General features: G+C 50.8%; 6 protein-coding genes across 15 annotated transcripts; 2 read left to right on the top strand and 4 right to left on the bottom strand.

The window, feature by feature from the left end:
• The first annotated feature begins 1,613 nt into the window (after positions 1 to 1,613).
• On the top strand, positions 1,614 to 11,752 carry PAQR7 (progestin and adipoQ receptor family member 7). 2 transcript variants are annotated; one of them, XM_087446540.1, is made up of 3 exons: positions 1,614 to 1,718; positions 5,352 to 5,447; positions 9,690 to 11,752. In XM_087446540.1, exon 3 carries the CDS (start codon positions 9,710 to 9,712, stop codon positions 10,754 to 10,756), a length of 1,047 nt encoding a protein of 348 aa, XP_087302666.1. In that variant the 5' UTR covers positions 1,614 to 1,718; positions 5,352 to 5,447; positions 9,690 to 9,709; the 3' UTR covers positions 10,757 to 11,752. The 2 variants fall into 2 exon arrangements, with proteins under 2 accessions (XP_087302666.1, XP_087302665.1); XM_087446539.1 differs by lacking the exon at positions 5,352 to 5,447 and having other exon boundaries at positions 1,653 to 1,718.
• Positions 11,753 to 13,234: 1,482 nt separating this feature from the next.
• On the top strand, positions 13,235 to 35,356 carry AUNIP (aurora kinase A and ninein interacting protein). The gene is made up of 3 exons (XM_004426126.3): positions 13,235 to 13,374; positions 31,961 to 32,102; positions 33,632 to 35,356. The coding sequence occupies exons 1-3, from the start codon at positions 13,297 to 13,299 to the stop codon at positions 34,456 to 34,458; spliced, it is 1,047 nt and encodes a 348-aa protein (XP_004426183.3). The 5' UTR covers positions 13,235 to 13,296; the 3' UTR covers positions 34,459 to 35,356.
• Positions 35,357 to 35,456: 100 nt separating this feature from the next.
• Positions 35,457 to 52,974, bottom strand: MTFR1L (mitochondrial fission regulator 1 like). Of its 4 annotated transcripts, XR_015555816.1 has the most exons (8): positions 52,886 to 52,974; positions 49,956 to 50,098; positions 49,360 to 49,464; positions 40,670 to 40,779; positions 40,231 to 40,442; positions 38,637 to 38,958; positions 36,246 to 36,572; positions 35,457 to 35,764 (listed from the first exon to the last, which is right to left on the bottom strand). XR_015555816.1 is itself a non-coding variant. In XM_087446542.1 (7 exons), the coding sequence occupies exons 2-7, from the start codon at positions 49,977 to 49,979 to the stop codon at positions 36,467 to 36,469; spliced, it is 843 nt and encodes a 280-aa protein (XP_087302668.1). In that variant the 5' UTR covers positions 49,980 to 50,098; positions 52,886 to 52,974; the 3' UTR covers positions 35,457 to 36,466. The 4 variants fall into 4 exon arrangements, 3 of the variants coding, with proteins under 3 accessions (XP_087302668.1, XP_014639483.1, XP_087302667.1); XM_087446542.1 differs by having other exon boundaries at positions 35,457 to 36,572; positions 38,637 to 38,922; XM_014783997.2 differs by having other exon boundaries at positions 35,457 to 36,572.
• Positions 52,975 to 54,317: 1,343 nt separating this feature from the next.
• SELENON (selenoprotein N) lies at positions 54,318 to 71,330 on the bottom strand. Of its 3 annotated transcripts, XR_015555817.1 has the most exons (14): positions 71,136 to 71,330; positions 70,371 to 70,488; positions 66,273 to 66,406; positions 65,121 to 65,213; positions 63,329 to 63,541; positions 62,987 to 63,111; positions 62,334 to 62,471; positions 60,601 to 60,682; positions 59,970 to 60,158; positions 59,485 to 59,590; positions 58,302 to 58,414; positions 58,108 to 58,209; positions 57,482 to 57,637; positions 56,503 to 56,651 (listed from the first exon to the last, which is right to left on the bottom strand). XR_015555817.1 is itself a non-coding variant. In XM_087446543.1 (13 exons), exons 1-13 carry the CDS (start codon positions 71,328 to 71,330, stop codon positions 56,481 to 56,483), a joined length of 1,779 nt encoding a protein of 592 aa, XP_087302669.1. In that variant the 3' UTR covers positions 54,318 to 56,480. The 3 variants fall into 3 exon arrangements, 2 of the variants coding, with proteins under 2 accessions (XP_087302669.1, XP_087302670.1); XM_087446543.1 differs by lacking the exon at positions 57,482 to 57,637 and having other exon boundaries at positions 54,318 to 56,651; XM_087446544.1 differs by lacking the exons at positions 57,482 to 57,637; positions 65,121 to 65,213 and having other exon boundaries at positions 54,318 to 56,651.
• A 15,205-nt stretch (positions 71,331 to 86,535) lies between these two features.
• MAN1C1 (mannosidase alpha class 1C member 1) lies at positions 86,536 to 224,088 on the bottom strand. The gene is made up of 12 exons (XM_004425752.3): positions 222,596 to 224,088; positions 170,831 to 170,927; positions 120,406 to 120,521; positions 117,911 to 117,991; positions 113,080 to 113,174; positions 106,561 to 106,687; positions 103,443 to 103,536; positions 98,393 to 98,508; positions 92,261 to 92,480; positions 89,580 to 89,752; positions 88,319 to 88,434; positions 86,536 to 87,319 (listed from the first exon to the last, which is right to left on the bottom strand). Exons 1-12 carry the CDS (start codon positions 223,133 to 223,135, stop codon positions 87,193 to 87,195), a joined length of 1,902 nt encoding a protein of 633 aa, XP_004425809.2. The 5' UTR covers positions 223,136 to 224,088; the 3' UTR covers positions 86,536 to 87,192.
• A 31,517-nt stretch (positions 224,089 to 255,605) lies between these two features.
• On the bottom strand, positions 255,606 to 283,190 carry LDLRAP1 (low density lipoprotein receptor adaptor protein 1). 4 transcript variants are annotated; one of them, XM_087446546.1, is made up of 9 exons: positions 283,023 to 283,189; positions 274,378 to 274,520; positions 273,442 to 273,554; positions 271,396 to 271,510; positions 266,127 to 266,199; positions 265,651 to 265,737; positions 264,992 to 265,122; positions 263,208 to 263,239; positions 255,606 to 261,665 (listed from the first exon to the last, which is right to left on the bottom strand). In XM_087446546.1, the coding sequence occupies exons 1-9, from the start codon at positions 283,108 to 283,110 to the stop codon at positions 261,521 to 261,523; spliced, it is 927 nt and encodes a 308-aa protein (XP_087302672.1). In that variant the 5' UTR covers positions 283,111 to 283,189; the 3' UTR covers positions 255,606 to 261,520. The 4 variants fall into 4 exon arrangements, with proteins under 4 accessions (XP_087302672.1, XP_087302671.1, XP_087302674.1 ...); XM_087446545.1 differs by having other exon boundaries at positions 263,208 to 263,242; positions 283,023 to 283,188; XM_087446548.1 differs by lacking the exon at positions 283,023 to 283,189 and adding an exon at positions 282,045 to 282,516 and having other exon boundaries at positions 263,208 to 263,242.
• Positions 283,191 to 284,283: the final 1,093 nt, after the last annotated feature.

Below are 284,283 nucleotides of genomic sequence, written 5' to 3' on the forward strand. Positions count from 1 at the left end.
TATTCTGTCATATAGAACATAATCTCATAATGTCTTTCCTTGTTTTCCTATACCCTATCTGTTTTAAATGATTGAATTTTCTATGCCACTTTTCCTATCCATGTGGGTCACGGAGATTTAACCAATTCTTAAGGGTTTGTCTGAACCTGTTGAAGCTAAGACCTGTTTCATCCTACTACATTATGATTGAAATATGTTTTATTATAATGTAATAAAGAAATATACATTCCTCTAGTACCTTACAGTTGACAAAGAACTTTCATACCTGTCGTTTTACTGAATCCTCCCCAAAACCCTGTCAGGTTGGTACTATTCTTATATCCATTTTACAGGTAATAAAACTGAGGCCCAGAGAGAACAGGGAAACTTGCCCAAGGTCACACGGTGAGTTAGGGATAGTGCCAGGACTTGGATCCTGCCATTACGCCCACAACTGTCCCTCCAAATGGACTCCAAGCTCCCTGAGGGCAGAACAGGGTCCTCACCCGGACAGTCTCCTCTCAGCTCTCCATCCATCAGGCTGTGTGCTCCCAAGACAGGGTGAGGGTGTCTCCGCGTGCTGCCTGGTCCAGGTCTTTGCACACCAGAGGAGCGGACAATCCATGTCATTGTTGGTCCAGTATTTACTGAGGGTCTACTGTGCGCAGGGATTCCTCACCCCCACTCCTGGGGGAGACGTTACACTAGGGAGTAGAAAGTGGGTGTTTTGTATGTGTGTGTGAGGAAGATTCTCCCTGAGCTAACATCCGATGCCAACCCTCCACTTTTTTTTTTTCCCCACTCTGAGGAAGACTGGCCCTGGGCTAACATGCGTGCCCATCTTCCTCTACTTTATATGGGACGCTGCCACAGCATGGCTTGACGGGCGTTGGTGCGCGTCAGGGATCCGGACCCGCGAACCCCAGGCCTCCCAAGCGGAGCGCGTGCACTTAACCGCTAAGCCACCGGGCTGGCCAGAAAGCCGGTGTTTTTAGTGGGTGTTTTAGTCGAGCTCCAAACAACGTGCCTTGGGCGGCAGATCAGCGGGAGCTGCCCAAGGAGAGGCCTTCGGGTGGGAACTTGAATACAGGGGTGCAGAGGTGGGGTGGAGCTCCCCGGGCAGAGCGATGAAGATGGGGCAGGTCAGGTGTATCTCCACCAGAAGTAGCCCAGTGAGGGCGGGGTGTGCGGGTGCGAGTGGCTTCGAGGCTGGGCCGCGGGCTCTAGTTGGGAAACTTGTCGGGTCCCGCTACAGCTTGCCGCCTCCCCCTCACGTCGCCGGACCCAGACTCGGAACTTGTGGTTTCAGTCCTCCGGAAGCGGGAGCCGCTCAGCTGGAACCTCCGCAGCGCCACCGCAGAGCTGTGGGGCTTGGGCAACCACTTCTGCTTTCCGGGCCTCCGTGTTCCCATCTGCACAAGGACCCCGGGCACTCCCAAGACTCCGTCGTCCGGGTGGGGGTGACCCCTCTCGCCCCCGTGCAACACCAGGACGCGGCGGGGCGGGGGCGGGGGTGGGAGCTGCTTGAGCAACGCCAGGCCGGCTCGGCGGGACCGCCCAGCCCTGAGCCCCGGAGCGAGCGCCACTCCCGCCCGCCGCCCCTTTATCTGTCTGCCCGCCGCCCCGCCGCCCCTTTATCTGTCTGCCCGCCGCCGCCCGGCCGCCCCTTTATCTGTCCGCCCGCCGCCCGGCCGCGGAGGACCGCGGGTCGGAGCCGGGCCGCCTCTCCCGGCTCGCAGGTGACGCGCTGGGGTCGAGCGGGAGGGGCGGCGCGTGCAGAGGGGTGCTCCGCGGGGCGCGGCGGGGTGCAGGGTGCTGCGCGAGGCTCGGGGCTGTGTTTGGGGGGGTCAGGTGAGGAGGGAGGGAGGACAGGCAGGCCTATGTAACCCGAGAGGGAGCACCTCCGGTTAAGAGTGGGAGGACGCCCGAGGAATCAGCTGGAGGGGGCACCACTGCGAGGGAGTGGGCGCAGGAAGCTCGCGCAGAGCGGGAGCATCTCAGGGAGGAGCGGGAGGAGGCAAGAGGAGGCGGGGAACCAGAGCCGGAGGGGAGCACATCTGTGAGGGAGTGCGCAGAGGACCGAGCTGGCCTGGGAGGGCCATGGTGTCCTGGAGGAGGATAGGCAGGGAGCACCCTGCTTCTTCTGGAGGAGGAATCTGGGGAGACTCTGGGGGCGAAAAGGAGTACCTGGAACTGGATGTGTGAGGGGCTCCCAGTGGGAAAACCAGGAACAGTGGGAACAGCGCTGCTGGGGGCCGGGAGGGCTCTTGCTCCAAAGGCGCCTAGGCCCGTTGGGATGGGGAAGCCTCCCTTGGTGTCAGGAGAGCATGGGCGTTCCCCCCACCTGGTGAGGGAAGGAGAGGGAGTCCCACACCACCCACAGCTCTAGCGTCAAGCCCATAGGTTTTGAGGACCCCCTGAGGTTTCTCTGGGGCAACCCCACAGGCCTGGCGGGTGAGAGAGGCCAGGTCAGGCGAAGGCTGAGGAGTGTGAGAGTTTGATGGATTCTCAGAGCCTGGCTGCACCTGAGTGGATGGCCCAGGACCCCATTTTTTAGCTCTTATGGGAGAGGGACTCAGCCTCCAGTCCTGGGGCTTGTGGCATCTCTGGGCCCCTTGGTGAGAGGGCCCCTCTCCAGCCTCAGCTCTCCTGCCCAGTGGGGCCCTTGCTGGTCAGTGATGAATCTCAGGTCCCTTTTCTGTCCCCTGTGCTGGGTCACCGTAGGCAGCTCAGCCAACCTCTCTGGGCTTGCTTTCCTCCTCCAGGTTCTCCCCTGTCCTCAGAGCATTTGTGAGTCTGAGCTCTATGAAAGAATTCCTTTAAGAGTTATTTATTTCATTCTGATCACACTTTTCAGGACAAATGGAGGCCCAAAGGGCAGCTACAAAAAAACAAAAATGGTTTCTGTTCACTTTTGGAAGACATGGGAGGACTTTTTCTTTAAATGCATTGGGCTGAGTTGGGGAATTGGTTTGCATTGAGAGAGGTAACCCAGTTGCTAAGAGATGGAGAGGCCAGCCAGAGATGAAAACTTTTCGTGTATAATCTGTGGCCACCCACTGGGTCCCTGGGAGTTGCCTACAGCAGAAGAAGGGCAGGAGCACTGGTTTTGGAGTCCGACAGATGTGCTCTGCCATCCTGCCTCTGTGGCTGTGACACCAGCTTAGTTGTAGGTTCCAGGAGTTGCTGCGAGGGAGAGTGAAATGTGTGTGAAAGTTGTTTGTAAACAGCAAGCCACTGTAATTGTTAACGTTAGGGCCTAGTTTTGTTAGTAGCATTTCAGGCTCTGCCGTATGGTGTTGTCCTTGTCAGGACCTCTCAAGAAGGTTTACCTCTGACAGCCATTGTTAACACTGGACTGGCCTTATTATTTTTATCTAACAGGGTTAAACTTGGTCTTCCGTGGCAAGATAAAGCTGTCTTTAAGGGAACGTGCTGAACAGTCAGGGCCCAGAGAAGCAACAATGAATATTTTGCATGTTAGGAAGGAGGCAAAAGAGGAAATGGAATTGTAACCAAATAATACTTATAATAGTTAGGAGTTATTTAGTTAGGCTATTAAGCTCCAAGAAGACAGGGTATTACCCTTAGCTGTTAGGTGTTACCCTTAGCTGTTAAATTAGCTGGGCTGTTCCTTCTCTAGGGGCAGTGTTTTAACTGCTTTGTTCACTGCCAAGGCTCCAGTGCCTGGCACATAGTAGGCCGAAAAGGGCCCTTTGAAGCCACTGGTGAATTCACTCTCTCCTTTGACAGGTGGAGAAACAGAGTCAAGAGCGGAAGGGACTTGTCCAGGGTCACACAGGGATTGAGTGGCTTAGCTAGGACTAGAACCCAACAAAAATAGTGGAGCCAATGCCGTGGCAGAGCCAACACCTAGCGTTCGCGGCTTTGTTTTGCTTTTGCAAGAGGCCAAAAGCTGGCTATTATTATCCTCTGATTATAAGTGGAGAAACAGGCTCAGAGAGGTTAAGGGACTTTAGCAAAGTCACACAACGGGTAAGTTCCAGGCCTGAAATCCCATTCTCACCTAAAAATGGGGGCCTGGCTTCTCTTGAAAGAGTCTGCCAAGGTGAGTGGTAGATGCCCTCCCTTGGGGCCCCAGCTCTGCAGTGCTCCACAGTCACCAGCTGGGCGGCTTCCCTCTGGGCTGGATTTCCCTAGGCCTGTGGGCTTTTCGTTTGTGTGGGTGAGCTCTGTCCGGGCAGGGAGCCTGTGCCCCAGCCTTGTAGCCGTGTGCCTGGCATATAGAAAGCACTGAGTAAAATCTATGGGATGGGTCTAACCCGGGGCTCTCCCCCTCCAAAGCCCATTTACTACCCCATCCTCCCAACCTGGTCTGCTATTTTTGCTCCCAGAGGAACTGGAGGACTCTTTGACAGTGTGTATCAGGTGGAGGCCAGGAGGAACTAGGGGTGGCAAGCCTTGGTTGAGGAGGGAGGTGAGGAGGTTGACCTTGAGTTCAGGAAAAGGGGAATGTGAACTCGGAGGGCTGGGGAGGTGAGAGGGGAGAGGAGGAAGGAGCTGCTCAGACTGACACAGGAACCCTGACTTGAACCCTGGAGATCTGAATTCCGAAGTTCAGACAACCTGGAAGCCTTCCAAACCTGCAGGACATGCCCCGGCTGGGCCACGTGCCCCACGTGCCTTTCGGATTACCTGCCAGGGCGGTCTGTCCTCTTTACCCTCCCGTGGGCTGCTGGGGCAGAGGCCCTTTTCCCTGGGCATTTCACCTCCCAGCCACCTCTGTTGGGTCTGTGGGCAAGGCAAATCTTCCAGGATCTGTGAATCCAGAAAGGTTCCTCTGAATGGTCTTTGCTGAGAGCACTTTAATTATTAAATAAGGCCCGTGCTCCAGAAGTCCAAACTGCAGCCAAATTCCCCTGGTCCCTAAATGCACCCTCAGAGAAAGGTAAATATTTAAAGAGACAGGGATAACTTTCTAAGGCCTCCAAATCCAGTGGAACCAGCAACTGAGGGCTAAAAGAGGACTGAGCTTTTTAGAGAACCCCAAGGAAATCTCTCAGGCTGGGGATATTTCAAATACTACTATTATTAGTAATATTAGTTACTACTACTATTAATAATTAATAATAATAGAAATCATTTATTGAGTCTCTAAACTGTGCTGAAACTTTGTTCTAGTAAATTTAATCTTTGCAGCAATCTATGAGGTAGATATTATAATTCCCATGGGGGAGCTAAGGATCAGAGAAGGTGAGTCACTTGTCTCAGGTCACACAGCTAGTATGTTATGGAATCGGGAGTCAAACCTGATTTGTCCAAATCTGAAGTCCACCTCCTTCACGAGCCTTTCGAGTGTCTGTTTTCTTTTCTATTCCTAACTTCCTTCCATTCTGATTCCCACTGAGTAGGGGACAGAAGCCAGTCAAGTTTGCCTGACATCCGTCAACCAGGCCCTGGACACCTGGTCTCAGCCTAGCTTTGCCCACCTGGCCGTGTGATCTTGGGTAATCACAGCTTTCCTGCTAGCCCTCGGTTTCCCTCGATGTTTCATGCAGACGTTAAGGGAGCTTCTTTCTGCAGCGGAGGGCTGGCTAGGAGGGCAGAGTGTCACCTGGATTTGATCAATGTGGTAATGGGGGAAGGGTAGAGATGTGGAGGTTGTCTTGAGCCCCACCCTCTGGTGGTGACATCACACAAGACACTTCCAGTCCCTGGAAGCCCCACCCCTAGTGACCCTCACCTGTGGAAGTGCCACCCAGGACCTGGCATCTGGCGAATTTGCCCAGTCCCATAGCAGAAGTCATCAGCCCCCAGGCTTGAGAGAAACTAGTGCAATTTGGCAGGCCTGGCAGGGGGCCATGGAGGTGTCCTGGGCTGGGGGAGGATACTTGGAAGAGGCAGGTCCTGGCAGCCTGGTGGGCAGACTACTTAGAGGATGCCCTGAGGGTGCCGTCTGGATACCCATCCTCATCCTTCCAGCTCAGGCTTGACCCCTGCCCCTGCTCCTTTTCCCTTGACCCAGGGCCCCTTTCCATGGAATCAGGAGATGGAAACTAGTTCTGAAAGTAGAACTATTCAGATGGAATGGGGCCTCTGGCTGAGGTCTAAAGGAAATAGGGCCGCAGGACCTCTGTTATCCCAGTATGTGGCCTCTGGGTTCTGTGCTTAGGGCCTGCTGTGTCTAGAGGATGGGGAGGGCTGTGAGTGAGCTGTCACCCACCTGATAGGGTGGCTGTGAGCTGGGGCATCACCGGTGCAGAGCAAGTGGGAGCTGGTAACTGAGGGAGACTGAGGTCCGTGGATGTGAATCAGTTGCTAGAAGCCTAAGGAAATAATTTATGGGAAAGACTTGGTTGCCTGCTTTAGACCAGTATTTTCCAAAGTAGTTCTGTGGGTTGCGGACAGATGTGATAGCAGGCAGGGCTGCAGCAGAGAGGTTAAGACTGTCTGTGCTCTGCAGTCAGAGAGCTGGGTTCCAATCCTGGCCCCACCACTCTCTCTCTCTCTCCCTCTCTTCCTCCCTCCCTCTCTCCCTCTCTCTCTCTCTCTGACCTTGGGTAAGAACCTCCTAACCTCTCTGAATTTCACTATCCTCAACAACAAAATGGGCATAATAATACCTACTTAATCTAACCTACTTAACATAACCAAGCTAGTTATGAGAATTAATTGCAACAAGGTTGTAAAGAGTGAGTATATAAGCAAACACTTATTACATTTCAGCTGGCTTTATAATATATTACTGGGAAAGGCATCCTTGGTTATGTAAGCTTGACAAATGTAGGTTCAAAGCAAAGCACGCTTCTTTGCTGCAGGACTTCTCAGAGCCTTTAACGTGCTGTTATGCCATGGGAAGTTCAAAGAGTGGGCTATGGAGCATTGGACTGGACTCAATAGATCACAGGGACCCAGGAACTAGGCTACCATCACACGTCATCATTCCCTGGTCTTTGCCCTCGTGGTGGAATGGAAACCTTGCTGGATTGGGCAACTCTGGGGAAGGCCTTCCTGTCTCTGGGTTCTTGTTTCCTCAATGTAAAAAAAGGGAGCTGCATGAGATGCTTTCAGAGGCCTTTTCTGGCTCCCCAAGGTCCTGAGATGGGAAGAAAGTTGTAGACCAGGGCAGAAGTCAAATTGTTGAGGCTGAAGCCCAGTCTCTTGGGAAGAAGAAATCCTGGCTTCCCAACAGCAAGGCCTGCGGGGGGAGTCTCATGCTCTAGATAGAAGTGGCCCCGTTAGTTAGTCCATCAGCAAGGTCTGCTTCCTAAACCTGCCCTGTGCCAGGCTGTCTGGGAATAGAACGCGGAAGAGTCCTGTGCTCCCCTGTTGCAGCCCTCCTCGTGCAGTGGTGTAATGACTTAACTCCTGCCTCCCCACCAGACTAGGAAAGGCCAGAGCCCAGAGCTGACTTCAGAATCATAATGCAGGGGGAGCTTAGGGATGCAAATCAGGCTGGGAGGAGGAGGAGTGTGGGCTGCCTGTGCATAACAAGCCCCCTGCATTTACTTGGACCGTGTGTGACTATTGGGTGGCCTCAGGGTGATCATGCTGCTGGTGGCAGACACTAGAAGTTCTTCATTCTGCCCAGATCTCCTTGTCTGTTACGGTGGTACAAAGGTGGTTGCAATAAATATCTGATGAACAATGGACGGAAAACCTGGAAACTGAGTCTAATAAGCTTGTTGGAGGGAGGCTGAGGGAGGCGAGTTGTCTGGCAGGTGCTAGTTTTTCAATAGATGTCTGATTTAATGAATGGCACAGTGAATAATGATAAGGCTGAATTAAGGAACTGGTATCAGGCAAATAGTATATTTATGAAGTGATTAATAGCACTTGCTACTTTGTCTTGCAGAGAGCAGTTTAGGATGGTGGTTAAGATCCTAACTGAGTTCAGAGCGTGTCTCTGCCGCTTCCTAGCTAGGGGAGTGGGCAAGGTACTTACCTTCTCTGTGCCTCAGTTTATTTTCTGAAGAATGGGAATAATAACTCACAGGGTGTTATGATGCTTAAATGAGTCAATTACACATAAAGTGCTTAAAACAGTGTCTGGCACACAGCAAATGCAGTGTAAGCATTTGCTATGATTTGTTTTCCTTTAACCTCTACCATATCATGAAGTTCCTGAGAACAGGGATCAAATCCTTTTCCACTCTGCCCTCCCCTGGATCCAGCACGGGGCCTGAGGCACAAAAGGGGCTCAGTAAGTGTTTGCTAAATGAATGAATATATGCATATGTTGTAAATGCTAAACTGTATAACCCATTATAAGTTTCCCACAGGGGAAGGTGAGGGGGCAGTAAGGAGGTCCCCTGGAGGTGGCAGCTTATATTGGCCTTAGAGGATTTCAGTGGAGGGAAAGGAATTTGGCACAGGGTGCGACATTGGGTTAGGTGGGAAATGAGGGTGGGAGCAGGTCCTGGGGTCTTGAATGCCAGGGTAAGGGGTTAGATTTGATTTATTTACATTTAGCAATCATGGGTGGGCGTGGAAGGGCTGGAGGGGGGATCTTTTTTCTTTTTTTTTTGGTGAGGAACATCAGCCCTGAGCTAACATCCGATGCCAATCCTCCTCTTTTTTGCTGAGGAAGATTGGCCCAGGGCTAACATCCGTGCCCATCTTCCTCTACTTTATATAGGACACCGCCACAGCATGGCTTGACAAGCAGTGCATTGGCGTGCGCCTGGGATCCGAACCCGTGAACCCTGGGCCACTGAAGCGGAGTGAGTGCACTTAACTGCTGTGCCACCGGGCCGGCCCTGGAGGGGGGAACTTTTGAGTCAGGGTATGGCTGAATGAAAGGGCTGTTTTTATAGGATCAATTCTTATTGGGGACTTTCAGGAAAAAAGTGGCTTTCTGAGTTGAGCCTTGAAGGATATGAAGTGTTGTCAGGATGCTGTTTTGTTGTTCTTTCATTCAACAAACGTTGAGTGCCAGTTACCTGCTAAGCACCAGGAGTTCACAAAACGATGAGACAAACTGCCTACCCTCGATGAGCTCATGTTAACAATTTTAATGCTCATGAGAGGTTATAATGGTCAAAGGATGGGTATCTGATGGTAGGCACTCAAGTAGAGGAGTCGTCAAAGGAGTTTCAGGGGGCCAGGGACAGTATCACAGAAGAAATGGGTTTTGAGGGATGAATAGGAGTTTGCCAGACATGCAAGAGGAGGAAAATGTCTCAGGTGGAGGAAACAGCAGGCTCAGGGGTTTGGTGAGGCTGTGGCTGGATGTGAAGTGCATTGTGGTTGAGCAATAAGATTGGAAAAGGTAGCAGGGACCAGATCATGTAGGGTAATGGAGGGTCAGTGGGAGACCCTGACCACTCTGAAGGGCCTAAAGGTAGAGGCAGTGTGTCTGTTAGCAAAGTCATTGTCACCACTAGGTGAACACTGATGGCAGCATGAACACAGGAGAAAACAGCAGGGGCTGCTGTGTGGAGCCTGGACTGGAAAGGAAATGGCTGAGATAGTGAGCCTTATTAATTAATGCATTCCTCAAACATTTATTGAGCATCTACTATGTGCCAGACACTGTTCTAGGCACTCGGGATACATGAGGGAGCAGAACAATCATGAGTCAGAGCTGAGCTCTCCCTTAGGATGACTCCTCTCCTCTTGGACAGTGTAGGGATAAGAGGGCGGGAGGAGGGAGTAAGAACTGGGCATCAGAGCCCCCCAGTTGCCACTCATGGGGGTGAGGGGGTGAGGACACTTGCCCCCTGACTTTGCTCTGGCTTCTCTCCCAGCCCCTGTCTGGCCCACAGCCATGGCCACGATGGTGGCCCAGAAGCTCAGCCACCTCCTGCCCAGTTTGCGGCGGGTCCACCAGGAGCCTCAGCCATCTGTGCAGCCAGCCAGTGTCTTCACGGTGGACCGAGCTGAGGTGCCGCCCCTCTTCTGGAAGCCGTACATCTATGTGGGCTACCGGCCGCTGCATCGGACCTGGAGCTTCTACTTCCGCACGCTGTTCCGGCAGCACAACGAGGCGGTGAACGTATGGACCCACCTGCTGGCGGCCCTGGTGCTGCTGCTGCGGCTGGCTGTCTTGGCGGGGACTGTGGACTTCTGGGGAGACCCGCACGCCCTGCCTCTCTTCATCTTTATCCTCACCTCCTTCACCTACCTGTCCCTCAGTGTCTTGGCTCACCTCCTGCAGGCCAAGTCCGAGTTCTGGCATTACTGCTTCTTCTTCCTGGACTACGTGGGTGTGGCCGTGTACCAGTTTGGTAGTGCCCTGGTGCACTTCTACTACGCCATCGAGCCCGCCTGGCATGCACAGGTGCAGGCTGTTTTCCTGCCCATGGCTGCCTTTCTCGCCTGGCTTTCCTGCGCTGGCTCTTGCTACAACAAGTACACCCAGAAGCCCGGCTTGCTGGGCCGCACTTGCCAGGAGGTGCCCGTGGCACTGGCTTACGCACTGGACATCAGCCCCGTGGTACACCGCATCCTGGTCTCCCCCGACCCTGCCACGGACGACCCGGCTCTTCTCTACCACAAGTGCCAGGTGGTCTTCTTCCTGCTGGCTGCGGCTTTCTTCTCAGCCTTCGAGCCTGAGCGCTGGTTCCCCGGCAGCTGCCACTTCTTTGGGCAGGGCCACCAGGTCTTCCACGTGTTCCTGGTGCTGTGCACGCTGGCTCAGCTGGAGGCTGTGGTGCTGGACTATGAGGCGCGGCAGCCCATCTATGAGCCTCTGCACACCCGCTGGCCCCACAACTTCTTTGGCCTCTTCCTACTCACCATGGGCAGCAGTGTCCTCACCGCGTTCCTCCTGAGCCAGCTGGTACGGCACAAACTCCATCAGAAGACCCAGTGAAGGGGGGTGGCATCTGGTAGGGAGGGAGGTATAGTGGGGACCCAGGGGTCCAGGCTTGGCTCCAGATGGGAACAGGCCTGGTAAAGTTGTTTGTGTCTGGCCCGTGGTAGCTCTCTGTATATGCCTCAGCTGCCAAGGGCAGCACTGGGCAGTCCTTGAATTTGGGGATTGGCCAGGAACTGCTGGGGTCCACTCCTGGGCCTGCCCCAGCTCCCTGCCCCGGGAGAGGGACAGAGATAAAGATGTGGGCCACCCTGGTTTGCCTCCCCACGTTCCCTTTCACTAGGGGTAAGGATAGGGGTGGTCAGCTGGGGCCAGGATCATCTGAGAGGGGGTGAAGGTGGGATTTAGGCCAGTCAGATTTGAGCTGAGAGGCAGGGGAGGCCTCAGCAACCCCCTCTACCCAGATTTCATTGGTGGACAGGGAAGGGGCAGGCCCCAAGTGTGTGCAGGAGCTTACCGTTCCTTGAGCCCCAGCCTGGAGTTTTGGAGCTCCAGAGAGTCCCCAAAGGTAGAAGATTGTGCCAGGTGGAAATGGATGCCATCCAGTGCCCCATACCTCTTCAGTCACTGCCGTAGACAGGGAGCCCAACCCTCTGGCTCTGGCCGCTGTGTCCCACACATCCTGTTCCCAGCCTCTCTCCTGGTTCCCTTGTTCATGATTCAGTTATCCATTCAGTGTTTCCTGGGCCTCTGCTCAGAGGTGGGCCACCGACTGGGCCCTCTGGATCAATACAGGATAAGAAAGACTCTAAAATCAGAATGAACTGTCAGGGGAAGCACTGAAGAGGGAATAATCAGTGTTGCTTGGGCCCCTCAGGGTCTGGGGTTGGGAAGGGTGAATAGGAGTTTGCAGATGCAGGAAGGGCATTCCAGGCAAGGGGAAAAACCTGAACAAAGGTCAAGAGGTATGGAAGGAGGAGTTCGGTGGGGCTGGAGCTAGGGGTGATCTGGACTCTGATATGTCCTGGATGCAATAAAGTGACTGTGATAACAGCTGCCTCTTTGCTTTTTGTCTCCTGTCCCAGGGACGGGGCCAGGAGGAGGTTTTCTGGAGGAAGCTGTGGCCCCTGTGGTGGGCACAGGGAGAAGGGGGGCAGTTTCTGTTTTATCTTTGCCTGGGGGGTGGGGTTGGGGCCTTGTACATTATATAAGTGAACTTTTTTTGAGCAGGAATGGTGGGGATGTTGTATTACTAAATAAGTTTTAGAAGTTAAAAGAATATCTTTAAAATATAGATAATCCCACCTTATAATTTGACAAAGATTTCATTTTTTTGGTCTTTCCTTCAATCAAGGAGGATTTTATGTTAACTTTTATAGTATTTTATATGTAACTTTTGGAATAGTGCATTTTCTACAGTACACAAGCAATATATGTACAGTGAAAGAAAATTAGGAAGTACAGATAGAAAAGAAAAAAAACCCAGATGAATAAGAGATATCACTCTACTGCTAAAATATCCTATTATATAAATATGACATCTATGGAGATCATGGTTAGGGATGGAAGGACAGGTGGGTTGCCAGCATTTTTGCATTTCTGAGGGGCTTTCAGAATTTACAAAGTAGTTACACAAAACTCATTTGATCCTCTTTATTTATTTATTTTTTTTGTGAGGAAGACCAGCCCTGGGCTAACATCTATTGCCAGTCCTCCTCGTTGTTTTCCCCAAAGCCCCAGTAGATAGTTGTATGTCATAGTTGCACATCCTTCTAGTTGCTGTATGTGGGACGCGGCCTCAGCATGGCCAGAGAAGTGGCGAGTCCTGGGATCCGAACCTGGGCCGCCAGCAGCGGAGCGCGCGCACTCAACCGCTAAGCCACGGGGCTGGCCCTGATCCTCTTTAAAATCCAAGGCCACGTAGTAAGCGGTGAAGGCAGGACTGAAAGCTAGTTCTTGACTCCAAATGTTTAGCATTCATGGTTTTCTAAATCCTCTCGCATGTGGTTTCACAGTTATACTTAGTTTTTTTTTTCTTTTTGAATTACAAAAGTAATTCATAAACTCGAGTGTATGGTCACCGTTTAGGTAGTGTTGAAGACCCTGGCCTGAAGTCGGTGGACCTGAGCCTGGGCGCCACCATGCCTTATGTGATGGATGATTGGGAGGATTCAGCGACGAGACAAGGAAAACCCTGAGCCCGGGGTAGTTATTATGCCTACAGGAAGAAAGTGCAACTAATTCAGCCAAAAGAAAAGACACATTCCTTGAGCAATGTCGCGAACGCGATCACACAGCACAGTTTCCGGAAAGCAACTCTGGAACGAGAACAAAGAACGCGAAGGCTTTCGTAAACGGACAGGCACTCCACACCTGAGAGGGTCAGGCTTGGTCAATGCGTTGGGCGGGGCTTAGGGGGAGGGGCGGGGCTTGGTCGGGTGGAGCTGACGCTGGGGGCGGGCCTGCGCCGTGGCGTAGCCCCGCCCCCGGCGTTGGCGGGAGATCTGAAGGTCTGGTGGTGGAGGTGGTTACGGCCGTTCCCTGAGGTGGCCCCAGCCCCAGCCCGGTGTCCGGTTGGCTCGGTCTCTTCACCGGCCATGAGGCGGAGTGGCCGCGAGGAGGAGGCCTGCGGCGTGTGGCTGGACGCGGCGGCGCTGAAGAGGCGGAAAGTGCAGGTGGGACGTTGGGGCGCGAGTGTGTTGGGGGAGGGAGGGGTGGGGGGCCTGGAGACCTGAGAAGGGTGAGTTCGGGGGGACCCGGGGGCGGTGTAGGTCAAGTCCGGGACCGAGAAAGGACCAGCTTTGGGAATTCAGAGGCGAGAGGGATTGGAATCTGAAGAAGGATGAAAAAATGGGGTTTGGGAAGGTGTCGTAAGTGGGGCGGAGGGAAGGAAGACTGTGGAGGGGTCTGGAGAGAGCGGGACAGCAAGGTTTCGAGGTGTGGGGAGGGGCGGAGAGAAAATTCGCACTGAGGGGTTTAATCGAGCAGGCTGCTCAGGACCTCGCAGTCCCTGCGAGGCGGCGGGAGGCGAGGCTGAAGTGTCGGGAGATGGGTCCCTATGCAGATTTAGGAAATTCTCATCCTGAGGGTCCGCCGGGTTGCAGGCCGTCTGCCTGCCCAGAACTAGTGACTTTAGGGGAAAAGGTGGACGAGACGGGAAGGGGAGCTGGCCTGATATTTATTGAGCATCCACTAGGTGCCAGCTCCTGGATTAAATATTTAATATGCATTGTACATATCACCCTTACGAGAATGAGGAAACTGAGGTTGCGTAACTCAGCTTCGTCCAGGTAGGAAGAGTTGGCGATCACACCCAGGTTTGTCACGTATGCAGGATGCTCTGTTAGTCATTGCAAAAATCGAAAGTGTGAGATAATCTTTAATGCTTATTGAGTATTTTATGCTGGGCATTCTGCTAAGGATTTCAGATATGTTATCTTGTTTGGTACAACTCTGTAAGGTGTGTAGTATAATACCCATTTTTCATATGAAACACCGAGACACTAGAGGCAGGATTCTTGCTCTCAAGTTGCTTACAGTCCTACGGGGAAGAAAAGAGATGTACAGATAATAGTAACAATACCTGACATTTATTGAGTGCTTACTGTGTGTCAGGCACTTTGCTGAAATATTACATGCCTTATCAATGGCAGTTACTCACAAAAATTCAATGAAGTAGATACTGTCATTATCTCTGTTTTATAGATGGAAAAATTGAGGCTTAGATTAAGAAGTTTACCCAGGTAAGCAGGAGGTCAAGCCCAGTGCTGACTGCTGCAAAGGCCAGTGCTCCTACCCACTACAAGGCAGAAAAATGTCCAGATGAGTGGTCTCAAGCGAAATGTGATTTTGGAGGCCAGAGAGATGTTCATGATTTGGGGTTATCAAGGAAGATTTAACCAAGCAGATAGAAAGAGATTTGAGATTGGAAGGGTGTGCTGGATTTGGATAGTTTGGGCAATAATCTAAAGACTAGGTGGTTAACCTAAACTATGAATGAGAATCTTTCTGTAGGTGGCTACAACTTGCTTGAATAAAATCAATTGAGGATTGTTAAAAATCCTCTTTTGTTGTAAGTTTTTGTAAGTTAAAAATCTTACGACTAAAGTCAATTTTTTAGAAATAACAAATGAACCACCTGCTCCTTTAAAAATTTTTTTAAACTTAAAAATGTTTTTGGAGTAGGTAATACATTCGTGTGGTACATAATTTAAAATGTGTAAGATATGCAGTGAAATATCTCCCTAATACTCCTAACCATTCTTCCCTATCTCAGAGAACACAACTTTCTTGGGTATCCTTCCAGAGATTTTCTGTGCATCTATAAGTAAATGCATATTTTTTCTTTCTTATAAATAGTAGCATATTATACATTGTTCTACAACTTGCTTTTTTCCCTTATTGCTTATTATGGATCATTTCATATGCATTTGTAGGGGAGGAAGACATATCCTTTACCCACTCATAGCTGGGCTATGAATTAAAATGACATGAGACAGAATAACAGGAGAAAATCACACAAAGCTTTATAACATGTATACATGGGAGAGACCCAGGAAAAACTGAGTAACTCGCCAAAATGGCAGAAGCTCTCATCTTAAATACCATCTTCAGCTAAAGACAAAGGAGGATATTGGGGGTAGTAGTTTGGGACTTCAAAGGGGAAGAAGACAATTCACATGGAAATGGAAAAGCAAATGTTTGGTAAACAGAACTTTGATAAGAATGGGCTTAGCAAGGACCCTCCCAGTCCATCAATACCCAGAGTTATCTATGGTGATGGTCCATCCTGGAGACAGGCCTTTTATCTTAAATTCTTTCAGGCAGTGAGGGGGAAGGTCAAAGTTTCTTTTAGAGTCTTTTGTTCTTAAAAATAATCAAGATAAAGAGCCATATTTTGAGGTGGCCAATTCTGATCCCCCACACATTCATAAAGAGCTGCTTCATTCTTTTTAAAGACTATATAGTATTACATTATTTGGAATAATATCCATTAATGTGACAGTATTGTCTTAGTCTGCTTGGCTAGGGTTCTGGTTAGGACTTCCTTCTTGGCTTGTAGGTGGCCACCTTCTCACTGTGTGCTCACATGGCCTTTCCTTGGTGCACATTGTAAGGAGGAGGGAAAGAGAAAGGGGCGAGGAGGGAGGAGGGGAGAGAGAGATAGATACGTGTGTATTTGGCTTGAAGACCAGCAAGAAGGCCAATATGGCTGCAGCAGAGTGAGGCAGAGGAAAGAGTAGATGAGTTCTAGAAGGTGTGAGAGGGCGTACATGGCCAGATCGTGCCTTGTGGGGATCAAGGCTTCAACATATCAATTTTGGGAGGATACAGTTCAGTCCATAGCAAGTGTATACACATGTTCCCTGACTTACAATGATTTGGCTTACGATTTTTTGACTTTATGATGGTGTGAAAGTGATACACATTCAGTAGAAACTGTATTTGGAATTTTGAATATTGATCTTTTCCTAGGCCAGCAATGTGCAGGGTACGATACTCTCTCTTGACTCTGGGTGGTGACAGTGAGCCGCAGCTCTTGGTCAGCCAGGCGATCATGAGGGTAAACAACCGATACACTAATAACCATTCTGTACCCATACAGCCATTCTGTTTTTCACTTTCAGTACAGTATTCAATAGATTACGTGAGATATTCAACACTTGATTATACAATAGGCTTTGTGTTAGATGATTTTGCCCACCTATAGGCTAACGTGAGTGTTCTGAGCATGTTTAAGGTAGGCTAGGCTAAGCTATGATGTTCGGTAGGTTAGGTGTATTAAAGGTATTTTTGACTTAGAATATTTTCAATTTTTGATGGGTTTTATCAGGACATAATCCCATCATAAGCTGAGGAAAATCTGTATATTTATTTATATTTACCAGTCTTTTATTGATAAAAAGTTATCTGCGGGGCTGGCCTGGTGGTGTAGTTGTTAGGTTTGCATGCTCTGCTTCAGCCACCTGGGGTTCACAGGTTCGGATCCCGGGTGTGGACCTATGCACTGCTCATCAAGCCATGCTGTGGTAGCATCCCACATACAAAATAGAGGAAGATGGGCACAAATCTTAGCTCAGGGCTAATCTTCCTCAGCAAAAAGAGGAGGATTGGCAATGGATGTTAGCTCGGGGCTAATCTTCCTCACAAACAAAAAGAACACTTGTGCAATGAAGATTTTATACACGCATCATTTAGCACATACAGGAATGCATCTGTAGGATGAATTTCTAGAAGTGGAATCACTGGGTCAAAGAATGTATCTGTTTTTAAAATTAAGAATATGAAACATAAAACTTTGTTTAGTAAATGCAAAAGTCTCTCCCTTCTATCCAGTAGTTAAAATTTGAGTCACTTCACGAATCTGAAACACATTTTCTACAATGCAGGAATTTCTGAGAGAGGATCTTGTGTCAGCCTTAGCATTTTGAGTTAACTAAGTTTGTTAAATCAGCAATTTAAAGTTGTCTTGCTTCCTTGGTAACTTGTTTGTTCTTTTCTAGTTTGTGAATTAGTATGCAAAAAAGGATGAGTTTTATCATATTACAGCACAGATAGAATGGTGAGCTTTTTTCCCCCGAATATAGAGGAAAAGGCTAATTTATGGGTGGTAGGGAAATGTATATATTTATCAAAAAATGATCAAAAGTGTGCAGTAGATATTTATTACTCCTTGAATTGGGAATAAGCCTTTTACACCATTAGAATACATTCTTAAATGACATGTGATGGGTGGGAAACCTGTATACTAGTTTAATTTAGAAAGAGAGAAGTGGAAGAGAGCTAGGAAGAGTTCAGGAGAGAGAAAGGGAATATCCCACAGGGAAGAGGAGGGCCAGTATTTGTCTCTGTGTCTGCGACTCTGGCATCCCAAATCACACCTTTTTCTTTCATGGTGTTTATTTATTTATTTTTTCCCCCAAAACCCCAGTAGATAGTTGTATGTCATAGCTGCACATCCTTCTAGTTGCTGTATGTGGGACGCGGCCTCAGCATGGCCAGAGAAGTGGTGCGTCGGTGTGCGCCTGGGATCGAACCCGGGCTGCCAGCAGCGGAGCGCGCGCACTTAACCGCTAAGCCACGGGGCCGGCCCTCTTTCATGGTGTTTAAAACTTTCGTTCCCCCACTAGTTCCTGTTCCTCTAAGACTTCCAGCCCAGAGTAAAGTACTCAAGATTTCCTTTTATAGGATGTAGAAACCTCTTCCTAGAGTAGCTGTCAAGTAGGCACATATTTGTTTGAGTTTTAATGTCAGGGATGCATAGGCAGTAGCTAGTGGCCAATGTTTTCGAAAACATGCCCCTTCCCACTTAATTCCTAAACATAACTGTCTGCTATTTTGGGGAGAATGGGGGGTGGTTTGCAGTCTGGCCAGAAGATAGAGGCCTATGTTTGCTTCTCTCCTGGATGACTGCCCACAGAGGCGTGGCAGCCTTGGTTGGCCTCATTACCTAGGCCTTGGTATGGAGGATGCTGTATTTGTTTTTTTGTTTGTTTTTTTTTTTTTTGTGAGGAAGATCAGCCCTAAGCTAACATCGGTGCTAATCCTCCTCCTTTTGCTGAGGAAGACTGAATCTGAGCTAACATCTATTGCCAATCCTCCTCCCTTTTTTTTTTTTCCCCCAAAGCCCCAGTAGATAGTTGTATGTCATAGTTGCACATCCTTCTAGTATGTGGGACACGGCCTCAGCATAGCTGGAGAAGCGGTGCGTCGGTGTGCGCCCGGGATCCAAACCCAGGCCGCCAGTAGCGGAGCGCATGCACTTAACTGCTAAGCCACAGGGCCGGCCCTGTATTTGTTTTCATGTTAGTTTTTTTGTATTATGAGAGTAATATATGGTTGTAAAAAAAATCAAATAGTATAAAATTGTGTTAAGTAAAAAACAAAAGGCCTCACTGGCAGTAGCTACTGTTAACAATTTGGTATCCTTCAAGACATTTTCTATGTATATATCAATAAATATATATATTTCCCCTCCAAATGAGATTACATCCAACATATTGTTCTGCTGTTCACCTTTCACTAAATATATGATGGAGAACTTTTATGTGAGACATACAGGTTTTAGTATGGGTTTTTACAAAGGCCATTTTAATTTACATAATTTTAAAATTTTGTATTTTAACTTTGCTGCCTCTGTTTGAAAACATTGAGAAATATATATATATATTTTTTTGAGAAAGATTGGCCGAGAGCTAACATCTGTTGCCAATCTTCCTCCTTTTTGCCTTTTTTCTCCCCAAAGCCCCAGTAGATAATTGTATGTCATGGTTGTACATCCTTCTAGTTGCTCTATATGGGACGCTGCCTCAGCATGGCTTGATGAGTGGTGTGTAGGTCTGTGCCAGGATCTGAACCGGCGAACCCTGGGCCACCGAAGTGGAGTGTATGAACTTAACCACTATCCCTCCGGGCTGGCCCGAGAAATATTTCTAACAGAGGTTTTTCTATACATTAAAGAGGTAAAAAGATTTAGTATGTGATTTATATATATGCTGTCTCTTAGGCATATTATATTTAAAATGTCATTATGACTCAAAAAATGTGTATTTCTTCTTCATCTATAATGCAATTTAGTTCCTTACCCCTGAAATATGTAGCAGAGAAGGAAAAGTGGACATAACTAAGAGGGAGACAGAAATGCAAAGATATCAGAAATCTTGGCTGAGTCATCAGTGGTTTCTGGGCCAGCCTCAGCAGAGCACTAAATGCCACTCTGACATTCTGCAACTTTACGAACATTTAGTCCATCAGCAAATCCTCTGGCCTTCACATGTGTTTAGAATCTCATGGTTTCCTACTATTTCTACCACTGCCACCTGAGCCAGAGTGACCCTTTGCTCACTGTTAAGTTTAAAACTATCTAGTGGTTTCATATCTTCTAGTAAAAACCAAAATCTTTTTTAAGGCCCACAAGGCACGATCTGGCCATATATGCCCTCTCACACCTTTTAGACCTCATCTATTCTTTTTTCTGCCTCACTCCAACCATACTGACCTTCTTGCTGGCCTTCAAGCCAAATACACCTGTGCTTGGGACTTTTGTACACCTCTGCCTGAAGTGCACAGGGATTAGAATGCCACATGGTTCTGCTCCTTTATTTGTTCAAATGTCCACTTCTCAGTGAGTCCTTTTCTTAGCCACCATAAAATAGCTTTTCCCTTATCCCCTACTCCTCATACTCCCTGACTGCTTTAGTCTTGCTTTATTTTTTTCCATACCACTTTTTATCATCAGACATACTATATACTGCACATTTACCTGTTCATTTATTGTCTTTCTTTCCCTATTAGAATGAAAGTTCCATTAGGCAGTCCTTCAGTGTCTGACACATAGTAGGTCAGGTACTCAGTAAATTTTTATTGAATGAGTCAATGAACTAATCGATCTTGGCTTTGCTTTCAGAAAACCTGTTAGATAGAGTTATAGTTGCTTATCTTCTCTTTCTCACTCTGATGAGAGGAAAAGTGGGAGGACTTTGAGCTTTTTAGAGCAGAGATGGATTGGAGACCTCCAGTAAAATGGCAGTTAAAGTATGTACTTAACAAAACCCCCTCCCCGATAATTACTGAAATGATTAAAAAAGGAAACAAAAATAGAGAAGAAAAGTTTATTTTCACTGAACCTGAAGAGGGTCAATAAAACTCTTGAAGTCTGTGGTAGCAGCACTATTATTAGAGTTTGTACTGTAAGACTGATACAGGTCTGTACATGTAACTTAAATGTTTATCAATATGATCTTATCTTTATGTAGTGGCTTATGGTTTGTAAAACTTTTTTACATGTGTTATTTTTTATTTTTATTTTTTTTGGTGAGGAAGATCAGCCCTGAGATGACGTCCATGCCAATCCTCCTCTTTTTGCTGAGGAAGACTGGCCCTGGGCTAATATCTGTGCCCATCTTCCTCCACTTTATATGGGACGCCACCACAGCATGGCCTGACAAGCGGTGCATCAGTGCGTGCCCGGGATCCAAACCCGGGCCGCCAGCAGCGGAGCGCGCACACTTAACCGCTACGCCACAGGGCCGGCCCCTACATGTGTTATTTCACTTAACCTCTCAATAGCTTTGTGAGGGAGGTGAGATTATCCCCATTTTACAGATGAAGAAATTGAAGTTCAGATAGAGATGTGCTCAAGATCACATCAAAGTGCGGCTCTAAGGCTTGATTCCAGGTCTTCTGACTCTTGGTCCAGTGTGTTTTTTTCATAATGTGTAAGATGTCCTCAGATGATAAAAAGGTGAATGAGATAGTTCCAACCCTGGCAGCAAGGAATATGATAGGTACACAAATAACTGTCAGACAGACTTAGAGGCATAAGGAAATTGTTTTGAAGGTTTAGAGAAAGAAGAGATTACATTTTATTATGGGTGGAGAACTTAAAATATGTCCACAAATTGTTTGATACTCCTCCCTTTTTATTTATCTATCTATTTATTTATTTATTTATATTGCGATAACATTGGTTTATAACCTTATATAAATTTCAGGTGTACATCATTATATTTTGATTTCTGTATCCATTACATCATGTTCACCACCCAAAGACGAATTACAATCCATCACCATACACATGTGCCTAATCATCCGTTTTGCCCTCCTCTCTCCCCCCTTCCCCTCTGGTAACCACTAATCCAATCTCTGTGTCTATGTGATTGTTTGTTGTTGTTTTTATCTTCTACTTATGAGTGAGATCATCTGGTATTTGACTTTCTCCCTCTGGCTTATTGTGCTTAGCATAATACCCTCAAGGTCCATCCATGTTGTCACAAATAGCCAGATTTCATCTTTTCTTATGGCTGAGTAGTATTCCATTGTGTATATATACCACATCTTCTTTATACATTAGTCCCTTGATGGGCACCTAGGTTGCTTCCAAGTCTGGGCTATTATGAATAATGCTGCAATGAACATAGGGGTGCGTGTATCTTTATGCATTCGTATCTTCATGTTCTTTGGATAAATACCCAGCAGTGGAATAGCTGGATCGTATGGTAGTTCTACTGTTAATTTTTTGAGGAATCTCCATACTGTTTTCCATAGTGGCTGCACCAGTTTGCACTCCCACTAGCAGTGTATGAGAGTTCCTTTCTCTCCACATCCTCTCCAACACTTGTTTCCTGTCTTGTTAACAGCCATTCTGACAGGAGTGAAGTGATATCTCATTGTAGATTTGATTTGATTTGCATTTCCCTGATAGTTAATGATGTTGAACATCTTTTGATGTGCCTGTTGGCCATTTGTATATCTTCTTTGGAGAAATGTCTGTTTAGATCTTCTGCCCTTTTTTTAATTGGGTTGTTAGTTTTTTTGTTGTTGAGATGTATGAGTTCTTCATGTATTTTGGATATTGACCCCTTATCAGATATATGGTTTGCGAATATCTTCTCGCAAGATAGGTTGTCTGTCATTTTGTTGATGGTTTCCTTTGCTGTGCAGAAGCTTTTTAGTTTGATACAGTCCCATTTGTTTATTTTTTCTATTGTTTCCCTTGCCTGGTCAGACATGGTACTTGAAAATATGCTGCTAAGACCAATGTCAAAGAGCGTGCTGCCTATATTTTCTTCTAGACGTTGCATGGTTTCAGGTCTTACATTCAAGTCTTAATCCATCTTGGTTAGTGTTTTTGTATGGTGTAAGATAATGGTCTGCTTTCATTCTTCTGCATGTGGCTGCCCAGTTTTCCCAGCACCATTTATTGGAGAGACTTTCCTTTCTCCATTGTAAGTTCTTGGCTCCCTTGTCGAAAATTAGCTATCTATATAGATGTGTGGGTTTGATATTCCTCCCTTTAAAAGATGGAGACTAATTCCCTTCCCCTTGAGTGTGGGCTGTATTTAGTGACTCTAATTAATAGAATCTGATGGAAGTGTTAGAATTCTGAGGCTAGGTCATAAACAACATTGCAGCTTCAGCCTCATTCTCTCTTTGGGGGAAGCCAGCTGTCACGTTATAAGTACACTCAAGCAGCTCTGTGGAGACACATTGTGAGGAACCTAGGCATTTGCCAACAATGTGAGTGAGCCACCTTGAAAGTGGATGCTGCAACCTTTGTTGATATCTTGAATGCAACCTAATGAGATTGTGAGCCAGAACCACCTAGCTGGGCTGTTCCCAAATTCCTGATACACAGAGATTGTGAGATAATAAATGTTTGTTGTTTTAACCTGCTAAGTTTTGTGGCAATTTGTTAATGCAGCAGTAGAAAGCTAATACAGATTTTGGTTCTGGAAGTGGAGGGCTGCCTAACAAAAACCTGAAATTTGGAGTGGCTTTGGAATGGGGCAACAAGTGGCAACTGGAAGGACTTTGAAGATAGTGCTAGTGAAAGCTTGAAGAGCTTTTAAGAAACTATTTCTAGAAGTATGATGGCTTTTGAGGAGGCTGTGGGTGAGAGTTTAAGGGAAAGTGAGAAAAATCTTATTGGAAACTGGAGAAAAGGGGATCCTTGTTATATAGTGACAGAAAGTTTAGCAACACTGTTGGCTGTAGTAAAGTGGAAGGTAGAAAATGTACCTAATGAACTGGGTGATGTAGCTAAGGAGATTTCCAGGCAGAGTGTTGAAGGTGCTATCTTGTTTCTTTTTGCTGGTTATAGCAAAATGCCAGAGGAGAGACATAAGCTAAAGGAAGGCCTCTTAAACAAAAAGGAGCCTAGACTTGTTGATTTTGAAAATTCCCAGCCTCTCCAGGTGGTACACAATGTGCTTTTCTTTGTAGGAAGTTTTAAAATTACTAATTCAATCTCTTTACTTGTTATAGGTCTAGTCAGATACACATGAAAAGATACTCAGTGTCATTAGTCACTAGGGAAATGCAAATCAAAACCACAGTGAGATACCACTTCACATCCACTAGGAAGGCTATAATCAAAAAGACAGACAGAGGGGCCGGCCCCATGGCCTAATAGTTAAGTTCGGTGTACTCCACTTTGGTAGCCCGCGTTTGGTTCCCAGGCACAGACCTACACCACTCGTTGGCGGCCATGATGTGGTAGTGACCCGTATACAAAAATAGAGGAATGTTGGCACAGATGTTAGCTCAGGGCAAATCTTCCTCAAGTGAAAAGAGGAAGATCGACAATGGATGTTAGCTCAGGGCGTAATCTTCCTCAGCAAAAAAAAAAAAGAACGTCAAGTGTTGGTGAGCAGGTGGAGAAATTGCAACCCTCATATATTGCTGGTTCGTGCATAAAATGGTGTAGGCAGTTTGGAAAACAGTTTGGTAGTTCCTCAAAATGTTAAACGTAGTTACCATATGACCCAGTAATTCTGCTCCTAGGTATACGCCCAAGACATATGAAAACATATGTCCACACAAAAACTTGTCCACAGCAGCATTTCTCATAGTAGCTAAAGAGTAGAAACAACCCAAATGTCCATCAACATTTGGATGGATGAAATGGTACATCTGTACAATGGAATATTATTGTTAATAAAAAGGGAGTAAAGTTACCTATACATGCTATGACATGGATGAACCTCCAAAACATGCAGTGAAAGAAGCCAGTCACAGAAGACCAGATATTGTATGATATATGAAAGGTCCAGAATAGGCAAATCTATAGAGACAAAGTAAGTCAGTGGTTTCCTGGGGCTGGGGTAGGGTGGGAATGGGGAATGACTGCTAATGGGTACAGGGTTTCTTTTTGGGGTAATAAAAGATGTTCTGTAATTAGATTGTGGTGATGTTTACACAATTCTGTGGATATAATAAAAAAACACAACTGTACACTTAAGGGTATATTTTATGGTATGTGAATTATATCTCAATAAAGCTGTTAAAATAAAAAGAAAGGAAGGCTTCGTGGAAGAGGTGGCATTTGAGGCAGACCTTAAAGCAAGGGTTGGATTTTGTTGGAAAGCAGTGGAGGTGGAGCGGGAATTCTAGGAACAGTATGAATAGTGGCACGGGCCAGGAAATAAAGGGATGTTTGTGAAACAAGGAGTGAAAGTTAGGGAGTCCCCAAGACCACCTTCACTTCTGACACCAACTGCAAGTTTGAGGGTCCCCAAGACCACTCTCAGGTTTGATAATTTGCCAGAAGGACTCAGAACTCACTGAAAGCTGTTATTCTCATGGTTGCAGTTTATTACAGTGAAGAGGTACAGATTAAAATCAGTCAAGGGCAGATTGTAGGAGAATTTCAAGCACATAGGGCAGAGTCTAGGAGAATTCCAAGCATGAAGCTTCCAGTGTCTTCTTTCAGTGTCATATTGGACAGTGCTAACTGCTCCCAGAATGATATGTGACAATAGACACAGAGTAGTGCCAACCATGGAAGACCACTGAGCATCATTGTTACTGGAGCTTGGTCATATAGACATGGTTGACTGCTTGTGTGGTTTACCTTAGTTTCTAGCCCCTATGGAGGTCAAGCTGACACTGCATGACCCAAAGCCTCCACCGTTGATCACATTGTTAGCATAGACTATCTGGTGTGGCCCAAGGCCTCTCGGTAAGCAGAGACACTCCTATCAGGCAGGACATTCCCAGAATTTAGAGATTACCTTCCAGGAGCCAAGGGCAAAGGCCAGACCACTCTTTGGGTAAGAAACTTTACTACATAGGGAGTAATTCCATTTGGCTGAAGTGTAGGGTATATGTAGGGGAGTTGAAGGTGAGATTTGGAGCATAAACTAGTGCCACATTACTGGAAATTCCTGGAAGGCATTTGACATAATTGGAACATAGTCTAAGAAGATTAACCCAACAGTGCTTATATGAGAGTAAGTGGTACACTGAAAGTAGGCTACAGGAATTTGGAGGATATTGCAGAAGTTTAGGTAAGAAATAACAAGGGCCTAATCCAGGATAGCAAAGTTGAACTTATTTATTTTTGGTGGATTATTGATCTCTATAATTATATATCTAAAGTATAGTTATGCTCAAGAAGGACCTAAATGTGGGCTTGGGCAGGGGAGTCTCTTAAAATATGTTTTTTAAGCTGTGACTTTGGTCCAGTTGTCTGCAGCCCTCAATGTCTCTCTCCCTTTTAAAGGGATCTTCCCTTAAGTTCTGTTTACATTTAGGAGCCAGAAATTGGTATCTGAGTAAGTAGAGGATGATTATAGAGAAAAAAATTAAAAATAAAACTTGAAATAGTGCTTAGAAATTGGGAGAATAGATATAGTATAGGCTGATTTTGTGTGTGTGTGTGTGTGTGTGTGTGCGTATATATATGTATATATTATACGCACACACACACACAGAGTAATACTTCTATTCACAAAGCTGACACTTTCCAGAGGAACTTGGGGTATGTTCCAGAGTGGGGATTCCTCCTCCATTGGATTTCCATGAGGCACCCTCTTTCCCATGTAAGTGAGCACAGTGCTCTTCTTTCTTTCATGGGACTGTCATCTCTGGTGTTGAGAGGGCCGCATGTGGCCATTGGTGTATTGGAAGTAGTTAAAATCAGGGGAGGTTTACACAGATCTTCAAAATTAAACAGATCTTCCTTATTAGGGCCAAACTGATGGTAAATGTACTAGAACATTGTGCTACAATGATATCTGATATGCATGACATCCTTTAAAATGAGAGAAATCTCATTAGCAAGAAGCACCTTTTTAGGAAACTTAGTAATGCTGGTGGGTGTAGACATACCAGGTCTCCAATTTAGGAGTTGTGATACTTAGAAGACATTGCTTTTCTCTTATCCCTATTGAGTTTTCCTTAGGTTTAGATGAAAGACCAGTGCCGGGTGGTTCTAGAGAAGATTCTTGCAATAATTTTCCATTGTTAATACTTTGGGAGGAAAACCTTTACAGTTTTCAGTGGGTGTATCCTCTAATCCTGTAGGTATATATAAAACAAACCAGAATGTATCCTTCTTGTATATCCACCTTCTTCCTAAAATATTTATTGAATTGAGTACCTACTATGTGTATTAAGCTAGTTGTGTGGAGGATAGAAAAAAAAGTATGTGAATCAAATGTTGATTCCAGGATTTTGTAGGATGAGTTTTGAAATACCAAGTGATAAATGTCAAGTTCAGAAAAGGAAGAGATGACATCTGGCTGTGGGAATCAGGAATGCTTGGGGCTAAGCTGAAGAATATGTAGAATTTCAGAGTTGGGTGTGAAAAAGGCCCTTCTGTGTGAGCCACAGACATGAGGAAGATGGAGGACATATAGGGACTGGCATCTAGCTAATTATGTTGCAGGGTGCATGAAGGGTTTTGGTAATGGAGGAAAAAGGTAAACTAGAATCATATCAATGTGTGCAGTCCAAGAGTCTACCTTTTATGCTACAGGTAGCAGAAGACTATTGACAGAACAAGATGGTATGATCACAGTTGTGCTTTAAGAAGATTAATGTAGATGTTGGGTGTGGGCCTAAATTGAAATAGGTAGTGAATGAGGGCCTGACCAGTTAAGAGACTACTGTAATAGCCTAGAACTAGGCAAGAGTTTATGAAATCCTGAACTAGGGTAGTGTGTTATTTGTTTTGCAGGTTTGGAGAGTGTGAAGCAAATTTTGGGTGAAAACTTTGTTACTAATTCAACAGAGCTGACTTAAATTGTTGGAGATGAGGAGAATCCTGACAGCTTTTCATGGTCAGACTCCTTAAACAATCCTTCTTAGGGCATCCTTATTAGGTAGCAATCATCCTTTTAGCCTGACTCTATGAGGCATGATAATGACTGATTGGAAAAGGTCTTTGTCCAAAATGTCATCAAATTAAGGCTACGAGAGACTAAGACAGAAGTGGGGACTTGGTGATGATGCTGTTGTGACTCCAGATGTGGGAAGAGATGAGTATGAGCCCTGGGAAGCATAAAGGAAGAGGTAGCATGGCAAAAATAATTAAATACACACATTCATGTATTTCAAAGTTATGTCAGTTTAGATGGAAAGTGAAACTTCATGTACAAATTCAAGACCATAGTGACCATTATGAAGAAAGGAAGTTGGATCAAATTATGTACTGGACTTGAAGGCCATATGAATCATTAAAAAAGAGAATTAAATTGGTTTGAAAGCAGAACTTTAAGACAAATTTGCAGATAAATTATCAGAAAAGATCAAGATGGAATGAAGGCTAAGCTGAATTTAAATGCTGTGGAGGCATGAAAACGTTTTCTAATAGTAAGAGGGGTGAAGTATATGCTCTCAGATCTGCTTTGATAATAGCGTTGTGGAGTATAAGAAAGGGTCACACTTTTGGGATGACTTGCAGCACACACCCCCCACCCCCGCTGCCCCAAAAAGCATCATTTTCTGTAGAAACACATTATAGGGGATGCCTGTGATAACAATAGCAGGAGCTCCATAGTTGTAGGAAGTCAGTTTTTCTGCCTACCACTCTGAAAGAAGAAAACTTGATGGGACCATGAATGTGATATATCAACTAGATATTCTTTGGTTTGGAGGGAATGTGTTTCTGGAGGTTAGGTTCTTCAGGGCATTCTTATAGGGTAAGAATTGTTAATAAAGCTATGGCTTACTGAGGGTTTGGTCCTTGTAGGAACCCTGTGCCTATTAGACAGGCTTATACTGTGTAAGGTACACACAGGGACTGCCTTTATTTTGAGGTAGGGATAATCTGCTGAAGGACCTTGTACCTGGGCCCCTCTCAGTTCCAGATGATCTGTTCTCACTCAGAATGTTAACGTTCCACTGAGATGAATGTAGATCCTTGAAGCCATGGGTCTTCTAAGAGATCTGTAACTGGGGCAACATCACTCTTGACATCACTCTGACCTAAGGAAGGAACGTCCTTCTATTCCTGCTAAGTATGGCCAACTTGGTAAAAAGCTTTATTCCCAGATGTTTTGCTAATTGAGGTCTTACTGTTTTCTGATAATCTGTAGTTTTCTGTAAGTCTTTTTTTTTTTTTGTGAGGAAAGATCAGCCCTGAGCTAACATCCACGCCAATCCTCTTCTTTTTGCTGAGGAAGACTGGCCCTGGGCTAACATCTGTGCCCATCTTCCTCCACTTTATATGGGACGCAGCATGGCCCGACAAGCGGTGCATTGGTGCGTGCCCAGGATCCAAACCCAGGCCGCCAGCAGCGGAGCACGCATACTTAACCGCTACACCACAGGGCCGGCCCCTCTGTAAGTCTTCTTTATAGGACTTAGTATACTTGTAGTAATTTAAATTAACTATTTATTATTAGTTTGCCTGTTTTTTTCCGTAAGCTGTAAGCTTTACCAGAGGTGAAACAGTCTGTTTTGTTCATTGCTTTATTCCCAGTACCTAGCATATAGGTGCTCAAATACTTGTTGGCATACTAACTCACATTATTTTACATAACTAGGATGTGTCTCTCATAAAATTGAGAGAGCCATGTGCCTGCTTGGGCTTCCTTATAGCATGGTGGCCAGGTTCCAAGAGTGAGCATCTCAAGAAAGCAAGGCAGAAAGGTGCATTGTATTTTTATAACTTAGTTTTGGAAATCATGTAGTGTTACTTCTTTTGTACTTTATTGGTCAGGCAGTCACAAAGTTCTTCCCAAGTTCAAGGTGAGGGAACATGGACCTCACCACTTGATGAGAGGAATGGCAAGGTCACATTTTAAGAAGAGCATGTGAAATGGGAGATCTTGTATTGGCCATCTTTGAAAAAGATAATCTATTACAGTTGTTTGTAGTTTTTATCACATTTGGAAAAATTTTGGCCTTTATTTCTTCAAATATATTTTCTGTCCTTTTCCACCTTGTTGTTTGGAACTCTAATTATATATATGCTTGATATCCCACAGATCATTAAGCAGTTTGTTTTTCTCTCTTTGCTTCATTTTGGATAGTTTATATTGCTGTCTTCAGGTTCAGTGTTACTTTCTTCTGTAGTCTCTAATATGTTAAGCCCATCTAGTGAATTTTTCATATCTTCTATTTCTCTCATTTTCATATTTTCCTTTAAATCCTTGAGCATAGTTATAGTAACTGTTTTAAAGTTTTATCTGCTAATTCTTTCATCCCTGACGTTTCTGGGTTCTAGTATTTCTATTAACTGATCTATTAACTCTCCCCTCCCCATTCTGGATGTTTTCCTGCTTCTTCACATATCTAGTAATTTTTTATTGCATGCTAGACATCATGAGTGCTCCATTGTTGGGTATCTGGATTTTGTTGTCTTTAAAGAATATTGAAATTTGTTTTGGCAGTTAGTTACTTGCTAATTAGCTTGATACTTTTTTTTTTTTTTTTTTTTTTAAAGATTTTATTTATTCAGTTTTTCCCCCCAAAGCCCCAGTAGATAGTTGTATGTCATAGGTTCACATCCTTCTAGTTGCTGTACGTGGGACTCGGCCTCACGTTGGACGGAGAAGTGGTGCCTCGGGGCGCGCCCAGGATCCGAACCCGGGCCGCCAGCATCAGAGCGCACGCACTTAACCGCTAAGCCACGGAGCCGGCCCTAGCTTGATACTTTAAATGCTTGCTTTTAAGCTTTGTTAGGACAGGTTTGGAATAGCTTTTGCTCTAGGGCTAGTTTAGCTCTACTGCTAAGGGGTGATCTTTCTGAGAACTCTACTGAATGCCCCTGGTATTCAAGGAGGTCTCTCTATTCTGGCAGGCGGGAACTCTCCCAGCCCTATGTGAGCTCTGGGAATTGTTCAGCTTGTAGTTCCTGGCATTTCTTTGTCTGGCCTTGTGGGGTATCACCTAACACATGTGTAGGTTAGTATTCAGTAATAGACTGAAGGGATCTCTACGTAGATTTCTGGATATATTTCTCTGCTGTGCAAATCCCAGCTACCTCAGCTTCCTCAAATTCCAATCTTAAATTATTCAGTTCATCAAGACTGCAATGCTCTGCCTGGGTACTGTCTCTATACATTGCAGTTTGGCAAGTGCTTCCAAGCAGAAAGTTAGGGTGATCATAGGGCTCACCTCATTTGTTTGCCTTCTCTCAGGGATCACAGTCCTACACTGCCTGTGTCCATTGTCTAAAATCAGTTGTTTCATCTATCATATTCAGTTTTCTAGTTTTGTATGGTAGAAGGGAAGGTTCTGTACCAGTACTACAAGTCAAAGTATGAATTTTACACTCAGGATTTCTTTCTTCTTTTAACCACTTAAAGTACATTTCAGTTTCCAAATGTAAAAATGAAATGAAGTCAATTTTGGCCTAGAACTAATAATTTGGTTCAAGTTTCAGGCCTCCTTCCAACTTGCTGCATGAATAGTGGCAAATCCCATTTCTTCTTTGGCTTTCACAGGCAAACTGAATTGAATCCTATTTTCCCTACTTTTCAGGCATTCCATAATGAGCAAATTGAAACAAAAACGAATGACTCTAAATAAGGGTGAGGTAATAAAAGTTGACACTTCCCGGGCCTGCCTGGTGGCGTAGCAGTTAATTGTGTGCGCTCCGCTGCAGCGGCCCGGGGCTCAGATCCCCGGCGCACACTGATGCAGTGCTTGTCAAGCCATGCTGTGGCGGCGTCCCATATAAAGTGGAGGAAGATGGGCACGGATGTTAGCCCAGGGCCAATCTTCCTCAGCAAAAAGGGGAGGATTGGTGACAGATGTTAGCTCAGGGCTGATCTTCCTCACAAAAAAAAAAGTTGACACTTTCCAAACTCTGGCCCATCTTCCAATTCATACTCTAAAGTATAAAGGGACCTGAGACGAAAATGTGGTAAGACTGGTGCTGTTTCATTGCTCTTCCTCTTAATAATAGCCAATTATTATTGAGTGCTATACAAGAACTATGTAAGCCTTTTATGTGAATTAACTCACCAAATCCTCATAACTGCCTTATGGGATAGATAATATTATTGTCCCCATTTCACACAAGAATGAAACACAGAGATTAAACAACCTGCAGAGGGTCACAAAGCTAATAAGTGGCAGTGGTAGAATTGGGATTGATGGGAAATGAAGCTATGTGACTCAGAAGCCATGCTCTTAACCACTGTGTCACTATTTGAAAACTAATGAAAATGCATCAACTGCCACTGATGTATAATCATTAATTATCTTTAAAGGAGAGAGCATCATCCCTGGAATCCCTTCAACAAATCCTGTGTTGTTTAGTCAGCCTGACTGATTTCCATGGGGAAGCGGAAAGATTGGGCTATAGTTGGAATACATGATTTCCTGAGAAAAACAAACACCATCAGTATGGTAGGAAATGGTGGAAGATGATGTACAGCAAAAACTACCTAGAGAATAGGATATGAGTGGAGTCCAAAGGGTCCAGTGTGGTTCCAAGAGGGTCACTGGTGTTTACTGAATCTCTCTCATCTGGCAGCTGTTTTGATATTAATAGGTTCTGTTATTCTTCTTCTCCCTTCTCAGACACATTTAATCAAGCCAAGCACCAAAATGCCAACACTCTTTCCTGGAGAGAGAAAGGGTAAGATTTCTTTTACCCAAAGAAGAACTCCACCTGCAGGCATTCGGCAGACCAGCATTGCTTCCTTCTTCACCTTGCAGCCAGGTATGGTGATCTGTCTGGGAGCACCCAGAGAGCCAAAAGGAGTGTGTGCATTTTTCCATGCTGGAACATTTATAAGTGGTGACAGCAGTGCATTGTGTTAAACTTAGCTGACCTATTAGAAGAGGTTATAAAACAAGAAATCACTGCCTTTTGAAAAACAATATATACTGTACATGCTTTTACAAACATACTTTTCTGTTTTTTTCTTAGTCTTGTATTCCCTGACAGAGCCGTATGGAAAGGTATACTTGGGAGTTGGGGGTGCATAAGGGAGCTGATCTGCCATTAGTTGGGTATATGTGTTGGACTCGTAACAATTGGTCTTTAAGATTAATTGATAACTGATTTTCTGTATGAAGCTTCTCAAATTAGTCAAGGCTCAAAGATGCTTTTTCTTAGAAAGATTGGCTTAAAATTGGCTGTGTCTCATCATCTTTTGGCAGTTCTTTGCTTGCATGTCCCTCCTCAGGAGATGGGCTGCCTCAGAGCAGGCTGGGGCTTACAGAGCAGGGTTCCTGCCAGCTGGAGGGTACTGAGAGGAGAGCGCTAACTCTTGGTGTGATTCCCAGGATTGCTTTGCATCAGCATTCAAAATGCACTCTCTTTACGCTAAACAAAAACTTAAACACCCTTCCTTTAAGTAACTAGGGCAGATTTTTTTCAAAAACACTTCCCATTTCAAAATTCTGGTATATTCTAGTCTGTATTGAATTCGTAGGCAAAATTGAGAACTCTTTCACAAAACATAGGTTCTGTGGTATAATTCTTGAAGAAGGAAAGAGGAAGTCAGTCATTCAGCTTTGTTTGTAATTAGCTCTTGGTATAATTTGGGGGGAGAGTGGGAATTCCATGTCATTGTCCTTAAGGCATAACAGGATCTGCTGCACGCCTGAAAAAATGGACAGGCTGGACACTAGCAGTTGTTTTTTTATTATTGTTCTTCCTACTGGTTGACTTAGCATCAAACTGTATCTTTCCTCTCTTTACCATGAAATGTTTGGGGAGTGGGGAACCTGCGTTCTTCACGCTGTCATTAGAAGGTTTCTCAGAGTTGGATGGTTATGTGATCTTCGAGACCTTACAAAAATAGTGTGTGTTGAGCATGCTTCTCAAAGGATAATACCCAGGAGTAATATTTGGCCAGAATCACTGTTTACCAGAAACCACATTAAATAAAAAACAAAAGCAAAACTAATATGCTTTATGTTAAATCCCACATATGAAAACTCAGCTGGAAAAGTAAGCTGTGGTCTGATTATATGACATGTTTGACTTTATTAGGTAGGTCATGTGAAACATCCATATATTTGAGTAGGGGAATATAAGATCTGTGTTTTAGAAAGATCATTCAGGAGAGAATAGAGAGACTGAAAGCAGGAAGATGAGCTACAAAGGTATGTGAAGAGCCTAAGACCCCTGCACTAGGTAGTGATAGTAGCTGATACTGATCTCAGAAAAAGCCAACTAAATCCTGCTCATGGCAGAGTTTTCCTGCAGAACAATATTTTTTTTCGTGTCTATTTTACTAGGAAAGACAAATGGTGGTGATCAGAGGAGTGTTTCATCTCATATAGAAAGTCAGAGCAACAAAGAATCTAAGCAAGACACAACCCAGCAAGAACATCTGATCCAGGGCTTGGGGGATGATTGCATGGCATCCCCTTTAGCCACTTCAACCCCTGCAGACATCCAGGAAGCTGGACTTGGTCCTCAGTCTCTCCAGGCGTCTGACCACCACAGAATGGGAACCCCATCCTTGACTGTGCTGTCTTTGTTCCAGCCTGACACCTTAGTCTGTGCTGGAGAGAGTCAAGACTCACTGGCTTATTCCTTCACTCAGGACTTGGAAAGTTCTTGCTTGCTGGGCCAAAAGGAGGCAGTGAAGGATTCTTCCTGGAAAAGGGACTGGCTTCATGGACCTAAGAAAAAGAACTATCAGGGTATGGAGAGACATAGTAAACCACCTGGGGGCAAGGGCCATCAGCCCCTGGACAAGACTAAATTTGAAAAGGTGTCTGCCAAGGAAAACAGAAGGGATTTCTGGAGCAGAGAAAACACAAAATCAGTGAAACGAAGCCCCTGTCCTGTTCCTGTGTTTTCTTGGGACAGTGAAAACCATGACAAGGACTCCTGGAGTCAGCTTTTCACTGAGGATTCTCAGGGCCAGCGGGTCATCGCCCACAACTTTAGAGCTCCTTTCCGAGATGTAACCAACAACAGGAATCAGGGCTTAGGGCAGTTTCCCAACAGCCCTTGGGCTCAATGCCAGGATAGGCCCACTCAGTTAAATCTGCAGCCTGATTTGCTCTTTACCCAGGACTCTGAAGGTAATCAAGTTATCAGGCACCAAGTCTAAATGTCTTTGAGAGTTTGGTTCTAAAAGTACTTTACTTTGAAATGACAGAGATACAGGAAAATATCTTGGGAGAGTGAGTTAGTATGTTTGGGTAGGAGGGAGACAGACATTGGATGAAGCTGTTATTGAGCATTTTCTTTGTGTAAATAGAGCAGGTGGTGCCACTTGAGACAGTCTGATTGGCGTTGTGCCTTTCCCTGAGGAAGAAGTGGCGGGTAAACTCCCTGTATGAGTCGTGATGAGCACTGAGGAGGCAGGGCAGGTACTTAGCCCTCCACTAAAGAGCCTATTACTCAGCCTGCACAGACCACCTCTTTGCCCTTTCAAATGCCTGACTGGGACGTTGCTTCTCATGGATGTGTGTACTTTTAATCTCTGGCTGTAGTCATACTCATGCAACCTAAGCTTGGGACCATTACTGCTGACACTTTTTTGAGTGATAAGGCAAATCTCCCCAACCCAGCTGTATGAGGGCAGGGGGGATAGAGAGAGAGGTAGAATGACGGTAGTTTATTTTATTTTTGTGGTAACTTTACAGCATTTTAAAGTTATATACTCTATGTTGAAACATCTCTCCCTAAAAACACCTGAGCTATATAACAATCTAGATGTGACTATCACTATTCTACAAGGTGGGAGAGAACTCCCTTTGTAAAACTATGAATCCAAATAAATGTTTACAAAGCTGACTCTGATGGTAATTAAAACATTACCAATTTTATCTTTGATAAAGCAACTTTTTAATAGTATATGCTTGGTCATTGCCATGGGTCTGATCTGAACAGGAGTCTAATTTGACCTGTGTTCTACCCAAGATGTTATCCACCACGTAGCAGTTTTCCATGTTGCAGGTGTGGTACGTAAAAGGCTTGCGGGGGGCAAGCTTGCAAGTTATAAGATGTAACTGCTTTAAGAGCTTAGGGCAAACTCTCTACAGAAAGGGACAAGAGGCTCCTTAGGGAAGTTTTCTCTTATAAAGGGAGGACCTTATAAGGAAAGAGAGGAAGCCAGGAGTTAGTTTATTATAAAAGTTCACATACCTTAAAAAGGTGATCACAACTCAGAGATAAGACACAGCAAATGCACTCTCTCTCCAAATCCTTCCTTTAATGTCAGGTAGTGCTTCAACTCAAACACACACAGGATACATACCATAGAGAAAGGGACCTGAGGGCGTCTGAGTCATGCATGGTGTGGCAGGTACAAACCTTGGCCTAACACAAAGGAGCAGTCACAGGCCTGGAAGAAGGATGGTACTCTCTCTCCCCTCCCCATTTCTCTTTCCTGCTGGGCTTAAACTAAAGTCCTTGGAAGAGAAAGAGTTTTCAATCAGTGGAACTGATGATGCCCCAAGGCCTTAGAGGGTAGATTTGGTTGTACAGTATTACAAAATATATTTAAGAAAAAAACAGCCCAGGCCTCCCAGCAGCAGCCCAAGTGTTAGCTGGTCCAGTGGCCCAACCTCTAAATAGGTGTTGGACAGGAAAGGGGGAGAGGGTGATTGCTGGGCATTGGTGTCAGTTTATGATGGAGCAGCATAAGATTTTCCCTGCCCTGTGAACATGTACATCAACATTTATAGCTCCCTCCCCTCAGCCCTGCTCTGCTGCAAGGAAGCTGCTGAGAGTGAGTGACAGCTGGGCACAAAGTGTGCGGTGAGACCAGTTATGGGGTCTAATGCAGTGAAGTCACTCATTCATTTAGGACCTATTTTCACACAGGAGCAAGGAAAAACCAGAAATTCTATCTCACCCTTTAGACTGAAACATTCCAACCTATATATTTACCTGTAAAAAGTGTCTCAGCTAAAAACAGGCCTTAGCTTTCCGCTAAGGTTTAAAGTATGGGAAACGTATAATCCAGCTCTTCTCTTTCAGTCCAAGCTCTAGCTTTCGGCAAGACTGTTGCAGAAGGTTTCTAATTGAGAGGCAGAAACATCTGCGGTGAGGAAGGCAGCTATTGAAGGAATTCCAGGAGCATGAGGCTGAGTTTGCAGAGCTGAGTGCAGTCAGTTTCCTTTTCTACTGATATCTTCTTCCTTCAGAGCAAACTTCCTTCTTAGGACCTCGGAGATAAGGACTGCAGGGTCCTCCTCCTTCAATAAACTCCGATTCCTAGAGAGACAATAACAGCTTATATTTACTGAGTATTTACTTTGTCCTGGGCAGTGTTTAGTGTCTTTGAATACAATCTCAATCCTCACAACAATCTTATGGGGTAGGTACTATTACAATCCCTTTTTTACAAATAAGGAAACTAAAGCACAGAAAGGTTATGCAGTTTTCCCAAAGTCACTAATCGCTCAGCTGGTAAGTGGTGAATCCAGAGTCCAAAACCAAGCTAGCTGGTTGGAGATCTCATTTCTTAACTAGAATGCTTTACTATTTCCTGAAATGGCTATAAAATGTGGGCAAAGTAAAGGACCATCAACCAGTTAGAGTTGGCCTGTGGTGGTTAGGCTTCTGCTCCCACCTTCTGGCACTATCTTTTCTTGGTAGCATTTCCCCAGGTCAGCAGTGGAAGTGACTAATGACTCTTGGCTATTCTGACCTTTATTAGTTCTGGGGAAAAGGTGTGCTAAGGATTTCCTACTGCCCTGTCTCCCCATCAGGGGAGCTGTGAGATTTTTTATAAGAGGTCTAGAATTTATAGTAAAATGTTCACATCATAAGGGACCTGTGGGAACAAAACCAACTCCAGATTGGGGTATGTTCAAATTGCCTGATACATCATAAAAGAGTGTCCTAGATACCTGGAAAATAGTTGCATGAAATTCTAGTGAACTTACATACATATATCCTCATACATATTTACTGGTCATTAGGCTAGACGTAAGAGCCAAGGTTGATAATTAAACCTCGAAAGCAAAAACAAGAGGAATTGCCTTCAGTCTGTTACACTTCTGAACCTTTGCTGATGGGGCTACTTTCCCATTCTTAGTCATCAACCCAGCTCCTTCTATTAACAAGGGAGAAAAGATCCCCAAGACACGAATGGAAGGAGGGGCTTGGATCTAATATGGTCAAAGAGGCAAGTAAAAGAAAGTTTGAGAGTCAATCTATAAAACATTGACCAGAAGAAAAAGGCTTAGGGCAGCCCAGAAGCAGCAGCAGCTGAATTTGGGAATGCGGGAAAGAACTGGTCAGTATGACCAGCCTCGCTAGGGCCAGAGAAGGAAGGTAAAAGTGACTTCCCCAAAGGATCAACTACCAGGAAGCAATGAGGGAGTCACTTAGCCTTGTCTTGTTTTCAGAGGGAAATGGGGCCACAGACACAAAGGGATTCTTGCACAAGGTGAGTTAACCTTCCCTTCAACAGGAACTTCAACTCAGGAGAGAGACCTCACCTCCCAGCACCTCCAAACAGCATTTTTATCTGCATTAACAAATACAGCTGCACACTCAGGCCTCTGGCCTTTGGGGTCTGGATGTCAAACTTAAATGTTTCCATGCCCAGGAACCTGCACTTGAACAAGCTCCTCTGGTGCATCTGATGCAGGTGCTCAGACCACACTTGGAGAAACACTTCCTCCAGCTGGAGCTCTAGGGCTTCTCTGCTAGATGAGTTTCTCAAGGTAGGTATTTCCCAAATTTCCTCATGCTCCACTCCTTGAGGGTTCTGCTTTAGTAAGTTTAAGGTGTATTTTTAACAAATCTGAGCAATTCTGAAGGACAGCTAGGTTTAAGAACTACCTATGAGTCTCGAAAACCTTGTTCTCAAATCTCTGAATTTGCAGGGTTGGTTTGCATAAGGGACCACTGTATTTTAAGACAGAAATTCCCACTTTAGAAAATTCTCCTTCCGCCAAAAAAGTTTACCAATTTGAGTATTATGCAACCCACTTTGAAGGGTAGGGCCTGGGGACACTGTCACTAGCAACATGAGAACTGAAGTGATGAGGTCCACCCTGGGGGACAGAAGTTGGATTAGATGAGCCGTCTTATAAAATCCCTACTAGTCTAATACTTGGTTGGGTTAGATCACCCCAACCAAATGTAAAGTGTTGCTCTTTCCTCAAACTGGGGTCCCAGGCATTAGCAAGCAGGTAGTAAGCTTTGTAAACGGAGTAACACATGGCTACTACTGAGGACTTACTATGTAAGTACCTTCTATTAGATCATTGGCCACGGGCAAGTTAACAGTAAATAGATCACTAGAGCTCATTATCAAATACTTACAGATCTTGGCTCTGTCTCATCCGGTGAAAGTCCTTCAGGATTCCCATCATATCTGCAAAGCTGCTGGCCTTGGACAGAGAGACACAGTCATCCTCCTCAGACGAGCTGCAGGTAGCTCTGTGTTCTGGTTTGCAACATTCAGGGCTGGCAGAACAAAGCAGGGGGACTGATGGAAGCTCAGGGACCTCTACCTCAGTCTCCTCAGTGATGTCACTAATGACAAAGGAAGTTGTAGAGTGGAATGAGGATCCAAAACAAGGTAAGGGAGAAGAGACATTTGAACTTCCTGGAGATAAGAAATCTGGTGTTAATGAAGCCGAAGCTGAAAGAGAAAACAACAGGCATGGATGGACATTGGGGCTAGAATACAGCAGAAACGTCTTCTCACAAGCACTGCCTATAAACATTCATTTCCTGGGCTGACACCACGACATCCTGGGAGAGCCCAGGATGGTATCTGTAAGCCGGTGGAAGGTTCCTCCACTACCCTCCCCTCTCAGGATCTCAACAAGATGTAGGAGCACTGGGCTCTTCCAGTATTCCAGAGGGCAGAAAAACCCACTGCATAAAGGCTTTGGCTCCTAAAGGCTCCCATTCTGCAGTGAGCTACGGAATTTAGACAGAAGCAACAGTGACAGAATCAAGGCCTGAATTTGTTCTTTTCTCTAACTGGGCTAATGCTTCTAACTGTGCTCCTTTTTTTGCTATCTGTGACAGGAAGAAGTGTTCTGTAGCAAAAATAGAATGGGGATGGTCCTCCTAGTTTCCCAAATTTTAATGGAGAGAATCTTCTCAGTTTCTAAGAAACACTCCCTGATTTTTCACAAACTACTTTAGCTTGTCTCTTGGATGACATAAAAGTAGCCAATAAATATAAATGGAAAATTCAAGTGCAATTCCTCTATAAAACTGCCATATGAGGGAATTAAGTAGATGAAGGTTTCAAAGAAAACACCATGATTTTCATGTGTTCTACCAACTGATAAGGTTTGGAAGCTATGACTTTGAGTCAACAAGGAGCAAAAAAAATGAGGATGGGATGAATATGAGGATAAACCCTGAGTATCTTGGGAGAGATCCACCTGTTGGTGTTTCATGCTGCTGGCCAAGACAGACTCCCATTCATTTCCAGTGGTTCTGCCTTAACTGCAGACAGAAGGGTAGAGGGATGGAGAGGTGGGCTCTAGTAGATAGGATAAGGAAAGGGAAGATTGGTGCTTATAGGGGATAAGTCTCTTGGTGGGAAATGCTTATTTTTCATATTGGAAAGGAAAGCTGCTCAGGGCTCATGAAAGACGTGATCTTAAAGACACTTGGAGGAGGAGGGTGTTCGTTTTTGTGGCCAAGGGATGGAATCTGCCTGAGATCACAGATTATGAGAAGATTTTGTTGCTAACGAAACCCATCAGCCCAAAATGGCTGATGGAAATTATCTAAGGAGTATGACAGGCTAGACAAGCCTCAGGGCAACCCCAGAGCCCTGTGCCTAAGTCCCCCTGAACAACAACCATTATTTCCTTACCCCTATCCTGTCCAAAAGCCAGGGGAAAAGGAATTGCCTGCTATATTCTGGCCCTGGCTCAGGGGCTCCTACCTGCATCAGCTGCCACTATCTTAGCAATCTGGCTGCGCAGGTGGCTCAGCTCATCCTGCAGCTCTGTGGTGCGGCTTAGGGCTGGCAAGGCTGGCTTCTTCAAGGCCAAGAGTCTCTCCTCGGACCCACGCAGGTTGGGCACTGAGGCATTGCGCTGCATGACAATCAGAGGGCTAGGCTTCCAGGTGTGCCTCAGGGGGCGTGTATCACTTCTGGACCAGGGAAAGACAAGTATGTCAGTCAGAGACAGCTGGCCACTGCACCCCTTCTAAAATTCCTTCACCCTACAAGAGTAACACAGCCAGATTCTGCTCCCACTCTGAGCCCACAGCTCTCATTCCTATTGCCTTCAGCCTCACAAGCACTCTCCCTGCTGCCTACCACCTCGAATGGGAAGAAGCTTCCCATTCCCCAGCAGACCAGCTATTGCCTCAACTACCTGACCCGGGCATATGTCTCCTCTTCATCTGCGGCAATCCAGGCGATGTCAGCCAGAGTAGGGACTGGGGGCACATCCCTTAGACACAGGTCAGAGATGTTGGGCAGGGTCTATAGAGAAGCAAAATTCATCAACAAACATTTACTGACATCATGATGAGATAATGAGAGACTGCAAAATACATAGGAGGGGCACCTAATCCAGCACTGGGTGTCAGGAAGGTTTTCTAGAGGAGGGAGAAGAGAGTTCTGAATTGGTTGGAAATAGCTTGAATAAGAGGCCAGAAGCAAGAGAGTCTCTGAGATTACAAATAGTTCAGCATGGGTGGAATGGAGGATAAGGGGGGATTGTGAGAGGTTAGAAAGTGAATTAGGAGCTTTGATTCTAAGACCAATAATGAGCCACTGGAAGCTTTTAAGTAATTAAGGATCAGATTTTAGGTTTTAATATTCTACTGCTGTGTGGTACATGGATGGGAGGTTGAAGAGACCAATTATGAGGCTGTTGTATCCTCCAAACAAAACACGGTGGCCTAGAGCAGGGATGGGGCCTGTTTTTATATATAAAGTTATATTGGAAGAACAGTCACACCCATTCATTTATGTATTGTCTGTGGTTGCTTTTAAGCTACAACTGCAAAAGTGAGTAGTTGTCACAGAGACTGTTATAGCCCACAGCCTAAAATATTTACTCTGGCCCTTTAAAGAAAAAGTTTGCTGACCCCTGGCTAGAGCAAAGGGGTCTTCAGTGGGACTGGCCAGAGTTACCTTTTAACAGAGATGGCCACTGTCTAAGAGCATCTTGCCCTCTGGTTGTGAGAATACAGGTGCAAAGACATCAACAATCTGTTACATCAACAGGAAGTTTCTCCTGGCTAACTCTTTATAACACCTTTGTAGCTAATTGGGATCTACACTGTTTTAAGCAAACTTGATAATTTGAATATTTAGATTTACATAAAAAGACATGATTAATTATACAAAAGGAATCATAGCAGGATTCCTTAAAATAGCCCGTCAAACCCAAATGAACAACAACCAGGGACTAGAGAGGCTGAGTGACACTATGTTAAATGAAAAAGTAGGAGGATTCAATCATATGGTAACTATCATTAGAACAAAGCAAAAAATATACATCTAGAAAAAGATGGAAAAGAATTTCAACAAAGGATTGGGAAATATAAACAACCAATCAGAACTGAAGAATACAATAATGGAAATTAAAAATTCACTAGAGGGAATCAACAGCAGAGTAGATGACACAAAAGAATGGATCAGTGACCTAGAAGAAAGAGTTGAGGAAATCACCTAAGCTGAATAGAAAAAAGAAAAATGAATTAAAAATAATGAGGACAAAGGGACCTCTGGGACAACATCAAGCATACTAACATCCGTATTATAGGTGTCCCAGAAAGAGAAGAGAGAGACAAAGGGGGCAGAGAACATATTTGAAGAAATAATAGCTGAAAACTTCCCTAACCTGAGGAAGGAAACAGACATCCAGGTAGAGGAAGCACAGAGAACACTAAACAAGATGATCCCCAAGAGGCCCACACCAAGACACATTATAATTAAAATGTCAAGAACTAAATAGAGAATCCTAAAAGCTGCAAGAGAAAGGCAGCAAGTTACATATAAAGAAAACCCCATAAGGCTATCAGCTGACTTCTCAGCAGAAACCTTACAGGTTAGAAGGGAGTGGCAAAATATATTCAAAGTACTGAAAGGAAAAAACCTACAGCCAAGAATCCTCTACCTGGCAAGGTTCTCATTCAGAATGGACGGAGAGAGAGTTTTCCCAACAAGCAAAAACTACAGGAGTTTTATTACTACTAAACAGGCCTTACAAGAAATGTAAAGAGATTTATTTAAGTGGAAAAGAAAAGCCACCAATAGGAATAAGAAAATTATCAAAGAAAAAAAATCACTGGCAATGGCAAATATACAGTAAAGGTAGTGGATCAACCACCTATAAAGCTAGTATGAAGGTCAAAAGACAAAAGTACTAAAAATATCTATCTCCATGATAAGAGGTTAAAGGGATACACACACACACAAAAAGAGGTTAAATATAATATCAAGAACATAAAATGTGGGCTTTTAGTAAGAGGTCAAACTTAAGAGACCATCAACTTAATATAGATTGCTATTTACATAGGTTATTATATATGAACCTCATGGTAATCACAAACCAGAAACCTATAATAAACAGACAAAAAAATAGAAAGGAATCCAAACATAATACCAAAGAAAGCCATCAAATCACAAGGGAAGTGAGCAAGAGAACAAAAAAGCAACAGAGAACTACTACTAAAACAACCAGAAAAAAAGTAATAAAATGTCAGTAAGTACATACTTATAAGTAGCCACTTTAAATGTCAATGGACTAAATGCTCCAATCAAAAGACATAGGGTGGCTGAACAGATGAAAAAACAAGACCCATATATAAGCTGCATACAAGAGACACACTTCAGACCTAAAAACACTCACAAACTGGAAGTGAAGGGATTAAAAAAGATACTCCATGCAAATGGAAATGAAAAGAAAGCTGGGGTAGCAATACTTATATCAGACAAAATAGACTTGAAAACAAAAACTATAACAAGAGACAAAGAAGGGCACTACATAATGATAAAGGGAACAATCCAACAAGAGGACGTAACACTTGTAAATATCTATGCACCCAACATAGGAGCACCTCAATATATAAAGCAGTTATTAACAGACATAAAAGGAGAAATTGACAGTAACACAATAATAGTAGGGAACTTTAACACTCCACTTACATCAATGGATAGAACATCAAACAAAAGATCAATAAGGAAACACTGGCCTTAAATGACACATTACACCAGATGGACTTAGTAGATACATACACAACGTTCCATCCCAAAACTGAAGAATACACATTCTTTTTGAATACACATGGAACATTCTCCAGGTTACATCACATCTTAGGCCACAAAACAAGTCTCAATAAATTTAAGAAGACTGAAATAATACCAAGCATCTTTTCTGACCACAGCAGTATGAAACTAGACATCAACTACAAGAAGAAAACTGGAAAAGCCACAAATATGTGGAGATTAAACAAAATGCTACTGAACAACTATTGGGTCAAGGAAGAAATCAAAGGAGAAATCAAAAAATACTTGGAGACAAATGAAAATGAAAATATGACATACCAAAATTTATGGTATACAGCAAAAGCAGTGCTACGAGAAAAGTTTACAGCAACACAGGCCTACCTCAAGAAACAAGAAAAATCTCAAATAATCTAACAGTATTCCTAAAGGAACTAGAAAAAGAAGAACAAAGCCCAAAATCAGTAGAAGGAAGGAAATAATGAAAATCAGAGCAGAAATAAATGAAATAGAGACTAAAAAAACAATAGAGAAAAATCAATGAAATTAAGAGCTGGTTCTTTGAAAAGTTAACAAAATTGACAAACTTTTAGCTAGACTCACCAAGAAAACAAGAGAAGGCTCAAATAAATAAAATCAGAAATGAAAGAAGAGAAATTACAGTGTACACCACAGAAATACAAAGGATTATAAGAGAATACTATGAAAAGCTATATGCCAACAAATTGGATAATCTAGATGAAATGGATAAATTTTTTTTTTTTTGAGGAAGATTGGCCCTGCATGAACATCTGTTGCCAATCTTCCTCCTTTTTTTTTTTTTCCTTTTTTCTCCCCACAGCCCCAGTACATAGTTGTGTATCATAGCTGTAGAGTTGTAGCTCTTCTATACGGGACGCCGACTCAGCAAGGCTTGATGAGTGGTGAGTAGGTCCGCACCCAGGATCTGAACCAGCAAACCCCGGGCCACCAAAGCAGAACAGGTGAACTTAATCACTATGCCACCAGGCCGGCCCCTGGATAAATTCTTATAATCATACAGCTTTCCAAAATGGAATCAAGAAGAAATAGAGAATCTGAATAGACTGATCACTAGTAAGGAGATCAAAACAGTAATCAAAAGCCTCACAAGAAACAAAAGTCCAGGACCAGATGGCTTCCCTGGTGAACTCTACCAATACATTCAAAGAAGACTTAATACCTATCCTTCTCAAACTCTTTCAAACAATTGAAGAGGAGGGGATGCTTCCTAACTCATTCTACAAGGCCAACATTACCCTGATACCAAAGCCAGACAAGAACACCATAAAAAAAGAAAATTACAGGCCAATATCACTGATGAACATAGATGTAAAAATCCTCAACAAAATACTAGTAAATCAAATACAATAATACATTACAAAGATGATACACCATGATCAAGTGGGATTTATTTGAGGGATGCAGGGATGCTTCAACATCTGCAAATCAATCAATGTGATATACCACATTAACAAAATGAAGACAAAATCACATGATCATCTCAATAGATGCAGAGAAAGCATTTGACAAGATACAGCATCCACTTATGATAAAAACTCTGAATAAAATGGGTATAGAAGGCAAGTACCTCAACATAATAAAGGCCATATGGAGAAAAACTGAAAGCTATCCTTAAAGAATAGGAACAAGACAAGGATGCCCACTTTCACCACTCTTATTTAACATAGTATTGGAAGTCCTAGCTAGAGCAATCAGGCAAGAAAAAGAAATAAAAGGGATCCAAATTGGAAAGGAAGAAGTAAAACTGTCACTATTTGCAGATGACATGATTTTACATATAGAAAACCCTAAAGAATCTACCAAAAAACTATCAAAAATAATAAATGAATACAGTAAAGTTGCAGGATACAAAATCAACATACAAAAATCAGTTGCGTTTCTATATACTAATAATGAAATAGCAGAAAGAGAAATTAAGAATACAATGCCAAGGCCGACCCCGTGGTGTAGCGGTTAAGTGCACGCGCTTTGCTGCTGGCGGCCCGGGTTCGGATCCCCGGCGCGCACCGACGCACCGCTTCTCCAGCCATGCTGAGGCCGCGTCCCACATACAGCAACTGGAGGGATGTGCAGCTATGACATGCAACTGTCTACTGGGGCTTTGAGGGGAAAAATAAATAAATAAAATTAAAAAAAAAAAGAATACAATCCCATTTACAATCACAACAAAAAGAATAAAATACCTAGGAATAAATTTAACTAAGGAGGTGAAACACCTGAACACTGAAAACTATAAAACATGTTGAAAGAAATCAAAAACACAAAGAAATGGAAAGACATTTTATGCTCATGGATTGGAAGAATTAACATAGTAAAAATGTCCATACTGCCTAAAGCAATCTACAGATTCAATGCAATCCCTGTCAAAGTCCCAGTGACATTTGTCACAGATACAGAACAAAGAATCCTACAATTTATATGGAACAAGAAAAGACCCCAAATAGCCAAAGGAATCCTGAGAAAAAGAACAAAGCTGGAGGTATCACACTCCCTGATTTCAAAATATACCACCAAGCTAAAGTAATCAAAACAGCATGGTACCGGCACAAAAACACACACAGATCAATGGAACAGAATCAAGAGCCCATAGATAAACCTACTCATCTGTGGACAGCTAATTTTTGACAAGGGAGCAAAGAACATATGATGGAGAAAGGAAAGTCTCTTCAATAAATGGTGTTAGGAAAACTGGACAGCTACATGCAAAAAAATGAAAGCGGTCCATTATCTTATACCACACACAAAAATTAAAATGGATTACAGACTTGAATGTAAGACCTGAAACCATAAAAATTCTAGAAGAAAACATGGGCAGTACGTTCTCTGACACTGGTCTTAGCAGTATCTTTTTGAATATGTCTCACCAGACAAGGGAAACAAAAGGAAAGGTAAACAAATGGGACTACATCAAACTAAAAAGCTTCTGCACAGCAAAGGAAATAATCAACAAAATGAAAAGACAACCTAACAACTGGGAGAAGATATTTGCAAATCATGTATCTGATAAGGGGTTAATATCCAAAATATAAAGAACTCATACACCTCCATAACAAAAAACCCAAACAATCCAATTAAAAAATGGGCAAAGGATCTGAACAGACATCTTTCCAAAGAAGATATACAGATGGCCAACAGGCACATGCAAAGATGTTCAACATCACTAATAATTAGGGAAATGAAAATTAACACTACAATGAGATATCACCTCACGCCCATCAGAATGGCTATCATTAACAAAATAAGAAATAACAAGTGTTGGAGAGGATATGGAGAAAAGGGAACCCTCATACGCTGCTGGTGGGAATGTAAACTGGCACAGCCACTATGGAAAACAGGACAGAGATTCTTCAAAAAACTAAGAATAGAACTACCATATGATCCAGCTATTCCACTTCTGGGTATTCATCCAAAGAACACAAAAATATGAATGTGAAAAGATATGCACCCCTATATTCATTGCAGCATTATTCACAATAGCCAAGACTTGGCAGCAATCTAAGTGCTCATCAATGGATGAATGGATAAAGAAGATGTGGTATATTAACACAATGGAATACTACTCAGTCATAAAAAAGATGAAATCTTGCCATCTGTGGTAACATGGATGGACCTTGAGGGTATGATGCTGAGTGAAATAAGTCAGACAGAGAAAATCAAATACCGTATGATCTCACTCATAGGTGGAAGATAAAAATAACAAACACACAGATACAGAGATTAGATTGATGGTTACCAGAGGGGAAGGGGAGAGGGAGGAGGGTAAAAGGGGTAATAAGGACGCATGTGTACGGTGACGGATGGTAATTAGTCTTTGGGTGGCGAACATAAAAAAAAAAAGAACTACACCAAAACATTAGTAGTTATTGTGTCATAACTATGTGAATTATAGGTAATTTACTTTCCTTTCTCCTTTTTATTTTCCTTAATTTAATATTTTTATATGAGTAATTTAAAAAATAAAACAAATCAGCAAGATTCCCTTAAATAATATTTAAGGTAATTACAACAGAAATCCAGGGATAATTTCTCAAAAACCCACCTATACATGAGTTAAATTCAGATGTTTCTGCTACAGATTGTTTGGTAGGTGGATCAGGAGTTGATGGCTCTGGCTTTTAGATAGGGAAGCTGGGTCTTAAAGGAGTGAAGTGATTCTCCAAGGTTACAGAGGAGGACTTCTACTAACCCAGGAGCTACTGCTAAGATGAGCCATTTAGGGCCGGCCCCGTGGCTTAGCGGTTAAGTGCGTGCTCTCCGCTGCCGGCGGCCCGGGTTCGGATCCCGGGTGCGCGCCGAGGCACCGCTCCTCCGGCCATGCTGAGGCCGCGTCCCACATACAGCAACTAGAAGGATGTGCAGCTATGACAGACAACTATGTACTGGGGCTTTGGGGGAAAAATAAATAAATAAAATCTTTAAAAAAAAAAACAAGATGAGCCATTTAGGGGAGGCCTCCATGTGCTTTCCCTGATTAGCCAGAATGCTCCTCTGCTATTGGCAATTAAATGAGTTAACATATATAAAGTACTTAGCATAGTGCCTGGCACATAGTATGTGCTCAGTAAATGTTAGCTAGTATTACTACTACTACTCACGCATGCTCCTTCTCTGTGGGAGCTTATGCCCTTAATTGTCTCTGCCCAGCGGTATCTGGCCAAAGGACTGGACAGGTTATAGCGGGGTGTGGGGCAACCTCCACTGAGTCTCTCACGCTCCTTAGCTGTGCTTCCCTTTGTTTCTGATGCTTGAGGCAGCTAGGGCCACATCCTGCCCAGGCTCTTTGGGCAATTCTTGATAACTAGAAATCTGGGTCAGGGGGCAGCCCCCTCACCGCCCATCCCCAACCCCATTCCTGACTCTCATACCAACCCTGACACCACTTCTGACTCCAGATCCAGCTCCTACACAGACTTCGCAGCTCAGCACCTGATATACAAATTCAACTGCTTGATTTCTGTATCCACCTGGGCCCACATCTTTTCAGGCATATATTTCTATCTCCTCTGTGTAGGCAGAAAGCTGAAGTATTTCTTTTGTGTCCCAGCTCCTCAAAGGAACATACCTTAGGCATCTAGTCTGGAGCTAGTGCTTAACCATTAGTTCTTAGAGGGAGGCAGCTGGGACTAATAAATGCTATTTAGCTTTCCACTGCAGAATGGGGTCTCAGGCAAGAATCTCTGCTGCAGAGTAGGTGCTAAAGGCCCTTAGACACAGAGGTAAAACTGAAGTAGCCCAGTAAAGGAGTGGCCAGACTTGGCCAGAAAGAAGAGAATGGGGAGTAATGGACTCAGGGAAACACTAAAAATAGGTGGCTAAGTGGCCATGTCTTAGGGCTGGTGAAGAAAAGCAGAGTTCAACTCAGTGACACACAGCACTCAGTGTCCTGAGTGGGGACCTGCCAGGGTTGCAGGCAAATACCTCAGAGCACAGACATGGCTATTCTGGAGGTCTGGTTCATCAAGGATCTTTGGCCTGCACTGATAAACTGTATTGCTGGAACCTGATGAAATCTGAGTCACTTAACAGAGGCATCCAAGACGCAAGATTATTAATTTACGAGCAAATTGGAAGCCTGACTGTTGTGGTCACAGGTTTGTGTACAATCAGGAAGGCACAGTGACCAGAATCCATTATAAGCACTTAATAAATATTTCTTGACAAAATGAAAAAGTGACCAGCAAAGCAACCTCCCTCGGCAATGCCGAGGATTCTCGGGCACAGAAGCAGCACCATCCTCCCATACTCTCTCTGTCTCTCCTCTCCCTGCCCATCCAGCCCACTCACCTCAAAGGACGCCCGGGGACATGGCTTCAGGGGCAGGTTGGTCCCGATCCTTCTCACTACACTGCGAGCAGCCCCATGCGGCTTGTTTTGCCAGATTGGGATGGTCTACAGCAGAGAAAGATAGGGACAGCCACAACCTCAGAGATGAGTCCAGCTACTGTCCCCGTCCTATTCCCTTTAGCAGGGAGACTGAATTCCCCAATCCCAGGGACAGGGCACCCTATGGAGTAAGTCAGGTCTCAATTATGAGTGAGGGCAGGTTTCCCAGTCGCCAGCCTTCACCTTGGCCAGCCACCTAAGGGTGCACCTGCTGCTGCCAGGGCACAGTCAAGGTTGGGAGGGTCCAGTGAAGGGGTGAGGAATTAGCTAGGTGTAGGGATCATCCAGGCTTCTCTCCCTTCCCTCTGCACAGAAAGGCAGAAACACACTGACTCCTTAATGGCCCCAAGATCATAGTTGGTTCTGCCTGTGGGGGGGTGGCCTCCCTCCAGTTCCAGGCCTCCAGGGGAAAAGAATAATTAACTGGAGGGTCTCAGAACTTCAGCAAGCCCAGTGCTCAGCCTTCCACCCACACCCCCGCAGGGAATGCCGCTTACCACGTTGGCTTCCATTTCCGACATTTCAACTGGCTCCTGAACTTGAAGGAGAAGGCAGCCACAGGGCAGCTCTGGGGGCTCGGGGAGGTGGGAGGCGTGACTCTCTCATATCAGGCCATCTTAGGGAACACCAGACTTCTCTTCTATGAAACAACCCCCACAGTGGGGACTCAATGGCCACCACACAAGCCCCACGAAACCAGGCCCTGTAGAGCCATGACTAACACCAAGGCTTCTCTGACATTTCACAGGGGAGAAAACCAGCCCAAAAGGCTGCCCTCACTCAACAGTGGTTTCTCCAAATCTAGACCCTTAAAGGTTCTGTTCCAGACTTGCTACATGAGCTTGGCCAACTCTGGGAGCCTTCCCGGGCCCTTAGGTTTCCTGAGGCAAAACTTCTAAAGATGTAAATAGAACCCTTTGGTAGTTAAAAAGCTCATGGGAAAGCCAAATTGTAGATATCATCCAAGCCCAGCATTCATCCTTGAAGATGAGATGTAAAAGCCCAGCATGTGCCTCTCAGCCTAGCACTGCTGGGACCCCCACACCCACCCCCTCAAGGGAGAGAGGCAAAATAGACAATGGGAGAATGAACAGCCAGCTCTAGCCAATCTCAGTCTACTAGACTACAGGGAGAAGAGCAAAAAATTTTTATCCTCGCTCAGCCATCTACTGGTCTTGTAGCCTTAGGCAAGTCACTTAACCTTTCTGAATGTTGGTTTCTTCATTTGTAAAAAGAGGACAAGAAAAGCTGCCACTCTAGGTTACCTTAAGGATCATTCAATGGAATAGGGGATTTTAAAGTGCTTAATGAACTGTTAAAACATGACACAGATGGGTGAAGTCACTCCTGCCTAGATTCCTCACAGCTGCCCTTGCATGGTGAGCAGATGCAATCAATGAGCTCATTCATTCCCTTGTTCATCAAACACTAACAATACCCACTCTGTGCCAGGCCCTGTGCTGGGCAATGTAGGGGCTATGGAAGGAGTAAGACACAGCCATCCTCTCAAGAAACTCACAATCTAGAAGAGAGAGAGTACCTGAATACATAATTCTAGAAGAGGCTGAATATCACTGCTTAAGAAAAGCACACTAGGCAAGTAGCCAGGTGAGTTCAGCCCCCTGGTCCCAAGGCCCCATGATGAGTTCAGAGGAGGTAGGAAGGGAAGAAAAACAGTAACAGCACAGATCCAGGACAGGAAGGCGAGAGAGATGTAAAGAGGAGCAGAGTGGATAAGGCGCAAAGGTAAATTGGGGATCAAGTCATGAGGGCTGGGAATGCCCGGGTGAGGTCACTGGGGAGTCAAGGGCAGGCTCTCAACAGGGGATGGACTGGACTGACCAAAGCAGCTCTTTCTGGAAACCTCCCTTGTAGTCCTTCACCTTTGGGAGAGGAGTTATCACTCTTTACGCTATGAGGAAAGGAAGCTGGCGAGAAGAAGGGACTTGTCTCAGGTCATGACTCAGTGGTCATGCAGCAGAAAGCACTTTAAATCTGCCCAGATCCTGCTGCCTCCTGCATGGGCTCAACTTCTCAGCACAGTACAAGCCTTTTATCCAAGTCCCTCTATGTGCTAGGCTCTGTGCTGAATGTCAATGCCTCCCACAAGCTCCACATAACAGTGCTTCCCTGTGTTTCTCACTTCAGTCACTGCAGCCGCTTCCTGGCAGAACTTACCTCCCAAGACTCAGGTGGACCTCTCACAACAGCCAGAGGGACCTTCCTAGAACACATTGCTAGTCACATTGTTCCTATGTTTAAAACCCCTACAGCCTTGCCAGAGGTAACGGGATAAAATCTAGACTTTTCAGCACGTCCTGCAGAGCCCTCCACAATCAGTCCCAACTTCACCAGACCAAACTCTCTGCCCTGCCTGGACCACACTCACCGCAGCCCACAAGGCCTACATCTGGCCCCTGCACACTTAACAGACCCCGCCTGTGATCCCCTTGCCCTTCAGCCACACTGGCTGCCTTTCAGCCCCCAACACACCACCTCAGAGGCCTTGTCCACACTACTCCCTCTGCGTGAAACACCACCAGCACCCTCTTGAGAAAGCTCATTCTCAGTCATTTTTCGGAGCTCAGCTCAAGCATCGCCTCCCCTTCTCTGACAGTCAGCTCCTTTACTGTCACCCCCAGCACCCCGCATTTCCTTGGGAGTCCTCTCACAAGAGTAATTAGGGAACTGTCATCTGCTGCTTGTCCGCAGGGCAGGGACTTCCCCAGGCACAGCACAGTGCCCGCCTGGTACCTAACAGGCGCTTAAACGATGGGTCAATTACGACACGGATGAACGAGAACACTGACCGAGGCCTGAAGCTCCCCACCCCCTCCCGCCCGGGTCACTGGCTGGAAGAAGACAGCGCGCGCTGGGTCTTCCCAGCTCCGCGCTCCCACAGCCCCTCTCCAGGCTGCTGTCACGACCCGTTTACACACGGCCGCCCCTCCAGAGCAGGGCTGGTCTCATCGCCCCGGGGTCCCGGGCGCCCCGCGGAGGCCGCCGCGCTCGCTGGAACTTCGCCGAGCGGACAGCCCGCGCGGGCCCCCAGCAGCTGCGGACGCGCCTCCCCTCCCCCGCCACCGCCCGCCCCCACAGGCCAAGGTCGGCCAAGTTCTCGCCGCCGGCCCGGCGGCCCGTGGACCACAGGCCCGGGGCCGGGTCCCAGACGGAGCGAGGAGGCGGCCGAAAGGACAAGCCTCTAGTGGAGCTCGGCCACCGGAGCTGGGTGACTCGGGCGAGCAACCACCCCTTGGGGACTCAACTAACACCCCCTGCCAAACGAGGCGGACAACACCAGCTCCCGCGAGAACTGGCGCGGGAACAGGAGCCGCGGCTTCGCACAACGCCCGGCAGTAGGCCGCGTCGACAGCCGGCCGGAAAGCCGCGCTCCCGCCTTCGGGGCGGCCCTCAGACCTAGTCTCACCTCAGACTCCGGCTCCGGTACTCACTCACCTCACGGCCCCTCCTACCACAGCGGGGCGCCCCGCCCCAACCGCCCTCACTTCCGCTGACCCGCCCCCCGGAAGCGATCCTTCGCAGCTGCGCACCGAGCCGCGCCCCGGCGTCCTCAGAAGGCGGGCCCCGCTTCGGGCAGCCGGAGCGCGGCTTCTGCGGGGGCGGGGCAGGGCGGCCACGCGTGCAGAGCCCGAGGAGGGACACGCCCATCCCCTAGACCACGCCCCCGCCGGTCGGAGCCCTTGGGAAAAGTTGACAGCGCTTGGGGATTCCGGAGGCCTGATTGGCTGCATTCCCGCTGGTCTCCGCCTCCTTGCTGTTCCAGGCTTAGTCCCGATCCAACCTTGGAAGCCAAGGTCTCACTGTGTAGCTACTCGGCCCCCAAATTGTGCGGTGTCTGCTGTCCCCACCCCTACTAAAAAACTTGAGCATCCTCAGCCTGGCGTTCAAGGTCCTCCGGACCCAGCGCTTGCCTCTCGACCTGGTCCCCTTCACAGTTCATGCTTCCCAGCCAAGACGCCCTACAGTCCTCTCCAGCAAGAATGGGCCTCCTCTCCTGACTCTTGTCCTCCAGCCCTTTGTAGCTTTCTTCCATTTTAGCCTTTATGTATCTTTCTCTCTCCCTCTCATCCAAACACACAAACACACACGCACCCACCCACCCACACACGCGCGCGCGGTATAGCCAGTAAGTTGGTTGATCAGATGGGGAGACGGACAGGCAAGACCCCAGAGGCATCCACGTTCCTTCCTGGCTTACTCACCCACTCCCTTTGTGCGCAAACCCTCTCTGTCCTGGTCTCCATGGCATGCAGGCAGGCGCACATGCCCTCCTCTGACCTCAGCACGTGGCTGTGCCTGGCTCCCAGGCTGCGGCTCTTCCGTCTCCAAGCCCGCAATTCCCAGCCGCCAGGGACAGAACAGCTTCCCAGGCGGACAACCTGTGCAGTCACACAGGGTCTCACGATTAGAAGAACTCCGTGCTTGCTTTACTACTCTACTGTTGCCCTCTAGGAACTATATATATATGTGTATATATACACACACATATACATCAGCATTTTTCCTTTCCCCATTCTGTTTCACTCTTTTACAGGTTTTTCCTAAAGTGACCTCCTGCAAAAACACTACCTAATGCCTGTCTCAGGCTCTGCTTCTAAGATAATGAGTTTAACTTCAGAATCTTTCTCAACACAGAACAAATTCTAAAAATAGTAAGGTCTAGGTCTATCACAAACTCATTTTAAGCAAGTCACTCAAGCCCTCTGGTGACAGATTAAGACAGTCCCCACAGGCATTCCAGCCATGCTCCCTTGCCCATCTGCCAAGCCAATCCCACAGAGGAGTTAGACCAAGGACTGAACTGAACATCCCACCCAAAGGAAAGGCACTTAGAACTATCCTGGTCTCTCCAATTTTATTATAGGGCACGTTGGGGACGGGAGGGAAGTGGCAGAGAGGGGACAAGAGGGCAGCTGGGGGCCCTCCCTCACCACGACCTTTGAGGCACAGTGGGAGTCAGGCAAAGGCATCAGAAGAGGATGCGGAAAGCCCAGGCATCAGCGCCTTACGTGGGACAAGGGTCACTCCACGTGGAGCTGGCCTTTTGGGACCAGCACGAGGGGAAGAGCCTGCTGGCCGGGGAGGCTGAGTCCCCGCTGACACTGGGTGGCTCACGGGACGGGCTACCGCCACCCATGCCTGGAAGCACTGAGATGGGCTTAGGGGTCTCTCCTGGCAGGGGCATGGAAGCACTGCCTCCCAGGACACAAAGAACGTGGCTGAGCTTGCTGGCCCGTGCCTGATTAGGTCTGGAGGTCGGAAGGGAATGAGACATTTTGGTTCGAAAGGCTTTCTTTTTCAACTCAGCGAGAACAAGGGAGAGAGGTGGGGATGCAGTGCAAAACACACTCCAAAATCAAGATGCAGGCCGAATCTCAACTCTACCACTGAGTGACCTTGGTAAGTCACTTCGCTTCCCTGAGACTCAGTTTCTTCATCTGCAAAATGGGGACAATTAATATCCACCTCACAGGTTTGTTGTGAGGACTAAATGAGAAAGTACACGTAATCTTAACAGAGTTAAGATTCCCTCCGACAGGGAAGACTCGTGTGGACACTGCAGCAGCAGGCAGGGGAACTCGGCGGATGGGAGGCCCGGGAGTGCATCTGAGGAAATGTCTGCTTTGCCTCCTCTGCCAGGTGTGAGAGTGAGCCCCTGCGGGGTGGGGGAGCAGGATTGGCTCCAAGGCCTTACTGAGAGCCCAAGGGCCTCTCGAGGGCTGGAGAGGAGGACAAGGGTAGGGTTGGGGGTACACTGACCCTCTGAGGACTGTTTTTAAAAAGCTGGAAGAGGAGAAGGAAGAGAGGACTCTTTCTTCCCATAGGTGCAACTGCAAAGACATCAAGCTGGATCCATCCAGGATTTCAGATCCAGCCATCATGGGGCAGCTGCGGGAAAGCCATTGCCCCTTCTTTCTCCTCAGCGCTGGGGTTATCAAAAATACCTACAAACTGTGAGAAAGTTCACATAAAAACACTTTTCTGCATGTATAAAAAGAGACTGGCCGTGGTGAGTGGCTCAGGACATGGACCAAGGCCCCGAGAATGGCCAAGGAGGGTCAACAGCCACCCAGTGGTGGACAGACTGGTCTGGGCTGCACTTGTGTGGAGCTGGGTCCCAGGGTGGGAGGCACTGCACTGGCTCCAGCAGCTCTCCTGGGACCCTGTGCTGGGGGGAGGTGCCTGGGCCCTGCACCTCAGGGACCCCTCAGGGGACTCCCTTGCTCAGGGCAGAAGCCAACTTCACAGTAAACCTCCCCAGACAGCTGGCCCCCAGCAAGTCCCGACATAGGTTCTGGGGTCCTCTCATTAGTAGGATTGAGTGGTCTGGGGAGCCGAGGTCTCGGGTACAGTATGATTTCCCCTTCTGAAGGAGGGTTCTGCCCAGAGCGTCCAGAAGGCTGTCTCCAGCTGAGACTGACCCCACTGGGGACACTAGGCACAGGAGGGCAGCCAGGGCTGTGGCCAGGAAGAAGGCTCCAGACTAACAGGAGTGTTTCCTTGGCACCCCCTTCCCACCCAGGCCAGGGCTTCTTGATGTTTCTTTTGGGAGGAGGGCGACAATAAAGAGAGAGGGGTGGCTGTGTCTTCCTGGCACCCACTCCTCCCTATTCTTCACCCCACAAGGGCCTGCACTATGTATCTGAGTGGGTGAGGTCCATGGAAATGACCCCAGGCCCTGTTTTGGGGGTCTCAAGAAGCTTCTGGAGCCAGGTGGGTAGTAAAGAGCTGACAATGGCAGCCAGAGCTAGAGGTGCGTCGTCCTGGTTAGCCCAAGGACCCCCGTCTACCCCGCATCACTGAGGCAAAGCTAGGATGGCCACCCTTGGTTGACCTCGGACCCCACCGGCAGCCTGGGAGTGGCAGGGGTGGGAGTGTCTGAAGTTTGAAATGTGCAAGGACCACTGGCTCTGGGGCGGAGGGGCGCATCCACCAGCGCTGCAGGTCTGACTTTCCAGCTCCCCCATCCAGCCTGGCTTCTCACTGGCCTGGCAGGCACACTAGGGCTGGAGGAGCGGCAGGCCGCGCCGAAGGCCCTCCTTCAGGAACTGCATGTAAGTGGCCGTGGACGGGTCTTCAAAAGTGGACGAGAAGCTGAAGACGTTGTTCTCGATGTCCTCAGGCTTCATGGAGGTGATGTCCAAGAAGTAGTTGGCGTTGATGTGGTGGACCTGGGAGAAGGGCTGAGTGAGGAGCGCAGGGGGCCTGTCCAGGCTCAGTGCCCCCTCTGCTCCCTGTCTGCTCGTACTCTCTTGGGAGAAATGGTCACTCTCAGGCCTCGACTGTCCTCGCTCTGAGGTGGACGGCAGACAGGCAGGGCAGCTATGAGCACTTGCAGGGCCGTGCCCCTCTCCAGCCTCTGCTCATGTGGGACCCCCGACTACAGAGCTCTTCCGCACCTCGTCCACTAGGCGAAAACCGAATGCCTTTCAATATCACCTTTTCCTCACCCCCACCCCCACCATGACTCCTCTTCTCCTCAGTTGCCCTGGGCCCTGAGCTCCGCACTCTCTGCTGTCAAAATGCCACCCACTCGATGGACCCGCTTCCCCATCCGCCTCTCGCTCCAGTGAGTGAGCTCCTTAAGGGCAGGGGCCTGGTAAACAAACAACGAGCAAACAAACAAATCAACAAGCGAGTGGGAGAGTGCAGGCCAGACACAGTCCCCCCGGCAAGTTCTGTCTGCCAGCTCCGTGATCCCCGGGCCTGCCTGGCCTGGCTCCACCACGCTGGGCACCAGTGGACGAGTGCAAGCTGGCTGCCTCTCCCCCAGGCCTTTCCTCCCCCGGCTCCCCGATACTCCAGGGCCCATTCTCGTCACCTTGAGACTGAGACAGCAGAAGCCTCCCGGCTGGTGCCCCTCTCCCCACCAAGCCCTCATGGGACACCTCTTCCAGGCCAGCCTCAGCTCTTGCTCCTGGACCCGCCTCCCCTTGAGAGCCTGGGAAGCTGCCCACCCTCCTACAGCCTCAGTCCCACACTCACGTCCCTTGGGACTTACAGGATAAGGGGCAGCTTCGCTCAGCAGAGTGGGAGACTCGGGCTTCAAAACCAGCTACACTTCTTAATTATGCAACTTGTGCCAAGTCTCGGGACCTTTCTGAGCCTCAGTTTCCTTGTTTGTAAAATGGGCATTCGTGATATCTATCTCCCAAAGCTGAAGTGAGAATCCAATGAGAAGGCATGTGTGAGTGCTCATAAGGGGCCCTTAAGGAGAGGCAGAGTCTTGATGCTTGGCCTGGCCTGGGGGCTCCCCTGGTTCTCTCTGCCCGTCACAAGGCCTGGCCCTCCCTCCTCCTTCCATCCTAGGGCTGGTCACAATGGTCCAAAGTGAGCCTTCCCTTCCAGGCCATGTTCCTGTCCACTTTGGTCCCCAGAGTGCTGTTGAGGTCCCTCTTCTCGCGGGAGCGTCCCAACACCGGCACAGGGCAGGCAGAGCGGGCACCACAATCCCTATTTGATAGATGAGGCTAACTGAGGCTCCGAGTGACTGAGAAACCAGCCACGAGGTAGTGGAGCCAGACCCGAAGCCTGACGAGGTCTGCAAGTCTGTGCCCCTTGCCTGCTGCTTCCTCTGGCCCACAGTGCCGGGCCCAGGCCTGGGTACAGGCGGCGGGAGTTGCCTACCACGGTGCCATTGGGCAGGCAGATCATCATCTCCACGGGGAAGCTGTACTTCTCCAGGTGCAGGCCAGCCAGCTTCTTGTGGGATGGGTTGTCCTGGTTGTCCTGTGGGGACAGTTGGGCACACTCCTGGTGTCTCAGCCCCAGCACTGTCCCAGGAGCTCCCATGGGGCTATTCCCGCCCACCTGCCACTCACCTGCAGGTCCTCCAGCTCCTTCACCAGGGACCACGTGCTGATGAAGCTCTCGTTGAGGAGGGCGAGGATGGGCGAACTTTCCAGGACAGTCTCCCGGAGAGTCCGCCCTGAACCTGTTCAAGGAGAGGCAAGGCCAGAAGAGTGAGGCACCCCACATATCTTGCTGTGTTTTCCATCAGCATAAACCTCATGGACTGTAGAATGGTCTGTGCACCCAGGTAAAATAACAGATTCAAAGAACCTGCCACAAGTGTAGGTGCTGAATAAATGGTAGCTGTAATTAACATCAATAACATACTGGCATCTTCGGCGAGATTTGGGGTGGGGGTCTACCCGGCCCAGGGACTTGTAGACAGTGACAGCTTCATAAATCCACTAAACTCTGTGCCCCAGGGCCTTTGCACAGACTGTTCTTCTATCTAAAACACTCTTCTTGACAAACTCCTACTCATCCTTCAAAGTCTCAGCTTAAATGTCACCTTTTCTAAGAAGACTTTCCTGACCCCCCTAGTTACACACTCTCATGCCACTTGGACCTTGCCTTGTGGGACACTCACCACACTTGTATTTATTCATTCAATGTCTGCCTTCTGCACACAATGTGTGCTCCCTGAGGACAGGGACCATTTCTGACTTCCTCACTGCAAGACTCCCAGCACCTAGCCTATAGCTTGGCACAGGAGGTGCCCAGGATGTTTGCTGACTGACTGGATGAAGGCAAGGGCATTGTTTTACTCATCTTCGTACCCATTGTCAGACACCCAAAGAACTTTGCACCCAGCAGGTCTTTGGTGAATTTTCTAAGTGAAGGCACGCCCAGCCTCTGGCACTATTTTTTCTCTCACTTGTGTGCCACACTTTACAGAGCACAGGCATTTTCACAACTCTGGCTGGTATGTTACCTCTCTTTTACTGTTGAGAAAACTGAGGCTCAGGGAGGGGAAGTCGCTTGGCCAAGGTCTCGAAGCTAAAAATGGCTGAGCTGGGCTCCTTCTGCTGTGCCCAGCAGCTTTCTCTGAGCTCAGCACATTAACCCCCAAGCCCTCACCGCACACCCCTGCCCTCCGTAGCCCCGAGTCCCTCACGCTCCAACAGGACAGTCCTGCTGGTCTCAGAGCCTTCTGTACCCCACATGGCGTGAAGTCTCCCCATTCTCCCCTCGGACTGGTGGGGTCTCCCTTACCTCAGCAAGACTGGTCGTCCAGGGCCCCCCACAGCAGGATCGAGTGCACCAGCTTGTTCTTGGCCTTGGCTTGGTCAAAGGCCTCGGTGAACGGCAAGTAAGTGACCTGGGGCCACGCAGAGACAGAGAGAAGCTACTGTGTGCGGCCAGGGTCCCGTGCAGGGTGCTCAGTGTGTAATGTGTGTGTAGTGTAAGTGTGTATGTGTGTTTGTACTGTATGTATGTGTGTGTGTGTAGGTGCTTGTAGTGTGTGTGTGTACATGTATGTGTGTGTGTATGAAGGGGTATTGCTGAACCAGGAGATGCCTCCTCCAAGTCCTGATGGCCAAGGGGAGGCTCCCCCTGGCACCAGGCTGGGCCCTGCAGGGAGGCAGCCTCAGCAGCAAGCCGTGCACAGAGCCCAGCGCCCTGTGCCCACCTGCTGGTCCCAGAGTCCCCGCCCCAGCCCCACGGAGCCTGACCTGCCCCACCCTGCGCAGCCTCACCTTCTTGAAGGGGTACATGGCCACCTCCAGGCGCCGGGCAGCCTCCTCCCAGCTCAGCTCCTGCTGCCACTTGATGTCCTCAAACACAAACTGGAGGGGCTCCCCTGAGGGCAGGCGGCTGTCGATCATGTTGCCATCCTCGTCCAGGATCACGGAGGGCACGGAGGGGCCCACGGCCTCCAGCTCCATCTGGGCCAGAGGTTGGCAAGGGATGACATCAGTGAGGGATGTCCCAGAGACGGGCAAGAATCCTCAAGGGGCCCTGAGACACCCTTGAAGATACTCCCTCACTGCAGAGCTGGGGAGACTGAGGCCCAGGGAAGGGCAGGGCCTGGTCAAGGTTATGCAGTGAGTCCGGGACAGACCAGCGTCCAGCCAGGGCTCCTTGCCTGCGTGAGCTACCTGAAGGCCTGTGGCAGATGGGCTCTGAGTGCAGGAACAGGGGGCTTCTCAGAATCCTGCTTTGGGGACAGTTGGCCTCGGCCTTCCAGGAGCTCTGTCCTTCACCCTGGACTGCCCTGAGGCTCCTAGCCAGCGGGGCCCTCCCTGCAGCCAGGCTGAGAGGCCCTGCGACAGGGCCCTGCAGCCGAGCCCCACCTTCCTACCTGGGTAGGGACCACCTGTTGCTCACCTGGGGTATGTAGCCGATGTCCACCTCCATGTTGCTGCTCTCACTGGCCCCGTACAGCCACTCCATGTCCACATTCAGAGACCTGCGGGCAGGTGAGGGCAGCCAGGGCAGAACCCCACCATCATCAAGGCCCGTTAACCACGTGTCAGACTTTACCTCGCTGAAAGCGCACAACTGACCCACCTTACAGATGAGGACACTGAGGCTTGGCTAGGTGAATGCAAGGCCTCAGAGCCTGGGCCCCTTCCCCTCCAGGGCTGCCCCTTCCTCAGGCACTGTGGCCACACCACCCTCACCAGCCCTGCCCTTTACAGTTCCCAGAGGGTTTTCACATCCACGTCTCGTGTAGGGCCCACGACCTGTGATTCTGAGGCAGAGGTCATTAGCGCCTCCCCAGGACAGGGTGGGGCAGGGAAACCCAGCACTGGCCTCCCTGCGCTGGCCTCCACTCCCTCTCCAGTGGGAAGTCTGGCCCTATCAGGTGCGATCTGCAGATCCGCCACACGGGGGCACCCCAGGACTGGCAACCAACCACCTTGGGAGAGGTGAAGCCACCCGGGGTGAGCTGCCCTCAGCAGTCCCTGTGGTCTGTTCTTGAGACAAAGGCCTAGGAGCAGCTGGTCCTGGGGCTGGTCATTTGCCCTCTCCTTCTGCTCCATCCAGTCCAGGACCCCCGACCTCCAACCCTGGAGTGGAGGCAGATGTGCCTGGAGCACAGGTGCTTGCTTGGGGAGGAGGCAGGAGGAGTAGAATTCACCCTTCTTTGTCCTTCCTCCTCATTTTCCCTGTGGCCCACGATGCTCCCTCCCTCCAGAGAGTGAGAGGAAACCACTCCTGCTCAAGGGGGCGACATTCTTTTCCCTGGCTACCCCAACCATCCCCTCACTGCTGCCCAGGAGTCAGCCTCCCATCCAGCAGATGAGGAAACTGAGAGCCAGGGCTTTGCCCACAGCCACGCAGTCCACTGGTGCCACAGCCGCGACTTAACCATGGGCCTCCCAGCTCCTAGCCCAGGCTCTGTCCCTGTGCAGTCACTCAGGCCCACTAAGTAGCCACTTGCTGTCAGGGAGGAATCTGGAAAGACTTGAGGCCAGGGCCTCCAAGTCCCCTGCTCCCTGACAAGAGGCTGACCCTGAGCAGGTCAGGCAGGCAGGTGGCTGGCATCAACTAATCCCCCAGAAGCGCCCGTTTGCCCACCCAGCGTCCCCCCTCCCCCACTGTAGCAGCTGCAGGTGGTGGAGGACCTGCCTCAGGCCTTTGCATGTGCTGTTCCCCTCTGCCTGGCTAAAGCCTCCTCACCCCCCAGGCCTCCACTTAGATGTCCCTTCCTCTGGAAAGACTTCCTAGACCCCGATCAGCCAGGTCCCTGCCCACCTGCTGGCCTTCCCCTAGGGAGGCATGAGCAGGCCCTGGTTACAGGCCTGTCGGGGGTCTGTCAGCGGTATGAGGCCAGGGAGGTTCCAGCTTCAGGGTCATCATCTGGCTGCTGCATTGGGTAGGCCAGGCCCACACAACGCCGGGGACATGCCTGTCACATGATGAAATGACTCCCCTCAGCCCACCTCGAGCTGCCTCCTCCTGGGTCAGCTCCAGGCTGCCCACCAAGAGAAGTGGCTCTGGGGAACAAAGGAGAGGCAGAGACTGAGGGGGCCTCTGGGCCCCTGCATCTGAGCTCCTGGAGCTGATGGTGGGCAAACTTTAGCAGGTGCCGGGGCTGGGGCCGGGGCTCCCACCTGTGGTTGGGCACGAAGAGCCGGAAGTCACGGACATGGGTGGCGTCTTTGGAGAGGATGATGTGGCCGGTGAACTGGCCGGGCGAGAACCAGAAGGGGAAGTCGGGTGGTTCGCTGAGCTGGAACTCGGCGTGGATGCTGTGGGGAAGGGCCGGTGGGGAGCAGCCCTGCTGAGCCCGAGCCTGCCCTCCCGCTTCTGCCCCAAAGCTGGGAACCCTTGGCCAGACTTGTATGGGCAGAGGGCTGGGCAGGGAGAAGGCACGAGGCCCTCCAAGCGCTGCCCGTCCTTCAGGGCCCGGTTCACGTGCTCCTGACTCTCCTCTGAGCTCTCACAGCCTGAGCTCTCGAGGGTGTGTGTGACCTGGTGTCACAGCTCTTATACACCCCTTTCTGTGTGGATGACAGTCACGGCCACTAGCCCCGTCCTAGGCCTTTTCTCTTCCTCCTGGGAGGAAGTCACCACCACCCGGATCCACAGATGAGGAATCTGAGGCTCAGAGAGCCAAGGCTGCTTGCCCGAGACCACAGGGTGGTGAGTGGTGGGGCTGGGGGCTCCCAGTCCAGCCCTGCCCTCCTGGAGCTGTGCCCCTCCATGCTGCCAGGCAGTCCCAGGCCCGGGTGGGACACAGGATGGGGCTGCGAGGACCACTCACCGGAACATCACGGTGTAGTAGAAATCACTGATGGCAGTCAGGCAGGCGACGGCCCCCTGAGGGGCAAAGCGGGTCTTCACGAAGGGCCGCGGGTGGAACATGCTCAGGAGCCGGTGGATGATGACCTGTGGGGAGGGCCGTGGGACCCCAGGCTGGCTTGCTGGGCTCTGCTCCCCTAGGTGAGGGTCAGCTCTGGACCTGCTGGCCCAGGGGCCTAGGGTGCAGGGTGGGTCCAGAGAGAGGCAGGAGAGCAGGTGGGGCAGGCCTGGCACTGGGGGTCCAGCTGCAGAGGGGGAGGGGCTGGGCCTGAGCTGGGGCGCAGGGCCCTGGGGCTGCCCTCACCTCCTTGCCCTTGGGCGGTGGCGGGTAGAAGCGGTTGTTGGACAAATAGCCGGTGAAGACGCTCAGCTCACTGGGGATGATCCACCAGGGCTCGCCCAGCTCCACGTGGCCCCGAGGCGGGAGGAAGGGCTGGAAGTGGCGGGCGGCAAACACAGCGCTTGGCGAGGCTGCGGTCGTCCAGTTGCGGAGGCCAGACAGGGCCAGGCGGGAGACCTGGGGCAGGGAAGGCCGAAGCTCTGAGGCGCTGAGAACCATGATTTTGGGGTCCCGTCTTGTGCATGGGTGGCAGTCTCCCTTGAGCCCTGGGCCAGCCCGAAAGCCGATGGAGCAGAGGTACCAGGGGAGGCTCCTGCCCTGGTGACGCCACAGGCCTGGCACCGTTCTGCCAGAGCAGAGGCTCATCTCCCTCTCCCCAGCCCCCGGCCTGAGAAGCAGTGCCACTGCGGCCCACTCAGGCCAGAGCAGGCCCCACATGGTCCTGCCTCCTTCCTCTGCATAGGCCAGCAGACCAACACCAGTGCCACAGCCCTGCCCCCTCCACCCACCTTGCTTTCTGCTCCCCAATCCCCCTCCAAGGCTCCTCCCCGCGGCTAATGTCCCACTGACGAGTCAGAGTTTGGGTTTGAAGTTGTCTGAGCAGGGAGGCAGTAGCCACCTTTTGGGTGAAATCTCTGGGTCTAGGGTCAAGAACAGGATGAGACCACAGAGGAGGGGAAGGCAGGCTACCCCAGAGAGTGCCCTGCTTCAAGTACCGCCTGCGCCACACCGGCTGGGCACCCCGGGCCAACGGGCTTCCCTAAGCTGTCTCCTCAGTAATCTGCCTCGCTGCTGTCTGACGGGCTGATGGGCAGCAGAGAGTGAGGCTCAGACCCTGTGCAGGCCTGTGTGCACATCTGTCCGGAGCACAGCAGCGGGACCCTGTGCGTGCAGGTCCCTGGTAGAAGCTCCTCCTTCAGCAGCTCCTCCCTGTCCTTCTGGGCTGCGGGCAGGAGTTGTGTCTGCTGAGGCATCAGCCACCAGCACAGGGAGTGCCTGGCACCCCTCAGGGAGCTCAGCCCCCAGGGAGCTGCCCCAGTCTTTGACACCAGCAGGTCCCCTGTCCCTTCCCCACCTCCAGGGCGGTGGGGGCCCAGGCTCGGTGGGAAGTGGGGGCGGGAGGAGAGAGGGGCAGGGAGCTCCCACCACGAGAGATTTAACAGGCTGGCTCTCAAAGCAGGGCTGGCTGTGCAGGGCCAGGCAGGGCCTCCCGCCCGCTGGGTCCCGCTCACAGGCTGGCGAGCCCTGCAGGGGGCTGCCTGCAAAGGGGGGCTGCACTCTGTGGGGCTCTGCTAGGGAGGCCAGGGCTGGGGGAGCTGCTCCTGACTCATCTCCCGGCACCTGCCCCACCCTGTTCTCACTGCTCTGCAGGGGACTCATCTGCTCCGACAGCTTCAACCACCACTCCAGGACCATCGCTGTCAAACCCATCTCCACCCAGATCCTTCCACGGAAGGTCAAACCTGTGTTTTGAACCGCTTAGTGGATCTCCTCCTGGACATCCCCCAGGCACCTCAACTTCCACAGTCCAAACGGGCCTCGTTCCCTCTCCACCAGACCCCCTACCTGCCTCCAGTCCCTGTCTGGGCAAACGGCCCACCAGGCACCTGGTCACCAGCCAGGAGCCTGAGTCACCCCGACTCCCCTCCCACCACTTTCTGCTGTAGCCACGCCCTGCCTTCCTTCCCTTCCCGCATCCTCCAGGCTGTCCCTCCTCTCCATCACCACTGCCCCCTCCCCACTCCTGGGAACTGGCCTTCAAGCCTCCTATGTCTCCCCAGCTGCCAGCCTGGAAACAGATCTCATGAGGGAACTCTCCGATTTCAACATCGGCGATGGTAATTTGCAGCTGCAGAATGAAGGCGAAAGTCAGGCAACCAAAGCCCTTTGTGTTGGGGCAACTTCTCTGCCAGCCCCCCTGACCAGGACGCCCCTGCATGTGTCCCACGTGCCCTGGGTTCAGCCACACCAGCTCCCTGCCCTTGGCTGACCGGCCTGGCACTTTCTGCCTTCAGGCCTTTGTTCACGTGAAGTGACATTTCAGCTGAGATGTAAAGGCTGAGTAGGTGTGAGCTGGGTAGAGAGAAAATGCTGTTCCTGGCGGAGGGAACAGCATCTGAGAAGGCCCACCGCTGGAAGACAGCCTGGACGTCTGAAGTGATTGGAATGGAGAAAGCCAAGAGGAGACGGTGGAGGGGGGCAGGAGAGGCAGGCAGGGTCTGGGGAAGCCTGGGCCCCGTGATGGGCTTGAGGCGTTGTCCACAGGGCCTCTGGTGGGGGTGGGACTGGTTAGCACAGCATCTGTCAGGTGCCTTCCCCACCCCATACATTCTGCTGGGGGCTGAATCTCAGGTCCAGTTCATCGCAGTTCAACAGAGCACCTGTCAGGTGCCAGGCATCGTGCCGGGGGCCTGGGGATGCACAAATGTGGGGGACACAGGCCTTGCCCTCAAGATACTCATAGCCTGGGGGAGAAGACAGACTGGCAGACAGTGACCACTGTAAGGGAGGCGGCTGCATCAACACGTCTCTGGTGCACTTGCTGTTTCCTCCAACCAGTCCTTCCTACCCCTGCCCTCACCTGACTAGGCCCTCCTCCCCTGCAGTCTCTGTCAGATGTCGCTCCCTCCAGGAAGCCTTCCCAGATCCCCTATCTGGTTTAGAGGCTCACGCTTGTCTCTCCTGCCTCCCTCACCAGACTGTGCCTGGACAGCAGGGACAGCACTGCACCCACTCTGCACCCCCAGGGCCTGGCACACTGGGTGCACAGAGGGCAGCTGATAGAGGGAGGAAGGAGAGAAAGAAGGAAACTTGAATAGGGCACAGACCTATTCTCAGGAGGCGAGTGCCCACAGATGATCCTCCTATGTGTGGTCCTATCTGTGGGGTCCCCCCTTCCCCAACTCACCCCTAGGAACCCGTCTTTGCTCTTGGTCATGGACTCCGGGAGCAGAGGCTGGAATCGGGCTTCTATGGTGAGCGTCTCCTCACTGGGGTCAGGAGGCAGCTCCTCCTCCTCGTAGCTGGCAGCAGGACTTGACCCTATGAGACACAGATCGCTGGAGAGGGCCCTGCCCTTAGGCATCCATGCCGGCTGGTGATGTAAGGAGCCAGGCTCGGAGCCGGGGTAACAGTTAACAATCACCAAAGTAACAACCAAGGTGTATGTATCACATTTTAGTTTCACAGCAGCCCTGTGAGGTAGATAATAACATTATTACCAACTTCATTTTACAAATGAGAGAGTGGAGGCTCAGAGAGGTGAAGTCACTTTCCCAAGGTCACACAGCTAGGTAGTAGGGGGTCAGGATTCAAACCCAGGCCTGTTTTCCTCTAAACCCACGAGCAACTACGACCTTCTTCTGGAGGAGTTAAGATCTCAGAGCCCCAGTTCCCTCTAAGACTCAGGAACCAGATGACTTGGGTTCAAATCCCAGCTCCAGGGCCGGCCCCGTGGCTTAGCGGTTAAGTGCGCGCGCTCCGCTTCTGGCGGCCCGGGTTCGGATCCCGGGCGTGCACCGACGCACCGCTTCTCCGGCCATGCTGAGGCCACGTCCCACATACAGCAACTAGAAGGATGTGCAACTATGACATACAACTATCTACCGGGGCTTTGGGGGAAAAATAAATTAATTAAAAACAACAACAACAACAACAACAAAAATCCCAGCTCCACCCCCGACCAGCTGTGTGGTGGCTGGGCAGTGGCTTGTTATGAGAATTAAATGAGATAATCCATGTAGTGTTATCACCAGGCCTGGTAGAGTAAACCCGTAATAAACTTTAGCTGTATTACTATTACCAGAGGTTTCAGGGTTGGGGGGCCACGGAGCTGGGGCTCAAACCTAATTCTTCTGACTCCAACCTGTGCTCTTCCAGTGGGCCAGGCTGGCTGCAGAAAGGCCATTCTCACTGTTCCCCTTCCCTTTGTTCTCCAAACCGAGTCCCAGATGATTTGGCGCTGGCAACCCCAAAGGCAGGGTCTGCGCAGGGAGCCGCCCCACCCAGCAGCTGGGATCCCCAGCACCAAGCAGAGAAGCCACTTTCCGGGGCTTGGAGAGGAGAACGCACTGGGCCGGGCATCGTCAGCCCAGCTCCAGGGTGAGGGCAGCTCTGTTTCCTGGACGACTTGGGGCAAATCCCTCGCCTCTCTGGTTTTCCTACATGAGAAATGGAGACCATGCTGCCAGGGGTGTCCCTGTCATGGGGGTCTCGTGAAGAAGAAACAAACACTGCTCGGAGAGGCACTCGGTCAGGGACTCGGAGCAATGGCTGAAAGCAAGCAGCAGAACCAGGCGATCTTTGGTGTCACAGAAAGAGCCCTGGTTCGGGAGTGCGGAGACATGCTCGTCCCCGATTTTCCAGGTGGCCCTGTGTCCCCATTGGCATAAGGAGGGGCTGGGCCGGCAGGGGCTGGCCTCGATTTCTCAGACCTCTTCCTGTCAGAGATCTGCCAAGTCTAATCTTTCAAGTGTGGAGGGAGTCATGGAGGTTTAAGGGAGAAATGAAGCCTATTTCAACAGGGGTGACTGACAGAAGGGTGGGGCCCACGATACCTATAACGGAATAAAGCAGGCCTGGGTCTTGCCACGTCCACTCTCCCAGGGCAGGTTCGTGGCACAGAGACCATGGTCGACTGGCTGACTGAATGGGTGTATTCGAAGCAGTTCTTAATCAGGAATCATCAGAATCACCCAGGACGCCTTTTTAAACCACAGATGCCCAGAACCCTCCTCAAACCTCCCGAGTCAGAATCTTAAGGGGCTAGAATCAGGAAACTCCTTTCAGTCAGCTCTCCCCAGCGGCTCATGCTGCAACCCCTGTTCTAAAGAATCACTTGGGGCCGGCCAGGTGGCACAGGTTACGTGCGTGCGCTCCACTGCTGCGGCCCGGGGTTCCCCGGTTCGGATCCCAGGCGTGCACCAACGCACTGCTTGGCAGGCCATGCTGTGGCAGCATCCCATATAAAGTGGAGGAAGATGGGCACGGATGTTAGCCCAGGGCCAGTCTTCCTCAGCAAAAAAAAAAAAAAGAAGAAGAAGAAGAAGAAGAAAAGAAAAGAAAAAAAAGAGGAGGATTGGCAGATGTTAGCACAGGGCTGATCTCCTCACCAAAAAAAAAAAAAAAAAAGAATCACTTATTTCTGCATCTGTTAAGCCAAAACTTTCACAATCTGGAAACCTCAGAGGAAGGGAACAATAGGAACGTGTAGGGTTATTAGTCTCCCCTGCTTATTCAATTATTTTACTGTTATCACAAATAATTATTAATAATAATGCCCAGCATTTTATGGCTCTTTGGTTTTTTAAGATTTTTTTTTTTTTTTGTGGGGAAGATCAGCCCTGAGCTAACATCTGTGCTAATCCTCCTTTTTTGCTGAGGAGGACCGGCTCTGAGCTAACATCTATTGCCAATCCTCCTCCTTTTTCTTCCCCCCCAAAGCCCCAGTAGATAGTTGTATGTCATAGTTGCACATCCTTCTAGTTGCTGTATGTGGGATGCGGCCTCAGCATGGCCGGAGAAGCGGTGCATCAGTGCGCGCCCGGGATCCAAACCCCGGGCCGCCAGTAGCGGAGCGCACGCACTTAACCGCTAAGCCACGGGGCCAGCCCCAGAAAAGTTTTATTTCCTGACTCATAAGTGACATTTGCTTGTTTTAGACAATTTGTAAAAGTTTTAAGGTATAAAGCAGAAAATTAAACATAATCATAACTGTACCAACTAGAAAGACTGTTTGCCTCTATTTCCTGCTTAGATTTGGTGTTTTTGGTTTTGCTTGGTCCAGTTTTGTACTCACAGTGGCCTTGGAGGTAATGGAGGGAGGGTTTATTTTCCCCTGATGGAGAAAAAGGTTTATGTGAAAAAACTGAAAGCACCCCCAAGGCCAGCAAACTTGGACCACGTGTCATTACGAGGGAACTCTCGCTCTCCAGCCATAGAAAGGGATAAGGAGGTGGCTGTGTGGATGCTCAGAGAAGTGTGTGCAAAATAAGAGGTCAAAGCAATCCACACGGGGCTGACCTGTTCCCCTGCCCATCTGTTCTCACGACAGAGCTGACTGCCACTGAGAGACGCTGACAGACGTCTGCTCTAGCACATTAGCATTTTCCATCTGACTCTCCTCTGACAGTGACCACAGGTCACCAGGCCAGCAAGTGGCTGACCTACCTGCCCCATCCCGAGACACAGAAAGCCCATCACAGTGCCTGCTGCTTACTCACCCGAGAGCACGTGGCATTTCTTCTTGCTTTTTCCATCTACTGACCTACTTACGCCGGGCAATTTGGGTAACAGTCAGTACCCAAGATCATAGTTCAAGAAATGTCACAAGAAATGAACACAGAGGTTGGGGCGGTGGTGAGAGAAGCATTTTATAATTCATTAGCTGTTTCAGCCCCTCATCTTTACAAAAAACAAAAAGTCACTGATTACAACTAGGCAAAAATGGACAGCAAGAACTAGACAGGACTCTGACAGCAGCTGAGCAGTTAATACAGTGACAATAGTCACACCTCCCGTCTATTGACCATCTACTGCACACCGGTCACTCTGCAGACATTCTCTCTAATCCTCAGCCCTGTGAGCTGGCCCAGGACGGTCCCAGTTCTATCCTGGCTCTGTACCTCCCTAGCCTGGGCACGTGGGTGAGCCTTCCTGTGCTTGTTTCCCAAATGATAAACATGAGGATCGTGACAGTGTCCATGTCACAGGGCACTGTGAAGATTAAAGAGACAACTCACAGGAAGCGCTTCAAGTGAGGTCTGGCGCTGGTAAGCGACTGTTATCTAGGATTATTCACACTTGAGGAGAACAGGCTGGGGGGTTGCAGAAGCAGCTGGCCCAAACTGCCAGCTAGAAAGTGTCAGAGCCGGGAAGACCCAGGGCTGTCAGGACCCACAATCTTCCTCTACTCCAGATGGCCCTGCTGCTCAGAGCAGACACAGAGCAAGGAGCTGAGGGTGTTGCCTGGGCTCCCTCCTCCCCAGGCCCCAGCCTCTCCTGGTACCTGTCAGCTTCTCAGCGATGGGCTTGAACTCCTCAGGGCTGATGTACATATCCCGGTCAGTGTCCAAGGAGGAAAAGAGAAAGAGGCCTTCTGTCCCCAGGGCCTTCAGCGCTGACTCCTGCTTGGGAGGCAGGGGCAGGGCTGAGCATCAGCTGGATACCCAGCTGGTACCCAAAACAGGTGGAGGGCGCAGCTCCCACTACCATCTTCCTGAGTTCTCGCAACACCTCCCAGTCTATCTATCCAAACGTCACCTCTGCACCGCCCCAGAGCCCCAGTCCCCTTCCCTGGTCCCTGCTTCACCCCAGGCCTTCATCCACTGTCCACTCTCTAAACCCGCCCCAAGTCCGTCCCCTACAGCCCCTTGTATCTGGCCTCATCCCCATGTCGCCCTCTTTTTTCTCCCATTCTCTTCTCCTGTTCCCCTCCCCCGTGTCCCAGCGCCCCCAGCCCCACTTCCAGATTCTCCGGTCCCAGCTTCACGGCGGACCTTGTCTGCTGTCCGCTGTCCCAGTCGCCCCTCTAGACTGTCCCCTTCCAGTCTGTCCCAGCCCCTGCCTCACACCGGCCAGTCCTTTCACCTCCCCCATCGCTCCTTACAAGTCTGCCCGACCCCTGGAACTAACTCCCCGTCCCTCTCGCTTCCAAGCCGCCCTCCAGGGCCCTCCGTCCCGCTCCGGCCACGCACGGACCTTCCCTCCCCCAGGGCGTCCGCCGCCCTGCACCCAGGCCCATCCGGTCCCGCGCCCGCCCCCCCGGCCGGACCTGCCGTGCGGCCGCCTGGGCCTCGGCGAGGCGGGCATAGGCCCGGGCGGCGGCGGCGGCCGCGGCGGCGGCGAGCAGGGCTCCGAGCAGCGCCAGGGCGCGGGCGTGGCGGCGCGGGGCCGCGGGGGCGCGGGGGCGCGGCGGGGCCGGGGCCAGGGTGGGAGGCCCGCGCTCGCCCGGCCGGGCCCGGCCCATGGCGGCGGCTCGGCGGCGGCTCCGGGGCGGCCGGGGACGCGGCACGGCGGGCGGCGCGGGCGGGGCGGGGGCGGGCGGAGGGCCCCGCGGGGCGGGCTCTGGGCGGGGGGGGGCGGCGAGGGGGAGGCGGCGCGGGGGGAGCGGGGCGGGGCGCCCCGCGGGGCGGGCCGGCGCAGCGCCCGGGCGCAGGGTGGCGGCGGTGGTGCTGAGCGAGCCGGTCGAGGGATGCCGGGACTCCTGCCACCCCTGCCTCCCCCAGGCCTCTTCCTTCCTGCCTGCTCGGCGCCTCCTTCCTGACTTCAGTTTCCCAAAACGAAACCAGGCCTCCGCGTCCTATCTCGCCTGGCCGAGCCAGGGAGCACTTCCAGGCCGAGGCCCCGGAGAAGGAAGGGGCCAGGGCGGAGGATCCGCACATCCTGAAGCTTTTCTGGGGAGGGGGCTCAGTGGGCCAGCAGGCCTGGTGTCCACCTCTGTTGGGAGATGTGACCGAGGCCAGAGGAGGGCACTGCCCACCCTCCACCCTATCCCACCTGCTTTCTAAAATGTCTTCAGTCACCTAGAAAAAGAAAAATTACAAAGCAAGTCCAACCCCTATTGCCTTCATGGTCCAGCTGGAAGGCCACCTCTGCAGATTTGCAGCGACAGGGCACGACCTGTTCAAGGCCACACACAGGTGCTGCAGCCCTGAAACTCTCACCTGCCCGGGGCCAAAACGTCCTCACCTGCAAGGAGTCAGGAGCCCTCCCTGTGGGTTGCTGTGAGGTGGGAACTCCTGGCTGGCGCAGAGAGGGGGCTGTGAGTGTGGGGCAGCCTTCTCCTCTGCTGGACCTGACATGGCCTCAGGAGTGCTTTTTCCAGAGAACCCTTGGCACGCTTCAGAGAGGACCTTGGGAATGGAGGTGGGTGGATTTGAGGAACTGCTTTCTTGTCTGTCGAGTCCCCAGGAACCTTGGTGCCACTGGGGCTCTCTCCGTTACATCAAGGCCCCAGGAGCCCTGGGAGGACCCTGTCTACTCTTTCCCAGGAGAGGGCAGCAGCTGCCGAAGCTTCTAGACAAGAACTCAGCCCAGGGGCACAGCAGCACCCACCCTTGGAGTCACTGCCAACCCCCATGCTTGTGTACCTGGCAGGTCCAGGATGTGGGGGGATTTAGCAGGTACTGACCACCTACTGTGTGCTGGGCTTGGTGGTGGGTGCTTTACATGACCCATTTTGTTCTCAAGCTGCCCCGTGAGGTGAGGATTGTTTGCCTCGTTTTTCAATTAAGAAGCCTGAGCTCTGGCAAACAGGTCTCTCTGAGTCCAAATCTCTTGCCACGCTGCCTCCTGGGAGATGGCCTCACCTCCACCACCACTTCTGTCCCTCACGGGTAACCAGCCACGACAGCGCCACGCAGCCGGGGCCCTGTCTTCCCAGCTCCCACGCCGGACCTGCACGTGATGGGCACCTCAATGTCTTTTGGATGAGTGACTCCCAAGGACCAAAAGCTGTAGGCACTAGACCCAGCCCTCGCCCAGCACTCTGGCCCCATATCCTCAGAGGGAGCCATTGAGGGCCTGACATCTGGTGTTGGCTTCCGAAGGCTTCCAACCGTGCCACTTCCAACTCATTACCGCTAATGTTTGGGGACACCCTGCATATGACAGATGCTATTAGAAAACCAAATTCCGTTCTATCAGGAAGCAAAGCTAACAGAGCACAGAGCAGGTTAGGAGGGGAAGATTGATGAGCCAAGTCCCCTGGAAAATAAACGAGGGAAGTTTTCCTTGCCAGATTACTTTTATTTATTACACTTGCTTTTTGTTAAAGACAGACACTCCACTGGTCTCTGCAGCCCAGGGCTGGAGAGATGGGCGTGTCTCTCAAAGCTTAGGAGGGCGCCAGGGGACAGGAGACAGGGGACGAGTGGGTCTATAAGACTTGGCCCAGGTCAGCGAGCCTCTGGGAAGAGGATCAATCTCGGTACCCAGCTCTGGAGAGACGTCAGCTCTGGACCTTGGCAGTGGAGCAGGACTGGGTGTCTCGCTGGTGGGCACCCTTCCCAGGAGGACTTGCCTCTAAACCAAGGAGCCGGGCAGAGCAGGGCCTTGAGAGATTGGCCAGCAAGGCGGTTCTGGCCAGGGGTGGCCCTGCAGGAGCTCCTTGGCCCCTTGTTTCAGGCCACTCGGAGGGCAAGGGTGGTATTTAGTAGCAGCAAATAGAAACTGCACCAAGAAGGGTGATGGCCATGTCCTTGCGGGGCTCGCCAATTAGCAGGGGATCGTTCATTTGCCCATTCAACAAATAATTATTGAGGCTCTTCTGTGCTCTGTTCTGGGCATTGGGGATCCATCAGAGAAGAACACAGAGTCTCTGCCTTTGAGACAAGTCTGTGGACACCATGACACCTGGAGGTAAGCACTCTGAGAGAGGGATGTACACAGAGGAGGGTCCCCCTGACTGTCAGGAGGGGTCAGAAGAGGCTTCACAGGGGGGAAGTCCAGTGGGCCTGAGTTCAGGAGGTCATCGGTCAGAGCACAGGGAGAAGCATTCCACGGGCCAAGCCCTGGCGGCGTGAAACTCAAGGGCACAGCCATGACATTGTGAGGATGTCGTCCAGTGGATTTAAGCAGAGGGGCTGGGGTGTGGGGGGTAGTGGGAAGGAAGAGGAGGCAGGAAAGACAGGCTGGGCTCTGACCAGCTTGTGAAAAGCTTGGATTTTATCCTTGAGACAACGCAGACTCATCAGAAGAGAGGGACATTCAGCCCAGAGGCACCTTTCAGACTGCGAGGGAGGGTCCTTGCTGTGTCCCTGCTTCTGCCCAGAGGCGGAGGAGTTCTGGGTCCCACACTCCAGGCGTTGGTGCAGACACTGCCGGCTCCATCCACCCTCTGGAAGAGGAGGCAGGGCCTGGCCTGGCTGCAGCCACGGTGGCAGGGTCACTGCCTCAGTCCCTGGCCTGTCGCTCTCTCTCACACCTACATCCACACCTGCCTGTCCTCTAGCAGCCTCCTCTCTTCTGCTGCTTCCTGTTTCCCTGGGGTGAACTGGCCAGGGAAGGGCCTCCCTCCACCGGGGCTCTGCTGCTCTCCAGGGAGTAAGATCAAGGTAGGGTTTTGCACTCCAGCTCTACCTGGATAATAAGCTGGGGGTGGGGCATGAGAGCCATTTGGCTGTGTTTTTGTGTTTCTCTTCTATGCTTTGGGACCCTGGAGAAGCAGAGGGGTGATTTGCCTCAAACTCAACCCCTAACATCTTGGCAGCCAATAACAGGAGCAGCATTTGGGAGCAAAATGTCACGGGGGAAACTGAGGCTTCTGCTGCCACTGTAGGAGTGGCTTTACATGCCTGGACCATGCAGGCCTCTCAACAATCTAGGTACCTACTATGTGCCAGGAACTATTCTAGGCCCCAGGAAGACAGCAGTGAAGAATACAGAGAAGGTGTTTCCTCTCTTGGAGCTCAATATTCTAGTAGGAGGAGGGAGGTGATACACTCACAAAGAAGACAATTTTGGGTAATGGTAAGCATGAAGGGGTAAGACAAGGCGGTACAGAGGGACTCAGGCGGGGGCAGGGAAGCAACTTCAGCTAGGAGGTGACGTTTACACTGCAACCTGAATGGAAAGAAGAAACCAGCTATGTGAAGAATGGAGGAAAGGGCATCTCAGGCAGAGGGAAGAAGAAATAGCAAGTGCCAAGGTCCTGGGGTAGAAACAAGCTTGATGCGTTCAAGAAACAGAAAGAAGGCAGAGTGAGCTATGCAGAGAGGAATGACAGAAAATGTTGGTGACAGAGGCTGGAGCCACGTCAAGAATCTTGTAGGCTGTGGCGACAAGTTTCAGTTAGATATGATGGGAAACCGTTATAGGGTTTTAAGCAGGGGAGAGATATGTGACCTGTTTTTAAAAAGACATTTCTAAGAGCCAAAAAACAGAAACAACCCAAATTGCCATTGGTGAATGGATAAAGAAAATGTGGTGTATCCATACAATGGCTGGTGTTTGGCAATAAAAAGGAATGAAGCACTGATACATGCTACAGCTTGGACAAACTGCAAAAACATTACACTGAAAGAAGGAGCCAGACACAGAGACCACGTGTTGTATGATTCCATGTACGTGAAAGGTCTAGAATAGGCCAGTCTACAGAGACCAAGTAGATTTGGGGTTGCCTGGGACTGAAGCCAGGGAAGGAGAGTCTACTAGTGGGCACAAGGCTTCTTTTTGGGGTATAAAATGTTCTAAAATTAGATTATGGTGATGGTTGTACAACTCTGAATATACTGAAAACACATGAATTGTATGCTGTGAATGGCATATAAACTATATCCCAATAAAGCTGTTTTCTTTTTTTTAAAGGCCTTTCTGGTTTCTAGATAGAGAGTGGACTGAGGGGGGCAAAAGTGGAAGGAGGAGACAGGAGGCTGGTTCAGTCTCCAGCCCAAAGCCGGCAGGGGCCTGCGCTCAGGCGCCTTGTGGAGCTGGAGTGAGGCTGGAAGATGCTGCGGATGTTGCGGAGGCAGAGACCGGACTTGCTGATGGGGAGGAGGACGGTGAGGAAAGACAAGCATTGGCCCTGGGCTTGAGCTCGGGTAGACGGTGGTGCCGTTCTGGAGACGAGGAAGCAGAAGGGGCCCAGGCTGCGGGGGACCTCAGTGGGGTCCGCCGGGCTGGGATGCCCCTGAGCCACCCCGCGGAGCACTGCGCAAAGGTGTCACGGAGACAGTGTGCCGGAGTCTGGAGCTGTGAGCTACAGGGAAGGCGAGGAGTGGGCTATGAACTTGGGAGTCGTCAGCCATAAATGACATTTAAATCCACAGGCTTCAGTGAGATCATCAAAGGAGAGAGAAGAAGCCTTTGGCCCACGTGGCCGCAGCGGCCGATATGTGACCACAGATATGGCCGTGCCTTGGAGCACTGAATGGCTTTGGCTGGATTCAGGGGCAAGGGGCTGAGGCTGTGATTAGCCAGCAAATAGATTACTTGTAGGGGTCAGGATGGGCTTTGGCTAGGCTCTCGAACTGTCCAGGCGGGAGAGAGATTTGTTTTCTGGGGTCGGGAGAGGGCCCAGAGACTCTGCCCACGTGGACAGCTTTATTCTCAGCATCACGGTGCAGAGGCCCGGGGTTATCTAGCCTGGCTGCACTGGAGTTGCCTGGCACCCCGTGATGCTGATGCACAGGCAGGGCTGAGCATCGCTGGGCTGGAGCCAGCACTAGCTGAGTTTCCCATGTGGGATTTTTGGAGTGCTGAGCACTGAATGCCAAATCCAGAAGAATTTTTCCTTTTTGTAACAACACCCTCCCCCAGTCCTGTTTGTTGCTCGTTTGGGACTGGAGGCTGAGACTTTCAAATGCAAAGACAACCGAGTTCCACACAAGCTACAAAAAGTGAGTTTAACACTTGGGGGCCTTCAAACAGTTAGCGTCGGGCACAGGAGATGGTGCTGGGTTAGCAGCCCCGAGTTCTGCTCCTCATGTCTGTTCTGAATTGTGGCCAGGGCCAAGGAGAGAACAGCAGTTGGGCAGTCAGCCTCCCGGGAGCCCAGGACTGGGCTCCGAGGCTATGGGATACTCAGTTCTACAGCAGCAAAGTCCTGGGCAGGGTAGGGGATCCGGCCCCCCTCGTAGGGAGGGACATGTCTCAGAGGGCCTCTAGGATGCTTAGTTGTATATTTCAGAGATTTTGACTACAAACGGGTAGAAAAGGGCTTTATGGTGACCAGACAAAAAAGCCTAAAGGCCCTTATTATAGAGAAGATTAAGTCGTTACAGGTTGTCTCGTATAAATTGAGACAGAAAAAACTCAGTGGAATTTTTATAATGCAAAGACTAAGGGAATTAATAAGTTCTGTGCCTGAAGCTAGTCAATGGTGGAGGTCAGCATAGGGCTCGCTCTGGGGGTGACAGGATTGGTAGGGAGAAGCAGGAGGGAGCTTTCGGGGTGCTTGGAATGTTCTCTGATGACAGAGAACACACCACACCCTGATGGGGGTGGTGGTTATGTGGGCGTGTACACAAGTCAACATTCCTTGAGCTGTACATTTAAAATCAGCATCCTTTACATATGTTACTGTGTCTCCATTATACCTCAGTCAATACGTTTTTTTAAAAAAGATTCATTTAAAAACTCAAGGAGAAACAGGACTAATTTATAATACTGGCACCGTGGTTAAGTGCGCGCGCTCCGCTACCAGCGGCCCGGGTTCGGATTCCGGGCGCGCACCGACACACCGCTTCTTCGGCCATGCTGAGGCCGCGTCCCACATACAGCAACTGGAAGGATGTGCAACTATGACACACAACTATCTACTGGGGCTTTGGGGAGAAAAAGGGGGAAAAAAAGGAGGAGGATTGGTAATAGATGTTAGCTTAGGGCCAATCTTCCTCAGCAAAAAGAGGCGGATTGGCATGGATGTTAGCTCAGTGCTGATCTTCCTCACACACACACACAAAAATATTGGCGCCGTGGAAAAATCGAAGTAAAATGAAAGAAGACATGTTGGTTGAGCTGGAGGAAGGGAGGGATTTCCATAAGAGAAAAGTTGAGCATGTGGAGACAAAGATGAGAGGGAAGAGGAGGCTGAAGGCAAGATGGGGTCAGGGGGTTGGATATATCTGAATTGTTCAGCAGGAGGATTTAACAGAGAGGCAAGATCTCAGGGTGCAGGTCAGATGTTTTCCCCAGGGAGCTGGGGTCATGGCCCCACTGCGAGGGCCCTAAAGCCGCAGTGGATGCAGCAGTCAGGGTGGCCCCCTCTGGCCATCAGGTGAGCTTTGACAGGGAAGGTGTCGAGGCCACATGGTGATCGTAGGTGGGCAACCATGTGCCAGAGGGAAAAGCCCCGGAAATGTGACCCTACGGGAAGTGCAGGGAGGATGACATGGCAGAAGGGGGTGCAGTGGGACAGGGGGACAAGGGGACGAGACAGGGACACCGGTGGATCCAAGCCTGTGTGGGATGCTCACGGAATTACCCGAGGGGGAGGAGGGAAGGTGGACAGAATATTAAGTTTGAGACCCAGAACTCACTGACTTCATACCTGCTACAAGTTCAGAAGGTTCCCAAGAGCAAGAGAAGAAGGCCCTGGACCTCCCAAACAGCCTTGGTTCTGCATGTGCCAGGGAAGGAGAAGCAACTTCAATTTTTTAAAAGCACAACTGGGCCTGCTTGAAAGGAGTGGGGAAAACAGAGGGGAGTGGAAGCTGCAGGAACAAAGGTCAGAGAAAAAGCTCGGGTGTCCTGGAAGGGTCCAGAAGCAGAGGAGAGGCCGAGCTGCGGGAACGTGGCAGAGCACTCAGTTCTCCCTCACTCCTGGGGCACGAGCTTCAGAAGCTCCTGCTCAGGAACCCGAGAATGGTTTTCCCCTGGGACAGATGTAAGGGGAAAAAATAATTCCTGAGTCTCTCCACTCAGAAGTCAGAGGAAACTTTCAAAAATGTAAAGTAGATCATCTCATGCCCCTGCTTTAACCCCTTCTTAGCTTCTCCTGCTTTCAGATTAAAATCAAACTCCGCCCTGGCCCTCGAGGCCCCCTCTATCCCTCCAACCCATAGGACAGCTCTCCCACGGGCTTGCTGCCTTCCCGTTCCTCAGACACACGGGACTTCTGACTCTGAGCCTTTGCACTTGCTGTTCCCTCTGCCTGGAATGCTCTAACCACAGACTGCCAGGAATGTCAGCTCCCGGGGGTGTCTCTGATCTCCCCATCTCCGGTGTCCTCCCCCAGTCACTCTCATATGTCCCCTGTCTGTGGCTGCCCAAGCGCTTACCTCCGTCTGCACTCACCTTACTGATGTGTTTGCATTTCTGTCCCTGCATCCCGCCCTGTCACTAGCCTGGAAGCCCCAGGGGGACAGAAACCTTGTCTGTCCTGTTCACACCTGCGGTTTTAGCACCTTGCCTGTTGCCTGGCTGAGAGATGGTTAATGGCGGCTTGTCGAATTACAAAGCCTGGAGAGTTCCAGAACAGGGGCCTGGGCAGCAGCAATGAGCCCCTTAACCCGACCTCAAGAGCTTGCTGGGTGGAGAAGTGCAGAGATGGAAGCAGCAGGCAGCTTGGTAGGGAATGGGCCTGTTACAAACACGGGCCCTGCTCATAGGAGGGGTGGAGGCTGCGACCCCAGACAGAGCCCACACTCCAATCAGCACCAGTGCCGGGCGACGAGGTGCACGAGGACCTAGACGTTGAAAGTATGCGGAATCCGTGCCTGGAGGAGTAGGCGGCCCGTGCGGGTCTTAAGGCCCGGGACTGCCACGGTTGGAATTCTCTGAATTGTGCAAGAAGATGGAGGTGTCCTTGATGCCTCTGTCTTTGAGAGGAGGCTGAGCATATTAGGGCATTTTCCTCCAGGTTAGAGGAAGTGGCCCCTGGATGCTGTTCCCCCAGGAGGGCTGAGGCCCGTGCCTTTCCCCCCCATTTCTCTCTGTCACTGCTCCAGGCCTGCATGATGAGGGCATCGTGGGTCTGGATTATCTGGGCTCTGGGAGTGTCTTTTGCTGGGATAACTGCCCGGGGGAGTGGAGTTTGCTCGTATATTCTAACCTCTGGCTGGTGCTGGGCTTCTCCACGTCTACTGAGTCTGACTCCGGAAAAGCAGGATGCTCTGGAAACTCAGGGTCAGGTTAACTCAGTCTCAGAAGAGATGACAGGGCAACAACCGGTGAGGTAGGAGATGGCCCAGGAGGCACCTGGGGCTACAGGAACCCCAACATCCGAGGGCCCTGACATCTAGGGAGCCCCTCTTGTCAAGACTGAGCAGAACAAAAATCAGAGAAGGAAGAGTTTGGGTATCCGTTTCTTTGGATTTCATTTTTCATGATGAAGGAGATTTTGTTGTGAATTTTAATTTCTTTTTAAAGATATGATTAAGTGATTGGAGGGTTCCTATATTGTTCAAAGGTGGGGCAGTTTTCTTCTTCTTATTTAGTTTGTTGCGGAACCTCCAATGAGCCACATAGAGTGGAGGCTGAAGTAACATGAGATGGGAAATAGACCGGCGTGGGAGTGCTCTGGCGTGCTGGGGGCTTGGAGATCAAGTGCACCAGTGCTCACACTTGGCCTGAGTCAGAGTCACTGGGGGGCTTGTTAAAAACACAGATTGCTGGGCCCCCCAGGGCTGCTGATTCAGTAGGTCTGGGTGGGGCCTGAGAATTTGCGTTTCCAGCAAGCTCCCAGGTGCCCCTGGTGCTGCCACCAGGTCCTGCAGTCTGAGAGCCACTCATCTAACAATTGTCCAGGTCAGAATCATTCTGTGGGCCAAAGCACAACCTCCCGCCCCAGGTCTTGGGGGGCTCCCAAAGGAATACGGCCTGGTGGCGAGCGGCTCCCGAGGGTCAGGGGAGATGTGCCGGGTCTATGCTGCCTCTCTCCTGGGGTAGACAGCCACACCCCTGCTGACCGAAAGGTAGGCCAATAGATCCAAAGGCTTAGGGGCAGGGAAGTTGAGGGGGGTGTGTGTGTGTTTGTGTGTGTGTGAAACCTTTTCCTCTACTTTGCGGGTTCTCATCTCAGCCCCTGGATGGGGACGTCCCCACTTGGAGAGTGATAAGTGGGTCTGGCCTGTCTCCCCACTCTCTCCAGGGGATGAGAGGTGGGGTCATCCAATTGGTGAACTGGGCCAGCCTGACACTCTTGTCACTTTAGCCAGGGGAGGGGTCACTGCACTGACAGGGCCTCTGGACCCACAATCTGTACTCCATCTTTCTGGGACCTTCCCGTCCCTTGGTGGAAAGAATTCCCTTTCCCCTCACACATACTTTCTGGAATCTACAGTCAGCCCATGGACCAGGACAGTCCCTAGAGACCCGAAAATAAAACTGGTCATCAATTCCCCACCTGGTTCCTGTGTCCATTCTCAACCAGTTGGAATCTGTGGGAGGCAGGTGGGTGATTAATCCCTAAACCTCCAGCACAAACATTTATTGCTGGGGACACAAAGGTGAAGACAAGGTCCCTGTCATCTAGGAGCCTCCAGTCTAGCAGAGGGAGGCTCATGCAAACCTGGGTCGGCTGCAAGTATGGCAAGAGCCCAGGAAAAGGAGTTTTTATGCCTGTGTCAAAGGAGTGGCAGGGAGAGGTCAGGGAAGGCATCCTGGAGGAGGTGGCATTGAGGGCAGCCTTTGATGATTGAAGAGGAGTTTACTAGGCATACCTGGGGGGCAGAGACAGTCCAGGCAAGAGGCACAGGTATGGAAAGGCATGGATGTGTGTGAGAACATGGGCAGTTCCAGCTTGGTTTCTAAAGAAAAGAATTTCTGGGCTATACATGTTTTTCCCGGTTGGGTTTTACCATTCTCTAAGGCCCTGGAGGCTTCTGGGAGAAAGATCTCAGTTATTACTCTTTTCACTTAGATCAGGGGGCGAGGGGACACCTAATTTATTGTTCCAGTTGGGACTCTTTTGAGAGTGGGGCGGGGCATTATTAATTAGCATGCTGGAACAACAGGTTAAAAATGAAACTGTCATGAGCCAATGCCATGGGTGGGATGCGGTCACCCTAGACTTGGGGTCATTTATGTGAGAATGGGGGGCAATGAAGGGTGTAGAGAATGGCAAGGAGACCACCATGGGCCTCCTAGAGCTGCCCAGAGGCCAGGAACAGCGGTTAGATCCCAGCAGGCCTCTCTGGGCCTCGCTTTCCTCCTCTGTAAATCTCTGCCTGCCTCGCCTCCCTTCCAAAGTCGTAGGAAGCATTCTTCGGGGACTCCATAAAGAGGAAAGACGAACTGGACCTCAAACGCCTCGGACGCCCCTTTGCCCGATTCCTGGGCCAGCTCTCAGGGTCGTCCTGCAGCCCCGACCCCTGCCCGCGCATCCCCCACAGCCAGGCTGGCCGATGGAAGCCCTTGGACAGCCAACAAATCTTCCTCCCAATTTCCCAATTTCCGTAGGTTCAGGGCTAACGTCAAAATGCTTCAGTGCAAAAAGCAGAAAATGTTTAGATTTATTGCTTTGAGAGTTTGGTCTGTCTCCTGGGCCTGGTTGATGCAGTTTCCTCCAAGTTTCAGAGCATTTTGTTTAAAAAGAAGAATTTTTGACAGCAGTGTTTTGCCTCACATTTATGCAAGGTTTTCTAGTTTATGAAGAACACTCATATAATAACAATTATCATCATCACTATAACTATTGAGTTCTTACCCTGGGGAGCTCAATTAACTCTTGAAATCACCATTCCTGTCCACAGATGGAGAAGCAGGCAGACAGAGGCTCAGAGAGGTTAAGGGGCTTGCCCAAGGTCACACAGCCCAGGGAAAGGGCAGGGTGGAGCTGCACCCAGGTCTGTTGGTTTCAGCCTCCCGTCCTGCCATTCTTTCTTATCTTCAACCTGACCTGATGCACACGATCTGCAGATAAACAGTGAGAACAAAACAAAACAAATTGAAAATCAGAGGCTTTTGCAGAAAACAGTCAGAGGCTGGAATGAGTATAAAAATAACCAGGTATGTTCAAGGGAATCCTCGGGTCTCCAAACAATATGTTTTGTGCTGAGATTGTTTGTGTAACGATGCAGTGGTGGAGGGTCCGGTGGGGCAGGGAGTCGGCGAGCAGGGGACTGGTGGTTTGAAGACTGCACCGTTCAAAACGGTGGCCAGTAATCACACATAGCTATTTAAATTTAATTAAAATGAAATTAAATTAAAAATTTAGTTCCTCAGTTACACTTGCCCCATTTTAAGTGCTCAATATCTTAATTGAGATATTAAGATATCTCACATGTGGCTACCCTGTTGGATAGCCACAGAAAGTTCTACTGGATAGCATTCTAAGCCACCAGCCAGCCTGCTCCTGTCTCATCCTGGCTGTCCTGGTGGAGGGGGCACTGCCAACACAGGTGATAGACACACCTGTTTTGCCGTAGCTTCCTCTGCAGCCAAGGTACCTAAAGATGCCATCCCAACCCCTGAGCCCCCCCACTCTACTCTGGAGAGTTTGCATCCAGGGATGCAAATAAAGGGCAGAAACTAAAGGAATGGCCATTAACTGAGGCCTTGCTACTCAAAGTGTGGTCCGAGGACCGGCAGCATCAGCATCTCCTGGGAACTTGTTAGAAACGCAGTATCTCGGGCTCCATGCCAGACCCACTGAATACGAACCTGCATTTTAACAAGATCCCCAGTGATTCAGGTGCACATTTCAAGTTTGAGAAGCTCTGACTTGAGAGACAGGCTGAGCAGGATCAAAATATTGTCCCAGATATAGGAAACCAAATATATTTTTAGATACAAAAAAATAGCATTGGCACCCCACTTCCCCTCAGTAGTGCGTGATTAGGCTTTAGTCACAGAGGGTTGAGCATCTCTGTGCCACATGATCAATGAGCATATTTCCAAGGACAGACCCCCAGGGGGGTAGCTGGGAGGAGCTGGCCCATTCCCCATCTCCAGCACCTTCTCAAACCACGATGTGGTCGCTTCCCCAAAGCAAAGGGATCAGAACTGAGATCCACGTCTTGGATCTCAGGGATGCTGCCTTTAAATCTGATTTTCTGTTTTTGCTTCTCCTTCCTATGCATTTGGTTTTTGAACTTTGCAAATTGCCAAAGATGCAAAGCGATATACAGAGCCAGTCTGAACAAACTCAGTCATTTAAAGGGAGGCGTCTAGAAAAGGACCATGCCCCGCCTCCCAGGGGTGTGATGCTCCGCAGGCCTCGGTGCTTGGAGCCAGGTGCTAACAAAGCTTTCCGGGAAGGAACCAGCATCAAGCCCATCGATGAAGAAAACAGGTGCAAAAGGTGGTTCCATCGCAGCGAGGGCAAAGATGAGACTTAAAATGAGGCTGGCAGATGCCGACCCCCGCTGGGGAAGGAGGGGGGCTGCTTCAGGGCCTGATTCATTTCAGGAGCTGACTCATCCCTTAATTCCTCTCTCCTCTCGGCCTATCTTGGGTCTTACTTATTTTTATCCCTGGAATGGAGTTAAGTTGCCAAAAGGATATTTTTCCACCTGCAAGGGCCCTCCTGGAGGATGAATTTTAAAATATTCATTTTTACAACTTGCTCCCAGCGATAACGCAGATGACAAGAATGCTGGGGGAGGAGAGGGGGACAGCGACATGGGCCCAGGGGGAAGCCTGGGGCCTTGGGGACCTGCAAGGTGGCTTTGCAGTGGAGAGACATTGCAGGACTTGACACTCAGGAGTTGGACCAGAGGGAAAAGGGGATGCTCAGTATGTTTCACAACGCTCTTTGTAATGCTGAGAAGAACCAAAGCAAAACCTGCGGACTGTCCCGCTGTTTCTGTCTAGCCAGCAGGCAGGTTCATTATTTTGGTATCAAACCTCATTTTATCTCCAGGGAAGAGCCCGTTGCCGGCTGCATGGGTTCTTAGTGTCTGTCAGTCACAATGCCCCGCCCTCCACTTGCAGGGGAGCATGTGGCCCAGGCGAGGCCAATTGGAAGCTCACTTCCTCAAAGGGAGACTTCCTGGAAGGGAGACCGCCCCCTCCACGCCCTCCCCCAGCGGGATGGGGAAACATTTGGATTCACCCGTCCTGATGCCCAGCCTGGATGCCTGGCCAAATCCTTTTCCTAGTCCTTCTTGAGGTCTGGCTGTTTACCCTCCTAAGGTTCCATGAGTCACCCCAAGGCATTTCAAAACATTTTTTTTTTTTTTTTGCTTAAGCTAGACAGGGTTGGTTTCTATTATTTGTCATTAAGAACCCAAAGTGACACAAACCCAAAGGCTCAGCAAGAGGGATACAGCACAGAAAGCACAATACAGCACACGATGGAATACTACACAACCAGGTACAGCAATGAGATAAATGTATATTTGTTGACATGGAAAGATGTTTACAGAATATAGTTAAGAGCAAAAGCAGATTATAATAAAACAGTATGCACAGTATGATACCATGTTTGCAAAATATATTCTGTATATTCATAGAAAAAGATCTAGAAGAAAATATAACAGTATTTGTTCTAGAAAATAGGATGGCAAATGATTTTTCTTTCTGCTTATCATAAAGATATTCCTAACGTTTCTATAATGTTTGTGTAATGGGTTTTTCTGTCCTGCTTTTTCTTAAAATGAGCAGAGGTGGGTTGCTGGAACCACGCTTTCTTGATGCCTGTCAAGAGGGAAGAAATGTGCTGGTTCAGGCGGTGACTTATTCCCCAAACGCCAGGGCTCCTGCTACAGGGACAGCTCACCTGTAGCTCTGACCACTGCTTAGGAAGATGCTGGAAGCATCCGAGTCTCCAGAACAAGGAAGCAGCGCTTCCCACAGCGCCAGGGCGCCAGCGGCATCCCAGTTACTCTCACGGCAACCGCTCAAGGTGCAGGGTCTTCCTCTGCTTGATGGAAAAGAGCGGCCCAGAGAGGAGAGGGGACCTGCCCAGGGTCCCACAGCGGGGGCTTGAAGCCAGTTACTCAAGTTTACTAACAGAAGCAGCTGAAGGTGGGGAAGGGCTCAACCCTATCCCGTGCGGTCAGCGGGCAGCAGTGTGGACCAGCTGCAGCGGGGTGGGGGTGGGGGAGGAAGAGCTCTCACCGCACGGCCGCTGCTTGACTCCCTGCTCTGCCGGACAGCCTCAGCACTGCAGGCCTCCTCCCCGGGGGGCAGGTGGTGGTCGTGGGGGAGGTGGACTCGTGGGACACCCTTCCCGCTGCTCCTCCTTCTTTTCTAGGTCTCAGCGTGAAGGCCATCTGCTCAGGGAGGCAATCCAGGGTCCCCTGAGATAGGTCCTGGCCATCAGCACCTCGGACCGCCTGTCTCCTCCGCAGCATCTCCTGTAACTTGCAGCCATATTACCCATCTGTCACTTTACTTCACTGTCTGTTTCTCCTGTGTTGACTGTACGCTCCCTGAGGGCAGGGCTTATGAATTCCTCACTCACAGCTGTGTCCCTGGCATCTAGCCTGGTGTCTGGTCCCCTGCAGGCACTCACCGAGTATCTGCTGAATAATGGAATACATGAACGCAGGACTGGGACGGTGGGCAAATTGTAGTGGCTGGGCTCACCTCTGCCTTTACTGGCTGTGTGACCTCAGACAAGTTACTGTCCCTCTCTGGGCCTCTTCCAAGCCTCAACCTAAATATAAATATCCAGCTCCATTGAAAGGACTGGCCTCACTCAATATATTAGGACCAATTTAAGGGAAGGCAATAGGAGTTGGAGTCTTCACTAAATGATACCTTAAATCAACTTCTGGTTGATTCGTCTTTCTGATAACATTGCAATGGTTTTCCCAGGAGTCACTAACGTGCAACGAACCCAATCGTATTTCTTATCCAATAAACTCTTTTATTGTAAGTTTACAGATTTTTCCATTACAATACTGAAAATAGCACTAGTGATTTGTAACACTTAGGCCCAAATCAAAGAGGAACCCCTCCTCAAACTATAAGATAAATGACACAGAGTTGAACATAGAGTAAATGTCGGGCAAAGGCATTTAAAATATAGAACATGAGGTCACGGTTTTTGTGTGTGTGTGCAAACACTTTAAGGTTTAGTTCACCAGGATGACACCGTTTTTGAAAGCACATGATTTTGAAAACTATATTTATAATTTGTGACAAAACACAACTGTAGAGAAAAGGCAAAATCAAGCAAAAACAAAAAAACCCAAAAAATGAAAGGAACTGAATCAAATACATGGGTCGATATGCAAACCTCTGGTCACCCGGCCCTGGAATGGCAAGTGAGTGGGTTTCGTAGAAATTCTCCGTAGAGAAGATGTCTGGGCCTGCTGCGACATCGCTGTGTCTCCAAGTCCTGTCTCCTCACAGAGGAAAAGAAGTTGCTTGTCTGACACATCTGCCCGGGACCTGCCTGGAATGGGGCCCACGTTCCCAATCCCTTTGAGAACAGTCCCGAATCCCAGACAGGCAAGGCGGCCCAGCAGCGGCCTGGCAGCGGCAGGGAGATGGGGTCAGAGTCGGCCCCCGGCCCTGCTGGAGCTGTCCAGGTGGCTCACGGGGAGCGGGTGGGCCTCCGTGTTGAACACCCAGTCTTCCAGGGAGAGCACGTCATCTTCAGAGAACAGAAGATAGAGATACCTGTGCCCCCGGGCAGGGGGGAAGCAAGACACAGCCTGTCAGTGCTCTGGGGAATGGAGACCCACTGGGAACGAATCTCAGGAGCCTCTGGGACGGGCCTGTGGCTAAGGGTGCAGAGAGGTCCGAGACCCCAAATCTGCTTGGACGGCTGGTCTCGGGGAGGGAGCAGTGGACGCCGAGGAGAGCACTGAGCTTTGGGACAGAGACCTGGGTTAGTCCTGGCTCTGCCCCAGCCCTCACTCTGTTACCTCACACCCAGCCAGCTCCACTCAGGTACTTTCCCCACCTGGCCCTGTATGTGAGCCCTGCTAGGACCTTTTATGGCCTAGATTCTCCTTCCTTGGCAGGGTGGCCTGAGTGCTGCACCAGTCCGAACTCTGAGGCTGCTCCCTATGTGCCCCCCAGGAGACTCTATAGTCAAGTAGACGTTAGCACTAAAACGAACAGGGAGTTGTGACTCTAGAACTCCAGCTTCCCAAGCCACGGGGGTTTTTATTGGAAGGAAAGGACTATTCCGATCCATCTTAGAGTTAAAGCACAAGGGGATTGCTTTGGGGAACTGCAAGGAAATGGGGTGGCCAAGTCCTACCCCAAGAAAGAGGGAACAGAGCAGCAGCCGTTTTGCAGAGGGAAACTGCAGAGGGCAGGCCAGCAGCAGTGACCAGTGCTGACGTCATCATCATCGTCATTATCCCCATTGTACAGAAGAGGACATAGTTCAGTTCAAAGGACTGAGAGGCTACAGAAGTTCACTTCCCGCACAGCTAATACTTAGGGCGTGGGGTCCAACCCGGTCTCACTCTGAGTGGAGACACTGGCCTGGCCCAAGGCTCACCCCTGGGGGCATAACCCTCCAGATCCCAAGGCCCTCATCCCTCTTGGGCCCCCTGTGACGTCAGAGCCTGACTGTCTGTGAAGGGAGGGACTGCTGACCCCTCCCCGCGTCCCTCAGAAAAGCCCGAGTCCCCTGGAAAGAACACCGACCAGGCCCCAACTCACTTGAGTGTCTCCGCTAGGAAGAAAGTCTGCTGTTTGTTGTCGTGGTTTGGGATGCTACTGTACACGTCCTGGATCCCGGAGAAACCGGCTTCCGTTCGACAGTATTTCTCTAGGGCCTGAAGAAAAGGAGGCAGCCTTGGTGTGGGGAGAGGAGAGGACCCCAAGACTCGTGCCTGCCCAGCTCACGAACAGGCAGGCCCCTGACCCCTTGGCTGGGGACCCCAGCATTTGTGGAAGCCAATGGCCAAACTATTCTTTCAGGGTTCAGCTGCCCTGCCGCCAGGCTGGGGGGCCGCACTCCCTGGGCTCACTGACACGGGCTGCCTGCCGAGCTCTTCTCCTGGTTTGAACTTAGAGGAAGCTTCTCTAAGTCCCTGGTTCCTAGGCCAGAGGTGGGTGGGCCACGGGCTGTCTGCCTTCTGTATAGAAATGCAATTTTTACCCACTGAGGGGTCTGTGGGCTGGGCCCAGGAGCAGAAAACACTTGGCCTTCAATGCTCAGGAACCAGGGCCCCCTGGGAAGCAGGGGACTCTGGCCAACGAACCATGTCGGTGAACCTGAGTGGGCCCCAGTGCCCGCCTGAGTATGAGCTCTCCCCAGGACAGCCTGTGCCTCTGAGGGCAGTGGGCCCGTGGGGGAGAAGGGGGGAGGAGGGGAGGGACAGAGAAGGCTCAGCATCCATCAAGGAACCTTCTGGAATCCCCACACCTGACTCTCACACCTACCCCAAAGAGGGCCATGAGATTTCCTACTAGGTGGTGGGGCCAAGAGGGCTAGTGGAGGAGAGACTGGGGCCGGGGGAGGGAGCAGAGCCCAGAGAAGGGGGTGCTGCCCGGGGCTGGGCTGGCTTTAGGGAGAGGAGGGAGGTGAGCTGCTGGCCTGGCAGCCAGTTCCTGTTTGAGAGAACTCCAAAGCCACCTGTCCAGGCTTCAGGTCAGAAGGCAGTGCCCATGTGCTCTGGCCCTCTCTGGCTGCAGCCCTGCCTTTGGCCTCTCAATTTGCTGACACCAGGCCCAGGCCCCAAGGCTGTGGGCGCTCAGAACCCTCCTCACAAGTTCCTGGCCTAAATCTGCCCAGCAGGAGACCCTTGGCTCTGCAACCGCGACCTTGACCCTCTGCATTCTGAACCTTTGCCAGATGGCAACCTGGCTTGACCTTCCTCTTGGGGCCTGAGCTGGGGGTTTTGGACCCTGACTGTGAATTGTCAGGGGCACCTGTCACCCGGTCCCCTCCCACCGCCCCCCCCCCCCGCCCACTCACCATCACGACCTCCCAGCCCCACTCCCTGTAGACGGGGTTGTGCGTCTGCCGCCACAGGTACATGTAGCTCTCCACCACCTCCGGCCGCAGGATGTAGTAGCTCTCGCTCAGCTGCGTGGCCACTGCCTCTCGGCCCGAGTTAAACCAGAAGGCCTCGGGCCCCAGTTTGGTATCTGTGGAAATGACCAACCAGAGCGCCTGGGTCAGACCTCCCCTTCCTGCTTCTCAGGACGCAGCTGCCCCACGAGGGATCGCAGCGGTCTGGAAGCCCAGGCTGGGCGGTGGTTGGTGATGGACTGTGCGGGGGGGCCCTGCCTGGTTTGCCCCATAAGTCTAAGCCTGGCAGATGCACAGCTGCCCACTTGGCCTTGGCTGGCCGAAGCTAGACCCTTGGGGCCTCGAAAACTTTGCAGTTTCTGAGAATCCAAATGAACTGCCTAGCAGTCTGGGGAGACAGGGAGGTGTCCCCAGCTGTGTATTCTAAGACATTACTGTGCAAGTTGTCAACCAGAGCTCAGCCAAGAACGGGTTCCAGGTTTAAACATATTGGGGGAAAAGTGGGTTAAACAAAGTTAAAGTCTCCTGTCTGCAGGACTTATCAGATCCTTTAATATGCTAACATGCATGATGCTTCTCCACAGACCCCCTTTCTTAGGGAACCAGCCTTCCAGAGCTGACCGTTGGGGAGACCTGAGGCAGAGGTGAGGGGAAGATCTGCCCAGGAGGCAGGTACTCAAGCAGAGGGAGCTGATAAGAAGGGCTGATGAGGTCTGGGTATTGTTGTTGTCATTGTTTGTTTTTGGACAGTTTGCTGCCATTCCTATTTTCTGAATGACCACAATTATAACCACCACCGCAGCCACCATTTACATGCATTATTTCAATCCTCAAAAGATGTTTTTTTGCTAAGGTAGATGTTATTATCCTGCTCTCATGCATGTGGAAACTGAGGATCAGAGAGGCTAAGTAATTTGTCCAAGGGAACACAGCAAGTTGTGGCTGAGCTGGGATGTGACCCTGGATCTGTCTGATGCCCTTTCCCTGGGCTGTGCTCTCTCTTTCCCTCCTGGGTCTGACTCTCGAGGTCCAAAATTTAGGGTTTGTGGGTCAGATCTTCCTCCCTTTAGTGCCTGCACATGCTGTCCATGTCAGCTGAGGGCCCAGCTCTGGTCCTAATGTGTGCTCCCCCGCCCCGTCGCCATTAGGGTGCAGGACCTCGCGAGGCCCTGGGCTGCTTTTCCTTGAGACAGGCCGGAGCTTTGCAGAACGTCCCGCTCTTCCAGGGAGGGCTTCATGGGAGAGGCATTAGCCAGACCCTGGCCTCTCCGACCCTCTCAAATGGTGCGGCCGCTCCGGCCATCAGAAAACAGTCGTTTTGCCAAGCTGCTAACGGGGTGAGGGCAGGAGCGCCTGTCGCAGCCGTCTGCGAGGAGCGGGCGGGCTGGAACAATATGCTCTATTAAGCGGACTGTCTTTTATGGTCTGGGCTGATTGTCCCCAACAAATAGCGAGCTTTTTATTATTCCTGAGAGTTCCTATTTGTTTATGGCCCTGGCAGAGACAGCTCTTTGAAGGGAACTCAAGTCTGGTTTTAAGGACCCATTGCAAATCGCTGGCTTCCTGAAAACAGCTCCAGGAGATCTGGATTCGACCCAAGCGGTCACAGACTCATTTTGGGGGGACTGCCAACAAATGCCTCCCGTGCTGTTGGCTGAAGGCGGCCGGGAGTATGCTTTCTACGGGACCCTCTGCCTCACCCTGTGTTATTGTTCCCACTGGACAGGTGAGAAAACTGAGGCCACCCAGCTGGCGAGTGGCACTTGAGCCAGGAATTTCTATTGCAAATCTTAGGTCCCCTCCTCCAACCAAGACTGGGATTAGACTCAGGGCAGTGGGCACCTCCTGGGGCCCTGGGGGGCACCGTCTGGAGAGGCAGCACACGAGGTGGAGCTGGGCATCAGAAGACCTGGGTTCTAGCCCCGCTTAGCTATGCACGCAGTGTGACTTTGGCTAAGTCACTTCCCCACTCTGGGCTGACTCAGTTTCTCCATGTGTAAGATGAAGAGTTGGGCTCATGCTTTCTAATGTGATTTCTGACTCGAGCATTGACAGTTCTCCAGCGGGTGGTGGTGGGCATGATCCAGATGCTCTCCAGCCCTCCAGTGGTCTTGGATCAAAGAGGGTAACAAACAGGGTGGTGCCAGGAGGTGATGAGACCCTCTAAATAGGAGGGTTTTGGAGAGGAAAGGCAGAGGTACATTCGGGGTAGGGGCTCAGGGAAAAGGGATCTGCTGGCTCAGGAAGCCAATGTTTCTACCTCGGCGGCTGGAGGACCCTCTGCTCTGTGCTCCTCATGTGGGACCTTGGCCAAGTTATCTCCGAGCCTCAGTTTCCTCATCTGTGTTGTGAGGTTCAGCAATGATGTGTGTCAAGTGCTGAACAACACCTGGCACACACAATGTGCTTCATACATCATCACGCCATCGCTCCTCTCCCTTTAATTTAGGGTACAACCTCAGGGCATAGACAACACGTCCCCTGTTCAAATTCTACATAACTTCTAAGGCGAGACTGCCCTGCCACCACGTGTTCCCTTCTCACTGCCACTCTGCTGGTCTCTCCAGTTCTTCCTGGTGTCTAGCCTCAGCCTCTTCTGCTGCCCCTTCCCCTTGCAGGGTTACCTGAGCGGGTGTACGATTCGTGGCACGTCTTGGTGATCTGGGCTGCGAGCTCTCGGTAGTGGGCCCTCTTTTCTTCCTTGGCATCCTCAGCGCCGAGGGCGATCATGCCCCCGGAGAAACAGGCCAGGTGCCCCATCTTGTGGTCCAGAATCCCCCCTCGCCACTCAGCAATGTAGGTCAGCCCCCCGGGAGAGACATTCAGCAAGTGGGTCTCTATTGCCTGGGAGCAAGGTGGGAGTTGGGCAGGGAGAAGGGGCAGGGGGATGGGTGGGTGGGGGAGGTGGGTACAGAGAAGGGAGGGGGAGAGGACGGAAAGTGAACATTCTGGAGACAGCAGCAAAAGCAGCTCTGTGAGCCCTCTATCCCAGGCAAAGGGGGCCCAACCTGGACTGGTGGCCGTTCCGATGGGGCCACAGGAGGTTCTGCCACTCACCCAGCTGAGGCTTGGGGCCTGCTGAGGGGCTTGGACACAGGGCAGCTCCCCAGGGCAAATCTCTTATAGACTTTTAAATCTTCTACATATAAAATTAAAAAAAATATTTAAAAATCATTATCATCCTCCATTATATCCTCTGTTAGGGAGTCAACCTGAAGCTCAACTGGACTGCGGATGGGCTTCAGGGGGTCCAGAACGCCCCTAAAATTGTATGTGATACGTTTGTGTTTGTGCATTTTCATGGGAAGAGGGTCCACATATTTTACCAGATTCCCAAACAGGACCCACAGAAAATCAAGAGCTGCTCTCTACAGGCCCTTATCACACGGCTTCTCATTTAACGCCCATGACAAGCCAGGCACATGGGCTGCAGTGCCCTACACAAAGGGGTCAAGTGGCTTGTCCCAGGTCACCCCACCACACCAAGATTAGGACAAGGACCCCCAGATGCCCAAGCACCCTCCTTCCACTACCCGATGGCTGCTCCTTTTGGTGGCAAGGAGCTTCGAGAGCCCTTCCCTGCTCCTGCAGGTGGCGATGCTGTTGGTAAAGACTTGCGGGATGCTGGGGGTGTAGGTGTTAGCCTTCCTGCCCCCAACTCCCTGCTGGTAGCTTCCAGGAGCCTTGGAAAGCCGGGTGATGGTGGCAGCTGCCCACATCGCCACAAGGCCAGACTTGAGGGTGTGTGGGTCGTGGTCCAAAGCTGGGGCCTCTGGGGCCCCGGCCAGGCCTCTGCCTCCACTCTGGCTCCTCCAATCTCTTCCCAGGCAGGAGGGTCTCTGCATACTATAAATATCAAATCGGATCGCATCTCCTGCCTGCTAAACACCCTTCCATGGTTTCCAAGTGCCTTCAGACAAAAGTCCAGCAGGGCCTCCAAGACTCCCTGACCTGGACCCTGAGGTTTACCCTGACACCACGGACATGGCTTCTGGGCTCAGACTCCTTGGGTTCAGACCCCATCTCCACCAGTTCCAAGCTGTGTGACGCTGGGCGGGTTCTATGTTCTCTCAGTGCCTCAGTTTCCTCAGGGATAAAACAGGGATAAGAGCACGAACCACTTCATAGGGTTGTGAGGATGAAATGAGAGCTTAGCATGTTTCCCAGCACAGGGGCGTCCTCACTGAATGTAGGCTATTACAGTTCCTCTCCACTCTGCCCCGCCCCTCCCTCCTCAGGCCCCGACCCCAGCCACACTGGCCTCTTTTCACTCCTGCACCCCCACCCCCCCCAATCGAGTATTTCATGAGCACAGCGCTGTGCTCAGTGCGGAGGATACAGCCCCTGAAGACAGGACTGGACACGCCTCGGGGAGCTCACCAGTGAGTACAGAGACTTGCCAAAACATCAAACACACGAAAGAATCACGATGTGTGATCAGTACTTCGAAGGAAACAAATTGAGGGGCTGAGACAGAAAAAAGCTTGGGGAGGGGTCCTGCTTGCAGAGGGAGGTAGAGAAGGCCTCTCTCCCACGCTGACATTCATGAAGGCTGGGTTTTTCTCCTGCCTCGGGGCTTTGCCACCGATGCTGCTTCTCCCCACATGCTCCCGCCCCTCTGCTGACCCCAAGTGGGCCTTCGGGCCTCCTCCAGGATGCACCTCCTTGGAGAGGGCTCCCCAGTCTAAACCACTGCCACTGTTACTCTGCCGCCCTGTTCTCTCTCCACGTGGCACTGTTCCCTCTCTGTGCTGACGTATTTGTGCATGGATCTGTGGAGCGTCTGTCTCTCCCAGGACTCAGTGCTGTGATGGCAGAAGCCACCACCATCTCTAGCCAGTGCCTGGCATACGGAAGGTGCTAAAACAATTCGCTCCTTGACTGTTTTTTCCCTTTGCTTCTCCCGTGCGGCCAGGGCTGGTGGGCTGGCTGCAGGACCCTCACTGAGCGGCAGGTGCGGAAGCTCTGATGCCGTGATGTGCCAGGGCACCTGCTCCACGTGGGGAGGAGTCCTGAGGAGGTCTGGAGAGCCACCTGCCGCTGGGCTGGGTCTGCTCTGGGCCCAGCCCTGGTCCTGGGCAGAGCTGGGTCCATGGCAGCTGCTCCGCATCACGAAGCATGCAGTGCGGGGAGGGGTGGCGGGGCTGGTCCAGGGCACAGAAGCCTGGTTCAGTTACCCGTTGTCAGCACTTCAGAGAGAACACAGACATCCGGGGGAGACCTCAGGAAGCCGTGCTCTGCAGCTAGAATTCTGCACCTTTAAGACCCCCTCCCACAGGCTATTTCCATTTGGGGTTAACCCCAAGCTAAGTCATTGTGGTAAAGAGGAAATGAGACCAGTCTCTCTCTGAGGACACAATTGAGACAAGCAGATGCAAAGTTAAAAAAAAGCAAGGCTTTCTCAAACCCTAAGGAAAACAGAAGACAGCACAGGCTGGCAGCCGACTGGTAAAACGGCTCCAACCATAGCAAAGAGCTGGCTGAGAGCCAGAGACCCGGGTTTGAATCTCGGCTCTGCAGTAGGAGAGCTGGACTCTGGGCAAGTTATTTCACTTTTCTGCAGACTCCCTTTCCTCGTCTGTAAAATGGAAACAATACCTCCTGGGCTGGTGTTGAGGCTGTTCAGAGACTCTGGCTTCCTCTGCCCCCTGGAGGGGACGCATCTGCACTATCCCCAGAGGGGCGGCAGGCAAGCCAGGCTTCCCTTGTGATTTGGCCGCTTTTACGTGGAGGCGGGAGCACTGGATCTGGAGTCAGTCAGACTCGTGTTTGCGCCCTGGCTCTCCACTTGTTGCTGTGTGACCTTGGGCCTCTGTGAGCCTCAGTTTCATCATCTGTAAGACGGGGCTAAATGAGACAAGGCACTCAGCGAGCCTGCCCAGGGGAGGCCGCAGTGACAGAGGCTCTCTCCATGACCCTCAGGGGTGTGCCCAGTTGGCCTGTCCGAACACCCCGCACCCACCCAGCTGGATATTGGTCTCACCTGCACACTGGACCCACCCTGGGCGACTTTCAAGGCTGTTGCAGGGGCCCTAGCCCAGAGGTTCTCATGTGATCTTGTTGGGGTGCAGCCTAGACATGGGGATTTTAAGCTCCCCAGGTGATTTTTAAAACGCTGACAAGGTTAAGAACCACCAGAACATTCTTCAAAGCCCCAAACTTGCCAGAGGCCCTGGGCTTTACCCAGGGTCAGAGACACTCCAGGCTCTCCACGGGGGAGATCAAATGCGGGGAGCAGAGCAGACTTCTCTGCTGTTCAATCAAGCTCTTTCCATAAGGCTCCCTGTTTGCTTAAATAATTCATGGCCATTCTTCCCTTGAAGCCTCAACCACAGTGTGCCCTGAGGGCACAGGCCTAACGAGCCCAGGCCGCTCGTTAACTTTATGTTTACTCTGCGAGGAACTGCAGAAAGGCCGGAAAGGGCCTTTGCTGGCAGCACACCCTGCCACCGCTGAAGGCTAATCCTCTGACAGCAGGTGCTGGCTGCCGTCTGAGCTCAGCCCTAGAAGCTTGGGGTGGACGTGGCTGAGACTCAGACTGAGCTGGAACTGGAGTCCCAGTAGGTGCTTCATGACTGAGGTCTTGGTGCCGGGGAGCTGGGCAGGGAAAACTCATCACCGAGCCCACAGTTTAAAGGGTCCACGACTCCGGAGGCCTGTTTCACTGTGTTTCCTTTAAGTATTACCATTCCTGGCCAGATTCATGCGATCAGAGGGGAGTTAGAGATCATCCATCCATCCATCCATCCAATTGCCCACCTCCATTCCTCCACCCATATCCACCCACTCATCGGTCCTTCCACCCATCCACCCATCATCCTTCCACCCATCCATCAATCCACTCCTATCCACTCACCCATCCATCCATCCACTCACCCATCTATCCATCCATCTATCCACGCACCTATCTATCCACCCATCCATCTATCCATCCACCCATCTATCCATCTACCCATATCCACCCGCCCATCCTTCCTTCTTTCCATTCACCCACCCACCCACCCATCTATCCATACTTCTTTCCTTCATCTACCCATCTATCCACCTACCCATCCTTCCTTCCATCCATCCATCCATCCATCCATTCACCTACCCATATCCACCCACTCATCCTTTCTTCTTTCCATCCACTCACCTATCCATCCATCCATCCATCCACCCACCCACCCATCTATCTATCCATCCTTCCTTCCTTCCATTCATCTACCCATTTATCCACCCATCCATCCATCCATCCTTCCCTCCCTCCCTCCATCCTTTCAGCATTCATGCATTTATTGTTCACAAAATAGTTACTGTATGCCTCCAAAGTACCAGGCACTGTTTTAGGAGTGAGGCATATAGGGTGAATGAGTAAACAAGATCCTTGCCCCTGCGTAGCTCATATTCTATTTGGGGAAGATAGACAACAAACAAGTAAACAAATCTGTGCACGTGATGATTTCAGATGCCAATGAAGATGAAGAAGAGAATAAGCCTGGGGTATGTGACAGAGAGAGGCTGGGAAAGGCTAACTTCAGTGGCATTTGAGTTGACTAGTAAGTGAGACCCAGCCATTTGCATGATATTCTAGGAAGATGGACATCAAATACAAAAGCCCTGAGGTGGGAGGGAATCCGGTGTGTCTGAGGCAAGCTGGGGACCAGAGCTGAGAGGGCAAAGGGGAAAGAGTTCAGGGTGAGTGACAAGCCTGGATCAGGTGGAATCTGGTGGGCAAAGGTGAGAGGTCTGGTTTACTCCAAGTGCTAAGAGAGCCAGTGAGGGGAAGGACATGCATTTCTAGCTGCTCTGGCTGCTGTGTGGAGAACTGACTTAGAGGGAGGGCGGGGAGAAGCAAGAAGTGCAGTTTAGGGGACACAAGGTAGTGGCTTAGACCAAGGTGGTAGCGGAGTAGATCCAACCTGCTCAACTCACTTTATGGAGAAACTGAGGCCCAGAGCCTGCCCAGTGCCTTTTTCTTAGTTGGGCTCAAAGGTATCTATTGATGGGATTCCATAACCCCCTTCCCAGTAGCTCAGGCTACCCAATGCCCCCTTCTGTCCTAAAGTCTCCTCATCTTTGGGGGGACTCATCTCAGCCTACCACCCTTCGTTCATTCCATGCCCTGTGGACAGACTAGCAGCAGTGAGGGGCAGTGGGGATAACACTGCGGCTGGCTTAGAAGACCTGGCTCTACCTCCCGCTCTGCCAGTTCTGTGCTGTGTAGCTTTGAGCAAGTGTCTTCCCCTCTCTGGTCCTTGGTTTCCATCCACATAAAGAGAAGGACTAGAACGGGATATTCCACTGAGGGAGGCCCCTCCCAGCTTAGACGTGCAAATTATGTCCCCTCTGGCTCAGCAGGAAGATGGCTGAGGGTCTTGCTTTGGCAGCCTCACTTGAGGGCTCCTAGCCCACCATCTGGCTGTGTTCTGGGCTCTGACACATCAACTGAAGCACAGACATGGTGGTTTCTGAATCAGACTGCCTGCCGCTTCCTGTGACATCTTGGACAAATGACTTCACCTCCTCGAGCTTGGGTTTTGCATCTGAAAAATGAGGATGCTAACACAGCCCTAATTTCAAGGTGTTCGAGAAGAGTCATGAGACAGGGTGTGCGAAAGTGACTGGCTGGGGAGGGGACTGTCTTGTTCTTCCAGCCAGCTCACCATGGGGGAGGGGTGAGCACCCTCCCCACCTCCTCCCAACCACTCAGGGGCCTGGGTGAGAGCCCGTGGCCAATGACCAACCGCCCATGAAGCATAAGGGTCTTGTCTTACCTCCAAGGCTTCATAGTACATATCTTTAGCCTCCATATCTGTCTTGGCCGACATCAGCCAGGATTTGATCAAATATTCATAAAAACTGTCCCCGAGTCCTCCAACCGAGACGTGGTCTGTGAGGGAAAGAGGGCAGGAACATTATCTCCATCTGCCAAGGCCGCTGGCGGGACTAACCGGGCGCCGTCTCGCCCGCTGGCCTCGGCAGCCTCCCGGTGCTGTGTGCAGGCGGCGAGCGAGCATTAATCAGCAGCCTCCAAGCCCAGAACAGGGACTGCGAGAAAGACACAGCCTGCGACTCAGGGACACTAGGGTAGTCCTGAGCCTGATCATCCGGCACAAAAGTGCACGGGCTCAGCCAGCTGCTATAAATCATGCGCTTTAGCAGCAGAGGACACAGGGCCTCTGGTTATTAACTGTAAATGAGTTGCATTTCTTTAAAAAGATAATCTGGTGGCAGAGAGTTCAGAGCTTTTTATTACCCGGTGACAAACATGGTAATTAATGCTGGGCAGGTTCACAAAAGGCCACGGAAAGGAGAAAGGAGAGGCTTAATTTAGTCGGATGGAGTACAGAGCCGCTCTGGAGAAACTGAGTTTAAATTTAGCAAATTGGGATAAATGGAGTTCAGAGGAGCAGCGGGAGGGAAAAGCACATTTGTGAACCCCTTCTCTGCCCTTCTGGCATTGCCCCGAGTCACAGGACCTCCAGATCGTGGCTGAATGAGGAGGTGTCTCCACCCAGAGCTGTCCCAGGAGAAAGACGGGCTGACTGAGGAGCACTTAACCACAGAAGCAAGACACGAAAATACTTCGCTCACATGCTTTAGAAATTAACAACAGGGAAACAGAAGGCATTTAATAGGTACAACAAAGAGCAAACTTCAGTTCCCTCTCATGATTCACTTGAGTAGAGAGACAGAGAGGAAGGAACATGGCGGGTAGATGAAGGCGGGGTCGGGGCAATGGGAAGAGTATTTTCAGCTCTCCTGGAGGAAGAGGGGGTAGAAAGAGAGAAGGGAGGGAGAGTGGGCGGGGAAAGAGAAGGAAATAGAGAATACATCAACAGCCACCCCTCACTGAAGGTCTACTGTGGGCCAAGAGCTTTATCGTATTACTTACGACAATCTTCCCAAGAACCCTGCAAGATGAGCACTGTCAACCCATTTCCCAGATGGGAAACCGAGAGCAGGCCTAAAGAGCTCCTCCAAGGCCACCAAGCTGGTAGAGCCCTCACTTCTTGCAGCTTTACACAGTCAACCAGAGAATGAAAACAGGGAAAGGAAGGACACGTGTGAAGAGAGAGGGGCCAAAAGTCAGAGGTAAAGACGGACGGGGAGCGGGAAAGGGGGCCGAGGGGAGACCCCCACAGTAAACCAGCCCTTCTGGCCCCTCCAGCCTCCTCCACCAACAAATCCTGCCCCAGTAGGGGTTCAGGAATGGGACTAGCACTTGCAAACACTGGAACAGACCAGATAACGCCTGAGCGTGGGGAGAGTGGGAGGGGTCAGCGCGGGCTGGACTTTCCTATGTGAAGAGGGAAGTGGGCACCAGCATAGCATACCCCCCGGCCCCCATTCCTAGGTGGAGGATACAGCTTGGGCAAGTACAAAGGAGGGGCGGGGATGTCAATGGCGTGTCCACAGCTGGAGCAGGAGGTCTGTGCAGAGCAGGGGTGGGGGAGGCTGGAAGGCACACTGGGTCAGCCCCTCCTTAGAGCCCTCGACAGCTCAGGAGATGGCCCCTCATCTCCACACTCATCTCCTGGGCCTGCCTCCTCCCACCGTTTTCTCCGCCACCCCAAACACTCCTAGCTCCCACCCTCCCACCTATTTCTCAGCTCTGACGACCCCTCCGCCAGGAACACCCTCCCCCACCTGGCACGACTAACACGTCCTCAGTGCTACACCTTGGCTCAGGCGTCCCCTCCTCAGAGTGGCTCTCAGTGTTCTCATAAACCTGCTCCCAGTCCCTCCCTGCAGGCTGACCACGAGGGAATGAGATAAGGCATATGCAACCTCTGGCCCAGTGTGCCTCGCGGAGGAAGCACTCAGTGGGAGCCACCCTACCATTGCTGGGTGCGTGCCTTGCCACCAGCTGCTCCCAACCTGTGTCATAGGCATCTGTTTATGGGTCTGCCTTCCCCACTAGGCTGGGGGCTCTTTGTGGGGAGGGACCATGTATGATTCACATTTTATGCCCAGTACCTATATGGCGCAAAGCAGACGCCCAGTAACTCCTGAACGCATGAAAGCAAGGTAGGTTTGTGCTAGGAAGGGCCTCGAATGCCAAGCCAAAGACTTTGGACTTCATCAAGTGATTACAGAGTATATGTGTGAGACATGGTGGAGGGCTTCACCTGGCAGGTGTGTGCAGGAGAGGGGACCCAGGTCACCAGGAGTTCCATGGGCATTTGAGACATGACACCCTCTTGGGTATATGTGTATAGTCCGTCTCTCAGGGGGCCTCGACTGAAGTGGACAATTCTCATTTGGAGGTCCCACTGCTTTCCAGTAGGTGTGTGTGTGTGGTGTCTTCCCAGCACCATGGGGTACACGGGGAGAAGCGCAGGGGTGGGAATTAGAAGACGTGGATCTGCCACTGGCCCGGGGCAAGCCATTTTCCACTCTGGGCCTCAGTCTCCTGATCTGTGAAATGCAAAAGGGGAGCAAGAGTTGGTGTCCATGAGCCCTAGAGCAGAGGTGGGTCCTTCTGCTTCCTGACGGTGTCAACGCTCTCATCACATTTGGCAGCAGGAGGTGGCCGCCCTACAAGCCTGGGAATTGGCAGACAAGAAAGCAGCGTGAAGCTGGAGCTGATGGGCAGCTGACACTTCTATACCCCCCAGGGAGAATCGGGAGTTGCCACTTCCCTCCCACTGAGGAAAACGTGGGATTCGGGCAGTGGACAAGGAGAACAGGCCACTGCAGGGGTCAAGCTGAAGGGCTGGCAGCTCTCTGAGCTCTAAGTGGCTCTGCTAGGGTCGGTCTCGTCTGTCCTTGGTGCCAGCAGGGGTCTGGTGGACTTATCCTGGCTGTGAAGTCCTAGCGGCTGGAGGGTCTTGGCCTCCCGTTACCCTGAAGCTCAGCTCCCAGCAAGAGAGGGGAGCGGGCAAGAACAGAGGCCTGGGACTGGGCTGCAGCCCTAATTCCTCGGTGGCCTCTCTAAACTGCCATTTCTGTGGTTGCAAAGGGACTAAACAGATGATTCTAAGGGAGAAAAGAATGTGAACACACTTAGCTTATGCAAGTTGGGAATGTTATCACCTGCTGGAAAAATACACAATCGCCAAAAAACACAGTGAAAACCACAGAAAACCTGAGATGACCCAGGCGGCAAAGCCAGCGGAGGAGGAAGGCAGGCGCCCAGACGAGCAGGGCTTGATAACCTTCTCTCTGCTCTTCAGCAGGCCTCGGATTCATATTTTATTAATATGAAACAATTTCCCATACGTGTCTGACTTTGCCTGGCCCTGCGACCCTGGTGCAGTTTGAAAAGAAAATTATGCTTCTCAGAGGGGGGCTCCCCTGTAATTTGCCAAGGTGGCTGTTCAGGCTGGGAAGGCCCATCCCTCTCCTTTTTATGGGCTTTGCTGCATTGTCCTGGAGCAGCTAAGGCCGGCAGCTGTGTAGTTCATTTCATCCCCAGTCAGGCCTTGCAATTAAAAGCAGTAACAGTTATTGAACTGTCTCCGTCGTGGCCATAATCTGTAATTCAAACCTTCCTTTTCTCCCAGCACTTTTGGATTTGCCTGTGTGTTTGGTTAAAAATACTTTGCATTTCTATAAGTGGTTTTTGCAGGAGGCCACTTGGGAGTGAGGTCATCAACAGGGAAAATTCCTGGGTTGAATTTTCTGGGCCTCCTGGACCCGCAGATCAGAGGGGCTCGGGGTTGGAAGGACACGCCTGCAGTTTCTTCACAGTATCCCTGCCGGCCAGCCAGGCCCTGCTAGCATACTGTCAGTGATGGGCGCTCACTACCTTTTGGGACAGCCCATATCATCTTTGGAAGATGAACTGAAATCTGTTTCCTGCAGCTTCTGACCGTGACTCCCACACTCCTCCACGGGACAAAGAGAACATATCTTGAGCTCTTCTCCCATTTTGCAGGAGGGGAAACCGAGGATCAAAGAGATGCAGTGAGTCCCTGCAGCCGTGCAGTCATTAGACTCATGTCTACTTTGTCCCTGAGCCCTTGCTGATGCCATAACCACGGCGGCTGAAGGCAGGGAAAGGGAGTGGTGTCCTCCTTTGGGCAGAGGCAGTGGAGGTAGGGCTGTGGGCAGGTCTTGGGAAGCCCCTAGAGGCAGGGCCCGTGGCAGCAGCGCCATCAGTTAGCGCTGACTGTGACCACATGACCAGGGCCTTGGTCAGGAGGGCAAGGCAGAGCTCGGCTTCTCGACAGGGGTGCAATCCCAGGGGCCTGGGAGACTTTTCAACACTCTCCTACCTGAGCATCCCCTGGACCCCATTCTGTTTCAGAAGGTGGAGCTGGGGGCTGTGAATGAGGCTCCACGGGTGACCCACACGGGACCCATTCTTATAGGCAGTGAATTGATGGTTTTTATATTGCTGTATAGTTAGGCTCTGCTTAATTTTTTTTTTTAAATTAAAGTTGGAGGTGGTGAACCAGATCAAAGGGGCTGGGAGAGGACGCACGGCCTTTCTTGGAGCCACTTCTGGAGTAGAGAGTTCTCTCTGGAACACTCCCGCAAGTTTGGGGGATGATGAAGGAGGCTTCAGTGGGCGCTGTAAGAGATGGACGGCTGTAGCCTTGATGGAAGGGTGGAGATAGCCAGCATGCGGGGATGCATGGGCAGGGCCTTACTAGATGGCCTCCACCACACCTGTCACAACAGCAATGACAATGACAATGAAAACCGCCCAGGAGGCCTGGCAGGGCTGGTGGTGGCCAGGAGCACCGAGCGAATGCCTCACTGGTATGTGGCTCTGATAAATGCATCGCTCCCCACTCGGCCCAGGGGCCTCACTCGGGCTGGGAGCCAGGCCGGAGTCCGCTGAAAGAGGGGCAGCGGGGTCTCTATACTCACGCTGCATCCAGTTCCCACTCACTGGGCTGAGGAAGTTGGGGTAGAGGCCGAACGGCTTATCGATCTTCCTGAGGACCTTTCGGATGTTCCTGACCTGCCGAGAGATGGACACCAGGTGGACCTTCACTTTTCTGAAAAAGCCAGCCAACTCCCAGCCCACTGAGGACTGAGCTGGTTCAGATGCAGAGGAAACCATTGCCACAAGGCAGAGGGAGAGCTGCGTAACCAGCAGCAGGATCCAACCCAGAGGTGGCGAGCCAGCCTTGCCCTTGTGCCCAAGTGTGGGGCATGGCAGGACACGGCCACAGAGGGGCCTGACCCACCACCTCTGCACTGACCGCTCCGCCTGGGGCCCTGCCAGGCCCCCATCCCACACTCACCTCACCCCTTCCTCATTGCCCGTTGCTTTTGGGGATGGGTCTTTTTAGGAGGGGGGTTCATATAAGTGATAGTAGCTCATTTGTAAGTGCTAGGTAAAATTGCCTTTTTAAATGGTCAGAAATAGTCAAATGTTGGCAATTTCATATGGTTCAACCTAGTAATATGTTATTTTATCTGACACCACAGGAGCCATGCCAGAGGACAGGCCTGGGCTCCTCAATACCCCCATTCCCTAACAGGCATTTCAGGGTTTTAACTACAACCACCACAACAGCCGTTAACATTTCTCAGTTCCTCTTAGCCAGACCCATTCAACACATTATCTCCAAGCTTCCGAACAGCCTATATGGTTTATTATCTCAGTTTAACTGATGACAAACCTGAATCTCAGAGAGGTTCGGTGACTTGCCCGTGGTCACCAGGTTCGTAAGTGGCAGACCAGGACACGAGTCGGTGTCTGACCACACGGAGCAGCCCCTGGGTCCAACATGGATCAGGGTGGGGACCGTGCAGCAGAGGCCGCTCCACCTGAAGCAAGAAGAGCCTGGGCTTGCAACCTTTAGGGCTGTGGAAGGTGAGAAGCGGGATATGGGAAGGCTTTATCCCCTGGGGTCTTCTCTCTGTCAGCACATGAAATCCTCCCAGTACAGAATCTGCTGGAGAGAAAGGCCCTCGGGGTCTGCACCGCATCATGCTCACAGGTTTATCTACAAGGCGAGGAGCAGGGAGAGCAGCCATTAGCTGTCAGACCTTTCCAGGGAACAGCACTTTGCTTTGCACATCAGATTTCATATGCATTTATGTTAGCGGAGTCCATTATGGGGACAGGAATGGGCTTGTATCTGACTTATTCTCGGCTGTCCTGGTGGTAAGCAGAAAAGAGGCTAAATTAGCTCCCCCAGAGGGTGCGGGCACTTCCAGAATTTGGGCCAATTTGTTGACTGCTTATAATCGCCTCTGTGGGAGGCACGATTAGGGGATGAAAATACCCAGAGAATGTAAATGTAAAGACAGAGAAACACAGGCGGATGGACTCTGGAGACAAAGCTAGAAGCCTGCTGTACTAATCTGGTCTTGAAAGAGCACGGGCTTCAGAGTCAGAAAGTCCTGAGCTTGAATGCCCGCTGGATGACCTAGCACAAGTGACTTAGCCTCTCTGAGTCTGTTTCCTCTTCTGTAAAATGGGGATAACAGGAGGACCCACTCCACAGCGTTGTTGGATGGGACAGAGATACTCTAAGGTCCCAGCACATGGAAGGTGCTCAGGCAGTGGTAGCTGGTATCTCCAGACTAGCCAGGGACCTGAGGGAGCTCCTCGTCCCACTCCACTCTGAGCTGCCCACAATCTTCCTGGAGGAGCTTTGCTCAAGAGCAATGGAAACAGGGAGGCTGAGGGGAGGCAGGGCTTGGAGGTGGGAAAAGGATCAGAAAATAAGACCCGTTGGGAAGTGGGATTAAACTTATTCCATGAGCTTTCAAGGTGGAGTGTCACAGAGAGGCAGAGTCTCTCTCAATATAAGGAAGAGCTTCTGGAGGAGGATCTGACAATATCATGGGCTGATGAAGGGCAGCAGTGAGCCCCAATGCAGAGGAAGTGATCAAGGTGTTAAAAAGCTCTTCTTCAGCTTCTCAAGAACGCTCAGGTGGATTCCCACAGTGAGTAAGCAGTGGTCTAAACCTGGCGTCAAAAAGCACATGGGCACGTATTAAAAATGCGGATTCCTGGGCTTGGGGTGAAGCCCAGGAAGCTGTTTCCTCACAGACGTGCCAGGAGATGATTTGAGGCTAGTTGGCTGACACGAGACTGGGAGCCACCGTGTAAGGTGTGACTCCATGGCCTCCCAGCTCCCTTGGCATCCTAAGAGGCTACCTTTCAGGGGAAGAGAGGCTCTGGGAGTGGGGGCCTCCAAAGGTTCTTGGAGGGCAGGGCTTCATCTCCCCAAGCACGACTCAGGAAGGGACAACTGGTGACATAGCCTGAGGGCCATCTGAGGGTGGTGTGTGTACACTTCCCTTCTCTGGGTTTAGGGTTAGACCCACAGAGACACTTCCAGACAGTGGGATTGACAAGGGCTGTGACACTGAGAAACTGCTCCTTCTGGAGGGCTTCGCAGAGGGGCAGGAGTGGGCAGCTGTCAGGACGGACGACAGCCTGGATGCCAGCTCTCAGCTCCCCTGTGGCCTCAGCCAGCCCGGGAACAACTAGAAGGAGCAGACGTGCACCTCTGCTGTGGAGTGAGATCGCTTTGCCAGCTTGCTGACAACGTGAGCTAGACGGGCAGCTGGAAGGAAAAGGCAGGCATATCTCACATGAAAAGTTAAATGTCTCTGGAAAGGGGACTTCTGCACCAGTGGCCAATTCCTGCCAATGCAAGCTGGTGCCTGGATTTCAGTTGCTGCACTTTCTCCAGATTTCACGAACGCGCGGTTGCCACCGAGGTGACAGGTACCAGTGAGAACCTTTTCTCTGGCAGCTTCGTCTCCTCCCTCCCCTCTGTAGAATCCTGATTCCCTCTTGCACTCACCTCCCTGCCACTGGCTCAGGGACAGTTAGGTCCTCCACAACCAGTAGCTAGTTGCTATATTAGTGGTGGCTGGAGACCCTCTGCCTTCCCCACCTGTGCTCCTGCTGTTCCGGTGTCCACTTCCCCATCCTGGGCTGAGTGCTCAGCCTTCTGCTCTCAGAGGGGAGAAGACGGAGGGGCCGGACTGGGAGGGAGCAGGGGAGAAGACTTGCCTTTTCTGCGAAGACCTGGTTGCCAGAGAGCTCAGTGAGGTGTAAGAACTCCAGATGCAGGGATCCAAACTCGGCCAGGATGCTGCTGCTCCCTGCCATGGCCCAGCCCCAGCTCCTGTTGGAGCCGCTGAAAAGACAGAAGCAGCCACTGTCACCCCACCACCACCCCGGCTCCTCTGCTGAGTAACAGGGACTGCTTAGTGGGGGAGCACCTACTATGTGCCAGGCTCTGTCCTAGGAACCTTCATCATATGTACAGTCTCAGTTAATCCTCTCTGGGTGTCAGTGCTATTAACAGCCCCGTTTTGCTGATGAGGACACCGAGCTCCGAGAGACGAAGGGACCTGCTGAAGGTGGTCTGAACCCAGGCCTGTCTGACTTGCCATATTCTCTGTTCCTATTGCCAAGCAGCCCCTGTAAGACTTGTGGGCTCGAGAAGGACAGGAGCAGAGCTGCCCTGGTGGCGAAGATCTGGCACATGCGCTGTTAAATTTACAGGTGACATCGGTAATGCTGTCAGACCCCACAGAACACTCCATTTCCGCCCTCGGGCTGAAGGCAACCCAGCTGCTCACAGTCAATGGCACCGCGTGCGGAGGGTAAACGGCGGGCCCTTTCCCTCTCCCACACTGTCAGTGCTGCCCAAGGACACAGACTGGCCCAAACCTGGAATTTCGTGGAACCCACACCTGACAGGCAGGTGGCTGTGGTACGACCACGCTCCTGGAGCTGCTGGTTCTGGGGAAGCCCAAGGTTAGGAACAAAGGCAGCAGGGCTCTCGGAGCAAAGGTTTCCTCAGCCATTAACCACGTGCCGCCCATGGGCACCTTAGAGAAAGTCAGATTATGTATTATTACTAGCATCGCCCTGCGACTTCACCGGAGAAGGCTGTCAAGTCACGACTTCCACGTGCCAGGTGCTTTCAAGGAGGAAGAGAGCAGAAGCAGGGCCTCAGTTAGTCCTCCCAGCTGCCCCTTTTACAGATGAGGAAATTAAGGCACAGGACAGGGACGTCACCCGCCCAAGATCACAGAGAAAGTGAAGCAGCTGGGACCCCACGGCTGGTCTGACCGAGACTTGTCCTGGCCGCTGCGCGGCCTGCCTCACTTTTAATTATATAATAATACACACGGACACTGCCTTCCAGGTGCTTTCACTTGAAATCTCCTGGGATCTGCAGCCAGGAGGCCAGGTTCAAGTTTGTTAGCTGAGCGGCCTCGGGCAAACCATTTTATCCTTGTGACCCTTAGTACCTGCATCCGTCACACTGGGTGAGGATAATACCGTCTAGCCTCCAGAACGGGGGTAGCCTTGGACAAGCTGCTCCCTCTCCCTGTGCCTCAGTTTCCTCATATGTATAATGATGATCTTTCCTATGGGACATTTAGAACCCCCAGGGGGAGAGGGGGTGAAGACAGCAGGGTGGAGTGAGCTCCCCCTCTTTGTAGGGGCTCCGAGGTGCAGTTAGTGTGGGGCAGGCTGAGGGGCTGGCTCTGCCAGGGCCTCCTGCAAGCCCTCGGCTTCCCTGCTGGGATAGCTCTGGCTCCCCAGGGAATGGCCCCTACCTGTCCCTGTCTTCCAGGGACAGGACCTAGGAAGGCAGGCGTGGGGGTGGGAGGCCACGGTTTGCCACCCGAGGGGCACTGCTTTTTCTAGGGTGGGCTGGGGCTCCCCCGAGGCTGCACTTCTCCTCTCTACACTCCATTATCTGGCTTGGATGTGGTTTCTGGAGAAGTCAGAAAACTCATCAGTCTCCCAGCTTTCAGAAACAAATGGAAGACTTGAGTTTAGGATCTTTTGGAGCAGGTGACCTCAATAAACAGAGCTGACCACTGGCCCCTTCTTTCCGTCTCCACTTCCTGGGGTATTTCCCTGACTCAGGGGCAGGGGGCAGGGGCCAGGTGGGGAGGGCCGGGTTTGCACAGAGAGGGGAAAGTTGACTCCTGGATAATCAATGAAACAGCTTCCATTTATTGAGCCACTACAGATGCCAGGCACTGGGGCAGCTCTCTGCATCCTGACTTCATTTAAAGCCCACAAGATAAAGCATCATTTATCCCATGTGCAAAGGAGGAAACTGAGGCTCAGAGAGGAAAGTGAGTTGTTGAAGGTCAGAGCCCGTATGTGTTGGAGGCGGGATTCACACTGAGGTCTGCCCTAAGGGGTCTCCCACCCGATGGCCCCACATTCACCCAGAGGGAAGGGGGAGCTGCCCCAGCTCTGTCCCTCTTCCCTCAGGCCAAGCGAGACTCCTCTCTCCAGCTTGTGATCTCAGTGCGAGCTGTGAGCACCCATGGAGGGCTTCCTGAATAATTGACGCCTCCTGCCCGTGCCGAGAAATTCAGGGCAAAAAACCACCGGCCACCCAGTCGTCTTTTGTTCTCATGTTTCCCCAGAGGAGCCTCTCCTTCCTCTCCCCCTCCCTCCCAACACTCGCCCTCCCAAGTGGACCTCCTGGGTGGAGCCGCCCGCAGACAGGCAGAGCAGCGCCCGGCAGAGGCGGGCAGTGGCCGGGCCTTCCCTCTCTCCTGCCCGGCTTCACATGCTGTCTCCCGCAGTTCCCAGCTAGGTGGCCTGGGGCAGGCTGGTTTATTTCTCTAGATCTCAGTTTCCTCATCCATTAAACGACGGTACCTGCACCTCACAGAGTTATTGTGAAGTATAAATTATGCCTGTAATTACTGTCATTTTTATCATTATGTAATTATGCACAGGTAAATTGTGTTGTTGGTTAGAGTTAAGTTCCTGCTATGTGCCAGACAGCTGTGGTATCTTATTTTACCTTCATATCCAGCTTCAGAGGTAGATACCATGATCCTTATTTCATAGGTGAGGACACTCAGGCTCAGAGAGGGGGAGACATTTTTCCAGGGTCATACAGTAAGTGACGGAGCTGGTAGAGCTGAATCTAAATCCAGATCCTAGGTCCTTTGTGCCCCACATGCATCTGTTTGGGGCAGCATCCGGAGACCAGGAGGTCTTCTGATCAGCCCTGTGAGGCAACGGGCTAATGAAGCTCTGCCCTCGGCTCCCCTCCCAGCCTTTTAAGCCTGCAAGTGGGCCTGCAGCCTGTGTTCTCTCCCTTGGCAGGAGGGGCTGCTCCACAGCGCCCCTTCTCTGCCTGGCGGAAGCCTGGAAGCTGTGTGTGTGCCTGTGTGTGCACTCACGTGTATGGTGTGATCGTCACCTTTGGAGCCAGACAGACCTGGATTCTAACTCTAACTTCGCTTTGCTGCTGTGTGACCCTGGGTAAGTTATCTCACCTCTCCGAGCCTCAGTTCCTTCACTGGGTAAAATGGGGTCCACGTGTCGTTGTGAGGTTGAAAGGAGAGGAGCCACATCACGTGCTCACATTGTGCCTGGCACACAGTGAACGCTCAGTAAATGTTAACAATTATTAAGACGTGTATATCTGCGTGTGGCAGGAGCAGGCAGGTGTAATGCATATTTGCGTGTGAATGTGTGCGCACATGCACAGATACGAGTGTGTGTGACAAAGGTGAGTTTGTGTGTCTGAGCCTTTATGATGTGAATGGGTGGCAGTAGATTGTGTATGTGTGTGTGAGGGTGTGTGTGTGAGTGAGCGAGTGAGAGACTGAGTCAGCTGCAGGGGTCCTTAGACTGGCCGCTGCCACTCTCCCAGATAGTCCAGTGGTCCCTGCAGGTCACGGGTCATGCTGTCCCGGCCTCTGCCTCCCCGGCCAGCCTGCACGGACACACCTCCCACCAGGGAGGAGGAGCAGTCATGCTCACTCGGGCCCACCTCCTCTCAGGGTCCTCCCCGGGCAGTTCTGGGCCAGGGCCTAGCTATCTACCCCTCCTGCTGGGACCCACATCTCGTCATGCCCTCAGAGCTGCCCAGGCCAGCCCCGCCCGCAGCAGGGATGGCAGTGTGTGACCCAGCTCCCACCAGCAGGCCCTCTCCAAAGGGCACACTCAGTGCCACGCAGGCATATACACCCCTGATGTTCTCCCTGGTGGAACAGGGAGGCATTTTTAGCAGCAGACTCTCTTACTCAGAAAATGAAAGGAAGGTGTTGCAAGAAATATGCATATACATACATAATGTATACGGCACTGACAGCATGCAAACAGCCTCAAAATAAGTGCACTGTCTTCATTGGAAATGTCAGCATCGGGTCTGGGCTCTGAGGGACATGGGTAGGGCAGACAGGCAGGGCTGTGGTTTGTAGGGCCTGGGGGTGGGTGGTGCCACACACAGAGAAGGGCGAGATGCCTGAGCCGAGGTCCTACCCCAGACACGGGGCAGTGAGGCCTGAGAAGCTGGATCCGGGTGAGGGAGCCGGAAAGACAGTGTGTTTGTGTCTCGGCTCCATAACAGCTGGCCGTGTTTCTCCAGGGTCAGTGTTCGCGGGAGAGGAATCTGAGCAGAGATCCATGTGTCCAGCTCTGAGGAGGCAACCCTGGGACAGGATTCAACTGGCCCTGAGGGCCCCTCTGCGGACCACAGTGAGACTTAAGTGAGGTCACCCCCAGGAATGCTTCCGGACCACAGAGGCAGTGAAGATGCTGAGCAGGCCTGGTCCCTCCTCTTTGCAAGGCCCAAGACAGGATGGTGAAGCAATTGAGGCCGAGCAGACCTAAAGTGGGACCTCCCCGGGATAGAGAGGGAGCCCAGGACCCCTGCCTCCTTCCAGCACCCTCCTTCCCTCCCAGGCAGCTGGCTGAGGCTACTGTTGGATTGAGAGCCCTGAGATAAGACATCACTTCAGGATGCAGCAGGGAAGTCCAGTGCGATGGAAATATGACAGCCTTTCTCCCAGGCCTAGGGTTGTAGGAGAGCCTTGAGGATGGCCCCACAGCGGGGGCCTTCTGCAATGTCTCCTGGGGTCTGCTCCACGCAGCACAGGGGCAGCAGAGCTCCTGTCTGAGGGAGGGCCAGGCAGGTGTCAAGAACAGAGCTTTCAATCTGTAACAAAACGGTTTTAAATCTTAGCCCCATTCCCTATTAGCTATAAGACCTTGGGCAGACTTCATTTCTCTGAGAGCTATTAGCTATAAACACCTGTCCTCAAAGGATGGCTGTGAGGAGTATGTCTGGTGAGGGAATGAACAGAAACCCTCAGCACAGTGCCAGGCACATAGTAGTTGCTCAATAAATGGTAGGAACAGGGTGGTTATCAATCTTTTATCCTGCACGCAGCACCTAGCACGAATATTTGTCGCAGAAATGAGCAAGAACTGGATGTGGTTCCTGCCCTGGAGAAGCTCCCAGGCCAGTGGGGGAACATGAAGGTGAGTGTGACGGGGCCACAAGGAAGCAACGCCTCTCCGGAGGCCAGGAGAGGCTAAGACGCTTCTGCTCAGTGGTAAAGGTGGCCTTTGAGCTGGGCTTCGATGGCCAGGGAAGCTGAGAGAGAAAGGGAATCGGAGGAACAGAGTGAGGGAAGGCAAGCAAGGGCCAGGCCAAGATTCCTGCTCCTCAACGGGTCTTAAAGCTGCCTGGACCATTAGTTCTCAACTCTGACCCCGTCCCTTCCCCTCTCTGGGCCTCAGCCGCCACATCTGGGAAATGAGTGGCTATAAATACACTCCCACCCCCACGAGAGGGAGGGAGGCAGCAAGGGGAGTCGGGGGGAAGGTAGCGCCCTGCAGGCTTTGGAGCTGGACCGAGCTGCAGCCCTGGCTCACTCTTCTCTAGCTGTGTCCCCCGAGGTCCCTTCCACTCCACCATTCTGTCACTTAGTGACTGCCCAGAAAGACTGGTTCACACACTGAGTTAAGCAACAGGTCGGGAAGGGAATGAGGGAAGCGGCCAATAAAAATCAATGTTTTAAAACAGAGCCAGTAGAAAGAAACGTTACCAGGGCTGCTCTGATTAGTGGAACCACATGCGACTTTTTTGGTCTTATCCAACACTTTTGGTATAATCCACATTTTCTGCAATGAGAATTTATTATTTTTATAGAGGGGAAAATTCCAATAAATATTATTACTAAAATGGAGTTGGAAGTCCTGGTTTGTGTCCTGGAATGGTCAGTTACTGGCTTATGTGACCTCGGCCAGGGTCTGAGCCTCCGTGGGCTTGACACTCCCAGAAGCCCCTCTGGGTTCTGACACTGGGTTCCTGAGACCCAGCCCTGCCGGGGGCTGAGGGTGAGGGTCAGCAGACCAGGGGTCCCTTGGCCCAGGGTCCTGAGACCCACTAGTAGTTTTGGGTACCTCCTCGTGGGAGGGTGTGACGTGTCTATTGGCTCCTGATCAGAGCTAGGGTGGCTGGGGCACACCCGGAGGGCTGGGGGTCAAGGCAGCATAGTGGGACGATCACAGAGGAAGAGCTGCCTCCTCCCCACCCCCGGAAGATCAGGCTTGTGTGGCCTAAACCCCGAGAACTAGGTTTGGTGACAAACACCAGCCCAGGAGAGCCCCTGGCTAAGGCTAGTTTTCACGGCGCCCCGACTCGCTGTGATTCCCAAGGCTGTATCGTCCTCTCTCTGTGCCTCAGTCTCCACGCAGACACAGCCGAAGCCGCAAGTGGGAAACCGGAAGGCATCCTACCTTTTGAAGTTCACAACGCCTTTTGGGATTCCCGTGGGGGTGTTGAAGGCCGGCAGGAGTTTCTCTCCCAGCTTGATGGCCTTTATTCGGAACACCTGGAAGGGTCAAAGGGCATTATGAATCCCAGCCGGGCAGGGCTCCATCACTGCAAGAAGCTGCTCCCGCTGGCAGATAAACCCACCAACACCGCGGGCCCAGAGGGGAGGCTGCACTGCATTAGGCTCTGGGGTCAGACAGGGCCTGGATGTGGACCTGGCTGCACGAATTCCTGCCTCGTGGCCGCAGGGGGCATCTCTCTCTGAGCCTCAATTACCTTGTTCATAAAATGAGGACAATATTGCCTTCCTCAGAGGGTTGTTGGGAGGAATGAAAATTAGATAATAGTTGTAAAGCCCTTACCAGAGTGTCAGGACTATGATTAAGGCTCAGTGACCGTCACGGGTCAGGGTGACTACTGGGAAGGTGAAGCCGTCAGGGCAGCTAGTCACCAATGGTCAGTGCCTACCGGCACCGCGGGACCAGGACATCGCGTGACAGGCTGAGCATGCGGGAAATGCATTTGGACAGAGCATAAAGAGCCGGTCTTTACCCCACAACTTGGCTTCTGTGTGCCTCTCAGCAAACCACTGCCTCCCGCCGTGTAAAACCAGGGGAGAGCCTTTCCCCTTGACACCTGACTCTGCCCACTGTTCCCATTTTACAGAGGGAATGAATGGAGAAGGTGAATGGCTCGTCCCAAACCACCCACGTGATGGCAAGGGAGCCAGCCACAAGGAGGTCCCAGGCTGCGGGACCCCTGCCCGAGGCTCTGACCCCCTCAAACTGTCCTTCTGATTCATTCAAAAGGCCCTGGGACCTTCTGACTCAGCAGTTTCCCTCCTAGGAATTTATTCTAAGGCAGTAAATAACCAAGGATGTTGTAAAGATTTAACTTTATGTCTATTTATTCTAGTATTGTTTAGAATAGTGGAAACAATGGAAATACTCTAAATATCAAACAATTGGGAAGTGGTTAAATTACAGCTTATCCAAGCAACGGAAGACCATATAGCCACTGGAATGATGCTGTAGAAGAATATTTAAAAATAGCAAAGAAAGGGTTTATAATCTATTAAAAGAAAAACATTTCAAAATAGCGTAATTCAACTTTCGTAAAAATTACATACACAGATGCACGAGGAAAGGATGGGAAGAAAATCCACCAAAATATGAACAACGGTCTCCTCGGAGTGGTAGGCTCATAGGATTTTTATTTTCTTCTTTTGGCTTATCTCTGTTTTCTGTGCTATTTTTATAATAAAAACAATCCCACAATAAACGTTATCTTTTAAAAGATGAGATGCAAGTCCCTAAGCAACTGCTCCTGGTGGGACAACATATGTTTTCTTTCAGTTCTGGAGGGTGACCCAGTTTGCTGACCCTCCTGCATGGTCGTTGCAAAACAAAGTCTTGAGGTCCCCCCACAACACCTGCAATTTAAAAATGCTGAGGCGGCCGTTTAGGGACCGCAGTGGGGGAGGAGTTTGCGACCATTCCATGGGCGAGGATTAGAGGCCTGGGAGGGGCAGGTGTGGTTCTTACTTAAGGAGGGAGGGGGCGAGAGGGAAGAACAGCACCCAAGGCCTGGCAGTGATGGGCGAGAGAAGATTAATGTCCAGTGCCAGAAAGTGGGTCCCAGAAATGGGCACAAGGGCCAGCCACGTCAGAATCCCCGGGGGAGCTTGTCTAGAGTCCAGATTCCAAAGCCTCGTGTCACTCCAGAAGCCACGGGTTTAGCAACAACAAAGGGCTCTTATCTGAGGCTCCTGATATCCTCATTTGACCCCCAGGGAGGCTGAGCACAGAGGCACAAAGGAACCCCCCAGAACCTGAACCCAGATGCTGAGGCTCCAGGCACCTGTCTGGCTGCCCTCTGCCCTGAGGACTCTGAGCCAACTCTTCTTAAATGCTCCTCTCTGCTAGCAAACCAGGTCTCCTCCTTTGGAGGGCCCTGCTGCTGGCAGCACTGCAGGGTCTCAACCAGCCCACAGAGGGTGCTGAGTGAGTGTGTGTGCACAGGAGTGATACCACTGGGAGCAGAAGAACAGCGGTCCCCCTTATCATTTTGGAAGTGAGGAAGTGTGCCAGGTCTTATCTATATGATCCTCAATCCTTGCAACAGCCTGGTGGGGAAGGTGTTGACCCAGTCGGAGGATGACAAAACTGAGTCTCCAGAGAAGCAATTGGCCCAAAGTTGTGGAGCTATTAAGTGGCTCTTTTCCAAGATACCAAGCTGCCTTTCCAACACAGAGAGATACGGCCTCAGACAGCCATGGTAAGCAACGGGCAGAGGCCCAGTGGCTCCAGAACAAAGGTGAGAGAAACCAGCAAGAATTATATTTTGTAGATTGGAAAGGAGTCAGAGCCCAGGTTCACATCTTCCCACTTAGCACCTGTGTGACCTTGGGTGAGCCATGTACTGTCTCTGAGCCTCATCTGCACAACGAAACACTGACCTGTGCCCTGGCTGCTTCACACGGTTCTTCTAGAAATCAAATGAGAGGATGTATATAAGTGAATGTGCTATATAAACTGTAAAGTGCTGTGGCTATGCTTGTTATTCTCGCAGGAGTCTTGGTAGGGCTGGCCTACCCAGCAAGGGCTTCTCCCCCCATAGGTTTCCTCCAAAGCAAAGAAAGCCCTCAGCCCAGGAAGGGGTGTGGGGTCTCCTTTACTATTCATTCCACAAATATTCGTGGGAAATTTTAAAAATGGAAAGACCCACTCCATAGTCATCCACTGTGTGAGGAGGAAAGCCTCAGTCCAGTGTGACTGAGGTGACAGGCTGCAACCCAGGCCAATGGCAGAGAGGCCACAGGGTCAGAAGTCGACCCAACGCAGCCCTCAGAGACTGTGGGACCTGAGCAAGTTACTTCTCTCAAAGTCTCAGTTTCCATAACTGCAATTCAGTGACAATACGCACCTCATGGGCTGTTTGAGCAACAATGAGACTGTGCACACACGGGACAGAGAGCAATCAGGAAGGCGTGGCTGGAGGACTCAGGCTGATAACCTCAGGCTGCCCGCTCAGGGATTCTGAGCCACCAGGGCCTCTCTTTGGGCCTTCTGAACCACTTCTAAGCCACTCGTGCTCCTATCCACACCCCGTGTCTGGTCTGCATCCTGGAAAGCCAGGCTGATGGTCCCTTCTGGGGAGCCAAGGCCTCAAAACAAGTTCTCAGAATCACAGACACCCTCAGAGAAGGGAGGGCAGGGACAAGTATCAGGTCTGAGGAGCACCAGCTCCTTTCTGAATTGCTGGCACCCCACCAACCCCTGTGAGCCCCGAGCTGCATCGCTCCCTCCTCCTTCCCCACATCCCATGTCCACCTCCCACGACCTGGACGCGAGGCTGGGCAAGTGCCCGTGAAGAACACAGATGCCTTTTTCTGCTCCATATGTCATTTTCCTGTGCAGGGGTTTTCAAATGAAATTCAGGCCTCGGGTGGCTCACAGTCGAGGGCTCCCATCTACAATTGTTTGGGGACAAATTGGTACAACCAGTAGTCTCTGCTGAGGAGATTATGCTTGATGGAAAGAGGCCCGAAGCCACTGTAGAGATAAAAAGCGTGCCTGTTACCACTAAACCCTTGGCTTCAGCTGATTCTGCCTAAAGTTGAAGGGAAGGGAAATAACTTGCTCAGACAATAGCCCTCGAGGTGAAGAGGGCTTTTTGCTCTCCTCACCTCCAGGCTCTACCACCGGCAGAGGGCAGGACAATTATTTCTCTCTCGGTGGACAGAGCAGTGGTTGTGCTGAGCAGCGCGGCCCCTCTGGGTAACGGGGAACACAACTGACCAGTGACCCACGTCCTGGGGACTCGGCCAACCTCACCCCCAGGTCCTCGGGCTGTGCTTTCACGCGAGCTCACGAGGGGATGAGGAAGCCTCCCATTTCTACGGAGGTCTGTGCTTCTCAAAATTCTCTTGCAGTGCAGAGAATATGAGCTTTGCAGCAGGTCAGCCCTGGGGTCAAACCCTTTCTCTCCTGTCCCATTTCACAAGAGCTCTTTGACCCAAGGGGGATTAGGACCATCCCCCTGGAGGGGAAGGAAGTGAGGCCAAGGGATGGGAGAAGGGTGTTGCTCAAGGTCACAGGCGGGGGTGGGATGGGGATGAGGCCCAGGTTTTCTGACTCCGTGCCCAGGGCTCTGCCTTCTCACGTCACTTCACAGCCCTCCTTCTGGAAGCCAAAGCAGCCCACCTGGGGCCAAGGCCTTGCATTTACAACACGTGACCAGCAATGGCTGCCCCATCTCCCCTGTTGCTCCTGTGAGACCCGGAGCTGGTGTCTGGCTGGTGGCTGGCCCAGGAGGGGAGAGCAAGGGGTGGCTGTGCCGTAGGACAAGGCCAAGGGGCCCCAGGAGTGGAAATGGTGAAATAATGGTCTTGGCTTTATCAGTGCGGATAACCAACACCTGCAAAAACCAGTCCAGCAGCTCTACAAGCCCGTACCGAGCCCAGATATTGCTGGGTTCCACGCGTGGAGTTGCGTGGATGGTGTGAACAGACGCAATTGTTGCCCTTAGAGAATTTACTACCAACTGTGGGAGCCAGTTAGGCACACCTGGGCAGCAGGATAGAAGTATCACACAGAAGAGGAGGAAGATTCTGCAGGTGGCACGATGGAGGTGGGCAGGGGGACGCAGGGGGACACAGGGGGACATGGGTGGCCCTGGGCAAATCCCCTTGAATCCCTGATTCCTCATTGGTGAAATGAGGGCGTGGGATTGGATGTTCTCCAAAGTCCTTTCCAGCCTGGATGGTCCAGGGGCCTCGAAGGGCCAACTCACCTCTTCTCCTGTCAGGTAGAAGGCTGAGAGGAGGCCTCCGATGTACCGGATGTTCACCTCAAACAAGGATGCTTCTCCGCTCTGCAGGGCAGAAAGAAGTGGGGAGGGCAGTGGGGACACTTGTGATTTGCCTGCAGGGCTCCCAGGGACAGCCAGGCCCTTGAAACAGGTTACTCTGGCCACTGCCCCCCCTACCCTGCTGATCTGGCTACACCTGCGCCGGGCTCTGGGGTCTAGCCCAGCAGGCTAGGCTATGCTCCATGGCGGTTTTCAGAGCAAAAGGCAAGAGGGATCAACACCTGCTTGGCAGCCGCTACTGCACATTTACAGCATTCCAAATAAACACTGGGCTTGGCTTCCTTCCCCAGCCCTTGCCCGAGGCCATCGGAGCGAAGTTATGCCTGGCTGTTCTCCAAGGAGCTCAGGAACTGGGTGGGGAGCTGCTGGCTGAAGCTTAGCCTGAGGGGAGGCACCTCCTCCTCTAGTCCGGCCACCTCCCCTCCCTGAGGGAGCTCCTGGGCTCAGCAGGAGGGTGGTGTGGCCCTTCATCGGGGTGACAGGACAAGCAGAAGGTTCTCAGAGGAGGCTCTGGGGCAGACAGGGCAGGCCAGGCTGAGAGGCAGGGTTCGGGGCAGAGCCTTGTAGGTAACGGCGATTTCTCAGCCCCGGCTCTGGAGGATATTTTCTTTCTGAAGTCTGGACTGCAAATCAGGGTGTTGGGGCATCACGCCAGGTGGGTCAAAATCCCACCTGAGCCACTTACTTGGCTGTGGGACTTCAGGCAAGATATTTAGCCTTTCCCTGCCGAGTTTCTTTTATCTGTAGAACATAGCTGACAGTACCTCCCGTGCAGGGCGGATGTGTGACACCAAGTGGTGCAGGTGAGGTGCCGGCCTGTGCAGCCTGGCTCCATAATGACGCCTGTTATCACCTCCCCTGCCCCCGAGGGCTCCCCTGGGGCGCCTCCCACATCAGGTCTTTTATTACTGATAACAACCATCATCCCTTATCTGGGAGAGTTTTTCCATTGACAGAACACTTCGAAGCCACTCTCTCCTTTTGCCTTACAGTGCTGGGGGAGGTCATCACTCCCATTTTTCAGATGAGAAAGCCAACTCTCAGGGATGGGTAGCGACCACATCTTGCTTTCTTCCAGGGACACTCCCTAACCTGCCCCAGTCTGCCTGAACATCCCCAGGCTCCCCTGGCCCTGCCACCACCTGGCACCTTGGGCAGCTGCCTGGTGCCCACTCTCTGTCGACCATCTGCATAGGGGACAAGCTGGGCCTATGAAGACACTCGTTCCTCCTCCCACCTCTGCCTTTTTCCCACTCGATACAGCAGGAAATGGGGGGATCCTAAACTTCCTCGCCTCACACTGACTTCTGGAAGTCATAACCAGCCTCAAAATAATCATAGTGATGATGATGATGCTGGCACCCTGTTACATCTGTATCAGACTTTACAGGGTTACAAACGCTTGTTACAACCCTCCATGGGAGTTAATGCTCCAAGCCTGCGAGGTAGGCACGATCATTGTTGCTGTTGTGGCCTTCCCGTCTTAGAGTTGGGGAAACTAAGGCTCAGGGAGGCTAAGGACTTTCCCAGGCTGCGAGCTGAGCCAGGGAAGCTCTCCTGTGGTGTTGCTTTCCAGACTTTCCCAGGTTTGTCCCCCTGCCCTGCTCTGTGCTGACACTGGCCTCAATTCTGCCATGGGCTGCAGGAGCTGTCCCCATTCACACTGGGACTATCCCTCAGGGAGCACCAGATGGAGCCTGCCAGTGCATTCTGTTGTGACCTTCCCCCCATCTGTCTCCACTTCTTGCTCCCCAAATCCATCTAAGCAGCCTCTTCCCATGGTGAGCTGAGACCTCCAGGATGGATCCCTTACTTCACTCCGGGCTAGGAGACCAAGGGGGTTGGGGTCTGGTATTTAAGGCTTTTGTACCGTCCAGTCACATCCCCTCCCCAAAGCCCTGGTTCCTGACCAGGGATGCCTATGAGGCTGGAAACCAAGAGGGTCCCGGACCTGGTCGTGGTCTCTAACCAGATGGCCCCCACCCCCTCTCTCAGGAGGGCAGCACAGGGGGCTCCAGGTTAGAGCAGCTCTGAGCAGATAAGCCCCTTCTCCCCTCCACAGAGTCACCTCCCCTGTTGCTGCTGTTCTGTGTGACAGACTCAGCCCTAGAAGGCACTTCCTGGGTGTGAACAATATGCCTGGCACCCCAGGGAGGGGCAGGAACGGTCATGGGTATCTTTCCTCCCAGGGAAGGAGAACAGGCTGGTGAATACTCATGGGCCGGCCAGGGCTGGGGGGACGTCCCCTACCTTAAGGCTGGTCTTAGGGGAGGGCACTCGGCATGGAGTGACTGCTCTGCTGTGCAGCCTGGGGCCAGAGCCTCCACGTCTCTGGGTCTCAGAGATGACAGGATGGAGCTGGCCGCTGACCTCTTGGGCCCCTTTTGGCCTTAACACCCCGAGGATCTCTGACTCACCACGTTCAGGTGGAAGCTCTCTTCAACCCAGGCCTTGGCCTCCTGGAACTCCTCCTTCAGCCCCATGAGGTAGAGGGTATCAAGGGAGTCAATGACCGTCGCCCCGCTGAGGCCTCCTGCAGGCACGGAGGATCGAAGGCATGACCAGGGTCATTCTTACCCTTTCCATCCCCAACCACACAAGCCACCATTCCCAGGGCCCCCTCTAATGCCTGGACAGGCTCCAAGGCCACGGCTGGCCCAGGCACGACCCAGGGAGACTCCAGTGCCACCAGACTTTGAAGGCGAGTCCAGGACCCAGAGTCCCCCCGAGGGCTGCTTCCTCCTCAAGGCAGCAAAGAGCAGGTGGCAGCCTGGAAGACCACGTTCATGGGCTGAGCCACTTCCTAGAACTTGGTCCACTCTTATATCCGTCAGTAAATCAACCATCAGCACCAGGTGGGCACCTGCCACTTTTCTGTGATGCTGGGGGGAGGCTGAACTGGCATTTGGCCTACAAAAGCTGAACAAATGTGCAAGTCCTCTGACTTTTCAATTCCATTCCTTATTTTATTCTAAGAAAAAAAATGAAGATGTTCATAAATAGTTATCCAGGAAGGTATTTATCACAATACCATATATAATGGGGAAAAGTTGGGATAAACTCCAAGTCCAATAATAGGGATTAGTTATATAAATTGTGTGTTAACTGGGGAGATATCCATGGGCTCTGTTAAGCTAAAAAAAAAAGTTGGTTGAAAAACGAAAAAAAACACAGTATAATTTCTTTATTGTATGCCAAATGTGCATGAGCCTGCACAGAACTAGTCTGGCAGGATGCAATTCAGTGGTTATCACCCCGTGCTGCGATTACAGGTGCTTTTTGATTTCTTCAGCTCATGGATTATTTTTATAACCAGAAATTTATTTCCGTTGAAGGAAAAAAAGGAAAGAAAGTTCAGGCAAAGAAACCCAACAAATGCACAAACCAACGATTTTGTGGCCACTCTAGGACGATGAGTATACAAAGCACAAACTTCAAGGCCCGGCCCCTGCCCCTGGGCCTTACACTGTTGTCCTAGAAGTAAAGGCTGAGATCATTGTGCAAAATGACAGTTTTCCACAACACAGACCGGGCAGGAGAGTGATGATGACCTCCCCACATGGCACAACCAGAGCCTGAGTGGAGAGCACTGTAAAGGAGGAAGGGAGGGAGAAAGAGATGTGCCTGGTGCCATCTGGAGGGCTTCCTGGAAGAGGAACCTGCCTCCCACAAACTGCTTACAACTACAGTCATTGCAGGCAGCAGCAGTTTTCTTTAGGGACCAGAATGAGCTTAAGAGGAGTCACTGTTCCTTCACAGTCCTCCTTGCAGAGGCTCAAAGCAGTGAGTACGATAGACTCCACCACCCCCCAGAAGAACTCGAGAGCTCCCTGACAGCGCTGAGCCCCACTTGAGTCTGAAGCACAGGCTTTGCGGGCACTCCTGCGTTCAGAGTTAGCGCCTAATCTCCTTAATTAGTGCTTCGCTCACCGCTCACTTGTGGTGACTTTGCAGGCAGAGAATCCTTCTGAAACTCAAACACTTACCCGCCTCTCTGGCCGGGCAAGGTTGGATAACGGGCACGGCCTGGAAAAGGATGGGAGGGAGATCAGGTAGAAGTTGGGAGAAAGATAAGGCTGGAGGTTCAAGAATCCATTTCCAGAAGGGAGGGTTTGCAAGGACGAGAGGAAGGAGGGGAGGGCTGGGGAAGCAGGGGCATCCTGAGGGAGTCATGCGTTCCCGGATGGCCTCAGTATTTGGGTTGAAGTGAATTTCCAGAATGTCAACCCCCCCACACTGAAGGATTGGTAGGAAAACATACCCAAAGCCAAAGGTGATCCCTTCCCTGTTTATCCTGGTTGCTTCCCTGTAGGTGCCAAGGCCTGGACGTGGTTCATGGGAACGCTTTACCCTCCAAGGTGCTCGGGCACGGGGACACTGATGCACCTCAGAAGGACACAGACTGGGACACACCCAGGCCACAGTGCGCCAGCCTTTTGTCCACACTCCTCGCTCTGAAGCTAGCACCTTTCCTCTTATACCACAGGGTCTCAGACCTGATTTTTTAAGGTCCTGGAGGGATTTTAAAGATCCTGCTGCCCTACCCCTAAATTTCATAGATAACCCCAGAGAGGGGTTGGGACATGCCCAAGAAAAGACCAGAGGAGGAGTGGCACCCCAGCCTGGGCCAAGTGTGATGTGTTTTCCACAACGAGTCACCTCTCAATTCCCTGTGAAAACAATTTCGGGTCTGATTGTAACCCTACCCCACCCCTGCTGGGGGGAGGAGGCCGCTCTGGTCAGTGAAGGCTCAAGGAGCAGTCCAAGCTGTTCATTCTTCAAGGCCAAGGGAGAGGCGGCCAGTATCTGATTTCCAAATCCTGCCCTGGGCTGCCTGGTGTTTTCAGCCCACTGGCCCTCCTTCCCCTGGCTGAGCCCGAGCCCAGAGGCCCCGGGGCCTCGGCCGGGCCAGGAGGGCAGCGAGGGCTCCTCGTGACCAGCTCTCCTTCCCAAATACTCCAGAGGCAGCCGGCTGAGAAGGCAGCTTGCTAAGAGATCTGTTGGCAAGGTTCTGCCCTGCTCTCAGGTTCCTGACTCCTCTCGGTTGATCTCTCACTGCCGTCTCCACCTACCACACAGCTGGGCTGCGGGCCAGCAAGGCACTTATTGGAAAGCCTTTCATTCCAGGCTAGAGGTTACCCAGTGGCCAGGCCAGGCAGGAGAGAAGGCCTTATCTCAAATTCAACTCTATCTGCACCTGCAGCTGGCCTTCAGCAGCTCCCCTGGGAAAAAGACACAGGCCCATTCAGTAAACAGGCCCATGATTTACAAGCAAAAAGCCAACGGGGCACAGAAAGTCAGGCAGCCAGCTTGGAAGCTTCACTGGGCCTGGGCCTGGGGCAGGTTCCAGATAGGCCCACTCCCCCAGCTCCAGCTCTGAACCCTTCCTGTTCACAAAGGACCTCCTCTCCTCCCCCTTCCTGCCAGGGCAGGAGGCAGCGAGGTGTGTTGAAAGAACATAGCTCTGGGTCCAAATCCCAGCTCGGGCCAGCAACACATCTGCTCTAAGTGTCAAAGTTCTCATCTGTAAAATGAAGTTAAGACCACTGGGCTGGGGTACTGGGGAGCCACTGCAGGCTCCTGAGCCAGAATAAATGCATCATATACATGCCCTGTCCAAGGACCTGAGAGTACGTCCTTGAAAAATCAGTTCATTGTTCTTATTTCTGGGGTCCCTTAGCTCACCTTGAAACACTGGCCTGGCCAGGGAGATGCAGGTTCAAATCCTGGCTCCATCACATACTAGCTGTGTGCCAGGGCAAGTCACCGTACCTCTCTGAGCCTCATGTTCCTCATCTGCAAACTGGGGATGACACTAGGACCTACCTCAAAAGGCTGCAGGGAGGGTTAAATGGGGCAGGGGATGGAAAGGAGCTAGCACAATGCGGGGTACATGTGAGCTTAACCCAATAAACAAAAGTGTGGTCTTCCTTGCCCCTGACTGGCCCTGGGCAGCTCCTCCACAAAGTCTTCTGCAGTCACTGAGGCCTTGCAGTGCTCCTGCATTACTGGCCTCTCCCTGTCCTGCAGGGCAATGTGGGCATGAGACTGCAGTTTGCAAAACCCTTGGCTCAACTTAAAGGAGAAGTGTCACATGGGCCCCACCTGTGTTTGCTGCTGACGCCATCACCACCCCTGACCTGGGCGTGCACCTGCTGCCAAAGAGTCTTCTTCCCTCCAGGACTCCCTCCCTTCCCCTCCGATTCACCCTGTACACTGTTGCCTGACCTGTCTTCCTAAAACCAGATCCAACTGTGTCCCTCCCCAGCTCAGGAACCTGCAATGGCTCTCAGTACTCACGCAGCAAAGGGAGTGAGGCCTTTTGGGTCTAACTTTAAAGGATCTGGCTAATCTCACCTCCTGCCAAGCTCTGCTTCCTGGACACGTGTTGCACGCTCCTGCCTCCATACATTTGCATGTGTGGTCTCCTCGCCGAGAAAGCGTCTCTGCATCTGGGCATACTCAAAGCCCACACCTTCTTCAAGGTCCACCTCCCCCCGCAGCCTTCCCTGATTCCACCCAGCCCACCTCCTCCTGCCCAGAGAGCTCCCACAGCACTTTCTCGGGCCTCCACTCAGGCACCCACCACTCCCACCCTGCACTGTGGGCTTTGCCCCACGCTTTAACTAGACTGTGAGCTCCTTGCCTCTCTTGCACCCCTTCCTTGCCTTGTGTCAAGTAACCCCAATGGGGTTACTTAGTAACCCCAAGGTTAGTTAGGTTAGTAACCCTAATCTCAATGGGCCGCTGGCCATCTTGCAGCCTCCTCACATGCCCTGACTTCTGTGACTCTTCTACAAACTCTGCTAGGAACTGCGTTCCCATTCCTCCTTCTCCTACAGAAATCTAGAGCCCACCCCAAACACCTCCTTGCCCATGAAGCCACAGTGCTTTCCACCCATGGTCTGCCTGAAGTCCACCCTCCCCTGACTCTCCTCCTTTGAGAACTCTTCCCTGGCCCCTCCAGGCCCACATGATAGGCCTCTACTCTGTGTACTCCCATCTCCAGGACAGGTGCTCCCCCATTCTTATCACACTATAAAGGAGTCATCAATTTGCTTGTCCCTGCCCCCTGTAAGAGAGGCGCTCTGGTCTGCATCAGAGTCATCTCCACACTCAAGAAACAGCTGCCGGGCCAGCCCGGTGGCTTAGGGGTTAGGTGCGCGCGCTCCGCTGCTGGTGGCCCGGGTTCGGATCCCGGGCGTGCACCGACGCACCACTTCTCCGGCCGTGCTGAGGCCGCGTCCCACATACAGCAACTAGAAGGATGTGCAACTATGACGTACAACTATCTACTGGGGCTTTGGGGGGGAAGAAAAAAAAGGAGGAGGATTGGCAACAGATGTTAGCTCAGAGGCGGTCTTCCTCAGTAAAATGAGGAGGATTAGCACGGATGTTAGCTCAGGGCTGATCTTCCTCACAAAAAAAACAAAAAAAAATAAAACAAACAAAAAAGAAACAGCTGCCAAGTGAAAGTGGGAAGGCGGGAGGGCGGGAAACCAGGCTGGTCCACCTCTGGCCACCTGCACTTACTCTCCTGGCTTCACGGCTTGCTCTGTGCTGGATCTTGGCCTTCAGGATGCCCCTCTTCCCCTGCCTTCTCCTTCTCACCCTAAGATCGCATCTTCCCAGTCTCTGCTCCTGGTTGGCTCTTCCTCATCTCCAGGCCTCTAAAGGCTCGGTGCCCAGGGCTCTGTTTTGGGGTCCTTTCTCTTCTCTGTCCTCCTTATTCCCTTAGTGATTCAATCTGTTCTCACAGCTTTAAATACCATCCACATGCTGATGATTCCCGGATTTAAATGTCCAGCCAGGACCTTGTCCCCGAACCCCAGACTCACCTATCCAACAACTCTCTGATCACATTTCCACTTGAGGTCCACGCGCATCTCGCGGTTAACTTGTCTGAAAGCAAATCGTGCTCCTCCCTCCAAACCTGTTCTTCCCACCATCTTCCCCCCTCGCTTAGTGCGAACTTCCTCATCCCAAGAGCTGTGGCCCCAAACCCTTGACTCTGCTGTGTCTCTCGCCCCCACAGCTGGTCCCGCAGCGAATCCAGGTGGCTCAATCTTTACAAGATTTCCAGACTCCGTCCACTCCTCCACGCTACCACCTTTAAAAATGCAAGTCACATCACGCCACACCTCTGCTCAAAACCCTCCCATGGCTCCCATCTGACTTGGAGGCCCATGATCTGGTCCTGGCTTCCTCCGCCCCTGCCCGGCTTCTCTCCCTCCTCTCCAGGCGCACGCTGTTCCTGGAGCCCTCCAGGCCTTAGAAGCTTGGCCTTGGACTGTGATGGCTCTGCTGAAATAGCACCCCCATTGCTATTCCCTTACCCTCTTGATTTCTCCTCAGCACCTTTATCCCCAGTGTCATTACACATAGATCTGCCTCCCTGTTTTCTGTCTTCCCTTGACAGAGCATAAGCTCCTGGAGAGGAGAGCTCTGTTTGTTCACTGCAGGCCTCCACTGCTTACAACACTTTCCAGCCCATCACCGGTACCTGGTAAGTATTTGGGAATAATGGGCCCCTCCCTGGGCAGGGAGGGCTTTGAGGGGGACATTCGCATCTCTCAGTTCCTGGGTGCAGTCTAGCATCCAGAGGCATTAAAGGTAAATGTGTTGGTTGAACAGACTGAGCCCAGACTGGGCATCTGTGGTGACCACATCCAGGGCAGGTTAGCTGTTGACTCCAGGGCTGGTGCCAACAGACAGAGGAGACCCTCCCACCCGGCTGTAGCCAGATCATCAACCTGTGTCTGCACCATTGCCCTGCGTGAAGCTATTTGCCACGTGTGTCTCGGTCTCTACAAGGGACGGGAGCCCAGATCCCATAACCTCCTCCCTGGGGTGCTGCCTGGTCAGGAACCACCCCGCCCTTCTGGACTGAGGTTTGCATCCCCTCTCCTGACTCTGCCATAATAATGACGAGGAGGTTTTTATGTGACATTATATTAGCAAAGAGAAATGGGTCAGGCTGGGCAACATAAGCTCCAGGAAGAACATTCAGCAGGAAAAAATCACCCACGGCATAGCCTATTACTGCTGTATCCCCACAGCCATACACTAACGGTTGCATTTAATTCAATGATACAATCCACAGAGACTTTTCTTAATCTGTAACGAAAGAACAAAAATGTTTTTCTCAGCTTCCAAAGAAACCCACGTGGCTGTGCAGCAGATCATATTTCCCCAAGATGGCTCCAGAGTATACCCCATCCCACTAGAGGAACTCCTCCCACGGCTCCTCTCCTTGAACTGGGAGACCCTTGTGACTACCTGGAACAATAGAATAAAGCAGAAGGATGATGTGCTAGTGTCCAGGCCCCGACCTTAAGAATCTGGCAGTTTCCACTTCCTGCCTCTTGGAATGCTGGCTCTTGGAAGCAGCCACCATACTGTGAGGAAGCCTGTGCTACCGCCCCCGAGGGGAGAACGCACGGAGAGGCCATGTGTATGTTTCTGACTGAGAGCCCATCTGAGGCCCCTGCCAACAGCTAGCGTCAATTCCAGACATGTGACTGGAAAAGGGTCCAGATGGATCCAGCTGTCAAGTCGCCCTCAGCCTTCAAGCCTTTCCAGCTGGGGCCCATACAATGTGGTACAGAGACCAGCTGTCCTCGTGGTGCCCTTTCTGAAGTCCTGACCCACTGAATCTGTGAGCATAATAAAATAATTGTTTTAAGCCACTAAGTTTTGAAGTAATTGGTTATGCAGCAGTAGCAACTGGAATGTTCTGTCACATGGGTTTTTAGGAAGATTAATTAAAGTCATACCCCCACTACCCCAAGTGCATTGTTTAAAATCACACCCTCTTGTATGGCCAGGTCTTCTGGCTGCATGAAATCCTGTGAGGGATTAGGACCTCTCCATTTCTATCAGGTCAGGTTTTTTTTTTTTCCTCCAGTAGGACTATTTTCCTTGAATCTTCCCATACTGGCTATTTCCTGGGTCATAAAAGTTTTGTTCAGAGGCTGAGTGTTTCCAGGCAAAGGGTTTTTGGAGCTTCTGGAAGAATTAAAGCTATTTTTTAGGAACTGTTCCTGGAACCCAACAGAATGCTCTCAATAGAGGCTGATTAATCAAAGATGATCAGATCTGACCATGCCACTGTCCTTTTTAAAAGCCCTTGATGATGTCCCTGTCCTCCAAGCTCAAAGTCCTGGGCGCAGCATACAGGGTGCCTGTGGTCCAGGCCTTGGCAACCTCTCCAGCTTCACCCCTCTACTGCTGTCTGCACGTGGTGCTCATCAGACCACTAGCAGCTCCCCAAATGCCCCGAGGGGTCTGCTGAAGTGGGTCTCTATGGCCGGGATGCCTTCCTTCTCCGAGGCAGCTTGGTAAACACCTGCTAATCGTTCTGGCCTTGGCTCGAGCACTGTCTTCTCTCAAGATGCTCCTAAGCCCCCAAGCAGACCTGACTGCTCCCTCCTTTGCAAGCCCGCCTGCTCTGCTGCAGGCGCTCCGTCACAGCATTGCCTGCTCTACATCAGACATCTTCGCTTACGTGCCTGTGAATCCCAGGGGGCAGCGGCTGGATCCAACTCCTCCCAGGGGCCCCGGCATCTGTCCCCAGGCCAGGCACCCAGAAGGAGAATAAATGGCTAGTGGAAACGCCCACGGTGCTTTCTTAGGGATCTCCAAACACTTTACAAGGTCTCCTGGCCTTGGAGAAAACACACCACACACAGCAGTGGCCAGCTATCCCAGGAAAACTGTTGGAGGGACCAGATGGGCAGCTGCAGACGTCAGGGCCCTGGTGGAACCAATGGCTTCCTCCACCCTTCCCAAACAGAGGCCATGCTTTGCTGCCACAGCCATGGCCGACTGCTGGATGAGGCTCACTGCACAAATGGCCGGACACGGTTCACTGAAGCCATCGACTGAACAGGGCTCCTTGTTGGAAAACAGGGTGTGTTTAAAAATGTTCATGTTTTGTTTGTTTTTAAATAAGAGCTGAGGCTGCTATCTGACCTGCAAACTGGTATTTAAAAACTCCCTCTGACAGTGCTGTGGAGCAAGCCCCGAACTGCTTTTATCTCAGAATATCGCTGAGAGAAAAGGCGGATGGAGAAATTGGAGCCCAGGATGCTGCAGTGACATCTCAAAGTCACACAGCAGCTCAGGGCAGTCACCACCTTCCAGACCACATGACCTCGTGTCCCTTTCCAGCTGTGTGATCTTGGATAACTGACAACTTCTCTGGGCCTCAGAAAAATGGGACGAGGTTTCCTTTTTAGAACGACGTGGCCAGTTCAGATGAATGTATACAAGAGCACTCAGCAGGCACTCAACATGAGAGAATCGGATACACCCAGCACACAGTAGGTGCTCAATGCATGGGGCTATTATCATGAGGCTCAGTTCCAGCAGAGACAGCCACGTTGGGGCCAGCAAAGCCAGGATCCCTTGCAGATTGTTGGCCCAGCAGGAAAGGAGAGCATGGCCTTTGTGCCAGGCAGGCAGGAGCTGTGAGCCCTCAGGAAGACAGGACCGAGCTGGGCAGGTGTCATTTTTAACACACTTCTTGCCTCAATGGGGAAACGAGCAAAAGCCGGAGCCCTTGGCTGCTCAGCCCAAGAGACATTAAAACCCACCTGCTGCTCTGGGTAGCTCCTGAGGGCAGCCCCAGAGCCCCTCCATACTCCAGCTTCTACCTGGCTTGTACCTGTAAATGAGATGGTTGCTCAGTACTCTCCCTCCGCCTCCATGGCGGGGGCAGGGGGTGGGTAAACATCCCTGTCCCATCAACCTTGGTCTTGCCCACGCAACTTGCTTTGGCCTCACGGTGGACGAGAATTAAACTCTGCCCTTGACTTTGGGTTTGGCCATGAGACTTGCCAATGGGATTAGTGGACATGACTTGAACAGAGGTTTGAAATAAGCTTGCATGGTTGGGCTTGCCCTCCTGTGCTCCTGCTTTTCACCAGAAGAACCAGTCTCCAATAGCCACTGGTCCAAGAAAGATGAGAGACAGGTGGAGCAGACCTGGACCCAGCTGAGCCCAGGCTAGATAAACCAAACTCCAGCCTATCTGCAGCCACATGAAGGAGAAATAAATGCTCACTGCTGTCTGCCACTCATTGTGGAGTAATTTGTTATACAGCATTATTTTGGAAATAGCTGACTGATATAATCCCCTTCCAGCCCTATCTCTTAATAGTCTTTTTGTGTTTTCCATACTCTAGCTAAACTACTGATTTATGTGGTCCACTCTTTCTAGCCTTCCAGCCCTTGACTCAAGCTGTTCCCTCTGCTTGGAATGCCCTCCTCTAACCCAAAACATCTCCACACGTCCCAATCCAATGTCTACTTTAAGTCTTGGAGAAAAAGCTGCTTCCTCCATGAAGACATCCCTGATTTCCCCACCTGGGCCTGAGGTCCTCCTCCTCCAACTCTTTCATTGAAAGAACTGCATTTGACAACTTTCATTATAGTAATCTGTGTCCTCTGTGTCCTCTCAAGTCCATCCCAGGCGGGGAGTGGCTTCAGGGTTGGATCTAAGCCTGGTTACTCTAAGCCGGCACAGGTCCTGCAGAGCCAGGCGTCGTTGGGATCTGCTGAATGAAGGGGTGGATGCCCTCCTCCCACTGTCTCCCACCTAGATGAGGAAGCCTCCCCGACAGTGCCCCTCGCCAGAGGCGCTCCTGCATGGTGTGAGGTGCTGGGGGGCAGAGACCAACTCCACAATGCTCTGAGACCCTGGCCCAGGGCAGACACCCCCCAAGGTTTGCTTGTGGGATGTGGAATTCTCCTAAATGCCAACCACCACCGCCTTCCTCATCAGAGGTGAACAGAAAGACCTGCAGTCAGGGCCGGCCCCGGGGCTTAGCGGTTAAGTGCGCACGCTCCGCTACTGGCGGCCCGGGTTTGGATCCCGGGCGCGCACCAATGTACCACTTCTCCGGCCATGCTGAGGCCGCGTCCCACATACAGCAACTAGAAGGATGTGCAACTATGATGTACAACTATCTACTGGGGCTTTGGGGAGAAAAATAAATAAATAAATAAAATTAAAAAAAAAAAGAAAGAACTGCAGTCAGCTGACCGAGCAATCGCTCAGTGCCAGACACTGTGCCGTATGTTTCACACATCGTCTTCTTTAAACCTTGGGACAACTCTGTTATTGTCCCTCTTTTACAGATGGAGATAGGGGCTTCAAGGAATTACGTCACTCCCTCAAGATTTATTCATTCACCCAAAAACATATTTTTGAGTGCTCAGGACGTGCCTGGTGCTGGAGCGCAGTGGGGAGTGGACAGTCCTCGTCCCCACTCTCGAGGAGCTGCAGGCCTGGTGGGGGAGGAAGACACCAACCAGGTGACACACAGATGACATCTAGTTACAAAGTAACATACGTGATAAAGCAAAAGAGAGAGGGAGCAGCGGCCAGGAAGGAAGCACAAGAAGAAGGGGGGGGTGGGGGCGTGCCAGGCGGAACGCGCAGCACACAGAGCAGCCTCAGGCGGGGCAGTCTTGACACATTCCTGGAGCCGAGAGGAGGTCATGGGTAGTGAGAAAGAGGGAAAGCAGTGAGTGGTGAGGGGGTGGGGCCAGGCCACATAGGGCCTTGGGGGCTCAGGGAAATGCGTGGGGACGGCTTAGGGACCTGATCTGACTGGCATTTTAAAGTGATCCTCTGGCTGCTGTGTAAATAGTGACCGGGGGACCCAGGAGGGACCTCCTGTGGAATAATTCAGGGAGCTGCCCACTAGTCACTTACAGATGGGTAGGAGGGAGGCAGGGAGCACCTGGCCTCTGCTTTGAGACCCCTTGAAGGCAGCTGGAGATGCTCCCCAGCCGGGGGGCAGCTGTTTCCCAGTCCAGGAACAAGAAGAATTAACCCAGAGCACAGGGCAACATCACCCAGTCGTCTCACCTCAGCCCCAGGGGGAGCCTGCAGCTGCCCTCAGGCCCACGGGCGCAGGGTCACAATGCCATCGTGGATACACATTGCGGCCACACAGAGCTATGCATTGATCATGGCAAACACAGCCTGTGGACCAGAGCCAAGAGGCACAGATGCATGGCTCCGATAACAAGACAAATGCTGATTATTGGAGAGGGGAAAAGAAGAGCAATCAAAGAGGCCCTATTCACCCCAAGAACATAAAGAGATGGCCGAGGCAGTGCCGGGAGAGCCTGGTGCAGAGCTGCGGCCAAGGGGAGGGTCCTCTGGTCACTGGGATGGCAGACCGGCAGGCAATGGGCCAGCAGAAAGGGCCCGTCCCAGGGCTACTCTTAGTAGCTGCCTTAGCTTCCTCATCTGTACAATGGGAGCAACAATACCTCCATCTGCAGAACCATCATGAGGGCTGCAGGTCACAGTGTGTGTAAAACGCCAGATGCAGCTGCCGCCCACGGCCGGCCTCAGCCTCAGCGGAGACGCCAGCCACGGCTCTCAGTTGTGGAGCCTGTGTGGAGGCAGACGCGCCGCTGAGTGCCCCATAGGCAGCACCTCTTTTGAGCCTCTCAACAAACCTGTGAGGAGGGCACAATTTGTGTCCCTATTTTACAGATGAGGAAACTGAGGCTTAGAGAGGTCATGTCAATTTCCCTGGGCTGATGAATGAGGGAGCCAGGATTCAACTCAGGCCAGCTGCCTCAGATGCTCTGTGTTTCACTGCTGTGCCGTCACCACGCTCCTGTGCAATTTCTGAAAACTCGGCTGGGTTCAGAGGGTCCGAGAGGGTCCCAGGGAGGTGCCCACAGCCACGAGACCCTCAGGCCATCTCCTCAGGGTCTGGCAGTACCTCCCACCTGTGGGCTGAGGCAATGTCCCCTCTGTAGCAGGCCCTGCGTGTGTGAGAGGAGCTGGGTGCCTCTCCCTGCAGAAGCCCCGCCTGTGATGCACTAGCCTGGTGCCGCTTCCTCCAGGAAGCCTTCCCAGATCCCCTCAAGGGGGTGATGCTTCCTCCCTACACCATTCTGGGTCCCACTAGTCTGAGGGTGACTCACAGGAGGGTCCGTGTTGGTCTGTCTCTCTGACAGGCAGGAGCCCTGGAAGGCAGAGATCCTGCCATGTTCATCTTTGGAACCCTCAAAGAGCTTCGTATGATGCTGGGTACTCAGTAGTTTCTGAGTAAACGTATACTGAACTAACCCGGAGAGAGAACCGAGAAGCAGCCAGAGCAAGCATAACCAGGGGCCAGGCCCTCTCCATCATGCCCATCATGGCCCCACCTGATTCACTCCCAGCACCCAGTGAACAGGAGGGGACCGAGCCTCCCTCCTCTATAGACTAGGGACCTTCCCTTTCCTTGGTCCATAGGCCCTTTCCCGAATCTAATAGAAGCCACACCAACCCTCCCCTTACCTGAAAGGTACTTGCACACATTTTACACAGAGAAACGCAGGCTTCCCATTGCCAGGATTATCTGTGCTGACCACCTAACTGAGGAGGGGCGGGCTGGGACAGATTTTTACTTACTACAAAGCACGGGGTGAGGAAGTTATTTTGGAGTTAGGTTGATGTGGAATCACATCTTACCTTGGCTGTTCCTAGCGGTGTGACCTCTGGTTAGCTACTTCACCCATGTGAGCCTCAACATCCTCATCTGTGAAATGGGGATCATGTCAGATCATGCATATTACTAGAGAGACTGGCAGTAGTTGGTGTGCAGGTTTTTTTTTCTTTCAATGTACATGGGCTGCAGGGGGTGCCTGCGAGGCAGCTTTCATTTGATTTTTTTTTTTAGAGGCAGCAGTGCTAGTGGAAAAAGCACAGGCTCCTAGTCCAAATGTTCGAGTCTTGGCTCTGCATATTACCAGCTGTGTGGCCACAAACAAGTTACTAAAGTCTCTGAGCCGTGAGTCTGCTTCTGTCAGAAGGGACTGACAGCACCCCCCTGGAAGGTGTGGGCGGCTTGGACGAGGCGCAGAGTCTGACAGAAAGAGGCAGCAGGAGGTGGAAGGGTCTGTGCTTGGGCTGAGCAGGAGAGGCCCCTCACTCGCCCAGGCCCACCCACTCCTCATCGCTGGCGTGAAGGCCCCCAGCACGCTTCCCGGGTGAGAACGGCATCTGTTTTAGATCTGGGGACCACAGCAATTCACAACGCAGCCAACGTGCCCCGGCCCGGAAGGCAGCTCTCTCTGCTTCAGAGAAAACACACAGTTCAATTTCCTAGGGATCGAACTCTGGGAGCCTTTCAAGGCTCTCCCAGCAAGAGCAGTTCTCGGAACTCAGGAGGCTCTACCCTCGTGTGACTGAACAACTACAGCCTGAGCATCTGTCGTTCTCAGCAAAGGTCGGTGAGGATGGCGGAGAAAACGAAAAGCATCTGATTTTGGCGGCACGGCTTTCAGAAATATATGGTACTCCATTTTTGTCAACCCACAGAAGGCACAGCTCAAATCATTAAGAAGCCATCGTACTTAATCACCCCCAAAGAAGGCCGGCCTGTGTCTCTCAGATCATTTTCAGATGGTTTCAGGTTAACTCAAAAACTGACAGGCAAGCAGGGAGGGGATTATGACAGACGATAATCTGAGGAATTTCTGGTCCTGGTTCTCAGAGGGCAAGGGATTTATTTGAGAGAAAATCGCCACCCAGACCTCAGCGTGGTGGTGGTGGGGACAGTGGTGACAGGGGTGCCATAGTCCAGGATGGATCAGCCATGACTTCTGCCCTCAGGGAGTCTGCAGCTGCTTTCTCAGAAAGACAGCAAATTCATGGCAAGCTGTGAAGTAAAGGAATAATTACGATGCCCTGTGACAGGTGCTAACAGAAGGCGGAAGTCTACCCAGTGGTTAAGTCTCAGCTGTGAGCACACAGAGCTGGGCTGGGAATCGTCTTTGCCACTCCCGGAGCTGTGTGACCTCACGCAAGTTCCTGCACCTCTCAGACTCGGGCTCCTCACCTACAAAGTGGGATGCCCATCTCACAGGCTGGGGAGGCTATGAATGAGTTGATTCCTGTAAAGCCTTTCGTGCAGTGCCTGTACATAGCAAGTTCTCCGTCAATGCTGGCTAAGCAGCTAACTGCTGAAGGAGGCCTCAGAGATGACCTTTGATTTGGATCAGGACGGATGAGCAGGAGTCTGCAGAGTGGAGAGTTGGAGGAAGGACATTCTGGGCAGAGGGCACAGCACGTGCAAAGGCCCTAGGGTGAGAGGCTGGTCAGGGAGGAGCGCAGGGTATGTGGGGAGGGGGATGTGGCAGGGATGCTGCAAGCTAAGGTGGAGCCCTCCTGAGAAGGTCTGTGAGTGCCAGGCTAAGGAGTTTGGACTTGACTGAGAGGGAACGGGGAGCCGTGAGGTGTGTCAGCAGGGCCAGCGTGTGGATTAGAAGCTAACTGAGGGGCAATGGGGAGGCTGTGGAGAAGGAGGGGAAGTGTTTGTGCAATTCAGCCTCCTCAGAGGGTCAGGAACATCCTGCGTCTTCTTCCAGGTCTCCGCCCACATGGGGCACTTGTTGACCTCCAAGTGCTCACTCCCATCAAACTCTGATCCAGGGTCCCCAGCCTTTGTCTGAGGAAAACACCCCTTACTATGCCCAGGAAAGACCGAGCCCCCCTTCCTTAGGGCAGAGTCGTGGGGAGACTGCTGCTCAGACAGGCCCTGCACTTCCCACCCTGCTTTGCATTTAGGTGGGGCCCTGGAACCAAGTTCTGGCCAACGGAATGTGGGCATAAGTTACATCCACCACTTTGAGGCTGGTCCATAAAAACCACCGTGGGATCCTCCAAGGCTAAGGGGACCTTGGGAGTCACGATCAGAAGACGATGGAGCCTCCATCACCCCGGGTCCCTGAGTGACCATGAGGAGCAGAGCCCCCTCCCCCTCCCATCAATGTGACTTTACATGAGCAAGAAATAAATGTCTCTTGTCTCAATCCATTGAGTCTCTGGGTTTACCTGTTACAGCAGCTAGCATTACCCTAAATAATGTAAAAACCGCACCCACTGAACAGAACTACCTTGGGCGTGTTATTCCACCTCTCTGGGCCTCGGGTTCTCTCATGCAGATTGTTGTGAAGGCCCAACAGGATGACAAATGTGAGCCATGCTTTGCAAGCAGGGAAGTCCTACAGGCATGCACTTCACCCTGGTGTTACTGGCTTGGGTCTCTCTGAGAGCCTGAAGGAGAGGGGACTTGGTACAGCTCCCGCTGAGGCAGGGGGAGCGCAGCCAGGGGCCTGGAGAAGCTCCAGGTAAGGGGGTCAAGATCCACCCGCAGAGCCTGACCCAGACTGGAGACCTTCCCTCCAGGCTTGAGTTCCACCCCTCAGGAGAGATGCTCCCCAAATAGCTGAGCCCCCGGGGGGAGGAGGCTGGGGCCTGGCTTCCATCTCCTGGAGGCTCCCCAGGAAGGAGTCGGCCCAGCCTCCCTGACAGCTTGTTCCAGCCTCTCACAACTCATTAACAGGAAGATGCACGCCCTGCCAGGAAGATGCATGCCTGACTTTTCAGACATGTCGGTAGACACTGTTATCAAAACCTTGCAATGTCCTCGCACAGCCCCCACGTTCTCCTGCTCTGGTGTCCTCCTGGCAGGCTCTGTGCTCAGGGCACGCGCTTGCTGCCTTTGGAGATTTGAGGACCTCGCGTGGTTGAGCGTTCTGCCAGCCAGCACGGCGGGGGGCAGGGGCTCAGGATGGAAGCCCTGTGATGCCAGAGGCTCACCCCGCACGGCACTCCTAAGCAGTCCTGCACTCCCCGCCCAGGACTGACACTGAGACCCGAAGGAAGAGAGAGGAAGGCTGAGCAATATGTGACGTGCTGAGCTGGATCTGGCCAGCGGAGACTTTAACAGGACCCCAGTCAGTACGTATCCTTCTGCTGAGGGGCTTCCCCTCCCACAGCTGGGGGCAGGGGTGGAGAAGGCCCATCCCCAGCCTCTGGAGCCTGAGCCCGGGCAGGGCCACCGCACCCTGTCCACACGACCCCGCCACCCTGTTCTCCGGCGGGCAGGCATAGACGCTGACCTTCCCCACCTCCGCTGCTCGGCCACATTTCCCCCGGCCCTGTCCACCAGCTCTGGCTGGGGGCCTGTGAGGGGCCCTCAAATCACCTGACTGAGTAGAAACCATCAACACCTGGACTGGGCTTTATGGAGAGACAGAAAGGAAGCAAGAACAAGGACAGAAAGCATCCATTTCCAGTCTTGTCACACAATGATGAACCTGGTTGATCCTTATACCCACCCTGAGGGGTGCCATCACCCCTACTGCACTGAGGGGAAAACTGAGGCTCATGGAGATTAAATGACTGGTGCTCAAGGTCACCCAGCTAGTCCACAAGGCAGTAATCTGAGCTGGGTCCAGAAGGTCCCATAATAATCACGGTCCCTTGTTTAGTACATCCTACATGCCAAGCACTAAACTGAGCATTTTATTCTTAATATTCAAAACAACCCAAAGCAGAGGTTATAACATCTCCATTTCCAGATGACATAACTGAGGCTCAGAGAGGTTAAGCAACTTGTCCAAGGTCACACAGCAGGTAAGCAGGAACCACAGCCTTAATGCCTACAGTGTTGGTGCTCTCTGCCTACACCAGTTGCCTCACCAACGAGAGGGGTTCCACCTGGGGAAGGCAGGGAACGAGGCTACAAGATTCTACCAAGCAAAAAAGCAGGATATAAAATTGTACACATGCTGATCATCACTCCATTAAAAACGCTAGTGTGCATGGATCAGATGGGGTGGTAGACAGCGGGCAGGTGTCTCAGAGTGAGGCGGGACTGGCAACTTCTGTTAGCTCGTGGTCTCCCTTGGCTGAATTTTTTCTTGTAAGGGTGGCTGAGGGTTAAGGTGAACAAGAGCCAGGTGGGCACAGGTGTAGTGGCTCAACCTTTCCTTGGCTCTGGCAGCAGGAGGTCTTCCCGCCCTCTCTCCAGGTGCAGGAGCCACCTGGCTAGGTAACCTTTCCACCCCACCACATTCCCAACAGGCCTCCGTCTCAGGCAGAGCTCCAAGCAAACCAGCGACCACTGCTCTGAGCACGTACAGCTTTTGAAAAAGTGAAGACTTGCAGGAGAGGGGCTGTAGTGGCTGCTTCAGCCCAAGCAGTGTTAGAGACGCCCCCGTGTCTGCAGTCCCCCCACCACAGAGGCCAAGGCCGGGATGCTGGGCTCCAATTACCTTTGTGACCCAGCCCCTGCCCACCTGGGCAGCTCATTACCCACCTTGCACTTCATGCTCCAGTCACACTCAGTTCAACATACCATACTGCCAAGCCTTTGCCCAGGCTGTACCTTCTGCCCAGAATGCCCTCTCTTCCCTACACTCCTATTCTGTCAGCTCTCGGGTGCACACTGGTTGTTCTTAATTGCCCTGAACCATCCCCCAGCTTTCAGATTGTTCTGAGTCATCTATCTTAAACTTCTGCTAAAATAAACAGTTTAGGAGAATCCTTCTAGAACTCCTAAAAGGCACAGTGGGGTGGCGAGGGAGGATCAGGACGGGGACAGGAACTGAAAAGTGACACGGGATGGCCCAAGGACACACTGCACACCTGTGTTCTGGGAGACTTAGGATGTCCTGGGAGGCCCGGGGCCGCCTCGCTCCAGTCCGCTCTATCACGGCTCCTGGGCCCCATATCACCCGCATGCCCTTGCCCAGGCTGCGCCCTCGACCTAGAATGCACTTCTCCTCTTCTCTGCCTGAGAAGCTCCAGCTCATCCTTCAAGGCCCAGCTCGGCAGTACCTGCTCTGTGAAGCTCCAGAGGTAGGGGCAGCGGCTCCTTCCTTCGTCTCTCACGATTACGTGTGGACCCTTCCCTCTAGGAGAACTCTTTTGGAGCAAGGGACTTGGCCGATTCACCTTTGCATCTCCAGCATCAGCCCAAAACTGGCCTAGAAATGCCTCATGAATGAATGAATGAATGAGCCTCTTTTCTGCTAAGATCCCAAGATGCCTCATTCCCCACTTCCTGCTGGGCCTCCCTCTCCAGTCACAAGAGGAGCAAACTGCGCCCTTTGTCTTCACCACACGTTTGTATCGACCGGAGTTTGGTTTTAATGGTGCTTTGACAAAAGGCAGCGCCCACGTTCATTTTCCTTGGCTAATTACATTTCCCAATTGAAACGCTTATCTCTGGGCTGCTGTTAAAGACATAATCAGTTTCCAGAATGGATTCAAAAGAGGTGAGAAGCAAGAAAATAATTAAGCCAACTTCTGATTGAATCAAATAATTAAGCAGATTAAATCAGTTGCCTGTGATCTACGTCCCCAGCCCGAGCCCGGGGAGTGCATTTCTCTATCGGAGAGATCATTTCTTTTTTTTTTTTTTAAAGATTTTATTTATTTTATTTTTTCCCCCCAAAGCCCCAGTAGATAGTTGTATGTCATAGCTGCACATCCCTCCAGTTGCTGTATGTGGGACTCGGCCCCAGGATGGAGGGAGAAGCGGTGCCTCGATGCGCATCCGGGATCCGAACCCGGGCCACCAGCATTGCAGCGCGCGCACTTAACCACCAAGCCACAGGGCCGGCCCAGGAGAGATCATTTCTGATTGTTTTAGAGATGGAGAGCATTTCTCCCAAGTAGTAAGTCAACGAGAGACTCTTTCAACTGAATACAAATCTGGGTGGCAGGACTGTAGGTTCCTGGTTTAGGCAGAGAATTCTGGGTTTAGCAGAAGAAAAGTCCAGGGTGGGGGGTACTCTGTTCATGCCTGGGCACCCAGGGTAGAGAGGCTGCATCAGTGGCCCCTGTTCCTCACCCCTCCCGTGTCCACGCCCTTTGCCACTCTGAGCAGGGTGGCCTGCTCTGTCCTCTTACTCTGGGCTTAGCCATGTGGCTAACTTTGGCCAATGACAGCAAACGGGATGTACGCAGAGGCCTGAAAAAGCACTTGTACACGTCCACTTGCTTTCTTGTCCCTTTGCCGTGGCCATGAGAACAGACCGGACTAGACTGATGAAAACGAGAGACACGTGGAGCAGAGTTGAGGTGCCCATTGTCCCAGCCAAAGGTCTCCTAGATCAGCCCACAGTCGGCCGCCCCCAGACATGAGGGGGAGCCCATTCAAGATTGGCAGTCACTCAGCCGACCCAGCCTGGAGCAGCTGAACACTGAAGACTCCCATGTGAAATAAACACTTCTTGTCACATGCCTGTGAGGTCTCTGGGTGTCTGTTATGCAGCATCACTGTGGCAATAGACAACTATTCAGTATCCCTCAGGCGGGGTTGGCTCATTCTCCAGTCCTGGCCTCTAGAAGGTACCCTCTACCCTCAGCCAGGCATCACTTAGAACCCTAGTGTTTGAACAATAAATCTTCACACACAAACTCATCTGATCCTCACAAAGGCTCCTGGGCAGTCGTCATGACAGGGATCACTTGCCTCATTTTACAGATGATGATGATGTGGAGGCTCAGGGAACCAGCAATCAGAAGAGCAAGAGATTGTGGTTAAAGAGAGCGGGAGGGATAAATGCATTAGCCTCCATTTCCCCCCAGAAACACTGCTAAAACAGCAGCAAGAGAATTCTTTAAAAGGCATCAATCCACGAGGACAAAACAAAAAGGGGAGAAGACAACGGCAACAAAGTTTTGGCAGCTGGAAAGGAGAGAAGGAGAGAGACGTGTAGCACTGACTGAGCAAAGCCAAGGAAGCAGAATCTAAGCCATGGTGCTGAAAGCAAGCACACTCTCAGGTCTCCACCAGCAAACTCCGGAGGCCCTGGACTTGGCAGCAACACCAGGCAGCTTTGGAAGCGGAATAACAGGAGGATTTGTTGCAAGTCAGCTTCAAAGGCAGTATGACCCCTAGATCTCCCTACCTCTACCCAGCCAAGAAAACGTCCCCTCTCATCCCAGCAGAAACTCGATGTTGAGTCTTGGGAGCAGTAAGACAGAGGGCCTCTGGACTGTGGGGTCCCCGGTGGAGGGCGCCATCCTGAGAGCACGGGGCTTAGGGGAAGGTTTCTGGACTGCCCCACTTTGTCCCCCAGCCCTTCTGCCCACCTGGCTCTCAGCAAGCTGCAGCCAGAAGTCCACCTCTAGGTAGGAGAATGGAAGCATCTTTTATGCAGAATCTGACCAGCCCTAGAAAGCAAAACCTATAACAAGAGTTCCCCTGTTGGATCACTCTACAGTGAGGCATCAGCTGACAGAGCCCACTCACCACAGTGGAGCTTCAACCATCTTCTTTTCTGCCCCATATTTAACATGAGCACACAGTCAAGGATCCCCAAACATTTGAGGAAAAACTGATGTGAGAGATCGTCACACACGTACATAAACAGGAAAAGTAAATTTAGAGGACACAGAGGCTCTGCAGGAAGAAGGAAATTACAAAAAATAATATCCTCCGAGAGACAAAAGAAAATAAATGTTGCATCCGTGAGATAAGAACACGATGCTCAAAAGAGAGCTTTCACAAAATAAAACAGAACTCTTGGAAATTAATACACAGTCTGACAGCATAAACGAAAAACCCAATAGAAAAGTTGGAAGATAAACTTGAGGAAATTTCCCAGAGTAGAACCAAAAAAAAAAAAAAAAAGATGGCTGGCCCCATAGCTTAGCCGTTAAGTGTGTGCGCTCCGCTACTGGCGGCCCGGGTTCGGATCCCGGGCGCGCACCGACGCACTGCTTCTCTGGCCATGCTGAGGCCGCGTCCCACATACAGCAACTAGAAGGATGTGCAACTAGGACATACAACTATCTACTGGGTAAAAAAAGGAGGAGGATTGGCAATAGATATTAGCTCAGAGCTGGTCTTCTCAGCAAAAAGAGGAGGATTAGCATGGATGTTAGCTCAGGGCTGATCGTCCTCACACACACAAAAAAAAAAGAGAGAGAAAATAGAAGAGAAATGATAAAAAAAATTTAAAAACTACAGGACTAACTCAGGAGATCTAACATTTCAAACTGTAAAAGTTCCAGAAATGGAGAAAATGGAGGAAAGAAAATTATCAAAGAAATAATTCAAGAAAATTTCCCAGAACCAAAGAACATGGGTTTCCAGACTGAAAAGATCCACTAATTTCCCAACACAATGGATGATAAGTGACCCACACTAAAACACATCATCATAAAATTTCAGAACATTGAGGACAAAGACTAGATCCTATAAGCTTCCAGAAAAAAGACACAGGTCCCACACAAATGAACAGATATCAGAATAGCATCAGGCTTCTCATCAGGGATGACAGAAGCCAGAAACGATGGATCAATTTCAAAATTCTGAATGAAAATGACTTCCATCCTATACTTTGTTATTCAACCTAATTATCAATTAAGCATGTGAGTAGAAAAGAGAGAGTTTCAGATTCTGAAAGTTTCAAATATTCTACCCACCCCTCTCCAACACACCTGGTATCCAGAATACAGAAAGAACTCTTACAACTCAACAATAAAAAAGATAAATTACTCAATTAAAATATGGACAAAGGATTTGAACATACATCTCTCCAAAGAAAATATACAAATGATAAGTAGCACATAAAAAAATACTCAATGTTAGTCATTAGGGAAATGCAAATCAAAACCACTATGAGATATCACTTCACCCACTAGGATGGCTGTAATAAAAAGACAGGCAATAACAAGTGTTGGCAAGAGTGTGAAGAAATTGGAACCCTCATACACTGCTGGTGGGAGTGTAAAGTGGTGCAGTTGCTTTAGAAAACAATTTGGCAGTTCCTCAAAAAGTTCAACATAGAGTTCCCATGTGACCCAGTAATTCCACTTCTAGGCATACATACCCAAGAAAAATAAAAACATTTGTTTACATAACAGTTTGTACACGAATGTTCACAGTAGCCAAAAGGTGGAAACAACCCAAATGTCCATCAACTGATTAAAGGATAAATAAAATGTGGTATATCCATAATGAAATATTCAGCAATATATAGAAATGAAGTGATGCACACCACAACATGGATGAACCTTGAAAGCACAATGCTCAGTGAAAGAAGCCAGACACAAAAGACCACAGACTGTACAGTTCCATTTTTATGAAACGTCCAAAAAAGGCAAATGTATAGAGACAGACAGCAGATTAGTGGTTGCCCAGGGCTGAGGGCGGGAATGGGAAGTGGCTGTAAATGGGCACAAGGTTTCTTTTTAGGTGATGAAAATGTTCTAAAGTTAGATATTAAAGTTTTTTAACTTTATATTTAACTAAAGTTAAATATTAGGTGATGTTTATATAGCTCTGTAAATATACTAAAATTCATTGAATTACACAATTAAAAATGGGTGAATTTTATGGCATGTAAATTATATGTCAACAAAACTATTAAAAAATAAATAAAAACAAGAGAGAGGTAAAAAGATCCCCAGAGACAACAGCTGTGCAGCAGGCTTAGGGCCAAGTCTCCAGAATGGAGCAGGTCAGAAGGCTCAGGAGAGACTTCTTCAAGAGGGGGAAACTGCAGCAACACCTAATGCACTTGAACACACTGAGAGGAGATTTACACAACAGGGGAGAACGTGGAGATAAGGAGTAACAAACTAAGCAGCAAACAAGCAGGACAATTACGAACTCTAGAGAAAACAAATAGTTATGTAGGAAGGAGAGAGAAAGCGTACTGTACCAGGGTCAGCCATGAAGAGTGTGTACACAGTCATGATGATGCTAAACACTGAATAATCAATATTTTTCCATAACTGTAATAGAAGGAATGGGAAGTGTGTGTGTGTGTGTGAAAGAGAGAGAGAGATGTGCGTGTAAATAAAGCTATAATGAGATATTCATACACAATCGCTAAAATTAAAGGAAAAAAGATGGATTATACCAAGTGTTGGTGAGGATGTGGAGCAACTGGAACTCTCAAACACGGCTGGCGGGGATGGAAAATGGTACATCGACTTTGAAAAAGACAGCTTGGCAGTTTCTTACAAAGGTAAACATATACTTAACGTATAACCCAACGATTCCACTCCTGGGTATATACACAAGAGAAATGAAAGCATATACCCATGCAAAAGCTTGTACATAAACACGCAAAGCAGCATTATTCATCGTAGCACCGAACGGGAAACCCAAACGTCCATCAACAGGTGAATGGAAAAACCAAACTGTGGTATATCCACACAATGGAATACCACCCAGCAATAAAAAGGAGCAAAGTACTGATGCACGCAACAATGTGGATGAACCTCAAAAACATCACACTAAGTGAAAGAACCAGACACAAGAGTACACGCTGTATGAGTCTACTTATAAGAAGCTCTAGAAGGTTCAAACTAACCTAGAGTGACACGAAGCAGATCATGATGGCCTGGGCCAGAAGTTGAGGAAGGATGAACTGCAAAGGGGCATGAGAGAACTTTCAGAGGTAAAAATGTTCTGTATCTTGATTTTAGTGGTGGTTAAAAGCATTCGTAAAATGCATTGAACTCTACCCTTAAAATGGGTGCATTTATTTGTATGAAATTATACCTCAATATAGTCGCTTTGAAAGGAAAAAAAAAGGATAGAGCTACTGATTCATTTGGGGTTAAAACCAAGGAAGCTTCACGGAGGAGGCAATACGTAAGCTCAGTTTTTAAAAATGAATTTGAAAGACATCCAGAAGAAAGGGCAGGGACCTGTCAAGCAGAGCAAACAGCGTAATTAAGTATGGCCGAGTCTGTTAGTTGCCCCTAATATCCATTCTCCTCTGATTTCTATAGAAACAGAAGCCACAATTTTAGCTGAACAAATGGCTATGAGAATAAAGACTACATCTCCCAGCCTTCCCTTGCAGCCAGGTGTGGGCAGGTGCACAAGTTCCGGCCAGTAGGATGTAAGTGGAAGTGATGTATGCAACTTCTAGAGAGTATGTTTAAAGGGAAGGGACATGCCTTCTCTTTCTCTTTTTCCCTTTCTGCTGGCTGGAACGTGGACACGATGACTGGAGCCAGAGCAACCATCGTCGACCATAGGTAGAAGCCACCACTGAGAATGAATGGTAGAACCTGAGTCCCCGATGAGAACGGAGTCACCATGCCAGTCCCAGACTGACCACGTGGACTTGTAAGGGAGCGAGAAATAAACGTCTATTTTGTTTAAGCTATTGCTGTTTTACGTTTTCTGTTAGTTCCAGTAGAATCCAATCCTAAGTAATAAAAGGAGCAAAGGCAAAGAGGTAAAGCGAAAATGTCCCCAGTGCCATAGACTCCTGAACAACATCACCATGACGGGACTGTATTGTGTGAGGGCAGCGTTCCTTTCTGTCTTCTTTCTGTCTCCAGGGCGTGGCACCCAGCAGGCGCTCAGGCAAAACATCGAGTTGGCTGGAAGACCACAGCATGGCTCAGGCCCCAGCATGATGTTATGGGCTCAATGTTTGTGTCTCCCCAAAGCTCCCATGTTGAAACCCTAGCCCCCCATGCGATGGTATTTGGAGATGGAGCTTTTGGCAGATAATCAGGGTTAGACAAGGTCACGAGGGTGGGAAGCTCTGATGGGATTAGCACCCTATAAGAAGAGACACCAGAGAGCTTTTGAGCTCTCCTGCATGCAAGCCTTCACTCTATCTCCACGTGTACACAAAGTCACGTGAGATGTGAGCACACAGCATGATGGCAGCCACCTACAAGCCAAGAGAAGAGGCCTTAGAATAAAACCCACCTCGCTGTCACCTTGATCTTGGACTTTCCAGCTTCCAGAACTGTGAGAAATAAATTTCCGTTATTTAAGGTACCCAGTCTATGGCATCTTGTTATGGCAGCCTGGGCAGACTAATACACGCAAGATAGACTATGTGCCTGCTCTCTGAGGGTAGGGCCTGGACCATCCTGTTCACTACTGTAACCCTTGCACCTGGCTCCAAAAGGCTTATTGTGGGATCTCAGGTGTTTGCTGAAGGAAAGACTGAAAGGCTGATGTAGCAGAAATCTGAGGTTTCATAGGCCAGCATCCACCCACCCTTCTTCTCTTTAACAGGACCCCAAACCACCTTCTGGGGTACCTCCTCTCTTCCCTGCCTCGTTGCCCATGGCCTGCATGGGCTGGGACTGTCCAGACTCTCAGCAATGGGAGTGATCATGTGATCTAGATCTCAGCCAGTCCATACCTTTTTTTCCCTCCGGACATAAGGATTAGTTAAGGACAGACAGAGCCATGGACTCTTAAAGCTTGTCAGAGCTAACCTTGGGACTTCAACTGAAATAATCAAGAAAATGGCACTAGCTCTTTTATACCACAAACAAATTGCCTAGATGGAAGCTAAAGTACTTGTAGCCAAATTGCTATTGTCAAGGAAGAGCCAATATGAGAATGAAGCCAATCCAGAGAAAGTAGAGCACAGAGAAAGAGAAACTGAGTCTTGGTGACTTCATTTGATGCCTGGATCAAGCTGTGCCTGAAGTCCAATTCTAATGATTTCAACCAAGTGATCTAGTAAATTCCTTTTGGGCTTAAACCAAATGGGCTTAAGCCTTTGTGTCTTGCAACCCAGAGAGTGCAAACGAACACACTGGTACTTGAGGGTCAATGTCACCCTTAAAATACATCATCTTGGGGGTAGTGCTGGCTTCTAATACAGGTGCCAGGGCACCACAGGCTTGTTGCATTAACTCCACTTCCTTTCGAGTGTAGCTTACTCCAAGAACTCAAACAAGGTCTTGTTGATTCTACCTGGTATGTGACATTGTAAACCAATCTCACATTATCAGCATTGCAAAAATTCCCCTATAAAAACACAGGAGTCTAAAATGTTAATCTTGGAATTAGTGGACATTTATCTTCTTTTGGATCGGTATAATTTCCTCCCATTTTTTTAATCTGCTTTCTGAGCCACCTCATTTATCTAAGCTTTCAAAAGCTCATGCAAAACACATAATGCACTTCAGCTACAAAAATCAATGCTTGAGGATGCGTTTTTACCAGGATTGCTAGGGAAATTCTTCTACTGCTTCTCGGAGGCCTTACTACCAAAACTTTTATTCATGAATAAGAGCCTGAATAGTTTTACCTTTAAACAAAGCTTTTCCCTAATTCTCAAATCAAGTAAAAATGTAATTTAAAAAATATATTCCTTTTTGGTTTTGAAGGGAAGGAGATTATATCTATTAGTTTGGGCTTCAAACAACCCTCGTCTCCCCACAATCACCAGAGACAACTGATTGACTTTAATTAAAGACCATTTACCCTGGGAATGGATTGCTTACTGCAATTTGTACCGAAGAGACACATTTGCAGACAAATGGATTGCAGTCCTTAGATTTTGCTCAGACGACAAAAGAAGCGATTATGTTCCTTTGTCACTTCCTCACTCTGAAGAGCTCTATTAAGAGAATAATTTGAATGGACTCTGCTACTCTGCATTTTAAAGTGTGATCTATTTCAATGCCACCAACATTTTTTCCCCTTTTAAAAATGAGTAGTATTTAAGGAAAAATGCCAGCTGGGTGTCTATCTGAGGAGGGGCTGCAGGAAACGCGAGGTTTACACGACTCTCTCTGCAGCCCCTTGCTTGCAAGTGCATGAGTGACCTGCAGCTTGGTTTGCAGCTGCAAATAGCAGACAGAGACAGTCCCAGAGCACAGGAGGAGACTCACCAAATCCACGCCGGCTCTGGACACCTTGCTCTATTTTTCCACTTCCTAGCTGCCCAGTGCTGCAGGGGTTTGGATGCGGCTGTCTAACTCCAGAGCCACGGAGTTTAAATGGAACTGTTGGGCCCTGAGGCTTCCTGAGTCGTATGTGGTCTGAAAAGAGGCCCGTGGATCTGCCTCGGCACTGGGCTGAAGGAAGCCAAGCTGTAGGGTGGTCTCTGGTGTTATATCAGGCCCCAGGAGTGCCTTCTCCATATGCCCATGAACCCCTGTGCGCGCTGCATCATAATGCTTTATGCGTCTGTTATCCTAAAGGAATGAGGGTGCCTTGTGAACAGGGGCCAGTCTACCTCCTCAGGGCTTGGCTCAGTACCTGGCTCACAAGTGGTGCTCAATAAATGCAGAGTGAGTGATGAGTAAAATCATGTCCTTTAGTTCTGTCCATTTGGAGCTGAGCTCAGCATCAACAGTGACTGGGCACCTGGTCAATTTATCTCAGATCCAGGAAAGGCATACCCCTTGGCCTGAGATGAGGAGAATTCAATTTCTTTCATGCTGATCCATGAGCTACTTGATTTCAGAGATTTTAGAGTAGGAAAGAATCTGAGTGTGGTCGATTGCCAACACATTCCTGATTCTCCGCCCTTCCCTGTATCCACGCTCTTGGCAATGTGACGTAGTAGCTGCTCCCATCAAAAGATGGAGTCTATCTCCTCACCCCGTGCATCCAGCCCGGCCTCCTAACTTGCCTGACTGACAGAACGTGAAGGAAGTGACAGCATGCAGTTCTGAGGCTAGGTCTTGAGAGGCTATGCATGCCTCTACCTGCTCTTTTGGACCCTTGTCTCTGCCATGAGAAGAAGTCCAGGGCCATATGTAGCAAAGCCGGGTCATCCAAGTCAGGCCACCCTAGGTGACCTACCAGCTGACTGCAGACACATGAGTTAGCCCAGCCAAGACCCATGGACTCATGAGAAATAATAAATGGTTTTTGTTTTAAGCCACTAAGTTTTGGGGTGGTTTGTCATACGGCAGCAGCTAACTGATACACTGAGTTCATCATTCTGAACAACTGGGAACTCTGAGGTCAGAGAGGGGAGAGACCTTCCCTAAAACCACATCTGTCAGTGACAAGGATCCCACTACCAGAACCACTAACCCAGGGCCCTTCAAACTATACTGAACACTGATCTTTCATCTTTTTAAGTCATTAGCCCTCAGGTTCTGAACAAAGGGCGGGAGCAGGTACATGAAGGTCACCGAGCAGCCATAAAGAGGCAAAATATATGTCATTAGTTCCCAGCCCACTCCCTCTGAGGTTCTAGAATCGTGCTCCTAGAAAGCCACTGGGCTCCCACACACTTATAACCATGTGCTCTGCCATGAAAATCAAACCACATGGCCTTTTCCCAATTTATAAAAAATTATGGAAATCAATAGGATTTTTAATATTAATAGTAATATATAAAAGGCACTTAGAACAGCATTTGGCACACAGTAAATGTCCAATAAATGTTAGCTATTATTATTATTAAATTCTTCTCTCAGATATTTTCCTTAAACCTTTGGTGCCTGCTACCATTTGTCAGCCAGCAGGCAAAATGAACGCATAATAATAGTCACAGCTAACAGTTACTGAACATCCCTGTAGGCCAAGCCTTTTACATACATCATTGCGGTTAATCTTCACGCCACTTCTTTGAGGTACCAACCCCACCTTACAGATGGGGATACTGAGGCTCAGGGAGATGAATTTGCCCACGGTTAGTAAAGCTAGGAAGCAGCAGAGCAGGATTCACACCCCAGCTGTCCGACGCAAGCCTGTGGGGGCACAGACGGTGATTATTCATCTCTGTTCTCTCTAGTGTTTAGCCTAGAGTGGGGACTGAACAAAAGTACAGAATGAATAAATAAATAAATTTCAAGGGGTTCAGCAAAGAATATAGTGTTTCCTCCACCAGCGGGCTAAAATTAAAAAGACTGACAATACCAAGTATTGGTGAAAGCATGGAGCAACTGGAACTCTCGTGCACCATCTCCCCACCCTCCACTCGCCAGATCCCAGGCTCTTGTACTTAAAGGACATTTACTGTAACCAAGAGGGCAGGGCAGCAACCATGTCCGACTGATGAACACACCTGAAGAAGCCTTACAGGGCAGTGGTTAGGAGCATGGGCTTTAGAGGCGGACAGTTAGGGTGGATGAGAAACATCTGTGAGCCCCTGGAGCGCTGGTTTGATCCAGCACTGTTACTTTCCACAGGACTCATTTATTGTTACTACAGACTTTATTGAGCACCTACTGTATGCCAGCCCTGAGACCCTGGAGCTGCCACTGTTATGACTGCAATATAAGTAGGTGGTCCTATCAGACTTTTCTAAACTCAATCAGCCTTCCTGGTCTTTGGTCCCCTCCTTTACAGGTCCCTGGGTGTCCCTTCTCTTTGAGAACAGGAAATGCCACCTACAGTCCGAGCCTCGCCATCTTAGAAATAACCAAAGCAGCAGGGACTGCCATCCGTGCTGGCCTTTCATTTCTCACGGAAAACCTGTTCCCTCCTGGGACATGATGCCTAGAGATTTTCCCTGTTCTACGATGCTACGATGGACTCAATGTTTGTGTTCCCCTAGATTCATATGTTGAAATCCTAACTCCCGAGGTGCTGGCGTTAGGAGGTGGGGCCTTTGGGAGGTGAGTAGGTCGTGAGGGTAGAGCCCTTACGAATGGCATTACTGCTCTTATAAAAGGGACCCCAGAGAGCTCTCTTGTTCCTTCCGCCATGTGAGGACACAGTGAGAACACGGTCGTCTAGGAACCAGGAAACTTGCCTCAAGCAGACAATAAATCTGCTGGCGCCTTGATCTTGGACTTCCAGCCTCCAGAACCACGAGAAACAAATGTCTGTTCTTTAAGCCACCCAGTCTACTGTATTTTTGTGATAGCAGCCTGAGCTGACTAAGACAGGTGCTGTTGCGTGGGGGCCGGATGATCTTCCACTCCCTCCAGCCTGCCCTTGTTTAGTGCCCTGGGGTCACTCAGTCCAGTGGGTCCTGGACTCCTGCAGGGCAGTGGACATTGGCTGTATTCATCTGGGCAGATCTGTGGATTCCCACAGCTGTTGGGCTCAGGAGAATGCAAGTGCCCAACCCCCAACGGGAGCTGAATGAGTAAGAAACTCCCCAGGGACTTTCTCAGCTACTTCCCAAGGCCCTTTGGTACTGCCTTGGGACCGAACTCTCCACCGCCTCAGAGTCTAAGACCTCACATGCAGTTGTCCAACACTTTATATTTAAAAAAACACTGTCATATGATTCTTCTTGTTTAATCCTTCTAACTCTAACCCTTTGAGGCTGGCCAGAATTAGGAAATAGTCTCCCCATTTTACAGATGAGGAAACTGAGGTCTGAGAGGTGAATCACTGGCCTAGGATCACACAGCCTCCTGCCTGACTCAATCCAGTGCTCTTTCTACCATCTCTCTCTCATCCTCTCATAAATAAGGCAGGCGAGGGCAGAGAGAGGGGGAGAGTGGGGGTTAGTACTACAATGCGCCCAGCACTAAGTCACGTACTTTTGTGTGTCATGTCACCATGATCAGGTGAGACGGTACTGTGACCATTTTACAGATGAGGAAACAAATCCAGGGAAGCTCAGCGATTTGCCCAATACAATGATAATAACAAATGGCAGAGCAAAATTCAAACCCAGCTTTTGAATCTCTGTAGCAGCAGGCAGAGACCTACTTTCTAGAAACAGTTTGGGGTCCCAGTCTGATGACTGACAACAAATGAGCAGGAGGTAATAATGCCCGGTTCAGGCACTGGCTCCTGAACGCAGTGCTCAGACGGGAGGCCAGAGCTGTCCGAGGCTGGGCAGCCTCGGGGAACATGAGCTAGCCTCTCAAGGGGGCCACCTGGAAAGAAATAAGAGTCATTTATGTTATTCTAGTAGGTTTGATTTTTAAAAACCATATAAGTTTTGAGGTCAAATAAAACAAGACTGTCAGTCTGGAAGGATGAAAGTCTGTCCTGGAATTACGGCTCCAGTACGTCTTGTTATCTCTTGGATTCTGCCCCAAAATACTTATTTCGGCCGGAGACCTTCCCCTCCTCTGTGCTTTGGGGCTGCGAGTTAGTGATCCTGGCCCAGGGAAACAGGAAGAATCCAACTGAGGGACGCAGTGTAGCTGTCGCCAGTTTTTCCATCTGGCGACACCTTTTCCATCAATGAGGCTCTAGCCCACCCCACCCTGCTGCATCTGAACACTTCACAGAGAAGTAAACAAAAACAGCTTCTCCTTAATAGCTGGTTCGAGACTTCCGACGTGGTGCATCCCATCACCTCCATCCCGTCACCCACAGACAGGAAACAGAAGCCCAGCGCCTCCTCCTCCTCTTTACTCCAACACTTGTTTCCCCAGTCCTGCATCTTCCTGTTTGCAGTCGAGAGACCCCGGGGCAATGTAAGGGCAGGGCCCAGGCCTGGTTTCTCTCTGAAATCTCCAGTGTCTCATCCCTCTGCAGGATGTGGAACTCTGCAGGGGTTCAACACTGGCTCGCTGAATAAACAACTGAACAAATGGATGGTCCGTCCTATCCAGTGACTGCTTTGCTGACCCAGGGGCCCAGCTGGTGGTGACGACCGTGGTGGTGGTGGTGGTGGTGGTGATGATGATGATAAGGAGGAAGAGGTGAAGTTGTTGTTCAAGGTTATAGCAAAGCTCTGGGTAGTGAGAACAGACGCTGCCCTTTCCAACCTCAAAGCCCACAGTAGCTTGTCTCATTCGACCTACACCCTTCTGAAGCCCTCAAATGTATTTTCTCCTCCAGATCAAGTTACTTCAAAAGCAAAAGAATTCTCTGGTTAAGTAAAAAGAATGTGAGCAGATGATCTATTGATTGTCATCCCCCTGGGGTTTAAGGATAAAGGCCCCGTCCCCGGGCTCCGCATGGAGCCTGATGGGCCGGCAGTGCGATGGGAGGTCTAGGGGCCAGAGCTTTGAGTGGCCTGATTTTAGTGCTTCAGAAATCTCTGCCGTTGTGGAGGGCTTTCTATGTTGGCATTTCCGCTCCCTGGGTTTTAAAGAATGAGAAATCTGTGGCTGATCACATATTCAGCAGCCAAGTACACTTATTCGAAGACCTAAATTGCAGAAATAACTCGCGTGATTAGTTGAATGAATATGAGTCGGATCATCAAGCTCAATCTATGGATAAATCAGGAAGAGATAACTCAGCCGAAAGGAGGGCGAGCCCCACATTCGTCTCTTCTGCTAGGCCAAGACACACCTGCCCTGTAAGGCGGCCAAGGCGAGAATCCTTGAGCCTCTGCTCCTTAGAGACGCTTGTTGTAAGGCCAGCCACACTCCATGCCCCAGCTCCATGGCAGAACTTCAAGGTCTGAGGCAGCTGGACCCTTGGCTACCTGCAAAGGGCAGAGCCACTGATGAGGAGCCAGGCACAGTGAGGATGGTAAGAGGGCCCTGGTCTCACTTTGGGGCCATAAGCCTGTCCTAGTGCTCACTGGTGAGTGCCTGCAGAACAGGCCTTACCTTCTGGGCTCTGGCCTTGCATTTGCCCAGTCTAGCAGCTGCTCACCAAGCAATCTCCACAGCCCCTGTCCTGGAATCTGCCTCTGGCTCACGCCTTTCTTTTCCGGGTGTGCTCCCTGCTGAGGGCTCAGGCTGCCCTGCACATGCCCAGCTCTCCCCAGGGGCCTGCAAAGATTCCCCCAGGCAGAGCCCAGTTCCTGCAAGGAAATTCCTAGCACAAGTGTGCTCTCAGCCCAGCCGGACCTCAGCCCAGGTCCACAGGCCGGCCAACCCTGCCGAGTTGTGCAGACACGCTCACAGCTCCCCTTACGTGGGTCTCCAGTGGCCTCATCTTCCTGGCCCCAGATGGTTCCCTAGATGGCACCTCCCAGGGACTGAGAACCACATCTAAGTCATAGTGGCATAGAGCCAACACTACCAGTTCTTCCTTCCTGTTCCTATTATGCGATTACAAGTATGAGGGGACTCCGAGGGACCAGGCCCCAGGCAAGGCAGTCACAGAGTGAAGAGCTGGAAAAGAGGAAGCAGGGGACAGGCACCTTAAACCACACCGTGGGAGGCTGAACAGTCCTAACATTTTGTATCAGAAGCTCCTAGGGTCAAAGAGTGTGGGTTCCAATCCTGGCTCTGCAATTTGCCAGCTGTGTGACTCTGGTACATAACCTCTCCGGGCCTCAGTGTCCTCATCTATAAAATGCGGATATTTTGGTATAGAATCATTTGCAGGATTAAAGAGATAATATATTTAAAGCATTCAGCAGAGCAGCATATGGTAAATGCTTCATCATGTTAGCTAGTCCTATTCTAAAAACGTATCCTAAGAAAACATTAGGACAAGTATGCAAAGATTAGTGAACTGAATTAGAAAATTCATCTTACCACTGCTTAGAATGGCAAAAAATCAGAAATAACCTAAATGTCCAGTAAGAGGGATAAGAAAAAAAAATAAAATGTATGTGTATATGCATATATACAATATGTGTGACTATATATACAAACACAACATACATATATAGTGGATCCATAAGATAGAATGCCACACAGCCACTAAGTATGACAATATAGTATTTAGTGTTTAACAGCTTGAAAAGATGATCACAAAATACTGTAAAGTGAAAAAAAACAGATCACAGCGGGGCTGGCCTGGTGGTGTAGTGGTTAAGTTCGCGTGCTCCGCCTCGGCAGCCCAAGCCTAAGGTTCGCGGGTTCAGATCCCAGGCACGGACCTATGCACTGCTTATCAAGCCATGCTGTGGCAGGCGTCCCACATAAAAAGTAGAGGAAGATGGGCATGGATGTTAGCCCAAGGCTAGTCTTCCTCAGCAAAAAGAGGAGGATTGGCAACAGATGTTAGCTCAGGACTAATCTTAACACACACACACACACACACACAAAAACAGATCACAAGACAGTATTTATCATACAATTCTGTTTATGTAAAAGTACATATTTATATCTATTTATTTTCATGGAGACACATCTGGAGAGACACACAAAACTATGGTCACCTCTGGGGGCCAGCCCCGTGGCGCAAGCAGTTAAGTGCGCGCATTCCACTGCGGCAGCCCAGGGTTTGCCGGTCGGGACCCCAGGCACGCACCGATGCACTGCTTGGCAAGCCATGCTATGGTGGCATCCCATATAAAGTGGAGGAAGATGGGCACGGATATTAGCCCACGGCCAGTCTTCCTCAGCAAAGAAAAGAGGAGGATTCGCAGATGTTAGCACAGGGCTGATCTTCCTCACACACACACACAAAAAAACTATGGTCACCTCTGGGTGGTGGGACTTCAGAAGCTTTTCTTTCTGGTTCTTATTTGTAATTTCTAATTGCTCGACAATGGGCATATATTACATTTACCATTTTTAAAAAAAGGAAAAAAGAGATGAAGTAATTTTAAGGGATAGAAAAGGATTTTCACACTCAGATAATTCCAAACTGGATACAGGGATTTGTTCAAACTTCATCACTCTCCAACTGAGAAGAAGGATGAAGAACGGCAGCCTTGAGGAGGAGGAAAATCCCACATTTCAAGGTTTCACGTCTGAGAAGAGTAGCTTAAAACTGGAAGTTTCTCCAGCTATCCTCATGCATCTGTCCCCATCGCTCCATCCTGTAGGACACCAGCCTTGAAAGTCAGCAACAAACCAGACATGAAACATGCCTTCCTCCAGGGACTGCAAAATCAGAATATCAGGATGACAATGAATTTCTGTTTTACCTCACCGAGACCCTTCCCGTTGAGATGAGGAAATCTGGGGCACAAGTCAGGCTCTGTAAAGAGGAAAGACATTTCCACAGGATCAGCTGGAGGTCGGCGAAAACTGCAGAGTCTAAACATTCTTCGTGTCATAACTTTGTCAGCTGTGTTGACGTTGACAAGATGCTTACCCAGCACCTAGAGACATTTGCCAAATTGACGTGGTTAAACACGTAAGCTACGATAATTACCGAGATTCTTTTTTTATTATTATTTTTGTGTGTGAGGAAGATCAGCCCTGAGCTAACATCCATGCCAATCCTCCTCTTTTTTTTGCTGAGGAAGACCAGCCCTAGGCTAACATCTATTGCCAATCCTCCTCCTTTTTTTCCCTTTTTCTCCCCAAAGCCCCAGTAGATAGTTGTATGTCATAGGTGCACATCCTTCTAGTTGCTGTATGTGGGATGCGGCCTCAGCATGGCCGGACAAGCGGTGCGTTGGTGCACGCCCAGGATCCGAACCCGGGCCACCAGGAGCAGAGCGTGTGCACTTAACCGCTAAGCCACGGGGCCGGCCCCCATCCGAGATTCTTTACAAGCTGGTGCCCAGCGGCCAGCTTGCCTCCGCTCCCCCCTCCAGGGGCTGCACAGCCCCGCTGCCCGGGGTCAAGAGCACATTGGTTTCTTCACCCACACATGTCCAGCATCTGTGCTGCGGGCCGGTGCCTGCACTGGATGCGAGGGTCAGTCAGAAGCTGTGCCTGCCTTCAGGAAGCAGTTTCTACTGCGGAGTGTGTTCTTCAAAGAGAAAAACACAAATCCAGTTTACCTCACAAAGGGACATGGGGATTGGAGGCATGAAGGAAGACAAAGGGGGTGGATGGCAGAGAGGCTGTTCCTCCACTCAGCCTTGGGAGGGAGAAAGGGGCCAAGGTTTCCTACCTTCCCAGGGGTTCCTTTTGATCCGAAGAGGGAGCAGAGACACGCTGAAGGGTAAGGAGCCAGGTGGTGTGCCAGGCGGGGGTCTGTAGGTGGGCCACGAGGAGGATGAGCTCTGGCAGGTGGGCCCCTGCCAGTGCCCAAGGAGATGGGCCATTTGTGATAACAAAGCTTCTGTGAGGCTTTTCTTATCAAAAGCATCCAAAATCCTCTCCCTGGTGACACAGGAATGCGAGGCTGACACACATCACACTCCAGCCCCTTCTCAACCACACTTCCGAGACAGTTCAAAGGTACCCTGAGAAGATCCTGTGTTTCCTGAGGGGTAGGATTCAATCACCACATGCCCGGGAGGCACCACCTTTTCACAACTGCTCTGCCTGCCAGTCACAAATGCCATGTTCACCCATCATCTGCTGAATGAAAACCCCGAGACACGCGGGAGCCCTCACACCACACGGCTGCTCTCCAGGCCACCATAGCCTTCCTGCTGATCTTGGACAATGCACCTTCCACATTGGGGGCCTGCCACATCCGATACAGCGGGACCCCACCCGGCGGCAGACTCAGCACCCACGGGAGGCAGGGGGCTCGCCCTTGCCAAAGGCACCACGCGGCTAACAGGGCTGTGGGAGGGGGACTGGTCACTTCAGGAATGATGGACTTCAGGCCTAGGAGGGTCCTGTGGTTCCTAACCCAGGTTGTGCATCAGACCCACCGGTGGAGAGTCTATTTTTAACACAGATGCCTGGACCAGCTCCAGACCCACTGAATCAGAATTCCTGGGGACGGAATCTGGAAGTCCACGTTTGCACAAGCCCTGCAGATAATTCTGATGCTTTTCCCTGGTTAAGAGCCACAAATTGGCCCAAACTGCTCATTTCATAGATAGTGAGACTGTCCCAAGGAAAGGTGGGGAAGGTGCGTTGTCCAAGGTCACACTGACAATCATTGGCAGAGCAGGGGTGGGACCCAACTCTCCTGCTTCCCTGGACAGGTTTGACGATATTAATGGTAAAGATGATGATGATGATAATAACAGCAGCATCTACTCACTGGTACTACTCTAAGCCCTTCATGTGTATTAACTAACTGAATTCTCACAACCACTCTATGAAGTAGATACTATTATTCCTGTTTTTCCAGGAGAGGAAACTGTGGCATAGAGAGGTTAGTTCACTTTCCCAAGTCACACAGTCAGAAAATGGTGCCAAAGCCTGTGTTCCTATCCAGCTGGGGTAACTGCCTCAAATCACCAGGATCCTGCCTGAGGGGTTTTGCTCCCTGTCTAGTCAGATGGTTGAGCTGCAGACTCGGGGATGTTTCTGGGGGATGGTCTCCGTGGAGTTGCCTAGCTTTGCACCCTGACCTTCAGAGCCTGGGGGAGTCCAGAGAGTGAGTCTTATTGGCCAAGGGACCTGTTTTTGCACTTGTGTGTGGATCTGGGTGTGGTTCACGCCCCAGGAATTCAAGGCCCTTCAGATGAAGCCACCGCAGCAGTGGAAAGGGCCCTGCTCTTGGATTTGGGCAAGAACGGGAGAGGCAGGCAGCTTCTCCCCATCCAGCCTCCCGCGGCAGCCTCTCAGACGGCGGCGAGTTCCACGCAACAGCCTAGTCTGGGATGTTCAGGATTTTGTCCTCCTTGGTTTGTGGAAGATAGGTAACCACACTGGCTTTACTTTGACAGCCCAATGCAGGGAAGAGGGACGCAAAGAACCAAGGCTGAGCAGTGTCAACAGAAGAACGTCACAACCTCCTTTTAATCAATAAACACACATGGACCCTTCTTTGCCACTCACCAGTACCTCTGGAGACCCCAAAAGCACCATCAGGGCCTGATGCCACACTGGTGATGCACAAGGCAGGTGATGCAGGAAGTCCTGGCCCGTGGGGGACTCACAGTCCCCAAGGCAGAGGAAATGGAATGTGTGGGTTTCCGAGGTAGACAAGCCGAGTCTGAACTGCCGCTCTGCCTCTTTGCAGGCCTGGACAGGTGACTTCTCCTCTCAGAGTCTCAGTTTCCTTGTCATAATGACACCCACCTCAGAGAGGTGCCATGAGGAATGAATGAAGCTCACGAGAAGCTGCCTGCATGGCAGGTGGGCACCTGCAGCAATGCCCTTCCTGCCCCACGCCAACGGAGACTAAGAAGCTGAGCTGGTGGGTTTATCTGCCAGCTTTCACGACAATGATAAGAAGGAAGGAACCCTTCCCATCAAGTCTGAGCAGCCTCAGGTTTCTGGGACCCTCACCCAGTGAGGAAGACAAGGACACAGGGGCAGGGCTGCCTTATGACTTTTATGAGCCCCACCTCTATAAAAAAAATAGTACAAATGATCTTTTACCATCGCATTGGTATAAAGATGAACATAATCCAGGCTGCATTCGTTATTATATATTCATCATTATATTCATATTTTTCTTCTGATTTTAAAAGAAATTAAAATAATAATACTTTTGTGAGCCCTAGGTGCTGTGTCTAATGAAGAAGTCAGCCCTGTGCAGGGGCATCTAGGGGTGCCTGGCTGGGTGCTGGACGCTCAGACTAGGTCTCTTCCCTCCAAGCCTACAGCCCCCGTCTCCCCGCAACCATCCCCCGCTGTCTGAGCGCCAACACTCTACCTGGCATGATTTCCTAAGCTTGGCCTGTGCTGTTCCTGCACCTGGAACAGTGATTTCACTGATGTTTGTCAAAATCTACCCCCTGAGCAACTCTGGCACCCAAGAGTCCACCCCCTCCTATACAAGTCTTCTCAAATGCAGTGATTCCCCAGCAGTGAACTGTGGGGCACTTCAAGAACCTTTAAAAATGGTCTCAGGCACTCACTCGGCAGCTGTCTGTAGACACTGACGTTCTCTCTCGTGGCCGCGTTGCTCGGGCACGCGTTCTGTCTGGCGGCATAAGCAGATGTCATTTGTCTTGTCTCCGACAAACTCATCGTGTCCTGCTCTTTTTTGCACCCTCTTCCCACTCCATACCCAGCTCAGAGCCTGGTGCACAGTAGGTACTCAATGCAAAGTTGTGGAATTAAATTAAAACTTAAGAAATAGCTCAACTCTCCACGTCCCCACATGCTATCAGTTACTTGTTGCAAAACAACATCCTGATGTATTTCTGGGCAACTGCTATTTCAGGAACAGCATTATTTGGGGAGCCGGGCCCTGCCTGGAGAACTAAGAAGCAGGCAGAGGGCTCCCTTCCCCCCTCTCCTAATCATTTGCCTGGCCATTGGTGGGATGAGACAACAGCATTATCTCCACATGATCTATTCCCAGAATTCAAAGTTATTGGGGGAGAAAATGCAATTGTGCTTTATCCAGTCATTAAAAAAAAACAAAACAAGAGCAGTGGATTTCAAACCGCCTTTCAGACTTGATGAAAAGAAAAACCAACTTGAGTATTAGCCCCAAATTGTGCTGACAACACACTTCCGGGTCTCTTTGTCCTCTAGGCTCTCTCCAGAATTTTTCAACAATCCCTATTGATCCCTGCGTGGTTCTCATGCCGACCGTTCATGCTTGGGAGAGCAGCCGTCTGTGGAGCAGGGATCCTATCTGCCTGCCTCAGAGGCCCCAAAAGGTGGGGGGAAATGAAGTCCTGGCTCCCACTTTCCAGAGAAGTGGCCATGGCTTGGTCCCCACCCTGCGGGGGCCACCACAACCAGTGCAGCACTTCTGCCTCCATCGCTGACCCAGCTGTCCACTCGGCTGCACCAGGTTCTCATCAGCCAGGGTGAAACACACCCAGAAGTGGCCCGATCACCTACTATTTTAGGACCTAAAAGTAACATGAGAGACCACATGCCAGATGCCCACACTGTATTGCAGGGTAATGAGCTCAGAGAAGGTACAGGCCTTGTCTGGGTCACAGAGCAGACTGACGGCCAAGAAGCAATTAGAAGCCAGGTCCTCTGGCTCTTGGGGTATGGGGTGGGAAGAAAATACTGGGAAGCTACGTTCATGGGACCCCATTATATACCAGCACTGTTCACAGATGGTCTCTTAGCACGCCGCCACCTGCTCCAGCCACACTGAACATCTTTTAGACCCCAAGAGACCATGGTCTTGCTCAATATCCCCTCTAGGCCTTTGCAAGTGTGTTTCTGTACCCATGACCCCTTTCTTATGCTCTTCATTCATGCTTCAGGTCTCAGTGTAGACGCCCCTTCCCAGGAAACCTTCTGAAGCTCATCCCTCCAAGAATGAATTGAAGAGCCCCTGGTGTGAGCTTGTATCTCATAGCCCTCATACTGCCTTAATTTTGAAACTTCAAGTTCATGCTTTCGTCTCCCCACTAGCCTGGGAGCTCCACGCAGGTGTCCATTTTGCTCTCTGCTGCTTCCCCTCTGTCTAGAACAGTGTCTGGCACACTATAGGCACTGAACAATCACTGACAGATAAAGAAATGGTCTCATGTGATCCCAATGACGATCCTGTGAGAAGGTATCATCATCCCCATTCCACAGCAGAGAAAACTGAGGTTCAGAAAGGAAACGGGACACCTGCCCAGTGAGTTAGTGCTGGAGCCAGGATTCGGAGAACTCAAGTCTTCTAACTCCCAGGTCAACGTTTTCTCTGTTAAGACACCTTTCCTGGCACAGTAACCGAACTAGACAAGTTCCAGTTCATGCCATCTTGGGCCTGCGTGTCACAGCCAGAATGGGCTGGGAAGGAGAGAAGCCACTCCATGCCACTGGGGAGACAGCGTGGGGAGGGGGCAGGGAAGGAAGAGCTTGCTGACCATTCCTTCTGCTGCAAGGAGCACTGAGGCCCTGGTCTGGGAGCCCCGATTCCCCCCCCAAACTAAGGCAGGAGGATCAGGGACCCTCTCCAGACCAGGGCTGAGCAGGTGGCGCAGGGCCGCTCTGCTCTGGGGGGCACAGGTCCGGGAAGCCGGGGCTTTGAACATGGGGTGGGTGGGGGCTTGAGCAGGAGGGAGACAGCATTCATGAGGAGGCTAATGTTAAGTATACTGACAACAGCAAGCACTGCTGAGGATAACAGAGCAGCCAGAACTCACACACATGGCTGGTGGGACTAATGATTGGTTGACCCACTTTGGAAAACTGGCAGCATTCAACTAAAGCTCAACATACTAACACAGCCTGACCAGCAGTTCAAATCCCAGGCAGATCTCAACATAAATGATTGCTTGTTTCCACTAAAAGCATGTACACAAGTATTCATAACCCTCAAATACTCCTGATGGGAATGCAAAATGGTGCAGCCACTGTGGAAAACAGTCTGGCAGTTCCTCAAAAGGTTACACATAGAGTTACCATGCGATCCAGCAATTCCACTCCTAGGCACATACCCAAGAGAAATGACAACACATGTCCACACAAAACCTTACACATGAATGTTCATAGCAGTGTTATTTGTAATATCCAAAAAAGTAGATACAATCCAAATGTCCATCAACTGCTGAATGGATAAATAAAATGTGGTATGTCCATACAATGGAATATTATTTGGCAATAAAGAGGAATGCAGTACTGACACATGCTACAATGTGGATAAACCTCAAAACATGATGCTCAGTGAAAGAAGCCAGACACAAAAGACCAGATATCGTGTGATTCCTTTTACATGAAATGTTCAGAATAGGCAAATCTATATAGGGATGGAAAGTAGGTTAGTGGTGGCCTAGGGCTGGTGGGGGAGGGAAGGGTTGGGGAGAAATGGGGAGTGACTGCTAACGGTTACATGGTTTCCTTTGGGGATGATGAAAATGTTCTAAAATTGATTGTGGTAATGGTTGCAAAACTGTGAATATAATTAAAGTCACTAAATTTTAAACAAACAAAAAGTGTTTATAGCCGCTTTACTCATAATTACCAAATACTGGAATAAAAATGTCCAGCAACAATAGAATGGCTAAACTTGAAAAAGAATGAACTACAGTTCGTGGTATAACTATAAGTGAAAAATGTAAACCATAGAAGAGTACATACAGTATGATATGAAATTTTAAAGCAGACAAAACGAATCTAAGGTGATAGAAGTCAGAACAGTAGTGACCCTTGGGGGCTACTGACCAGGAGGGGCCTGAGAGAACCTTCTGGGGTAACGGAGATGCTCTCCATCTTGATCTGTGGGGTGGTTATTGGGGTGCCCATATGTAAAATTCATTGGGCTGTGCATTTAAGATTTGTGCCTTTTACTGTATGTAAGGTATAAGTTATATCTCAATTTTTAAAAAGTAATTAAAAAGAAAAAAAAAGTAGAGGCTCAAGTTAAAAGACTGGGGTTTGAATCCTGGCTATCAGGACTTCAAGAGTCCCTGTCCCTCCTGATGCCTCTTTCCCCATCCTCAGACATTGGACCAGATGGTTTCAAAGAATCCAACTGGCACTGTCAGTCTGAGATTCTGTGAATTCACATACCTATTTGTCACTGAATTTGCTGGGAAATTTGGCAAGTGCTTGCCGTCAATGCGGTGTGAAGAAAACAGGGCTGGCTGGCTGCTGTGGGCTCGGCCTTGTTTCCAAGGAAGGAAAGGTCTTTGGAAAGTGGGCGGGAACACGCTGCCAACCAGGAGGGAATGTCAGTTTCAATATGAATCATCTTATGCATCCCAGCAACTTGCTCTGGGAATAGACACCCTGAATCACTCCCCCCAAACAGGAACAAGACTTGCTACTAAAATTTCAGATTTCAAGACAACCAGCACAGCCCAGATAGCCTTGCAGAGGAGGAAAAGAGAAATCAGCCTAGTAACCAAGCCAGAATCACAGAGAGGATGGCGAGAGCCCGGGGGTGCAAACCTCTTTGTACTCAACACAAGGAGGCCACCAGCTCACGCGGCTGCTGGCGCCAGGGCTGACACAGGAACCCAAGGCTCCTAACCTCGAGTTTTCTTTTAACAACAACCTGCTACTATATTTTCTAGAGAAATAAATTATGCTCTTGCTGGTAGAAAGCCTTTTAAACAAAAAGAAAAAGAAAACAACCAAGATGCATCTTAATTAGAAACTGCTTGGGAAAAAAATCTACGAGGGAGGGGGTGCAGAGCACCGAGCCACGAATAGTCAGCAGCTCCAGAGTGACAATCCAGCAGGCCAATTTAGAGGTGAGCGCTTTGCTCTGATAATCACCCCGTGTGACCCGAGGACATCTGGCCTTCAGAAGGTGACTGAGGAATCATGGATGTGTCACTCAAGGCCACAGGGAGACCACCACAGGGCCACAGCATCTGACCAGCAACTGCCAGTTCTGCCTGTCCTTCACACGTGTGGGGTTAATATTTTCATCTCATTACCCTCCTTGCGCTAAAGGCCTGTCTGCCAGTGACCGGCGCTTCTAATCCATTTTCTCTGCAATTTGACAGCCTCTGGCCTCTGGATGGGGCAGACAAGGCCCCCAAAACATGTGACTACCCGGAATTTTACTCGCTGCGCTTAAGCCTGACCCATTCTATCCCAGGAATTGCAACATCACACTTCTTCTTCTTCTTTTTTTTTTTTGTGAGGAAGACCAGCCCTGAGCTAACATCCAATGCCAATCCTCCCCTTTTTTGCTGAGGACGACTGGCCCTGGGCTAACATCCATGCCCATCTTCCTCTACTTTATATGGGACGCTGCCACAGCATGGCTTAACAAGCAGTGCGTCGATGCGCGCCTGGGATCTGGACCAGCGAACCCCGGGCCGCTGCAGCAGAGCACGCGCATTCAACCGCTTGTGCCACGGGGCCGGCCCCAACATCACCACTGCTGAGGCTGATGACAGCCCTTTCTCAAAACACACTCAAAGCCTGGGTCAGGAATGTGCACATGGCCTGCCGGAATCAGCAAGAAACAAGGCCTGACACTGATTTTCCAAGAACTGTGGAAATTAGTGTTTTGTTTTTGTTTTTCAGAAAAAAAAAAAACCTCCAAAAAACAAAACTCATAAAAGCGGATATGATATTTTCAGCCAGATAAGTCAAAGTGCTCTGTTACCCAATAAAAGGGGAGAAGGGCAAGGCATGGGGAAGGGTGTGTGTGCACACAGGGAAGGAAAAAACCTAATGTTTTGTAATGTGTCAGGCACTGTACTGGGGCTGCCTAACCCTGCCCCCACCCTTTTTAAAGGCGAGTAAACTGACATTCAGAAAACTTTGCGACTTGCCCAATTTCATTCAGCTGGTAAATGCTGGAGATTTGAAGCCAGGCCTATCTCCAAGTCAAAACTGCTGCCCCCCAGAAACAAACTCAGGGATCTGTGGAAAACGGGGAAGCAGGTGGTTTTCACAAACTGTCTGGCAAAGTGTGCAGTTCTCCAGGCAGCCAAACTGGGACAGTAACTCTCAGCCCCATAAGAAGACCCAGTAAGACTGGTGTGTGTGCGCGCATGTGCGTGCAGGAGACTGTGAACATTTTGCAGGAGGCACTACTGAGCCACATGCCAAAAAGCAATTGTAGAAATGACATCTTGGGGCCTGGATTTATTCCCTCTTCAACATCATATTTGCTCTGTTTACAAGGCAAAGATGATTTTTCTCTCTGCCAAGGCCGAACATTCCTAGCCCGTGATCTGAAAATCATGCTGTGTTCATTTTGCCTTTTAACTTACCCAAGGCCATAAATCATCCCTCAAAATGGGGATTCAGTTGGCAGTTCTATTGGGGATTCGCAAGGCAGAGGCAGAATCCAATTTGGGGCTCTCATGGTCATCCTAGGCTGGCTCGGAGCAAGGGGACGTTACTTTTGGCCACGTAAGCGCCTCCATCCTCTGCTGAGAAGATGCTGGAGAAGCAGACCCGCTGACTAAGCAGGACCGCTGCTCCTACAGGGTCAGTTTGCTGATTCTTAATGCACTTTGTGACAGAGGAGGAGGTCAAGGCAGCTGAAGAGGATGAGAGGAACAGAGCACAGCAGGACCCAGCCCTTCCCCAGCCAAACCCAGGATGAAGGGCAAAAGGGAAAACAGGGCAGGCAGGGACTGCAGGAGGTAATTCATTCATTCCACAGTATTTATCAAGAGCCTACAATGTGCCAGACGCTGTTAGTTTCCTTGGAATAGAATTATTCTCAAATTATTTTATAACAAATAATAACAGCAGCAGCTTACAGTCAATAATGCATATCGGCGAGTCTACTTAAATATGGGCAGGAACCGTACCAGGAGTTTTATACACGTCAACTTCATCTAATCCTCACAACTGTGAGGTGAAGTAAGTATTGTCCTCACTGTACAGACGGAGAAACTGAAGTGCAGAGAGGTTAAGAAACTCACCCAGAGCTGGGGGTCAAACTCAGGCTGGCCTGATTCTCAAATCCATGCTTCACTCAGCTCATCGTGCTGACGGCCAGGCGGCATGTTTTGCAATTAGGTGTTTTTAGGTTATTGGGCAAGGATAAAATATTTTCCTATGGTGTGAAAGAGGGAAATCAGAATCTTTTTCCCAAGCCCGGAATACTCAGCTGAAGTCCAATAAATAAAGATGCCTAAAGATGAGTGGCTGCAGACCCTGGCCACGGAGTGCACAGCTTCCGTGATGCAACACCACCAACGCTGAGACCATCCCGGCTCCCTTCTCTACGGCCACCATTATGCGGTCACTGGGGGACAGGGCAGCGTGGTGGTTTATGGATTGGGTTTTGGAGTCCAAGTCTCTGCTTGATAACTGTGTGACTAAGCAAGTCCTGACACTCGCCAAGTCTCAGTTTCCTCATCTGTGAAAGGGAGATGAGATGGGTAATTTACACCTTACGGGGACCGCGAGGAAGACTCCCGAGAACACAGCTACAGTGCCTGGTATGACGCATGTACAAGGATCGGGTGGGCTCTCGGCCCCCAAATCATACACCTCCTGATCGTTTGCCCCTGCTAAAGCTCCGAGAATTTCTAGCTCCTGGGGGTACCTGGCCATGACCATAGGCCTGCACTGTGACAATCTGGCCTTGGACAATTTGGCTAATCTCAGAGTGGGTGGTGCAAAGAACACTGGGCTGGGACTACCAGTCCTACAACTAATGTTCTGTGTCACCTCAGGCAAATCCCTTCCCCTCTCTGAGCTTGGTTTCCTCAACTCTAAGATAAGGGAGTTGGATTTGCCTTCAAAGGGCCTCTCTGGTGGCGCCCTTCCAAGACTCGGTGCCCCATGCTGACTTCCCCCGCTGCCAAGGGAGGACGAGTTCTCACGGAGCGCTCTGACTTGTTGGGAGGATTAATGCTCATTAAGTGCTTCAAGGCTGGCAGCAGGCACCAAGTGTAAGGGGTCACCAACTACTTGCTTGGTAACCCTTGTGCTGGCAAGAGGCCAATTTATTCCACGGCCTTGAACCCTAACCTTCCCCTGCCTCTTCCCTGTTAAAACTTCTATTGAAAGCTGCTTAAACGAAGGGGTGAGAGGTACATTGCCTACCAGTGGGCTGCCCACCCACGATCTCTGCCACAGGCACTAGAGGGTGGGGAACAGGGCAGGCGGGACCAGGGCTGGGAAAGCTCTGGAGCCCTCACATGCACCCAGTCCAGATGGGAGAAGCACAGACTGTCCTAAGGGCCTTACATCACCTCCACAGAAGCTGAACTTGAAAAATCTTCTAGGTGCCAGGCATGAATGTGAGCACTTCTCATGCGTTAACTGATTTAGTTCTTAAAACAATCCTGTGAGCAGGTACTATTGTTGTCCCTAATTGATAGCTGGGAAACTGAGGCCCAGAAAGGTTAAGAAACTTGCCCGAGTTCACACAGCTAGTAAGTGGCACAGCAGCATGCAAATCCAAGCCATCTGGCCTGAGAGTCCATGCTCTTAGCCAGCTTGTTTAATATCCCCCAAGTCCTAGCGGCAGCCCCTTCTTACAGGTAAGGAAGGTGGGCCTCTGTGTACTGAGCCACTGTGCTTTATGGCATCGCTGGCTGCCGCATTATGGCTGGTTCCTCTACCCTCCCCTCCTCGAGTGCGTTCAAACGGCAGACTCGCCTCTGTGACTTAATAGTGATAGGAGCACTGCCATCTCTAATCATCACCATCAGCCCAGGAGGCAGGGGCCTGTGCCCCACTCTGCAGTCTGAGGCCACACGGCTGCTAAGTGACAATGCAGAGGTGCCACTCAGGCACACTTGGATCCAAAAGCCATGCTCTTTCCACCACCCAGCTGGACACCCTGTCCCGTCTGGCGACCTCTCAGAGGAAGGGGAAAGATGCAGATATCTGCCTAGGCCTGGGCCACAAAGCGAGAGGCAGGCTGCATCCTCTTTGCTTGCAGCTGCTGGGTCCTAGGAGCATCTTCTGACAGGGCCTGCTGAGCCGGATGTTGGTAAAAAGAAGCCACTTTGGCACCAATTGCTTAGGACAGAAAAACTGGCTTCAGAGACACCTCACCCAGAGGTCGTGCTCTCAGAGTGAGAACAGATTCAGGGAGGGGTGCGCGGGTGGCTGGGAGGGGAATTCAATTTGGTGGAATGCCCTCCAGGGAGCCCAGGCTCGGCATCCAATGTCCTCGCTCTAGCTCCTGTAAACCCTGCAAGCCGGGCACCAGCACGAACTCGTTACCCTTCCCCATTTGCAGCCTGCCTGGCCCCACAGGCTGGGGAGGAGGCTGTAAGAGCCATGTCCAAACTGACATGCACCAGGATGCAGGGGGCAGCTCAGGGTCCCCATACGTCGACTCAGCCAGGCGGGCCAGGGTGGGCACTGCTGCCACCTGACCACTCCCTGCAGGGCCCAGCTCACAGTGAGGTCACTGATGATGGAGGCAGCCAGAATCAGGAAGGATGGCACTCAGCACCCAACTTGAGTCCAGAGAAAGAAGCGGCCGTGTAACAAGCAGCTTAATTCAGGCCAGTTCATCTTCTATGTTCAGGAATCATCTGGCTTCCACACCCCTCATGGGTTCACCCCAAACTGGAACCTCCTCCAGGCCCCTAGAATGCCCCTAAGCCCTCCTCCTCCAGATGCCTTCCCATAAGCCTCTGTATCGTAAGACCCATTTGTGGTAACAATAACCATAGCTACCACCTACCAAGCAGGTTCTATGCGTCGGGCAGGCCCTGGGCTGGGGGTTGATGTTTTCATTAGCTCAACTTCACAAAAAGACTCAGGATCAGAGAGAAATGACTTGCCCAAGGTCACAAAACCAGGAAGCAGTGAAGTCTGAATTTGAACCCAGGTCCAGCGGGCTCCAGAGGCACAGAACCTCAAGCCAGTAAAGGACTGACCACGTCATCACTTGTGATCACCTTCTACTCATCCCTCTCTCTGAGCACCCAGAAAGACCCCAGAGAGGCCCCGGGGAAGGTGTGCCAGTGTGTGTGTCGGCAGAGTTGGGGGCTCTTCGCTGTGCCATTTACCCCTGTATTCCTAGCAGCCAGCACCGGGCATGGCACAAAGCAAGCATTTATTGAGTGAAAGAGTAAGTCAATCAACACCAGCTCTCCCTGCCCAGTGCCTGGGACCCTACACAACCTCCTTTCCCAGGAGCCAGCCGCCCACTGTGGCTCATCCGCCGGCTGAAGAAAGAAGGCTCTGCCTCACTGCCAGGACTGCTGCAGGCACTGGATGACAGGGAACCCAGGGCCTGCCAAGGCTGCTCTTGGGAGACAGACAGCCCAGGGGACCTCAGAACCCCCCAAGGGCTCACCTGAGCAATCCCCAACCACATTTATTACAACAGAAAGCATAAAACATTCATATATCCTTGGCCCTTTGCATATTCATATAGGTTCTCATAGCAGCTCCAGTGTGAATGACGAACGAACAGGGGCCCAGAGAGGTCAAGTGGCTTGGACTCGGCCACACAGATGGTTCAGGGCAGAGTGAGGACTTGTGCCCATGTCTTCTGACTCCAGGTCCAGGTTTCTTTCCACCATTCCAGGCTGCCTACTCTCCATCAGGCTCAGTGATTGGAATGGGGCTGAAGGGATGAGATTTAAATCACAGGCCCTGAGGACTTTTACAAAATGGGATTGGTTTAGCCCTATTCCTCCCAGCAGTGTTCCCCAACGCGCTCCCTCTAGCCCGGTGGATGGTCTGAGCAATAGCTACACCCATGCCGTACAGTTTCAGTCTGCAGCCTCCCCCAGCCTCCACCAATTCCCTGAACATTTGCAAGTGTTTAGAGAGAAGGCGAGGGGGAGCTTCCTGGATCACATCTCTGATTTACACTAGTAGCCAAAGCTCCAAAGACTCTGTCAAGATCTAGAGCAGCCATCCTTCCCAGGGAGGACATGGGGTGTTGGGAAGGTCTGTGTTCCAGGCAGGTAAGGCAGCCAGGCTCTGAAACTGGAATCCACATATTTCAGATTTGAGGTTAAAGAAACTTAAACCTGCTTTCCTCCCTCCTGACTCAGGCGTCCTCTCTAGGAGTCTATCCTAAGACTATATTTTATGCACAAAGATGATAACTGCTGCATTATTTTTAATAACAAAAAATTGGAAGTGACCTTCGTCCAACATTAGCGGGATGGTTGAATGAATTATGGCACATCCATATGCAATAATTGCAGCCATGTAAAACATTCTTTATGAAAAAGTTTAAAAGAGGGAAACATTTATGATATAACATTAGGTCAAAAAAAGAGAGAAAGGACATAAAATTGTATGCAGAGGGAAAAAAGCACACGGAAGAAAAGACTGGAAGGAAATGAGCCAAGATGTCAACAGAGGCTGCATCCACGTGGCAGAACGAGTTATTTTTCACCTGCTTTATACTTTTTGATACTTTCTCTTTTTTCCCTACATTCTCATGATAATCAGGGGAAAAAAAGCTACCTAAATTCACACACACAACCCTCTCAAGGGGAGTGAATTGTCCAAAGAGCCAGGAAGGTTGCGATGCTGACTTGTTAGAGGGAGAAAAGTAGGTCCTCTGTCCCTTTTCCCATAACACAAATACCCCGGACAGGGCCATACACTTGGCGGGCCATCCCTTGTAAATGTGCTTTTGAGATTTTCCTGGGAATTTTCATCTGACTTGCTCTTTGGCTGTTAACTTCAGGAGCCTGTGTCTCTAAGGGGTGAGGAATACAGGTGATGAATTTCCATCTCCAGCCCCAGACAGCCCGTCTCTCAGAAGGAAAGCAGCCAGGCTGCTGCCAGCATCTTTGCACAGGAAAAGCCTGCAGAGAGGGGGCTGGCAACTGGGATGAGTGTTAAATTCAAAATCCAAGGCCATGCCCACAGTAGGGCACCTCGTGGTCTCTCCAGATGAGAGAGGCTTTCAAGGCTCTGGGTTAGGAGAATCTCAGGCTAGGAAGGGCAGAGACGTCAGCAAGTGAGGCTGCAGATCAAACACAGGCCGCTGACACGAGGCAGCACCTGTGCTGCTCCTAACATGCGACCATTCTGTTTGTCCACCAAGTCAGCGTGCAAGAGACACACCTCCAAGACTTTAGGGCGGTGCACGGCCCCACTCATCGGAAAAGTGTTGGGTTTCTCTGTGAAAACACCCAAGATCATTTTACAGCTGCACTTGGAGGACTGCATTTACACCCGGTCCTCTGCGTCCTTCAGAACGCCAACCTTCTCTGTGGAAACCTATCTCCATCCCTCACCATCCTCACACATTTCCAAGCTTATTTGCTGTAAAAAATAAATGATGGGAGCATACGAAGAAGTGTGTAAGGAGAGAGAGAAGCGTCTGGGTTCCCCCCAAATCTAGAAGGCTCAGAAGCCTGGACAGCCCAGAAGGAACTCAGACTTGGGAGCCCCTGGGTCTGGAAAATAGGGACACAGAAGAAATGCCGCTCGGCCACCAGGAGGTGGTGGGTCTCCCCGTCGTCACTCACCAAACATGTTGCCCTCGTAGCCGTCTTTCGTGAGGGGCCGGAGCTCATTTTTCCCCATTGCGTAACGCCGGTAGCTCTGCCAGGCAAACTGCATCATCTGCAGATAAAGCAGGAAACAGGACCTGAGCGTGGCCGTTCCAGACATGCGGACTGGCCATTGGCATTGCCCTCTGCAATAGGCTTACCACATTTAAAAAATTACCTTCCAAATTGAGGAAGACAACCTCCTCTCACCATAATTTTACTCATAGTTACAGCTGCCCGGAAGGCCATTCTCCTCAGACAACCCCACGTGTCTAGAGTTTAACCATAGATTCCTTAGAGAAGACACGAAAAGCACTAAATACATTCTAACCATCCTTCAGTGCCAAAACGAAAAGCCACCTCTTCCATGAAGCCTTCTCTGTTGTGCTCTGGCCCAAAGGGATCCTCTGAAGAGAAGGGAACAACTCATTGAGTGACGCCTGTCATAATCCAATAGGATAACCCCCTGAGTTAGGGACTGTTGACTCCACCTTGTAGACAAGGAGATGGTCAGATATGAGGTAACTCACCCAAGGTTACCCGAATCAGTGAGAGCGCTGGGAACAGAACCCATGCCCTCTGGCTCTGCAGCCTTAGGTCTCTCCCCAAAGCCTTGGTGCTGTCCCCGAAAGTCACTGCATGAGTCTCTGAACTCCCCCAACATTGGCTTGACCTACTCTGGCCATCCCAGGCTCCCTAGCACCCTGGCTGGTCACTGTTATTTTTTGTTTCCCTAGCTCTGGACCATAAGCTCCTTGAAGCCAGAAACTATGCTTGCCTAGCCTCAGTTTCCCCCACAGCACCCAGCACAGGGCTTGGCACACGTAGGCAGCAATGAGTAACGCAGTGCGTGCACGAGTTCTTACTACACTAAGGCAACGATATCAGCTCCCCGGGAGCATCACGAAAGCACCGTGACCCCCTAGCTGCACTTGGCACTGGAGGCTGGAGGAATGCAGGGTGACAATCCACCTCCAGCCCTGCTCCCTAGTCCCCCAGGGTCTCCCTTTTGCCTCTATGATGCTCCTTTTTTGCCTTCGCATGGCAGGCTGCAGAAGGAGGACAGCGGAGGAAAGAGGAGGGAGCCAGGGGCAGGCAGTGGAGGCACAGCTGAGGGACAGGTGGCTGGGGAGGCAGCCTGGTGTGGTGGAAAGAACTCAGGCTTCGGGGCCAGAGAGGCCTGGGTTCTAATCCTACCTCTGCCTCCATCTCTTTGACTTTAAGTGACTAAACATCTCTGAGCCTCAGTTGCCTCATCTTTGAAATGGGAATAAACAAGGCCTGCTTTGCCACAATCCTGAAAGGTTGAAATGAAAGAAAGTAGCTGGAAATGCCCAGCTGCCAACCTGATGCCGCAAGTGATCAACAAACACTAGTTCTCTTCTCTCCTCAGCCTTTGAAACACCCGTCTGGTTCTCCAAGACTCATCCACCCCCCTCCTTCCACCCATCCTACTAGTTCTCAAACGTTAGCTGCATCAGGATCACTTAGAGGCTTGTTAAAACAGACTGTCGGGCCCCATCCCTGGGTTTCTGATTCAGCAGGTCTGGGGTCAGCCAGAGAATTTGCTTTTCTAACAAGTTCCCACGTGATGCTCCTGGTCCACGGGCCACATTTGAGAACCACTGATTTATTATATGTGTTTATTTCTATTGCTCACCTCACTTCTAGACACTGTCTGGCATCCTTTGGCTTTTCTCCTTCTATCTTCCCGCCTCCTTCCTGCCTCAGCTCCCTCTTGCTGGACATCTCCACCTGCGTTCTCCATGCTCTGGGACTCCTGGTGCTCAGAAACCACCTCTTCTAGGCACATCTGGACAGTGACCACCGCCACGCTTGCTGCTGTGGCCAAGTGCACAGGCCAGGAGGGCAGACCTCACAGGCTTATGGCCCAGGCTCTCTGTGAAATGGCAGAATAATCTACTACGGCCTCTCCACTTCACAGACGATGAAACTGAGGCTCAGAGATGGGAAGTAGTTGAGGCGGCACAGCCAGCAGGGCTGGAATCCAGCTCTTTCAACTCCCAGGCCAGCGGACCCACCTCCATGCTTGGCCCAGTACTGGCTTCCCATGTGACACACATGCAAATGTCATGGTAACGCACGCCAAGCACTTGGCACAGGCTTTGGGGCCTGGTTCTGTTCCTCTGTTATTTTCTACTTATCTTAAATTGGCAATAACGGAAACTAATTGCCGGGTATGAGCGCTTAAGGGAGACTGGCCTCCTCCCTCAGTCTCTTATCTGGGGGGCTCCCTTGACCAAGTCAGTTCGAGAGGAGGGAGGGGAAGTGGCAGGTGGGAGAGCAGCAGGAGGCTGTTAAAACATAAATGACAGCAGGAAAGGAGCAGGGGTCTGGAGGAGGGTACTGCACCCCACCCTCAAAACCCATCCTGCTTAAGAGAGAGAGAGAGAAGTGGGTGTGCAGAGTAATTAAGAGAATCATAGGTATCTACATGTTCTCAAAGGAGCTGTCACTGTGGGGACGTGGAGATGTTTGGAATGCGGCCCGTTCTCACAGTCATCCACATCCCCGGAGGGGAATGAAGGCACAAATAATCCCTATGTCACATGGGACTGGATTCAGAAGGCAGTCAGAGCCAGCTTCAATCACACACACACACACAAGTACACACAGACCCCAAACACTCGTGCCTCTCCCACCTCGGGTCACGAGCGGCTCAGCCCAGGCGCTGGGTGAGCAGGCGGCGGGAAAGACCCCCAGCCGGGCGATCCTTATTTCTCTTCCTGACGCACCCTACGCAAGGGGCTGCCAGGGGTCCCGTGCTGTGCTCAGCGCAGTAGGGCTGCAGCCCTGGTAGGAACGCTCTCCCGGCCCCCACCCTCTACTCCCCTGCCAACCACTTATCTTCCTTCAGATCCCAGCTGAAAGGGCATTTTTAGGGGGAGACTAGCCAAGCCTAAATCGGGCCCCCACTCCCACCCCGCATTCCTGATGCCAGGTCCCAGAGCAGCTTGCAGTCAAGCTCCTATACTTGCGATCATTTGGTCGGTGCCCCCACCCCCTATTCACTACTGCACGCCCGGCAATGCAGGGACAGGCAAGTAACAGGTGCTCACTAAATATTTGTTGAATGAATATAAGAACAAACAAGGAAATTGGCTCTGGAGCTTAACACATGGCTGGGAGACTCGATATGGACCACACATGTCACAGGTATGACAGGTAATGGGTCAGAGGGGAGGGGCTTCTGAGCAACAGAGGTGCTCAGAAGAGGGCAAGCATGCATATCAAAGGATGCTTCATGGGCACCCAAGTGTCCTGATGGACAGGTAGGAGTGTGAGGGGCACAACAAGGGGATGATCCACAGAAAGGCTAATCTCACTCTGGAACTGGTGATATGTGCCTTGGGTGACTCCTGGACTTGGCTTTAGAGATGGACAGTCCCTGGCTTCATGCTTAGGCAGTTCTAAGACGTCAAAGATCACCCAGGCCACTTTCTGCTCCATGCAAGTTCCTTAAAAGGATTAAGTCACCTCTCTTTGAACACCCCCCATGACGGGGTGCTCTCCACCTTACCAGGCAGCCCATTTGATTATGGAGTTTCACAAAGTTCTTCCTTAACCAATCCAAATCTGTTTTCCCCTACAGGCCATGGGGAAGACAGCTCATACTGCTTCTACACCACAGACCTTCAGCCAGGGGAAGCCAACTCTCAAGTCACCCTAGGCTGCCTGTTGGCCAGCTGCAGAGCCGGCTCCTCCAACAGTTCTCCTATGGCAGAGCTTTGAATCCCCCGAAACTGCAGACCCACACATCACAACAGTTTCCCAGGGTGCCCCAAGACTTTGTCACCCATTTGTTACGGCTGGCTATACTTTTGGTAATGAGCAGGAATCGGAGTGCAAACTCTCCCTGGTTACATCTGGACCAGATCCTGCGTGTGTCACTTGCCATTTGTCCCTAACAATTTCATCTCGTTGAATTCTGCCTACCATTCTGTGCTGTCAGGATCTTTCTGGAGCCAGATCTTATCATTCAATGTGTGTGTGTCTGCATGCTTTGGGTAATCTGCAAACTTAATGGGACTGCCATCTGTGTCTCCCTCCAAGTTTTGGACAGAAATATTAAAGGCTGGGCTGAAGACAGTTGGGGAAAGAGCAGCAGGGGCCTCTCTCCTGTATCCAGTGCTGCTCTTTGAGTGTCATCTGTCAGCAGGTGAGGAACCTGTCAAACAGTCAGCACAACCCCTGTATCTCCATTTTTGTACATGAGGATGCTGTGAAGGACAGAGCTGAAATACAGAAACACTCTGCCCCAGTACAGCTAGTACAGAAAAAACAGATTGCTTTTTTTTTCCTTAAAGGAAAATCAGGGGTTAGACTGATGATTTGTTCTTAGAGAACCCATTTTGGCTCCTACGGATCATTACTTTTTGTTCTAAATACTTGCAAATCACTAACTTAAAAACCTATCAGTCCCACTAAGATGGCTACAATCAGAGAGACAAACAATAGGTGTTGGCCAGAATATGGACAAATTGGAATTCTCACAAATTGCTGGTGGGAATGAAAATGGTGCAGTCACTTTGGAAAAACGTTTGGCATAAAAAGTTAAATATAGAGTTACCATGTGACCCAGCAGCTCCGCTCCTCGGTGTAGAACTGTGCCGAAAAGACTTAACGTAGCAGACCTGAGACATCTGTCCTTAGAAAGTCCTGATAGCAAGGCTGGCCCTTAGCTGGCGTCTGGGAATGTGGATTTAGTGAGTTCTCACCATTCTCTAACTGGTTAGAGTGGTTAACTGTATCTAGACCGTTTGTACAAACAATATGGCTTATGCTGAACACCTGCTTTCCTTCTGGGAGTCTGGAATTTTGGTACATGCTAGACAGGGTGCCTACATGCCAACCTCCAATAAAAACCTGGGGCACTGAGTCTCTAATGGGCTTCCCTGTAGACACCACCTCACCGTGTTGTCACAGTTCAGTGCTGGAGGAATCCAGGGTGTCCTGTGTGACTCCCCCGGGAGAGGACTCTTGAAGTTTGCTCCTGGTTTCCTCTGGCTTCTCCGCATGCACTCTTTCCCTTTGCTGATTTTGCTTTTTGTCTTTTCACTGTAGTAAATCACTGGGAGTAGGACTAAGTGCTGTGTCCTGTGAGACCTCCTAGTGAATCACTGAACCTAGGGGTGGTCTTGGGGACCCCTGACACATACCCTAGAAAATTAAATACATATGTCCACACAAAAACTTGTACAGGAATGTGCATAGCAGCACTATTTGTAATAGCCAAAAAGGAGAAACAACCCAAATGTCCATTGACTGATGAATGAATCAACAAAATGTGGTATATCCATACAAAGGAATGTTATTCAGCCATAAAAATCAATGAAGTACTAACACATGCTACAACACGGATGAACCTTGAAAACATTGTGCTAAGTGAAAGCCAAACACAAAAGGCCACAGAGTACATGATTCCATTTATGTGAAATGTCCAGAATAGGCAAATCCATGTAGACAGAAATAGCTTAGTGGTCACTAGCGGATGGGGAAAGGGGTCATGAGGAATGACTGCTAATGGGTATGGGGCCTTTATGGGGTGACGAAAATGTTCTAAAAGCGTTTGTGATGATGATTGTACGACTCTCTGAATATATTAAAAACCTTAGTATATTTTACACTTTAAAAGGTGAATTTTATGGTATGCGAATTATCTCTCGATAAAGCTGTTATTTACTTATGTTAAAAAAAAACTAGTAGTGGGGACAAATAGGTATCGTATGCCATTTGATATGACACACTGAGGACACACCATCATTTCAGCGGTATTCCTGACAAAAATGCAAACCTGAACCGAATCATGAGGAAAGATCAGACAAACCCAAACTGAGGGACAACCTACAATATAACTGGCTTTTATTCTTCAAAAACATCCAGGTCATGAAAGAAAAGGAAAGACTGATGAACTGCTCCAGACTGAAGGAGACTTAAAGACATGAAATAAACGTAATACGTAATCTTGAAATGTGATCTCCGAGCAGAAAGAACAGTAGCAATTATTATTATTATTATTGCTATAAAGGACAGATGTCAAGACAATTGACGAAATTTGAATAGGGATCAGCTGATTGTATCACGTCAACGTTAATTTTCTGGTTTTACTATGGTTATGTAGAAAACTGACACTAACTTTTTAGAAATACACAATGAAGTATTTAGAGGTAAGGGGCATTATGTTTGCAACTTACTCTCAAATGGTTCAAAACAATAATGTGTGTAGTGTGTGTGGGGGGGTGTGCACGTAGTGTGTGGAGTGTGTGTGTGTAGGTGTGTACAACAGAGAAAGAAAAAAAAGCCAACGGTAAAATGTTAACATGTGAAGAATCTGAGTGAAGGATAAATGTGAAATCTTGGTTAGACTTTTGCAACTTTCCTACAAGCCTGAGATTATTTTTTTTAAAAACCCATCAGGGACCTTTGCCAGAGGTTGGTGTCATTTTCACCTCCATCACCGAGTTCTGTTTTCCTCTACTTTTATACCTTACGACAGCATGTGCCCACTGCCAGTCTCCTTGCAGCTCCTCTTACCCCCCATCCTCGCTTGGTCCCCTCACCAAGCCTCTCCCACCCACTCTGGTCAGAAGACAGAGCAAATGAGGAACCAGCAATTTTGGCTTCTCCTTTTATAATTACAGATCTTCCTCTACTTATGATGGGGCTACATCCTGATAAACCCGTCGTAAGTTGAAAATATCATAAGTTGAAAATGCATTTAATACTCCTAAGCTCCCAAACATCACAGCTTAGCCTGGCCTATCTTAACCATGCTCAGAACACTTACATGAGCCTACAGTTGGGCAAAATCATCTAACACCAAGCCTGTTTTAAAAACAAAGAGTTGAATATCTCATGTAATTTCTTGACTACTGTACTGAAAGTGAACACCAGAATGGTCGTGTGGGTACAGAACGGTTGTAAGTGTATCAGTTGTTTACCCTTGTGATCGCCTGGCTGACTGGGAGCTGCAGTTCACTGTTGCTGCCCAGCGTCACGAGAGAGTATGTACAGCGAATCGCCTGCCCGGGAAAAGACCAAAACTCAAAATTGGAAGTACAGTTTCTGTGAATATGTATCTTACCATGGTGAAATGAGGTACCCGTCCTTACTCCATTCTTCCTGCTCCAAAAATAAACAAAAAGGGCCCTTTTGCGGTTTTGAGCATTTTCCAGAAGTCCCAGCTCAACCCAGGCTTCAGCCCCCCAGGCCCCTTTCTCCCACATCCGGGTCACTCCCCTCACTTGAGCTCAGTTCTGTGTCCCCTACTTCCTTCTTCTGCATACATCCTTTCTGATAGTTTCAAAAATAAGGTTGATATCCCTATCTCTCTCTCTCTCTCTTTTTTTTTTTTGGTGAGGAAGATCAGCCCTGAGCTAACATCTGTGCTAATCCTCCTCTTTTTTTTTTTTTTTTTGCTGAGGAAGACCGGCTCTGAGCTAACATCTATTGCCAATCATCCTCCTTTTTTTTCCAAAGCCCCAGTAGATAGTTGTGTCATAGTTGCACATCCTTCTAGTTGCTGTATGTGGCACGTGGCCTCAGCATGGGTGGAGAAACGGTGCATCGGTGCGCACCTGGGATCCGAACCCGGGCCGGCAGTAGCGGAGCGCACGCACTTAACGGCTAAGCCACCGGGCCTGCCCCTCTCTCACTCTCTTTTAATGTGTCTAAGGTATACATACTCATTGGAGAAAAGCAGAGAGAAAGAAAACAATCAGCCATCATTCAAATATTATAACCACCATTCCCATTTTGGTGTCTTTCTTTCCACTCTTTTTCCATTCATCTTTGCTTTTTCCAGTCACGATGACAAAAACATTTTCCACTTTATTACAAAGACTTTGTAAACATCATTTTTAATAGCTATATAATAGCCCAGCAAGTAGGTTCAGCATCATTTACTTAACCTTCCTCCCATATACCTGGACATTTCAGTGATTTCTACTCTGGGGCTATTATAAATAATGCCATAATGAACATCTTTGTGCACACTCCTTTTTCTATATTTCAAGTAATTTCCTTAGGCCAGAGCCTCTAAGAAATTGCTAGGAAAAAAATTAGAAGTTATTGATATGTCCGCTCCCTTTTAAAGATTAAACCCAGACAGCTTGTTGTGCCATCACCGTGCAAAGCCTGGTGAATAGGAAAATGCATAACAATTTTGTGACAATACAGTAAAGTAGTTCACTTGGGGAGATAAAACTAACAAACGTAATCATCGCTTACATTTGTGCAGCTCCTTGCACACTTCATCTCATGGGATTTGCGTAGTTCAGGGGGCTTGACAGGACAAGTATTGGTCCCATTTAGAAATAATCACGCAAGTATGAGATGTAAAGTATTAAACAGATATTAAAAACTGTGCTTCCAAATGTGTATGGATATACAAAAATGCTCATTATATATAATATTAAATGAAAAAGCAGGATACTGAATTATACAGTATGAAACTGACTAGTCTATGTATGAGTGTTTTAAAGAAAAAAAAAAAGACTGGAAGGAAATACACCAAAATGCTGACAGTGGTTACGTCTGATAGTGAGAAGTTTAGTGACTACTATTTTTTTCTTCTTATTGACCCACATTTTCTAAATTTTCTATGAAGAATCTCTAGAAATGTTTGTAATGTGAAAATTAAAGGTTGTTAAGATGAAAAACATAAGGAAGAAATGATATTGTGCAACTCCTAAGTCAAAAGGGAGTGTTTGGATGGTTGGCCATGAGGTGGATGGGACAGAGTCAGGTTTTGATGGGAGAGAGGAAGATCTTGACAGCTGGGAGTCAGAGAGAAGGCCAACCAGCAAGAGAAACAACATAAACAGAAGCACAGAGCCAGAATCTCAAACAGAATCTGAGTGCCAGAGACATCATCTAGTCCCAAAGCCACATTTTACAAGAACATGTGAGGCCCAGACAGGGGAAGTGACTTGCCATGGCCAGGACACAGAAATTAACAGCACAGGGACGGTCATGTCTCCAAAAACATGGGCCAGGACAGTGAAGCAGCTGACTAGGGCCGGGACAGCCTGAGCTGCGGCAGGAGAAATCTGGGACAGACTCAAGAACGTGGCTGTAAGAATCTAGAGACGTGACAACCAAATACCAAGAGAAATTAGACCTCTGCCCCCACTGGGTTCTAGAAACACACAATAGGCAGTCAACATTTGTGTGTGTGTGCATGTGTGTCCATGGTAGAGACAGAAGGCAGCTCTAGATGGTCTCTGGAAGCCCCTTCCTTCCAGCAGCCTGTGATTCAAAGAACACCTAACAACAGACCACAAAGCCTTCCCTTCACCGAGTCCCGCAGAGGCAGCAAACAGCTCCAGTGATGGAGACACAGGCAGAGCAATCGGAGCTGCATCCTAAGACGACACCTCAGTTTTCTCTCTCACAAAAGCTGTTCTCGTCCACCTGAACAAATTACAATGACATGAAATCTTAAAACGAAAAATATTTACTAGTTTCAGGCAGACATTATTTTGAATAAGGTGTTCTCTCTACCTCTCTCAGAGCTCTAGAATTCTCTTCCGCAGAAAAGCGACTAGAATCCACCGTGCCACCCAGGCACAGACGCCCACCCCGGCTGAGGAGCCCCAGGGCAATGGAACCAAGAGAGAAAGGAAGCATTTGAGGAGAGGAGGAAATGGAAACACTGGCAGACTGCCTCACGAGTGGAAAACTAATAGAAAGTTTGCATTGGAAAGTTCTTTGGGGGCAACTGGGGAAGAAGAAGTGAGCGCTGAAACAGTGAGATATTCTCCCCTTTTTTAAATAAAACAGGCACACAGACAGGATCAGGTCTGGCAGTGACCCAGAAACACAGTTGCGACATCTCAAAGCTGCCAAGGAGGGAAATGGATTTTCCCAGTCATTAAAGACAAGCTCACACCGTGACTCGCAGCCTTACTGGCAGCGGCGACACCTGGCCCCATCTGCAGGGGCTGAGCGGGAAAGGATTTGGTCTCTAATGATCCCGGGATCTAACGACCACACAGATAGAGATTAAAACATCGGGTTGATTTTTTTATTCACGTTTAGCACAGTCCAGGGAGACGGTTGGCAGCTTGGTACCTAAAAGCCATCCACGTTGGATTTCTCAATCCACCCCCATCTATCGGTGCCCCACAAAACGATCTGATTGGTGACTGCTGAGAAGACATCTGTGAACACACATAACCGCTGGTCTGTAGTTCAGAAGCTGAACTCAGGAAGGATTTGGTTGTGCTGGGGGGTGGAGGAGGTGGAAAGAGGACAGGCTGCCTCCAACCCTCTCACTTTGGGGTTTGCTTGAGCTGCTGAAAGGCAACTGTAGGAAATGAAATTGTGATATGACTCACTAGCTATCCAAGGTCCAGACGGCTCTCCCGCATCCCGCCCAAGGGGACTCGGATCTGAGCAGTCTCAGAAACCTCACCCCATCGGTAGCTGTTCTAAGGCACCACGGGTGAGAGTGGGCCCTGGAGGCAGACAGACCCTTGCTGCTCAAGGTGTAGTCCAGGGACCAGCAGCTGGGCATACTCAGGGAGCATGTTAAAAATGCAGCATCCTAGGGCCGGCCCAGTAGCGTAGTGGTTAAGTTCGCATGCTCTGCTTTGGCAGCCCAGGGTTCACAGGTTCGCATCCTGGGCATGGACCTATGGACCTCTCATCAAGCCATGCCGTGGCGGCATCCCATACACAAAATAGATAAGATGGGCACAGATGTTAGCTCAGGACTAATCTTCCTCAAGTAGAAAGAGGAAGATTGGCAACAGATGTTAGCTCAGGGCCAATCTTCCTCACCCCAAAAAAAAAAAAATGCAGCATCCTAGGCCCCATCCCAGACCTGCTGAATCAGAATCAGCATTTTAACAAGATCCCCAGGTGATCCAAATGCACATTAAAGTTTGAGAAGCTGCTATAGGGCTCTACCACCCACTGGCTGTGGCCCTGAGTGAGTGACTTAACCTCTCTTGAGTCTCAGTTTCCTCATCTGTAAAAGGATAGGAATACTTAATCCTTATATTAACCCTGAGAGTAAATAAGATAACATGTAAAGTGTTTAGCACTGTGCTCAATAAAAAGCAGCCATAGGATGACTGCTAGGCTACTAATTTATCTACTAAGTATCTCTCCATCCATTTCTCTGCACACTATTCCAAACCACTGGAATCGCTCCAAGGGACTCCTGCAGCAGCCTCCTAACTGGCCTAGAGGAGTCCTCTGGCCTCCTACACTGTTCTCCACACTGTAGCCAGGGGGATTATTCAAAAGGCAAACTTATTCATATCTCCACCCCATCCCCAACATGCACTTGAACACTTCCATCAGGTATAAAGATCAAACTCAATAAGGCCCATCAAGCCCTGTAGGGTCCCACCTACTCATGCCTCCAGCTCAGCTTATCCCCCCATCTCTGTCCCAGCCACACTAGCTTTCTTTCTCAGTTCCTCAAAGAACCATGCCTCCTCCTGCCACAGGGCCTTTGCACACAACAGTCCTTCTCCTTAGACCACACTTCCCTCTTCTTTTGGCCTGGCAAATTCCACTCATCTTTCAGATCTCAGCTTAGTCATGTCCCCAAGAAGCCTGGCCTCCTGGATCAGGTCAAATCCCTCTATCATGGAGGAGTATTAGTTGGAATTTTACACTAATTACGTGATTGATTAATTAGTATCTATTTCCTCCCACCAGAACATAGGCTCCATAAGTCTCTGTTGGCTCCATTACTGACTATTGCTCCCCAGCACCTAGCAGAGTGCCCAGGCCCCCCACAAATATATGTTGAATAAATGTCTCAGGATGGTGACAACGCACGGGAAGCTCCCCTAGGCTGCTATGTCCTGAGGACCACAGGGAAAGGGGGATGCCTAGGACAGAAACACCTACTGCCCAGTGGCTTTGGCTCAACAAGGGGACAGCTCCCACTGTGAGGCCACAACAGATGGCAAGAATGGGCGAGACACGTTCCCAGTGAGAACCTTCATGACCTTGGAGCAGAGTCTGCAGATGGGCGAAAGGAGCTGATGGAGACTGTCACAAGGAAACCTGAGCTCGGCCACTGCATTGAGATTGGTTCCCTGACTGCACAATGAAGGGTCCTCCTCCCTCCTCTAGTCTGTCACCGACTGGGTGTCAGGAGGGGCAGGGAAGACCTTAGCACATCTGCGAGTGAAATTCCAAGGGGAATTGTTCACCAAGGCCCTTTTGCAGAAATCCAGCACAAAACCTGCCTGAGTCTGAGTCTCAGTTTCCTCATCTGTAAGGATGGCTCCATCATTTCCAGAGTGCTTTGTTGTCCTCATTTGAGCCTAATGGTCACCTCTGAGTGAGGCATCACCCCCATTTTATAGAAGAAGAAACCGCACTTCCACATACACACGTTTATGGAACACACGCTGGGTGCTGAGCATCATGACAAGGACTTTTATATGTATCAGCACACGCGGTTTTCACCACAGCTCTGAGAGGCGCCCTTGAGGAGGAGTAAAGCATAGTGGTTAGAGTCCAGCTTTGGATCCCAGCTCTACCCAGCTGTGTGGCCTCATACAAATACTTAACCTCTCTGTGCCTTGATTTTCTCATCTGTTTAAAAACAATGATACTGTTATGCTTCTCCAGTGTTTTCCCTGAGTCATCAGTGCTTTACATATATATTAACTCATTTAATCTTCACACTAATCTTATAAGATTAGTATATCATTATTCCCATTCTCTTATGAGCAAACTGAGGCATGTGCCCAAGTGTTCAGCAAGTGAGTGCCAGAGCCAGGACGTGAACCCAGGCAGTCTGTGTCCTTGGCCACAATACTCCACTGCCTCTCACGGGACGGAGCAATGACCGTACCTATCCCAAACGGGTGCCGTAAGGATTAACCACAATGCAAGGCATTCAGCACAGCGCCCAGCACATGGAACACTCCCGGGGAGTGTCAGCACTCGTCACTGCCCGCCCTGGTCCACTCGTCATCTCCCTGCGTCAGGAAACAGCACCACCGTCCCCCTCAACCTCCGAGTCCTCAGGAGCCTCTTCTTGCTCCACACCTCAATCCGCTCTCCAGCAAGTCTGTCGACGACACCTCTGACTCACATCTCTAATTCTCCTCCTTCCCCATCCCTCCCAGCACCACTGTCCTGACCCCAGCATGGTCTCCTTACTTCCTCTCTTGCCCCGCCTCACCCCCATCCTTTCTCCATACAACCACCAGAGCAAGCCTTTAAAAATGCAAACCACTAAATGTCATTCCCCTGTGTCAGAGCCTCCGGGAGCCTCCCGTGGCACCGTGCAGCCTCTGACCTCTCCCCACGCCCCTTCCCACTCGCCATGCTTCAGCCACAGGGGAATTTAGACAACACCTCGAGCACACACAGCCCCTTCCCACCTGGGGTAGGCAGAATAACAGCCCCCAAATGTGCCCATGTCCTAACCCCGGGAACCTGTGAGTACGTATGGTAAAACGGAATTAAGGTTTCAAACAGAATTAAGGTTGCTAATATGCTGAATTTGAGATGGGGAGATTAGCCTGGATTATCCAGGTGGGCCCAAGGTAATCACAGGGGTCCTTAGAAGTGAAAGAGGGAGGCAGGAGAGTCAGCGTCAAAAGTGGAGAGATGTGAAAAGCCACTGGCCATTGTTGGCTTTGAAGACGGAGGAAGGGGCCATAAGCCAAGGAACGCAGGCAGTCTCTAGAAGCTGGAAAACGCAAGAGAATGGATTCTCCCCTAGAGCCTCCAGAAAGGAATGCAGTCTGGCCAACACCTTGATTCTAGCCCAGTGAGACCCATTTTGGACTGACTTCATAACTGTAAGAGAATAAATTTGTGTTGTTTTAAGTCACTGAGTTTGTGTGATTTGTAACTGTAGCAATAGGAAACTAATAGCACACTTCAGGGCCTTTGCACTTGCCAATGAAAAGCTGAATGAACCAACCACCAAATATCCAATGCACTCTCCAGTCCACCACAGCCCTTTTTCTGCATAAGGAACCCTGATATTCTGGAGCATGGGCACCAGCATTCTGGAATTCACTGTTCTCCTACAGCCCCTTGCCATCCATCAATAACAATACTTAACACTTCTGCAGGATAATTTCTTTCAAGTCTGTCACCCCTGCCCTTGAGCTCTGTGACTTATTCAGCTCTGCATCCCCAACCCCTAGCATGGAGCCTGGCCAAACAGAGGAAGTCAACATAGCACATTAGTAATAACATGTGTTACCTCTGTTATCCAGTAGTGGACATCTACTGAGCACTTACTGTGTGCTGAGCACTGGGCCATGCCCTTCACAACCATTTCATCCCACACCAATCCTGCAAGGTGGGTTACCATTATTATCCCTATTTCACAGGACGAAGCAATCGTGTCCTACAGGGTTAAATGACTTGCCCAAGGACACAGAACAAATAGTGGCAGACAGAGCCAGGCAATGGAGGTAAGAGCACAACTCAGAAGCCCTCTCGCTTAACCCTGGCAGCACACTGCTTCCCACTCGACAGCCCCTAAGGTAAGATTAGTGTCCCTTTTCCCAGCACTCAGAGCTGTGCAGCTGGCAAGCGGCAGAGCCAGTGTTTGAAGCCCGGCTGCGGCTGATTCAAAAGGCTACGTCCCTTCCATCTCACCAGGCTGCTCCGCTGTCGAATGAATGAATGAACAAAACATCGACCCAGCACCTCCAGACAGCACGTGGCACACAGAGAATCAAAATGAGGACCGGCTGCCTGGTGCCTGGGCCGACTGGCCCCTCCCGAGGTCTGCTTCTCTTTGAAAACAAGAAATGCCCGAATTCCCAGCTCCCGAAGGCTCAATCTGCTAGAAGGAACGAATGACCTGCTTTAAAGCTGCCCCAGCAGAGGCTGAAGCCTCTGGAAACACGAAAGAGGCAGAATCAGTTCTTTTGCCTAAACGTTAAGAATTTTAAAAAGAAAGAAAAGAAAACAAGTTTAAGTGAAAACGAGGAAAATACCAAAGTGAGCAGTAGAGACATCTTGACTGGAGCGTGGAGAGAAGTAATTTCCATTGTCAGGTTTCCCAAGGAGGTAATGCTACTTGAAATCTGCAAGTTTAGCCTTGATAACCACTTTCTAGACTTTGTGGCATCTCTGTGACAGCAAGGGGCCTAGATGGCCTGTTTCAGGGGTCACTGGGAGGCTCCAGGAGGGCAGCAGTCTTGTTTTCTAGTCCGTGTCTCCGTCTCTTGAGGAACCAGCTTTGGGAACAGAATCCTTGGGGCCCCATCTTTAACTCCTCCATGCAGAATCATGTGGAACCGTCGACACCTTCTCGTGGTTCTCCTTGGAGCCAGAAGAGGATTAGTACTGTCCTCCTCGGAGATTCCACTCCTGGATTCAAGAAGGAGGCCTGAGAATCGCGGGACACTCATGGGCCGCAAAGCGCCCCGCTTCTTGTCCACTAAAATTGTTTCGATCAAGGCTTGGAGAAGGAGCCAGTGTTTATTGAGCATCTCCATGTAGCAGCCCCCGTGCCAGATGTTATCATATACTGTATCTCATTTAATCCTCTATTCCTACTCTGGGAAGCAGGCATTATGCCCATTTTATAGACAAGGAAACTGAGGTTCAGAGAGGTTCAGTAACTATTCCAATGGCACACAGCCAATAAGTGGAGGGTTTGGATTCAAACCCAGGTCTGATTCCAACCTTTGCCTCTGCCTGTTCTTTCCTCCCCGCACCTGACATCCATTAAAAAAAAGATATATTGAGCCTCTACTACGCACCCCACATTCTGGTACAGATACCAGTAAACAAGACAGACAAGGTTCCTGCCTTCACGGCTCATATGCCCTAGTGTGGGGAGACAGAAAACAAGAAGGGAACAAGTGAGCAGGGTAATTTTAAATGGTGACAAGCACTGTGAAGAAAAATCAAGCAAGGTGAGGGGGTAGGGATGACAGTGGGAGTGGGGGCCAAGGAAGGCCTCCAAGATGGGAACTGAGCTGAGATCTTAATTAGTATCTGAAAAAAAAGCTCCTCCCGCTCCCACATGTAGCCTGAGAAACACATTTGACTTTTCTCTTTATTCCTCCTAGGCAGAGATCCCAACGTGCACATTTTCTTCCTTTGGCTAGAAAGGCTTGCAAACCCCACTGATCAGGTTACCCGTTCACTGGGAGAGAGAAATCCAAAGCAGTAAACAGACGGGCTCAGCCTTACAAACACCGTGTAAAATGAGTCAGGGCCTCGAGCTCATTCCTCCTGTGGAGTCAAGTGGCTGCCACCCCATAAGCACTCCTTGAGTTTGCATTAATCAGACAGCTCGATGTGGGCTCTCTTTTCATTTTTCTAGGTCTGTGATGATGGATGATGTGCGCTGGCACTTCTGGATCCATAATAAGGGGTTGGTGGTGTTTTCTCACTCCTACAGGACTGAATTTCGTGGGACACTAGGACATTTTCCTTGACAGTGCTGAGCTGAAGTGCTGTGTTCTTGAAGGATTACTGCAGCCCTATTATAAAGGATAACCTAATCACATGAGAAAGAGTAAAACATCAAGCAATTTAATTTCAAAACCCTGAAATAGAATACCAAAGAATCATTAACTATGAAAACCAAAAGGCTCTAATCTTGATGAACTAATGGGACAGACTAGGGGACAGAGAGAAAACTCAGATCTTCAAGTTTTACCGATTCTTGAATTGTTTGAATGATGAGAATCAAAGAGCCCACAGGCCTTCAGCTGGATTGATTTGCAGCTTTCTCCTCCCACCTCCCTCAAAACCACACATCCCACTCCCAAATAACTGAATACTCTGCCCCAGCTCGGCTGCTGTGGGACCTAACAGGACCAGGTTTTCTCTTTCCTCAGCTGCCTCCAGATCTGGGCTTCCTGCTGGGCCTGTAAACCTGCCGCAGGAAGGCGGCAGGTCCTGCAGAGCTGGCAAAACAGACCCTTTCACAGAAGGGAGACAAATGGACGACAGCCCATGACAGGTGATTCGATGAAACCTTCACAGAATTCCTCTTCCTTGTATTTGCTTTTGAGGTATACCTGTGGGTGATGGTGGCTCACTGGGGCTCTTTCATAAATCTCAAAGACAGGCCCTTTCAGACATCCCCCACAAAAGAAAGGCCTTGGTGAGATTTCTGTCACTGACAGCCGTGTATTCTGTATAAAGGAGAAAACCATCGTGTTTTCCCAATTCTGAGCACAGTGGCTGAAAAAAACATTGCATAAAATGATATTAGTTCAGCTGGTGGGGGTGGGGGTCTTCTCCAGCTGCAGTTAATAAAATAACACCAAGTCTTGGGTGCCTTTTCTAAAGAGGGTGGCTTCTACTCAACCCGACCCAAGAAGCTGTTCTTTTTGTCTCTCTTTTTCTGGGCAAGAGGAAGAAATTCCTCTTATTTTCACTGTGGACTTGATGTTCCATTTATGAACCTGAGAAAGATGTGAGTAACCGTTCACGCTCAGATCTGACTCCAAGCCTGCCTGGTACCACTTAAAATGAATAAAAAGGATGAGCCTCATTAGCTGGAATTCAACGGCCCCCTCACGGCTGGGAAGTCACTAAGTGAGACAGCTTCATTGGAGGGCGACGAAAGGGGGTCAGGATGGAAACAATGCAAAGAGACAGAGAATGTAAATGCAAAAACGCTTCCTGAGTGATTAGCTGTGGCTATTTGAACCATTAAAAGTTTAAACCCTCTTGAGGTCAGGGAAAGAACCAGAGGAAAATCAGAGGCACATTTCCTTTCTTCCTATGATAAATCCAGCAAAATTTTAAAATGCAAAGCATCTCTAAACAGCTATTTGATTAGGGGTTTTTTTTCCAACTAGGCTATGATAATTAGCAAATGCCTGGGAGATGAGATTTAAATATGCCAATCAGTCCATCTCAAGAGTTTCGCATGAACAATGTGGAATGTAATTATCTTTAAGCGAGAACCACTTTTGTGGGGTTATAGCCTTAACTAGAGATCTCAAACCCAATAGATGACCTCTCCCTATGCCCAGAGCAGCTGCTTTCCCACTTAAAAAAAACTAGCAATGCCAAGTGTTATCTGAAAATTCCACCAGTGTGACCCTTAAAGAGAATGATTTTGAGTACTTCTGGTGATAACTCTGCAACCATTTCTTCCATTAACGGGGCATTTTCAAAACCAGCAGGGTGATGGAGATAACCTGACTTCACAGAGGGGCAAAGAGACTTTACCTGCAATATCTAATGCCCTATTTTCTCCATCAGTGATCATTTCTTAGGTTGGAAATCATCAAAAACCTAAAGATTCACACCTTCTCACTTCTCATGCAGTCCGTCGGGATGTGCAAAATGGGGCCCGCAGTAAAGACTGGTCTGTAATGGGACAGAACATTATCCAAAAGAGGAAAGCAGAATGCAGTTAACTGTTTAGAAGTGGTTTTCTGTCTTGCTACTGGGGAACACTGTGTCGTGAACCACTCTGGTTAAAATGAAGTCTTTTTGAAGACTCAAGCTGTCATCACACTCGGTCCATTTTTCATCCCATGGACTGGCTCAACTATCTCTCAAAATAGCTTTTTATAATATTGTGATGGCAAAATGTCTGAGAGAGGAAGGTTTCACTTCTTCGGTCTGTAACTACAGAAACACACGTGTCTTGGGCACCAAGGGTTATTACCAGGCAACATGACAAAGCGAGTAACATTGATAATCTATCCCATAGTAATAGCTTTTATAATTAAAGATTACCCCAAGTACAATAGATCTCAACACAAATGAGAATAATGGAGACACGGCCATCTCTGCGTCATCGTCAGCAACCCTCCTATCTACAGATGGACCCAGCACTTCCACAGAACTGGAGAGGTCTGTAATTAACCACCTGCCAGTGTTGGCGGCCATAACTCCAACCGGGCCAGCACCTTCTTGACTAAGTTCTCACAAGTGATAATTAAACCCGCCAGCCTTGCTTGTGAGGTCTGCTCACAACTGAGCAGTACATACATACATTGGCATGTCTAACAGTGACAGATTCTCCAAGTACCACCGGCTTGTGCCTGGGCTTCCAGCTCTCTCATCGTGAGATAAGTACCTTCTTATGTGAGTGCCTTGAGTCACACCCCCTGCCCCAGGAGCCTTCACCTTTTCTTTTAATCGAACGTTTTGCAATTTCAGCTCCATCTATCAGGTGCTTCCATTGTCTGCTAATAGAGTTTACAGAATCCTATTCCCCAGTCTACAGCCAGGGCCAAGAAACCTTCCGTCATTCCTGTAAGTCCGAGAATGTTTCAGATGCACTATAAACTGAACTTGAGCTTTGTCCACCATCAGCTGCTGACCTGAGAACACGCCAGCAAGGGCTTTAATTCATAATTAGATGTTGGCTAGACAAATTACCTGTCAATGGTACCTTTGCCTACCACTATCGCACAGGAGAATAATGTTCAATGTGGGGATACGTGGAAAGAGAGAGCTCTCCTGGGAGGAAGTGTTTGCAAAATCTATTTCCTTGACAACTGTTTTCCAAGCAAATGCTAGTACTGTAGGTTTTTCCCCCCACGGCTTTGAACTATTCTGGTGTCTAAAAATCAGCATTGTCAAACGCCCTAATGTGAAAAATAGGGATTAAAATAGAAGCAAAAAAAAATATTTAAGCTTCCAGAGTTGAACATTTTAAAAGCCAGGGATTCATACCACCTTTTTTTTGGGGGGGGGGGGGCATGGGAGCAAATAGTAATGAGCAGAAATGAGCAGCATTCACGGGTACCACTAGGAATTAATTACTCAACACAGGTGACCCTGGAGAAGACTGGAGATGGCCTGCCATGCTGGGCCCCTCATCCCAGAATTAGAGGACTGATCTAGTCTCTATGGGAAGTGCAGCCTAGTCCCTGATCCTCCCCTTCTGGGGGTTTAAAGAAGCTCCAAGAACAACCCAATCAGCCTCAGGACTAAGTTATGTTACTTTAGAATCACACCATCTCTGATTTTCTGAGACAGGCCCAATGTCAAATCTTCTGTCCCATTACCAGACAATGTGTCAGACACCATGTTCTAAGTTTTTATTTGGAAAATGGTCTTGTGGAGTTGGTGGGCCTCCCAGGTGTGGGCAGAACCACATTCCCAGGGCCAGGTGTGTAAAGAGCGCGACCAGTCTCAAGCTGACCCCTCCCCTCCGAAGGCTTCAATGGAAGCATTAGCTCAACTATAAACAGGTCATGGCAAATCAGGACCCTTCTTAACACACCCATCTACCCATCCATCCTTCTATTCATCCACCCGATATTCCACATTAAGTACTGCCTATATGCCAAGAACCGTGCTAGATATTGGGGCCACAGAGGAACAGGACGTGTGCCTACTGTGGGGAATCACATTTTTTAAAGCAGGGTTCTTGATTTGGGGTTTATAGATGGAATGGGAGCCTGTGAACCCTTTGAAACTGAACATAAAACTGCATATTTTCCTGTGTGCACCTGTGCATGCTGTGAGCATTTTTCTGGGGAGGAGCGTTTATAGTTTTTATCAGATTAACATAGGGATCTTTGACCCAAGAAAGGTAAGAATCATATAAAAGCTATAATGCAAACTGCTGTGTTCTGTCACAGAGATCTATCCATAGAGAAGGGGTAAGAAAAAGCTATGCAACGGAGGTGATGTTTGGGTGAGACCTTGACAAATGCAAGAGTTTGGCTTCACCTGCCCAAAGTCAAAGAACGAAGGCTTCATTCTTGTAGCTCAAGCCTCTTCCTGGGCCTCTCAGCCACATCAATCCTCCTCCTCCATGCTTGTTCCTCCCTTCATTCACTTATTCCACAAGGTTTTCCTGAGTGCCTCCTTATGCCGGGCCCCGTGAGCAAGACAGACATGGGTTCTGCCTTCAGGAGCTGAGATTATCATAAGAGAGACAGACATCAATCAAATACAGACAGAGATATATAATTACCAACTGAGATCAACGCTAAGTAGGAGGAGAACAAAGAAAGAGGAGGATGGCTGCCCGTGGGGGTCTGATTCCAGAGAGCTGGGGAAGGCTTCCGTGCTCACTGGCCAGCAATCTGGATTATAAACTGCCCCACGAGTCTGAAAGGCCCTCAAGCGGCGAGACCGCAGATCACTTGTCTTGGCAGCTCATGGAGTCCGCAAGTACCGGGGGCTGGGCAGGCACTTGTATTTGCTGAACAAATAGATGAGTGAACCGGCAGGCTATCCTGTGATATTTCCTATATTAAATATTTGAAGCCCTTTCAGGTGCTCCTTCAACCCCACAGCACAGAGAACAGCTAAGAGACCATCAGATTGGAAGGATGCATCCCATTTTCACAAACTCGACAGGAACTGTGATTTGGCTTCCCTCTTACTGGCTTTCTCCCACAAAGCTACTGCAGTATTCGGTCCCAGGCCTTCATTCTAGTTCCAAGCCGTTCACACATGACTCTGCTCAGACTGTCCTTGAGCTGAGGCTCATCCACATCAGTGCAACGTTGAAAGATGTGACCACAGTGGAGGCAGGGCTCACCCTCAGTAAGGGAGATCAAGACACAGAGAGCGGGCACTTGTGCCTCAAAGGAGGGAAGAGTTTGAAGACGCATACCATGGAGCTGACATTTATTTTGTTTACTGTCTGTTTTGTTTGCTGCTGTGTCTCTGGTGCCTGGAACAGAGTACAGACTCAATACTTATTTGTTGAATAACTGAGTCAGTGAGTGGAAGGGAACTTGGGCTTGCAAGTCTCAGGCAGGGAGCTGGTAACACGCATGGGACGTGCAGCAAAGCTAGACCCAGGGGTGTGCTGGCAAATGTGTAGCTCCCACAGGCGCACTGGGTAATATTTTCATTTACTTTAAAAAGACACAAATGAAATAAAAAACACACCAGAATTTCATTTGTTTGTCAAGTTGTGAGCAGATTCTATGCTGAATTGGATGGTAGTTTTTGAAAACTGGAAGAATGTTATTTCCAATTTTTTCTGCTATTTATAATGACACACTTTTAAGTTTACTCTGCGTTATTAACATTTTCTCCACCTCTTTCCTAAGTCTAGGCAAGCTTCAGAACAATAAGTCAAATCCTGATGTATAGTGTTTGCCAATTTCTGTGGTGTAAATATTCCCACCACGACCTATTTCAAGCTACCAGCATGATGTTGGGAACAGATGTGCAGTAGCCCACATTATATACAGATACAAGAGACGTATGTAACCTCAAGGGCACAGACAGATAAGAAAGTGTAGTAAATTAATTAGGAAGTGATGAGTTCTGAGCATTTGCTACCTTTACTTTTAATATAATTTAATTATAAATTTATATAATTAATTTTTAAATCATGGCTATTTTTAACAATCAGCTAAGATTTCTGAAAATTTAACAAGGGCTTTCACAATAGCCCTAGCACATCACGGAGAGCAGCCCGCGGGCAGGCCAAGACCCCCTTTGGGATCACAGGAGATTCAGCTTCAATGGCCTCACCGCAGACTGTGCAATCAGAAAAGTTAGAAAGCAGCTATATCAATGTTTGTACAACATGTAACTTTTGTCATTAAAAAGATTTCTTGTGAATTACATTTAGGCCCCCTAATCTCTCCAGATTTAGGGTTTCTAAAAGCCATGCTCCAGCTCCACCCCACGCCTGCTCGGTTCCCTGGAGGGAAGGGTTTGCCAGGGCATTCTCTGGAGGGAATGGCCCTGCCTCCTGGAGGGCTTGAGAAAGACGTAGCCAGCGCTGCGCTTTTTAGGTGGGGAAGCACGTATTGTAGAAAGCTGTGGCCTGAGGGCCAAACCAGGAGCTCCTGCGGGTCAGCCAGGTGAGAGGTAATTCTAGGTCTGAGGTGGGGGTGGGAGGACAGACCTAGGGGAGCTATGGAAGTAGAACCATAAGCTAAGTTGACTCCATGGGGCATTGGAGCAGGGAGATGAGTGATCTAGAACAAAACAGCCCTGACTTTGAAGGCTGCCCATGGCGCCATCTCAGCAACAAGACAAATCCCCAACCCCTGCAGATTCAGAAGGTCCCTGCATCACATCTGAGTCCCAGCTGGGAACGGCTGTGGTGGTGAAACCAGGGAACATCCCGGCAAGCGGGTGACTCCACAGCTCAAGTCCTCTGTCGGGTGCTGGGAATGAGTGCCGTCAGCCCTGTAATGGCCCCCTGGGCAGCAGGCTCAGGAACAACGTGGGGGCTGCAGGAAGAGGCAGGCAGGGCCAGGACTGCTGATGACGCTGCTGGCCAGGACTGGAAAATGCAGACTGCAGGCGACACGGGAGGCGGGACAACCTCCCCGGGCTTCTTCACGGTGTCTGCAGATTCAGTTTGATGGAACAGGTAGACTGGGGTGACCCAGGGAAATGAGTGGGGCTGAGAGGTGCTGCGGGGGTGTGGGGAGGGGCTCAGAGGGCCTGAGGGTGGTGGGAAAGCAGGGAATGGGTGAGTGAGCCTTGGCTATCCCAGGCCCCAGCCCAGAGTCCAGCCCAGAGGACAGTCAAGCCTGGGATTTAGGAGACGGTGGAAACACCAGCATGGCGAGATAGGGTGGGAGTGGGGGGCGGGGGTGGGGACATGGTACAGAAAATAGACAGCACGACTCAGGACCTGAAGGTCCTGCTAACTCCACTGTTTGCTACACCATCTTGGACAGGACCCTCCCCCTGAGCCTCAGTTTCCTCATCTGGAAGGAAGGCAACTTTTGATGACTGTTTTAAAGGTCAAAGGAGGGAACGAGAAAGGGCTACATAAGACGTATTGGGCTAAGCAGATGAGAGGAACCTCCTAGGAGAGAAAGAATATTAGGAGGCAGGTTCGGAGGAAGAGTGGGCTGTCGCCTTACAAGCTCACTCCAATCCCTGGACCACCCTGCTTCATTCCCACGAAGCCTCCAGACCCCTCCCCACTCACACACAGCCTGCAGAGTCTATAGTCTGTGCATCTCGTGATGAAGGGCAGAATGGGACGACCAGGGGTCCCACTCTAGACTCACACTCTGGCTCTGCCTCTTTCTAGCTGTGTAACTCTGGGCATGTTGCCTAACATCTCTGAGCCTCAGCTTCCTCACCTGTAACACAAGGAGACCCATCTCTGGCTGCTGGAACCATCATGAAGACTAACAACCTATGGGGAGGCCCAGCCCCTGGGAGTGATCACTGAGTTTTGGCTTTGGATGCCTGACACCTGCGAGGCCACCCAGAGGGAGACCTGGTGTTCTCAGAGAACAGGGGGTGTGGTCTTTTGGAGACGGTTCAAGGCCTGGGGCACAGGCAAGTAGGTGCGGAGAACAGTGAGAAGCACAACAGCGGCCCGGCTGTACATCTCCACAAGTGGGCAAGCCCTTGAAGGGGCAGGTGACCAGCTGGTGGACCAGGCTCAGCGTGTGGCCATCCACGGCCTAGAGTTCATTTCCCCCGACCACACTACAGGGGGGCGATTCACCGTGCAAGTTACATGGGTGTTTTTATTCTAGTAAGGCAAGCAGTGGTAGCCAGTGAGAACTTACTGACGCCAAAGCCCCTGTGGGTAGCAGGGCTAACCTGAGGTTACCAAGCTCCCCGGTCCTGCCTTCTAGTTTTTCTGTGGCTCTGGCTGTATCAATCTCTTTTTTGTGTGTTTGTCAAGGGGCAGTCCCCCAGGCCCCCTAAGGGGACATAAATAGAACTGAAGTACAAGCTACTATATTCTCAGCACAGGGAGGGTAAGGCCTTTAGCCTTAAAGTGACAGATGAGTAGGAAATTATTTCTTGCTAAAGAACAATGAAGACCATAAATTGCTGTGTATATGGATGATTCACTAGAAGGTAAGCACCTCAACTGAAAAAGGAAGGCGCCACCACTTCAAGCCTCAGGGCCTCGCTTCATCGCTTTGTTCCAATGCTTCAAGCACCCCCATCCACCCCCATCCTCACGCCCACCCTTAAACCCCTGCCCCTTCTCCTCCCCAACCTCTGGAAAGAGGCACATTTTGAGGGTGGCTTTCTCAGTCTGAAAGTTCCTTGACACCTGGAAAAGGGTTTCAGGACACAGAGCTGTCCAGCCGGGTAATGATAAGCATGGCCATGACAGGCTCTCGCTTAGAAGGCTGAAGGCCCTGTGATCCCTTTTCAGTCGGAATCCCAGGCTCGAGACCTTTCCTCTGCCTGGTTACGACCCAAGTTGGTCTCTCGCTCAATCCCTCTCTCTCCTCTTTGACGCCTCCCTGACCAGTGAACCTAAACAGACAGCAAGAGGCCAGCGTGGGCAGGACCAGACAACCGTCTTCTCCTTTCATTTTCTCCTTCTAACAGCACCTTCAAATGAACCACTACAAGTAAGCAGACGTAAGCACAGCCTGACGTCCGGCAGAGAGACACACTGGGAGTTACCTGCAGAAGGCAGAGACCCAGAAGAAATTTAACACTCAGGCTTACTTATTCCAAATAGGAAGCTGACCCTATAAAACCAAGGAAAGCACTTCAGCTCACACTTTGGCGAAACACTACTCAGACTGGCAGATGGCTAGCCCTAGAGAAGGTCCAAATGCACCTGCAGCGATGTTATGAAATGATATCTCTTCACAGGACGTGATAATCCCAACCTAAGACCCACTTGGGCTCTGTAGACAGTCCGTTTGGAGACCCCCCACCCCCAAGAAGAGGAAGCAGTCTCTCTCCCCCCCACCCCCAGCCCCAGAGGAGCTATTTCACCCCGTGAAGCTCAAGGACAAGATTTTTTCCTTGAAGTCAAATTGCAACAGGAGAAATTGAGGTTTTGGGGTAAGAGTGAATTTCTTTATGTTGTCCTATTAACCTCCGGCACAGGTCCCTGAGGGAAAATTGGCTTTTTCTAGAGAGTTTTAAAAAGGAAGAGATTTCAACCAATAGACTTGGAAGTGAGTATCCCTGCTACGAGGCCGACAATAGACCCGAAGAAAGAAACCAGGAGCTGAAGAGGGATGCAGGAGGAAGAGGCTACCTTCTAACCGGCACATCGATCATCTTCCATCCCCAAGGCTAGAGGAAAGGGCCAGAGAACAGTTTTCCATTTGTATTTGTCAAACTCGGCTCACTCCCTTGAAGCCAAGAAAAGAGATTTAAACTACAAGTGTCAGCCAGTTCTGTGTAACTAAACTAGTCATTGGGTATTTTGAGAGCATCTGAGAGTCGTAATTATAGAGGCGAGGAGAGAGGGTCATTTCCTCAGCTTGCCCACACCTTTCAGAAGGGGCGATTCTAGCCCCGGAAGAGCAGGATTAGACAGCAGGTTCCCGCCCTAGGTTCCATGAATTCCAGGAGCTGGGCGAGGGGCTGCAGCGGGAAGGGATGACTTGGAGATCTAGTTTTGTCCCACATTTTATAGGTAAAACTTGGACCTGTAGAAGTTAAAGGACTTGCCCAAGATCACACAGTAAATTCATTCCTTAATCCGTGACCTTTGGGGATGAAGTAGGTTGGAGCCCTCCATCAGAGATATGCTCTGAGGTCGGTTTTTGTTTTAAAATAGCCTGGCTCACAAGATGGTTTATTTCAAACCAATAAGGCCTTGCTTGGTTTGAAGCCACTTCAATGATCAGAGGACAGCATGCATTCCGGTGAACGCACAGCACTTTGGAACCATGGAAAATTTACAGCCTAAACGTGAGCAGATTATGATCCACAGCATCTGCCTTGGAGTCAGGCTTCCCAGTGCGGCCACACACAGATTAACGTGCAAGCTCACTGAGCATAAAGAAAGGACAATTATTTGGAGAAGAGAAAAACAGCTTCAGCAAGGGCACAGTCCTGGGACCTGGGAGAGCTTGGGGGGGATGCCCACCCACCTCGTGGGATAGAGCTTCCTTAACTCAGAGCCTGGATCCAGCCCAAGAGTCCCCCAAAAATAAAAGTCAGAACTGCTCTCCTTTTACAAAGCCTTACCCTCTGGAAGGAGTCATGAACCAGTACAACAGCCTGGGGTCCCCTAAGACAACAATCTGTACACTAGACTTGAAGCCTTTGATAGATTCTCATCTGGGAAGGCAACTCCCAGTATCCCTGTGTACAGGAATGAAAATTAAGGCTCAGAGAGGTTAATTAATTTGTCCACAGTTGCACAGCACATCAGGAAGAGATAAGTGATTCTAGGTTCTTGGGCTGGAGGACAGGAAGGGATGAAGGACTCAGGCTGATCTATCTGGGTGATGCTGGTCCTACAATCCTGAGTTCCCAAATTCATCTCCCTCTCCAGCTGGAAACAGACCAGGGTTTCTCAACTTTGGCACTGTTGACATTTTGGGCTGGATAATTCTTTGTTGCGGTGGGCTGTCCTGTGCAGTGTTGATGTTCAGCAGCATCCTTGGCCTCTACCCACTGGACGCCAACAGCATCCCAGTTGTGACAACCAAAAATATCTCCAGACATTGCCAAATGTTCCCTGGGGGCGGGAGGGGGGTTGAGAATCACTGAAATATGTGGATAGCAAGTTTCAGAGAGCGCGGTCCCTCATACGGTCCTCCCAAACAGGCCTCATCCCCTGCCCCCTAGGAAAGAGCTGGGCAGCTCCGCAAATTTCCTGCAGGAGCCAGACTTGAGGGAAACTGAGGCCAGCCATAGGAGCATAGTTCTGGGGACAGTAGCTTAAGACCAATACTCTCTCCAACATGGCCCCTCAGTCCAGGACACTGACCCTGCTGGGTCCAAGAAGGTTCAGGAAAATCAGGGCATCCGTGGAGCTCCCCACCTGAGAAGCCAGAGGACTTCATGAGGGCAGGGTCACAGGACACCTAATTAGAAGGCATTTGAATGAGGGGCACAGAGCAGTCACATCACAACACAAAAAGCTGGTTTCTATAAGGGTCCTGTGGAGAGTTGGGCCATGACCCACAGTGCTGGAAAATTTCCAGCAGTGTCAGCAGAGAAGTTACAATAAAAGCTAATATTGATTAAACACCTACTATGTGCCAGGCACTCTGCTAAGCACTTTATGCATACTCCAACCCCGAGGATGGTTTTATTATCACCCATTGTACAGAAAAAGAAACTGAGGCAGCAGTCAAGTAACTTGCTTGAGGGCCCCTGTTCATCCTGCATGTTGATGGAGGGCACTCAAGCTCTGCTTCAAGGGGAAGCAACCTCATGACAAGGCCTGGTGAGGCTCTGGCCCCAGCTCTCAAGACCCACCGAGGCAGGGAAAAGGTGGCTTGACATGAGGCAGGCAGCAGGCTTCAGTCTTTGCTAAACAGCCACGTGCCGAATGCTGCTGGCGGCTCCACCCCACGCCTGAGTGGGTGCTGGGGGCCTTCCAGCTCGCAGGGCGGGCACGGCTGCCGCCAGCTGGAACAGAATTTGAGAACACATTAGCAGAGTCTCACTTCACAGGAGAGCGTGACTCTGCCGCACTGAGCAGACTTCTTTGGCAGCAAGTCATCCTCGCAAGAGTCCCAGTGTCACTTAGAGAAGCCATTTGTTTCCCAACAGCAACCAGGAAGGTGACAGCTGTCCTGCAGCAGGAGTCCCAGGTGCTGCCTGAACCTCGGTCAGGGAGCCTCTGCCAGGGACCACACAGGCCCTGCAGCCCCGACATACGGGGAAGGCTCCTCAGCACAGAGGCCAAGAGCAGAGTGTCTACCAGTGTCCTCGGGAAGGGCCTGGAGGCCTTGGGGTCAGCCGATGAGACTCTTAGGAGTCAGGAGCTGCTATGGAGGGGCAAATAGGAAAGATAAAGCACTTGGCTTTAGGTGGCCACTGCTGGGGAGCAGCACAGGCCCTCTGGGTCCCCAAACTACTCCGCAGTGCCTGCTCAGGCCAATCTCGGGCCACAGGAGGCAGGCAGCGGGGTCTTCCCTCCCCCTCAGACCCACCATAGCACTGATGGGGGACCATGCTGCTAACAGGCCTGAGAGGGAACAGGACTTAATCGCTTTTCTAAATCCCACAACCCAGCAGTCTGAGGAAACACCTGAAAAAGGCTGATATAACCCCAAAAGCACAGATTTTCCCCACAAGGAACATCTTTCTTTCTTTCTGACAGGTGACCTCAGGCCCTGGCCAGGGTGGGGATTAGAATATGTCCTCTAATAGGCAAGAAGGATCAGTTTGTGGTTAAAGGATGAGCACGTTAATTCTGTGCAGCCTGCTCGGTGACAAGAGCCAGAGGAGCGTGCATTAGTCTCTCCCTGCGGAGAGCATCTTACTTGAAGAAATGGAGTCTCGCCTTGGGTCATGGCCCCGCAGGCACAGAAGGGTCAGACACTGCCTTCAGGAGTCTTGTCCACAGTGCTGGGTGTGTGCCCTTTCCATGCGCTGGGAGGCTCACAAATGACAAAAGGCAGAATGGGAACGGGAATCTGTCATACTACTTGCAGGGCAACAGGCAGCCTGGAGCAACCTTTCTGGCCCCGGGAACCAGGCAGTGAGCTGGGAGAGAGGCTTAAAGTGTACCTGCAGAGCCAAGCAAGCTCGGGGTCCAGGCCTAGAGGAAACAAGAACCCTCTCGCCTCTCAAACTGGGAAGTGTGTCCTTCTGGCCAGCTGGGTCCAATTTCTATTAGAAGTCTCCGGCAGGGGCTAGTCTGCACTTCCCCTTGGGGACAGAAGAAAGGACAGGAGAGGATTTCCAACTGGCACGCTAGAACTCAGCAGTGGCCAGCCCCCCGTTCTTGGCATCCATTGATTTCTAGAATGTTTGCTTGTTAATTGGTGGACTCCATTCTGAGTGTCCAGCAGATGGGAATCTTTCCAGAACCAAGCTTCCCTCCCCAACCCTTTCTGTGGTCATTTATTCCTTTTCTTCCTTTCTCCTTGGAATCAATCCCCTCCAGTTCTCCTTTAAGGGGTTCTTATTTACTAAACAAACAAGTAAAAAAAATAACTTCAAAAATAAGCTCAGATCAGAGCAGTAAAGCCTTCCTTTAGCCTTTGTCATTAAAACTGATGTGAAACAGGAGAGCCAGATTTTCCAGGTGAGAATTACAGGGTTTGCAGATTAGGGAGACAACCAAGTCGCCTTTATTTTTCTTCTGTAAGGACTAAACTGATATTTACTTGCACAAGCCAAGAGTAAAAAGGGGCAGCCAGCTCTCCTAACAGCCATTCATACATCCAAGTGTGGCAGATTCATCAGAGTCTAAGATGGCAGAAAGAGAATTCAGAACATGGTATGTCAGAGGTAAGTTCTATATTGTCCCAAATAGAGTTTTCTATTGTTAAAAGCCCCTGTCCCCTGCCAGAGGGGAGATCTGGTGAGGCCACAGAGAGGCCAGAGAGTCAAGCAGGCAACGTCTAACCTGGTCTCTCTGAGGGGAGGTCATGAGCTCCCAACATAGGCCCTAAAATAAGCTGAGAACAACCTCAGAAGCAACAACTACACAGAAGTAGCCTGGGGCAGTGGCTGCCTGCAGAGGCAGACAACGGGTCTCTTAGAGGCCTCAGCATGTGAGCACCGGCCACTGCTTCGGTAACAAAAGGCTCCAACTCCTACACAGTTGCTGATTGGAGCCCCTCAACCTGGTCAAACTTACACATGTTCTACAAGGTCACAGCCCATCAATGAGCCAGACGCTCCTCATCCTTCCCTTGAGGGCAGGAGACATAAATGTTGGGTAAGAAACTACGCTGAGGACCTGATTTATAAAAGTAAGAAGGACAATCTGTCTTGTGGCAGAACAGACCTGCCTCATGCCCATGGGAAGTGGAGATCCACAGGACCCCATCGGGGATGCAGATTTGTGTACATAGGGACTGCCCGCACTTATAGCCTCTGCTTTGAGAGTCAGAAGCTAGTTCTGTCCCACCCACAGCCAGTGGCCAAAGGTCTTCTTGAGAGCCAGAATAGCCACAGATAAGATGGAGCATCCTAGAGTTTTCAACACTAAAAGCAACAAGGCTGGAATATGCTCCATCTCTGGAGTTCACCTTGTGACTCTGGACAGGAACCAGATGCTTCCATCAGATGCGGGGCCGCTGGAGAAGGGCAGCAGGCAGGCTCTCAGAACCCCAGGAACCAAGAGGTCCTCTTGGAGGCAGTGAGTTCAGCATTCCGGGACCCTCCCGCCTAGAAGCCACATGGCTGTTGGATGCCCGGAACAGAAACACATGTATGAGCAAACTGGCCTCCAAAGCCCTGAAGGCATCTCTTCTCTGTGAAGTGACAGCAGTCTCACAGAGAAATGCAGAGCTGCTGAGAATGGAAATGGCACTTAGGTTCCTAGGGCAGGTTTTCAGGGCAAGAAGCTAAGGTTCCCACTTCAGAGCTCACCACTGGTGAACTATATTAGTGAAAAGATCCATCAGCTTCACCTTCAGAATCATTAAGAACAGCTAGCCAGCCCCAAGACCGGGAAAGCCAGTGCAGCCCAGTGACCTAGTCAAAGCATCAGCCAATGTAGACCAAAGATCCCCTCAGAAGTTGCTGGTCATGTCCAAAAATACAAGGAATTCTTTGTCCACAGACAGGCTCAGTCAAGAAAGTCAAGAGGACAGAGGTGAAAATGGGGTCAGGGTGGGCCAGAGCGACAAGAAGGCATTCAGTCAGACTTAGGTCTCTGAGGTCCTTCTACATCTGCCCCCACATTCTGTGGATTCAGGCTGCTACTAGGACAATATGTGGGATTTCTGACATTCAAAAAGTGCCTTAGTATTAGCATGCTCACATCATGTATTTGTCACAAAGACAAAAACTAAAGCTCAGAGTCTCTGGTAGAAAACACAAAGCAGAGCTGCTTCAGAAGACCTGCTCAGCCCACAAGTTCTGCAAAGAAACCGGTACCAAGAGTTCTTCTGAGACTCGAGTGTTTACAAGCAGCAAGTGTGGGACGGTGCAGGAAGGTGCCCCTTCTAAGCTGGGTGAGAACTTACATCAAGGGTCCTGTGGTCCTTCCTGGTACGTGCCTGGTATAAAGGTTAAGAACAATGCTTGTGAAATTCCTAAGGAAACGCAGCAGGCTGATTCAGCTTCCACTGTTGACAGGGAGTAGGAGACAGGTAGTCAGGGAAGAATGACAGCTTGGGGATTAGCGCGATGACAATTAGCCAAGTTCTGCTCTGCTTCTCTTTACAAAGAAAACTTCCCTTCTCTTTGCTCTTGGAATGCCATGTTAAAAGAGAGACATTTCCATGGCAACCACATACACATTTAGCGATGTGTCACTAAATTTGTGCGTGCACAAAGGCACATTAGGAGACTTTTTGAATGTGGCAAGAGAAATAGATTTTCATAATTGAATGTTGCCCTCGAGTAGAGTTTACCATTTGCTGAAAGCCAGGGCTGCAGCAGGAGATGTTAACTCTGCCTCATCAGAATCGAGGCTCGACCCAAAAATCTCAGCCAACCTCAGAAGAGGGCTGTCTCTTTGGGAGGCTGCTGCCCAGAAACAGGCATAGCCAGGGGCCAAGATGGCCTTGGCAGAGCCAAGGAAAACAGATCCATCTCACGTGTGACCAGAGCCCCAGGAGAAAGCAAGTTATGTGCGTGAGAATCACACATGACCCTGATCTTTTCTCAGGTTCTTAGCATTTCATGACCCCAAGACTCTCATCTGTTCTAACAAAGAGAGTGTAGGAAAAAACTAGCACCCATATCAGATAGCTTCCCCAAGAAGTGGAATGCAATAAAAAGAATGCTGAATCTAGAGCCCAGAATCCCAGGTGTGTGTCCTAGTTCTGTCTCTTCCTAATCATGGAACTTTGAAACCTACTCTTTTTCTAAGCCTCAATCTGTAAACTGGGAATATGCTTCCAATCACCAGATGCTTCAAGGAGGCAGTGAACGTAGAAGCATCACTATTTAACCATAACACTGACAAACGATAACACTGTTTATAAGGTGGCACCGACTTGGCCCACGTACCCCAAAGGAGGCCTCTGCTAGATGCAGGCTAGGCGTTTAGAGCTTGGGTACCACAAAGCGGCCACCCCAGCCCTGCCTGTGCCAAGTTGGGGCTGCTGTGGGTTTACGGTGGCCTGACTCCGGGTCTCTCCAGGAGCTGGTACTGCAAGGGGGGGAAGGACAGCCCTGCAGCAGCTGCCCCAGCCCCAGGGGCTCAGACGTCAGCCTTTCTGGTCCTCCCTGGCCCCACACCTAGCCTAGGTCCTAAGCCAGTCAGTTTGACAGCCAGAAGGCCCGGGGAGGGGGCAGTCACACCGTACGTACGTTGAACTCACACACATTCAATTCTGCCGCCCACTCTCCTCACTCTTCCTGTTACTCCTTCCCCACTGGAGCTAGACTTCAGCCTCCACCGCTCCAAGGAAAGAGAAGCCACCACTGAACAGCAAATGAAAGAAGCTAAATTTTGGCTTTTGAGCTTCCAGGGGCCTGGGTCCTGGCAATGAGAGATTTTCAAGGAGAGTTTTCACCATATGTGATTTCAACTTACATGCTTAATCCAGAACCTAAGCCCAGGTAGGGGGCAATCAGTTGCCTCAGCCTCAGGAGAGGGGCACTGCTTTGGGGTAAGACATGGCACCTCCATACTGGAGCCCAGTGAGGTACCCCCCGCCTCCCATCACAGTGCTCCTTTCCTGTCCCCCTACCCCCATCAGCCTAATCTGTGGGCTGGGCTTGGACCTGCCTCCTTGTCCACTTGTAACCAGTCTTCCCCGGGACGAGGCCACACTCTGCCACCATCCCAGGCTCATGGTCTAACACTCACACCCACAGACACCACCTGGATCAGCCCTCCCAAGCCCACCATGTGGCCCTTCCACTGCCCAAGTCACTGCCCCTTACGCTGCCCATCACAACTCCACCACACTGGAGAGGCTCCACCAGCCCCAAGGGCTGGGCCCCAAACTGCTCTGCTGTGCTTGTGTACTCCAGCCAAGTTCCCCAAGCCCTGCGTCCCCTCCCTGCTCACTCCTGATGCCACTGGTCCCAGCCACCCTACACCGAGGCTCACCCCAGATAACTATTTTGTTTTATGGCAGAGGGGCTGGCACACGTGGCTCCAAAAGTCACCACCGCCGCTCACACTGCTGATGAGAACATAAGATGGTGCAGCCGCTGTGGAAGTTTGGCAGTTCCTCACTAAGTTAAATACAGAATTACATGTGACCCAGCAATTCTACTACTAGGCAGGTACCCAAAAGCAATGAAAACATATGTCCACCCAAAAACATGTACACAGATGTTCATAGGAGCATTATTCATACTAGCCAAAAGGTAGAAATGTCCCAAATGTCCATCAACAGGTGAATAGATAAACAAAATGTGGCATATCCATACAATGGAGCATTACTCAGACAGAAGAAGAAATGAAACCGACACGTTACAACATGGATGAACCTTGAAAACATCATAAGGTCACACATTGTATAATTCCACTTATGTAAAACATCCAGAATAGAAAAATCCATAGAAACAGAAAGCAGATTCGTGGTTGCCAGGGCCTGAGGTGGGGGAAGAAATGGGGAGTGGCTGCTCAATGAGTACAGGGTTTCCATTTGGAGTGGTGAGAAATTCTGGAACTAGACAGCGGTGATGCTCACATAACATTGTGAATGCACTCAATGCTACTGAATCATACACTTTAAAATGGTTAAAAGGATAAATTTTATGTTATGTGTATTTTACCCACAATTTAAAAAAAAGTCACTACCTCACACAGCAGTCTACGTAGTTCCTTATGCCATCCCGCAGCCTCTGCAGCCTTGCTAAAGCGAGGCTGGAGCCTCTGGAGCTCCAGGACCCGCGAGAGAGCGCCCGCTCCAGGACCACAGAGGGAGCCCTGGCTTGGGACAGAAGGTCCAGGCCCAGCAGCGGGGCGGCACTGCGAGTGTGTACAGAGTCAGGAGGTTGGACACTTTTCAACTTAGCCGGTGGGGCTGCTACAGCGTCCTCTGCCAACATAAATAAACCCTGTGAGGACAGGCAGGGATGAAGGAACAGGAACTCCTTTTAGCTTTCGACACCTCTCTGAGGAGGCTGAGCAACCCGACACAGGCTGTTGTCACAAACGCGGTGACCACAGAGGAGAAGACACCACGCGTTTCAGTTCTGCGACGATAACCCAGCACTGACTGGTACTGGCCACGTCTCACCTGTCACCCCACGGGATGAACAGGCCTGAATACTCAAACCTCAAGATGCTCAAACCAGGACAGGAAATGTCAGAATGATTCGGGCAAGGCAGAGAAAGCCAAGACTACCTGGCTGCCGCAAGACAGGGACTGCTTTGCCACCAGAGCCTTCAGGATTTCTTCTAGAAACACAGCCCAGACGACGAGCCTGTTTTCAATTCCAGGCTGGGGCCAGGAAGTGGGGTGGCATCTGAGGCTCAGACACCAGGAGAAAATCTGGAAGAGTGGCTAGGGTGAGAAAGCCACTTAGACGTTCCTTAGATGGCCGTTTCAGCAGGGACTTTGCCAAATGACCCTCCCTTCTATGGTCAGGGGCTTGGTTTTAAGAGAACCCTCCCATCGGAGCAGAGGATTCTGCCCACAAGCTGAGAAGAACGTGGTGGTATCTATTTGGCCACTGCCTACTTGTGGTCACTGGGAAAGACAAAATGTGTCTTCACCACTCCACAGTTTCTTCCTTTCCTCGACAGCAATGAAGATTCAACTACGCTTTCTCCCATCATGTGTGGGCTCCTTTTTCACTGATGAAGGAGCTGGCCTGCGAATCTCTAGTGTGTGGCCAGGCCAGAGATGCACACATCCTATTTCCAGAAGAGAGGTGGTGGAACAGCTTTGCGTGCTCTGCTGGAACAAGGAGTAAGCTACGAGGCTGGACTCACTCAGCATCAGGCCAGAAGAGTCACGTACCGTCCTCAGGCTGGCTCTTGCATTCTCGGTCAGAAGTCAAAAAGCAGACAGCTCGGAGCACCCAGCTCTTCTTAGCAGAGGTCCGACAGTGACTCTCGATATGCGATTAGAAAATGAAGAAGAGAAACAGACCCTCTAATCCTTGATGCCAGCAAGAAAGGAAAGTCAAGGAGTCTCTGGCCAGTGAAGACAGTCCTCTGAAGCTGGGAGGAGGTGAGGAAGGGAGGAGACTAAGGGCAGGCCCCTTAGGAGAGGCCATGGCTGCAAGCCTGCACGAGGCTGAGCCGCGCACAGGGCTCAGGGGGCAACGAGGTGTGGCGGAACCAGTTGGTGAAAGGAAAAAGGAGGCAGGAGATGGCTCTCTTGGTCCCTCTGCATCTCCTGTGCCATCACCCCAACCAGGCCCAAACCCATATTTCCAACCACCTAGACGTCACAATCATATAATTTCTATCATGTCTAGAATTCAACTCATCTCCCCCTCCCAGGATTTCTCACTGTCCCAGTTCCTGATGTCCTCATCTACCCCAGGTAGAAATCTTGGCCACTCCCAATTCATCTCCCACATCCACACCTACAACACCTCCCCAGATCCAGCACATGGAGCTCCTTGCTGTTCCGCAAGCCCACTGCCCCTGGTATTCTTCACATTTGCCTGAAATGCCGTCCTCTCCCCCAAGCTCACATCAAGTTGACGTGACTCCCCAGCTCTGTGTTCAGCCCTTTATTTGGGCACCTCCATGTGTTACAACTGTGTGCACATCTATTGCACCCTGACTAGATGCTCTCCTCTTTGAAGGCAGAAGCCTCATCTTTGCACCCTCAGCATCTAGGGCATTGCCTGGCATGCAGCAGGAACAAGGTGAGTTCTCTGAAGAAGTTGAACTGAACAAAACAGATTAAGCAGCAGGCAGTTAATATTCCTCTCACTGCATATCAGTTCAACTACATTATCTCATAAAGTCTGGTTTGGAGCTGTTTGACAACTAGATTTCCAACATGATTCAGCTTTGCAAATTCCGGCAGTTTCTAGAACAAAAACGATAGGAAAAAAAAAAAAACAGCAGCTAAAAGGAGGTAGGTCTGAAGACTGAGTCAAGACAAAATGAGGGGAAAGGAGGTTGGGCCCAGAAAAGCCCCAGTCTGTCTCCAACCTATGGAATGGCATCTACCTGGGAGAACTGGCAGCAATGGACCGATGCAGAAATGCCTCAGCATCTAATTAAACATTTTCGACTCCACTGCACACGGGAAGGAAACCTATGTCCCCCATGGAACCCTGACAAATGAGTCGTTTCCAACCAATCTATCACCATAGCATCTGGGTACCTCAGGAAGATGAAAATAAGACCAATACATAAATGAAAACCAACACACAAACAATCGTCTCTCCACACAGGCCTCCAGGAAGCCGCAGCTCCAGCCATCTGCCAAGCTCCAGCCTCATCACTGCTTCCTGCAGCCAGAGGCCTCTGAGCAAGCACGGTTTAATATAAGATTTAACAACAGAAGGAAATTTCTCCTCTGAAGTCTGACTCTCCATTAACGCTCCTACGCTCAATGTCCACCCCTTGAAGCTGGAATGAAATAAGTTTGGGATAAACAGGACTTGTTCTTTATGCCACATCAGCCAAAGAATTTGCTAGAAATAGTTGGGACAGATTGAAGAAAGACTGCAACCTGGCACAGGTTGAGAACACAAAGGCTTCTTGCACGAAAACAGTTCTCGAGGGGACCGTCTTGGCGGGGGTGGGGACAGGACACTCACACTAATCTACAGTGCATTCTCACCTTCTTCAGCTTCTGCCAGAGTCGCCTAGATAGATTTGATCCGATCAACCCAGGGCAGCAATTCTCAGGTTAAGTCCCATCCAGCACCTGACAAGGCAGAGACGGTGGGAAATCGCAGACTCTGCTGCCGCGAGTCTGAACACCTGGGACGGGCTCGGCTCTTGCACTTCTGCAACGCTTTTTCCCGAGCATCTGTTACTCGATTTTAAGGCCCAAGGAGCAATGTGAAAAGGCTGCTCTGTTAACTGCAAAGCGGCAGAGGCAGCCACAGGAGGGAGGGTGACGGCCTTTTGGGAAATCTACCTCTGGGCAAGCAAATATTTTCATTTCAGATGTTTACGTCCTGCCTGCTTCCAGAACAAAGACTTAGGCGGGACAAATATTTATGCAGCTACCCAACGTTTCCCTCCCTCTATGCCTCTGTACGGGGTGGGAAGTGATTCAGACACAGGACAATATGACACTACAAAATGCCTTAAAGCCAGAGGTTCACCTTTGCCGTTCCTTCAGTGTACAACTGAGGCTCAATAGATAGTTGGTGTTTTCAACATTGTTTCTTAAAGTTTTAATAAATTCATGGCTTCTCTTGATCGTGTTAACAGTACATGCTCTTCTTACTTCCGGAAAACTCAGTTTTAACTGAGTCTTTTCCCCAATCATTTCTCCTTACCTGATCCTGGTCTAGGTGTTAATAAATATAGAAAATTTCCAACCTTTTCCATAAGCGGGTACAAGGGAAATCCAGCCGGAAAGGCGACAGAGCCAGGTGAAGACAAAAGCACCACAGGTGAGTTCTAAAGCATGGCTGCGCAGCAGAACCACCAGGGAGTGTCTGAGAACCCAGTGCTTAGGCTGCACCCTCGACCAATTAAATCAGAATCTCTCGGGGAGGAACTTGGGCATCAGTCTTTACTAAGATCCCCCGGGGGGGTTCCAGACTGCAATAAAGGTTAGAATCCCTGTTGTAAAGATTCACGGGAGCAGTTCTTTCGAATACCTACCAAGATTACGACAATTTCTGCTTTATTCCAGCCCAAAGCGAAAACTCTTCCTCTAAATTATCATCTGTGAGCCTTCAGATGACATAATAGAAAGAACATCAACCTAAGAGTCAGGAGAGGAGGTTTAAGCCAGTGCATCACAATTGAAACTGGCGGGGCCTGGAGTTGGTCACTGCCTTTTCAGGGTCTTCATCCTCTCCAGCCATAAAATGGGATTACAGTCCATGCCCTGTGTGCCACAAGGCTGTTGTGGGCATCAGCTAAACTCTTCATGGGATGCTAGGGCTCTACTAAGAATACTACACACACAAGGAATTTTTTTTATTCTTTTGGTGAGGAAGATTGGTCCTGAGCTTACATCTGTGCCCATCTTCCTCTATTTTGTATATGGGATTCTGCCACAGCATGGCTTGATGAGTGGTGCATAGGTCTGCACCCAGGATCCGAACCTGCAAACACCGGGCTGCCGAAGCAGAGCACGTGAACTTAACCACTATGCCACCAGCCCAGCCCCAACTCCCTCCAAAGCAGACCTCCTGGGGATTCTCCCCAGGGATTTAAATGACAATGGTTGGTACAGAGGCCAGAGAGTCAGAAACCCTTTTTCTCACATGCAAAACGACTTCAAATTCCAGGGCTGACAAACTGGAATTCTGCTCCCACTGGTGCCAAGTTTAAGAGCACTTTACTCAGAGTGCAGAGAATCTTATTATGCTTTAATCCAGTGCCTAATCGCAGGAAAGATCTAACGCTATTTCCTCCCTCAGCCCCATCCGGATTGATGCCAATCTTAGCTACTCAAGGATCAATAACGAGACATAGGCTCCCAGCATGATTATGGGGAGGCTGTTATACACCACCACCTCTGAGAGTACATCAGCATGAAGTCTCTACCCCTTACATAATTATACACCCAAGAGGCCTACATCTAAGCCACTAGAGAACTCTCTAGATGGAGCTGCTATTTTTCTGTCAAAACATGAGCTTTTCCCTATAAAGGGTTTCCTTATAATCTAAAGTAGCAAAAAAGGGGCCGACCCGGTGGCGCAAGCGGTTAAGTGCGCGTGCCCTGCTGCGGCGGCCCGGGGTTCGCTGGTTCGGATCCCGGGCGCGCACCGACACACTGCTTGGCAAGCCATGCTGTGGCGGTGTCCCATATAAAGTGGAGGAAGATGGGCACAGATGTTAGCCCAGGGCCGTCTTCCTCAGCAAAAAAAAAAAAGAGGAGGATTGGCGGATGTTAGCACAGGGCTGATCTCCTCACAAAAAAATAAATAAATAAATAAAGTAGCAAAATTGATTCCATTTGATAGGTGTTCTCTAAAAGGTCCAGTTCTGAAAGCAAGAAACTAAAGTCTTCTTTTTCCATTGATTCTTATAATTAAAAACCAAGACTATTCCAGAGCTCTGTAGGGTATGTGACAAACACAGAGGATGGCTTCTGGGAGAGTTGGAAAGGAGGAAGATTTGCTGATTTAGGTCAAGAACACAGGGACAGAAAAACAAAAAAGGTGCCGAAATGTCTTCCCAGGAGATCAGCATTTACTTGGCAAAGTTTAGGTTTAACCTCTGAAAAGCTCATTCCGGAAGTGAAAATGGGGAAGAAGGATCTTAAGCGATTTCTAACTTTTATTCAATACCCTTACCTACCCCAAATGAGACAAATGAAATTAAAGGTAGCCTTTGCAATAAGATACTATATTTACTTCATACTGAACTTTCCTGAATGAGAGGAGATAAGAGATCAGATTTCACAGGATGCACCCTGGAAATCCTTCAGCCATGTATATTTGGCTGCCTTCTGATTAGTAATTCAGCAATTTGGCCTATACGAACAGTCTTTTTTTTTAATGTGGGGATTTATAAACCAAGTTTTAAAAAGTAGTCATTAGACTTCAGGCAAGGAGGCCAGAGAAAATATTTGACAGGTTAAAAAATCGTAGGAGGAAAGTCACACTAATGGAGCCTGCTGGAACATCACAGATACCAACAAATATTTATTCTGACACCTAAATGCAGATGAGCAAAAAATACACAAATAATTTAAGATGACATCAACCAGAAATTAGGAGCCCTTTTGAGAACCGTAGCCTCTAAGCAGGATACAGTTTCAACGAAAATTATATTTCATGTATCCAATACCAATTACCAAAAATAAATAAGAATCTTTAAACATCTAAACTACTCTAAAATATGCACATTAAAGTTCATGCACCAGATTCAGGAGTCTTTTGAGACCTACTCAATGTTTGCTTATTTGTACTTTAAATATAGTGCTAACAAGTTAGATTGAATGGTTTCCTAGCCAACTACAGGTTAGAAAATAGCAAAATAGGAAGAGTAGAAAATAAAGCAGCCAGAGGCAGGTATCCTGACAGCTACAAGAAGTGACAGCTGACAGCCTAACAGAAAAATGGGAGAAAAACTGCTTAAAAGCAGATGAATCTAGAATCTCAAAAAAGTAACATTCACAATATTTGGCATAGATTTTTAAAAATAAGTAGACAAACAAAGATGTAGGAAAATGTGACCCATAATCAAGAGATAAAACAGTCAATAGGGACAGATCCAGGGATAATAAAGATGTTGGAAACAGCAAACAAAGACTTTTTGAAAAGCTATAAAATATGCCTTAAGATGTAAAGGAAAATATGGAAACAATGAGTGAACAGATGGGAAATGTCAGAGAAACAAAAACAATGAAAAATGTCCAAAGGGAAATTCTAGAAGTAAAAAAAATACCTGAAATAAAAAATTCACTGGGTGGGCTTAACAACAGATTGGACAATACAGAAAAAAAGTTCAGTGAACTTGAAGATAGGTTAATATAAATTATCCACACCAAAGCAGAGAAAGAAAGACTGAAAAGAAAATGAACAGCCTCAGTGACCTCTGGGAAAACATCAGGCAATCTAACTCACATATAACCAGAATTCTAAAAGAAAAGGAGATAGATTGGGGCAGAAAAAATATTGAAGAAATATGGGCCAAAATTTTTCCAAACTTGATCAAAAAATAATCAATCCACAGACACAAGAAGCTTAACAAACCCCAAGAAGGATAAACAATGACATCCATACCTAGGCACAGCATAGTCAAATTCATGAAAACTAAAGATAAAGAGAAAATCTTAACAACATCCAAAGAGAGAGGAAAGATATTACATGCAGGGGAATATATTCGACCTTTCATCAGAAACAATGCAAGCTACAAGACAATGAGTCTTTCATGTGAAGGAAGGGAAAAAAAAGCCAACTTAAAATTCTATATCCAGCAAAAATATCCTTTGAAAATGAAGGCAAAATAGAGACACTTTTAGATAAACAAAAGCTGCAAGAATGTGTCACCAGCAGACCTACACTACAAGAAATGTAAAGACGAGTTTTTCAGGCTGAAGGGAAAATGATACCAGACAGAAGATCATTATAAGTGCTAAGTACGTGGGTGAATTAAAAGACTCTAATTTATTAATTTCTTTAAGAAAATTGACTATTTAAATCAAAAATAATACCAATGTACTGTGAGGTTTATAACATAGGTAGAAGCAAAATACATGACAACAACAGGATGAAGATTAGAGAGGGTAAGTGGATATAGGCAGACTGTTAGACTAGAGAAAGAAGTTACAAAAAGAAAGTGAATTAAACCCAAAATAAGCAGAAGGAAAGAAATAAAGATAAGTGTGAAAATCAATAAAATTTAAAAATGAATATTAAAAAAAGATCAAAAGTTGGTTCTTAGAAAAGATCAATAAAATTGATAAAAATTACTAACTAAACTATTTTCAAAAATTAAACAGAGAAACTAATTAGCAATATCAGCAATAAAAGACGGAACAACACTACAGATCCTACAAACATTAAAAAGAAAATTCAGAATCTTAGGAACAATTTTATTCCAATAAATTGCACAATTCAAATGAAATAGACAAATTACTTGGAAGTGAAGTTGACAAAACTGACACAAAAAATAGAAATTCTGAATAGCCCTATATCTGTTAAAGCAGTTGAATTAAGAATTTAAAACATCACACACCAAAAAAAAAAATTATCTAGACTTACATGGCTTTAGCAGTGAATGCTATCAAACATTTAAGAAAGAGATAACATTAGTGTCCCACAAACTTTTTCAGAAAGTAGAGAGAACACTTTTCAGTTCATTTTATGAGGCCAACATAATGCTGTATCAAAAACCAAACAAAGGCTTTATAAGAAAACTATAGACCAACATCCCCCATAAGCATAGATGCAAAAGTTCTTAACAAAATATTAGAAAATCAAATGCAAGTTTAGTTTAACATTCTTTTAAAATCAATATGATTTACCATATTAACAGAATTAAGGATGGAAAACCATCCATAGATGCAGAAAAAGTATTTGACAATATTTCGATCCCATTTCTGATAAAAACTCTCAGCAAACTAGGAACAGAAGGGAACGTCCTCAACCTGATAAAAGGAATCTACCAAAACCTACACCTAACATCATACTTGCTGGTGAAAGACTGAATGCTTTTCCCTTGAGATCAAGAACAAGGCAAAGACGTCAGTTCTCACCACTTCTATTTAAAATTGAACTGAAGTCCTAGCCAGTGCAATGTAGCAAGAAAAAGAAACAAAAGGAATAAACACTGGAAAGGAAGAAGTAAAACTGTCTTGACTCATAGACAACATGATTGTATACATAACATAGCCTAAGGAATCTACAAAAAAAATTTAATAAATGAATTCAATCAGGTCACATGATACAAAGTCAATACATAAAAAGTCTATTGTATTTCTACATACTTGCAACAAATGATTGGAAAATAAAAATTTAAAGAATATCATTTACAACAGCATAAAAATATAAAGTATTTAGAGATATAGTTAATAAAAGATTTTCAAGCGCTCTACATTGAAAACTATAACACACTATTCAGAGAAATTAAAGAAAATCTAAATAAATGGAAAGAGATACCACATTCATGGATCAGAGAACCCAATATTGTTAAGATATCAATTCTTCCCAGTTGATTTATAGATTCAAGTCAAACCCAATCAAAATCCCAGGAAGATTTTTCATAGACACTGACAAGCTTGTTCTCAAATGTATGCAGAAATGCCAAAGACCTATAATAGCCAAAGCAATATTGAAAAAGAAGTTCAAAGATGGAGGACTTACCATAAAGCTGCAGCATCAAGACAGCGTGAATTGACATAAAGATAAATCAATAGAACAGAAGAGTCCAGAAACAGAACGACATATACATTGTCAATTAATCTAACATGGCATCAAAGCAATTCAATGGGGAAAGGAAAGTTTTTTCAACAAATAGTGCTCAACAAGTGGACATCTAAATGGAAAATAATGAACCTCAACCCCTACACCTCACACAATATACAAGAATGAATTTGAAGTAAATGAGAGACCTAAATGTAAAAACTAAAATGATAAAGTTTCTGGAATGAAAAGGAGACTATCTCCAGGGGGCCAGCCCGGTGGCGCAGCGGTTAAGTGCATGTGCTCCACCTCGGCAGCCTGGGGTTCACAGGTTCGGATCCCGGGCACACACCGATGTACCACTTGTCAAGCCATGCTGTGGCGGCGTCCCATATAAAATAGAGGAAGATGGGCATGGATGTTAGCCCAGGGCCAATCTTCCTCAGCGAAAAGAGGAGGGCTGGTATCGGATGTTAGCTCAGGGCTAATCTTCCTCACAAAAAAAAAAAAGGAGACTACCTTTATGATCTTGGGGTAGGCAAAGATTTTTTTTAAAAATAGACATTGAAAGCACTAACCATAAAAGAAAATACTGATACATTGGACTTCATCAAAATTTAAAACTTCTGCTCTTTGAACAACACCATTAAGAAAATGAAGACAAACCATAGACTGAAAGCCTGTTTTATATATATATATACGTATATATATACGTATATATATACACGTATATATATATATATATATGACAAAGGACTTACATCTAGAATATACAAAGAATTTCTAGAATTCAGTAAGATGATAAACAGCCCAATTTTTTTTAATTAAAAAAAGGCCAAAGGGGGCTGGCCCGGTGGCACAAGTGGTTAAGCGTGTGCGCTCCGCTGCGGCGGCCCGGGGTTTGCCGGTTCGGATCCCAGGCGTGCACTGACGCACTGCCTGGCAAGCCATGCTGTGGTGGCGTCCCATATAAAGTGGAGGAAGATGGGCATGGATGTTAGCCCAGGGCCAGTCTTCCTCAGCAAAAAAAAGAGGAGGATTGGCAGATGTTAGCACAGGGCTGATCTCCTCACACACACAAAAAAAAAGGCAAAAGATTTGAACAGACACCTAAAAGAAAGATATAGAAATGGAAAATAAACACATGAAAAGATGTTCAATATTAATAGTTAGGGAAACAAAAAATAAACCACACTGAAATATCACTACACATCAGACAGGATGGCTAAACTTAAAAGGTGGACAACGGCAAGTGTTACTGAAGATGCAGAACCCTCACACATTGCTGGCGGGAGTACAACATGGTCCGGTGTTTCCGGTTTCTTATAAAGTTAAACATATATCTACTCTATGAGCCAGCAATTCTACTCCTAGTTATTTATGCAAAGAAATGAAAACATGTCTACACCAAGACTTGTACATAAAATGTTCACAGCAGCTTTTCTCATAATAGCCAAACACTGGAAACAACCAAAAAATTCAACAACAGGCGAATGGATAAACAAATTGTGGTGTATTTATACAATGAAATACATCTCAACAATAAAAAATGAATGAAGTACAGATACACACAACATGGATGAATTTCAAAAACATTATCCCCAGTGAAAGGAGCCTTGCACAAAAGGGCATATATTGTACTACCCCATTCATCTGAAGTTTTAGAACAGGCAAAACAAATCTCTGGTGACAAATTGAAACAGTGGTTGGGGTCGATGATGGGGGACTGGGAAGGAACAGAGGGAACTTTCTGGGGTCGTGGAAATGTTCCATTGTCTTGATAGGGGTGTGGTTTACGTGGTTTTCTGTTTTGTGCATTTCGCCATATGTAATTGTACTTAAATAAATAGATAGTACCTGCATCACAGGGTTGTGGTGAAAAAACAAGACGAGAATACAAGGGACAGGTCCTGAGCGGCCACCACTTTTATCTATACAACTCCTCAGGCCCTATAGGACACTGCTGTATTGCACAGGGGATTTTATGGTGATCACCAAGTCACCACAGAGGTGGAAGGAGGGGAGACATATCTCCTACTATTCAGCTACTGACAATGGTTGCTATTTAATGAAAACTGTTTGCCTGGAAGGTTCACCTGTGGAGCAGTTGACTCCCAGGGCATGCCAGATAGAAGCACAATTACTGCTCATCTGTTAAGGAGGATGCTAATCTGTATGCCCAAGTTTCTTCTGTAAAAGTTACCACTAAAGCTACTGCACTAAAACAGATGGACAAGTGCCCTGGTCTTAGCCTTTAACTGATGAAAATTCGAGACATACTCAGACCCCTCTTGTGAATAAAAGCTGTTCTGACCACCTGCCTGCTCAGTTTGGGGAGCCCTCAGCCCAAATCTTAGAAAACAGCCTTCTCAGGGGAGAAAACACCTACAACTGGGCCGCCACACGGAGGCCGTAGCCTGTAGCTGTGGTCTCCGCAGCGTCTATTCTCTTTGCGGGTGGAGACACCAAAAAGCAGGCCTGACTTACAGCGACCTCAGCCACATCAACTCCGCACTTAAGAGAACCCAAACTATGCTGCCTCAGCTATGAACTAACCCCCAGAGCTGGAGGGGGTGAAGGAGGCAAGGGGAGGAGCACTTAGGTCCCGAGTCCTCAGAATTCTTTGAGGAGTCTCCAAAGTCTTTCTTACCATCACTTGCCATGAGAATGCAGAGCTAAGAAAGTCTGTTGTTTCTTTTCCCCAAATTATGAAAACACTTATGCTTAAGGCTTTGGCCCCAGAGTAGTGGGAAATTAAGGACCAGGGCTTCTTGTTTGAATGAGCCTGGTCTTTTTGGACTGCAGGTGCACAGAATTGGAATAATGATAATCCTTGGTTCATGACACTCATCTCTGCTCCATGCATGGCCCCTCTTTTCAAGTACTGTAATAAATATCCACAAATTCACCGGAGGCAACCACTCTCCTGAATCCTGGCCATCACTCCCTCGCTCAGGCCTTCCTGACCTCACCAATGAGAGCAAGGCAGGAGAGAATTTCCTAAAGCTCCCACCACCTCCCTCAGCACAGACTCAACTCAGGATGCAGAGGCAGGCGCCTTCCCCAAGCCAGAGGCATTGCCCACAAGGCGGGGTGCCCACCTAGATCACCGGACAGCCTCCCTGCATGGGGCTTTCCAATCTGCGAGCCTGATTTATTTTTTTCAATAAGAGAAAAGATGTAAGTCCCTTTGAGCAAAGTATGCCTGATAGATATCACAATATTTATTTTTGGTGGAGTAATGGATCAGTCTTCCGGGAAAGCTAGAGAAAAGGCATTTTTTGAGCTCGGATGTAAATCAGTCACTCTGAACACCGCAGGGGAATCTCTATTCTTACCCCCCTGCTAAATGCTGTGTGAAACAAGCAGCTGACTTCTAAAAGTCATTGTACTATTTGTTTCCAGACCTAACACTCAAGGCAGAGCTAAGGATGTGAGGCCTGAGAAGCAACTGCTCCTGGAATGCCTGCACCTAGCTCCCCAAAATGATGGTGCAACTCACAATGCAAGTAGAGACCCACCTCACCTGCGGGTGGTGAGCTGTACAACTGGAGAGACAAATTCTAAGCTTTATTCTACTTGCAGTACTCAGTTCTAAGGAAGAAGGATGAGGTGTGTGGCTGGGCTTAGGATGTAAGGGTCTCCCAAAGGACCTGTCCAGTTATTACAGGCCAGTCTTCCTATCTATCTTAAATGTATCCTACAGCAGGACAGAGTGAAACTGGAGGACGGGGGAAAAAAAGATCTTCAATAGATTTGCAACTTAAACAGAGCTCTTCAAAGGACAGCTATTTAAATCTGAGTTGTTCCTAATATTAATTATCTTGAACATCTCATAGGCTCAGATTTACACGCTACAAAGAACACAGAGCCTTTTAATTTTCCTACCTGTCCCCGGCACTGGTGGCGATAAATCAGATACACAGAGAAACCACACATGACTAACGAACCAGCCCATTAATGGGGAGCAAAGATCATTTGCCAAGATGACTTATTCAGACACGGTCACATATCATAAGCGGCAATATCCTGGAGGCTTAATGCAGCAGGCATGGAGAGCAAGAGCGGGGACACTCCCTGCCAAGTTGTAGGCACTCCAGGGCGACTTGGGCATCCCAGATGCCTGCCATCCAAGCAGGAAAGATGTTACTCATGGCTGCCACCTCCCCACTCCCCTCAAGTTGGACTTGCACTTGGAAAATCACTGCAACTTCTAAAAGACCTCTTGGGTCTTAGAGCTGCTGAGCCCCCAAACCTTGCTGTGGCCCCGACTCTGAGACTCTTAGAATTCCAGTACCCTCAGGGAAGAAGACCCTGCCTCTGCCATCAGGAACTTAACTGTTAGTTTATAGATCTTTACTGTAGCCACCCATTCAAGTATCTGAGCTCCAACTGGGTGTCAGACCCTATTCTAGGTGTTTGGGCAGATCCATAAACAAAACAGTAAACAGGTGGGAGTGAGAGAGAGCGAAGAGTCCCCTAAACGCCAGTCTCTTTGTTTTACCATGAAAACTGAGGCCCGGCGATAAACAGGAATTTTTCCCTGACATCAGAATTGATGGTGTGGCTAGGATTTGAACCCAGGTTGGATTCTTAGTGGGACTGCCACATACAGTGGTGCATAAGGGCACTGGGCAGAGGGGATGCGGATGGAGATGGGGGTGAAATTCAACCCAGATTCTTCATATGGACCAGGGGCAGCCCCACTCTAGTACTATGTTCTCACTGCCCTAGAATGCCTAACTCTCTTTAACAAAAGCCCTCTTCACTGGAAGGGACACGTGAGGTTCCGCAGATCAGCAACCAACCTTCATTAGTGGGACCCAGGAGAGTTTGAATCCTTTCATTGGGATGTAACCCTGACAAGCTATACATTTCCAACTCTTGTCATGAGTGAGAAAAGTCTGCTGAATTTGAATCCATAATAAGCCCACCTATGGCCGAGGTCCCCTATAATAATTATAACAATCAGTTCCTATATTAGGGTCAGATCTGAAAGAGAAGGCTGCTAGCAAGCCGTTCACATTCTCACCAACCCCTTCACTCTTCCTGGTCCCAAGCTGAGGATCCATCACTGTCCAGTCTCATCTCTAAAGTTCAATTTGGGTGACAGGAATGATTAACTTGATCGACTGTATGAATATCTACTCTTGACTAGGTGCTAGGGATGCAGGAGTGAACACACCACCATCATCAACAACAACACACATCACCCCTGACTTCACAGAACTGAGACATGTCGAAAACAGAGCTGGGAGGAGCCCAACTACTAAGGAGTCCCTGGTCAGACTGGCAGTCTACTTAGGGGCCAGGTCTGGAAGCAAGAGTGTATGTGAACAGCCAATTATCCCCTCCCTCAGCCGATTTTACAGAAGGAAAAATCAGGTCCAGGAAGGAGAGGAGGTGGTTTGTGCAAAGTCAGACAGTTGACGGTTGAGTGAGACTCGAACCCATGTTCTCTGGGTCTCCCCTTTCTACCACACTGCCTCCTCCAAGGTTCCAAAAACTGCAAAGTAAGGAGAAATAGTTGGTTCTAGTGACAGAGCATTTCCTGATGTGTGTACATCAGGAACATGCAGTTTCAACCATCTTATCAGCACAGACCCCATGCCCATGTCCATCTCTCAAACTGGAATGTTCATAAATAGACTTTGTTGATCTATAGCCGGGGTGTCCAGTCTTCATTCACTCTCATTTATCACCCTCTCTGAGTCTCTCTTGATGTTTACTTTCACTTTAAAAACCTCATCTTATAAGAACAGAGCCCTTTTTATCTGATGTTAGTTCCCCCTCTGCTCCTGGGGTCTAATCGATCCATGTCTGGAAATAAACAAGCCAGAGAGGAAAGCAACAGTCCCTTTCATGAAAACAGGCACCTTTCTAAAATGATCTACCCCTGGGCACGGCACAGATAGAAATTTAAATGAGAAGGAAATAAAGACATCCTCCAGCAATGGGCATATGCATTCCTCATCAGGCAGGACACCATGAAGGTAGCTCTGTGTTAAGAGCTAAATCAAAAACTCTGCCCCACATTTTTCAGGTTGTTTGGTGGTGGTGGTGGTGGAGGGTCCAAACTCAAGAAGCCTGAGGAGACAATACGCTTCAAAAATATAATAGTGTACATAGTCCAGTCCCCTCTGTTCTGAGGAGCTTAAGGTCCTCAAGATCGTACGAGAGGGCTTGTTGAAGACCAACTGCAGGTATATGCAAGCAGGGGTGCACGGAGATGCCAGATAGAAAGATCCAGACATCTGGCAACCAACATGGACCTCCGCTCATCACGTTATTTTACACCCACCTGCAAAGCAGAGTCTCCACACCTCCCACCACCCTCCAGCCGCTGCAGCAAGTTACCTCCCGCAGCTCCTGCCGGCAACGGAGGTTGTCTTTGTATAGAAGGGCAGAACCATGTTCCCACTAGCCAGCCCACCCTTCCTATGGCTCCTAACCCCAGGCTTTCGGAAATGGGTCACATATGTAGATGCAAATGCAGAAAGCACCTCTTCTGAAAAGGACAGTAGTTAATCTGTTGAGAGGTCTTTTTGAAAATCGGATGGCAGCCCTGGACACCCCATGAGAAACTGCACGCATGTAGTTTATGTGTAATTTCACTGGGGGTGACTGCCCTCTGAGGAGGTCTGAAAAGGCCGAGAGGGTTAATGAGCTCAGAGGCAGCTTTGAGAAAGGGAGCTGCAGGTGGTCCAGGTGCGTATTCAACAATACAGTTCCTTAACCAAAAGAGGAGAAATGATGACCCTTCCCTAGCCACTGCAAGTTCCAGCCTTCAATCAACCTTTGAGATTTCAACAAGAATTTGGAAACTGAGAGCAGGTGCACACACACAAAACAAGGACTCATCTTCGTGGCTTCCTATCTTGACATCACAAAATGTCCTGTGATTGCTAGTTAAGACAGACTCCAAATAGGGCTTAGAGCAGAAGGGCTGAGTAACAGCAGAGATAAGTGGGGAAGAGGTGGGCATTGGGAGGGAGGATAGTCTGGACAAGGAGGAGGGCCAGCCAAGCTCTCCACTGGCTCTGAGTAGGTCTTGACAGGGCAGGTCCTGACCCTCGCTGCCTGCTCCCCCTGGAAATAAGGGCAGACCTGCTGACTCCTTTGCAGCAAACCGAGAAGTCCAGACAGAAGCAGCCCTTTCCTTCTGGGTCCACAGGAGGGGGGAGCATCTTCTTTCTAGGGAGGAGACCCTGGCCCACTGCTTGCCCACAGCCCCCTTGTGGCCCGGCGGTGTCACTGCAGTCCCCTCTGCATTGCTGGGCACAAACCTCACACAGGCAGCTCTAACAGTGGTAGAGCAGAATATTTAGTTACCGGTGGCGGCTTGGCAACAGTCTTCAAGCCATGGTGAGGCTGGGTTTGCTTTTGGCTTCTTAAACTAAGACTAAGATTCAGACTCAAAGTGATCCTTCTAAACCCCTCCTTGATACAATCCCTACAAGGAACAAGTCCAAGACCTGCTTCATTAAGCCAATAACCCCGGAGCTTCTGTACCATTACCACCGCCTGATCGATCATTCCTTCCTGCATCATGCAATTATGTACAATTACTCCAAAAGCTCAAACAGAAGCAGTTAGCAAGAACACACAACATCCTCTGGTTTGTAGGTTACTGGCCAGGTTACAAAATACTCACAGGACACCAAATACCCCCCAAATCCTGGATTTCCAAGTAGCAGATTGTACAGGGGTTTGGGGGAAGTCTGGACTGAAGGACCCACAGTGAGAAAGAGTGGCCCTTGGCTCCATGAGAGCAGAGAGGTGTCCATCAATGAAGCTGAACAGCACTCTTGCCAGCAACTCTACAAAGAAAGGAAGTGGAGCCCACCCGGGCTGGGGGCTGGACTGGCAAGACCAGAATCTGGGGATGGGGAAAAGTTGGTCCAGTGGTTCACTTCCGTCACGGTGGGGATGATTAACTGAACCCAGCGGTGGAAAAGTGCGCAGGCAAAAGTGAAGGTGGGAAGTTTGGGGGGCGAGGGGAGGGTGCAGTGTGCCTGGAGGGCCTAGAGTAGACCAGGGGCCAGGAGAACTGGATGGAAGCACAAGGGGGTCTTTTCTTTTGTGGGGGAGGAGAGTCCTTACCTCCTTGATTTTCTCCCGCTGGGTTCGAACACGGCTCTGTGGCTCCTTACTCTCGTCGGCCCTAGTCCCCAGGACCGGGTGGCGGAGGCGGCTCCGGAACGCACTGAAGTCGAAGCTGAATGGGATGCTCTCCTCCTGGGGTCTGAGGGCCGCGACGCCGCTGCTCCGGGCCGCCGTGGCCTCCTCCCGGAGCCTGGTGGGATGCGTGCGCCTCAGCCACCCTTTCCTGCGGCGGGTATTGGCTTGGCTGCTGGGGTCGTCCTCGCCGGGGGCTGGCGCCGCGGGGGCCGGGTTGGGAGGCGACTCCTGCTCGTGGGCCAGGGGGTGGCCGGCGGCATCGGCCATTACCTCCAGGCCGGGCTGCTGGGTCCGGGGGGCCAAGAAGAGGCGCTTGAGGCGAGAGGAGTTGGGCAGCAGGAAGAGGGCCCCGAAGCACAGGGTGACGAGGCCCGAGAGGAAGAGAAGGAAGAGGAACTTCTGCGGCAGCCGCAGCCCCCACGGGGAGGCCGGGATGAAGCCGGGCACCTTCCTCACGAGCATCGTGGCCTGGCGTGGGGCTGGGGACAGTCAGCTCCGGCCGGGCCCCGGGGCCCTCGGAGTCCAGGCACTTGTCAGCAGGGGGCCCGGTGAGCGCAGGTCGTCGAGGGGCGTCGCCCGGGGCGGGGGTCCCTGAGAGTTCCGCCGCTCCGGGGACCGTCCCCGAAGTTCAGGAGTTTGGAGCGGGTCCCCCCGCGCTGCGGCGGGGGCGCAGCGGCCTCGGCGGGGCCCGGGCGAGCCTGGGCGGCACGGCTCGGGACCCGGGCCCGCAGGGGTCGGCCGCGCGCCGCAGCCTTCCCCCGGCCGCCGCGCAGCCGCTCCTCGCAGCGGCCGGAGCCCGCGGGGCCCGCGCCTTGCCGCGTGCGGCCGCCGCCGGGGCCGTCACATGCCGTCCGCGGCGCCCGGGCTGTCGGCGCGGAGGGGCGCCCGCAGGCCTGGGCCCCGCGCCGGGCCGCCCTCAGGCCCTCGGCCCAAAGTGTCAGCCTCAGAAGTGGGGGGCCGGCTCAGGGGGCGAGGCGGTGGCGGGGCCGGCGGGTCAGCGCCGCTCCCAGAGCGCGCCGCCCGGCCGGGTCGCGACAGCGCCGGGCTCGGCTGTCGGGACACGTCCACAACTTTGCTCCGCCGCCGGGCGGGCGCGGGGAGCGGGCGCGGGCACTTCCGAGCCTGCAGCGGCTGCGGCTGCCCGCGCCCTAGTCCGCAGCCGGGAGCCGTCCGCGCCCAGCCGCGCCGGGGCGGCTGCAGCTGCGCCCGGGAGTGCGGGCTCCCGCCCCGCCAACTCCGGAGAGCTCCGGGCTCCCGAAGATCACCTGTTCCCGGGCCCCGCCGGCTCCGCGGAGCGTGCAGACCGGGCTGCGCCTCCCCCGCTGCAGCTGGCGCCCCGCGGCCGCAGCTCCAGACGGGCCGCCGCCGCCGCAGGCTGAGCCGCCGCCGCCGCTGCTGCCGAGCCTGCGCCCCACACGCGCGCACACCGCCCGGACGCCTCCGCCGCCCGCGCCGCGGCCCCGGCTCTCCCGAGACAGCGCCCGCGCCCCGCCTCCCGCCCGGCCACGCCCTCGGCCACGCCCACCGCGCGCGCCCCGCGGCCCGCGCCGCCGCGGCGCCGCACCGGCCAATGGCCCGGCGTCCGGGGTGGGGAGTGCGGGGCCTAAGCGAGGGTGGGGAGAGAAGGGCCTCCAAGCCACGCCCCCTCCCCCAAACGGCCAGCGCCGCGCACACTCCCCCCGTCCCACCAGCACCAATGGTCCAGCTGCGCGGGGCTGGCGAGGGTGGGGGGCGGAGCGAGGTCATTGGTTGCCTCGGAGGGATCCCCGTTGGGCGGCAGTCGCCCATTGGTTAGTGCCCAGCGCTCGCTGGACTGGGAGCGACCGAGACCCCCCTCCGGCCCCCGCCCGCGGTGCTCCGGTTGTTGGTCCCCGGGAGGGGACAGGAGACCCGGCTAGTCTGGAGGGCTCTGGCCGTCGTTCGGTAACCTCTCACCCCTCAGTGCCAGTCCAGGATTGGCAGGGAGCTGGGGGACTGCCCAGGGGTCCCCAGAGCGTCCGCGGAGCCGCGGTGGTGCTGCTGTGGCAGGCTGTGAGGAAGGGGTGGCTGGAGCCAAGCCAGAGAGCGGTGGCTGCGGTTGGGCCGGGCTAAGGCAGTGTTTCCACGGGACTCCCGCAGACCACTGCTCTGCCTTCATTTACCCACAGCCCAGATTCGGGCCAGGGCCCCTGGGTGGGGCAGGGAGAGATGCTAGCCGCAGCGGTGCAGGGGCAAGGAAGGAGAGAGAACCCTGGTCGTGTGCAGAGAAGACCACACACATCATGTGACCTGCATGCCTAGATGCCGGCGTGTGTCTGTGTACACATGTATGCTCCTATGCATAGAAACACATGCTCTCAGAGATTGCATGTGGGTGTGTACTTGCACACAAACATACACTTAATTTAGGTATGGACACCAAGTGATTATACCAAAGCATACATAGACGTATATACGTATTAGTGCAAGTATTAACATGTGCACAGATACCCACACAACAGGTCCAAAAACATGCACGTGTACACACTGCCAGGCATATATTCCCAGACACATGTGTGTCTTGACCACAAGGCCCTCGCACTTTCCCCCTTGGACTTAAGTCTCTGTCTTCCTTTCCTGTTAAATCTAACCCAGGGCAAAGCAACATTGTGCTGTGTGGGTCTTTCATGCAAAACACTTTATAGAGACAAATAACAGCAGAGGGAGAGACAAATTAAGAGGTGTAATAGGCAAGAGGGAAAATATCTGCTTTCAGCTGCAATTTAAAATGAAATGCAGCCTTGAGGAGACAAAAAATACTGCAGGGAGGCCTTTCCCAACAGAAGTGGTCCAGGCAGGCTCTCATCTCTTAAATCTTGCTTCTTCCCTGAGGCCTGCTTCTGATGGGCCACTGGGACCCAGACATCCTTCTACCTCTGGCCAGCCCACTGAGAGCAGACCCTCCCCTGATATTTAAATACCCTTGGCATGTAAATTTCTTTTACTTGAAAAGAAAAGAGTGCTCTGGGTAACAGGTGGAAATATTTTGGTCACTGGAGATGCATAGTCCCTCCCAACCCCACAAGTACACCCAGCTTAAATGTAAAATTCTAATTCAGATGTTTCAGTCTCTCGTAAGTTTGATTGACAGGGGTCAGTTCCTTGGAACCAGCTGTGAATATCGGAGACAAGCATGATCCCCTTGGATGCAGGAGCCCAGAGACCTGGCCTGGCCTCTTCCCACAGCAAACACTGAGTTCCTCACAGCAGGGACCACGCTTGTTCACCTCTCTAACTGCCCTAGGTCTTAACTACAATGCCTTGCACATGGGCACTGTGTTTGTTGAGCAATGGATGAATAAATGAGTGAGTGGATGCCCATTTCACGAATGAGGAAACTGAGGCTCAGGGAAGGGAATGATGATGAACCAACATTTTCTATGTGCCAAATCCATCCTGCTTCATTTACTTTTCAGAACACTCTTAAGAGTTAGATATTATTAATAGTCTCATTTTACAGCCAAGAATACTAAGGCTAGAGAGATTCAGGATTGCTTAACAAGTATCTTTCTCAGTTTAATTCAGAAACTCAGGTGGGACTCAGAACAGAAATGAATAGCCATTTAAAATATCTGTTCTGTCAACAAACATTTATTGAAATTAGATGCTAGGTATTGCGCTCGTCTCAACTTGGACACAAAGATGAGCAAAGCCTTGTCTCTGTCATCATTGATTGATTCATTCAGTAAAGAACCATTCATTGAACACCTACTATGTGCCAGGGACAGAGGGGCAGGGATAACAGCCCTAAATAAGGCAGGCGTGAAGCCTATCTTCAAGGGGCTTTTTGTCTAAAAGGCAACTGACCAGTTCAGTCAGGAGGGGAACCACCAGGCACTGGGCCCTGTGCTAAGGGCTTCACTCCCATCCTATCCGACCCTCACAAAGAAGCGGGCCTTGAGATCTCAATTTAACAGATGGGGAAACTGAGGCTCAGGGGTGTGCCGTGACTTATCCAAAGTCATACAGGAAGTAATTTGCAAATGTGAGAGAAAACCAGACTCATCTAATCCCAGAATCTGTGCTCTTTCTGTTAATAATATTGATAATAACTACGATTAATGGGGCTCTCACATGTGCTAAGCCCTTCTAAAATCATGTTATAGAAACTCACTTATTGGGGCCGGCCCCGTGGCTTAGCAGTTAAGTGCGCGCACTCTGCTACTAGCGGCCGGGGTTTGGATCCCCGGCGCGCATCGACGCACCGCTTGTCTGGCCATGCTGAGGCTGCGTCCCACAAACAGCAACTAACAGAATGTGCAACTATGACATACAACTATCTACTGGGGCTTTGGGGAGAAAAAGAGAAAAAAAGGAGGAGGATTGGCAATAGATGTTAGCTCAGGGCTGGTCTTCCTCACTAAATAGATAGATAGATAGATAGATAGATAGATAGATAGATAGATAGATAAATTAAAAATGTAGTTAAAAAAAAGAAACTCACTTATTGATCCTTGCAGCCACCCCATGAGACAGGTACTATTATTACTCACATTTTACAGAAGAGGAAACTAAAGCACAGAGATGTTAAGGAATTTGCCCCATGGCACACAGCTGGGAAGTGGTAGAGGGGGGATTTGAACCCAGTCAGTCAGGCTCTAGAGCCCTGTCTTTCAGAGTCTATTGCTCTCCATCTTATAATACCGTGAGAGCAGGTGCTGTCAGAGGTCAGAGCAGGGAAAGAGCACTGGCCACAGGCGAAAATTTCCCAGGCTTGTTGGGAGGATTATATGAGCTCATTCAGTCATTCAACAAGTATGTATAGAGCACCTGCTATGTTCCAGGCAATATACTAGGCTTTAGGGATATAACAGTGAGCAAAAATAGACACATTCTTCCCATTGTGGAGCTTATAGTCTCATGGGGAAGAGGAGTTTAAACAAATAAGCAACTGCCAAATAAATATGCAAGCTGAGATAAGAATGAGGAAGAAGAGAGAATTGCTGCTATAGGAACACGTAACAGTGGATCTGGACCCAGACTCGGACTGGGTGAGAAGTGGTCAGGGAAGACCTCCCCTAAGGATGAGAGGAGTTATCTAAGCAAAGAAAGATAGTCAGAACACCCAGGTTGAGGGAACAGCATATGCAAAGGTCCTGGGGTGGAGGGAACATGGTGCTTTTGAGAACAGACAAGCCAATATGTCTTGGGTAGAGAGAGTGATGGGGAAAGGCAGGAAGCATCACTGAATGATTTAGGGCAGGAGTAGGAATGTGTGTGTAGGAGTAAGTGGGTGGGTGTATTCAGATTAACATTTTTAAAAGGCTACTCTAGCTACAGTGTGGGAAACAGTATGGAAGGCAGGAGTGAACGAAGTGGGTGCCTTTCAGAGGATATTACAATAGTCTATGGTGGCGTGGACTGGGGAAGTGGGAGATGGACAGGACCGCAGGATCCAAATGATATTTAGAATCCAAAATTGATAGGACTTGGTGATGGCTTGAAATTGGACGTTGATAGAGGTCTCGAACTTGTCTGGGGGCGGGGGCATTTGTTAAGAGGGGAGCAGTGAACCAGGCTGTCAGGGGCTGCCCATCTGCTCATTGAGAAGGTGGTGGGTAGTTGGTGCAGAACCCGAATCTCAAATGGTCATTAGTCCCATTTAGAATCGAAGACTAGGGATAATGCCAAGCTCCAGCCAAGAGATAATCATCAGGCAGCTTCCCTAATTGCCTCCAGACAAATAAACCCCAGGCAGGAGAGACACTGCTGGCCGGGGGCCTGCCCAGTGAGAGCACCCCGGGTTAGTCCCGAGATAAAGGCCCTGCAGCTGGCCTGGGCACACTCCAGCAGGCTGCCGGATCCAGTCAATACCTCACGGTGCAGTGGGGGTTGATTTCAGGGTCACAGAGCCCAGAACACCTGCCCTCAGACTCTTAAAAGAAGATCATGAAGGTTTCCTTTCAACTCTTCATGCCTGAGTCTTCAGCCCCGCATCAGAGGTGGCCCAGTCAGCGAGGAACAAGAGTTCTCACTGGGAGCAGTTTTGCCCCCAGCGAACATTTTGCAATATCTGAAGATAATTTTGGTTGTCACAACTGGGGGAGGAGTGCTACTGGCATCTAGTGGACGGAGGTCAAGGATGCTGCTAAACATCTTACACTGCACAGGACAGCCCCCATGACCCAGAATTGTCCAGCCCCAAATGTCAACAGTGCCAAGGGTGGGAAACCCTGGCTTAAAGCCCAGGCTTTGAAGTCACAGAGGCCTAGGTTTGAATCCTGGCTTTGTCACACATTGGCTGGTTGATCTTGGGCATCTTGTCTGACCTCTCTGAGACTCGATTTCTCCATCTGTCAAATGGGTCGTTAGTAACACACACCTCAGAAAGAAGACCTGAGAATTAAGTGAGATAACTGGCTATAAGGAGCCTGAAGCAAATGTTACACTCATCCTCCCAGTGAGCAGGGGCTGGGTTGGGCTTACTCTTGATCTGGCTCCCAAATCTAAGTCCTCAGGGTGCTGGAGAAGGAAAAGTAGAGCGGTAAGAATGAGGACCCTGGAGTCAGAGTACCAGTTTGTCTGGACTCAATCTCCTACCAGCAGTGAGACCTTGGGCAAAGTGCTCACCTCTTGAAGCCTCAGTTTCCTCATCTGTGAAATGGACATGATCACAGTACCCACCACATAGGGCGGTCATGAGGACTAAGGAGCTAATCGCTGTAAATGTCACAGCGCAGAGCCTGGTACATAGTGAGCACTCCGTAAACGTGAACCAACGTTATAAAAGACTAGAAGAATCCTTGCTGCCTCATTTCTTAGTGGCAAGCAAGCTTACCGCCCAAACTGAAACTTTGTAATTCAAAGTCTCCAGGGAAGCTCCAATTTCAAGTACTCTCTCCATGGTCCCTATGAGAACTCTCCTTTGTCAGGCTGTACACACTGATTTTCATTTCAGAAGATACGGTCCCTGTCTGGATAATAATAATAGTGCTGTTTATGAAGTCCTATTCCAGTAGGCACTGTGCTAAGCACTGTTCAGGGAAGCCCCTCCCCTCCAGAAGTTTCTAGATCATCGGCTCAATGGTTTAATTGAGGGTTGAGGATGTTTAATTGAGGATGTTGCAGATGTGGAATCAGGATCAGAGCAGGTAAGTAACTTGCAGGTAGAGGCAGAGCAAGCACTGGATCTCAGTACCTGAGAGTCCTAGCTGAGGCCACCTCCACAAGCATAGCGAGGGGTCAAGGTTCTTCTCTCTCCCGTGTCCTGGGTCACATTTACCTCGCTGACATTGTAGATGAAATAACCCACGTTAATGTCTTAACAGAGTGCCTGGCATATAGTAGGAACTAAATGTTAGTTATTATTATTTATGGTGCTGGCACTTTTTAAAGGGCGTGTAAAATAAATATCTTTGCATCTCATAAAAGTACATTTCTAAAAGCTTACATCAAGCTCCATAAAGCTAGAAATGAAAGAGTATCTTTAAAATACAACCCTGGCGTAATTTAGTCATCTGGTTCCACTTGCTAATGTCAGGGAGTTTGTGTGTTTGTGTGTGTTTGTGTGTCTCTTTTTTAACGTCCAGGGGTTATTGAGGCTCCAGATTCTACGCAGGGTCTCATAGTGTCTGCCCCTCCGGGGTTAGGATGGTAAGAAGGGCCTCGGGCATCAGGCAGGTGTTGCTGGGTGAAGACCACGTGGACCAACGATCACGGGAAGTTCCCTCAAACCTTTCCATTATCCCATTCACATGTTTTCTAGAACCAGATCAATAAGCCAGATTGGCGCAAGAGCATTGTGGTGACAGCCTTGAACCTCATAGACCTGCCTCTGAATCCAAGTCCTGCCTCTTAGTGGCTATGTAACCTCGGGCAGGTCACCTCATCTGTTTGAGCCTCAATTTTCTTGGCTATAAAATAGCAGTGATGATAGTGCTAAACTCAATCTGTGTTGAATGCTAGTATTATTAAAAGAAGTGAAGAATAGCAAGTTTAAGATTCAAGGTTGTTAAATGAAGGAGAGGAAAGATCGGGGTTGGAAGACGGAGTTCCACCAGTTATTTAACTTGTCACAAGTCCCAGCTCTGCCATTTGGTTGGGTGACCTGGGCAGGTCACTCACCTCTCTGAGCCGGTGTCTTCATCCATGAAGGGAGCCCCTAATACCCTACATGCGATAACCAGTGGGCAAGCACTCTGTTAGTGATAAAGCCAAAGAGGCATGTTCGTTGTGGCTATGATCCCTTTTCAGAAGGAATTTTCATCATTCTAGAAATATTCATTGAGCCTTAACCATAATTTAAAAATTTTGTGATGCCTTCTGATATTTTGTTTTATTCCATTCTATTCTATTCTATATATTTTAAAGAAATAGAAAAGCTGATAGATACCAAGCTAGTCATTTGCCTTGTTTGCCACGTATTTCTGGATCTCTATCTTTGGGACACATGGTAGGATTGGCCGCCCCCTTGTGGTTGAGTAGAGCCATGTGACTCGTTCTGGCCAATGAGCTGTGAACAGAAAGGACCGGTGTCGCTTCTAGGCATTTAATTGCCAATGCCCCATCCTCCAGAGCTCTGGCCTTCCCTCTAGCAAGGTGACTGACAGTGATGGAGATGGCAGCTGCTCCATCAGCCAGGGTCCCTGTGCGACTATACTGAGCAGAACCTTCTGCACATCTGCATTGGCTGCATTGGCATGGAGCTTAAACGAGAAATTAATGTGTCGTGTCAAGCCACTGAGACCACGGGCCTTTAAAAAAGTTTTAACTTAAAAAAAATTTTTAAGGTGAAATTAACTTTAATAATATATTTTATTTAATCCAATATATCCAAAATATTATCATTTCAATTATTATTTTAAAGTTCAGTAATGAGATAGATTATATTCTTTTTTACATACCAAGTCTGCATGATCTAGCATTTATTTTATGTTTACAGCACATCTCGATTCAGACTAGCCACATTTCAAGCACACCATAAGCCCCCTGTGGCTAGAGGCTACTGGACTGGACTGCACAGCTGTAATGGCTAATGAATTTCGTTTTGAAACACACTATTCTAAGGCGTCCTGAATAAATAAATCTTTATCCTAGCCCATAGGATCTTTAGAAATCCAGTGTCTCATAAAATGGGCTGTGGCTAGATTTTGGATCCACTTTTCCTCATTAGTCTGCAGTGGGGGAATTTTCCTTCCAGCATAACGACTGGCTGCTATCCCTGCCTCTAGCTAATTCACTCGCCCCTACTCTCCCTCAAAGGGAAATAAAAAAAGAACGTTTCAAGTGACCTGGGTTGAAAGTAAAGAGAAAATTCTATTTAAAATATTCTCCATATTCACAGTATTCCAGGAGCAGAGATTCATAAACCCTAGGTGGGGGAGCAGCCGATGCACTTTCTTCTCTGCAGGATACAGACTGTAGGCTCCAAGACCATGAGGGATGGGGAGGTGGGGCTGGGAGGAGGGTGAGACGAAGGCATTGGAACTTGATCTCGTACCCTGGGGTAGAGAGAATTCCTTTCGACTTTGGATGTTGGCTTTGGACCTACGCTCAAGGATTGCATGTAAATGTTAATTACTTTTTATTATTTTGTTATTATATGTGTGTGTTGTTGTTATACTGCACCCACTACTTAGAAAATGTGCTTCTTTGATTTACCAATGTGTCAGGAGCATTTTTCCATGAAATTAAATATTCTTCTACCTCACCATTCTAACAGCCAGATAGTACTTTTTGAATGGATGTACCATAATTTATTTACCCAATCCTCTATTGTTGGACATTAAGGTCATTTCCAATTGTTAATTGCATTCGACAGTAGTTTATCACTCTCATGATGCCTCGCTCCTACAGAAGGCACAGTCAGAGGACGCATTCAGATGGAGGAAGGTGTGATCACCCCAAGGTGTCCTTCTGGCAAACTGGGGCTTTACCACATAAGACGCCAACTTCTGTGGAGGTAGGGAGGGCACAGCCTTCTCTGAGCACTGTTGGGAGAGCTGTGTAAGGTGAAAAGAGTGTTGGCGACAGAGGGCTGTGGGTGGTACCAGGTCCTGCCACTTATTAGCTCTGTGGACATCCTCTCTGAGCCTCAGTTTCCTCATTTGGAAAATGAAGATAATCATACTGGCCCCTTGGTATTATTGTGAAGATTAAATTAGACTGACTATGAATTCTGGATAAATAAGACAGATTGAGCGCACACACACAGCTCTGCTCCCTCCTGATGCTCCACGAACACGAAGGCAAGAGGAATTTTTTTAAAGACATAAAGCCACAAGGATAATTAGCTCAGAACAGGAGATAACAATGACAAAATTTGGAAAGCAGAAAAGCGGATCAATGGGTTGTAACTTAGGGGAACCAAGAACCTTGAACCCTAAACCACCAATGGGGCAAGCTGGAAGTAACCCAACTTGCACTACAGAAGCCCCAAAAGGCTCAGCAATTACCTGCAGAGCCAAAGTGAAGAAGAGCTGAACACAGGAGAGAGTCCCTGCTCTTCCTTGCCTTCCCCTGTACCCAGCCTCTGCTTCTATCAGAAAACCAGGGTCAGGGCCTGGTTGGTGGAGAGAAGCTGTCCCTCCCATGGGCATGCATGGTCTGTCACCCTGTGCCAGGCCCCAGGTGTCCATGGTGGGGGAGGGTGGCAGACACAGGAGCACAGCAGAAGCGGTCTCTCCTGGGAGGGACACTCTGCAGGACCCAGCAGAAAGGCCGGCCTCCATGGCGAGTTAGAGATAATGAGCAGAGGGGCCTGGGACAGGGGGTCTGGTGGGCTGCCTCATGCAAAGCATTTGCTCCAACTGCCCATGTTAGGATGGGGGCTCTGAGGCCTGGGAGGACAGGGCCTTCCCCAAATCCACCTCCCAGCCCCAGCTCTCTCTGTGCCTCCCCTTTCTCCACCCAGGTGGGCAGTGGCCTCCTCTGGGCCCTGCTCCAGGTGCCTTCTCTTCAGCCCTTGCTCAGAGAAGTGTAGGGACTGTCCTGCTCAGCCGGTGGCTGGGCTCAGGATCCCCCGTTTGTGGCCCTCCCACTCCTCCAAAGTCAGTCCATTCCCCGCCCTGCTGGCAGCCCCGCACCCCCTTCCAGGAAATCACCACCGAATCTTGTTCTCAGAAACTCCTACTCCCAATCAGATGTCACATAAAGTGCTAGCTGATGTGGTTTCAACCCTCCCAGAGGCAAGTGTGCTTTCCTAACCATCTAAAAAGAAACAAGCTTCCAAAGAGCAAAGAATTGTAGCTATAATGGTGGAAACCAAGCAGTGGGGCCAACCTATCGGACAGAGGAGCACTGCTCAAATCTCACCTGTGGATGGTCAGCCTTCCCCCATGTAGACAATGTCGAATGTGAGAAGGGGAAAATCAGAGAAAGATATTCCTGGTCCTGTCTGCTTACCTAGAGAAAAATGCCTTTGTCAGAGGTGGAGAAGGCTCATATTCCCACAGGACAAGGGCCAAGGCATTTCAGGGCTGTGATTTAGCAAAGAAAAATACAGGAAGTCCAGTTACATTTGAATTTCAGATAAGTGACAAATAATTTTTACTGTAAGTATGCTCTATGCAATGTTTGGGACACATATATACTAACATGGTATTCGCTAATTTATCTGGCATTCAAATTTAATGGGGCCTCCTGTATTTCATCTGGCAGATCTACCTGCCCCCAGCACAGGGTCTGGCACATAGTAGGTACTCACTGAAGGAGGGATTTGTTTGAGCTTTGAACTGGATGGGAAATCAAAATGTTATATTTCCCTAGGTCAGAGTGGACTTTCTAGTTACTGGAAGTGAGGTTTTTTTTTGTTTTTTTGGTTTTTTTTTTTGTGAGGAAGATCAGCCCTGAGCTAACATCCATGCCAATTCTCCTCTTTTTGCTGAGGAAGACCAGCTCTGAGCTAACATCTATTGCCAATCCTTCTCCTTTTTTTTTCCCCAAAGCCCCAGTAGATAGTTGTACGTCATAGATGCACATCCTTCTAGTTGCTGTATGTGGGACGTGGCCTTAGCGTGGTTGGAGAAGCGGTGTGTCGTTGCGCGCCTGGGATCCAAACCCGGGCCGCCAGTAGCGGAGCACGCACACTTAACTGCTAAGCCACCAGGCTGGTGCCTGGAAATGAGTTTTAAATACCAAAATGAAACTGTTATTTTGACCAAAAGGGACCAGAAAGTCATAGATCTACCTGATTATCATCAGGAGTCAAGGAAGGAAAACCTGCCCTTGACAAAAGAAGTTTGCAGGCAGAGGAGAAAAATAAGGCTGTTTCTTCCTTGTACTTCATCAATTTCAGCCTGTTAAGTTCATTCATTCAACAAATATTTACTGAGTTTCTACTGTGTGCCAGATACTGTTCAATAAGCCAGTGGAATTACTGTGATCATTCTTCTCACCCCCATTTGAAGAGGAAAACTGAAGTCCAGAGAAGTTAGGTGACTTGCCTGAGGTAACACAGCCGGGAGGTGGTGAATCTGGGATTAACATCCAATGTATCTGATACCTGAGCCCTTGCTCTTTCCACTGTGTGACTCTGGAGAGGAATGAGACACTCTGAGTCATGGGGCACAGAGAGTAGAAGGAACTAGTCAGGTAAAGCCCACATAGACTACCAGCAGTCCCCTAACCCAAGCCACCTTCAGCTCTTGCCTCAACAACAGTGCTAAACTCCAGGCTGGCTCATCTGTCCGGCTCCCCTCTAGTCTGTTCTCTCCAGTGGCAGGATGATCCATATAAAAGGTAAATGCAATCATGTCACCTTTCTACCTAAAACTACCTTTCTTTTCCACTGCTCTTAGGATAACAACAAAACTCCTGACCACGGCCTACCAGGCTCCACATAATCTACTCCTGCTCACCCTCCAGCTTCACCTCATTTCCTCTTACTCCCTCCACCTGTATCAGTCAGCATTTTGGTTATCTGTTGCTGCATAACAAGTGACGCCAAAACTTAGTACCCCAAAACAGCAGCAGTTTATTATCGCTCATGACTCTTGACTAGGCTCAGCTGTGAGGTTCTTCTGGGGCTGACGGCATCTGGAGGTGGGCTGGGCCAGGCCTCCAGGACGCTCACTCACACATCTGGTGGTCGATGCTGGCTGAGGCCTGGGAGTCCACTAGGGCTGCCGACTAGAGGCCACATATGGCCTCTCCATGTGGCTTGGGAGTCTCAGAACATGCCAGCTGGATTCTGAGAGAGAATGTCTCACGAGTGAGCATTCCAGAAACTTCCAGCTCTTCACTTCAAGGCTAGGCCCGGAGTTGATAAAGTATCATTTCCACCACTTTCTTTTGGTTAAGAAGTCACAGGGCCAGCCTGGGTTGAAGGGGAGGGGAAATGAGCTCCATTTCTGGATGGGAAGAATTTGCAGCCCTCTTAATCCACCACAGTCAGTCTCTGCTTCAGATTACAGAAACCACTCCAGTTCATTTAAGCAGAAAGGAAATTAATACAGGAAAAAGGTGCTTACAGCACAGTTCAGAGGGCTAGAGAGGCTGGCTCTAGGCTGAGCCCCCAGAAATGGTGCCCAGAATAATACTGCAGCCTCTGCCATGGTCAAGAGGCTGAGGAATCACGATGCTGCCACCACTGCTGCTGGCTCCAGGGCTATACTCTGCCCTGATCCCTGCCAGCAGAATGAGTGCCCCACACTCTTCTCCTATAATCACAAACAAGGGTCTGGACGCCGAGCCCTCTGCAACAGCTGGTGCAGAAAAAAAATATCCCCAAAACTCTACTTGTTGGGCTGGCCCCGTGGCTTAGCGGTTAAGTGTGCGCGCTCCGCTGCTGGAGGCCTGGGTTCAGATCCTGGGCGCGGACTGAGGCACCGCTTCTCTGGCCATGCTGGGGCCGCGTCCCACATGCAGCAACTAGAAGGATGTGCAGCTATGACATACAACCATCTACTGGAGCTTTGGGGGAAATAAATAAATAAATAAAAATTAAAAAAAAAAACAAACTCTACTTGCCTGTAAATTGGAGAAGCATGACCTCTGCCTTACAATGTTAATGTCCATGGTTACTGTCTTATTGATAGAATTTATAGAATCTTATTGATAGAATCTAAATCACATCTGGATGCTTGGCTCCAGAAGTCTAGCTTCTTAGTCTCTCTGGTACAGGAAGGCACACTACAAAAGATGCTGAGCAAGCCAAGCTATGGTATCTCCACAGTCCTGGGCCTTCTTTTAATCCCTAGTAATTGCTCTGCTTCCTCTGGCCACAGGGCCTTTGTACATGCTGTTCCTTTCTGCCCACGATTCTCTTCCCTCTCCTCTTCTTCCCCTCTTCCTTCAGGTTCCAGCGCAAGTACCTTCTCTGATCTTCCTATTATTTTATATCTCCATTTTACAGATGAAGAAATTGAGGCACAGAGAGGTTAAGTAATTTGCCCAAGAGCATATAGCCAGTAAGCAGTGCAGCTGGAATTTGAACCCAGGCAGCCTGACTCCAGAGTCTGCTGTTAACAGCTGCATTATGTTAGGCAAAGATGAGTTCACCTGTGTTAAAAGGCCAGGGTCAGGGAATAAAGCTGCCCTGCAAATAAACAAGGATAACTCTTCAGCAAATGCTGACCCAAGCCCAGAAAACTGCGAGAGACAGGAGGTGCAGGTGGAAGGTCTCAGGAGAAGGTCGGATGCTGTGGAGCTTGGCCCCAGCTCCCAGAGAACATCGACATGCTGAGTTTCAAATACGGCTGAGCTAGAGGTGTCCACAGAGGCCTGACACTGCCGCCCTCCACTAGGGAGCAGAGAGCAATTCGCGCTGTGTAGAGGGGAAGAAAGCATCTCGTGTCTCTCCCAAGAGGGATTATCAATTTCAGTGACAAAACCCACAATCACAGGGAACAAGGTGTGCTCAATTCTCCTAACTTTAACAGGCAGAATTTGTAGAGCAGAGAGACAGCTGTTAAGGAGAGGGAGCCACCATAAAGGAGGCGCTTAGGGTATAATTGGTGCCCCTGCTTGCCTCCACTTGGCAGCCAGGGCCCAGTGAAGGTAGCTGGGGAATCCAGAGGACCATATTTGACTTTTTAAAATGTAATATGTCCTTAGTCCATAAGCAGCAAATGAGATCACTTGCCCTTCCTAGGCTAGGTCTGTGAATTCCTGGGATAGAAGAATAGCATTTCCTCTTCCCTGGCCACCATAACTCAGATCCCTTTAAAGCCAGCGGATGCTCAGCAAAGGAAAAAGACAAGACAAGGAAAACTGGGTTAACAAACCTGCTCTGCCTCTTACCTGCTGTGTGACCTTGGGCAAGAACCTTCTGCTCTCTGAACCTTCTTCCTTGTCCATGAAATGAGGGCATTGGATGAGAACAAAGAGTTTAAACTTTTTTTCTTAGCAGCAAAACCCTTTGTTCAAAAGAAAAAAAAATCTTGCATAGTTCTGTCCTCTAGTTAAATAGGGACGTAGGGACTCAGAGCCTAGACCACTCACAACCCCCACCCCTACGAGGCCCATCTCCTTAAGTGGAAAACTTGGTTTTTGAGCCTTGCCATTTTAGAAATCCATGAGTAGTTTGTGGAGACTGGAGGATTTAGCTTGGGAAAGAAAGGTTCCTAATACTGCCACTGGCTCATGCTGTGACCTTGCCCACTCTGGACCTCGGCTTTCCATCTAGAAACTGAAAGCTTTGGGCTCAGTGATCTCTGCAGTCCCTTTCAGTTTTGACAATCTAAGACTCCACCCTGGTAAGGTTATGGGAAAATAACCTCCCTATGATGGGGAGGAGTGTATGAGGGGAAGAGGTCAGGGATAGCAAGAATCAAATCAGAACTCAATTAAAGAGGTCATGGCCATGGTTTCTGTTTTAGAAAGTAAAGGAAAACTAGGGGTTGAGACACAAAGTGTGGAATGGATGGATGGATGGAGGGGGGGGGGGGGGGGGGGCTGGCTGGCTGGCTGGATGGGTGGATGGATGGATAAATGGATGGATGGATGGATGGATGGATGCATGGATGGATGGATAAATGGATGGATGGGTGGATGGATGGATGGATGGATGAGTGGGTGTGTGTGTGGGTGGATGGATGGATGGATGGATAGGAGGTAGATAGGTAGACAGGGAATGGATGGGGAATGTTCAGGTGAGCAGTTGGGTGGAAGGAGTGGGTGCATATATTTGGCAAGTGAGAAGATACTCAGGTAACCAGGCAGGTGAGCAAGTGGGTAAGTAAGTGGATTTGTGGATGGGCAAGCAGACAAGCAGAAAGGTGGATGGGCTTATGGGCAGGCAGGTGGATGCCCAGGTGGTTGGATGGATGGGTAGGTTTTACAACGTAAGGGAAGTGAGAGGAAAAAATTTGATTGATTGGCTTGTTCAGTTTTTTGGCCACTTACCCCATTTCCTTTTCCATTCCCTCCTCCCTTTCAGTCAGACATGTGACAGATTTATAATGAGTTTCTCAACATGTGGAAGTTGTACCACTGGTCATGTATAAGATTATTTTATGTAGTTATGAAATAATCTTACAAGAAATCCAGACACAGCTTGAAGTAACACTGAATCATATAGCAAGAAAGAGATTCCCTTTGAACCTTCTTTCAATCTTCCTGATGATTATGTCAAGGAGAGAGTCCCATCTGGTGTTATCATGTCTTTAACACCTCACTGACACGTTAATCTCCGTTTTTAACAAGAGAAGGTAGACTTTGGGATCAGAGACTTAGTTAGGCGATGGAATGTAACATTATATCATTTTCATTAGCTTTAGTTTTACTGTTACTTTGTATATACGACACAAATTAGGATAGTGTTACAAAGGGTTTCCCTTTTAAATGAATGTATTCAAGTAAAGTGAGTCAGTTACATATAAAGTATTAAGCAAACAGTATTTATCACTGGGACAACAGATGCTGGATATGGCAAAATTCCTGAAGATTGTGAATGTTTAGAAAACACTGGTATGCAGAAATATGATCTGGTCATGTTACTTCCAGGCTTAAGTTCTGCTCCAGATTCTTCATGAGCAGACCCCTGCCCTGCCCATTACTCAGTCTCTTCCACATCTATTCCCCCCTCCCCACTCTGATCCAGACATGCAAAACTTCTTTACGTTCTACCAACTTTCCGGGCTCTGTCCTGCCTTCAGGCCTTTGAATATGTACATCCCTCTCTCCTCCTCCCTCTTATTTGGGGAATTCCTACTGAGCCCCCAGGTCTTGGTTTAGATGTGGCCTCATCCAGGAAGCCTTTCCTTACCCTCTCAGCAGGTTTACATGCCTTTCCTCACTGCCCCCAGAGAATCCTGCGTCCTTCATCCATCACTTAGCCCACAGTAGAGAAACTGCCTGGTTCGTTGCCAACACTGCCTATTAGAAGGCAAGCTGGTTAGGTTCAGGGACTGTCCAGTTCACCCCTCACTTATTCATTCAGCAGTTTTACTGAGTGCCTGCTTAACTGCCAGCCACTGTTCTAGGAGATACAGCAGTAAACAGGACAGAAAAAGTCCCTCTTATTCTAGAGGGGGAGTTGAACAAAAATAAATTTAAAAAACTATATATATTATATATACAATTTCAGATTGTAATATGCCCTGTTTGTGTGTGTGTGAGGAAGATCAGCCCTGAGCTAACATCCAAGCTAATCCTCCTCTTTTTGCTGAGGAAGACCGGCCCTGAGCTAACATCTGTTGCCAATCCTCCTCCTTTTTTTCCCCCAAAGCCCCAGTAGATAGTTGTACGTCATAGATGCACATCCTTCTAGTTGCTGTATGTGGGACGCGGCCTCAGCATGGCCAGAGAAGCGGTGCGTCGGTGCGCGCCCGGGATCCGAACCCAGGCCGCCGGTAGCGGAGCGCGCGCACTTAACCGCTAAGCCACGGGGCCGGTGCAGTAATAAGCCCTTTTAATAAATTAAACAGAGTTAGGGAATTAAAAAAAAAAAAAAAAGATGGGCAGTGCTGGGGACAGTGGCTGCTATTTTAGACCGGGGACAGAAAAGCCATCTTGGAGGAGGTGAAGGAAGTGAGGAGCAGAGGGACAAGGGGAAGAGCGAGAGGGAAGATCCTGAGACGCAAACAAGCCTGGCGTGTTTACGGAACATCCAAGTGGCCGGAGCAGTGGAGCAGGGTGAGCTTCGAGGAAGCAGCCAGCCTGGCCTGTGGCCCCCACTCTGGGATTCAGGCAGCCTCCCCTAGGACTGAGAATGTGCTCTGAGCAAACCGAAGGGAGGATGCCTTCTTCGCCTGCGTGCGTGCTTACCCTGCCTGAGCCCTGGTGGAGAGACCGCCAACATTTGCAGAGCTACTTCCTGTTAACATTTACCTTGGCTGTTTATTAATCGGGTCTATTAATAGACTTTTTTTTTGGCCGTTTCTAAGGAATAACTTCTAGAAGAAGCATTTCTCCCCAATTATCCCCTGCCTTGCATAATGCTTCAAGTTTGTAAATTACTTTTCCATCTCTTATCTCTTGATCTATTCATTTATTTATCCATAGCACATATATAATTTATTGAGCAGGGAACAAGAAGGACTCAGCTCCTACCCTCATGAAGCACATATTTTTGATGAGAGACAAGTCTAGGGGGCCCTGGAGGCTCATTTTCTTCCCACCTTTGGTAGCTTAGCAGAGAGCTGCCTTGGCTGGACCAGGCCAGGGTGCAGGGAACAGCTGACATCAGCTTTGGTGGACATCAGTGTTCCTGTGTGCCGAGACTCTTCACCGCTCTTCCAGAGTCCTCAGGGGGTGGCCCTGGGCCTCGGCAAAGCATACTCTCTAGTATGCTGCTCATGCCCAGACATCCCTTGTTACTTAGAAAAATTACATGTTCCTTCTCCTCTCTTATGCCAACAGTGTGGGGTATGTCCTTTCTCCTGGAGATTGTTGCATATCCAGCCTGCTGGCGGAGGCAGGCCCCTCTCTGCTGGAACGTTGGCTATGTTGAGGACGTGTTTGCCAGGTTGTAAACCCATGCTGAGGACGATGAGAGGCTGGGGGACTGCAGACACTCCACTACTTCTCTGCCTGAGTTTTCCCAGTGATCTCTATCTGCACGGTGCAGTGCTCATGCTGTGTGTCCATGCCCCCTGCATGACAATTCTACTGGCAGGAGACAGAAAACAAGGAAGTGCCCCAAATTATTATGAGTGTTACAAAGGAGATGACCAAATGCCACGGAAGTAACTTAGGACTGGGACCGGGTGTGACAGGCTGCGCTCTCTGGAGGCAGAATCTGAGATAGAGGTCAACATGTGGGTGTTTATTAGGGAGTGTTCTGAGATCAACACCTGTGGAAGGGAGGGGCAGGAAGGTGGGGGGGTGGGAGACGGAGGAGAGGAGATCCCAATACAGGTCCAAGGACCTCAGCTGACCCTACGGGAGCGCTGGAGCTAGACTAGCCTTCAGAGTTGTCCTGAGTTGGCTGGGAGGAGGTCTTTGATTCTCCTTCCTGCCATCAGTCATTGATCGGTCACAGGATGTGGGCAGCCCTGACTGGGGTGACAGCTGGAGGGTGAAAGGTGGCTGCAGACACGGGGCACCAAGCCTTTCACTACAGGGTGATCCGGGTGGCGCATCTTATGTCCACCATGAGGAGCTTCAGGAAGACTTCCTAGAGGAAAGGGGATTTCGCCTTGGGGTTGCAGGGGCGGGCAAGGGAAGAACAGTGGTCGAGGCAAAGGGGACAGTATGTAAGAAGACCTAAAGGAAAGATGGAACACAGCACCCTCAAGGAGCTACGTAACCCGAGAGGAAAGCAGGTGGATGCATTTTAAGATGAAGAAACAACCTCAGTGAGGCCACTGGACCCATCCAAAATAAAGTTCCAATAAGTGATGGAGCCCAACTAGAACCACCGCCGTGGATTCTGCATCCAGAGTCCTTCCACACCCCACTCCCAGTTTGGACACCAGTCCTTGGTCACTCCTTTTTCGTCTTCAAGATGGCACCTTCATTCTCTGCTTTCTCCCTCCACGTCCTTGTGCACAGTTTCCACAACTCTGCCCAGTGAAACACTAACAATCCTTCTAATTCTGGCACAAATTCTGCCATTTGAAGGGATCCTGGGCTCTCACTGTGTTAGGTTTCAGGTCACGGGTTGGTTTGTTGTTTGGAAATTAGAGGTCAGTCTGTGGCCACGGTCACAGTTCAGCCAAGGACTCAGGTCAGGACTGAAATTAGAGCTGCATCATGACTGAATTTCTGACCAGAGCCAAGATTTAGTTGGGGGCTTGGTTTAGAGGTTAATCTGTAGTAATGGCTCAGCCTGGGGCCAGGATCAGAGGATGGTCTGGAATTGGGTTAGAGCTCAGCCTGGAACTGGGGTCAAAGAATAGTCTAGAAAAAAGATCAGGGCTTAGTTTTAGAAGAAAGTCAGGGCTCAGCCTGGAACGAGGAATCAGGGCTCAGTCTGGGACTATGATCAGGGCTTAGAGTGGAGCGGCGGGCAAGGCTCATCCAGGGGCATGTTTGGGTCTTAGCCTGGAACCAGAGTCAGGGTTAAGCCTTGGGCTGGGGCTCAGGGATATGAATCTCTATCTGAGACTGGACTGGGGATGGTCAGGGGTCTGGCTTCCCTGCCCCTCGCCTGGAGTCTGAGCTGTACCCAGAGTCGAATAGATAGGAGAAGCCCAGCAAGGACAGACACAAGCCACCCTCAGCCCAGCCGGAACCCCATGCCTGCTGCAGTGCTGTGCACTGGATCCCTCCCTCTTACCTCCCCTGGCCCAACATGCACACACACGCACGTACGCACAGTATGTGGGCAGCAGGGATCTGGGTACGAGGCCCTCAGGAATGCTGTGGCACTGCTGGAGTCTGGTGTCTGCAGAGATCAGATGGGGCCCCAGGGAAATCAGAGCCAGCTCCCTGGCAGGCCAAGAGATGGACACTGGGAGAAGGAGGAGGCTCAGGCCACACTCCCCCAGCCTGACTACCATGAGAGCCCCAGAGCCATTTCTAGTCTTCATAAATCAGGGCCTCTGCATCCACTGCCCACCATGAGTCCCCTGGGACGGGCCCTGCCCAGACTCCTGAGAGGACACTAACCAGGAGTGGAGGAAAGAGCCCTGGGCTGGGTGTTGGGGCCTGGGTGCCCCTGCCTTGCTTCCCCTCTCTGGGCCATCTGTAAAATGGGAATAAAATAAATTAAGAAGTATGAGTATTTGACAAATGGCGAAACTGACAATCAGAGAGGGAAGGGACTGACCTTGGGTCACGCAGCCCAGTGAGAAACAGCATGGGGACCAGAACCCAGGCCTGCTAGCACCAAAGCCCTTCCTTCTCTTGCCAATCTGGCCTCCCTTGTCTCTGAGACCGACCACTCCCTGCCCATATCCCACCCTAGGCAGGCTCCCAGGGAAGGCGGTAAAGAGAAGGGGCACCCAGGCTGCAGGGCAGGCTCCTCGCTTGTGTCTGCTGGGGTCGTGAAGCACAGAAGAGCCACATAGACCCAGAAGCCAGGCCTTTCCTGTCCTAGTAAAGCTGCGTCTCTGCACCCAGGTGCAATCCCAGCTTCCCTGGGTACCTATCGTGTGATCTCAGACAAGTCACCGCCCTTCTCCGAGCAAGATGCACACCTCCACCTATAAAGAGGGATAACAGAGGCATTGCCGCTCCGGTGATCGTCAGGTAAGAAGTGCTGTAAAGGGTGAACGGTCTACGAATGTTGCTGCTGCTGCTGTTGCGGCCGCCAGCCCAGCCTCATCCCTTATCCTGACCCTCCTCTCGTTCTCGCTGCCCCACATGCCCTGGACTTTCCGTCTCCTCAACATTCTTCCTGCTTCAGGACCTTGGGACATGCTGTTCACTCAGCCTGGTCTGCCCTGTAAAAGTCACTTCCTTGGGGCACTCCAACTGGGACCAGAACATTCTCTACATTTCCTTCCGTAGTTCTTGTCAGGACAGTCACAGGAAGGTGGGATTGTATGTGTGATGGGGCACTGGGAGGGACTTCTCCATTTGCCCCAGAATTGACAAGTGGGATGCAGAGCTGGGGTGAATAATTGCTGAGCACCCCACATTCTGAAGAGAGGCCTCAATAACTGGGCCCGATGACCCCTCTAGGGCTTGCTGGGGGGGCGAGACTGGCCCTCCCAGTGAGTGCACCCCTCTGCCTCAGGGATCGGGCTGGGGGAGAGGGATTCCTCAGGGATGGGAAGCTTCAGTTTCACATGGACGCTATGGATTTTCTCTCCCTTTTCCCCCAAAGACCCCACCCAACCAAGCCCGCGGGAGAGGTACCATGAAGACCACTCCTTATTATGGAAGCAGGAAGGACCCCGCTAGGAGGTGAGGCTGGCATCTCCCTCCCGGGACATTTGCTGGTGGGGCAGACTTGTTCTGGCCCCTGGCCCATCTGAGCAGCGGAGGAGAGAAGTAGAGAGAAATGGCAGGGTGGAAGGGACTGGCAATGGGGCAGCTGGCATGCCTGCCATTTGCTGAGGGTCAGCAGATGTCACAGAAAAGAGCTGGGCTGATGCCATCTTTGGTACCCATCCAGGAAGGCACCCCACCACACAAGGGGTCCCACAAAAGGAGCCACAGGGCAGACTGTGGCAGGCGGAGGAGAGGAGGATGGCAGAGGTTATGGAGGAGCCATATATCCACGTCAGGGGACCACGGAGACCAGGGCTCCCACAGGACCCCCAAAGAGCCAACACGTGCCCAGCAGACAGTCAGCATTCAGACGCCCGCCTCACTGAGGGCACTGGCAGCCAGCAGGGTTAACTCAGAGGGGAGCTCAGCCGTGGGTGGATAATAAGGAGATGTTGCCTGTCGAGTCCTGACTCCCGCAGCCCCTATCTCAGGGAAACTATGCCTTAAAAATGGAGAGGGAGGAACGAGGTACTGACACCTGCGACAACATGGGTGGACGTTGAAAACGTTATGCTAGTGAAAAAAGCCAGACACAAAAGGCCACATATTAATGAATCCATTTATATGAAATGTCCAGAATAGGCAAATCCATAGAGACCCACAGCCTGTGGTGTGTAGTGGTGAAACAGCTAATTAGATTAAATCAAACGTGATTTAAATTAAATTAAACAGATTATTGGTTGCCTAAGGTGGGGGGCCAGTGGTGGAGGATGGGTGGGGGGTTTCTAATGGAAGGTGATTCCCTTTTGGGATGATGAAAATGTTTTAAAATTGATTGTAATGCTGGTTGCACAACCCTGCGAATATACTTAAAACCATTAACGTGTACACTTTAAATGGGTGGACTGTATGTTACGTGCATTATATCTCAATACGGCTGTTATTTAAAAATGGAGGGGGATTGAGTTTGGGATGATGAAGAGAGTTCTGGAGATGGTTAATGGCGATGGCTACACAACAATGTGAATGTACTTAATGCCACTGAGCTGCACACTTAAAAATGGTTAAAATGGTAGATTTTATTAGGTATATTTTACTACAATCTTTTAAAAATTTAAATTTAAATTTGAAAAAAATGGAGGGAGAAGGAAGTATCCCAGAACAAGACTATGTACCCCAAATACTCTAAGATACTGGAGTCAGGAGACAGGGAAGAACCAGTCTCCTCACCACACCAGGTAGCACCCACACATACACACGCGCGCACACACACAGACACACACACACACCCGCACACACACTCCAAGTCCCTCAAGTCTGATGGCTGAGGACAAAGGAAGAGAGAGCTTTTAATTGCCTCTGTCTGGGACTAGGATTTCAAACAGATGGTCTTGTAATAACTAAATGTGACCACAACACCCTGGGATCTGCCACTGCACAGCTAGGGCCAGTGATGGGAGAAAAATGAAACTGTCCTGTTAAGACCCCTGTACTCAGAGCACTCCCTAAACTGGTTAAAGATGCTCAGTGTCAGCTCCTGGGGCATAAACTCCTTGAAGGCAGGAACCGCTGGGTCTGGCTTGAGCATGGGACACAGCACAGAGCTGGACACGTCATGGGTCCTCAGTGAATGTCTGACGAAAGAATGAAGAGCCTCTCCTACCAGACAGAAAAGAAACTGAGGCCCGGGGAGGTCATGACCCTGCCCCAGGCCACACAACCAGGTAAAGGTGTAGACGGGGATTAGAACCCAGATTTCCACTTTCCGTGGCCTAAGGCCACACTGGGCAGGGCTGGATTCCATCAAGAGCCCCTCCTCCAGCTGTGCACATCTGTCAGCCTCTGTAGGATGAGGCAATCGCCCAGGAGCCTGGCCAAGGACTCAAACATCCAGGACAGAACAGGATGCGCTTCCAAGGGGTGGGATTGGCAGCCGAGCACCGAGCCTGGGTCCCCGCAGGGCTGCCTCCTCCTGCTGGCTCTGGGAGCTGCATTCCTAAGGCCACATCTCGCCCTGTCCCCCCAGTTCCTCCCAGCTGGGAGGCAGGAGTCCCAGGATTCTGCCCTGGTCAACTGCTCCCTGGGGGATGAACTCAGCAGGTCCCTGCCCCTCTCTGGGTCTCAATTTCCCCTTCAGTGTAATCGGGTTCCATCTAGCTCTGCTGGTCCCCCTCCTCAAGCTGCGTGGCTCTTGCCGACACTGACTTCTTAGAACATTCAGCCCCGCCTTCAGGCGCCCCAGTCTAGGGGAATGGACACCCCACCCTGAGAAGCCCCGTCCAAGGTTGGAGACACGGCCTGTACCCAGGACCTCCTGGTATGCCGGAAGAGATGTCACTCCACTCTTAGGAGCCTCCAGTCTAAGCGGGGAGACCCCTTCAGACTCAGGAACTCCTAGTCTGATAGGGGAGACCCGAGCCACCAGCAGGAGGCCCCTGTGTCAATGCTTCTCTCTCTTTTCAGATACCATCCCCTCTTTCCTGTTGTGGGGGGAGGGGCTCACACCTCTCCATTTCTCAGAACCCAGCATCTCTCTTAGTTTACACAGCAGTGGGCCCCACCTCAGGCTGTTGGCCGCAGCCAGCATCATGACAGACTGCCTACGTGCTGAGGCCTGACAGAGAACACACGTTCCTGACGCACTGTTTGCGTTTGGTGAGAAGCTCTTTGGCTCAGCTGTGGCTGCCACAGTCCCCGGATGGTGCCCCTTGGTCCAGGACCTGCACCAGGTCTAGAATTAGGAATAGAATTAGGAAGCACTCAGACTGGACAGGCTCTTCCCATCTCTGTGAGGCCCAAAGACCACAGCTGGCCTAAATTTAGGGCAACCCCTCCAGAAGCCTGGCTCTGTGCTGTCTGGGATCCAGCCTGACCCTCACGGTATCCCAAAAGTCTGGGGTTATTACTGATGAAGAAACTCAGAGCTTGTTTCCCAGCTGTAAAATGAAGTAGATTAAAGTAACGCCTCTCAAAAGATAATTGTGAAGATTAAATTGAGATAATGCAAGCAAATTGTTAGCACGGTGCTTAGCCAAGGTGGACATTGCTATTTTTTGTTTGTTTCTTCCTGCTCAGCATTCAGACCCCTTTCTTTTTGGGGAACTACTCCTGGGGTGAACCTTAGAGGGAGGCAGCTCTGTCCTCATACAGAAGCTGACCACCCCCCCGCCTCCGGCAGCTAGGAGCATGCACGTGCCCCCAACTCCATCAATCAGGAGCCCACCCTGAATTCGGGGACTACTAAGGTGCTGCAGAGGACAGTGGAGGTCATTCCGGGGGCCACTGGCAGTGCCCAGGCCATGATGTCCAGCGATGGCTGGCGGCCCCAGCAGCAGCACCAGAACCCCAGACGTTTCTTAAAGGGACCCTTGACGCGTCCTGAACTTCCAGCCTCCTTCCACATCAGCCCTTTCCCTGAGCCTGGTTCTCCAGTCGATTCTGTGAGCTCCTTGGTGTCCTTCCAATAAATTCCTGTTCTGCTTAAATTAGTGAGAGTCCGTTTCCCTTGTTTGCAACCAAGAAACCTGACTGGTTTGGAAACTGGCCTGAGGGGGTGCATTTCAGACAACACACCTCCTGGGAAATGGGAGAAATAATCATCTGGTCTAGTTGGGGCTGAAGGTGGCGAAAATCCAGTTAGTATCCAGGGCTGAGAATCTAGCAGCTGTGGTATGTAGTGGTGAAACAGCTAATTAAATTAAATTAATTAAATTAAATTGCGGCATGTGGCCATCTGGAAAAAAAGTGCCATTGAAGGCGAGCTTTGAGGGCCTGAGTCACCACTGCCATTGAACACACGAACGGCATGAAGATTTCAAAGATGGGGTGGCCGCTTCTACGACACTGGACAATGAAAAGAAAAAGAATAACAAGCTTCAATCCCTAAATTCTTGGCTCAAGGCATAGACTGGAGCCTAGGAACTTTCTATAGCTGGGCAAAAAATTCTCTTATCTTTTACTGCAGCAGGATTAAGTTTGTGGAAAACCGAATGGAAAGTCTAATCCTTTGCATTGCCAAATCATGACAGCAGTTGAGTTCACAGCCTCCTCCTCATCTGCCTGCTACATTAATGCTGACAGGTCCTCAAGGCCGGTCCTGGGTCCTCTTCTCCTCTTGCCTGCATCCCTGCAGCAGGTGGGATGCACTCAGCTGCAAGTAACAGAAAACTCTGAAAGGCGAGGTCCAAGGTACGTGGGCTCCTGGCATGGCACAGCTCCCGGCAGCTCCCAGTGCTGTCGGAGGTGCTGGTGATTTTGTCCCTCAGCTCTGCCAGCCTCCAGGTTGGCTTCATCCAGCGGTGGGGGAGCCAGCTCAGGCTGCTTGAGAGAGCCGATTGTGTGCATCCTAATTCTGTGTTTAGTGACATCTCGTTAGCAGCCTGAAATTGGCAAGGGAGCGGATATTTACACCATGGAAATCAGCAAATGCTACAAATCAGGGCTTTTTTTTTTTTTTTTAATTGGAGAAGTATACTACCAGCACACTGTTGCCTTCATCCTAGGTCTGGTTCCCTAGGGGAAGGCAACGGGGCCAGCTGCTGCTTTGCCTGTGTGCCCAGGAGGGAGAGAGGAGAAGGGAGGGAGGGGGAGGAGACTCTCTCCCCAGACAGTGGAACCCGGTCGGCTCTCAGCCTCGCTGAGAACCAGCACTGGGGACATGCCGTGACCCGACAGGCTGAGTCTCACCAGGTCCCTCTCTGGAGCTGGAGTGTGGGGTCGGCTGCCCTGTAGAGCAAGGGCTCTGTTGGGGGCAGATCTCTGAAGAAAACGGATCCTTCAGGGAATGACAAGGAGGAAATGGAGGTGCTGGGTGGCAGCAGTGCCCACCATTCTCTCTTGCAGTGCCCACCCACACCCGTGGCTTCACTGACAACTACCAGAGCTAGGTCCCCGCCCAGACTGTGTAACTGACCACTCACTGGACACCCGCACTTGGACGAAAAGAACAATTGTCCTTGCAGTAATGCACATGGCATCGACCGTGAACCAGCTGCTGTTCTAAGCACTTTACATGTATCAGGTCATCTAACCACACAAGAGCCCTGTGAGGTGGGTCCGTTGTTGCCCCATTCACAGATGAGTAATGGAGGCTCAAAGGGGGCGTAACTTGCTGGAGCCCACAGTGGTGGTGCTGGGATGGGGAACCAGCCTCCTGGTCCTTGCTCCGAACTTCACTCTACCCTGCCCTCCATAGGCACCTCAAGCTCATCGCCTTCCCTCCAAACCTGCTTGAAGCCCCTCCCCTTCTCTGCTAACTCCAACTCAGGGTTCAGGTGTCACCGACGGCATCGCTGTTCTAGAAAGCCTTTCTGTCCCCAGGCCAGGTTAGACGCCCCGTCAATGGCTGGCACAGTGACCCTCTGCCTCCACCATCAGGTCCCCTGGCTCTGGGCATTGTAACTGTCTGGCTTCTTGTCTGCTTCCCTTGAGGGCAGGAAATGGGTCCTGCTCTTCTCCACAGGCCCAGTGTCCTCACCCAGGACTGGCACACAGGGGCCATTTGGTAAAGAATGGGTGAGTGAGAGCCCAGCCCCGGGCCCCCAACACACTCCCCTCTCCCCTCTGCCAGGGCCCTCACCCCTGGTGGTCTGGCAGGTGCAGACCCCTTTCCCCAACCTTCCAGGCAAACATCCTGGCAGCCCCTCCCCACTCTACCCACCCACCACCCCGCCTCCACCGCCTGGGTCTACTTCCTACGCTCAGCACGATTTCCTTACCTCCCTTCTCAGCCTCCTTCCTGCCTTACTCTTTTATTAAGATTCTAATTAAATAATTCTAATTAAAAGTAATGAGCTGAATCGACAAACTTATTGCAGTAAAGCAGCATTCAAGACATTCTCTCTCCTGATCTTTCTCGGGCAGTGGGGGCGAGATGGCACAGGGCCTTTGCTGCCTGGGGGTGACTCAGCAGGGCTGGGACTGAACACCATGCTTGTAGGACATCACCACAGGCTGGAACCACTGGCCAGGCACCCACGGCCCAGCCGAGGCCTGCCCTGACGGAGCCACCCCGTGGCTCCACGCTCTAGGCAGAGGTCTGTCCGCTGTTAGAGACCAAGCACTGGCGTGGACCACTCTGTCTGCCCCTCTCTGGTCCATGCCTCAGGCCAGTCCCCTCGCCTCCGCCTGCAAGCACACATTGCCTCCTCCACACCAGGAGGGGCAGGCGGGGGCTCCAGACCTATAACTGGGGTTTCACTAACCACGTGGGGGTCTGCTCTGCCCTTCAGCCCCACTCTCTGGAGAGGAAGAAAGGCCTGGACCTGAGGTCTGGTCCCTGCCCTTCTGTGTGGTCTCAGACAAGTTCCATCCCCTCTCCGGGCCCCGCCTGGGTTTCCACCAAATGTCAGGCTCAGTACGGTGTGAAGGAGCCCCTGTGAAAGAGAAAAGGCCCTGGTGTGTTGAGTTAGGCCTGGCCTCAAATCCTGGCCCTGCCCCTTCCTGGCTGTGTGATCTGAGGCAAACCACTCCACCTCTCTGAGCCTAGTTTCCTCATCTATAAAATGGGACCAACATCGCCTACTCTGCAGAGCTGTTGTGAAATTTCCATTAAAACAAAAACGAGGCACAGACTAAGTGCTTGATGTATTACTACCATGAATTATCCCAATCCATCTCCCCTTCCCCACAGCAACCCTGGGGGCTGAGAGAATGCAGGTTGGGGGAGCTACGGAGAGGAGTGAATGCTTTCAGAATCTTCCCACTCTCGGTTAGACCAGACCTATCAGCCAGTGCTGGGGACACGGTGTCCTGGTGGCCCCAGGCAGGACTTTATATCCTCCACCCACAGGCCCCAGTTATAGCACCCTCTGAGCTTCTTCCCATACCTGACCTCGCCGGACCCTCACAGCCACCCACAGGGAGGGCAGAGCTCTGCTCGTAGTCCTATTTCACAGACAAAGAAACTGAGGCTCTGAGAGGCAGGTGGTGACTCGCTCAAGTCAAACAACCAGGCAGTGGTGGAGTCGGAACTTGAACCCAAACCTCTGGCTCTGAGACCAGTGAGCCACTAACTGCCACCTCCCCCTGCAAATGCCATGTGGTTGGGGATACTCTGTGGCTCCCAGTGACCCAGGCTGTGAGACCCAACAGCTCTGGAGGCAGGCAGAACAGGGCGACTGCCCAGAGTACAGAGGAGGACGGGGAGAGGCCCAGAGCAAAGCTGATTCTGGGGCTGCTCCAGGCTCACCCGGCCACCTGGCCTCCAGCCGCACGCCCTGCTCCTGGGCAGAGCAGCACCTCGGAGGCGGGAAGACCTGGGTTTGAGTCCTGGCACTGCACTCAGTTGACGTATGATGGGGCTGGTGACCACATCTCTCTGAGCCTGGTCTCTTCACAGGGTCAATGGGGGTGTGAGTTTGTGTCCCCAGAAAAAAAACAGTGGCATTATGGATATCATGTCACAGGCTGTGTACTAGCTTCCTGGGGCTGCCAGAACAAGGTGACACAAACTGGGTGGCTTCAAACAACAGACATTTAGTGTCTCACAGTTCTGGAGGCCAGAAGACCAAAGTCAAAGTGTCAGCAGGGCCACGCTCCCTCTGTCACCTGGAGGGGAAGGATCCTGCTCTGCCTCTCCCAGCTTCTGATGGCCCCAGATGCTCCTTGGCTGGTGGCAGCATAACTCCAGCCTTCACATGGTGTTCTCCCTGTGTCTCTTCACACAGTCTTCCCTCTATGCATGTCTGTCCAATGTCCAAATTTCCCTTTTTTATAAGGACACCAGTTATATTGGACTAGGGTCCATCCCGATGACCTTGTTTTAATTTGATTACCTCTGTAAAAGACCCTGTTTCCAAATTAGATCACATTCTGAGGTTCTGGGGGTTAGGACGTCAACATATCTTTTTGAGAGGACACGAGTCAACTTGTAACAGGCTGCAAGCTCTTTTGTACAGATTTGAACCTTAATGGCAGGCCAGAAATGAGTGTCCTCATTTCACAGATGAGGAAAAGTGGAGGCTCAGGGAGGGCAAGTGACTAGCACAGGGTCACATGTTGAATGAGGGGCAGAGCTGGGGTCTGAACTTTGGTCTCCCAAGTCTGGTACTTTCCTACCACCATCATTAAATTCAAAGTGAGAAAAGAGAGTCCAGAGCTCTCATTTCGGGGTCAGGAGTTTGATCTTGTATAGTCATTTGGCGTCAGTTGACCGAACACCCACTAGAAGCCAGGCCCTCTGCTTCATATTCTCCATCTCACGCTGCTGCTTCTGAATCAGACTGCCTGGTCCAAACCCAGGCTCTGCCTATTCCCAACTGAGTGACTCTGGGCAAGTAACTCCCTGGGCCTCAGTTTCCTCTTCTGTAAAATGGGGACAGTACCCACTTCCGAAGGTCATTGTGAGGATTAAATGAGGTGATTCCTGTAAAGTCCTTGGTGCAGGGCCTGGCACATAGGAAGTACCCATTTAATCTTCCTAAGAACACCATGGGGTGGGTCCCCACTCTACAGGTGGGAACACCAAGCAGTCATTTGACATATGAAGCAGCAAGTGACAGAAGTGGGATTTGAGAACAGGTCTCTCTGACCCCGAACTCCGTGCTCCTTCCACAGTGCTGAAGTCCTGGCTTTCCCTGACAGCTCCCAGGGTTAGGGCTCTGGCTCTTACTTAGGGCCCACGGTGCCCAAACACAGACAGTCCTCCGAAGCCCTTGTCCAATTTGGTCACCGGGAAGGGAGGGGGTCTCGGGTTTAAACACTGCATTGTGGGGACCACAATGAAGTCCTCCCTACTTCAGCTGTCAGAGACCCCAGGGGGCAGACCCTCAAACCAAGTCCCCAAGAAGTACATGTCAACCCTGCTGGGTCCCAGGGGCCATCTGTTTGGTTCACTGTAAAAACTAGAGCTGAGCTCTGTGGAAGGTCAAGTAAGCAGGAGGCCCAGACAGTGACAGGACCCAAATCAAAGACACCCCTCATCGCTGTCCCCCGCCACACACAGACATACACAAGCCTGCTCACTCTGGACTCACACGTCCATATGCTCACGTTCAGGTGTGCACGTGTGCTGCACACACAGACCCACTGAGCCAACACACCCAGAGAAGTGACACAGCGTGCCCAGGGACGCTCGCTGCGCCACAGCCTCATGGCTGGCAGGGACTTAGAGATGGACACCAGCTCTCCACGGCACACAAGGATGCACAAACCCCAGACCCAGACCTACAGACACACAGATCTGGAATAGCACCAAACCCAGGCCCTGGCCACGCACACATCCTTTTCCTCCAGTTGGAAAACAGGGGAGGAAACGGTGGTCCCTTTTCAAGCCTCTGCCTGCCCCTTTTCAGGCCCCGAGCCCACTTTCTCGTGGGCCTGATGACTGCCACAGCCCCTGAGGTCTCTGCACCGGACCTCGCCCTGCTGCCTCTGTGTAATCTTGTCTCTTCCTGCCCAGAACCTTCCCACGACTCCATCTCACTCAGAAGCAAGTCGAAGGCCCTTGCCTGGCCCCAAGGTCCTCTGTGGCCCGGACTTGCTCTCTGACCTCATTTCCCAGCTCTCTCCTCTCCAGCCACATGACCTCCCTGCTCCTTCTGTTCTTTGCACATTCCACACTTCCGCCCGCCTCCGGTGGTTGGCGCTTGCTATGTCCATTCTCTCAGATGGCCTTCCCTCGAATAGCCATGGGTTTGCCTCCTGTTCCCTTTAGGTCTCTGCTCCAACGCCCCTGGCCACCCTGTATAAAGCAGCATTGCCCCTCCTTCTGCTTTGTTCCTTCACAGTGCTGAGCACCACGCAGATTATTTATACATATTTGGAGGTGTAGTCAGTACCCCCCGCAGCCCATAACATCAGCTCCCTGAGGACTTTTGTCGTTTGGTTTGCTGCCGTGTTCCAAGCACCTAGAACCCTCCCTGGCTTATGGTGGGGGCTCAATTGATGGGCATGGAATGAATGACTCGACCCCCGGCCTGGCTCAGAGAGCACCCAGGGGCAGGGCCCAAGCTCATGTGCAGACAGACCTGGTTCCGTCACTTCTTTATCCGGTCACTTCACCTCTCAGGTCTCGGCTCTCACACGGCTGTCGTGAGGATGAAGAAAGTGTGTGTCTCAGCACAGCCCCGACACGCGGTCAGTATGGCAGGGAGGTTTCTTCTGGACTAACCACCTGGTTTCTCTGCCCCCAGGAGAGTGAGAGTAGGAGGGGGCGCCAGGTGGTCTGACGGCGTCTCAGCACCACGTCCCTCCCTCTCTGTGCCCTCCTTTCTCAGGGGCTGGACGCCTGCAAACCACTTCTCCCCCTCCCTGTGCCAGCAGGCTCCCCATCAGCTTCTGCCACTGCCATGGGTCACACAAGGGCCACAGGAGCAGCGGGCCAACGGGATCACTGGGCCACCGTGATCACCGGCAGCAATTCCCTCAACTCCGACATTTTCTGATTCCCTGGACCCCTGCAGGGGCCTCCTTCACACCCCTAGTCCTTTCAGTGGTTTTGTGAGCTGAATCTGGTTATGAAGAGATTTATTTCCTGCTTGAAATAGCCAGGGTGGAATGTTCTCTTGACTGAATCCTGACTGGACAAGGAAGTTTCTAGAGCTTTCCCTGAAGGCACATGGTGGGGAGGGGCCAGAGCGTGCACTTAGGTGGCATCAGGGTGGAAGCTGGTGGGACACGACTTGTCTCTTCCCCAACTTGGCCACCTTGGGTGGGCCTTACCCCTGGGGTGCAACTGGTCTTCCCCACCCCTGTCCTGCCCCACCCACAGAACAGCCCTCACAGCAATAACAAAAACAAAGGGACAGCCACAGTGCACGGTGTTCTCAGCACTTCGCAAGTATTAACTCATTCACTAACTCATCTACTCCTCACAACATCCCAGTTTGGACAGTATTGTTATCACCCTATTTGACATACGAGTAAACTGAGACCCAGGCTATAAAGTCATTTGCTATTAATTCATTTACACGGCTGATAAGCGGCAAATCTGAGATTCAAACCCAGTCCGGCTCTGGAGGCCGAGCTCATAATCACAACTCTCCAGTCTCTCTTCCAGGCACCTGCCAGCAGCTCGAGCCACAGATGAGTCCTCAGGGCCTCGAGGAGAGAGAATGAAGAGACAGATGATGAGCTGATGCTCATTACGTGCTCGAGAATTCACCAAGCTCCTTTCTCCAGCCTCTTCTTTCACAATCATTTCCACTTGCCCACAGGCCCTGCGGAGTTCAAGCGCTGGCCCCCTTCCAGCCAGTGTGGGGAAGGGACTTCTCTCCTCTCCATGGGGTGGACGGAGGCCTGGGCATGAGGTCCATGGAAAAGAATATGGCTCAAATCTCCACTCTGCCTAATTGCCCACACAGCCTAGAGAATTCCTGTCCCTCGGTGGGCCTCTGTTCCCCACCTGTAAACAAAGTGGGTGGGCTGGAGGACCATTAGGGGCTCTTCCAGCACTAACATTCTAGAATCCCGCTTTAAAGACATTTTGAAAACCAGGATCTTTGGTCAGGGCAGAGGAGGAGACCACACGTTTTACCAAACCAGGCTGGGCTGGGTGTACCAGGCCACGGCTGTGTGTGACAGAGACCCAGAGCGCCAAGGCCCAGAGCACATGGTGGGGGGACGGAGGTGGGGGTTTGCCACAGGATGGGTTTGCCTCCAGAACAGATAACCTGCAAGTGGGCCATCAGGCTGCAGAGGTTCCAGTCTCACCTACCGACCCAGGGCTGCCTCTTCTCTCAACAGGTTCTCGCAGGAAGCTGGGCTGGTTCTCCCCCTTTTGATGAGCTGACTGAAGTCACTGAGGGCCACTCTGTGCCAGGTGCTATGCTGGGCACTGGGGCCACAGGCCCTGACCTCTTGGAGCTCCCAGGCTAGCAAAGGCAGCCTCCAACCTTTCCACCCTCCTTCAAGGCGCAGCCGGAACACTCCCCTCTCCCAGGACCTCCCTGGCTTCCTCAGCTCTGACTTCCCATGTCCACCTAGTGTGGTACAAACCTAGCCCACACCCCGCTTTCCAGGGCACCATGACCCACAACTCCTGGACCGTGAAGCGGTCAGGACAGGTCATGGCAGCCCCACTGCATGCCGGGGCTCAGCAGGTGGTCAGAATTGTTGCTTGGCAACAATGACTTGTGATACAGCTCACATCTGTCCTGGCTGGACGCAAAAGCACCAACCTGACCCAGCATCCGTGTGCCGGGCACCTGGCTACGGTTACTCTGTGCGGGGCTCAGAAGCTCCTAAGCAAGCAAGGTCATGGTGCTGCTCAAATGTTCCAAGTGACCCGGAGAGAGGCAGGGCCACCCCAGGACAGTGGAGAACACGTGGGCTTTGAATCCCAGGCCTGCCTCTTACGAGCTGTGTGAGGCTGGCAGGTCACATAAGCTCCATGGACCTCAGTTTCATCGCCTCTAAAATGGGCTCACAACGCTTACTAGCACAGTCACCGTGCAGCTGCTTAGACTAGCTAACGTGTGTAGATGCTGCCTGTGCTTCAGAGACGTGTCTCTCTCCTTCCCGGCCCCTCTGAGGCTGGCATTCACTGCCAGCAACACACTGAGTCTGCTCCCAGAGGAAGCCTTCCTCCTCTGAGGGAGACCAAAGCTCATCCTGCACCCCACCCCCTTCACAGCCTGGGCAGTGCTTCTGGAGGCAAGACAGGGCCCTGACGTAACGAGACACGCCCTGCTGAGTCCTAAACTGGGCAAGTCCAGAGAAGCGGCCCCAAAGGGCCGCCACCTGGGAAGAGGCGGAAAGGATCTGTTCTGACCAGTCTATGAAGGCGGCCCTGCCTTAGGTACCTCGCCTGGCCTAGGCCTTGCCACTCTGCCTGTGGAGACACCCGCTGGCTGTGGCAGAGGCTGCCCCTTGCTGGGCTGCTGGCAGGCAGAGCAGGGCACAGGCTGCTTGGCTTGGATTTGCCCTTCACTCCACAGGGTGGATGGTGCCGTGGAAATAAGCTCTGGGTCACAGAGACTGGGGTTCACATCTCAGGTCCACTCCTTACTGGCTGTGAGACTTCTGGTCCGTGCACTTGTTCTCCCTCACCCTCAGCTGTCCCATCCTGGAAATGGGACTAGGACCACCCACCTCATAGCTTGTTAGGACTAGTATCACCGATCCTAGGCGTAAAGGACCTGACAGGGCCTGGCATGCAGTAAGCACCGGAGAAATTTCGCTTCCCGAGACACGAATGGGCCCCGTTGTGATCGGCACACGTGGAGCAGCAGGAGGAGGAACGCCGGGCGAAGACCAGACCCCCAGCCAGCACCCGGGTTTGTTGAAAAGTTCTTGGAGAGATTTAACCGGGGTGGTAGCTCCAGGGAGAGAAGACCCCAACATCTACCCAGCGAAGCTGAAGGTCACATGGAATCTAAAAGGCAACTTTGTTCTCCCAGCTTCATCCGTTACGCATGCAAGGGCAGACAGCGGGCGCTCAGGATTCATAATTTGAGACATCCAGAGACTAAAGACATTGGCCAAATTTAAACCGAAAGATGAACTTGTTGGGTGTCTTTTCAGATTATGGGAGAAGAAAGGCGAGAATTTCTCAGTCGTCTACGATCCTCTCAGAATTCAGAGCGAGTCTACCCGACGGCTGACACCAGAGGCTCTGCCTCCAGGTTCCGGACATTTTCAATATCACTGTTTCAGAGGGACAAAGAGATAAATGTCCGAGGAGACCCCCACTGGAGCCTGAAGAGAGCAGCCTTTCTGTGGCGGGCACTGTGGGGCTCCGCAGGAGGCCAGGGGCAGCATGACCGCCGACGCGGATCCTGGGAGGCCAGGACGTGGCGGGGTCGAGGGTCACATGGATCTGAGTCTGGGCTGCGGCTCCGCCAACTGCTGGAAGCATGTCCGCCTTCCCCCCCACCTCGGTGCCTGCAGCAGTAAGGGAGCTAATGCTATCTGGGCTCCCCAGGACCACCGTGATGAGACAGTGAAGGGTAGAGCACAGCCCCGGGCAGAGATGTCTCCGTAAGAGCTCTGTCAACAGGAGCTGCTGCTGTTATCCATTTTACTTTGACTTCCTCCAGTGTATTTGGTCCGAATTGCCTTTTGCTCTGAGATAACCTTTGAGCCGTCCAGGGATGCCACCAGCAATATAACGGTTACCTGAGTCTCACAAAACCCAGGGAGGTAGGAAGGGCGGAGCTTCTTGTGCCCTTTTCCCAGATGGGGAAACCCAGGCTCAAGGAAAGAAGTAACTAATCCAATGTCACAGCCCCCAAGTGGCAGAGCCAGAGCTATACCTTGGGTCTCCCAAGTCACTGAAACACGCTTTCCACCATCCCCCATCCCAGCCCCCGGTCACAGCCAAGCCACACACCCTGAATCCAGGCAGACCCTGTCTGGACTGCCATCCCCAGCAGAGCTCCAGGCCCGGTCTGTGTTTGCCACAAAGTTTATCAAGTGAATAAATGTTGTGCACCCCTTGGAAAATGTGATGGAAATGATGGCCACCCTCCCCAAGAAAAATGTACACATGGACACACACACAATCACCAGCACGTCTCAGGGATTCACAGACCCCCGGCGAGGAAGCCCTGACCGAGGTTTTCAGAGACCTCTTCAGGGCCAACACACTGGCTCACCAGGGCAGCCTCGCTGGGCTATCCAGAGATGACCTCATCACACACCCCCATCTGCTGGGCTTCAACCGGGGGACCACAGACCACCATCCCCCATGTCTGGGCCTGTGGTCACTGCCGCTCCACCCTCAAAGGGCAGGAGCTGCCGGATGCCGCGCTCCCACAGGGCCACCAGACTGCTCCATGCAAGTGCTCTTTGTATTTCAAAAAGAGAATGTTTATTACTTATCTTCCTCATTAGAAATTCCTTTACAGCAACACAAAGTAAAGCACAGGACTTCTCTGCAGACACACGGGCAGCACACCGACCGCTGTTGGCCAAAGGCCGAGACAAAGGCCACAGCCCAACCCACACAGACACAGCAAGGCCCTTCCCGGGGCTCCTGGACCCTCGTGCCAAGGGCAGCTTGTCAGGCCCAACCCTTGCTACCTCATGACACACACAGGGGCCGACACCAAGAGGGTCAGGGGTGGGGGCATGGGGGTGCAGGAGCTGGGCAGGGCAAGGAAGTATCCCCATATTCTGATGGAGACCCTACACATCCACCCCACCCCTCACCAGGCACTTCTTTGTGTTGTGATTCAAGCGCTCACTTAGGTAAGTAGATTCGAAGCAGTGGGGTGTTCTTCTGGGCTGGTGAAGCCCGCTCTGTCTATGATGTGAGTGAAAAGCTCAGCAAAGCCAGGCCTGGGAGGCAGCTGGGGCTGGGGAAGGCGCTGGCAGCTCTGCTGGGTTCAGGATGCCGGGGCCCGGGGGGTGGCAGGGGAGGAAGGAGGGAGACTGAAGACAGACTGCCGCTGCTATGTCCCGACCGGGGTCGGAGTGTCAGGGAAGGACGGCAAGACGCCTGCCGACTTTGGTTGTTTCACCCTCTGAATTAGCAGACTTCAAACACTTCCATTTTTACGGAAATCAACGGCGAGACAGCCAGCACGGCACGGAGGCTCATGCCAGTTCTCTGTGGAAAGGCACCAGATGGTTTGTTATGAAACACATTTTGGTCAGAAAATAGCTGGGGTTTTTGGTTCCTCGGAGGACAACAAAGCTGGAAAAAAAAGGGGTGAGTGTGAGGGGGCGGGGAGAAGGCAGCTTTGGCATCAGGTCTGGGTTCTACCCTTGACTACAGCCCTTCCAGCTTATGGCCTCGGTTCCTCATCTGTAAAATGGCAAGAGAATATTCTTAAACAAGTCTAGGCGTTAGGTTTCACACGGTATCCCGGGAAGTACAGGGAGGTGGGGCCCAGGGACACTCACACAGACACAGACACAATGGACGAGTGGGCACAACCTCGTACAGCAGACCCGAGGGAGGGCAGTCACAGAGATGACCCCCACTGTCCCAGTGAGACTCGGGGAGTCTGTGGGCAGCCAGTTTCACTGGCTCCGAGCACTGATGGGGACCATCTACAGGGACTTTGGGCCCCTTCTCGTGGAAGAAGGGCAGAAAGCAAGCTCTGTGCAAGGCAGCACCATCGAGGGGCCCCCAGGGGCCACGCTGCTGTGTGCTTTAAAGTGCCAGCTATGTATTGTCTTTGGTCAGGAGCTGCCCCTGTCTCTCAGAGCCCCCAGGTCCAGGGGCTCCAGCTCAGGCCTGCTGGGTCCCTGCGGAAGGCAAGCCTGAGGATGCGGTCCTCTCCTGAGGCTTCGGTGCCCTCCTGCACTCAAAAGATGACAGAAATGAACAATCGGACTACTTTCAGTGAGGAGCAGGGGCACCTCCAGGGAGACCTGGGCCCTTAGAAAGAGAGAAGGGACAAGGAAGGCTTTGGTCACCGTCCTGACACCCAGAGCAGAGCATAGCTTGCTCAAGAGACAGCAGGAAGCTGGTTATAACACTGCACTCGTGCCAGACGCAAAACCGGCTTCCCAGTCGGACCAGGAGTCACTGAATAAATATTCAAGGCATCTTCCAGTTCTTAGGGAAAGGGCGGGGTTAAAAAAACCTCTCCTTCCCCCTGCTAGACTGGCTGCAGCTTTGGTCTGCAGGCTGACGGTGCTGCTGACCGACTGGAAGACGGTGCCTGGGGGTCCTGGAGCTGCCCCCACTGCAGGTGGCGTTGGTCTGTCATGAGTCCCGCCAGCCCCGGGCCCTCAGAAGCTGAAGACATCATCCTGCTCGGCTCCGCTGCTGTCAGGCTTGTCCCAGTCAACAGGTGAGAGGCACTGGGCGTAATGGATGTCCTGTGCTGTCAGTCCAGTGTCCAGGACCTGAGGGTTCGTCCGAGACTGGGCAAGCCTGAAAGGCAGAGCTCTGTGAACCGAGGGCCCGGGCAACGGGCTGGTGGGGGCCTGAGGAGCCAGTCCAGCTTGGCCAGCACTAGGGTCAGAAGTGAGAGGGCATGAATGGGAAAATGCCAGGACACAGGGGCCAGAGAAGAAAGTCCTGGACATCAGGAGAGGCAGAGCCTCTGACCAGAGAGCCTACCCTTGAGGGTCAACCGGCTCAGAAAACTGTGGGGCAGACAGCGGCGTTCCCGCCACAGAGAGGCCTGGGCACCCACACCGTCCACGGCTCCATCAGGAAATGCCCAGCAAAGAGGGGAAAGAGCAGCGCTGGTGAGGGCAGAGGGGCACGCGCGGGAGGGAGACAGTACAACCATGAGAAGACTGCTGGCGGTAACTACGTGCAACACACTGCCGTTCAAACGATAAATTTAAAAAGGGAGACAACCTAAATGTCCAAAGAATAGGGGACAAGTAAATTATGGCCCATATCCTTAGGAGAATGTGAGGCAGTCAGGGAACGAGGCATTTACATGGGGATTTTTAGGAGCCCGAGAAATGCTCCTGATATGTCAGTGTTAGGTGAAAGCAGGATCCCCAAGTGCAAATACGACGAGCATGTATAAGATTAGCATGAATTAAGCCCAAAAGTCTGGGCTGTGGGACTGTGGGATGGTGTTATTTCCTGTTTAATGCTTTGCTGATTTTCAAAGTTGTTAATAAAGCGCACACACTCCTTGAGTGATCTGCAAAAGGACGACTGTCTTCTTCAAACTAGGGAGCTGTAGGCAGCCAGTGAAGCAGAGAAGATGGTAAAAAGAACATCTCTGCCTCCATGAAGGGGACACACACGCCGCCCCCCACCTCCCCAGGGCTGACGGAGGGGCTTCCACCAGGCTCTGGCAGGAAGGCGTCGGGGAGAAGGGAGGGGGCTGCAGGGGCCCCTGAGGGAGAAAGGAGGCCTGACTGACTGGGTCCCAGTGCTCAGAGGAACTGTGAGCTGCCCAGGCCTCTGCTCAGCTGCAGCCTTCTTGGTGGCACGTCCCCAAGCTGAAAGTGACCATGGCTACAGGGATGGCCCCTGGGAAAATGGGGAAATGCCACCACCTCAGGCTAGACCAAAAGATCTTCTCACTGAGCCTGACATTCCTCCTCTATGGAATGCTCCATGGGCTTTGTTAAGCATTGCCTTCTGTCCCTGCCCCTTTCCATACGTTCAAAACCTCCGGAGAGAACAAAGCCTGCAAAAAAGCCAGTTTTTGAAGGCTACACCGAGTGTAGGAAGAGGAAATCAACCTGAGCTGCCGTGTGTTTAGTTCACCTCAGACTGTGGTACGGCAGCCACTACGAATTGCTTTTGATTCAACAGTGAGAAATTTCTGGCAGACCCGGCCAACTCCAGATAGTGAGTTCCCCATCCCTAGAGGTATTTGAGTTGAGAGTTTTGCTCTGGAAAGGTCCGAGTTCATGTTCTCAGACATGGCAAAGGGCCCAGGAGACCAACCCACGAATGCCAGGCCTCCTTCCTCAGCACAAGGAGCCCAGCTCATGTTACCTTGAAAATGCTTCGTCCAGGCCGTCATCCAGCTCCTTGGGGAAAACAAAGCAGGAGATGTGAACCCTCAGTGGGGGAGCCCGTGCTCATAGCCGGGGCTTGTCCCAGCTCTGGGTAAGTCACAGGGACTCGGGACACAAGCGTAGGGGTCGGTGGGTGCCTGAAGGAACGGGCACAGGCAGGCCTCCTGCCTGGGCGCTGCCACCAGCATCTCAGCCCACGGACCCGAACCTGGGATGTGGGGCAGGAGAAAGGGCACCGCACAGGGCGTCTGGAGACCTGGTGGGTTCAGTTTCCAGCTCTGCCACTACCTGAGGGACACCTTGGGCAAGTCACTGCTCCTGACACTCAGCTTTTCCTTCCCTAAGACGACAGAGCTGGACGGGACGATTTCTACAGCTTTCAAATTCCAAGCGGAAGAGGGTGGGGAAGGAACTGTCTTGCTTTCATCCACTTCCAAAATCCAAGCCAAGGGGCCGGCCCCGTGGCGTAGTGGTTAACTGCACGCGGTCCGCTGCTGGCGGCCCGGGTTCGGATCCTGGGCGTGCACCGACGCACCGCTTGTCAGGCCATGCTGTGGCGGCGTCCCACATAAAGTGGAGGAAGATGGGCACGGATGTTAGCCCAGGGCCAGTCTTCCTCAGCAAAAAGAGGAGGATTGGCAATAGATGTTAGCTCAGGGCCAGTCTTCCTCAGCAAAATAGGAGGATTGGCATGGATGTCAGCTCAAGGCTGATCTTCCTCACAAAAACAATAAAAAATAAAAAAAGATAACACAATCCAAGCCAAAATTCTAAGTTCATGAGGGATAAATGATGGCAAGAATCCCACGGCCTAGGTGGGAAAAAAATGGGTGAGACTCCCTCCACAGCCTCCCCGGTAGGATGGGCAGGGGGCAAGGGTGCGCCCAGAGAGCAGAGGACAGGCTGGCAGTGCCTGCTCGGGGGACGCTGGGTGGCCCCCAACAGGCAGCAGGATTTGACAGTCTCTCAAGGCCCTCAACATGCCAGATTTTTTAAAATTAAAGAGACATGACAAGGAAAGTAATGCGTGATTCTATAATGACTCCTGGACCAGAGAAATTGGAGGGACAAGTGGGGAAATGTGAATAAGGTCTGTAGATTACATAATCGTGTCATATCAACATTAATGACTTTAATCATTGTAATGTGGTTATGTAAGATGTTAACCTTTGGGGAATCTAGATGATGGGTGAACAGGAATTCTTTGTATTGTTTTTGTAACTTTTTTATATGTCTGAAATTATTTCCAAGTGAAAAATTAAAAGAAATTTTTTATTAAAAAAAAAAATCAGGTTCCTCTGGGACATCATCCTCATGGAGGAGACAGAGGTCAGGGGGCTTGCCCTGAGTCACAGAGCGAGGCAGGGGCCAACTGCCGACTGCCCAAGTCTCAGGCTCCTCAATCAGACAGCTGAGGGGGGAGGGCCGTCAGGAGCAAACTGCCCACACCGAGAACAAGGGAGCCTTTGGCTGGTCCTGTGGTGGGCAGAGCAGTGTACGCTCAGGCCAAGAGGCCGGGCATTGTGAGGAGACAGCTGTGCTGGGAGCCAAGCTTGTTCGGCACACAACCCTGGGTTCAAAGGGGACATTGTTCATCCCCTGCCCTGGGCCTGGGTGCTGCTGGCCTGGGTCTGGCCCCACCAAAGGCTTGCAAGTCGTGGGTGCCAGGGCCTGAACCCTGAACAGCCTCAGGCCTCGTCCAGGGATCAGGCTGAGGCTCACTCGATTCCTGTGGGGTCCCCAGGCCACATGACCACTCACCCAGACCACACTGCTGCTGTTCAAGGCTTGAGGCCGCGGTGCCTCGTCCATGTTAGTGGTGTTAGCGCTGACTGTGGACAGCGGGGCCTTGGCTGTCTCTTCCAAGTCCAGCAGGTTCCCAGTGGCGACCACTATGAGGGGTCAGTCAGGTGTGTCGGGGGAGAGGAGCCTTCCTCTCCCAGCCCCATCCCGGAGCCCCTGGGTTGTCCTGGTCCTGACTCCCTCCTCGGGCATGGCCTTCCCAGGCCTATCACCAGACCCCCCAGAGCCCCCTCTGGCACCTCCCGAAGCAGCTGGACCCCTGCCCACAGGGAAAATCTCTTCCCCACTAATGGTGTAGGCTGGAACTCTTAAATTCACAACAGGTGTTAAGTTTTTTAAGCGCTCACACGACAGGGTGTAAAGTGTACCCAGAGAAATGTACACATATATTTATACATTTGCATAGGGACCTATCTGGAAGCACACGCACCAAAATGAGTAATTTTTTCCCTTTATTACATTTTCTAATTTATCTATAGCCAACATGTATCATTTAGCAATAAAACATAAAAAACCAAGAGCTTGCCCCAGCCCAGGAGGGAGCGGGGCCCTCTGGATGAAGGGCAGACCCCAAGTCACGCAGCTGAATCCAGCTCTTCCCCCTGCCCAAGACTCACGGCTTTTTGACGAGGGGGTGCTGTCGCAGTGGCCCCTGCCCAGGATGTCCCCTCCCTCTTGGCTGGCTTTCTCCCTCTTCTCCTTCTCTGTGGGACCAAGGCACAGAGCATTGGAGCCCCCGACCCCAGCCCTCCGTCCCCAGCAATCACTGGGCAGGGGCAGGCTGTGGCCAAGCTCGGGGGCAGGTGGCAGGTCTCCAGCAGGGAGAAGAGAAACTCTGAGATTTTATTTAACCCTCACAAGCACCATGGGAAGGGAGACAGCTGTTCCCATTCCTTCAGATGGGGAAACTGAGTCAGAGAGGTGAGGGACCTGTCCCAAGCCACAAACCAGGTAGACGATGAAGCTGGGAGTCAGCCCAGGCCAGACTCCAGGGCCTTTACCATCCCCTCCCCACCCCACACTGCTCTGCCCGCCTCCCTCAAGGCCCCCTGTACACCTCCACCCACCCACAGTGTCCGGGAACAAGACTCACCTTCCTTGGACACCTGCCAAAACTCAAAGGCGACTTTGAAGGCTTGGGCTACAGTGAGGGTGACAGCCTGGGCCTGAAAAACAGGAAGTGGGGTTGGGGGAGGACTGCAGCATCAGGCAGGTAACAGCAAGTCTGAACTGGGGGCCGGGAGCTCCAGGCCAGGCCCGCCCTGGCTCCGTCCAAGGCTCTGGAATGCCTCACGCGCAGAGGCAGAGGCCTGGCCCCTCCCAGGTCACCAAAGCAGCCTGGAGTGTAAGGAGGCCACACCCTCCGCAGGCAGGTGGGGCTCCATCTGCACTACCTGTAGCCCAGCCAGGGTTCCCACACTCATTCCAGCCCCCACCTTTGCAATGACTGTTCCCTCCCCTTTTTTCCCTACCTTTGGGCTTCCCTAAAGTCAATTAACTGTGAAGCTTACTTCCTCCAAGAAGCCCTCCCTGACTACCTGAGGACTTCACACAGTAATTTAGCCCTTGGAATTTGAGATCAGAAAAGCCAGAGTTGGAAGGGGCCCGGCCACTGCCTGAATGAGCCACAGCTGGAGAAGCAAAGGTTAGACGCTGTTAGTACTCTGCAGGGTTGGAGGGGCTTATAACTGGAAGCCAGAGAGTAGTAGGAGGCTTACACATCTCCTGGCAGGAACAAGATGTTAACGAGTGCCCGTGGCAGGGGACCAAAACCATTCAGTGCCGTAACACACCTGGTAAAGAGGGGCCACACCCTGGCCCTTCACCCCTGGGGAACTCCCATCCACCCCTTCAAACCCAACTCAAATGTCACCTCTCATGTCGTCAGCTCTGGGCTCCTACAGCCCCGCCTACCCCTCTCTGACATCATGCATATGAAAGTGTCATCAGCTCACATGCCTGTGTCACCTGCTCTGGGTGCTCCCTGAAGGGGAGAATCAAGTCTAAACACCCCTGATTCCCAGGGCAGGCCTCCTGAGGCCCCACGCTCCGGCCAGGACTCACCCCCGGCCTGCATTCAACCCACCCCTTCCTCTCTCTGATTCCAGCTCAGGGCTCACCAGCCTGGCTTCTGCAGTGGAAGTCCCAGAGCTCATAGCTGTAGCTAAAAGCAACATCTAGCTTCCTCCTGACAGCCCACCCCAGGAAGAAAGCACCAGACTCTCAAGTGCACAAGTTCAGGCCTGACGAGCCTCAGCTGCACTCCCTTCCCCTCCACCAGACAACTCGATTTAATTGAGAAATGAAGTCGTGGCTACTGCCTTTAAAACTCTTTTTTCTTTAACATTTAAAATCCCTAAACAAGCTGACTGATGCGTGCCAATTAAACCTCACGAAGTATAAAATCTCATTCGAATGTCTCCGTCATTTACATTTTTGATGGAAGTATGGGCACTTTACGGCAAAACTTAAATATGGTAATTAAGTATGAAACTCTTCACAGCTGTTTACAATTTCAGCTGTCACGTCTGAATCAAGTTTAATAGACCCAGTTACCATTGAGAATTGTCCGTGAACTAAAAATATGGGCTAATTACCAGCTGGAGTCAGATCACTATACACCCAAGCAAGGGCCAGTCACCCAATGTGGCAGGGAGATGGAAACACCATTATTTTTGCCTTCAGGAAATCTGGGGGCACAAGCCTGATACTGGTTTTGCATAAATCTGTTTGTTCATTTGCATACATTCCCATCCTCTCGCCCTGAAGTCCCGAGCTGCAAGTTAAACCAAATATAACCCAAGATGTGGATGTGCAGGTGGCTGCAAGCCCGGGCTGGGCAGGGCCTGAGGGGGGTGGCGCTCTGCAGCGGCTGCAGGAATCTGGGCAGCATGAGACGGAAGGGCTGCCTGGGCCTGCCCACTGGGAAGTCTTCCTTCCTTGATTCCACAGGCCAGATGCCTCCCCCTCCTCTGAGTGCCTCTGACCTGTGGATCTGTCTTATTACCCGGACCAGGTTCGACCTTGCCCAGTTTTTTGTGTCCCTGACTTGTTCCCACGCTGTAACCAGCTGTTAGCTCCTCAAAGGGGCCAGGTCTAGCTTAAGGCCACAGAGCTGGGCCACGACCCCCAGATCCCAGCCTGCTACTCAGACCAAGTCCTCTACAGCCCCACTGCCCAAGGAGCATAAATCCTTGCACAGAAGGATCACCCGAGGAATGCCAATGGCCCTGGGAGGGAGAACAGCTCAGCCTCACCCTGCAGTCCACCTGCTCTGCAGCCCTGGCTCCCCACCGACGCAGCAATGGCACCTTCACTTCAGAGCCTGGAGAGGCGAGGCTCGCTGAGGCCTCCCAGGTGGGCGGGCGGAACCCTGTCCTGGCCAGGCCAACAGGAGCCACCAGAGAATGGAGGCCTGTGGATTGCTGCCCGAGTTGAGCTGAACTGGAGGGTGACCCAGAAAGGGTCCCCTCCCCCGCCGACCCCAGGTGGGTTACAGGCTTCTTGCTCATTCAGGCAGCCAGGCAAGGAAGGGTGAGGATGTGGAGACTGTGGGCCCCTGGCCAAAAGGAGGGAGGGCTCTGTCAACATCCAAATTCAGGCACCCCTGCTGGCTGACTGTGCCCAGGCTCTGGTGACAGCTGAGTCCTCAACCACCAGTCACACCATTTCATCTGGCACCTCTGCGTCCTCGCATGTGCTAATTCCTGGGCTGCAGTGCACTCACCCTCTCACCAGCCCCCTTCTTGCAGCCTGGCAAACTCCTCCTACTCATCCCGCAAAGCCCAATTCAAAATGTCTCCTTCTCTGAGAAGTCTTGCTGACCTCCAGTGAGACTTAATAATCTCCACCCTGAAACCAAGCCCCCTGCATTCCAGCTACTGATTCTGGGCTCTTCTCCCCCACCACTGCATCCGTATCTCCACGGCTGATCCCCTGGACTGAGCACCCAACACAGGGCTCACCCCAGGACAAGCAGCAGCAAACATCTGTGGCGGCACCTGCCAGCAGGTGGGCTGCAGGACCTGGGGCACCCATTTCACCTCCTGCCTCCTCCTCAGGAACGTCCACTGAATCCTGAGAATCTTGGGGTTTCCACCACGGCCAGGCCACAAGGCCATCGACACTGCCAGCTCAGCTCGCCTGAGGCCTTGGGAGCCACAAGAACACCATCCTTGCATCAGCTGGCCTATTTACACCACCCTGGGCTGGGCTGTCTCTTGGAGGGACCTCTCCAGGGCTCCCTGAAGGGGGGAGGCCAGCGGGGAAAGGGTGGAGAAGGATAAGCTGCGATCCAGCCAGTCAGCCCCTGACCACAGATGAGAACGTGACAAGAAAAGTTAGGAGCCTGGGCCTACATGTCCAGCAATAGCCCTGCCCTCTGCCCAATCAGGGCTCTGCTGGCAGTCACCAAGCAGCGACTGGGCTGTTTTCCTCAATAACTGACCTCTCGGCCTGGGGGCAGGCTGATTTCGTTCAAGCCTGTCTAAAGTCCTCTGGCCCCAGGCCAGGCCTCCTTTAGCCGCGGGGTCAGCATCCGTTCTCTTTTACCCCTGACCTCCCACCCCGGAGGAAGCCTCTGCGTCTTGGGAGACCCCTCCCAGCAAGGCTCCCCGCTCTGCAGCAATGGCCGTGGGCCAGCTGCCCTGCCCAGTGCCTGCTCTGGCCACTGGGGAGGAAGAGACCAACAATGGGCACACAATGAACTTGTATTTTCAAGTCTGTGTGGCCTCATATGAGACAAGGCCAACAGTCACCGTTGTGGGAACAAGGCTGTCACGGGAGAAGCCACCGCAGCTCAGAGACCTGGGGCATCACGAGGCCCTGAGTGAGTGGCTGGTGCCTGCATCTGCAGGAAAGAAACAAGGTATGCGGAAGAAACTGGGGCTTTCAGAACAATCCTGGAGGTCACCTCAGTGACCTTTTCATTCTGCTGATGGGCATGCAGCCCAGAGAAGGGCAGGGTCTTATCCAGGGTCACACAGCACATCAGCTAGGCCCAGAGCCCAGTCTGTCTCCTCCTGTAGTGCTCCTTCCACAAGACCTGCAGTAGGCCGAATCATGGCCAAGATGTCCACATCCTAATCCCTGGAACCTATGAGTGTGACCAAAAGGGACTTTGCAGACGTGACTAAGTTAAGGATTTTGAGACGGGGGATTATCCTGGATTACCCAGTGGGCCCAATCACAAGGGGCCTTACGAGAGGGAGGCCGGAGGGTGAGGGTGAGAGTCAGAAATAGCAATGTGACGACGGAAGCAGAGAAGGGGATTGGAAGACGCTACACCACTGGCTCTGAAGTTGGAAAGGGGGCCCTGATGGGTGGCGGAAGCCTGGGGGCCCACGTACAGACTGTGAGGTCCCTGATGTGTCCTGGTGACAGGCAGAGTGGAAACGAGCTTGTTTCCGTGGCCCCAAGGCCCATGGGGCACAGGGACTGGGGCTCTGAGCTCTGCACACAGAAGTTAACAGAGGCCAATACTAAGTCAATAAATGTCAGGGACCTCCTTACAGGTGGAGGCTCAGACCCTGGGGGCCTCAGAAACAAAAACTTCAACACCAAAGGTGGACTCACTCTGCTGCCTGCCCCAGAGACCACCGAGGGTCCCACTCGTCCCAGCTAGACGTGGTCAGAGGGTGGCCTGGAAACGGGGCAAGGAGCTCCTGGCTCCTCACAGTCACGCAGGGAGGGGAGAAACCTGAGTTCAAACCCTCACTCTCCCTGGCTGGCTATGCCATCTTCAGCAAGACTGCTGACCTCTGTGAGGCTGTTTCCTCTTTAAAAATAAAAATCAAAACAGTGAAGAGAGTAACAGCTCCCACCTCGCAGAGCCGCTGTGAGGATTAAATGAGAAGATACCTCATAAGCCTACCACTGAAACAGACACATAGTAGGTACCAAAAAACGGCCACTTCCCGCCCTGCTCTGGCCACAGCAAGCCAGGTCCTCTGAGGGCTCTCACCTTCCTCTTTCATCCTGGGACCCCAAAACACCAATCTCCAAGGACTAGTCCCTATAAGACCCTGCACCCACAGACCATACTATTGACAGGAGACCTCCAAAAACCTCAAATACAAGAAATCACTTTACAGAAAGGAAGGGGCCCCAGGCACTCACTGGGGACACAGGCTCGTCACTGCCCACAGGCCAGCCAGGCCAGCCCACTCTGACAGGTACCCACCTGACTGCAGCCCTACTCAGCACCCTCAGCTCCCAGCACCCACTTGGGGTGCCCAGGGATTTCAAACCTTTTTAAGTGTCTATCACCTTTCGGTCCTGCCTCCACCACTACACAGGGCCCCCCAGGGCAGGGCTGCCAAGGCGAGGCTAGAGCCTGCCCCAGCCCCGGCCTCCCCACTGACCATTTTCCGTTTGGTGCAGAGGAAGGCGTGGCACTCAAGATTCTCGCTGTGCTGGCTCTGGGCGATGTACGCAAACACCTTGTCGTGCATCTTGTCCGCCGTGCAGTAGGAGATCCTGAAAGGCAAGTGGGAAGTGTCACCAGACCCCAGCACAGGGGCCTGACCACATCTGGGATGGCCCAGAGGACATCTCCCTTGAGATCCAGAGAGCCTGCTATCCCACCCACCAGGGCGAGACTCCAGAGGGACAGGCTTGGCCTCTGGGCTGGCATCCTGGGCCCTCTATGCGGGGCGACCCAGGCTGGGCAGGAAGGAGTGGAGGCAAACGCTAGAGAAAGGACACCTTCCCCCTCTAACGAGCCACACCCCAAAATACTAATAGCTGAGTCCTGACTGTATACCAGGCAATGTGCCAAGAGCTTTCTACATATCACCTCATTTAATTCTCAGAGCCGCCCTCTGAGATAGGTCCTATTATTTTCCCCACTTTTCTGACGAGAAAACTGAGGCTAACTGTCTCAGACCACCAGGCTAGTAGCAGAGCACAGACCTGAGCTCACCTGCAGATTCCAGACGCTGTGACCACTGCCGTGCTGCCTCTTAAGGGACCAGCTGGAAGGGGAAATGGGACACTGCCCTCCACTGATGCCCTTCACCTGGCCTCCTCCTCCCCTACCTGCCCTCTGATCATGCCTCTTTCCAGAGGTCGCGCGAATTCCGGTCCCGTCTCCCCCAGGGTGACTGGGCGAGACAAGTTCTCCTGGAGCGGTGGCCAGCGGCGGCAGAGCTGGGAGTAGGAGGGCAGCGTGTGAGGATGACCAGACCAGGAACCCCAGTGGATCCAGGAGGGAGACAGCTCCCTCCTCTTGGAACATGTGCCCCGCCTTGTCTGATCCCTCCATGCTGCCTCCAGTCATCCTGAGAATCTCAATCAGGGGAGGGGCTGGAGGTGGGACAGGACTCAGCAGACTCCCTTACCCTGAGCGGCCGCAGCTTCAATCACAAGCATTGACATAGGGATCAGCACCACTTAAGACCCCCAGGCAGGTAGAGGGAGGGGGTGCTAAGTCCCCAGCTGCCTCTTCTCCATCTCAGGGGATCCAGCCTCCTGCTACCTCCTCTGGGAGGCCTTCCCAGGTTTCCCCCGGCAGGTCTCTCCTTCTCTGCCCTCTTGGGAAACACTTACACCCTATCTCCTATTTCTCCCGTCCATTCCCTCCTAGATGGGAAGCTCCTTGAGGGCAGGGGCTGGCTCTGACTCCTCAGCTGACACAGACCCCAGCAGAGTACATACTTGGAAAATGGTGGTTAAAGGAGGCAGGTAGAATCAGGAAGGTGAGAGGAAGACACCAGCCAGAAACTCTAAAACAACCCCCAACACACGTCGACCCCAGTACTGGCTAGTGCTCCAGCCGGCAGAGCCACCTGCTTGGAGACAAAGTAAGAAGGGGAAGGGATGCTTGGTAGTGGGGGGACCTGCTGCACAGAACTCCAGCCCCAGTCTCCTGGTCCCAACTGATATCTTACCGTAAGGCCTTAGGTAATTCCCTCTCTGGGCCTCAGCTTCTCCATCTTTAAAATGGACCTGGGCCGTCTGCCCCCTCCTCCCCGCCCCGCCCCAGCCACTGGCTACAGAGCATAGATACCGAAGATACACTCTGGCCGCAGACTTTGCCTGAGGGCACCCTGGACACCTGGCCAGATGTCCAGAGCTGAGCTGCTGCACTCATGCCGGAAGGAAAAGGCAGTGACTCTGCAGCTCTCTGCTCCAAGTCTGACTCAGCAGCAGGCTCGGGGAAGGGGGGCGGTTTCCCCAGCCTGATCGGGCGTCAGCTGCCGGCTGCAACCGCCACTTAACCCAGTGCTCACTGTGAGCCAGGCGCTCTGCACTCAACGCTCCACAGCCGCACAGCAAGGCAGGACCTGCTCCCGCCCCATTTGTGGATGAGCACAGTGAGGCTCCAAGGTCACCCCGACGGGAAGTGGTGGAGTCCGGATTCCACCCGCTGCCCCAGTGGCAGAGCGAACGGGCGACACTGGGCCTACCTGTAAATGGACACGTTCTCAATGAGCTGGTTGGTGATGTTGTCAGTCAGGATAATCCCCCGTGGAGACACCTTGAGAGTCACCTTCTGCAGCTTCTTCCCGCTGGCCTTGGCCTTGGGGCAGACGTGGGTCAGAGGAGCCTGCCTGCCTCACTTGGGACCCACCCTCGTGGGCTACACCTAGCTGCTGCATGCCCAGACGGGACGCCCATGGGAGGCCTCGGCGCAGGCTCCTGGCAGGCGCGGGGGGAAAGCAATTCAGCCAGCAGCCTCTTCTAACAAAGACAGGGACAACTGCTGCTCGTGGAGCACCTGCTCTCCGCCAAGCACTGGGCCTCGAGTCATCCTCACAGGCAGGACGGCTTCTCCCCAGGAGGAAACGGACTCAGAGAGGTTGAGGGACTTGCCCAAGGACACACAGCTAGGAGGGACCTCAGACTGAGCACAACTTGGCAGGATGGGGACTCTCCGCTCCACCCACTGCACCTGCCAGGGTCTGACCTACGGGGTCCAAGGCCACCAAAGGAAGTGGATTTATAGGGCCCACGCTCACTAGGAGCAGGGGAGGGGGAAATGGGTCTCTGGCGGGCTACTCTCTCCCTCAGGCCACAGGGCAAGTGGTTGGGTGACAGCAACCTTCCCACTGCCCCTCCCTGGCACTGATAAGTCACCAACGCTTAGGCAGGGGGCCTGAGCTGGGGGAGCAGAGGCTAGGAGAGGCCATGGCCACGACAGCTGGAGAGGAGGACACTGACCCTGGTGCTGCCAGCCCAACGGCCCCTCTACCAGAACCCCTAAGCCGGATGCAAGGGGACCCAGGGCAGAGATGGCTCGCACACACCTAATGGGGTAATAAGTGGGGGACAAGTGGCACCCCGGGAAGAAGCTGGCCCTTGTCTCATGCCCCCACCCCCACCCCGACCTGACTGGGGCTCACCGTGGCCACGATCCTCTTGACGGCAGCGGCCGACAGCTCCTCGCCCTTGGGCTGCTCCACCAGCGTCATGCCCAGATACTTGAGGCTGAAGAGCATCCCCTCCAGCAGTGTCTCCCGAGTGTCTGTCCAGTTCTCGGGCAGCTCTGCGCAGGAGGAGGACAGGCCCTCAGCCCCTGCTGGGCAGGCCCACCACAGCAACAGCTCTTGCCAGCCCCCATTTCCTAGGAAGACCCAGCAAGGGGCACTGGGGTCCCCCCATCTACCATTATTTTGATTTTTTAATAAAGGAAGGGTTAACATTTTCCAGTACATCCCAAGCACCACGGTAAGAAGCTTTACATAAAATATTCTCATTGATCCTCACGAGAACCTAGGAGGCAGATGCTTTAACTATACCCATTTACAAAGACACTGAGGCCCAGGGAGGTGCAACCACATAACCAAGTCCACAGGGCCAGCGAGTTCAAGAGCCAAGATTCGAACCCATATCTTCAAGTGCAAAGCCCAAATTTTTCACTTCAACGCTAACACTTGCTGAGAGCGAACCATGTCATTTTCACACTGGATCTTAAATGCAATTCTGTGAGGTGGATATCATCCCCACTTTACAGATTAGGAAACCGAGGCTCAAGAGGTGAAGTCATTAGACAAGGGCCACATACAATGAGTAAAGGGTTGGAGCCAGAATTCAAACCTGGGTGCTTCCCACAGCCCCAGCCTGCTCTCCTTTTCTCCATCTGCACAGCCATAGAGGCCAAGAGGCAGGGAGGAGGCAGACCCAGAAACAGCCAGCAGCCTAAGGAGAGCAGGGAGGGGTAAAGGTCAGTGGGGAAAGGGGGAGGTGATTTCTAAATGATATCACACGAAGGCTACCTGAGCCCAGCAGACCTGGGCTCGAATCCCAGCTCTGTTTCCCACCACCTGAACCGTCTCGGGGCAGTCCCCTCTCCTCTCTGAGACTAATAATGCCTGGGCTGTGACAACGACACAGAGCAGGGCACAGGGGAAGGATCCTCTGAAAACTGTGACCATGACTGAGGTCAGGAAGGTTGGGAAATGAGGGGATGAGCCAGCTCGCCGGGTGGGGAAATGGAGCAGGAGGGAGAGCTGGGAAGAGGCCCCCACCTCGCCCCACTCACAAGAGAGGGCCCGGAGCAGACAGACGGACAGGAGGGGAAGTGTGGCTTCCTCAGTGGCACTGCTTGTAACCATCCCCAGGGTTCCTCCCCAGGAGCTGAGGCCCAGGGGCACCAGAACCCTCAGCTGGGAAGCAGTGAGGCCAGAACGGGAACGAAGGTCTCCAGAGATCCTTTCAGGGCCCATCACCAGGACGAATGAACACCCCACACCCCTGTGTGTCCGGGCCCTCCACTTGTCCCTCATCCTCCCTCAGATGCTACGGACTCATCTGTAAAATGGAAACAGCTCTTCGGCCTCACCTACAATCTCAGATAGAGCAGGATCCGGACAGGCCAGGGCCAGCTTCCCCAGACCATTTCCTGGGAAGGCAGCTGGGAGAAGTCGGTGCCCCCCCTGCCTCCTTCACCGGCTCTGACGGAAGAGCCGCAGGAAGAAAGTCTACGACTGGGCATTGCTGGTTCCAGGGCAGCAGAGGCCCTGGCAGGGCTCTGGGCTCCCCTTCAAGGCGCAGCCTGACTCTAGGGTTCCTGCACGTCGGGAGCGGAAACCTTGGGCTCAGGTGGCACCACCAGGTCCTCTACCCAGTCGGGGCCTGTGCTGCCCACTCCTAGCTCCCGTCCTAGAGCCCTCCTCCTCCAGCAGCCAGAAGGAGCCTCGTACACCCACATCTCTCTGGATTTGACTTGAGCAAGCCACTCTCTCTCTCTGAGACTGCATCCTCATCTGAAAAAGAACGCGTGTGTGCTGAGGGGAATGAGTCATACGAGAACTGACAGGTGTACCCAGCCCCCTGGACTGAGATCCAGATGAGCAGGGACTTGCTGACTGGTCATCCAGAACCTGGTATGCAGCTGGCACTCAATATTTGCTGAGTGAAGGAGTGACCTTGACAACCCTGAGGCCTCTCTCAGGCCTGCAGTGCCTCCAAGCCCATCCTCAGCTCTGGCCCCTGGCCCATGGCCATCCAGCCCTCGCCCTTGGGCCTCCACCCCAACATGAGGCCCAGCCCCTGCTGAGATAATCCCAAAGTGACCCCATCCTCTGTCCCATCAACCACGTGCCTAGTTCATTTGATCCTCCAAAAAGAATCAGGAAGTCCCTGAGCTGTCCTAGTCCTAGGCTGGGTGATGGGGGCCCCAAAGCAACTCAGACATGGGCCTTGCTCTCAAAGAAACCAAGAATAGCACCACCATCATCAGGGCCAAAGAGAGCTAACACGAAACAAGGACGACAATAGTACCAAAGCAGCAGCTCTGACCACTAGCTCTCACATGCACAGCTGCCTTGCAAGCAGGCAGTCTTTCATTCCCATTTCACATACGAGGAAACTGAGGCTCAAAGGATAATTATTTGTCAAATTAGTTGTCCATCTGACTCTAGAGCCCAAGCTCCTGACCATCAGGCCACCACTACCTTCCCTGAGGCAAACTACTGTAATTCGAGCAACAGGTCAGTGAGAAGTTCCTGGGGCTGGAAGTATTTCCTCCCACAATTCCTAATTCCTGAGGCTCCCCTTCTGTAGGTCAAGACACCCAGACCACCACTTTCAACCCAAGATCCACCTGAGCAAGGATGGCAAACTACGTGCTGCCCTCAGTCGCCTGTGTCCTCGGCAGACATTGCTAATCAACAGTGACTCTACTCCCTGATTTACAGGCTTTGGACTGTTTCTCAACACAAGGCTCCAGGCAGGCAACACCAATCAATCAGGGGAGGCCTTGTTCATCCCATTACCCATCCCTGCCCTATGGCAAACATCCTTCCTCCCCCCATTTTCATGTCCCCACTCTCCCATTGTCTCTGGCTTGGGGCTTTCCTGGCCCCTTTCCAAAACCACTTCCGCCCCCTCCATTCCAAAGAGCCTAAGCTTACCAAGGTCACAGATGACCTCTTTGCTGTCAAAACATTCCCCAGTCCTCCCTGACCTCTGAAATGCCTGGCATTTTTCTGCATTCCTCTTTCCCTGGCCTGACCCTTCTCCTATCCTGTAGCCTCTCGGAAGAGGGCCCTGCTAGACTGGTTGCCACTCAGCAGCCTCAGAGACCCTCTGCCCAAACCCCTCACTAGACAGATGATGCAACTGAGGCCCAGAGAAGGAGGGGACTTGTGCAAAGTCACACAGCAAGTCAGAGCCCCCCTCCAAATCCACGACAGGCAAGTCCCACGATGACTGTTGGGGAGTTACAGGTTCCCCCGTCTCCTCTCCCACAACACCCCTGCACACACACACATGCACACACATACAACGGAAGCTCCAACCATGCAGAGCTTTCCTCATGATGTAATTTTTACTTTCCCACTTCTGCGCCTTTGCTCAAGTAGTTCCCTCTACCCAAAATGCCCTTCCCTTCATTTGATTACCACTCCCCCATCCAGCCTCCTCCAGGAAGCCTTCTTTGAGGTAGTATAGCCTAGTGGTTAAGAGCAAGGGCCTTAATCCTAGAATCCCAGTTCTGACACCGAGTGATCTTGATCTTCCCCGAGCCTCAGTTTTCTCATTGATAAAATAGGGGAAACAGCAGTTCCTGGCTCACAGGGCTGCTTTAGACTCTTGGATAAGATAATAAAACGAGATAATGAGATAATAAAATGTAACTCACTTAGCAGACAGCCCCGCCCACAGTAGGTGCTCAGTAAACAGGCCTCAGCCCTCCTGTCAGTGGGCTCCTCGTGCCTCTCTCAAACGTGGATTTCCTTCTCTCCCTCCCGCAGCCACAATACCCGCCACCAAGCAGCTGCCTACTGTGTGTCTGCCTCCCCCAGGAACTGGTATGGGGAAGGTGCACTCCTGCCCAATGTGGCTGTCCTGCCTCATCTTACTTCTCCCTTATCCCCGAATGCCCATCACCCCGTCCTCCCACGCCCAGCTGGGATCCTCCTCTCCCTCCTTTCCTCTAGGGAACCCTGCCTGCCTCCCCCGCTCCTGTACTTCTGGGCATGACTCATCTCTTCAACGAGGTGTAAGGTCTCTCGTGCCCCACGCCCTCCCCGTACCCAGCACCACTCAGTACAGACAGACACGTAGGGTTTTCTACACGCCCGCTCGCTCACCATCTAGTCACCTCAGATAAGCTGGAGGCCACATGTTCCTTCTCAGGAAGAGCCCGGGCTTCAGGAAGAGCTCGGGCTTCAGGAAGAGCTCCCGGAGGCCCCCAGGCAAATACAGGCCTGAGTCCACAGCCCAGTTCCGGTCCTGGTTATTTTTGGCTTTGTGGTGGGTAATGACTGTGCTATTTTAACTCTGCAATTTTACAGATGACCTGCTGTCCGAGTTAGCCGGGGACAGACCATATGCCCAGTGTGACTTGCAGCTGCGAACACACATTCTCTCCTCGTTAAGGCCCCCTACCCAGGAGTCAGAGCTGGGCAGGGTGCCCCTGTGCCCCTTCTGCCGCCCCGGGAGACCCGGCCTGGCTGGTGTCTGGAACATCAGAGCTGCAGCCAAAGCCATGGGCCAGCGGGGCCCTCTGACCAGGGCCCTGGTCTCCAGCCTCCTCCAGCCTGGTGGGGAGATGACCTCAGAAGCCACAGAGTGACAACATCTCAGGAGGGGACTCCAGCTCTGCCATGATCTGGAGGGTGGCTGCTTCTCTAGGCCACAGTCTTCGTATCTAACAAATGAGTGCAGTCCCTCAGGAGCATCACCAGAAAAAGGTTCAGCAGGTGAAAAGTGCTGGGCAAAGTTCAGAAGTTGTTAAGATTATCAAAAGAAAATAATTTAAAAAATGATAATAGCAGCAGCTACCATTTCCTAAGTATCCATTCACGCTGTAAGAGAAAAATATGCTGTCAAGGTTAAAACAGTGGGGTCTGGAGACAGGCTGTGGGGTTCACTGTCACTCCCCTCTCTGGTCCTCGGTTTCCTCACCTTAAAATGGGGACAGTAATAGTATCCCCCCATGGGGTTGCTGTGAGGATACAATGAGTTCACACATGAGGTGGGCTTAGATCCGTGCTTGGTGCACACCAACTGCCACTGAAGTGTGAATGTTGGTCACCACCAAGGGTCAAGTGCAAAGAGCTTTCACACGTACACAGCTGTCTGCAGCATTTTACAAGAGTCGAGGATATGTCAGTATTCCCATTTCACAGCTAACGCAGCTCAGGAGTCTGGCCACGGCTCCTAACCGCCAGTGTTGGGTCTCAAAGCCCATAGGCGTGCTCTTTACCCACTCCCGCAGCCCACCAAGCCTCTCCCTGTGCAGGGCAGGGCTCAGGCTGAGGATGACCAGAAGGGGTGGGCATCCTGCCCTCCAGGGCTGCCTAAAAGGAGTGTTCGGCTCACCCGCAGTGGGCAGTGGCTCCTTCAAGTGACCTGACTCCTTCAAGACACATCTCCCTCCCTCAGCTGCCAGACTGCGAAGCAGAGTCCCAGCCTCCAGTTAAACCTTCCCTGCACTGCTGTTCCCTCTGGCTGGAACACTGTTCCCAGATCCCTCCCTCCTTGTATCCACATGTGTTCCAAGTCACCTCCTCTAAGAGGCATTCCCTGACTCCCCGCATGGATACTATCAGTGGCCCACCCTTATCCGCTCGGTGGGCGCCATTTCCACACACGCCACCCGATTCGTCGCTCTGCCGGCAGCTCCCTGTGGCAGCTGAGGACACCAATGCCCGCGTAGACTGGGGCATCGAGAGCTCCCATCTCAGCAGCCGCGCACCCACCACTGACAGGAACGACCCCTCAACCGGAGTGACTGAGGAGCACGTTCCACGCTGGCTCCCGGGCTGCACGCAATGGCACGCCAGTCGCCCAGTGTGGTAAGTGTCTTCACACTGTCCACTTCCTGACTTCCTTCCCTCCCACTCCTCCTGACAACGTTTCCTGGGATCATTTCCCCAAAACACGACTTGCACTCGGATCCTTGTCTCGGCATCTGCCTCCAGAAGAGCCCAAACGAAGCCACCACGCTATCTAACGAAGCTGCCCCATCATTTCCCCACCCCGCTTTATCTTCCTTCAGAGTCACCACCACCCACAATCACGTCACTCGCTCGCACCCTGGTCAATTGCGCACGCCTCCACCAGCGTCTGATGCATAGTCGGCGCTCAATGAGCATGACGGCTTATTTATAATATCTTCTATTGTAAGTATTATAAGTGTGCATAGATCCTCCGTCCCCTGCCCACCACCATGAACTAGCTTTCCTGGAACCTGCGCCTCATGTTTCTTCAGCCCTTCTCATTGAGTTCTCTGACAGACTGGCACAACCCACGGAGGCGCCCGAGGGTCAGAGGACCCCAGCACCCCCAACCTGGACACACTCAGGGCTTCCATGTGGCCACCACTATCCTCAGGGGCTGCCAGCCCAGCCTGGGGTGGAGACTGCCCCCAGCTCCCCCTCCTCCCAGGGCCAGAGTCCATGAGGCACAGGGATAAGCCCCCTGGGCTGGGGATCTGGAATGCTGCCTCCCAGAAGCTCTATGCGGGGGCCAGTGACTCCACTTCCCTGAGCCCCAGTTCCTTTATCGCTAAAATGGGTCTGATAAGAATCCCTGCTCTGTCACCTCACAGGGGCAAATGAGATAATGGAAGCAGAAACACTGTGTAAAACATAAAGTGACAAAAGCAGCAGCTCCATTTATTGAACTCTTTCTCCATGCCAAGAAAACACGATTTCATTCAAACACAAAAATCAGAGGTGGGAACAACTGTTATTTACAATTTACACATGAGGAAACTGAGACTTAATAACGAGGGACAGCTGGGGATTAGACCCAGCTCACGCTGGGTCCAGAAGGCTCAGGACAGCACTCTGGGGGTCTGTGGGGGAGGGGGGCTCTCCTCTCCTTTCCTCCGCAGGTGTAGACAGGCTCTGAGGCCCCAAAACTTGTTCCACCACAGTAATCATCATGTGGAAGGTCCACATGACAGCAATGGGAGTCGGGGACAAGGAAACCACCAATTAGGGGCCAGGAGGAAGCATTATTATCAACAACCTTCTCAACAACCCTGCCAGGTTAGAATTTTTATTCCCATTTTGCAGATGAGGAAACTGAGGATCAGAAAGGACAAGCTTGTCCAAGATCAGAGCAGGCAGGAGAAACTCCTTTCCACCATCCAGGGTGGCTGCCTCTTCCCTTCTCCAATTTCAGAGGGGCTTCTAAGATTCCTTCCCTTGCCCAGCACCCCTTCCCTCCCTCATCCCAGGAGAAGGCTGCAGAGTTCCCCCACTGGACTAGAAGTTCTGGTCATCTCAGATCATCTCAGAAGTTCTGGTCAAATCCCACAAATATTTAAAAGGTCTATTTTGGGAGCCAACAAGGGAGGGAGTCGGTGCATCCCTGGCCTGGCCCAGCCCTAATGAGTCTCTGACCCCACCTCCACCCGCAGGCACCAACCCAAGCTCCCAATGCCAGTCTTAGTTTAGGAGGCGGCCACAGCTGGAACAGCAGTGGTGCAAGAGGAGGGGCAGGGCGGGCTCTCTAGGCCCAGACACGCTGGCACTCCTGCATGGAGGAACGCGGGCTCCCCTGGTGGAGCCCTGGAAGGCAAAGGAGGAAGGGGGGTGGGGTGTGACTATACCGTCAGGGCTTTCCTGGAGTGGGGAGTGGCCAGGTCAGAGGTGGTTGGCAGGGGGTGGGAGTGTGCAGGAGTTCTGGCTCCATATCCACCGGGAAGGTCTGTGTGACCCCAGGGAAGCCACTCTATTTTCCCTCGTGAAAAAGGAGAGACTTGGGCTGGGTTTCTCAGGCCTCAGGGGAAGGTGCCAGGTGACGGGTTCCCTGAGAGTAACCTGAGAAGGGGAGAGAAGGGGGGCCAGGCGAGGCCCCTCCCTGCCTCCCAGACGCCCCCGGGAGAGGTGGCGACGAGTCTGCCTTTCGCCTGGGCGCCCAGGGACTTCGGAAACCCAAGGGGGAAAGTGCGAGAGAAAACAGGTTTCAAAAACAGCCGAGACGCCAGCCTCGCCACCTGGACCCGGCCAGAGGAAGGGACGCAGGGGACTAGATAGCCCGATGTGTGCTACCTCCTGAGAGCCCAGGCTGAGCCTCGCCCCCACCTTCAAGTAGATACCTGCGAACCTGGGCTCACACCTGAGTCGGTTTCCGGGAGCCCAGGAGTCGAAAGATGACCTCGTGGGTTGCACTGGGGGACCGGGCAAATGGGCTCCCGCTGGCCGCTGACCTCTAGGCTGGCGCGCAGGGGTGCGGGGATGGGGGCGTCTTCCAAGCCCCTGCACCGCCCCGTCCCCCGGGCACCGACGCTGAGCTCCTGCCTCCCCGAACTGCCCAGGGCGGCGAGGCGGGGACGGGCTGGGGGTCGCGCAGGTCTCTTCTTACCTGCAACCCCTCCGACTGCCGCCTGCCCCTGGGGACCCCCAGCTTCTGCCCCCCTCCCCAGCTGCACAGAGCGGGGGCGGGAGCGCGATGTGACCCCGGGCGACCCCCCACTCCCCAGGGCCGCAGGGCGCAGGTCAGGCCTCGCCGCTCCCCCGGGCGCCCGCGGGAGGCCGGTCCGCGCGCTCCGACCCCCGCCCGGCCCGGCGGACGCGCACACACTCACTCCGGTGCCGGCCGCCGCGCGCCCAGCTCTGCTTGGCGAGGCTGGGGCTCCGGATCAGCGCCCGCCCCGCGGACTTGAGCGCGTCCATGGCCGCTCCGGCCGCCGCCGCCGCCAAAACTCCGGCAGGAAAACTTTCCGGCGCGGCCGGGCGCCGCGCGCTGCTCCGCGCTCCTCCTCCCCACGCGGGCTCCGCGCCGACGTCCGACGGGGCGGGGCGAGGGCCGGCCAGGCCACGCCCACTGCCCCGCCCCCGACGGCCGGGCCCCGCCCGGCCCCTGCCCTCGCTCCCGGGACCTGGTGCGCCGCGCTCCCGAGGCTGTCCAAACAAAGGGCGCCCGTAAGGTAGTGAGCCGAAAGCCCTAGACGCCCCCCTTTTCCTCCCTGTCTCCAATCCTCTTATTCTCCACCCCATAGGAGCCTGAGGGCCCGAGAGCCGCCTCTGTCACCCCCCAACACGGTGGCCTGGGATTTCTGGACAGCCCAGCTGAAAGATACTTGAAGACCGTTTTACAGATGGGAAGACTGAGGGCTGGAGAGTAGGGTCTTATCTAAGAGAAGGGAGGTGCACTGGGCAGTGGGGAGCTTAGAAGGAGAGGTTGAGGTTGTAGAACTTTGCTGAGAAGGGGACAGGAGTATAAAAGTTTGCAAGACCAGTGGTACTTGACTCACCCAGTGGCACCCAGGCTGCTCCCTGGCACCACCCGGGCACGCTGGGCTGCCCCTGCCCACCCCACTCCCTAAGTAGCCTCAGAGGTGGTGTGGCCTAAGGTGTTCTGCACTGAGGTATGGGGAAAGGAGCCTTAGCTCTGACACTGACTTGCTGTGTGACCTCAGACAAGTCCTTCTCTCCGGGTCTTGATCTTGATCTGTGAAACGAGATGGGATCCTATCTCTAGTGATCCTTCCAACCTGGCAGGGCCAGGTGCTGCATGACCTTGACCCAGACCCTGCCCTGCTTGCCGGGAGGCGCTTGGAGGGGAGTCTGGATCCTAGAATTCCTCAATCGCAGATGTTTTAACTCCAGGATTTAGAATTCTCTCTAGGATCCTGTGCCTTCCCATCAGGCTTTGTCAAAGGGAGTCAAAAGAAGGGCACAGCCCGGCTTCTTCTAGATGGGGGTGCCTCGGCAAGGTGACCTGAGCCTCTGGGCTTGCTCCTGGATCAGAAGGCAGGAGTCCTGTTCCTGGCTGGGGGAAGGACGGGTGTGGTAGCCCGAGCTCAAGAGGGAGGCCTCGCTGGTGTTCCTCTCTCGGGTTATAAA

The sequence above is a fragment of the Ceratotherium simum genome, chromosome 22 (assembly GCF_057802395.1).
Source record: "Ceratotherium simum simum isolate JZ-2026a chromosome 22, ASM5780239v1, whole genome shotgun sequence".
In the NCBI taxonomy this organism is placed as follows: Eukaryota; Metazoa; Chordata; class Mammalia; order Perissodactyla; family Rhinocerotidae; genus Ceratotherium; species Ceratotherium simum.

Bases quoted from the DNA above. Each gene is read 5' to 3' on its own strand.
- PAQR7 (XM_087446540.1), top strand. From the start codon at position 9,710: ATGGCCACGATGGTGGCCCAGAAGCTCAGCCACCTCCTGCCCAGTTTG.
- MTFR1L (XM_014783997.2), bottom strand. From the start codon at position 49,979: ATGTCGGAAATGGAAGCCAACGTG. The intron at 40,780-49,359 runs GTGAGTGGGCTG...GCTTCTCTATAG, and splicing joins GTCCCCGGGCGTCCTTTGAG to ACCCTGCCCAACATCTCTGA. The intron at 38,959-40,230 runs GTAGGAGCCCCT...TTTCTCTTTCAG, and splicing joins GATAGTGGCAGCTGATGCAG to CTTCGGCTTCATTAACACCA.
- MAN1C1 (XM_004425752.3), bottom strand. From the start codon at position 223,135: ATGCTCGTGAGGAAGGTGCCCGGCTTCATCCCGGCCTCCCCGTGGGGG. The intron at 170,928-222,595 runs GTAAGGACTCTC...CTTTATCTGCAG, and splicing joins AGCGGGAGAAAATCAAGGAG to ATGATGCAGTTTGCCTGGCA. The intron at 113,175-117,910 runs GTGAGTTGGCCC...TGACCCTTCCAG, and splicing joins TCTACCTGACAGGAGAAGAG to GTGTTCCGAATAAAGGCCAT.
- AUNIP (XM_004426126.3), top strand. From the start codon at position 13,297: ATGAGGCGGAGTGGCCGCGAGGAGGAGGCCTGCGGCGTGTGGCTGGAC. The intron at 13,375-31,960 runs GTGGGACGTTGG...CTCCCTTCTCAG, and splicing joins TGAAGAGGCGGAAAGTGCAG to ACACATTTAATCAAGCCAAG. The intron at 32,103-33,631 runs GTATGGTGATCT...CTATTTTACTAG, and splicing joins CTTCTTCACCTTGCAGCCAG to GAAAGACAAATGGTGGTGAT.
- LDLRAP1 (XM_087446545.1), bottom strand. From the start codon at position 283,110: ATGGACGCGCTCAAGTCCGCGGGGCGGGCGCTGATCCGGAGCCCCAGC. The intron at 273,555-274,377 runs GTGAGCCCCAGT...GTCTGCCCCAAG, and splicing joins TCAAGAGGATCGTGGCCACG to GCCAAGGCCAGCGGGAAGAA. The intron at 261,666-263,207 runs GTAACATGAGCT...TCTGCCTTTCAG, and splicing joins CTGGACGAAGCATTTTCAAG to GCTTGCCCAGTCTCGGACGA.